The sequence below is a fragment of the Vanellus vanellus genome, assembly GCF_965231255.1.
Source record: "Vanellus vanellus genome assembly, chromosome: 6".
In the NCBI taxonomy this organism is placed as follows: Eukaryota; Metazoa; Chordata; class Aves; order Charadriiformes; family Charadriidae; genus Vanellus; species Vanellus vanellus.
In genome coordinates this window covers 40,759,637-41,047,994 of record NC_138911.1, presented here as the reverse complement: position 1 = coordinate 41,047,994, position 288,358 = coordinate 40,759,637, and the positions used below count along the sequence as shown (strand labels likewise).

At 37.9% G+C, this 288,358-nt stretch overlaps 1 protein-coding gene and 2 long non-coding RNA genes across 5 annotated transcripts; 1 reads left to right on the top strand and 2 right to left on the bottom strand.

Annotated features, from left to right (window-relative positions):
- Window positions 1–73,660: 73,660 nt before the first annotated feature.
- LOC309673460 lies at window positions 73,661–79,552 on the bottom strand. The gene is made up of 3 exons (XR_014269319.1): window positions 79,483–79,552; window positions 74,234–74,288; window positions 73,661–73,782 (listed from the first exon to the last, which is right to left on the bottom strand). It is a non-coding gene; the product is annotated as an uncharacterized lncRNA (long non-coding RNA).
- Window positions 79,553–83,488: 3,936 nt separating this feature from the next.
- On the bottom strand, window positions 83,489–97,634 carry LOC309673829. 2 transcript variants are annotated; one of them, XR_014269346.1, is made up of 5 exons: window positions 97,583–97,634; window positions 95,346–95,388; window positions 92,619–92,884; window positions 91,629–91,718; window positions 83,489–83,608 (listed from the first exon to the last, which is right to left on the bottom strand). It is a non-coding gene; the product is annotated as an uncharacterized lncRNA (long non-coding RNA). The 2 variants fall into 2 exon arrangements; XR_014269347.1 differs by lacking the exon at window positions 95,346–95,388 and having other exon boundaries at window positions 97,583–97,625.
- A 775-nt stretch (window positions 97,635–98,409) lies between these two features.
- On the top strand, window positions 98,410–244,390 carry PRKD1 (protein kinase D1). Of its 2 annotated transcripts, XM_082484760.1 has the most exons (19): window positions 98,410–98,766; window positions 174,582–174,720; window positions 196,549–196,680; window positions 197,394–197,554; window positions 200,422–200,445; window positions 210,812–211,022; window positions 212,724–212,801; window positions 216,281–216,485; window positions 218,945–219,068; window positions 219,866–219,943; window positions 220,887–221,166; window positions 223,421–223,473; window positions 224,868–224,940; window positions 225,927–226,033; window positions 226,472–226,633; window positions 228,004–228,102; window positions 229,253–229,520; window positions 241,127–241,212; window positions 243,430–244,390. In XM_082484760.1, the coding sequence occupies exons 1-19, from the start codon at window positions 98,575–98,577 to the stop codon at window positions 243,646–243,648; spliced, it is 2,691 nt and encodes an 896-aa protein (XP_082340886.1). In that variant the 5' UTR covers window positions 98,410–98,574; the 3' UTR covers window positions 243,649–244,390. The 2 variants fall into 2 exon arrangements, with proteins under 2 accessions (XP_082340886.1, XP_082340885.1); XM_082484759.1 differs by lacking the exon at window positions 200,422–200,445.
- The last annotated feature ends 43,968 nt before the right edge of the window (window positions 244,391–288,358 follow it).

Here is a 288,358-nt window from a genome sequence, read left to right as displayed (position 1 = left end):
TCCAAAACAGACCCACCACTGGCCAAGCCCGAGCCTGTCAACAATGGTGGTAGCACCTCTGGGATAACATATTTAAGAAGGGGAAAAAAAACCCTGTGTGACAGCAATGAGGAGAGAGGATTGAGAGCAACAACTCTGCAGACACCAAAGTTAGTGAAGAAGGAGGGAGAGGAAGTGCTCCAGGCACTGGAGCAGAGAATCCCCTGAAGCCTGTAGTGAAGATCATGGTGAGGCAGGCTGTCCCCTTGCAGCCCATGGAAGTTAATGGTGGAGCGGATATCCACTTGTAGCCTGCGGAGGCCCCATGTGTGAGCATGTGGATGTGCCCAAAGGAGGCTGTGACCCCATGGTAAGCCTGCGCTGGATCAGGCTCCTAGTAGGACCTGTGGAGATGAAGAAGCCCATGCTGGAGCAGGTTTGCTGTCAGGACTTGTGACCCCTGTTCCTGAGGGACTGCACCCCATGGAAGGTACTCACACTGGAGAAGTTTGTGGAGAACTGTCTCCTAGGGGAGGGACCCCACACTGGAACAGGGGAAGAGTGCAAGGCATCCTCCCCTTGAGGAGGAAGGAGCAGCAGAAATAACATGCGACGAACTGACTGCAACCCCCATTTCCTCTCCCTCTGCGTTGCTGGCAGGGAGGAGATAGAGAAACTCAGGAGTGAAGGTGAGCCTGGGAAGAAGGGATGGGTGAGGGGAAGGTGTTTTAAGACATGACAGTAATTGGTGAGTGATGTCTCCCTGTCCTTATCCCTCCCCTGCACAGCTGAGAAGGGGAATGATAGAGCAGCTTTGGTGGGCACCTGGCATCCAGACAGGGTCAACCCACCACAGGTGAAGAAAAATTAGGATGATCATCAAACAGCAGCTGGAAACCCAAGTGTTCTAACTTTTATTTTCAATATGTTCTTGTGAACCACCAGTAAGCTTTAGAGAAAAAGCCAAAACATGATTCTTAGTTCTTTATACTGTATAAAAGCTAAATTAATTCTTTTAGTAAATACCCTATTCATTTGTCAGCACAATCACATTCATTGCTCTAAGGTCAGGATTTAAAAATTACGAAAACAGATTCTCAGCACTTCACAAGAATAAAGGTGAAAAATGCTACCCTAGATTTTTGGTGGTAATGTCAGTAATCCTGTCCTTATTTTTCCCCGCAAATGACAGGCTAAAAAGCCAAGTATTTTGCATTCACTTAAAGATTCTGTAGCATTTGCAAATTAATAGACTACAACTCATTCTGAACTGTGGTGATTCAGAATCAAGGCAATAACTGTTGTATTGGTTAAGCCAATATAGGAAGGGACAGAATTACAGAAATTTAGCTTCTTCAGATTCTATTAACCATTGCTAGACAGTAGCTGAGTACAGTGCCTGCATGGCACTACACTAAAGACTGAGACTGGCTATATTTTACATAAGCCAAGAAATGGAAAGAAAGCATTAAAGGGAATCTGGCTACCAAAATGATTACAATTGGTACCTATGAGGAAGGCATAATTCAAAAAAGGGTGTGCTAGAAGAGAAGGCATTTTCAGAGAGAAAAAACTAAGCAAGATTAAGAACACAAAATGGTGAAGGAACTGAAACTGAAATCTAATTCATTAACAGAAGAGCTTCAGTGCTCACATTTGTCATGATCTGTTGAAGGATATCACTACATTAGAAGGAGTAGGATGTTAATCAGGTTGGACTGATAGGCCAAGTTCCAAATCCCTGGCTTTCTGGAACAATGCCAAGAAAATGCATTTTCTAGAACAATTACCAGGCTTGTCCTGGAACAGTGAGTTTATTAGAGGGTCATGCCTGAGTGTGTGATCATAATTGAGATTTTGCAAGGATGCATGTGCAGTAATTCCAAAATGAGTAACATTACCAAAGAAATAATAGTAGCTGTTCTATCTCCTGAAGAATATCAGGATTAAGAAATGCAGTTGGTTTGCAATAATGATGCCAGTTCAGTAATGAATCCAATTCATTGGATCAAGGAATGCAATTGGGCTTCGGTATTGTCCTTGCTTCTAATTCGAGACCATAGGACATCTACCAAGATATTTTCACCTTCTCTCATCTGCACTGATACTAAAACATTTCTGGCAAAGTCAAGAATTTAATTTAGCTTTCATGACTCTGAGATTAACATGCTTATAATGATCTTATTCTTGTACTATCAAAAATAGAGTGGCATATGATACTGGGAATAATGAAGGTTATGGTAGAAGACCCTGACATTATTTCACAAAAGGGAAACAAGAGACGATGTAAGTACCAGCTTTTCACTTTTGAAACTAGATTCAAACTCTTTTTAAGGTGAAAATGATCTCATACTAATTTCCAACTGTTCTTATCACAAAACCACTACTCAGCTGGCATGATTTCTTGTTGACAAACCCAGGACTGACTAAAAGGGATAGCACAACTAGGATTGGCAGGATTGAGGGAGCCTGCCTGCAACTGGCTTGAGACAGTGCTTTTCTTCATTTTAATAACACAAAACCTAGTGTGATTATCTAACCTAAAGAAAATCCCATATAACATTGTACTAGCACAAACCAAATGAATAAAACTGAAAACATGCCAATCTACTATTAATAACTGCCAGACGTGGATAATACTCGTTGTTAATAGTTTCTCAGATTGTTTTGGGAAGGAGACAGCATGTCACCAAACTTCTAGGTAAGGCTAGTTTACAAGCTAAACTAAATGGGAGGCTTGTTCTGTGGAAGCAATACACAACACTGTCATCACAAAAGCTTCATGTTTGGCAGAACAATCATTTTCCCCCTTGATCCTTCATTCTGGGATCTATAAGACCCTGCAATTTTCAGATAGCAATGGCACAAGATCAAGGTTATTACTATTTTTTTAAGACAGCACTTTCTAACAAAAGGAGAGAAGCACAGAAACAGCCAGGCAGCAGTTGCACATGTGGCATTCATGTTTTGTAATAATTCCAGTCTGAATCCTGCCAATATCACTTCATCTCAAGCCACTTGCTGGGACGCTGAGCACATCCATCCTCTCCTGTAGGCTTTATTTCTACTCAACAAAGAGAGTGTGCTTGGCTCCAGAGACTGTTAGTCTTCAGTTTCATGGGCACAAAAACAACTCAAAAGCTACGATGAATAGTGAATAGGAAAAAAAAACCTTAGCAGTCAGTAGCAGGCACAGCATCATGGAGGGCCTCTCCATTAGTACAGAACTGCCTTATAAAAAGAACCCTTGGCAGGAACAGGACTTGCAGCATGTTTGAGAAAGGCAACTTTCTAGAAAGATTTCATGATTTTCCCTAGTTTATTCCCAGATTTTTTGACTAATCTCCAATCTTCTTTAAGCACTGACCACACTCTCGGGTATCACTTGCATCTTACAAAATTCCATAGGCTGTCTACTAGCAGCCTTGGCAGTACAATAGTTATTGTCATTAAACACTTATAAAATGCAAGATATCATTGCTGAATTGGAAAGGACACTGCTTCAGGTAAAAAGAGCTGCTGTTGTTCCTACAAAAAGACAGCATATATAAAGAAACACAGATTTGTAATAATTATTCTACAACCAAAGTGCAGTTACTGTGAATAAAAGTATGAAAATAAAATATTTTGGAAGACATCATAAACATATTTTTTACTTTATATTTCTTATAGCACAGAGTTCATGCCTAATACTGCTGTGAGTGGCATTACTGTAATACTATTGCTGGGGTTGCAAGACATCTTGTGACATGGAAGCTGTGGAGTTTTATGTACATAGACCATTCAAATGTTCAATGTTACACTGAGCACATCAGATTTCCTTTTCCCTACTGAGGTCATGTGTAATTTGAGGGATGTTTTACACCTGTCCTAAAGACAGCAGTCTGAATTCCTACTGTATGTAGGGACCAGCATGTGACATGACACCCTTCTGAGTGCTCACCCAGTGCAGACCAGAGGAGAAGCCTCTGTTAGGGCCCTGAGCATGCTGTAACAGGCCTTAATAGCCCTGAGCAGACTCACCTGGCACTGGCACTGGCACTGGCACTGGCACTGGCACTGGCACCTCCACCCTCTGCCCCCAGGCCCAGGGCCTCCATTTAAACTCGGGCCTGTGCCTTCACGCCTTGCCTGAGTGGTGCTATGGGGCTGCTGGAGGCCTGGGCCTACCCAGGTGACACTGGGCTGTGCCTGGCCCAAGTTACCCTTCCCAGCCCCAATCCTCACCTGCAGGTCGACTTCCTGGCTTGATCTTGGGCCATTTACCTGATGATCTGGGCTCCAGCTGCCCTCCGTGGTCCTGCCCAGCTCTGGTACTGTGCGGCCAGGCCCTGGCTGGTGAGGCACCGGCCCTGCCGCCCCGTGTGGCTGGCTGTGCTCGACTGCCTCTCCCACAGGCAGCAGCAAACCTTGCTGCTCCATGACGGCCGCTGGTGTGGTGGTACCTTAGGTACACTTCTGAAGACACAGAAAATGGACAACAAAGGAGCCCTGTTTTTCAGTCAGAGCGCTTAAAAATTGCAGCTTCGGCAGTCTGGGGATTCTTTGATCTTTAGGAACCACCACATACCACAATGCTCCTCTAATAAGTATAATGAGCTGGAGCAGCTGATTGATCTTCCCAGAGACAAAAACTTCATTTTTCTGATGCCTAGCTTTAATATAAATTCTCAAGAAAGATTTCTGTTTCTCCAAAAAGCATCTTGGAGGAGGAGGAGGAGGCACCATCCTTCAATTTTAATAGACACTGGTCTTCAGTTTAACTGCACTTAAACTTTCACTGTATTCCCAGGAAGAACACCTGGAAGAAAAACACTTTAAAGAAGGAGTCATGTTGTGACATATGGTAGGTTATGTGTATAGAACATGTGATGTGCATCATCTTAGGGTCAGGTTGTGCTTTGAGACATCAAAAAAAACCCACAAAACTTCAAGACTTAACATTGCACCTTTGCCTGTACTCAACATTTTATAAATTGAGAGTGGCAATCTGGACATACTATGAACCACTGCAGCAACAGATATCCTAAGTATGTCAGTACCATCTGGATGCAAAGGAGTAAGAAAACTTCCAGCACTGTAGAAAAGAAAAGGTTACACGCTTGTTGAAATTTATTCTGAGGTCCACAAATAATATATTCTCAGCATCCACTTCATCAATATGCATATCCTTCTACAGAGGAAATCCTTGCAGGGACATTTTGACAACATGCCTCTTGCTTAAGGATTACTCAGTCAAAAACCTGATATTACTTTTGTGCTCAGTGATACAATGCAGTATGCTAAATACAATAATGGACCGTTATCTCTTGTTTTCTAAGATGATTTGAACTGCAGATAGAAGCTTACATCTCATTACAGCACTTGCTATGTTTTATGTAAAAAAGCAAACCAGTGCTGCCTCTGCTGGAAGGTGGATTTTTCATTTTAGGTTTGTACACGTCCTAAAGCACTCTTAAAAGCCAAACCTTTTTTCTTTTAAAGTAACTTTAGTGACATAGTTGACAGGTTATAGTTTAGCTTCTACCAATGAAAGTGTGTGTATCTTATATGCAAGTACATTGCACTTGCATCCCAGTTACATTACATTTATTCCCAGATTTTAAGTTTCTTCTAATGCCTCTCATTATCCAAGTTATTGAGTACTTAAAAGTAAACTGTTTTAACAATAATGATGCATTATAATTCTAGTCCAAGATAAAACTTGTGAAGAGAGCTTATTATAAAACAAGAGGATCTTTGAATGAAGATGTTAATGAGGAATTTATGTCAAATCCAAAATCACTCAGACAATAATCCTGTGAAGTACAGTTTGTTTTGGGTATTTATTCTATGGTGTTTAGTCAGTTCCTTTGGTATGCAAAACAGAAAATCAAAATTACATGCGTACATACAGTATTAGAGTGTAACTAATGAAGATTTGGCTTTTTACAGCATGTAGGAAGTGAGCTTTCTTCTCTTGCAGGTATAACCATTAAGAGGCATTTTACTCCATTTCTGTTAGAAATTAGAAGGTGTAGTTATCAGATGAGGATTACATAAAAGAACCCCAATACATTAGTTCTCCTTTTAAATTGGCAAAAGCCACTGCTGTAGCTTAAGCTGGCATACTGATGCATAAATTATAAGGAAGAAGACATATATAGCCAATCTTCTCTGTAAGTACTGAATTTGATTCCTCTGTTTAGAATTTCTGAGTCACTCAAGTAGGCATATTTGATAGGAATGTGATCTAATTGTTTTACTGCTAAACCTGAAACAGTTGCTATTAGGAGTAAATTAGCAAGAGACCTTTGGATAATTCTACCACTCAAATCAAAGTCTCAGTCAATTAGCCATCTTAATAAATAACGTTCCCTAAAAAGAGACAGGAAAAAGAGACTAAACAAATATGCAAAAAACCCTGTAAGATGAAAAATTTAACAATTTCCCAAAGGTCAGGAAGGAAGCCAGGATCTAAATTAGATTAAAGGTTTGATTTTTTTACATTTTCTCTTTATTCATGTTAAACCAAAATAAAATCATGTTAACGTAATGATTTTTTTCATTGTGGTCACAGGCCATATCTGTGTAAAGAATTCAGTTCAGCTGCATGTAATGAGAGTCTGGAGGGTAGCTTAGAGCAAACAGTTTGGTCAGAAGCAATCACCAGGTAACCAGAGGCTTTTGGCTTTTTGTAGCCCTTTAGCTGTCTTGAATATGTCATGGAAGGGAGAATGGATGCCCTATACACGAATGGTTGACTTCTTCATGGCATTAGTACTTCCCTATGCGGATAACGCACATTATCACCTACATCCATATATAGTTGATCTGTCTAATCTTTACTTTTATTTTGCCTAAGTTGTTCCAGCCATTTACTTCAAGTATTTTGCTGTATGTCTGAATTCAGCCCAACTGACAGCTTGGTAATGGAGCAAACTGACTGTACATTCCATTGCTCTAGAGTATGTCTGTATTCTAAGCATGACTTTTGGGAGACATGATGCAATTATGCAACAGTGATGGAGTTGATGGTAGAGTATGATACAGGTTCTTATGATTTGGAATTGAATCCATAAGAAGCTCCCTCATATGCGGAGGAGAAACAACCCCTAGCCCAGTGTTCCTTTACTATGTTGCTGCTGAATAATGCATTTTATACTTGCATTTTAAAAATCTACATTTAAAATACTGACTTGGCTGACAAAATTTGCCCAGCATAGAGTGGTTACCTTTCAGCAATAAAGAGCTTCGTAAGTAACACTAAAGGGGGAAATCATGTCATAAATCACTGCACATATGGTTACTGGCACAGGCAATATATAGGGCATCAACTCACCTGACAACCTAATTTTGCTTCTGTTAAAGACAACAACAAACTCTTACTGTCTAACGTAGAAACAGAACCAAACTCTTAATATGCTGAGGAATTGATAGAACTACGCTCTACAAATTATAATGCTGCACCCAGTTCTTTTTAGCTGATCATAATTCATACTTTAACACTGTGATTAAATAAATTCAAATAAATCCAAATATTTTTAACAAAATAGTCTCTGACTTAACGTGGACTTTGCATCTGAATATATAATTGTTTACGCTCATTTATCACACATAAGTGCCCAGTCTTTGGTCACAACAGTTTTTCTGCACATGTAGGTTATTATTCATATTGAATGTTTCATCCAGACTACAATGTAAACAAGATACATCAAAATATTTTAAATGAATTTAAAGTTTCAGTTTTATATACCTTTATTACAGCTGTTTTAAAACTATAAAGAGCTACTTATTAAAAAGTCTTGAATAGATTCTATGCAAAGAAGTTAAATTTATGATGTTTAGTATTACACATTATACAGTTTCTTTATTTTTTTGCTCACTTGATCATGCTGTGAAAAATTCATGAATATTTAGCTATTAAATGAAATGCAAAATTTTCATTACCATTTTATTGAAAACTTGACATCTTAAAATACCATACATACCATTAGTATTCTAGTGCATTGTCACCTTATTGAAAAATGCTGCTAAAAAACAATACCACCATTCAGAGAAAAAAAAATTGTCCGCCCAAGGCTATTAACTATAGTTCTACACATACATTAGTGACAAATAAGTGAAGCAGCCAATGCTCACAAAAGATGTCACTAAAATGCTAGGAAACAACTGTAACCATAGAAACCATCTCACACTGCAATCTGAACATCTTTTGTCAGTGTTTGACTAGAAATGAGATGCTTAAAATCATTAGGCTATCAAAAAATCTGAAGTCTCTTCATTGAAATTTACATATTTAAATATTTTGAAACCTGCAAAAACTTCAACATGATACTTTCATAAAATATTGTTTCAGCTCCTAGCCCTCAACTATCACTTCAGATATAATAACAAGGATTATACAGATTATTACTCCCTCCCCCAAAGTCTCCCCCACCAGACCCTGTCTTTAGTATACATACACCAGAAGAAGTACTTAGGCATTAAAAAAAAACCAAAAACCACTACAAAAAACTGGGGTGAGGACAATTTACCCAACTCTCCTTAATGCAAAATATTCACAGATATGGCATTCGCTGTCTCTACTTACTGCTTTGGGTTTTTTAAAAATATAAACACCCTCCACCCTACTGACAGGATTAGTGATGTTGTATAACCTTCATGACATTAGGTACAAAATTATCTACAGACAACAAAATACCTGAATGAGAAATTTTCTCAACTAACTTTAAAAAGTTTGAGAACTTTTGAAGATTAAGTATCTCTCCATTAGGCTAATGGCTTATTATTAACTGTACCTAATAAAAATGGCCTATACAACTTCTGGTCTGTAGAATAATAGTACATCCCAGCCTTTCTGTACAGTGGCTCATCCTGTTCTGTAGGGCTGGAGGACGATGTAGGAAGACAGCCTTAGTTCTTTTTGCAGTAGGACTCTGTGTTGCAGTAAATCTGTGTTAGTCTGAAAATCTACTGTAGAAAGGCAAACCAAGGGCGTAAATGGTGATAAATTCTTCAATACAACAAACTTCAATGCTACAAAGGACAGCTAACAGCAGGCAGGCTGTTGTTTGCAGGGAAGCCTTGCTGATATTTAATAGCAAAAACATTTCCAATTCCGTATGTGCTCTAATTTACCATTAACGAACTACAAAATTTTGGAGATATAGATCAAAGACATTTTTAATGGAAAAGGTGAGGACTGAAATAACCTGTACTGTTTCTTTGCATTATCTTTTCCACAGCTGCTGAACTTTCAGGCGCATATAGGCGGTATTACCAAGACTCTGTTATACAATACATTATTCGATTTCTGTATTTAATTTTTATGGCTTTAAGCAAAATTCAATGGTCTTATGAACAACAGATTGCCAAGAATCGAAGGCTGTGAGCTTGTCCTTTAAAGCATTGTTTGCCAATGCATTGTGATTTAACATTTGTAAGAGAATGTGGAGAATTTCAAAATCCTCCTCTTCTCACCATCCCCATCCTTTGCTGGTGGAAAAGGTCAGATTTCAAGGCCATCAGTCTGATGCTTTCACAAATAGATACATTAGAACTGGTAAGAATGTCTTTCTTATGACTGGCAAATAAGCTATTACAATTTGCAAACTTGGAATCTGTTACTTTATCAGCAAACTAGATTGCAAGTGAAAAACGGCAAAAGAGGAAGAAATGAAGAAATATGTCGTACAATTCATTACAAAGTGGTTTTATTATGTGTGTTTTACCAATGAGCTTCACAGAATTAAACAGAAGAGAACGGATTATGTTTTAAATACCATCAAACTCATTCTGTAATTAGAAATTGGCTGATTTAATATAGACTTCAGGGAGGTCTTGTCTACATAGAGATTGTGCTGCAGAAGTTAAAAGAAATCACAGGAACAGAAAATGCAAGACTGTGAGACTATAGTTTCCAGAAGGTGTATAATAAACGTAAGCACAAAGGTTAAGAAAATAATTTGTTTTCTTAATTCGTTCTCTGAAAATGACTGGCTCACAATATTTTAAAGATGATGAAGCAATCCTTTTCAAGTAATGGGATGAAAAATGCTGTGCAAGTACCCAATCACTTTTGTCTAAAGTCATAATATGTTTTAATTTCTGAATCCAGCCTTGTCCTACATCATATCCACATCTACATTTAAAGTGTGTGTTAATACTACTTTGTTGCCTGTAGTTCATTGTCTTCCTATCGCAAAGATGTTGTGAGTGAGATTAATCTCTTACAGAAGGCAAAGAAATGGAAAAAATTACGAACTATGATCACAACTTTTCTTATCGCTTACTGTGATAGTTTTTACTGCACTTGACATTCTGATGGTGAAATAGCAAGTCTCTTGGTTTCACCAAATCACTTATACAAAATTGTTCCTGTTGATGCCTGATGCATTCACTGAAGATGTTTTTCTACTTTGTACTGTTTTACAGAAAGATTATAAAAGTAGGAACCATTTTCCTCATCCTCATTAGTGAGTCTTGTTTTAGTATTATCAAATATAAATATATAATACATACTGTAATGAAATAAAATATATCATTAGATAAATAGATAATATAAATATATATTATTAACAAAGATATTAACTTATCCAATGTTGAGAAAAACATGACAACTTCCCACCTTCCAAACTCTTAGCATTACAAGCATTCCAACATACCCAAAATTGGAAATTAGCTAGTTCTACATCTACATGTAGATTGTGCCGAATCTACATTAATTCTGCTATTTTGAGCTAATTCAACAGATTTTTCTTTCCTGAAAACAGTTAACACAAAATTATGCAAGAGCAGGTCTGTTCCAGCAGCAGAAAAGGATCTTAGTCTCATTCACACACATGTGCTCTTGCTTAAAGTCATATCTGATAGGTATCCCAGGGAAAATAAAAACGCATTTAGAAACATCTACATTCACCAGCACTTTTCTACAGCTAACTGGAAGATAATTATTGATTATACCAGTTTGTTTTACCAAGCAGCAGAATTTTCAAATCTGAAACTGTGAGATGTGAAATAAATTGAGTTTCCTGCATCTTTGACCTACCTTGAATCATAATTCGTCATCTATACTAATATTTTTCATTAAACTGTATATAGTATAAGGTTGTATATAATCCTTAGTGTCTGCATGCTCCTACAACTTCCTTTGTCGACTACCAAGTGTAACAGTATAGCATCCTCTCACAGTTCTGGATCATTATACATTTTTTGCCCAGTTGTGTAGTAACATACACCTTTGCTGATGTGCTAAGTGTTCTGGTTTTCTATTTGGTTTTGGGTACAATCTAATAATCTATTTTCTAACTTACTCAATAATTGGTCTTGACCTGGCTCTGTTAGGCAACTGCCTTTCTCTTTGTTCTTTCTACTGGCGTAAATTAATATCAACTGAGCTACATCGTGTAAACCTGAAGTGGCTCAATGAGGAAAGCCTGGATCCTTCCTAAGTACAAAAGTCTAATCCAAAAATGAATCAAGTAAATTGACAGACAAAGGTCCGTAAACAAATACTAAAGAAAACAGGCAGGGATGTACCCTCTAGCACCCCCTGAAAAAACTGGATGTTGGGGACCAGGAAGGGGATGGACTGTAGGAAGTGGCCACTTGCTTTCCATAAATATCACCTCCTAATGCTGTCATTGGAGACAGAATACTGCTCCGGATAGCCAAACCTACTTGTCTGAACCCAGTGGGGTATGTCTTGGGCGTGTATCTTAATGACTTGGAGGCCTCTTGCCTTGGTTTATAAGGCTCGCTTCAAAGTCCATTTATTTATTTATTTATTTATTCAAGTTTGTCTAAGACAGATTGAACATTAGCAAGAATGTCATAGGCTTATTGGATTCAGTTATGCATTTGTAATTCATTATTTACTTTGTTTATACACTTGAATATTCAGAAATCTAAATGATAATTCTGTTCTTTCAGCAAACTGATCAATGGCATCATCTCGTAGTGGTAAATTCTATATACCTGTAACTGTCAAACAATATGTGGATTTCTATTCACATAAATATTTCATGTTTCAAAAATCTCCAGCAAAATGTAACAATAGTTTTTTCAGTAAAACTGGTGTTAGATTACCTAATATTTTAATATAAAGGAGTATTATTCAGAGGTCAGCTTCTAAAATGTATTGTTTCTTTTGTAGCTTTGATTTGTAAAAAAAAAAGTTAGATCATAAACTTGTACTATCTCAATGCTTTTATGTTTATATTTGCAATAAATTTATATTTCATTTATTTCTTTCCACATGAATTGTATAATGAAACACTTTACATAAAGATTAAATGCCATCTTGAGAGTTAGATTATGTGTAAAGTAGCATCTTAGGTCTTTTGTGTATACTCATAACTGTTTGATGTTTTGGACTTCAAACTTCATATGCTCTTGTATCATTAGATGACAAAATTATCATATATCTGACAACTGCATTGACTTGAAACAATGTTTTGCAACCTTTGTTGGTGAGCATGTCTTCACATTCCCAGTCATGAGCCACACTTGTAGACGCAGTTGTTAGGAAACCAGAAGAACACAAACACCCCTCATTTTCTGTGATACAAAACTTGTAGGAACGATAAAGGTTGCTGCAATTTCTCCACGTGCCAATCTTTTTAATTGCTGTTACTGTTACGCTGTATTCTACCACAGTCACACTTCAAAAAAAATTTTTGCTTGATTAGGGTAGAATGTCATTATCCAGACACCAAACATTTCAGACATGTACTGTTATCTTCAAAGCAGAGAGGGAGGACTTTGTGTAAAATCCCAATCCAATCAAGATTATTATAAAAATGCCACATTTGCCTTCATCAGATTTACATCTGACCATATCAAACAGTGTGTTGCATCTATATTTCTTGTATTATGTTAAGTAGACTCCTGATATTAGAGTCATTAACTATATTTCCATCTCATGCTTTGCTTTGATCTTCATCAATGCTTAAGCCAGAAAAAGTAGTGATGGGATGTGACTAGCCAATGTAATGTTTCATCTATAACCAAATTCCAATGTGTATGACTAAGATATAAAAAGGTCATATAATATTTATTTGCAACGTACATTCATTTAGAATTTTGTCATCAGCCTAATTTATTACGCAGTATGTTTTGTTCAGCAAGTTAAGACAAAAGAAACCCAACAAAACCAAGGAAAAGAAATTATTTTTTTCCCACAATCAGTGAGTGAATGACGCTCCTTTTTATGCAGTACAACAACATTGTTACTGCCAAGTCAATCCTGAAGATGTGTAGGACTCCGATTTTGCATCCCTAAATGTGAAGTACTACACCTAAATGAAGTATTACCATTCGACAGAGTTCAGCATAATGTCTCTGCCAAGACAAAAATGATCCTTAGAAAATGAAAACCAACAGAAGTGGAAACACATTTTCTCCTTCGGAACTTTAATAACACATGAAGAACTAATGCAATTAAAGATGCATATCATATCATTCACATAGCTACTCCATGTAGAAATAACATGTATTACAAGCAACAAACTCCACACAGTGCATGGAATAAGCAAATTACCATTTTTACCAAGCAGTTCTTGAAACATACACATCAGCTACAAATTGCAGAAAGGGGACTGATTGTAGATATGAACTAGGGAGCTTGGCTACACTGAATATCCAGCTTTTACGCCTTCTCATATTTAATATTTTTTATTGTTGACACCCAACTTCCCACAGCTGAGTTAAGCAAATGCCAAAATCATGCTCTTACCCTTCATTTACAAAATTGATCTAGTAATTATGGTGATGGAAAATGTAAGATTTACGATTTTTTCGAGCTTTCATATGCCACCATTAACTCAGTAACTCCACTAACATGGAATTTTTAAAAAAAAAAAAGGCCATGCTTAATGTTTTCATGTAACCAAAGGTATATCCTGGCTATCTTAACAGCGGGAATTTCTGATCTGAAGCCCAAAGTGTTTTATATACCCATTATTTATGCCTTCACAGTCTATCAAGTGACTTTACACCCAGCACTTGTACTCCTTGAGTACAAGTACCGGTGCTAACGCTGAATAGGTTAAAATATTTACATAATACTTCATTATTAAAAATCGTTTGTCCAGCCAGTTATATCAGCAGAATTCTGATACTCGTCCTTGTACAGAGACCGAACCTCCACAGTGGATCACCAGACTGCCTGCCAGGTCATCTGAGTTGCTAACATCAGTAGAATCAAACTAGAGCACACGAAGATGGCAGTCCACAGCTCAGCAATGCGATGTATTCCTTACATATGGAAAATATTAATCATTTTATTCTTAATGACATAGGATTGCCTTCTGATATTAAAATGACATTCAGTATACCACTGGGTAGACAAAGATATTTTATAGAATTTATAAATATTAATCTTGTTACTTCAGTCTCAGCTGTTGTTTATTGTCAAGCTCACAATAATGGAGTCAAAGCTTGACTACAAATATAAGCAAAAATACTGAAAAACAGGAGTATTATCTCAATTTTTCCCTGAAAATTATTTTCACTGAATTTTTTTGATCACATACAATGAGATCAAAAGATTCAATCTGGAATGAATTTGATTTTGCAGCAGCTGATTGCAATCTCTTCCAAACATCATAAAGAGCAACCTGTTCCACATTAGGTATCAATATGCTTTCACTGCTATAGTAAATCAGGAGCAGCCCTATCTATAATCTCTTACGTAAGCAAAGGCTAAATCTATACTAATTAACTAAACCATTCACGGCTTGAGTTCTGGCACTCTCATGTGATCTTCCACATCATTTAACTGTTCAGTGTATTTTTGGCCGGGATCAGCTGGCATTCTCCTTGCGTGGCATGGCGCATGGGATGGGACAGGCTGGAAACTGTTCTTAGGAGACCTCTATAGTGGCAGCAGAAGGAATCAGCCCTTACTGTGCAGTGGGAGAAGGAGGGTTTCTCTAGCTCTGTGGGCATTTGCCACACTTGCATCTTGCTGTTGAAGATGATGGAGAATCGTTACCAGCAGATATGGTCAAACTGAACCACACCTTCAAGAAGAGAAGCATTTCTAACTGAACCTTTTTACTGTTTCATACAGTTACCTCATCTAACTAATAAAGTGCTGCTGGGCTCCTTCCCTTAAACTTGATCTGTGATTTTCCAGTACTGAATGCTACACATCTACAGATAAGGTAGTACAATGTAGCAATTTTCTATGACGTTATTTTATGTGTAAACAGACTGACCAGCTCAGAATCCTTTCCCTATCATTTCTAATTCCCTCCAGGTGCCTGAGAACAGTTTTCCTGTTGGGGTATGCCAACCTTTGGTATTGCCATCTTTCTTAGGAAGGTGGCAAGTGGAAAGTGACAGTCCCAAAACACTGGAGTTAATAGCTTTGTGAAAGTTCTGGAAAAGGGAGGGAAGGACAGAGGACAGAAAGAAAATGGTATTATTCTCTGAGGCTGTAATATCTTCTATATCTACCTTTTCTACCATTGTCCAAGAGTTCTTAGGGGACAAATTCAAACTTAAGTTACCCTTCTCACTGGCAAGGGTGTAGTTCTTCATTTTCACTTCAGCCTTTATGTATTTATAAATACATAAACCAGAGGGGTTTATAAAATAAAGATCAGAATCATTTAAATTTGAGTCTTTCACCAACAAAGTGATTTATGGACTATTGCTTAAACCACTTCATGCCCTAATCTACTTCAAAGCTTCTCATTAGTGTCATGCGGCTGCTTTCTGCTATGAGGCATTCTCTCTTTTTTATTGTATTAAGAATGGTTCCATAGAAGGTAGATCTGTGTTGAAATTTTCTCCTAATCAGGGAGAGCTGAAATGAAATTCTCAATTTCTCATACATTTGGCGAAGCCTGTAACCAGTAGCCTGCTAGAAAAAATAATGCTCTTTGCTGATGCCTTTGGTGTGGTGTGCTCTAAGTAGCTAAAAAAATGCCCTGTGTCCCAAAACAAAACAAAAAAATGCCTGATTGATTAATCTATTTTCAAAGGTTTAGGTGCTACACTGATTGGGGACCTCAAGAATTAAGTGAACTTGTGTATGCTCAGCAGAATTTATGAAATTAAGATTATTCAAGGATAATGAACCTATGAGTAGGGTTTCTGAAGCTTTCAGTGGTGCTTAAATGTTGGACCTGCTGTTTGAATATATTTGTGAAATCTCACCCTAAATGTTTATACTATAAGCATAATTCAAAGGACCTCATGGCTGGATGCCAGGAATTTCTCAGAATGGCATTTTCAAAACCAGTGAGGCATAACGACAAACAGCACTGCACATGTAGTTTCAGAATCAGAGAGACCTTGAAATTGCACCACAAAATGTTTTTAGAATATGCTTAAATTCGTTATTTTGTTATCAGTGCTGTGAATAAGACGCTCCTGCCACCGGTTTAAAAAGCAGTTTCTCAAAGTGAAATCTAATTCTATCATTAAGGGACAGATTGTTCTAAGAAGCTGGATTAGAGCAGCATCAGCATGAATTTCAAAAACTTGCATGGAGCTATAAATATAATGTGCAATATTTTGCAATATCTAATGTGTTTTGGTCTAATGTTGAACATGCCCCATTGTTAAAACCAGCTGTGTTCTTTCACTTTTCATTTCTATAAAGCTATGATAAAGGCTGTCAAAGCAAACCCTGCAGCACCAGCCTTTCTTGATAGAAGTTCTGTGTACACAGTACATAGTAATCTCAAGATGGAACTTTGTTTCAAACCAGAACAAAATCTTCAGCTAATTATAAGTGAACTATATTAAGCACAAAAGGCAATTTCAATTTATACTGAACAAAGTTGCATTTTACTCTTTCCTTTCAAAATGCATTTGTCGTCGTTTCTGAAACTAATTGAAAATTCATTTTGCTTAATTTTCTAAGGTTATTTCTTTTATTGCTTTGAAGTAGTCTATGTAATACTGTAACATCTAAATCCCCCCAAAAGAAGATTAGTGGGGCTTTTTTTTTTGGTGTTAATTTGTATTTAAAGCTTTAGAATAAGAAATGAATCATTCTTTTCATTCCTTACATCACATTAGTGCAGCAATCACTAAACTAACACTCTTATTATGAACACATTCAAAGCACTTGGAGGAAAATTGCCAACAGAAGTACTACATAAAAATAGGTCTGCTGTTTAAACAGAAGAGGATTAAAAATAAAATTGTAGTTTATAGGTGACAGGTTAAAGGAAAAAAAATATTGCACACTTTTATTTGTTTTGACTTTTCTGTATATGATATAAAGAAAACCTGAGGAACATTTCTTTTTTTTTTTTCTTTTCTTTTTTTGTTCTCCTAGGTATTTTTTCAGCCATATTTTATGGAAAAACTATGGAATTTCTCTTCTCCTTTTCCTGAAAGCTGTATGACCTCTGGATATTTCTCACCTTCCTTTGTAGTTACAGGATTTGGCTGGATCCAGGCAAAGACATAAAGGTTAAAATGTCCTACATGTATTACCTCGGCTCTACCTCCTTGAGAACCTTTGAGTGGCTATTTTTTTTGTCTCAGAGAAGTCAACAGTAAAGTTTATAGATCTGGTAGGAGTGATCACGTCAACAAGAAGACAGGTATTGAGGTATGTAACTAACCCCACGGGAGGGGTACTCAGCTGACTCAACACAGCAGCTGGGGTGGGAGCAGAACCCCACCAGGGAGTCTGTGAATGGATCAGATGACCTTCTGAAAGAGCTAGTTAACTCCTTATCGAAACTGCGGGGCTGGCATGTGGCTTTCTCCTGGGATGCAGGAACTCATCTGCTGGTCAGACAGCATTGCATGATGTGGCACCAACCCAGGATGTGAGTAGAGTTTTCTAGTAGTCCCTTGAAACTAGGACTGAGTTCTATATATTCCCTGGTTTGTTCACTGTGGGTAGGAGCAGCTGTAATCCAACAGCAACCTTTCTGCAGGCCAGGTACTGGTGGCAGTGTTGATGAGCAATTCAAAGTTCCAGGCATTTCCTCTTGCCTCTTGGATCAAAGGAAAATTTGGGAAGAAACATTTTGAACCCAAGTTAGTAAAGAAGCAAAAAGACTGGAGGAGCAAAGGAAGTTTATTTTAAATGCATCACATCATCATCACAGTTTCATCTTCCTACTCTGGGGTCTGTAATGCTTCTAAAAAAAATAGTCTTACTGTCGATGGGGACTTGCTGAACAGAATTCAGAGAGGTTGGCAGAAGTGACTCAGAGCCAGCTCAAGACTTCTCAGCAGTGTTAACTGATTTTAGTTCCCTAGAGCTAAAGATAAAACTATACATCTGAGACTAGAGATAGGATGATAGATAGAGAGAGCAGTGATTTCTCTTTCTACTATTAAAGGACTAGAAGAGATGTTTGTTTTTGATGATTACTTCAGCTTCAGGGGCTGAGGAACAGCCATATCGACATTATCTGAATGTGCAGGTGGGACACAGAGATTAATAGGCTGTTTTGCTGCTTTTGCCAAAGAAGCAGAGTCTGAAACCTGTTATTTGAGCCAACCAGACTTTCTAGGCAAATCTTAAATACCGAAACCTGCCTCTGGTTTGGCATCTCCAGTACATTGTCAAAAGGAAAGTTATCAATTGTGTGAGATAGGAAAAGAGTAAGAATCAGGCAGAAAAAAAAAGGAAAGGAGTAAGAATCAGGCAGAAACCAGGGCACACAGGGACCAGCTCTCCCCAAAAAACATTATCAGTCTTCTTTATCAGTTGTTTAATGGTTATTGGTCTTTATTTAATTCATATGATGTATTTAGTTAGAAAACAGACAAAATGATGTAGTCTTTATCAAGGTAGGTTGAAAGAAAACTCTAGGTCTGAGATGCATGGAATTCAGGCCCAGAATGCAAATTAAACACATGAACCTATGGTTAACTTTATTATGGTCCACTGTGCACTTACTAATAGGTGGCTGTTTGTCTGCCCAACAGGTTGTGTAGGAAGCGATGTCCTACCAGACAGGACCTTCAATCCATATTAAAAAGCCAAAAGGTGTTAGGATCCCTAACACACTCTCTCCCATTGTAGAAGATTAGGACAACAGGAAGGTTCTTGGCGTGTTCAGAAGTTACCAACCCAAGATGCATGAGTCTTTATTGGTTTGATGGTTAAAAAGAGTCAGCTGAATGTATGCTGATTTATCATATTTGTTCCCCCAGTAATTAACTATTTGGTAAATGACACAAGTGGTGCACAGTTGTGGTACATTATTCATTTGGTTTGGTCATGACCAAGATCTGGGATGTGTCTTACAAAGTGTCATCTTTAGTCCTGTTCCTGCCAGCTCATTCTTTCAATTTCAATGTGTTAAGTTACAGGTTAATGGGTCAATGCTTTTCTGATCAGGTTATCCTTTTCCATTTTCATTTCAGTGTTTCAGTGGTATAGCACAATGCTGAAAGAGGCCGAGTCTGGCAAGCTGGGAGTCACAGGTAATTCATGATTTTGACAGCTACCTGTTTGCAGGCAAGCTTGAGACTAGCAAATATGATACTTTTCAGCTGAATTTCTGGCTATCAAAGGTGCATTAGGAAAAGGAGGGTTTTTCAACTTCTTCCAGAAGAAGGAAAAAAGTAAAAGCCTGGTACCCAAGTTTGTGCACTTGAAATCAAAGACTAGCTTGGGTGACTCCTGCCTCTGATAGAATACGATATAATCTTAGAGCCATGACCTTGTGACCTTGGGAGCAGAATTGGATAGGAAAATATTAATTGGGTGTTTAAAGGTTCTTCTGTGACCTTGTACCTGGCAATGGCACCTGCTAGGGCATTTTGTGACAGATTGTTGGTGACCATTGCTTTTGAAAGACATCTTTACTGTGTCAGAATGCTGAAGGTTTTTAGGTTTAAGCAAAAAGGAAAACCAGAAATTGCTCTCAGATGTATCAGAAAGGGCATTTTTCATTTACATAAGCATTTCCAAGTAGACCAGTGTGTCCAGAGATGCCCAAGACAATAGCAAGTGTGGACATTACTCAGAAGGAAAGTTTACTAAGAACCAGATTCCATTTTCTATGTGAGAGCAGTCAGACAACCTTGTTGGTCCTTCAGTCAACCAGAGCTTTCGTGGTTCACTGTCTAATCTTACACATTCTTTTCTTGGGTGGCATGACAGCACAGGACGGACTCTGTGCCACTTATAGGATGACAGATGCAGTAAATTCTCACACAGGCAGTGAAGACCCTATCCAGGGAGATAAGAGTTAATGAAGGACAATCAGCGATTGTGCCAAAGATGTTGAAGGTATGGAAGTCTGAACTTTGGGTGTTCCAGAATGCGGTACAGGTAGATCTCTCCAGTCTGAGAGATGGCATGCCATGTCACACACCTCAGGGGAACGGCTACATTCATCTTGTTGAGCTGGCTAGCCCCCCTAAGCTTTGGTTGGGATGACCAGGAATTTAGGACAGGTACTAGGACAATGAAGCAAAAACTTTTAGTTGAAGTTGTCAAACTGAGTAAGGGAATGTACCAGTAGACTTTTTAAAGACCCTTTCTATTTAATTCAACTTTCACAGAATTGTAGAACCGTTATGGCTGGAAAAGACTTTTAAGATCATCAAGCCCAACCATTATCTAACTCTACTAGGCCCACTTCTAAACCATGTCCCTGAACACCATATCTAGATGGCTTTTAAATACATCCAAGGATGGTGTTTCAACCACTTTCCTGGGCAGCCTGTTCCAGTCTTTGATAACCCTTTCAGTGTAAAAGTTTGTTCCTAATGCTCACCTTTTGTTAGCATTTATCATAAATATCTAACAAACAGTTAAAAAAACCCCTTTATTTGTTGCATTCTTCACATTCCCTGAACCTGAAAGAAGGGATGGTACTTTGTTCTATTGAGAGAATGCTATAGTGTCTTCCTAATTCAGTGCAATAATTTATTTTAAACAAAAAGTAGCCATGCTGGTATCAATGTTACCAGTTACATACTCAGTTTCATGCAGGTATAAGTGCAGTTTGGGTTCGGATTTGCAACAGCAAGTGTTGGTCTTTAAAAACCAACTCTTGTCACCCCCATGGTCCTACAAGTAATATAATCCATAAAAAGAAACAGTAGACTTCATACTCATCAACTGAAAAAGCAAGGATGAAAACATGCATGATGAAAATTTCAGGCCTTCTTAATATGAAGAAGTCTTCAGGCCTTAAATTCTTTGCTTTTCATTCTTGGCAAATAACTGGCATAGTATACTGGTAGGAGATATGGCTTTGTGTTTTGAAGACGCTTTCTGGAGTTTGCCCTCATTAAAAAGATGGTGAAGGCAGCTAAGATCTGCATTTTAATTTTATTTCTGGTTGATTTGTTGGAGAGTAAAGATACCTCAATGTGTCTAATGCAAAGTTGGTATATGTTCCCTCAATCACTGCGTGTGACACTTGAGATGGACAAGATCGGTCTTGTGCACCAATCTGGTAACATTTATCTGTATAGTCATATATTTGTTAACTGTATGCTACTTTTTGATTGGCTTATATCTTTTAAGTGATTTATTTTGTTTGCTTACTTTTTAAAATAAGTTCAGCTAAGTTATTATTATGCCTTATTATTTTGAAAAGAAAAACATGCAGATAATTTAACAAAATATCAAGTAAGACTTATGAAATCTGTGGATGCCATTTCTCCTTCCTTAGGTACTGAGCAGAAAGGCTGTCTCCCTGCAACTGTACAGAAAAGGACAAACCAAACAATTGTAAGGTTATAGCAGAACCCTAACAGAAATAAGAGAGAAGACAAACACACACACACACACAGAGGAAATTATTGTTGTGATGCTTTTAACAGTGAAATTGTTATTGCTACAAATTTGTAATTGTTTTAAAGTACATGTTAAGATCAACAATATTGCCTCTTAATACAGTACTGGTGTAGTTTCCTGTCTCCTAAATCAAAAAGAATACTGAATTGCCCGTGGCCATAGACGCTATTGAAAATGAACTGAAAAAGAGCATCAGAATGGATGCCCTTCTATGGACGCTGCATTTTCTAAATGTTTAGGGATACATCTGATCACAGGTCAAGATCCATGACTCATTGCTATATGATTAATTTTAAGCACAGGAATAGTTTAACTTTATAATGAGATTATTCAGATGTTTATTATAAGTGTTTTGCTGGGTTGCCAAAATTAATAGATTGAACTATACAGGTGAAATAATATCACCTTTGAAAAATTTCCTTTTTCTGCCTTGATTAGTTCTGACTTCAGTCTCAAAATGCTCCAAACCCACATTATTACTGTGTTCCTTATGGTTCTTAAGTCTACTGAAAATGGGATATTATATTCCAAGTTCTTTACATGCTTTTTGAAAATTTAAATCTGATGAATGTTTTCACATCTTCCTAAGGAAATTCTATCTATGAGGATGAAAATATATTCCTTTCTCCCAGGAAAGAAGCTTCATCTTTGTCTCTGGAGGCACTAATATTGGTATATGATAGATAGACAGATAGATAAATGGAAACCTCTTATATATTCCTTCACTTGAGAGAAAATACACATTTCATTTTCCTCTCCAGCTGTTTCACTTCTGTTCATGTCTTCTTTGGATATATAAGGAAAATATCATAACTGTAGCTTCCCATTATATGTAATCTAATTTGAGCCTGATGACACATTTTATTAAGACTTCGAAATGATTGCTTAGATCTTAAAAGACATTTATATTTTTATTTAATCTGTGGCAGTCATAAATGCTAATCGTCAATTCATATACCTCATCTTTAGCTTTGCTATGTAAAAAATGTCTTCTTTATATAAAGCTTACTTCATCAAATATTCCATTGCATTTTGCCAAATAGCTTTAAAAGTGATGGTATGCTAAGCAGTAAAGCCAATAAATTTTATCTAAAATATATTAAAAACAGACGGGTCATTTGTACCACTTTTAAATATTGAAGGTATCACTTTGCTATGGGACACATAGCAAGATAAATAACTGCTAGTAAAATTATGGTTCATGATTCAGAAAGATACAGCTTAAAGCTGGAGATGCAATCGTCCATCCAGGTGAGAGAGCTCATGTTAAGAGTCACTTCACAGATCTAATTTGCACAGAGGAATCTTTGACAAGAGAAGAAGCACGCAAAACCAATTGGGTCCATGAAGGGTAAATACAAAAGAGGGAAAAAAATCTGCCAGTCATACCAATTTTGGCAATAGACTTCTGCTTTTGACCTTTCACTTTACCCCTTGAGATGGTGATCTACTGGATTTCCAGGTACATAATGCGCCAGTGCATATATGCATAAAAGCCATACTGTTTCCACAGTGAGTCAAATATATCCTGAATAGATTAGATCTACTAAGTTCACCTGTGTTTGTGCCCAATTTTTCCCAGGGTGTCTCAAACATGATGTGCATTTACATAGCGAGTTCGCATATGTGCATATATATGCCACCAGAGCTAATAACCTTCGACCCACCCATTTTGGAGAACAGGCTAGTAGTTTGAGCAGTCTGGTACCGCAGCCCTGAGCAGGAACACAGCATTGTCACCCAGTAGTGACCCAGGTACACCCTGTCTCTTCAGTGTGTGCTCTGGGGCACCACTGACCTCCCGCACAGAAGAACGGAGGTTCCCTCTGTCCTTTCTTCACTCGGATCTCTGTCAGCTCTAACACTTGGCACATCAAGAGTCATGCCTTTGGCCTTTGGCCTCCATGAGTGATGCCATGACACGAACACAAGCAGCACCACAGCTTTGTTGTGACTTGAGGCCCTATACACCTGATGTAGCTCCTCCGAAACATTACATTCGCAACGTGGAAGCTTGGGGAGAGGTTGTGCCACTGTGCAGCAGCAAAAGTGAATATGCAGAAACCAGCTTTCTCCTCAGTTTCATCCTAGACCCTTCAGACAGTTTTCTGTTAAGCGGGTGGGGCAGGTGCTCTTTCTCCACATACAGAGTATGGCAGCTTACTACTGAGAAACACAAAAATTAAGTTTATACCTCTCAAAAGTTCTGACTGCTGGAAGTAGAAGACACAAAGGGGTTTCACGACTCTGATCTTTCTCGTGAGCTGACACTTGCATGGTGTTTAGTCAAGAGAAATAAATAGTAACTTGAACAACCATAGTATATAGGCCACAATACTGCTAGCTGAGTTATAAAATCCATGGAAAGGTAGCTAAAGCTAATAAGCCAAACGAAGAGAGAAAATATTTAGGTTGGTCATAACAAAAGTACCCTGACAAAATGATACACCACCCAGTGCAGTGATTTCCTGAGGGAAATGATGGAAATGCCATCAAAAGAGAATTTTTAAACTGAACGTGACAAAAAGAAATGTGCTTCAGGAAAAAGCCTGTATGTATCCTATGCCAAAGAAATGTGCTGAGTACATTTCTATTTCTTATATTTCTCTGATTCTGCATCAGTTTATGCTATGTATTAGAAAAAACAAATGCTTTAAATATATAAGCTGACTGTGCAAACCCAAGCAAAATTATTTTCATCATTCTTAGATAACCTCTCTAGATTGTCCCTGATGGCGATAAAGAATCAAGGAATGTGTTCAGATTACTGACAAGTATTTTCTAGAGGTTTTATCTTAATGATATAGATTTTTCTAATCTCTTCCAAGCTAGAATTCATTATTCCTGGCTTTCTTGCTTTAACTCACTTTTTCCAAGAGAAGAAATACTTCATTCCATGTGCATCATTATTACATAATTCCAATACTCGGAAATCTATTATCATGAATAACAATAACTTGGTGTAAAGTTCATTTTCCCAGACAATATTCAGAGCCAAATAACATGTGACCCCTCACTACAGAGAGTAAGTTTTCTGTGGTTTCAGATCATGTTGAAAGTTCTCACCACAGAGAAGCAGAACCAGAATTATTCTTGGGTGATTGTCCTGCGCCTCTCCCTCTCTCTGCTGTTTTCCATATATTTTCTTCTTCATTTGTTATTTAAAATTATCTGTGCTCTAATGGAATTAAAGTTTCCATGTCATTAGATTATCAACTTATGGAGAGATTTCTGAGACTCTGCCTAAGACGCCACAATTCAAAGCTATTCTGTGAATTGGAATCACATTTCAAGAGTTTTGGTGATGAAGGCTATTTCCATGGTTTCCGAATGGTGGACACTGGAAACGATTAGATAATCCTAGACTATTTTTCAGGCACGTTATTCATCTCTGCTCAACCAGTTCTGCTGCAGTCTCAACGGAATGTCTGTCACAGAAAAATATCTGTTACAGACTGTTCATAAAAATTAAAACCTTTTCATTTTGCAATGCATTATTACAGAGGCAAAATGGCAGTTTCTTCGTATTTAACAGACACTGTTTTACAAGTGTGCTGAATAACAAACAAATCTCCAGAGAGCCAAGTACAAAACTCAGGAATACATTTGAGAGGAGGCTGAGATATGTATTTTTAGAAAATTGCTACATAGGTAACCGGCTACGATAGTTTTTGCAGACATGATGATGCCTGACACTAACGGGCTTTCTTTTGTTAAGCAAAGGAAAGGCTTATGTGTTCATGTTCCTCTGAGCCTGTTCTGCATTACAGTAGCTTGTGTATTTTAAAGAGATTTTCTCCAAGGAATTGGCTTACTGTGTTAAGAGTGGAGAGAGGGGGGAAGGAAAATGGAACAAAATAAAGGCTCTTCCCCACACGAATTATCTGCTTAGTGTGAGGTGGAATTGTGTTTACCTTGTTGGATTTTAAAAGCCTTTTCATTTTACATCTTCTGCTCGGGCGGGTAGCAAACAAATCCAGAGTCATACTTTATGGACAAAGTATTAACCGTGGCCAAACTAGTTTGGGCTGCTGGTTAAAAATAAAAATTACTTAAACTGATTTAAGTCATTTAGATTGCAATTTGACTTTAAATTAATTGATAGAGTTAGACCTAACATTGTTCATATAAAGTAAAAGTGATTTATAGAAATAACTTATAAAATAGTTATTTATTGATAAAATAGAACAGTAACAATGTTTTATTTCTAAGGATTATTTTTAGCGATAGTATTAAGTAGAGAAAACAGGGAGGTGACAAAGAAAAGCAACATCTCAAGGAAGAAGTGAGTGACCAGCTGTCTGTTAAACCTGGCCTAAATAACCTTTTTGTTGTTTTTCTATGGTGACACCTAAGACCTCAAGGATAACAAGTATAAACTTCATCCACTTCTTACACATCTGATTAAGTTATAAATTTGGTAGAATGCAAGTAAACCCTTTTTTTTTGTTGTTGTTTAAAGAAAAATATTCCAAATGTCGATTTTTGGTGTTCACAGCTTCAACGTTTTGGAAGCCAAGGCTACAATTACACCAGTGAGTACTGTGATTTCCAGTTCCCACTAGATGTCACTACAGGACATGAGTTAAATTCGGCGCCGCCACAGGCCCCTGGAATTTTGACAGCTAGAAATGATACCTGTGGGTTTGTGTATAAAACTACTGTAACTGTTTGCACATTTAAAAATAAAAAAAAATGTAACAATAAGTTAAACTTAGAGAATAAGGTTCTCAACAAATACAGCGTCAGGCTGCTCTTTGAATACCAGATGAGAAGAATGTGCACTACCTAGAAGTAACATGTTTATGTTTCAGAGCATCAGGCCAAGCACCACAATATTTATCATAGCATAGGCATCTACATACCTGTTTATTTAGAGCTAGTAAATTAATACTTTGAAAATACTAGACACAATAAAACTTCATGCAGATTGCTATTGCAATATCGGCAGGTGTGTGGGTAACCTGTGGTAGAGGAAATACTAGTTTTTTCTCTATGAATCATTGTCACTTTTTAAGATTAATCAGGAATTAATAAACGGAGGACTATGAATATTCAAAAGTACTTTACTTTGTGTGTGGTGTTCAAGCTTCCAAACTGGACATTGAAATGGCGTAATTTGTCTCAGTGGTCTGTAAATATGATCAAAATCATTTTGTATTCATATGTTGTTCATGAATATATGCATTCATTATTTAACCAGCTGTAATGTTCTTTCAGAAGTTATTTAAATAATTATTTGTGTAGCACTCTGCACTTCTACTACAAATACAACAGTTATTGAATATTGTTTCCATAAAAACAGTCAAATTTAGAATTTTTCATGTTCACACAATTATCTTTGTTGTATTCTTTCACCAAGCTATGGTACGTTTGTGGAATGTGGGTATGTGCGGGAAAGGGCAGCACAAGGGGTGAACAACAACAAGCACTCCATATACATACAGAAAGGACCCCAAAAGAAACCACCAATATTGCATGGGGTAGAGAGAAAAATTGAAGATTGTTTTTTCCCTCTGAACATCTTGAGAACACTTAAACCCTACGTGCACATTTCTGTGCCCCAAACCATGGCTGGAGTAAAAGTAACCAGTAATTCTACAGAGCAGGTGTACCCATTAGGGCAGAGGGGGATGCGTTAAATGTACTAGCAGCGTGACAGGAAAAGTATGTGTATGAAGGAAGGATACAGTGGAGTAAGTGAAAAAGCAAGCTATTTAGTATTACTGTATGTGTAGCTGAAAAAGAATAACTGAGACAAGTATATCTTGGGAGAATTGTAGAATCATTTGGGTTGGATGGAGCCTTTAAGATCAGAGAGTCCAACCGTTAACATGTCACTACCAAGTCCACCACTAAACCATGTCCCTAAGCACCACATCTACCCACCTCTTAAATATTGCCATGGATGGTGACACAACTACTTCCCCAGGCAGCCTGTTCCAATGCTTAACAACCCTTTCGCTGAAGAAATTTTTCCTAATATCCTTCCTAAACCTCCTCTGGAGCAACTTGAGGCCATTTGCTATTATCCTATCACTTGTTCCTTGGGAGAAGAGACAGACCCCCACCTCACTACAACCTCCTTTCAGGCAGTTGTAGAGAGCGATAAGGTCTCCCTTCAGCCTCCTTTTCTCCAGACTAAACAGCCCCAGTTCCCTCAGCTGCTCCTCTTAAGACTGTGCTCTAGACCCCTCATCAGCTTTGTTGCCCTTCTCTGGACATGCTCCAGTACCTCAGTGTCTTTCTTGTAGTGAGGGGCCCAAAACCGAACACAGTATTTGAGGTGGGGCCAGTGTTGAATAGAAGGGGACAATCACTTCCCTAGTTCCGCTGGCAACACTGTTCCTGATACAGGCCAGGATGCTGTTGGCCTTCTTGGCCACCTGGGCACACTGCTGGCTCATATTCAGCCGGCTGTCCACCAACACCCCCAGGTCCTTCACCAGTCAGCTTTCCAGCCACTCTTCCCCAATCCTGTAGTGCTGCATGGGGTTGTTGTGACCCAAGTGCAGGACTCGGCACTTGGCTGTGTTGAACCTCATGCCATTGGCCTTGGAAAGTAGAGAGGGATCTTTGAGGTAATGAAGGTCTCTTACAGAGGTTAAATTTTGTAGAAATTCAGGTGATGATTTGATAAAAATTAATATTCTTCTATAGGGAAACCAGACAAAGATTCAAAAAATTTCTGATTGTTCCTGGCACTGCTCTGCTGTGTCAGCCAGGACAAGTCACGTATTTCTGTGTATCTCAGATTTTCATGGCTGAAATGTATGGTTTGAGTTATTTGACTAAAAATAGCATTTAAGATCTAGTACAAAGGATGGATTTCTGTGTCAACTTTACTGAAATTGTGGTAAGTGGATTTCCTATTGCTATGCCAAATAATTTAAAACCCAATATTGATTCCAATTACAGTGTGGTCACGTACTTGGGGTTACATCATAATAATATGAAGCTTTCAATTTCTTTATCAGAGTGCAATTAATATAACATTTTCTAGTTATTTATTTAATGAAAATGCATAAGATCTAACAAAATTTAAGTAGTAATAAACAGTTAGGTTTGTTTTGGAGATAAGTAGCAGATATTTGGTGATATGCCATATCACATGTCATTCACTGGTAATTGCCATCACTTTTCCCCTCCCCCATTATATTAAGTTTTACTAGAAAATCACTTCAGGGACAATGCTGGCCTAAATGACATTGAAATGATTGCCTGTAAGAATCCTAGATTATGTGCCCATGCATGTAAATGTAAGCCAATGTTAATGAGGGGGTGTTGTTAATATTATTTGTCTAATATTCTACCCATGATAACTGCATATAGGACCCATTACAATTAATAGGAGCTACACGCACATACTGAAGAGAAACAAAATAACTAGCATTTAAAGCATTTAACTTGGATTCTTACAAGAATCCTCTAAAAACAGAGAAGAACATACGTATACACTGTGGGTCTAGCAGATTATGTTATCAGCTATAGCAGAAAGTCACTAGACTACATTTTAGATTTAAATTAAAGTGTAATTAACTACCCAAAACTAAAGGAGTAATTTCAGCTGTCTTGACTAAGGTTTTCTAGCAGCTGGGCCAGTATTTCTCGGATGAATATGGAGTCATGCTAAAGTTAACATGTTGAAAAAAATTTGTACGAGTGAGCCCTAGAGGAGACATGGACATGTTTCCAGTACCTCTAAAAAGTATGTGCTGATTACATTTAGCAGCAGCAAAATGCTATATGTGATGAAAAGTTTCGGTGAAAAGGGAACCTCCCACAACAGGAGCTGTTCTCCATCAAAAGGGTTGCAAACAACAATTTGGAAGGCAAGGTGGGCATATGAACAAGCCAATCAGCTACTTGGCATCCAAACTTTCACTTTTAACAAGTCTTTAGGCCAAACAGTTGTAAGGGAAACTGAGAAAATGTGCCTCAGTATAAATCACAGACCAATGCCTTTCTGAGTTAGCAGAGAGGTGAAGCAGTAGTCATGAGATGTGAAATGCCCGTTTTTATGTAGTAAAGAAAATAAGTTCCAGAATTACGATAAATGACACTGACTCTCAGAGATGAGCTGCTATTGTTCAGATTCCTGCAGCTGTACCAGCTGATAGTTTCTAATTAGAATGAAATTATTTATAACCAAAACGTGGGCCAAAGTAAACTGAAAACCATAAGTTCCAAAATAATGTGAAAAGAGAGTAAAGGAAACAGAAATACAGTAAAAAAAAAAAAAAACGACCAAGCATAAAAAATAAATAAATCACTTCATCTCAAAAAACAAGGCAATCCATCTGTCCTGCAAAGAAGACTGGGTTCCAGTATGGCATTCTCTCGCGCACTAAGTAATTTCAGTATAACTCTCTCTGCCTCTAAATCCTTGGCCATACATGGTCAATGCGAGAAGCATTAGGCTGTTAGTGTTCATTCACTATTTTAGCTGTTTCTTAAGACCTCAGATTCAAAGGTAACAGTCAGAGTCATCCTGTAGGCTACATTCAATGAACTGTTCTCACTTCTGTTATAAGAAAGAAAATGAAGATTATGACCACATATGACTAGAGAATACATATGGAAATTTATGTAATCTCCTCCCCCCCCTTTTTTTTTACTAGCACTTACAATTACAAAATTCAAGGTGAATGAAAGACAGCATGCTGCAGACAGAAGCAGAGCCTTCTTGAATCTAAGAGTGTGGAAGGCTGGTAGAATACTGTGGTTACTTCAGGCAGTACTGCTGAACAGATCGCTCTCCTCTATCAACATTGCATGCTGGAATATTGACATTCCCAACAAAACCAGAGAAAAATATGAGCTATCGGGACCTGTGGAAACTTCTTTGCTTGTTCTCTTGTTTTTGCAATCGTAGGTACCGGGACTCACTATGCTAGGTTGCTATGTGTTACTTCGGTATAGAAGCAGAAAACAAAAGTTGAAGTGGATCAGCAGAGTTAGAGTCGAGAGGCCTTGAAATAATGGACATAGGTAGAGTTTTCTCAGGGAGGCTTTGGGAAGTTGGAGAGAGAAACTGTACTAAGGTGTTTTGCTTATATCCCTAATTATTTCATGCTTCCTAACAGCTGAGCATAAATGCAAGGCTTACATTTTTCATTTTATGTGTCATTTACCTCTAAAATGAAGCCTTGCACTATTACAAGAAATAATATTAAATATAATAGCTGCTTTCTAACATTGTGTTAAAGAGGCTAGAATTAGACATATCTCTGGAGTCCGTTGAATTCCACCCAGTTTGACGAGCAAAAATGCTCCTAAGGTAAGGTTAGGTCTGGTTAAAAACACTATGAGGAATGTTCCCTGGGAAACTTGTCCAATATGTAATTACCATAACTGAGGGCTTAAATCAATGCAAAAGTGACTACATTAGTATGTATGGGTCTGTATGGGTACACCAGAATTTTTTCCCTACTTTAGACAGGTTCTAATTAACAATGTTAGAATTTGTAAGTAATACAAATTGCTGTGAGTTAGGATTTTATTTCTCTGCTCCAATATCAAAACAATCTAATAACAGGCATACTTACCCTTTCTTAGTAGAAAGGATGGAGGCATCTTCAAAAACTGACAAAATGGTACAGCGCTCACGTAGGAAAAAAGCGCTTAATCAAACACAAGAAAAGCTTCCTGTAGCATTGTACTTGCTCTCTAAAGGATACCCTCTAGCAAGTACTGAATTTACTTGATATCAGAGACATGATATTATTTGTGGAAAGCCATACATGATGGCTGGATGCTCTACTTTTTGAAATGCAAGTACAGGACCTTTGCCAGCAAAGGCTAACAAGAGAGAAAACATGGGTATTCCACAAGTACTAAGTAGAGAGAAGAAATTGCCAAAAGTAAAAAATACGCTTTGGCAAAGGACATAGGCTGTCCTTTTATTATAGTGCTTTGCATTCTGTCTGCCTGAGAAAAAGAGGGAGGCAGGAGTCTATTAAATCGTTATTTGAGTCAATAGATCTGAGCAGTCAAGTTTTTGAAAAACAAAACCTATATATGCTATATTGATTTAAGCAGTAACGTATCATCTGTTCTCCTGGCTTTACTATAGCAAGATGTTATTTACATTGGAGATGTTCTAACAAAAGCCTCCCAGAAGGCGAGTGTAATGTAAACCATAATAATAAGGCACCAAGCAAAACATTATCAAACTCAGAGGTAAGTAAATAAAGCAGATTTATTTTTCCTGTGACGAAAAAGATTTTCATCTAGTAAGCTGATTATTGATTTTCTCCATCAGCACTTCTTCCACGGTTTGGTTGATGTATGCAACATCCGAGTTTCAACTGAACCTAAATATTAAAGAGTCTTTAAGTTTATGCATGACATTATACTATGTTATATAAGAAAGCTATAATTCTTATTTTCTTTGGCAGCAGTATAAGCTCAGAGTAAGTTTCTTTCATCACTAACAGGACACTGTGTCCATGCTACAGTATTATTCGCCTTTTCTCAAGTGTTGGTGACCTGAAGTATGTTAACATTCAGGAGAGATGTGTTGGACTGCTCACTAACAACATGGAAAGATACTTTATATTATAGTTTAACATGAGCTACACTTAGGCTAATCTGAAAAAGATACTGTTCTATTGGCTCACCCATGAAATTGTTTAAGTAAGCACGAATCCACTTTCTTATAAATCCTTGGTTCACGTAAGAATATTTAGAGAAACTTCAGTAAAATGCCAGGAGAAAAAATGTGGGAGTGTGTTATCATCCATTTTGCATAGAGATTGTTTCCTATCTAACACCAGTTGCTCTTTGCTGACTTTTAGAGAAGTCAGCAAATATCCATGTCAAACATCTGCAGTCAGCAGTTGCTGAATGTCTGTCTTCTGATAATTTTGCTTCCTTGGGAAACCAACTTTTATGCTCAAATAATACTCAAAAATGCTCAAATAACACAGTCTACACTCTCTGTTGACTGGGCCTGCAAAATATGGAGTGGTCCAAAACATGATATCAGAAAGAAATCTTAAAGACAGAGGCATTCACGTTCTGAGTCTTTTATTGTCATTATATGCTCTGTCTTCAAAGATCCAAAGCATTGTTTCATGAACTGTATGGGGTAGTGACATGGCATTATGCTTCCAGAAAGGACTAAAAAAAGGAAGTAAAAGTTACAGTTAGTATCAGCTTACGATCAAGAAAGGAATAAGTCAAGAATGTATCTGTCAAGAGAACCTTTGGCCAGAAGCTGAGTGGGAACTGAGGATGAAATGACAGGAGGTCAGAGGCACAGGTACAAGACGCACTCAAATCAGAGCTATTGCAGACCTCTAAGTGTACGCTGAGCAACTGGAGGGGTTTACTTATACTCCTAATGGATGGTCCGTTACTACAGATAGACTTACAGCCAGTTGCAGATAAACTGCTCTTAAATTTAACTGGTGAAGAGATTAAGTGTAATCAGTTTCCCAGTGGTTTGAGGTAAAACAGTTCAGTAACTTCGCTTCTTAGCTGGGCCTCTTCTAACTGCTGAAATTAACTGCATATTGTGCAGTCAGTGTTCACTCAGTGATAAGACCAATGTTTATAGCCGATGCCCAGGCATGGCATGCAGAGAGGCTCCTGCTTATACTTATTGCTATAACCCCTAAGGCCAACCAACTTTGTTATTTGCCCCGTTGGAGGGTCGGAAGCGGAAAAGCATAGTGGGGTCCCACCTGCAGGGAGGAGCGGACAGGACAGGTGACCCAAAACTGACCAACAGGGTATTCCATCCCATCTGCCTCATGCTCAGTATAAAAGCTGAGGGATCAAAGGGTCACAGGCTCTTCCTTCAATGGCCGATATCTGAGGAGGACTCTGTTCGTCTGCCTGTGATCCCGATCCTGAATCCAGATCCGGAATCCAGTTCCCGTCCGTCACTGAGTCCAGCCTGGGACTGCCCCAGTGCCAGCCGGTGACATGATTGTCATCTTGGGAGCTTGATACGGTTTTGTATATATTTTTCATTATTTCTTTTTATTTTATTATTAGTATTTCATTAAAGTAGTTTAGTTCCTTCTAAACTCATAAGTCTCTTTTTCCTCCTCTGCCTCTCTCTTTGAAGAGGGGTAGAGGGGAGCATCTGTTGGTCCCGTCTGGGGTCCCTTGGGTCCCCAGTGGTGGATTTGGCCTAAACCACGACATCAGCCTTCTCTAGGTGGCCTATTTATTCCTTACTTGGTCCTACACAAGCTTTCTTGAGGATCTCAGGATATTTCACATGGACTGTAGCCTTTGAAGGTAATTAAATAGTAAGTTTACCAAGATTTTCTCACAATCTGTGCAATGCAATCTTTCCAGTGACAGGTGGTGGTGGCGGTGGCATGTAAGTGATAGAGCCTTACAGTAAATTGTCTATATAAAGCTTAAACTGAGAGGTGAGAAATATTGGTTGTAATGTAGAGTAATTAATGGAAAATTTGATGTGATCTTTCCTACAAATAATTGATGCATCCAAAGTATGAATACTCCAGCCAGTGAGATAACTGGGTGGTTTAATTCAGTGGGTACAGGTAGACTCAAAGTGTCCTTGTGCCTATCGCCCCCAATCTTGTAAGGCTGTAGAGAGGGAAAACTCCCAATTTTAAAATGAAAGTGGTAACAGGTTGTGCAGAAAGTGGCCCAAGATGTCCAGATGTGTTCCCTCTCCCAGGGATGGAGGTGAGAATCAGTGTGAATAGAAAACGTGGGCTGTCACCTCGTGAGACTTTCCTGGGCAGCCCCAGATGACCGTCTGACACAGCACCTGAGCTCCCGAGTAGTCAAACTGAACACCAACAGAGGATGCTTTCCTGAAATATTGCCAGGTATTGATGAAATGTGGAAGGTGTTTCCGCACACAGCTGGAAACAGCTTTACCAGAGCCCCCCACTGAAGTATGTCTTTCCTTGATACCAGGAGCCGGGGTCTCCCCCGAGGTGTGCCAGTGCAAACGCCCTTCAGCTGCACTGGAAGGGACCTGACCAGGCACTGGGAATTCCTGATGCTGCAGCCATGGGTAAGGGCTGCTCAGCTGGACGCATGCTGCCCAGTGTCCAAGGGTCCCACCGCCTTCAGAGCCAACCTTCAGAGGGCATCGTCAGTCTCTGCAGAGCTGGATGGTCTGTAGGAGCTGCCTTGGATCAAATATCACCAGAAGTCCAAGCTCCAGCCCTGCCAATAGACTGTGATGACCCTCTTGGGATCACCTGAACCTGTCGATTGGTTTTAGGAATTTGCTGGCTTTGCTCTGGGGTTTTGCCTTTGGGCTTATGATCTGGCTGCTCATCTCCTAACCTGTAAGAACTGTTTTATGATGAGACATTAAGAAATGGAGGATGATGAGGAGTAGGTGGCTCAAAGGCCCAGAAGTTGCTGCCTGGTGGCTGTCTGGCACTTGTACAGGCGGACAGGTTGGGTCTTTCCTTGGCATTTCCATACATCCAGTCTTCTTCGGGAAGGACAGGCACAACTTGCCGTGGTGTCTCAAAGAAAGTCTACAATGCTCTGGGTGAAACTCACTTGCTAAATATCTGATCAACTGGCTTCCACCAGTTTCTGTAAGCATTCCTGCCCTGGCTGGGGCATCAGGATTGGCAAGGGCTGCCGTAATTAGATCTGCTGCCATGGCAGAGATGGGCAATGCTATTCCAGCCTTACAGCTGGAGGGAAAACAAACATCCCGGGTAGCCCTGCAAAACAGAATGGCCTTAAATGATGTGCTTGTCACTCAAGAAAGGTCCACGGGCACTGGTCAGCACCACATGCTGTACAGATGTAGACTGAGAGCAGAGACCAAAAATGTGAGGTAAACTTCAGCTACTGCATGCAATATCTGGAGAAAAACCTTTCTGAGGGGTGTGGATGGCTGCCCGGCATGACAGAGTGCTTAGGAAGAACCACTAAGGACAGCACGGAAGTATAATTTGTTGGTATTATTAACTTTGGGGGGTGTGTATGTATTAAGCTCCCCACTCATTTAAGGGGTGTCATCCCCATCCCCCACTGCACAGCCAGTACGGGATCTCACAGTCTGTGTTGAAGCTGCAACTGCCAGTGCCCAGCGACGAGCACAATGCAGCCCTTCGGCCTTGCTCCCGATACAGCTCTTATCGCCTGCTCCCAGTGCTGCTGCCAGTGCCTTGGACCGCATCTCGGTGCTACCATCTTGGTGGCATCATGAAGCCCCAGAGGAAGGGGATGCTCATGCTGCCAGAGGTTCCACCCCTCTCCACAGAGGTGGGCATCCAGGGGGATGCTCACTGGGAGCAGCTGGGTCCTGCCCAGAGCTTGAGCTGGTGCTTCCTCTGCCCTTTTCCAGGCTGGAGCCATGGGAGCTCAGCCCTGCCGTGGACCAGCGCGGAGCCAAAAGGCTGCCTGTGCAGAGTAAGGAGCTTCTGGGCACCGAGGCAGGCATGGGGCAGGGGTCTGCACATGGGGGCTGGGCTCTGTTCCTGGGGCCCCATGGGGCAGGGAGCAGGGTGGCTCACCCCTGCCCTCTCTGCTCTGGCAGATCCACAAGACCTTGACACTCCCCGAGCTGCTGAAGCTGCTGAAGCGCAGGATCCTTCAGCTGCAGGCGCTGGCCTGTCAAGTGCCGGTGGGTGCTGGTGGCAAAGGAGCCACCCAGCCTCCAGCCAGCTCCTGCTGGGGATGTGCCCAGGGGCCCCATCATCTCATGGCTCTCCCTGGGTGATGAGAGGGGGCAGGGGTGTCAAGACCCCCATCCCATGGGTCCACTGGGCTGGCCAGGGCAGGACCAATGCACTTTTCAGCTTGGCAATTCTTGGTCATGTGCATCTCTCCCTGGTGGGTCCTGGCAGCTCATGATGAGCTGACCGGTCGCCTCCCGCCTGTCCCTGCCCTCCTCCCCGGGCTGGGAGTGCTGGTGCTGGGTGCAGGCTGTCCTGACCGTCCCCTCATCTGCTCCCTGCCCTGGCAGAGGGGATCTTTCAGGCTCTCTGCAAACACAGGCAGGGCTGGGTGTGGGCAAGGTATGGTGTGAGGTTTGTGTGCATCCTGCACGGAAGTGGGAGCTCGCTGTGCCTGCTGGCACTGGCACTGTGGCCCAGAGGTGCCCAGGTCACCCCAGGAGGGAGATGGGCTCCATCCCCAAAGGTCTGGGTGCTCACACAAGCCCCCTCGGCTGGCAGGGCACCTGGCTGAGCTGCTGGCGTCAGGCACTGCCTGTGCCAACATTTACCAAAGCTTCTTGGACTGCGTCCTCAAGCTGAGGGAATACATGGCCATGTACAAGGAGGTGGACGGCATCGAGCTGCAGGGTTTCCACCGAGTCTGTGGGTGAGTACGGCCCCACGCCAGGACTCCCTGCATGTCCCACCCTGTGGGGCCGGTCCCGAGCTGAGGGTGCGCTAGGTTCACTAGGTACTTTCAGCGTCCTAGTCTATTATTTTTTAACTGTACCAAAACTCTCTCAGCACGTGAAGGACAAGCAGATCTTAGAAAAGGGACATTTCCTACTGAACGCAAAAGACTTTCTCATTGTTATTTTTCACCTGCAACAGTGCTTGACAAGTGTTATGAGAGAATGGACCCAGCTAGGTGAATAAATCAAAACATTTGATATGGTATTTCAAAAAATATATATCAAAAAGCGTATATTATGACAGGACCTGGAGTTCTGTTTGGAAAATGGGATACCTTTCTGGCCTATCTACGCTGTCAAATTCTTTTCATTCTCCCATCTACTCTTCAAAGGGAAATGTTGTAGATAGACAGAAGAAATTCCATCTGGAAAAATGAAGATCCTTCCTGTTCCTGGTGTTTGTGCAAAATCATATGAGAAAACCACCTGTGAGGGAAAGCTTCTAAGCAGTGGTAATGCATAACCATCGATGAGTAGAGAAAAAATAATTCCGCAAGATGTCCACATTCTGTCATGTCTTGCTGTGTGTTGTCTGATAATCCACTAAGTTTGTGTTATATATGATATTCTGTGTTCTTATGCCTAATAACAGTCCTAAAAACACAACATATGAAAGGAGAAGAAAGGAAAATAATAGTTCAGTGAGAAGGGACTGACAATGATCATCTAGTCCAACTGCAACACGGCACTCGATTTAGATAATTGTGTGAATCATATCAAATGAGTTGTGAGTTTACTGAACTATTCATAAATGAAAAGCATACTAGCAACATCAAAACCATACTAATAATATGATGTTCACATCAGGTTACTATTTGTGGTACCTTTATTTACATAGCAGAAAGGTAAATAAAATACACAGTACATAAAGTCATGTACTGTATATATAGAATTTTCCCATGTCACCCCAAACAATAACGTACCATTTTCACTGTAGCGCAAAGAAGACTTAATGCTGCATCTACCTTACCTTTCCCGCACATCAGATGAACTACGTATTTCATTACAGATTTATATCTATGCTACCCTAGTGATTTCAAGTGTGAGCATGACCAGGAAAAAACGAATCTACAGCAACAACACAGTACAGACTTAATTAAAGCTTCATCTGACTTTGGTTTTATACTACGGTTGCAAAATCCTGCTGAAGAAAAAGGATCGTTATAGGTGGTTTGGTGTCCTGAAAATTAAGTCTTGCTGCTTCTCCTGTTTGTCACATTTGGAACTTTTTTCTGCTCTCAGGGAATAAGAATTTTTATCACATTTCATGCTCGCAGTCCCTGATGGAATTGTTACCCATAAATTTGCACAGCATACACAAAATATTGAGCCATCAGCATTTTATATGACACACATGAGAAGAGTATAACACAACAGTGGAGATGAACTGTTGTTCATAGATCAGTGAGGCGGATGATAAAATATTAATTTCCCTAAAATTTAAACCACAGTGTTGCTGATCTGGCATACTGAATTCTTGTGTTATTACATAAATAAAAATTAATGGAATCAAGAGAAGGGCAAAGTCCAAACAATGCCACTTTTTCCATCGTTATCAGATTGGCAGCAGGGATTTTCCTCCAGTGTAAATAGGATTAAACAAGACAAAAATCAGATCAGGCAGTACATGTGCATATATGTAAGAAACATAAAGGACAACACAAATCATTCCCTGAAACTGAAGACCAAAGTCACCTAATATGTCTAATATATTACCTGTTCTTTTTTTCTTTCTTTTTCAAGGGCTTTTCTGAATAGCTATACAAAACAAAATTCCCACACTTTCATGGAGATGACTACACCTTTTTCTCTTCCACTTCAGATTACTTCAGAAACAATATTCCAAGCTAAGTTAATCAACACCAATATCTCTATGACACATATTTCTACTGAATCTTCCTTGCATACTCATTCTAAAGCTGAAGTTATTCTTTCCTGCTACTTCATAGTCTTACTGCCACAGAAATGGTGATAATTTTTTCAATAAATTCCACAGTAAATTGAGTATTTTTTAAATAAAACAGCAAACATTGCACCCAAGAGGCACATCCAGTGCATAAGACTACATAATAAGACTCATGGTCCAAGATGGATCATGTGAGAGACCTGCCCATCATTTTGACAAGTCATGAGGCTGAATAGAGGAGTTGTCTTCTCAGTCAGGGTCCATCTCTCCTGCTCTCCTGCTGAGGCTCTGAGATTAAGTAAAGGACAGTGCTATTCCTTAGGAACAGTGGCAGGAACACACAGATCTGAGTTTTTGCAGAGGTAATGCATCTCTTTGAAAATCTGAATTAAATGAAATTGATCTTGCTTGTGTATCTTTTGCATTCCACTTTGCACAAATTTCTATATATTTTTGATGGATATTTTAAAAGTTACTTGTACGTTGTGCTTATGTCTTAAAGTTTCTTAATGCTCATGTTGTTGCTAAGTTAGTTGGCTCCTACCACTTAGGTGTTGGTGCATTTCAGTGTTTCTGCTCCTGTACAGCTTGCAAACATTTTGAGGAAAGCAATCCTGATGAGAGAAGCTATGCACTAGTAAATGTCAAGTATTTTTAATAAACAGCTCAATATCTTTGCTCTCTGACTTTAATTATGTTTCGGAATTAGATGCTGGTTTATAAGCACTTTGAAAAAAGCAGAATATGCCAATCCCAGTGTCTGACAGAATGCTACTATTCCCACTTACAGTGGCAAAATCCATTATCCTTTGGGCCATGTATTTTAAAGTACCTCTGGGTTTTTTTCATTATGCTGTTCAAAAAGATCTTCGGTCTTGCTAGTTTAACATTAAAGGCATCTCTTAGTCTCTTATTGGATTGCTGTCACTTTGATAAACACTTTTTTAGGATCTCATTTGAAGTCTAGTTAGCAAGGACAGTTGTCAGTCCCATGTGGAGAGCTGACAGTTGGTCAACAGCTTTGGTATTGCGATGTTCAATTGTGAGTACTCTTCAGCACCTAAAGTAATTATGCATTAGGAAACATGTTTTTTAAAAAGCCTTGGGATGCTGGGTTTTTTTTGGGTTTTTTTGGTTTTTTTTTTTTTTGCCACAGAAGAATCTTTGAGCAGTAGCCAACCCCCATACTACTTTTTGCAGGTCACAGAGTTTGAGATCTAAATTTCATTTTCAGTTTTGGTCAGTTAGAGGATGAACATTCAAAGTCAATCAGATGTTTCTTTGCTTATGGCACGCCAGATTCTTTCAGCCCTCCAAAACAGAAGACAGTATTCATTCCATTTGAATCACCTATCTAAACTGACCTACCTATATTTCATACCTGATTTTCTAAACTAACCAACATTTTTCCTCTTCCCCAGCAATATTGCTACCATCAGGAAGTGGCTTTGTTATTCTATACTGCTTTTTTTTTTTTTCCAGAAGATGAAGAGTAGAAATTTTGTGTATAAGTGTATACATTATATATACTCGAGTGCGCTATCATTATAATGCATAAATTTTCTGTTGAAAGTTAATGTAAATGCCTATTTCCCATCTCTCTCAGACCTCACAATGCATCATACAATTTAGTTTAGGAGAGGCTTCCTTTATGCACTAACTGCATTTATCACTTCCGCATGAAAAATCAAAAATTGTATTAGAACTTAAAATTTTAAAGACAATAATTAAACTTTTAAAAATTAAAATGCCTTTGCAGCACTTCATGGATGTTAGTCTGAAAGTGCCTTATAGTCCCATTTTCTTCTAGAGGAGTTATTTCACAGCTGAATGTCATCAAGAGGATATACTTCATACTGTTTTAAAAATAAGTGCCTCACTTTCAAGATTTTTATGGAGATGTTTTCCTCAATAAATTTCAAAATGAAACCACAGGAAATGTTTTTATGCGGAAGGTAGTCCCAATTTACATAATTCCTTATCCCATTAGTTGTTTCTTTTAAAGTACAAATATCCTACCAAGATTGAAAAGTAATTATTCCTATCTGGACTATTCAGCCCTGTCAGGAGTAAAATATCCCATCAGGACTAAAAATGTCAGTGATGAATTTGCAGCTTCTATAAAATCTCTGTAGCAGCAGCTGCCAAGTATGGTATGTAACACACAAGCCATTTTTCCCAATACAAAAGTAAGAGTTGATCATGGCCAGGGATATTAAGGACTACAGCTACTGATGGTGGCTGTTGTACGCAAAAGAAAGTTATAAAGCTCTGCTCTAAAGTATCTTCTTAATTTTAAGGAAATATTTATAGTTGTAGAGTGAATTGTGGAAAAAAAATTATTACAAAAAATTTAAAAATATCACAGGCTGCTTTTCATAAATTTATTTAAAATAATTTATACCAGGTGGAGTCTCCATTTTTTACATTTTCTTATGTGTCTATAACGCCATATTAGTAGTAAATCATTATATTAATTGGGAAACTATCTGGTAATCTAGTATACTTTGGTGGTTTCTTTATGAATTTTGAAAATGCAAAGGAAGGTTTCCAAAGTTTCCTAAGGAGATTTAACAGAAGACCATCTTAATGAAAAGATTTTCTTTTTTATCCTTGGGTCTTGGGGAGGTCATGGAAGCAACTCACAGAATCACACACAGAATCACAGAATTATCAGAGTTGGAAGGGACCTCTAGAGATCATCTAGTCCAACTCCCCTGCTAAAGCAGGATTGCCCAGAGCACATTACTCAGGACTGCATCCAGGCGGGTCTTGAAAATCTCCAGGGAAGGGGACTCCACAACCTCCCTGGGCAGCCTGTTCCAGTGCTCTGTCACCCTCACCGTAAAGAACTGTTTCCGTGTATTTGAACGGAACTTCCTGTGTTCTAACTTGTGCCCATTGCCCCTCGTCCTGTCACTTGGAACCAATGAAAAGAGCCTGGCTCCATCCTTCTTCAACCCACCCTTTAGATACTTGTATGCCATAATAAGGTCTCCCCTCAGCCTTCTCTTCTCCAGGCTAGAGTCCCAGCTCTCTCAGCCTTTCCTCATAAGGGAGGTGCTCCAAGCCCTTAATCATCTTAGTTGCCCTTCGCTGGACTCGCTCCAGCAGTTCCCTGTCCCTCTTGAACTGGGGAGCCCAAAACTGGACACAGTATTCCAGTTGTGGCCTCACCAGTGCCGAGTAGAGGGGGAGAATGACCTCCCTCGACCTACTGGCCACACTCTTCCCTATGCAGCCCAGGATTCCATTGGCCTTTTTGGCGACAAGGGCACATTGCTGGGCCATGGATAATTTACTGTCTACCACAACCCCCAGATCCTTCTCCTCCAAGCTATCTCCCAGCAGGTCAGCCCCTAACCTGTACTGGTGCCTAGCATTCTTCCTCCCCAGGTGCAGGACCTTGCACTTGGTTTTGTTGAACCTCATTAGGTTCTTCTCTGCCCAGCTCTCCAGCCTGTCCAGGTCACGCTGGATGGCAGCACAGCCCTCTGGGGTGTCAGCCACCCTACCCAGTTTGGTATCATCAGCAAACTTGCTGAGGATACACTCTGTCCCCTCATCCAGGTCATTAATGAATATATTAAACAAAATAGGACCAAGTATTGACCCCTGGGGGACACCACTGGTTACAGGCCTCCAACTAGACTCTGTGCCGCTGATCACAACCCTCTGAGTCCTGTCCCGCAGCCAACTCTCAATCCACCTCACTGTCACCTCATCTAGCCCATACTTCCTCAGCTTCTTAATGAGGATGTCATGGGAGACAGTGTCAAAAGCCTTGCTAAAGTCAAGGTAGATGACATCCACGACTTTCCCCTCATCCAGCCAACCAGTTATAACATCATAGAAAGCTATCAGATTGGTCAAGCACGATTTACCCTTGGTAAATCCATGTTGACCACTTCCAATAACTTCCTGTTCCTCAACGTGATTGGAGATGACATCCAGAATGAGTCGCTCCAATACCTTCCCAGGGACAGAGGTGAGACTAACCGGTCTGTAGTTCCCTGGGTCCTCCTTCTTGCCTTTTTTGAAGATTGGAGTGATGTCGGCCTTCCTCCAGTCCTCAGGCACCTCTCCTGTTCTCCATGACCGTTCAAAGACGATGGAGAGTGGTCTGTACTGTAGCTGCTAGAACTAGAAGAGAGCATGTCACTGGATGATACATATACACAGGTTTTCTCGAACACTCATAAGGTTTCATATCAGATAACTTCAGAAAACCTACAAATAGCTCATTAGCCCCATACCCTTAATGTCCCTGAAGATCTCTGTGAAATGACAAGTGGATTCAAAGACACTACTAGTATTCTATGCCTGAAATGTGTTAGAGGAAAAAAGACCACATAAATTTGATCCAAATGACTAAGTTTAGCTACTGCATGAGCAAATCGAGATGACAAGGTGATGTCATTTCATTAAAAAACGTCATTGTTTTGACATGTTTAATTCAATCTACAGTAATCTGATTGGCCTTCAGAGTGTAGAAAACCTGAAGCTGACCTGGCTTCATCTGTTTTGGCACTTAAACTGTGTATTAATTAATGATGTGAACTTTGAACATAAAAGGCAGTTTTCATCATACGCTAACAAGCAGTCTCATAGTATCTCCTCATCGACACTGGATTTTACGTCCACAACCTTTCCAAGTATTTTGAAATGACACCTTAGGTTCTTAATCCTTCTCCAACTGAAGTTTTTTCTCCCCCTGGGACATGTAATGAAAACAAGAATGAATATTTAGCAGTTTTTGTCATTGTTGACAAATTTTTAGAGCTTATAATTGTAGAGGCTTCCAGCAGTAGTGTAAATCCATTCCATTTCTGACGCAATACCATTTGCAGGAACTGAAAAGTCACATAAATGCACTGTCTCAAAGTCCTCATGTACTAAGTTGATAACGGACTTACATTGTGGTTCATGTTTTTTTCACATTTACACATTGCATCGTAACTGCAGAGTTTCTGCCTGTCCTTTAACTCAGCACAGAAGCACAACTGTGAGGATGTAACTGCCATCTAACAGGGTTCTTATTGCTGTGGCATATTGATGTGTTTAGATGATTGCATCCACGTAGACAGCCTATCCTGCCTTTCATAATTTCAAAGTTGTGTAAGCAGCCACATGAAAAGCTTTCACAGTGCGCATCTTCAGGACTGAAAATGTAAAAATATTCTTTTTTTTTTTTCATAGAAAAACCAAGGTTTTTCTCAAGTGACCAGTAGAGAATTCAGAATGGCATGGGAAATGAAGGTCTGTTGAAATAAGGTTTGTCCAGGTTATGCGCAAGAAATCTTCTTGCAGTGTTTAATCTTATGACAGCTGCACTCCATAGAACCACCAGTCACAGTGTTGACAGTTGTGCCCTGACAGTGAGAAAGTTTTGGCAATAGATTGGCAACCTAGACTATTTTTAAAAAATAAAGCAGAATAACCATCTCCTTTAAAATCTTTAAGCCAAACGCAAAATGCATTCCTCTGACATCACTCTTCTGTGTTTGAAAAACATCAGTGTATATGGTTGCAGCCTCCCTGAATGGCGTTGCATGGACAGTCACCAAGTTGCTGATCCAGTCTGTGGAACCCTTGTGCTTCTAAGGTTAGTGAGCCTGAGCAGCACTCAAAGACACTGAAGTTGTGTCTGTCCTATCAAATACTGCCACAGCTACAAAACCAACACTGGTGCAGGAAACAGAGTAAACCCCAAGACTGTCTAGGAGCTTAAATGTGCTCCCTCGAAGAATCTCTGCATTGCAGAACTCTAGGTTATATTACTTTATGATCGGTGAAGTAGTTAGCATCACACGGATAACAAATGAATAACATAAAGCATTATAAAGACAAAAAAAAAAATCTTATTTTTTTTTTCAGTCCTTGTGCTAGTAGAGAAAAGTAGACCTCAGGCCTACTGGACCAGGTCACCTATGCCACAGAGAGATTTTGGAACTGTTCTCTCTTTTGCTTATCCTGTTCTTTGCAGTTCGTTTTTTCATTTGTCAGTGAATACTTTCCTCTAAATTTGTTTTCTCTGATGCTGTGTATTAACAAGACCTTGTCTTGTGGTTTCTAACAGTAGTGGGGCAATACTATTACGTTATATATAGTTCCTAGTGTCTATTCAGTGCAGGGATGGGAACCCAACAGATGCATCTTCTCACCTTAATAACAAGAAGGATGATCCAAGGACACAATGAAATGTACTGAAAGATATACGCATTCAGATGCTTTTTTAAAAGAAAATGGAAGTTTATTTCCAAACTAAGCCTAAGGTTCACTGGCTGAAAAGAATATGCATGAATTAATCACAGTTTAGCGGACTAATGATTCTTTGACCTACAGCTACCTTAAAATCATATTTAAGGAATAGTGGCACTATATTATTTCCTGGAGTTACATAATTGAACCAGCTTAATTTGTATAAATAATTGTTAGAGTCAATTGGGTAATTGTTGATTTTTTTAGAAAAACTGAAAGCAAAAAGGATTTAATTTCTAAGTTGCTAAGTTGCTTTTAGGTGCTTATACTCTCTTCTAAGACATTCCACATTCTGAAATGAAGCGATGTCTACCTCAGTGGGTCCAACTCAGATTCATCCGGTTAATCCATATCATAAAGAAAACTGGAAGCATGAGTCAATGTATTAGAGCTTTCACTGAATGTGGAGGAAGCATACAGAATCAACATACAATTTTTCCACATTTCCAATGTTTTGGGTATGAGGCACTTTCATTAAAGATCTTGTGAAAGAAGTACTTTCTAGTTGTAAAATTTCATTTCAGTCAAACTGTGCTTTCTTTCTAAAAGTTTGTGAGGAAGATTTTCAACCAAACATTTCTGACAACTTTATTAAACCCTTCATCCCGCTTTTTGATCATTAAGTCTCAGAAAACACCTTGCTGTGAATTTGTTATATTTTTAGGTCAATGACATCTGTAAAGTAAGCTGACTGACCATGTTGCATTTATTATGTTATCTTTTAAAACTGTTTCAAACCCTTTTGGAAGAGAATTAGAACCTTTCAGAAATGCCAAGACTTAAAGAAGGGGGTGCTGTTTGTATGCCCTTGACCTAAGCCACATTAGCATCATCGATTATTTCACTAAAGAAAAGGAACTAGAAAGATCAGACAGGGCACTCCTTTAAGTAAAAATAAAAATAATACACAAACCCCTGAACTCTATTATCCTTTGTTCCGATTTCGTATTTTCTCCTTACACAAAGGACTTAGTTTAGAAAAAATCAGTTCTTTATTTTCAAATACTAAAAAGTTTCTTAAGTTCTACTTTCTGTTCCATTTTTCAGATAAGACTAGGATAAAAACCAAGGTTCCACCAGAACAATATTTTTTTTTCCCAGCCAAGATATAACCACCCCTTGTAAGAACCGCCTGAAGTGTTTCCATCTGCATTGAGTGCTGCACCTGAAGCCTGTGTTGGAGGTTTTATCCTGCCAACATTTATATGCTGATTACTCCTATAAAACTTGAGAGTCATTTCCCCAGCAGCACCTGGAATAATTGCAGAGTGACTGGCAAATGAATCATGAAGGTTCTCTGAAGTGTGCTAGTCACTGAGCAGCTAATGATTCTCCAGAATCAACATGAAACGTCAGCGTATGACCTTCTGCTTTACTGCAGCCCTGGTTTTGTATCCCTCTTCCCTTGGTTTGTTTGTTGCTGCATGTAACAATGACAACAAAAAGAAGGACTATCCCCACTGGATTCTTTTCCATTAAAATGAACTAAGTTCATTAAAATGAAGAATGAGTGTGAAGGCTGCTACATCCAAAGGGCCTTTTATCAAAATAGATGACTACATATTGCCTCAAGATATCCTTTACATTGACATGCCCCAGTTGTGCTTTCCTTTTTCTGTGGAACAGCAATTAGTTAAAGGTGTAACATACTTTTGAAAAACAGGTCAAAACTTGTTGTATAAAATGTGGATTCTAAGTTCTCAAAGAGAAACATTTACATAATACATTCACCACAGTTGCTTTTCTGCTTAACTTTAAAAAAAATATATATATGTCAATATAAGTACTACGTTGCATCTGGCTTTTTTCATCTAAGAAGGAAGAAATATTTCAAAGATGTCTTTACATCTCTTCCTGCCAACAACTCCCTCTTAAAAGAAAAATCAGGCTACTTAGATTAAGATGCTAGCAGTTTGTGATAGTTTACTTTTGTATTGGGGTTGCATGGCAATGTTTTGGTAGCGAGGGGGCTACAAAGGTGGCTTTTGTGAGAACCTGCTAGAAGCTTCCCCTGTGTCCAACAGCCAATGCCAGCCGGCTCCAAGACAGACCTGCCACTGGCCAAGGCTGAGCCCATCAGTGACGGTGGTAGTGCCTCTGGGATAACATATTTAAGAAAAGGAAAAAAACTGCACAGCAGCAACTGCAGACAGAGACAGGAGTGAGAATATGTGAGAGCAACAACTCTGCAGACACCAAGGTCAGTGAAGAAGGAGGGAGAGGAGGTGCTCCAGGGGCTGGAGCAGAGATTCCCCTGAAGCCTGTGGTGAAGATCATGGTGAGGCAGGCTGTCCCCTTGCAGCCCATGGAGGTTAATGGAGCAGATATCGACCTGCAGCCTGTGGAGGACCTCACACCAGAGCAGGCGGATGCCCAAAGGAGGCTGTGGCCCTGTGGGCAGTATGTGGTGGAGCACGCTCCTGGGGGGATTTGTGGCACCATGGAGAGAGGAGCCCACTCTGGCACAGGTTTGCTAGCACAATCACCTAATATCAAGAAGTCCTAACCAGAGCTGTTTCGGAATGTTTTGACAACATGTTTATCATCAGAAAATTGTGTTTCACTAAAACCAAAGTTTTAAATTTAAAAATATAATCTTCAATATAAAGTAAATGATTTCATAAATACATAATTTCTTCAGGAGGGTTAAGTATGAGATTTTCCATAGGGACTCCCATATCCAGACAGGTGCCCTAAATTCTGGGTTTCTGTTTCCTTTGCATTACACATCTTCCTCTCACATTACATTTTTCATGCTATTTCTGGAAGGGTTTACTTTTACTCTAATGCAGGATGAATACAGTTTTACAAACCTCAAAAGTATCTGAAAGGTAAAAGTTTGATTTTCTGGCAGGTCCTGATTTAAAATAGTATTACAGAAACTGCCAAAATAATAATGTGGACAATCACTTATTATCACCACAGAAAGAAATTATGGCATCTGTTGATCCCCAGTCTGTAAGTCTTGCTTTATTTTAATAAGAATAAGAGCAGAGGATTTGGGGATTAGGGTAACACAACCAATGTTAGACGCAGAATACACTTCAGTGCTATCCAAGAGAATGGCTTCCTCCTATTCTCTACATTTGTAATGGGACTCAGTGGCTTCAGAGTATGTTTAGCATATAATTCTGTTGCAAGTGCAAGATAATCATATTAGGAAAATATAGATTATGTAGAATGTTGGGGATTTTACTCTGTTAATCCTCAATTAACAGGGGGCAGTTACCGCAACCATAATTAAATGATCTTCCTTTGGTTAATACTTGGCTGATGACTGCCAAAATGTAAAGAGGAGAATAAATATTCTAATAAACTGGGAGTCCTGGAAACCTCAGTAACCTGAGTATTACCATCACTATATTTCAAAATGCTTTCTTCCTCTTTACTTTTCCAAAAGGACCACTTCCTGATACTCTTCTCCCATTTCCTCTTCACTCGCCATAAGGTCCTTTGGGAGAATCCTGTCTCATGCCGCACCTGAAGTGTTCCTGATGCCCAACATCCCCTACTGAGAAGCAGCCACAGGAGGACAGCAGCCACCGCTAGGCAGTCCCTACTTTCCAGGTTGGGAAAGGGGTCACTGATCATGCACTATAAAGGCACCTCAGGGAAACACACCACAGACCTGGGGCTGGTTTTGAAAATATGTAGCTGTAATTATCCAGTTACTTATGGTAGTCTCTGCTTTATTGTGTTAATACTCCTAGCTTCCTAAGCCTTGGCCCAGCAGGATTAAGCCGAGAAGAAGCAAGAAACATTTGTGTGTGCCAACTGAGTTGAATTATTGGTGCTGGTGTTGTTTGAAGTTGTATAGAGCAATTCTCACATATTAAGGGACAGATACTGTCACAGCTTCGTATGTTCTACTGTCACATTATTTAAATAATCAAGTTTACAAAGTTCATGAAATATGCTGTAGTTTAGGAATTGCTTCTCTGTTGCGTGCCTTTTTGACTTTCTGAAAGACAAGCCATCTCTTCAAGATCAATATTTATTTTCTCTTTGAATGCTTTTCCTCTCAGCAACATCAGCAAGAGCCCCATGTGAAAATTGGTTCTAATTATGTATTGTGGCAAAACTCTCCTGAATGACACAGGCTGTAAAAAGAAGAAACCCTGAACTTCATTGGTAAAAAAACAGGGAGAGCAAATGGGTGGCTTTTCCCCGACATAAGCAGACTCAGTATAAATTCTACATCAAGAAACTCTATATGAGAACAAGTCAGACAACAGAGGAAGATGTCCTCAAACCAACAGGGGACAAGTGTTTACGGCTTAGTATATGTGTGAGACTGGAGGAAAGAAAAGGGAAGCTCATATCCCCTACCTATCCCTCTGAGTCTAAAGCACACTTCCCTGTCTGAAAAATTGTCTGCAGGATATTTGGATGGGTCATACAGGCTGTATTTGGCACACAGGTTATTGCTTTAAAAATCTTGCTGTAGAATGCAACACTAAGTTCGTATTTCCTCTCTTACTTATACAGTGTATATATAGTACTAACAGCTCTTATATAACTAATTAATCACACTACCTACAAATGCTACCAAATCCATAAAGCTTCCCCTTCATAATTAAATGTTCAAACCTAATACCTAACTAAAGTTTACTGTTAGAAGAACTGAGGACATATAGCAAGGTGTGCATTTTCTTCCTTAGTTCATTAAATACAATATTTATGTATTCAGGTAGTTGCCTGGTTTAAGAGGTTGTCATAAATGGGCTGAAGATACTTACGGCAACCAGTCATTCACAGAAGTTTTAGAAGCTCCTCCATCTTCCAAGAACAATCTCCCAATTAACTGCTTCAACATGAAATTGTGAAATTCTTAACGTGATAATACCAAGAAGCACAACATTTGGTGAAGATATTTTGATATGAACAGAGCTGGTAGCAGTAATACAGCAATAATTGCTGGCTCATTTACGGGCTATTTAGCTCGTGCAGTGAACCAGATGAGAACAGCTAATGAGCACAGCTTCTTACTGTAATTAGTAGAACAGTAGTGGCTCACAGATGATTTACAGTTTGCAAAAGTCAGTGTGTTTACTGAAAAGCTTGTGTTCTCTGTGAGGTTGTGCCCATATGCTGACCTGAGGATACCATACTTTACTTTCTAGCAAGCCTTAAGAGTGATTTATAATAACCTCAGAATTCATGTAAGTCTAACTGAAATACAACACTGAAGATTTGTGCATGCTGTTGCTTAGCCTGCATCCTATTCAGCACCTATTTTGCCAGTTGACGTGGGTTTTTTCATTTCTCTTGTTGCAGGAATAAATTAAAAAACAAATGATATAATTCTTACCCTACTGACAGAGTACAGACCATTTTCTGTTGTGGTAAATCACAGAAATACATGCCCTGCACAGTTCGAATTCAAACTGTGATATGGGCTAAAGAAGGGACAGCAAAATAGGGAAACGTTTGCAAAAGAGCACTTAATCAAAAATTTACTTCAGTGCAATACTGATATTTATAGACCCCTAAATGAACAAATGGATATCTTTTAGAATGGTTTAATTCTCTTCCTTTCCTCAGCTATACTTCTGTATGGATTGCTTACAGCCAAGAATCCAAACAAAAAGGTCAGACAACTATACCAAAATGATATTTACTAAATCTATGTAGAAACATTAACTATTCTTATGAAATGTTCAGCTGTTGCAGATTCACAGAACTTAACCAGAACCAAGACCGACCTCAAGATTATAGAATTTTATCTGCACTATTATTTTTGTCACTGCGAGTGACACTGTTGTTCTTGAAGGATAACACTGAAAGTGTGAAACTACTCAGTCCTAGTAAAATCATAGCAGAGGCTTTCCTTTAGCTTACCTCTGTGCACTTGAAATCATACCTCTAAAAGTAACCAAAAAATAATGCAGGTGGGAAAAACAATAAATGATGATGGTAACAATAGTCTACAAAAATACATCAATAAACTTTTTAATTAGAGAAGAACATTGCTTCTGAGTAAAATATTCTTCTGCTTCAAAACACAACCAAGGCAATGAAGTTATTCAGCAAATTTGATTCAAATTTACTGGTCAAGTTCAGAGGAAACAGAAGTGATCCAGCACTTACATTTGAAACACGAGCAAAAGAACTTTCTGAACATTTAATTTTCAGAGTGTAATAAATACTACATGATAGTTCTATTTTACTATGGTAGCTTGTCATTCATTTAACCATCCAGCATCCATGTGCATCCACCTGCAACATGGAAAACCTCAGGCCCTTCATGAAGGTTTCCGAGTCTTCATCAATATGCTCTGTCCACTACATTGTACTCTAAGGACACGTTCATCTCATTTGCTCATGCTGACCTATTTGCTCTGCCTTGAAGGTACTACTTAATTATTTAATAAGTTAGAGAAAGGGAATTCAAATGAAGACATTCGACATTCTAGGAACGTACCAGGTTCACTGCCTTAATCAATTATACTCAATAGCTCAACAAAATTTTAAGAGTGATGAAAAGATCACTCAGTCCGTAAGAGACACTGGTAGTACCCTTAAATCAAACCTAATTATTTATGGTACTGTTCTGGTAAGTCAGTAAAATGGGTTTGAACACCTTTATGTGGGGAGAGCAGAACATACTTCTTCCAGACTTGTGCTTGAATGGGAGAGGCTGGACAAGATGATCTCCAAAGGTCCCTTCCAAACTCAATCATTCTGTGATTCTCAGGTTATGTATGAGTTTTTTTGAATTGTGTTGCAAATGAAGAACCAATGTTTATTTATAAAGCTCTGCCACATAATGTTTTATTTGTCAACTTGCTGGCTGGACAATTAAGAGTCACCTAGCTATATAAGACAATGCACAAAATTGACGAAGCAAAATTAGGTAGTGTAGAATCATAAACAGTAAAAGAAATTCAATATACACTGGTTTTGTTCTTTACACTTCCTACCCACGCTTTTTCACTACTTCTTCTGTGTTTTCATTGTATTATATGCTGGAGGGGAATTCTGAAGCATGACAAAATGGCATTAAAAAGCTTCAGCAGCAACTCTTCAGCAAAATGATAAGTAGGCAGTAATGACATCTACAAGGCTTGCTTAGAGTAGGGAGGCATTATCAGTGCCCAAGTATGCTAATACAAATCTGCTCCAAATTATAGTACTTGCCCTTTTCTAGTTTAGAAGAGTTTTCAGGAACTTAGCAATTATCTAATGCAGAGAATTTGAATACTTTGGCTAGTGAAACAGCTAACCATAGGATCACAGAGATTCTTCCTGCTTTTAAATATTTCTTGATCTTGCACCAGTTTCATTTTCTTGCCTATAGCCCCTCATCACCATGATTTCTTTCTCATTTTTGTGTCTTTCAAAACGAGGACCAGCATATTGGTCTTTCTCTGCACAATTATTTCCCATGCCTATTTGGAAACTTGGATGCCTTTGTGACTGTTTGTATAATGAAAAAGGCAGTCACAGTCAAAACTCAGAAACCGCACTTTTAACTGCTGGAAACAACCATCTCAGTCCCAAACACTGCTGAAAATTTTGGCTACAGAGCGTGACTAGTCTCTCATGTCTGACCTAGTCTACTCAGATGCATTGATTATGTGCTTAAAGGTAAACAAGGGAGAACAGTAATTTTGTATGAAAGCTGTACAAATGCAGCTTCCTGTTTACCAGAAAAACTCCTAGATCTTTTCTGGGTTTGTTTTGTCAATTTTTCTTTTCCTGTCCTGCCTTTGAATTTATCTTCAGGAGTGTCATGAAACTGTCCATTTAGAAAGTGAATACAAAGTTCTCCTCATACAGACAAACTTTAAGAACTTTTCTCTGCTGAATTCCTATGACTGAGATTTTTCACAGCTTTAGGCACAAGCTGGATTTGAGTACATTTATAGACGGATGGTGAAAGTCACTATGTGTCTTTTACCACACTGACTGTCACCACAAAACTACAAGAACATGTAGCGAAACTGTGAGGAGCTAGAATTTCTCAGAGAAATTGTGCTTAAGAGATGAATAAAAACATGTTCTCTAAATGTTGTTTTTTCAAACCTTACTCAGGGTCACTGTTTGGCAAATCTAGAAGAAAAATTGAAATGTGGCATTTCATTGGAAAGATAAACGTTATTGCCTGTACATTCTACACTACTACTCTATACTCTTTTTTTTAATTATTCAATTATTAAAAAGAAAAAGGCTTTAAGTTGATGCTGATAAACTATGCCTTGAATTAATACTACTCTGATATACATTTAGTAGATGAACCTTTAAACTTAGTTCTACTCAGAGAAGAATCTAAATTACATTGTATAATATCACATTTAGGGAATACGTATGATATTTTATTAAGTTCGTCCAAACTTACAGGAGTAGAATGACTTCAAAATAAAGTGTGATCCATTACAAATGAAGTGTTCTTGCCTGGAGCTTCCATTTGTAAAAACATAAAGATAAGTTTCCTTTTTATGCATTGCAGGGTCCTTTGATCCATTTACACTGTCATAGACATCTCCACAAACTTTCTGTTATTGGTAACTTCGCACTTCTGTAAATGATAAACCACACCACAGTGACAAACTGTATAATATTCAGGAAATCCCCTAAGCTGACAGGATTTGCAGCCTGGGAAAGTATAAGCAGGGAATTATGACTATACATGCTTGCCCTCTTCTTATTTTTCCCCAGACATCGATTTACAGCCAGGACTTTTTTCCCCTTCAGTTCGGTGAGCCTCTACCAGCACAGGACAGGTGACCCTGGGTCTAAAGACTCCTCCCCTGCTCCTGAAGGAGCAGCCCGTCAGTTCACTCTTTTTCTAAAGGTTGATATTGCCTGGTCACAGCTTTTGCTAAGTGACTGAGGTCTATCAGCCTGGCCCGGACCCTGCAGAAGGCTGGCTCTGCCCGAAACCCCAGCTGCTGTGCACGTCCAGGCAAAAGCAGGTCAAAAGAACGAGGTGAAACTTTGATCTGAATCAATATGACCAGATTTTCAATATTGTTTTGAACTATGATGTCAATTAGTTCTGTGTGTGGAATCCAGCATTAAAAAAAAAATAAAAATCTACGTCTCAAAAAGGATATTGGGTACAAAAAATAGTCACCTAATACACCTGAGTGTATATCTCAAAAGGGAGGAAGTAGAAGGAAATCTGATTAGTAAGAAGATTCAAATTTCACATCATTTTCATTCATATTAGCAGGTCATTTTTAAAGGTATACTTTGCAATATTAAAGAGTAACGGTCTTTCAAATAATGTAGGATTATTTTCCAATTCAGCACTGGAAACTAAGTACATTGTCATAAAAGTTTTACTTACTGTCATGAAAATATCAGTTAATTTTGATACCTCTTCAAAGTGTGAATTCTTTCTGAACAGTTAAGTGATGTGTGTAACATCTTTGATATTATTAAACCATTATATATAGTAAAATGTAATGTAATACTTATCTCTATTTAACTACATCGAGATCACTAGTATGTCTACATTATTTGGAATATTTTAAAGTAAATTATAAATAAAAAGATTTATGTAATCCATAGTTGGAGCTTGTAAAAGCAGAATTTAATTACAAACAATGAGCACAAATTTTTAAAAAGAAATAAACATTTAAAACTTTGATATAGTCACTGAATATGAAATGAAAACCAAACGAATGTAACACTTTTGCATGTTTGAAACACTATGTCTTTTCTTTAAATTACAAACTCATTATAAAAAAAAATTCTGCAAGGACACAACAGGAACTTAGGAGTAAGAAAATATTTTCTTCAGAATTTGGAGCCTGAATACAATTTGAATATGACAGGAATTGTATTTTTCAGACGTTCTTCAAGCAAGTTTTGTTAGTGCTGGAACAGGACAATTAAAAAGATTCTATATGCACACGTATACCCACTCTTCCAAATCAGACATTCGTTCATTGAACAAAAGTAGGCAAGAAGAGTCCCTGCTTTTTAAAAAAATGTACTTTTTGAGGGGGGGGGCTCTCACACATGAGTTCCCATAAAATCCTCGGTCTTTCTATCACATATCAGTGAAAGCCTATCTTTGAGTTAGGTATGTATACCTTCTTCTACAGGCTTAATCTATTTGACCCCTTTTTTGTAAAGAAAATAAAAGTTGCAGGATTCAAAGTTAAGTATAGCTTTAAAGAAAATAATACAAGCTAAGAGGATATGAAGGACCATAGTTCTCTAGCTATAAGATAGCAAAGCAGATACATCTGCTACCAGAGCATTGTTACTGCTTTGCTATATATTTAGTATATAATATAACATTTAAAATACATTATATTGTAAAAGATTATTTTTATAGCCTTAGAAAAAAGGTTAAATTATATGACTGATATATTTCATGTCTGCGTGCTATCTTTCTTGGTTCATTCTGAGAAGTAGTTATAATCAAGGAAGTTTCTACTATCAGTGGTATGTCCTTTTTGAACTTTCTTAGTTCACTATTTTATCATTTAGACAGTACTACTGCTAAGATCTTGCAGTTGGGTCCTTCTCATTAGAGAAATATAGGGACAAATGAGTTAGGGCTTAAAAAAAAATCTTTTTTCTAAGATGTGTCAAAAGGTGCACTTGTCCAGATGGAGGTGTATTCCTCCTAGAGGTGTGCTTCCTAACACCTGGATTTCAAATCTAAATAGAGATATCCAAACCCTAAAATGGGTAACTTTGGTATTTCTTACTTGGGTTGGAAACAAAAGATAAGAAAGAAGCCGGCAGAACTTTAGGAAGCAGCTTTCATGCCTGGAGTTGCAGAATAATGTGCATAATGATTTCACAAAGTGTTGCACAGTATGCATCTTGGAGTATACATGAGTACATTCCACTTAAAGTCACATATGCCCAACAAAACAAATAATGAATAATGAGACGCTGAAACTGAACTGTCACTGAGGAAGCAATTCTGTGTGTCTCATTTTTGCTTCAGTGACTCTTTCCTTTTAGCCTGAGACACAAACAGAACAAACAATTAGTGAAATAATTGATGATCTGTGCCTTCGAAGCTTGTGGTGACCATGGTCATGTTTTATAAGTCTAATAATGCAAACACCTCTTCCCTGTGATTAGCATGTTGCCTGTTGTTCACTGATAATGCTTGGGAGGTACATCTGTATCAGACAAAAGATTTTTATCTGCTTTTTTCAGCCAGCGAATCTCTAATAAACTGATCTTCTGTCCCTTGCTGGTTTTAGATTCCAGTTACACTTGTTTCTAGAATTGGTGAAATGATTACACATGTAGTTTATTTTCTAGAACCTAACCTTGCCTTCTGATGGAGCTGAGTTGTAGTTGACTGTGATATGTAAAATAAATCTGCAGGTATTAAAAAACTTTCTAATTTAATATATCTGGTTTTGCTTTCCTTGAGTTATTCAAACATTGATGTTTCTTGAGTCAAATCTTATCCATACCAGTCTAGTAAACTTGTATTTATGATAAAAAGGGTCCTACCTTTTTAAAAAGCCAGCGAAAATCAAAGATCTGTAGTCTTAGGATGCAGCTTTCATCATTAAGCTCTAGGGTAGGATAAAATGAACTTACATCATATGAAGGAAGAATAATTAAACTGATAAACAGCATGCCCTTTCAAAAGCTTTGCAAGAAGGTATCTTTCACAGTATATTAAATTCCTTGACTTATAAATCTATCTATGAATTAGGATCAGGTAGGAATTAGTCTGGAAAAAGTTTTCTGATGGTCTGAAACCATTACACAATTACATAGAAACATAACAGATTGCATGCAGAGGACTAGTGATTTCAAGCCTCTCTAGCACCTGTGCCCTTCTCTAAGGTTGCTTGCCAATACTTCCTATAACTACTTGCTTTTATATTTCAGCTAATAGGTAAAGTAAATCTTAAATATAGTCTACATTGTCAGATAAGAAAATGAGGCTGCCCTTATAATCTTATTACAATCTTCCGGAATCTATAAAACAAAATAATAGTGATATTCACATGAACCTGTTTCAGATGGATCAATTTTGACCTTTTACGTATGATTAATCTAAAACAAAAAAAAAAAAGAAAAAATGTGCCCTTTTGCAATAATAAGGGAATCTCTGGAGCAAACCCAAGCAAATGCTTTAAAAATGCTTTATTTAGAATCATAGAATTGTCTAGGTTGCAAGGAACCTTTAAGATCATCAATCCAACCATTAACCTAACACTGCCAAAACAACCACTTAAAGCATGTCCCCAGGCACCACATCTACTTGTCTTTTAAAAACCTCCAGGAATGGTGACGCAACCACTTCCCTGGGCAGCCTGTTCCAATGCTTAACAACCCTTTCACTGAAGAAATTTTTCCTAATATCATTCCTAAACCTCCCTTGGAGCAACTTGAGGCCATTCCCTCTTGTCTTATCACCTGTTACTTGGGAGAAGAGACTGACCCCCATCTTGCTACAATCTCCTTTCAGGTAGGTGTAGAGAGTGATAAGGTCCCCCCTCAGCCTCCTTTTCTCCAGGCTAAACAGCCCCAGTTCCCTCAGCTGCTCCTCCTAAGACTGTGCTCTAGACCCCTCATCAGCTTTGTTGCCCTTCTCTGGACATGCTCCAGCACCTCAATATCTTTCTTGTAGTGAGGGGCCCAGAACTAAATACAGTATTCAAGATGTGGCATCACCAGAGCTGAGTACAGCTGAGTACAGGGGGATGATTACTTCCCTAGTTCCGCTGGCAACACTGTTCCTGATACAGGCCAGGATGCTGTTGGCCTTCTTGGTCGCCTGGGCACACTGCTGGCTCATATTCAGCCGGCTGTCCACCAACACCCCCAGGTCCTTCTCCACCAGTCAGCTTTCCAGCCACTCTTCCCCAATCCTGTAGCGCTGCATGGGGTTGTTGTGACCCAAGTGCAGGACCTGGCACTTGGCTGTGTTGAACCTAATACCATAGGCCTCGGCCCGTTTATTCAGCCTGTCCAGATCCCTCCCTAGAGCCATCCTACCCTCAAGCAAATCAACACTCCTGCCGAACTTGGTGTGATCTGCAAACTTACAGAGGCTGCACTCGATCCCCTTGTCCAATTTGTTGATAAAGATATTAAAGAGAACTGGCCCCAATACTGAGCCCTGGGTCACACCACTTGTGACTGGACATCAACTGGATTTAACTCCATTCACCACAACTCTTTGGGCCCAACCATCCAGCCAGTTTTTTACCCAGCAAAGCACACGCCCGTCCAAGCCATGAGCAGCCATTTTCTCCAGAAGAATGCTGTGGGAAATGGTGTCAAATTTGCAGATATCTAATTTTTCATACTTCTGTATATTTAGAAAGACAGCAGGAAGCCTAAAAGACAAAAGGCTGAGATTCTGTAGTGTCCCATTTTCAGTTCTGCAACATTTCATTCTGACAGAAAAGTGTCACAGCTTTAAAATATCCTGTGTTAATAGTGCTAACACAGGCAATTCAGATATTTAGAGCTCTCTCAGCATTTGTGACAAAACACAACACACTGTTAACAAAGCACTCTGTAGTTACTGGATAGCAAACACTGAGTAAAGTTATGCACTGTAGGTACAGTGACTTCAGATCTCTGACTTCTGGGTAGCAAGAGGTCCTTACTGGATGTTCATTTTCTTCCCTCCATCTTCTACAGTTGAGAACTTCATCATCCTTTATCTACATGCACACCATAAATTCCAGCTCTTACTGCATCTGGTGTTGTCATTCAGCATCACTTAAAAGATTCTCCTGAAGATTGCCCCTATACAGTCAGAGGAGCTAAAGGCTCCTCTTAAAAATCATCAGATTACTGATCCATGAAACAACAGACAAAATGAGATAAGATTTATAGCCACGTAAAGCCAGCTCTGCCAAGAAATCCACTCACATAGGTGCAGATGTGTCATGAGTGGGAAACACAGCATAAAAAAAAATTTTTTTAGCGTTATGTATACGATGATTTTGATGGCCTTTCTAGTGGCAGGTAAAATCTTATGAAGTATCATCTTAAAATAAAGGGAGAAATTGATGTGAAGTTTGGGAAACAGAAAATTAGATGTCTGTCCATAAGACTATGTCTGAACTTACCTTTCAAATGTTGTTTCTAGCATTTTTCTTTTTTTGACCATTTATACATGAAACAAGAACATTATACAATAAAAGATTTTCACTGCAATGTCTGTCATGATATCCAAGCTTTTCCTGAGTGCTTACAGTTGCTTCAGAACTTAGCTAAGCACTTGAACTTTTATTCCTTGTATTCTTTTCAATGCTGTTTCTTTACAGTGAATTAATCTATTACCAACTTTGCAACATTTTGTGTCTTGTTTTCACATAACTAAATATCTTCCTACATAAATTGATGCAGAAAAATTCCTATTGCTCAGTTTACACAGAAAAGCAGATTATTTATGCTCTGACGCATTTCCATTTCAACCCCCGTTGCTCTCATTTTTTATCTGCTTTACAGCCCAACTAAAAAGAAGTCTTTGTGACTCAGATCTGTAAATTAAATTTAAATAGATTGGATCCAGCCAAAAAATATCTAAAGATGGTTAGCTACAGACGGTCATTCAAATAAACAATTCTCATACTCTGAAAACACAAAGACAAACAATATTTTATGTATTAAAAATTCAAAAAAGTCTGTGCAGGATTCAAATGCAAATACAGTATATTACTGCACTCAACTATGCATGATCATGCTGGGTTCATATTGCTGTGATATGGAGGACAGTTGGTAAAACAATAGCTTAACAACTGTGTCAGCTTAATGCAATGGTCAGAGGTCCTGTTGTTATCCATGACTCATAACAGTACCAAACATGAAACACCTCGTCTATACAACTTCAGAGAATTTACAGTGCTTATTCATAACAGCATATACTCATTATCAAGCTTGCAATGCGTTTAGTTTGGTCTCAAAGCTTTTGTTTTGATGGTTGCACTTTGGACTCATGATTTTGAAATCCTAGCTCAAATTTTCTGATGTTCCAGCTATTCTTCCCATTGTCTATGCCTTGCAGAGGAGAAAAAGTAGGTGACACAAAAGGAAAATGAACAGATGTCAAGATGTGACATTTTGAATGCAAAGAACTTTATTAAGCACAAAAGTTTGAGCAAAAACTTCCTAATGCTACTTCAAGGCCAAAGTGAGATTCATACTTTTCCATTGACAAGCTGAAAGTATCCTTGAAACCCATCAAAGCTAAAGCCTCTTACACTGATTGAATTTGAACCTACTCTATTAACCTTTGACAAGAGCAAATATTCAACTGAATAGAGGTAATTTTATTGTGCTTGGTGCATGGTTACAGAAGAGCTCTCAAAAAAAAATAAAATTCCCACAAGCAAAGTCTAACTGCAGCATAGTAACTTTTTGCTACAAAAATTCTAACATTCTAAGATTTTCTTATTTTTCTTAAATTAAAGAATACAATGGATCAGAATTATATTTTTTACTGCTTTGTGGAGTTTTTTACTTAAAAAATCTTTTAGGTAAAGCAAGCACAAACAAAATAAAAACCTGTGGATGTTGGTTGCAGAATGAACACGATTTACTAGACCTTGAGTCTTCTTATTCACAGACATATCAGATACTTTCAACATAAATCAGAACATTCAAATTATGTAGCAAGACTTTGTACCACTCTTTGTACCCTTTTCTGAAAATCAACGGTAATTACACTTCTGTAATACATATGAAACACTAAAACACAACATAACAGGCATATGGTAAGTTGTCATCTTTTTTGCCTAATGGCCAAAAGTTACAAAGGCCTATTACACTGCTTCCTTGCATCCCTTTAAATGACTTCCTGGGCCAGCACCCAATACTTAGTGTTCCCAATCAGGGTCAAGCTAAGCAACTTGGGAGATAAAGAGATTTAGAGCAGCCCTGCCGAGAAGAACTTGGGGGTACTGGGGGATGAAAAGCCGGACATGAGATGGCAATGTATGCTTGCAGCACAGAAAGCCAACTGTACCCTGGGCTGCATCAAAAGAAGCATGGCCAGCAGGTTGAGGGAGGTGATTCTGCCCCTCTACTCCACTCTTGTGAGACCCCACCTGGAGTACTGCATCCAGTTCTGGAGCCCTCAGCACAGGAAAGACGTGGACCTGGTAGAGCGGGTCCAGAGGACAGCCACAAAAATGATCAGAGGGATGGAACACCTCTCCTACGAGGACAGGCTGAGAGAGTTGGGGTTGTTCAGCCTGGAGAAGAGAAGGCTCCAGGGAAAACTTATTGCAGCCTTTCAATGCTAAAAGGAGGCTTATAAGAAAAATGGGGAAAGACTTTTTAGCAGGGCCTGTTGTGGTAGGACAAGGGTAATAGTTTTAAACTAAAAGAGGGTATATTTAGATTGGACATAAGGAAGAAATCTTTTACAATGAGGGTGGTGAAACACTGGAGCAAGTTCCCTGGAGAGGTGGTAGATGCACCATTCCTGGAAGCATTCAAGGTCAGGTTGGACAGGGCTCTGAGCAACGAGATCTAGCTGAAGATGTGCCTGCTCATTGCAGGGCAGATTGGACTAGATGACCTTAGGGCAACTAAGATGATTAAGGGCTTGGAGCACCTCCCTTATGAGGAAAGGCTGAGAGAGCTGGGACTCTTTAGCCTGGAGAAGAGAAGGCTGAGGGGAGACCTTATTATGGCATACAAGTATCTAAAGGGTGGGTTGAAGGAGGATGGAGCCAGGCTCTTTTCATTGGTTCCAAGTGACAGGACGAGGGGCAATGGGCACAAGTTAGAACACAGGAAGTTCCGTTCAAATACACGGAAACAGTTCTTTACGGTGAGGGTGACAGAGCACTGGAACAGGCTGCCCAGGGAGGTTGTGGAGTCCCCTTCCCTGGAGATTTTCAAGACCCGCCTGGATGCAGTCCTGAGTAATGTGCTCTAGGCAATCCTGCTTTAGCAGGAGAGTTGGACTAGATGATCTCTAGAGGTCCCTTCCAACTCTGATAATTCTGTGATTCTGTGATCTGTGATTCTGTGACCTTCCAACCCAAACTGTTCTATGATTCTATGATATTACGATCTGTTCGGGTGAGTGGAATTTCAGTTGTGCGGGATAAAAAATATTTGATAAATACATCTGCTGCATCTTTCAGCATAGAAGCAATTAATAGTATTAGTATCTAAGTAATCATTATCAGAGTTCACAGAAGACCACATTAATTTGTACAGGGGAAATGTAAGACTTGCAGTGCTATTGCTTCAGATATACTAAGACAAGAATGCTAAACTTTTTCTAAGAGGATAGTCGAGTTTCCTGTCAGCTGGGGATGAATTCAGGTTTGCTCTCAATTCTTAGTGAAACGCTTTCTGATATCAGCGACAAGTCTAGTGATTAAAGGGAGATATCAGACTTTGAGGTTTTGTTGTTACCTTCGTTCAGTGCCTTTATGTCACATGCAAGATCCCTGTGACAAAAGGGTTCCTTTTAGGAGTTACAGTTTTCTCTATTTTTTTCTTTTCCTGCTATTATCTCTTCTCAATTCTTTCATGTTTGTTTCTATCCTAATTCAGTCCTTCCCTCTATATTTTATTCAATGAAAAAGTCTTAATATCTCCCTACAGTTTCACCTCCTTTCCTTCTGCAGTATGTACAACAAAATAATCACTCTTAAGACAGTGAATATGGTTGCTAACAGAACATCATCAGTCTTTAGAGCTAAATATCACAATGAGATTAATGACAGATGGGAAATGCTCATACACTGCAGTCATGGTTTCACTCTGTCTGCAAACACAGTTTGCATTACTTCACGTTTTGTTTTGAAAGAACCTCAACAGCTTGGCTTTCTTTTCAAGGTTAAAACCTATGAAATCTGGGTATACCATTGTATCAATATTGAAGCGAAGCAAAGAATCACGTATGTCCTGTAGGATGGGTTTCTGATTTTTCTCAGCTGAAAGCTCAAGCCAGAAACATAGGGCAGGGTTTTGTTCTTTTTTTTCCCCACAGTCAGTAATAGTCCTAAATCCTTGGTTTACAACATTCACGTCAGATACCTAACACTCCTGTTTTTCCGAAACACTGGCATTTTCCGTCAGCGGGCCTTCACGCCCTCAAGATACTTAATCTGGAACTTCTAGGGAGGGAGGTCAGGCGTGAGCCTAGCTGCCTGGCAGAAGGAAGGCGGGTCCTCAGGGATGTCATTGGTGCTGTTGTACTCAAAACCATCCATATCACTTGGCCTGATGTCCTCTCCACAACTTGCCTCAAGAAAGCTTTCATACCATAATCACACTACCTTCTAGGCCACCTTCACATAGATAACTTTTTTTTCTGCTTCCTCTGAAGATGTCTCTCCACACCTGTCTCTATCATCCCAGTTCTTCCTAGCCTGGGTGAGAAAGATTTCTCTTGCTCTTTCCTTGTTCCATCATCGGGTCTTACAGTGGGCAGCCTACTAATGCAAAATCCTGCATTTTACTACTAAAGTTAGTCTTGGAGCTCAAGTCTGTCCACTATCAGTAAGTGGAGTTAAAAAAAACAAGTACACCAATTCTTCACAGTGTTTGGTGACACATGATACGCCTGTTAATACACGAGGTACTGCACTGCTGTTCAGATAGCAATGTGTGTGACGTGCAACAGATGCCACATACCCAACCCTGAGTAAATTTCACAAATGTTTAAGTGGATGCTGAGGCCAAGATAGATCTATTGCTTTGCAGCCTTTGAGAAGAATTGCAAAAGAGGTCCAAGATGACATAGCAGCTACCGGCAAGTGTGCATGGACTTAAGTTAGAAGGCAGAGCCTTGAGATGAGTGCTCATTTTTCTGCATAGTTCTGCTGGACTGCAGGAAAAGAGAGTTCTAGCAAGTACTGATGAGATGAAGAGCGAAAGAAAAGGCCAACTTGTCTCGTTTAGTAAGCTTCTACAAGTTTTTCCTTGCTGTGGCTGCTGGAGTTTTATTCTTGTAACATTATACAAGCAATGGGCATATGGGTTTAATATTCTTAGAAAGATCATAGGGTCTGTCCAAAATCATAAGAAGAGGACTTTTAAGGGTAGCTAGCATGTCTTACGTTCTTAGTGCATATTGCGGGGTTAAGAAAGCAACATACTCTCTTTTATGGCTACAGAGATCACATGGGTAGGATTTCCCCTCATGAGAAATATTTAGTTCATCCCAGAATGGAGCTTGTGTGCACATTAACATCTATGCAGCATGAACAATAGCGGATTAGGACCCTGGCATTAAACAGGGAGTGGGCCAATGTGACAGTATAAACATATCTTTTGAGTCTGCAACGTTCAGTAACATCCCACAATTCTTCTCTTCCATCTTGTCCAAATGAGCTTCTCTTGGCTTGAAGCCATTTCTCCGTGATAATGTCAATGGCTTTAGCAATGCTAAACAGGCTGTGCCTGTTATCTTCACATCTTTTTTTTTTCCAGTTTTTCATTGTTACAGCTGCTCAGCCAAACCGTCAACAATTTACTTCCTACAAGCTAAATTGAGCCAATAACATTGTAATCCAGTATAAATAGAGAAGCAATTGATTCCAATTAGGCAAAAGTTTCAGTGTTTCCAGGCTTGCAGCCAGTTTGTGGTTTATGAAATTTAACCAAGTAACAGCTTAATCAGTTTGCCACTAAAAAACAAATTCTAGCCAACAATATCCTGATGATAGAGGAGGAGCATGGAGAATGGATAAGAAGGTCTTAGTGATCATTTTTTACAGCAGCCATACCCAGCCATTGACAGTTGGGAATCACAAAAATAAGAACTCTACCATTCTCTAGGTGAACAGAGAGTTGCATAACATTAGCCAGCAGGCACACAAAGTAACAAAGAGGTCTGTCTTGCTGTTGATCCAGTTACCTTGATGTGGAAAAGAAAGCAGCAAGGCACGCAATGCTCATACAAGTATGCTCTAAGGCTGTAAGCCCTGCAGTTAAGAGAATCAATAAGTTTAGAAAACTATGGCACATCATTCAAATCCCGAAAGACAAGAAGGTAATATATTGGTGCTGGAAACTCAAGAAAAAGTGGGAGTCTAAGTGTTTTAGAATCAACACAGATACAAACATGTAAATTAAATTTTAATATTTATAAATGAAATTTTAATATTAATGAAGTTAGGGAAAACTGAATGACTCCTGATGATACTGTTGAAGAACCATACTGTATACTCTGTTTACACTCTTACAGAATACCAACAATGCTTTTCAGATTATAATATGGGCAACACTGTTAGCATAACAGCTGGATAACAATTAGAAAGTATGGGGATTATACTCACAGAAATGTAATCATGATAACTTTGCTAATAGAGAAAAATCCAAACGAAAGTGCTCTTCCTTCATAGTTATTTTCCCACACACTAGTCTGGAACATTATAAAATGATTTACAGAATAGGCTGTGTAAAGTTTAAAAGGGTTGCTCGAATAGCCAATACATTATAAAGAATTTGTTTAGTCCAGACAACCCATCTCCTGGTTTTGTTTTTTTTTTTGTTTGTTTTATTTTGTAGTTGTGCTTTGTGTTGTTCAGTGCTTACTATTTCTCTCTTCCTGTTCCTGTTAATCTAAGACAGACATACAAATTTTGGATCCAAAGTGGAACTTGGCAGTTAAAGTGACAGGTAAGGACATTTGTAAAATGCCAACAGAAAAGGGAACCCTCAAACCCAAAGACAAGATTCGTGAAGGTAATGAGGTTGTCCTACTTTGTTCAGTGTGTGATTAGGACTTTCTTAGTAGCAGAGGACCTGTGAGATCAGCCCTGCATCTAAGCAGCCCGCTTTCATTTCTGTTATTCTGTGCACATAGAGAACACGGACAGAGATTGTATGGCACTCTGAGTCAAACAAGAAGAGAAAATCAGGCTATTATCTAGTGGTCAGCAGTATTCACGGTGCTGTGGAAGTCAGGTGTGAACATATATCCATATTACAGCAAAGAAAGAGAAAAAGAGAATGACTGAGAGAGTTTCATCTAAGAGTGCCCAGGAGCCTCACAACTGGTCCATGTTTCAGAGACCTGTATTCAAAGTATTCATTCAAAGCTGGCAGAAAGAAGATTTAAAAATAAGTTGCCTACCCCTGAATGCATCATTGGTAATAATAGAACACTGCAGTTTGCCTTTCCTCATTTAAAAAAGGATCGACCAAATCTAATCACCTCACAGCAGACCAGAACTCATATAGAGAGAAATATCTAGATCCAGTGTGGCTCATAGTGTCCCAAAGTAGCCAAGATAAAGCCCCAGTTGGCTTGCTGGCTCTTGGGAATCTGGTTCAACTACGTACTGCATAGATTGCTTGGATGCTGAACTTGATTGAGAGCGGAAGGCTGCAATTGCCTAGGTCTGTCCTTCACTAGTGTAACTCTAAGTCTCATTTTCACAGCCTACGTCTCCAAGAAAAGTTCTAGTGGGTTCTGAAGGTCCTCAGCAGTGGTGAAAATTATGATTAAACTCAGCAGGAGAAATGAGAATAAGTAAATGTGATATAATGCCAAAGACATGAGAGATTAAAAAATAGCAAGAAAATTATTTCTGACCATGAAATGAAATTGTAGTGGCGTCAGGCAGAATTCATAACGCAGATGGTGAGCATTTGTAGTAAAGCGTTTATCTGAAAAATGTAATTAATCATAAATTCATTCATTCATATAATTCATCATAAAACTATTTATAAATTTATCAGTTTAGCCAAAATAAAACTTCACCTTAGATTCAGAAGACTGATGAGGAGTGATGATATATTTCTTTTGCCTAACAGTCTGGTATGTGGGAAACAAAGGACAAATTTCCTTTGAGAAAAGAATTCACCTTCATTTTAGGGTCCTGGAGTAAGAATGACACCATTAGCACTCTCCCCTCAATATCAAATTCTTCGCTAGGGGTGGGTGGTCTAGGCTGGAAAGCACCACCACACTTGGGTAAGAGGACCATGTGTTTGGACAGGAGTAGCATATGATCAGCAACTGTGAAGGGATGCCAAACCTTACTTATGTCTCTTAACAGGTACAAAAAGTAAACCCAGTTCCTTGTTTAATAAGCCTACAATGAGAAAGAGAAACAACGTCAATTTTAAGCAAGCTTAATTCCTCCTTTATTATTAGGGGACACAGCTGTTGGTGTACATTACACCAGCTTAGGAGCACCTCCAATTTGCTCTTGACTGGCCTTGCTGCAGGAAACCCTTTGACACCAAGAAATAACAATAAGCTAGGTTTTAGTCATTCTGCCATGACATCTACCTGCTTTTTGCTTAGTACACAGTAAAATATATTGTGGAGGATTCACAAGTTCTCTCCAATATGTTCTTGGTTTACCTGTATTGCAGTCTCATTATTTTGAAGTCGTAATAGAAGGCTACCGTGCAACAGAGACTCAGACTTTTACCTAAATTTCCTCTACCTAAGTCTACAGATTCAGTGGGAAAGGACAGGCAAGAAAAAAGACTAAACTGATGGTACAAATTATTATTGTTTCCACCCCATTCAGAGACTCTGTTGAGAAAGGTGCTGCAGAATTGCCACATTCAGTGAGAAGCTGTAGAGAAGTCTCTTTGTCAACTACTGTATTGTAATATTTTATTTATCTAATTAAAACGCTGTGCCTGAGTTAAGGCTTGATTAATTAAGGGCTTTCTGATTCTTCCATAAAAGATGCTATCAAAGTAAAATGGTACCAGAAGAAAACTCGTATCTCTACTTTAATTTAAAGTTTGTGTCTGTGTAATGGCTTCGACTGTTTATCAGCAATTTTGTAAATGCAGTCTGAGTAAACGTTATAAACCTAAAAAGAGCAGCTGTTAAATCTCTTGACAACATCTGTAACACTTCTTTTAAACATCGGGAAACCTGCTCTCTCATGATTAACCTCACTTCTTGTTGGTTAATATTATATAGGATGGATACTCCAACTGTTGGAGACTTTTTTGTTTCCAGTAGTTATTTCCTTTCCACTTCAGTCAAAAAGTTATTTTTTCCTTTAGTGTGGCCACAGCCTTAGCAGGGGTAGCAGTAGCACACACATTTTCATTTCCCAGAGAACTTAAAACCATGCTTTAAATATATGATTAGCCTTCTTTAACATTTTATGTAATTATAATTATTCTAAATATTCAAAAAAGACCTGGGGAACCAGTGAATATATGGAAATAATAAACAGGGTGATACCAGTGTATTAATATTACCTTTAGTAATGCTTTAGATAAAATTACTGTTTATTTCCAAACAAAAAATTGTGTACCTCGAAAAACAGAAAATCAGAGTCCTTTTTGGCACAGTAAGTCAACACCAGAGTCAATAGCTTTGTTCTTCATTTATCAAGATGTACCTCTCAACAGTGAATTATGAGACAATATAATAACTCTACATCAAACTGTCTTTACTTTTATACAAACTGAGTTTTACTGTGTCAGTCTTGTCAACACTGCTGAATATTAATGTGAATAAAGTTAATTGCTGGGTGGATAAAGGTCTGATGCAGTCAAAGTGAAAGAAAGCACCTAGCAGAAATCTGTCATTTATGACAAGCTGTAATTTATTTCTGCTTCATGATATGTACTGACAGGTTTCAAACCTTACTCTAGTCTTTACCATAAATTGCAATTATTATAATTCACAGCGACATTTGACCCAGAGGTTGCAACCTAGTTCACCACATATCAAAGACTTCACATCTCAGGGAATTAATTTGCAAACTCCGGCATGTATTTCTCATTGTGAATCCAATTGTTTGCACTCAACACTGAACACGCACAGGAAATTTTGTGACTCGCGCTACTTAAAAAAGAAATAGCACATTGCTTAGGCTGAAACATGAAGTGTTTATGACAAAATATTTACAGTTCTTTACAGACTAAGATTAAATTTCAGTATGACTGTACAATTATTGGTAAGCTTTACGATATTAGGCACTGGTGACATATTAGTCTGATGAATTTTGCTGAGTATTTTTATAATCAATCATCAATTGTTTTAATTAATGTTGTTACTGGTACCACGAACAACACAGCTGAAGTTAGGTTAGTCCCTGAAGTTTTGCTCATCTGTTAGTCAGTATAGTTTATAAGAAAACTGTTGATGAGTATTCAGCTCTTGAAGCCAAGCAAAATTCCCAGTCTGACTGAGTTTATGGTGAATGTCTCTAGATCTATAAACCTAGTTTTGACGTCTGGGTTTGTTATCAGACTTGTCATTTCTTAAGCTTTATAAATGTAACCCACAAGTACAAAAATCTCTCTTTAAAATTATATCCATTTAAGAAAAGATCACAAAGATTCTAAAGTTAATCAGATGATGCAGGTAATAAGAAATGTGCTACCTCTAAAACATCAGACTTTTCAAGAGCTCTAAAATTCATCAGAAGACTCTGTAGTATATCATAGTAATTTTATTGCTATATGTAAGTTTATTTCATATTAAATTAGGCCCCTACCAAATTTCTTTTTTTCTATTTTGTTTTTTAAAGCTATCAATCCTCCACATAATTTTGAAAAACGCAGTGCAAAAAGATGTCCTACAGATATCTATCAGAAACATGACGCTTCACTTATCTTTTTTTGGGGTAGCATATTTCCCCTTAGGAGAAAGAACTGGAACACTTATCTGTATGTGTTATGTGCCCTTCACATTCAAAATAGAGGAAGAGCAGTTGGCAGCTTTTTTGATGTCTCCAGTTTATCCTTTCCCTTATATTTGATTTCTTATACCTGATTTCTGACACAAGTAGTAGCACCTGTGAAAGCAGGACTGTGATTTACGATTGCTGAATACACTTTTAATTAACTACACAGCTTTATTTATCCTGAATGTACCTTTGTCTTCTCAGGCCCATAGTTTGTCGCTAAGCAACTATCAATGTTCTTCCCTCCATAAAAGTATGGGTTTTTGCTAAACATAATAATCTGCATTTCCGCAAAACCTCTAAATTCCCATTGATTTCACTGAGATCAGAATTAGTGGTCTCTTCCTACTTCTCCATAGAACTGCGTTAACAGTCTAAAGAAAACATTTAGAGAACCATAAACAGAGAGGAAAAAAAAAACAAGCCCTGAAGCCCTGATAACATTGCTCAGAATAGCAGAGAGATTTCTACTTCTCTCAACAGAGCACATTTTCAGTTGCTTCTAAACGAACAACCTGCTTTGCTGAGAAACTGGTAGAGACGTCCGCAGCATCACACCAGGGAAACGGTACATGGAGCACTAGATTAAGCTGAGATATTACATGGTTTTTGTTAGCAAGCCTTTGGGCTTGCTGCAGATCCCCGTCACAGTGGAGCACAGACTTGTAAGCTGAAACCACTACCAACAGAGGGCCTAAATCGGTGATGAATGAGAGGGAGTGGTGTCTGAGGAGAGAGGAGTAGGAGTGCCATTCTACCAAGCCTGTGGACTAAATATAGAGAAGTTTAGGGTTAGCAGAGGGAGGGAGAAATACAGAACAGTTTACACTGGTTTAGATATAACTTACTGATATAATAAGATTTGTTCAATAAAAACTCTAAAAGGAAGGCTTGTCAAACTAGTGTTGTCCCAGTCTTAAAAATGATTGTTAGCCAGCACCCTTTCATCCATTCCTTATGTAGCTATTAGTTCTTTATTGATAAAAGAAAACTGGAAAACAAATGTTTTAAATATTTAAATGCTCTACAAACATTTAAATATATACAGGAAGAGGATTTTGATTTGTTTTCTCCAGTTGCATGATAAAGAATACTCACTTTTGACAAAAATACAATTGAATAATGTTGTGGTGAAATTATTGTGCCTTAGTGCCCACCTCTTTTGTGCATTTCTTCATAAATTTTACTTGAAATACTGAAACTGTCTTACAACAAAAGGCATTTGAATGCTTTTTTCCACATACTTTTTTTCTAAGTGGTGCTAGACCTATTAAGAATGAAAAATTGCATATTGAAGATATTCAAGGTTTACACTTTTGTAGACATATAGAGAACAATAAAAAGAAAGAAATACTGTAAGAAAGACAGCTGGAGAAAATCCATATCTGAAAACTCAGATTCATATATGACCTTTTAAAAATAATTAGGTTTTCCAGGGAGGATTCTGCATTTCATTTTAAACATCCCTATTATTTGCAGTACTACAATGCATCCACAAGTTTACCAAATGAACAAAAAGTAGTGACTCGGGTAGCAACGTGAGGACAGTAATATCTAAAAGCATTATTTCTTTGGTCTTTACAGAATAAAAAGTAATCTACAAACCAGTCTGATTTGCCGAAAAATATCAAACGTGCAATTTAAAGCTGTAGCAAACCTTCAGTGCAAGGTACGCTCTATCCTTTTTAACATGTCATTTCGAGTACCCTTTGTCACAAGCAAACATTTAACTGTGTGATTAAGCCTATGTTTCCGCAACCTTTACCAAAGATAGTGGTAAAACAGTTCCCTGTGGCAAACAAGCAACCGCGGTACATCACAGGATTAATACATTTCACATGCTCTCCCTTTCTGAATTACTTCACTTAAACATGGACACACTTTCTGACATTCAGATTGTGCATACTTAGAATATAAGTCCCTGAAGTATTGTTCTTCTTAGCTAAAAGTATCTGGAAGAAACGTTTATAGTTGATTCTGGTTTAAGTATTGTGACCGAAAAACATTTTGGCAGAGACTTGTTATAAATCCCTACATATAACAAATCTAGTTATAAGAGTTATGTGCCTGGAATTCATGATCTTACCCAACTGCCTACTGAGCATATGTCCAAATGAAAAATGATGATAAATTATATGATCACAGGAGCGATAGTATGTCAAAGTTTGGACAGATGCAGTGTGTAACCCATCCTTTCCTCAGTGGCTGGACTTTCCAGCTGTGGTCATGAAACTTGCTTGTTGTAACAAGGTAAAAGCACCACCGTCTTTGGTCCTGAAAAGTGTCGTTACTAAGAATTAAATCTTATTACCAAGAACTTCTTTTAATCGTAATTTCTAAACACTTATGAAATTAAGCAAAGCCTTCAGCACTTGTCCATGGGATCAAATCTACTATACATAAATACCTTATAAATCCGCCAAAAGACATAAATCTGAACAGCAAGACCTTTTTTCCTAGATGTATGCTATGCTTTTAATAAGGACCTGGCTCATTTTCAGGCTTCTCTTTTTGTTAAGGCAGAACTGAAAGCAAAAGCCTTGGAAGTAGTTAGAAAAACAGTGTAATCACTAAGATACCATTATCCTGTCTCTTGTAGCTTTTATATTTGAGCTTCTCAAAGCTACGGACAGCAAATTACTCATTTGATACCTGAGCTGCATAAAGAAGATTGAAATCTGGGCTGTTAATGATCTTTTCACTCTGTTTGGGAGATTCTCTGTAAGAGCTCGTGTGTGGCACAGATGCTGGCTGTCTACATTATTCCTAGGCGCCCAAGAAAATACAGAGGTGGAAAGTGTCATTTATCCTGGATACACTAATGCTGAAAGAAATTGTATTGCTGTACAAAAGCTGTTCTAAAGAAGGAAATGGTTTTCTAGGAGACCAGATACAACTTGGAGAAAAACATTAGGTTCCTTTTCTATTTTTTTTTTTTTTTTGCAGTAAGTGACCCACATTACTAGATATCTTAAATGAATAATCAACTTCAACGAAACAGAAAATTTGACTAGCAATTAAGGTTGTGATTAATAAGAGTATAGACAAATAAATGATTTTTTCAAAACAAGATTAGCCAAGTGGTATTTTTATACATAATCTTTTAGAAATGCTTTAGACTGAAATGAAGTGTATATGATAAAAGAGCACTACCTCTTATTTGGCTAAAGCCACAAAGCAATTTTTTAATTTTGGTTTGTCATTGCTAGGTAGAACTGCTTACCACAAAGTTCCCCCAGGAACTCTGGGAAAATATGAAAAATATCGTCATCACTGACGGCACAAACCTGGAGCAAATGAAAGATTAACTGACATGCTCAAAGTCACACAAGTGTGGGAGATCTGGAAATTCAGTTTGGGCATATAGGCTTCATGCTGTCATCAAAACATAACCATCCTCCTTCTTCCCACTTCTCTTCTTATGCTCTTTTATTAATCAAGTAAATGCAGCTGTTCCAGCATGCCACTGCAAGTTCCAACAATAATTTAGCATGCCATTCCTTTTCTTAGATCCTTAATCACACACTCAAGTTGGTAAAATGTGTACCTGGAATTAATATGATTTTACCCTTTTTGTCATCTTGTCGATGGCACATACCGGAAAGAAGTGCAGTCCTCAGCATCTGGTTTTGAATGGCCTCAACAGGGAAAACTTTATCAAAGAAAAGGCTGATCACGTTCTACTGGGCACCTCAGGAAAAACATTTTTCTCTAGAGTCAGTCCAGAATGCCTTCTCTACAGGCATAACTAAAAGGCCAAAGTCTGATTTAAGATATTACAAATTCCTTTAATTGATCTCTCACTTCTGTTACATAAAAGTTTCTCACCAATATATGACTTTTTGAATGCTTACCTAACTCTTCAGGGGAATACTTTAAAAATAGCATTTCCAATTTTTTTTTTTTTAGGGCTCCTCCAAGCATTCCAGTGTGATCATACATTCCCGCAAATACATGGTTCTTTCTAGTAGAAAACCTTAATGAATAAATCAAATTTCAATTTTTAACTTCCTCTATTAAAAAGCACATTAATGAAATAATTTCCTCTCTTTCTATCCTGCAAAGACTTAATGCAGAAAAATTGTGAAAAAAACCCCAAAGGTGTATTTTCACTAATTGAAATGGTTAAGGGAAAGTCCTGTTACACTGCCCCAAATTCCTTCTCCAAGAAAACAAGTTTAGCATTGAAAAACCTCTGTGCTGTCTTGACAGTAACATTAAGTAATCACAACATTAACTTAGTAAGTGCCGTTAGACAACTATCCAAAATAAAAATAAATAAATAAATAAAGTTAATCTATGATAAAAGCAACCTCAAGAAATCATACTTTTTTTTAAAGTCAGAGGTAAAGTAACTTAGCAAACACCATTGATAGAATGAGAGTGTTAAAGGGAGGCAGGGTAAAAACAAAACTGCATTTTCTTACTGTTTTGGTTTCTAGAATCCAAATCCAAAGTTACTGAAGAGGAGAACCTGGGATACTGAAAAGAAAGAAAAGAAACCATTTACTCAATGAAAAGAGGCTTATACGGTTTAACTTTAGTATAGTTTAGTTAAGTTTAGTTTAGTTGAAATAAAAATTTGCATGCATTAACAAACACATTTTGTTTTGCTTCTCTTCTGATTTTAATAAATCTAACTGGTAAGGCCCTTGCATGCTTGGGAACATCTCACACATCTCCATGATGAAGAAGTAACTCAGAGATTTATCGGACAAAGATATCACAGAACCTTAAAGTAACATTTGGGGGGAATCAATTGGGTAGACAGCAGTGAGAATTTTTTGCATCAGGTGGCAGTAGATGAACATCTGTGGGGAAGCCAATAGCAATAGGAAAGATGCAAAGTTTGCCTGACATGAAGTAAAAGAGCAATTCTGATTGGGAAATATAGAATGAGCATATGTCTGCTCCACATGGATATTAAACTTTGGATGACATTTTCCTTAAAAAAGAAAAACATCTTTTAATATTTCCTCTTTTGCTGTGGACTATTTGCTACACTGTTTGTAATAATTTGCGAATCATCCTTCAGGCAGAACTTAACCTATCTAAATGCAGAAAGATGAATCTGGAATACTATCAAAGCACATATTGAATAAAAAGCCATTCTGCTTCAGCAGCAACACAAGAGACCTGTTTTGTATTATGTACATGAAGTGTTTAATTTAAACTGTTAATAGTTAACCATGTCTGGCCTAGAGCTGTGCAGATCTGGGAAAAAAAAAACAAACAAAACCAAAGAACCCTCTCCCTCCCTTCAATTCTTTCTTCTCTAAAGTCAAAGAGAGAGAGAAAAAAAATTTTGCAAACTAGGAAGATTGCTTATGTGAAATATCTTTTTCCCAGAATGTGCAGAGAAAGAAGGTAAAAAGTTTATAGCTCACACTGAAAAGCCTAGTAGCCTTAGGCTTACCTGTATTAAAATGGCTGGAAACCAGGAATACCTTACAATGTGTTTGAAGTTCAGCTCGAGGTTGTCAGGGGAGCATACACAAGGCATTTATGAAAAACGTATCTTAGATGTCTCTGGTTTTCAGAAGTTCAGGTGTATGTGGTTAGCTTTGCACAGAGGAATCCCAGCCTCAGCACGGCACTTAACTCCGTCTCTCAGATTAAGTGGATTTGCCATTATTCAAAGTGCTTTTACATATTTAATTAAGAAATGACACTAAAAAAATATATTTATCATTCATAATGAATAAGCTTATTTTAATAAGCTGTCATGGTTTAGGCCAAATCCACTACTGGGGACCTGAGGGACCCCAGATGGGACCAACAGATGCTCCCCTCTACACCTCTTCAAAGAGGAGGAAAAAGAGACATGAATTTAGAAGGAACTAAACTACTTTAATGAAATATTAATAATAAAATAAAAAGAAATAATGAAAAATATACAAAACTGTATCAAGATCCCGAGATGAGTCCAAGGCTGGACTCAGTGACGGACGGGAACTGTATTCCAGATCTGCATTCAGGATCGGGATCAAAGGCAGACGAACAGAGTCCTCCTCAGACGTCGGCCATTGAAGGAAGACAGCCCTGACCCTTTGATCCCTCAGCTTTTATACTGAGCATGAGGCAGATGGGATGGAATACCCCGTTGGTCAGTTTTGGGTCACCTGTCCTGTCCACTCCTCCCTGCAGGTGGGACCCCACTACGCTTTTCCGCTTCCGACCCTCCAACGGGGCAAATAACAAAGTTGGTTGGCCTTGGCTGTTGTAGCAATAAGCATAAGCAGGAGCCTCTCTGCACGCCATGCCTGGGCATCGGCTATAAACAGTTGGGCTTATCACTCTGGGAGAGTGAACACTGTCTGCACAATGTGCAGTTAATGTCAGTAGTTAGAAGAGGCCCAGCTAAGAAGCGAAGTTACTGAACAAAATTGGTTCTGTTTTACCTCAAACCAGGACATAAGCAAATAACTATTCCTATATTGAAATTTTCAATAAAATTCCATTTTGGGGAAAAAACAAGTTATCTCTTTGTTTAATCCTGCTTTCAAAAGATTCCAGAAATTGAATGGTTTCAGACTTGACATTTAATTCGTACAAGTACCATAGTAAGTCAATTTTAAATTAAATATTATAGAATCCAGACACTGCGTACTCTTCTATAATTAAACTAGCATATATACAGTTCAAACAGAAGGTAAAAGTTCAAGATCTTCTTTGCCTAAAGCATTTATATTTTCCACTGAATGTAACTATTGTCCAAGGTTGTCTGTTTTTGGCATACAGATTTGAAATGATTCCTAGCCCACTGAAAGAAGAAATTCAGTTTTAGGGAGAGTGAAAATTAATTTAACTGCCTAATCATTCTTTCTCTAGTAAAGGGATAAAATATGTACTAATAGATGTCAATAAACTAAAAGAAAGCAAACAGAGAAGAAATATATAATTTCTTGCTTAGCGACCATTCTAGAAAAGGATAACAATTTTAGTCATAATTTACTCAATGTAACATTCTGAAAATGTCTAATAATGGACAATAAAATGATGCTGAGTATTACCCAAAATTAAATGGTATACAGTATTATAGTCTTGTAAAAGAACCTTCCCAGGGTTTTTATTCCACAATAATGTCCCAGGAATTCAGTAATACTTCCTTGATGAGAACCAGTGACTTTGTTTTCCTTTTAGGCCTGTCTTGGTTTGGTTAACAATAGCTTTTTAAAAGGTAAATATACACTTAATTATTTCTCTTCCTTTTCACAGTTTGGTCTGATGGAAACCTAGCTTACCAAAGAATCTACATTAGCCTTTGCTGGTAATACACAGACAAAATACTGTTTCTCATATCAAAGTGGATTCTGTTGGATTTTATGCAACCTTGGGAATTCCTATCTCATGACAGCCATAACTAATTATTAATTTTTTTCTTCTGTTGCCAAGTACTTGTGGACTACTAAAGCAAATCAAATTATATTTAATTCAGACCGTCCCAAATCCAGTGGCAACCTAAGATTAATGGACTTCTTCACCCTTATATGACTTTGTCCGCTTTTTGATCAGCTCAAGTGACCATGCTGTAATGAAATTACTGGGGTTTATGAGACCAGAACTAAGAGTCAAGAAGAGATGAAAATGGACCTAATGTAACTTACCAGTCCCCTAAAAATGTGCCCCTTATTAAAATGAAAAAAACTTTAACAACAAAACCACTTGCTTATGTAAGGTGTCATTTTAAAATACTTTTACTATTCTTTTCCAAATAAATAAGTACCTGAAAACTTATTTTGTTTTCAGTTCACACCTACTCCCAACTGCAAATTGTACAGATACATGACAATGAATAGTGATGTAGAACAGGCAGAACAAGGCAAACGTATTTCTTACACTTGATTCTTAACACTTGTTTAGATTTTACTGTGGGTTAATTAAAACCATGAGAAAGCTTGGGAATTGGAAAACTTGAATTAAATTTTAAGAATGCCATTATAAAATAAAGTACTGAAAGATAATAAAGTAGTAGGACGATAAATGTTATTGGTTGAACAGTTAATATAATACAACTTAAATGCATCATCCTTGTACTTCCAGTAGATGGCAGGTATAGTACTTCAAACTTTTAAAAACTCAACAAAACTCTTTTCTTAATTTTTTTAAACAATAAGATGCTATTATCTAGGAAATTTTGCTTATAATTTGAAATTCTTTCCATATACATGTATTTTTACATTTAATATCCTTATGGAAGATATACCAAGAAGAAAAGGAATGTTTAATACAAACATATTATATACTACATACACTACAAATGTATTAAATACTTTTAGTAAAGCAAATTGTAAAGTAATAAAAATAGAAAGAACACACTGAAAGAAACTCACAGAGACTGGAATGCTCAGAATAATATTCACAATAAAATAAAAGCCACAACTGGCAATCTTAAAATAGGAATTTGAAAGAAGACACTTTGTATTTATCTCTCTTTTTCAGAAATCTACCTCTTTTTAAGGCAATGGATATTTTTTTTTTCCATAAAGGAACTTGCAGTTTTCTTTTATGTGTCACTGAAAAATTAAGAACCGTGACAGTCAAGCATTTACAAATTCAGAGATTCCAGCAGTAAGGTTGTCAGCTAAACCAAGATCAACATACACAAGAAACTGACTTTTTTTTTTTTTACTGCAAGATTAAGTAACAAAATCCTACTTGCAGCTCCCCCCTCTCAGAGCACAGGAGAGCTAATATTCAGTTACACGTTAGTGACAAAATCTTTCATTTTCTTTCCTTTGTTCAGTCTGTGACCCCATGCCTTGTTCACTGCACACTGCTACAACTTCAAACTACTCTGAGGCCTACCTTATTAATTTCTGTAAGTGCATTTTTGTGTGCTCATTGGTTTCATAATGTCATGAATACCACTTTATCCTGACCAAGTTTTGGTGAGCTGACTTTCTGATATCATGTCTGTTTTAGAAAGGGGAAAACAGATGCTTTGAGATTAAGGTCAAAAGTATTTGCAAGTGTTCGGTGAATTGTCTGACTTTTCTGGCAGTGTTATAGTGTTATAACATTAAAAATATGTTAAAAACATGAGTGCAACTCAAATGCAAAAAAAAGACAATTGCACACCTAGTGACAATTTCACACAAACTGCCATTAAAATCACCATCTAAAACCAATTTCCAGACAGATTTCCCCATCTTCATCATGAAACCATATCTTGTGTTCTCTCTATTCCATGTCTTATTCCAGCTTCTGCACAAAACAGAGCAGCACCTAGTTTCTAGCTGGTTTCCCTAGACATCCGCTGTTTGGTCACACAGCACTGAAAGAAGGGGATGCAGTCATCCCACAAGAGTCTTTACTCTTCTTGGTTTCTCTGCTCAAGCTCACTATATGAATATTAATTATTCTGCAGCTCACATCCCCCAACCACCTCTCATTCGATTCCAGATGGTTTATCTTTGTCCTTAGTTAACCCTTCTCTCCTCTAACCAATATCGGCGTTAATTGGGTTTCCTTTTTGTTTTCTTTCCATCCAACCTTCTCCCTGGCCTCTCATGTTCCCATATCTGTCAGACTATTTCACTTCTTCCTCCACATTCTAAGTCAGATCAAATTTTCCTCTGTAGTTCCTATCCCTCCTCCAACTTTCCCCGAAGACAATACACCGGTATCTTGTGTCAAAGTTTTGGTTTTGGTTTAACAGCAACTCATTGCCCACCTTCATTGTTTCACAGTTTACACACCCAACTCCCTTCTTCGTTGTTCCTCCTTGATTCAGGTGCTATGAGTCCCTTCACCCCAGTTCTAAGATCCAGCCTTGAATGAGACGCTTTCCCTTTTTGTGTTGTCTGGAAATCACAAAACAAGGTATTATATCATATCATGAAAAAAACAATAACAGATGATCATGAACACACCGATATCTATTACGCTCTTCAGTCCAGTGCCTAATATTGACTCTCTCCCTAAATGGCGACACTTGTGCAAGGAAGCCTGGCTTTTGTCACGTACTTGAAAGTTTGGCTGCTCAGTCCCACTGTGAAGATGGCAAAAGTCCAATCTTGTCAGTAATAAGAGGCATGAGAGATGCAACCGATGACGGAATCAACACTGAACATTATGAAGCAGCTACTGAGCAGGTATAAACTGAAGTATCCTAAAGGCTTGTTACCTGAACAAATTTTCCTGTTTCAAGGAAATGGGAAGACTTCCATACAAATAAAAAAGTTGCCAAATCTCCTTTTCTGCTTATAAATATGTGAACTGTAGAGTTTTTCAAGGAAAAGAGCAAGAAAGTTTTTTTACATGCTAATTTATTTCCCTTGGCTTCATTCCTGGAAACCACGCAATTAGTTTGGGCTGAATTAAAAAAATAAATCAAAATATATTTTCATGCAGGTGCCAAACATGAAGGACTTCAGATAAATGCATAAATTAAACAAAGTTGTATGCAACAGATAATAGAAAAGTAACCTTAATAAAAACCAGGAAACTTCAACAACAGGTGATGATACCAGCTCTGCATTTAATGTGTTCATACAAAGCAGATGCAGTAGCAATAGCCTTACAGAAAAAAGCCCTTCACATAACTTTCCCAGTGTTTCATCTGTGCTCTGCCTATCTCCCGCTTTGGTCATTGCACTGAGGTCATAGTTTGGAACACGAGAGTTGGTTTGGTTTGAGTAGAAGAGGAATTTCTAGTGAAGCCAACCATGTCTTTAATGCAATCTTATTTATTTATCAAAAAAGTACAAAAATCTCTTTTTTGTACACAGAAGGAATAAAGTAGGAGATACTATCTTTGTGTACGTTGCCATGCTTCAGTTAGCAATCAGAACAAAAAGCTGCTCCCAAGCTTTTTTTTTTGAGGATCAGGCTCCCGGCATTTCTTTGGAATTCTGTAGCATTTCATTCTTTGTCATACTTTTTTCTGTTCCCCCCTCACACACATAGACATAACACGCAATACAATCTCTTAATTCATCCACCTTCAGATACATTTTTTTAAAACACATCCAGAGGTTTCCTCTAATTATAAATATATTAAAAAATATAGACACTAATTATAGAACAGCCTGAACTGTTTAAGTCTTCAGCCAGTAGCCATTTTTGCAAGAAATGTGTTACTAAAAAAAGGTAACTAAAAAAAGCTTTTTCAAAGTGGAACTTCTTTAGATCAAAAAATTGAGTTTGCACAAATCATTAAAAATTCTAGCAAATCATTTTTCATTTAAATGGCTTACTGCATATACATGTTACATACATACATGCTATGCACGATAACAAAATGACACTTACCATACAAATGTGAAAAGGACAATTATCTTAATTATCTTTTTGGATAATAAAGATGCTTAATGCTGATGAAAAGACATGACTTTTGATTAGAACTGAGTAACACTATTAACCTCAGCCATTATAATATTTTTGGTCACTTCTTTTCACGTGGGAAAAATAATCTTTCCCTGAGAATGTAGAAAAAAGGTAAGCAATAAAAGAATAAAAGACTTCTGGAAGTAGGCCAAAATAAACAACATTCACTACTTAATAATATTGCAAGACTGTCAGCCTGATTCAGTCCAGAGTCTTGAATCTATTCCCTGTGAACATATTACTGTTAAAAAAAGACAAGGAAAAGAGAATGGAGTTTTAACATGGCACTCTGTAGTCAGTTTATTTCACAAGTGTTGAAGGCTAGTTGAGAAAGTGGAAAATTTTTGAAGATCTTGTCACATGCTCCAAATATGTCAAACAGATCAAAAACTAAAGCTTCAACTGTATATTTAGGTATAACACTACATACAACAATAACTTTTTTTACACTTCTCTTGCAGTATGATAGCAGTGAATGTATCCTGAATGCTCTTCCTTTGTTTGCCACAATCAACTGTGGAGTATTCCTGAGGAATTAACTTCCATCACATGTTTTTATTCTTTTTCACATTACCACCTACCAGGACCACAACACAGAAAATTGCAGGAGGACATTCCTATCACGCAAATCTCCAATATGCCACCAGTATATAAAGCAGCAAGCCCCCCAAAAGATACATAGTAATACATGACAAAGACTAACACAGAAGAGATGAACAGGGATATCCACATTTTGATTAATTTGTGGAATATTCTCTGTACTTCAAATTCAATGTAGATATCCTGCTATGTGGAATTATCAGTAACATCACCAGATGAAATTATTTAAATATTGTTCTAGTAATGCAAAGTTCCTGAAAATTAAAAAACAAAACAAAACAAAACAAAACAAAACAACTGAAACCCCAGAAATTACCTTGTTTGTGTGGTTTCAATAACCTGCACTGGGAAACTGTCCAGGGTTAGCAGCAGTCTAAGAAAAAAAACCCCAAACAACAACAAAACCCCCAAAACCAGATCCAAAAGGCAAAACCAATATCCCCCACAAATCACGGTTGCCAGTATTTTGAGTCATTTTACTGAAAAGCTGCACAAACAGCTGTACTCTCTTCTTTCCCCTGGCACATTCAGGTCATTCTTTTGTCACCTGTTCTGTCAGCAGAGGATAATAAAAACTATTTTTTTTTCCTCCAAACAAGATCTGCTTTAACTGAAATACTCCAAGCTGCTACACACGTGTAGTGGAAACAAGGCCTGGCCTAATCAGTTTTCCTTCTTGCTCAGTGACAAATACAGTAGAGAGTACCACAACCTCTGGAGGCTCTGCCCAGCCAGAGCTCTAAAGCAGCCCTGGGCTTCTTGTTTACTTGTAGATGTCAGAAGCAAGTTTCCTGTTCTCCAGAGGCTTAGGCCAAAAATCTAATCAGGAACACATGCATGGAAGTGGGAGCCATTAGTCTTAGGAAATTAAGTCATTGAACTATGAGAAAAAAAGGTTTGAAGTAGATGTTTACTGGAATTTTCAAAATCATTATTTGAAATACAGCAGCTAGCTCTCTCTGAAATTGAGAGTGTGACCGGACTAACAGGACCATTTTGAAAACACTATCAAAACTTTTTAAAAGCATGAATGCTGGCACAAATTCCACAAATAATGATAGCAGAATATAGGACTGGAGAACATGTTTCCTTCAGCATCCCTGTAGAGACAATGGAGAGAGACAAGCGGCTCCAGAGGGTGAGCCAGTTCATAGAACACAGAGCGGTGCGTATCTCTCACCATTGACTATCTAAGGAACTTAAAATAATTCATTTATAGGAGCCTCTGCTAAGTGCTTTAAGAAACATGGGATTCATCTGAACTAACGGACAAGAGGATCTCTAGTTTCATGAGTTCAAAAAGTTCAGGGGGCAGGATATAAAGTCATTCAGCATTAGTGTGGACCAGATACACGATTTTGGGTAAATTTTCAATAGCCCTGGAACAGAGAAGGAACACCGAAGCAAAAAAATAAAGACAAACTAGCTTAATGTGCATGGACTTAGATATCTAGGACCTTATTAATCCAATTGCTCCTGAAGTCAGTGTCAATCTTCTTCAGAATAGAGACAATTTTAAAAGGGAGAAAAGAAAAATATTAATTCCCTTGATATCACAAAGACTGGAATTTTAAATGTGAGCATCAAATGAGAACACATAGTCTCAGTCCTGTTGAAAGGTTTCAATGTTTTTTTCATATGAAAGAAAGGTAAGAGAATGAAGAAAGAGGTATAAATTTGAAGTGATTATGTTACAATCACCAAAGATGATGCTGGCCACACATTTTTTCTTTTGAGAATACAAAGTGTACTTGCCTTAATCATCACATCACCATGGATCCATCAGTGTTATGGAACACACAGTGGCGTAACTGTCTCTTCGGTACTGAGTATAACTACTTTAAATAGGGAGGTGATCCTGGTAAGAAGGCCTGGAGCAAAAGAAAGAGAAAATAGTAGTTTTAATTTTGAATTAATTGCTTGTAAAATAAAGTAAATGAAAATATTTCTCTTCTTACCTTGGAGTCCAGTAAGTTGTCTGTAGGCCATAGTACTCTGGCATAAACCTGGAACGTGCAAGTTTTGCACATAAACTAACCTATTAAATTTGTCTTCACCTCATCATGGCTAATTTAATTCCCAATTTTTCCAGGATAGTTATATCCAGCTGCCATGCCTTGTCTTATATTTAGGCAATTCTTGGAGTGAAGCGTGCTAACAAATTCTCCTGTGCTATTATAGAGTCTCAGGTGTCAGACTGCAATGTGACACAGTTGAATGTTTCTAATACAATGATTTGTCAGTCCGTATGTTTCAATGCTGAATTTTTTATTATGTTTCAGAACCGGGCCAGATCATAATTCATATCTTCTGGTTTGGTCAGGTTGTAGTCAGAAAGAATAAAAAAGTCCCTGGTCTGTTAATTAAAGACTACATGTAACAAAGAGCTGAGTGTTGCAAAACAGATGACTGATTTGCCTTCATTATCACGTCTTCTTATTCCTAACCACCATTTTCTCCGAGGCAGAACTATGCAAGTATTATGAAGATTTCTGATGTGAAGCAAGCCATGCATCAAACTTTCATCAGGAAACATGGTGGATCTTCCTTTTATTCTGTATCTCTGATGTTTAATTCACTGCAAATTAAGCAGTGAATTTAAAGGAGGACAAATTGCCAGACAAATGCTACCCTGCGTAGGCTGTTCTTTGCAATATGTATAGTTGAATTAGAAAAAAGGTCAATTGCATCCCGAAATAATGCTTTAGAAGTTTTTACTATCAAAAGTAAAACTGTATGATGTCCACAAATATGAGAAATTTATTAGAGAAGAATCATGTTAGTATAAAAGCTGCTGTTTTCAAATGGAAAATATTTACAAGATCTCAAAGAATTATGAATATTTTTTTTTCTTTTGCAGAAAGCTTTCTTTCTGTGGAAATGTCTTTAAGCAGATTATAGTTAAATCCAATCCATTCTTCAGCCAATATCACCTAAGGATTCTTTTCAAACTACCTTCATGAACAGACATTAAAACTTGCTATCCAAACTTCTTGTTTAAGTGTGATAACTAAGATAAACCCTAATTGGATGAATTTATTGTAATTTATATTACATGCACATATGACTGCGATTGTTGAAGTTTATTGATTTCCTGTGAACATTTTTGTCAATAAAAACAAGTTGTACTGTGGAAAAAGAACAGAATATGCATGCATGCAAATACAAATTTCTTTATGTGAAGTTTAAAATATATTTAAGAAATATTTTTGAAGTCACTGTCAAATATTTATGTAGAGCTTTCAAAGTTTTCATAAAATGAAGCGAGACTTAAAAACAGAGTCACTAAACGCAAAAAGAAAAAAATAGTTCTATAGACCCAGCTAATATTTTGAAAATACATTTTCAAAAAGTTCATAAAACCCTGTCTCTCTTCTGCAAATAGCTATCTGTGGGATAATATTCATGAACATCATGGGATTCCTATCCCTCCAAGTATATATTATTGTATTCCTGAAAGGAATGAGGGAATGAGGGAAGCGGGCTCAGACCTTTGCCATGAAACACTTCAGTTACAACAGCTGGGCTTTATCCCAGGCAGAATAAACTTCTGACAAAGAGTTCTGGCGGAAATGTTGAACATCTATCTTCATGAACAGTATACAGGATAAATGATCCAAGTGATCTTATTTCAAGAAGCACTTTGTGAGTGTTAACTAGAGAATTCAGAGCTTAATCCAGCTTCTTACCATATATTCAACATAAAGATTTAATTTAATCTAGTGTTACGGATGAAAATTTAAATATGCCAGACTCAGGAAATTCAAAATGCAGGTTCTCACAGCCACTGGCATTGAGCCTCTTTGCAGAGATGTAAAATTTTATTAGAACAATGCTGGGAGTATATGCTGCTGTGGCTACAATGCAGTTAAGTGACATTTGCTGTGAAAAACATAAACTGCACACTGTTCACATCCTCTTGAATTAACATAAATACTTGTAATGAATATAATATTTGGCATTCCACACTGAATTGTTTTGGCTTTTGGAAATACAGATGATTTTTCATTGGAAAGCACATATGTAATCTACCAACTACTTACTCAGTTTGATGAAGTGCTGTATTTTAAATGTACTTCAAATCTTTAAATATATTAGTAGCTGATATTTTCAGTTCATGGTTCGTATATTTTGTCTGTTGCAAAATGTCTAAAAAGGTAACATATTCAAAACTTTAACTGAAACCCCTGGGGGAGAGGAGATTGATTGAAAGGAGAAAAAAAAAATATTTTCTGATCATTTGCTCCTGTCTTTTCCCTCCACAGTCCCTAAAGAGTTTAAAGTACAGCTTTGTACCGGTACAGTTTCTATTTACCTTCTTTGAGGTATTGCGTTGCTGGTTGAAGACTCACAGAATTTATGAAACTTAACTGAATGTATTTGACTGTTTTGGTGAATACAGAGAAAGAAGCTTACAATGAAGAACAGCTGCAAGGGTCTACAGAGCATAAAGATCAATCAACCTAATATTAAAGATGTGAGACACTGGAGTGCTGATAAATGTAATTAACTATTTCCTAGACCACATCACCTGAGATTAGGTCAAAGTAATATAGACCGGCTGTTCCACGATCCCCTGACCCCAACTGTCATTGCTGCAATTAATATGGACCAGCCATACAGGACCACCTAGGATTTTAATGAGTCAAGCTTTAGACAAATGCCTGCTCTTTGCTACATCTGTGAGGACGTTCACATCTCAGTGTCTTGAAGAAAGAAGATATAGAATTACCTAAAACTACTATTTCATCAAATTTCTTCAAATAAATCAGATTTATGAAAACAAAACAAAACAAACTTGTAACACATTTATATAGATACTTATAAAGAACTTTCCACAATGCTGTGTGCTCAAATCTGAACTGAAAGAAGCAGTTGAAGGTTTGTACCAACACACACACATGCAGCCTCCATCCACTTCAGAGGAGAGCGTATTCCTTCTTTCTTGGCAGGAGGCAGGTGGGGGGCAAGTGCTTATTGACCTAATTTGACATTGGTGACACCCGAATTCAACCCCCTGCGCGATCACAGAACAAGGTGCTCCATAATTTATGAGGAATTGTCTCAGCTGTAAAGCGCAGTGCACTGGTATGAAATTAAGCTTTAAATAAATTAATTTGTGTTCCTGTAGCTGGCTAACTGCAAAGTATAAAGCTTATACGTATACTAGTTTAAAGCAAGACTGCACATCTTTGTTTTCACAAAGTATCATGAATAACAGATGTGCTTCATTTCACAACTCTCAATATGGGAACAGCAGTTCTGCTTTGCTTTGCAAAGCTGCTGTAAAAGATATACCTCAAAAACAGTGAGGTATTCAGATAGCATGGTACAAACACTTAGAAAAATGCTAAAATACATTGCTACTCTAATAGCAGCAAGGTAGCCAGTGGAAGTCCACTGATTTGTGTCATCAGCAAAGATGTCTTCAAAGTAAGTCTGAAAAAAATGAAGAAAAAGGATATTTTTTCTTACTTGTAGAAATATTAAAAATGAGTCTTTACCCTGACCCATAACTAGAATCTGAAAATGTAGTGGCAAAGGGACAAACAGTATTTAAAAAAAGTATAGCCCATAGTCTGGATTAAATCACAAAGATATGTTATCTGCCCACATCACAGAAAAGCTTGAATCCCTATATTCAGATTGTCCCACTTACAGTCCTTCTGAAAGCAAAAATCCTTTTCCAGCTGTACAATTCAAATAATTCAACAGTTGCTGAATTAAACTGAAATAGGAAGTGGCTTTTCTTTAGAAGTTATGGAGCCACTTCCTGAGGCTGCACTGTGTGTTGCTTTCATAATACACGAAAACTAACCCTAACATCACAAAGGTTCTTTAAGACTCTCATTAGTCATGATCAATAATACAGCAAAAAGCTAAATCCTTCTTTGTGCTGTATGCTGCAAAGCTGGCTATGGTTTGCTCGTTGAAACAAATAAACTTTAACAAATAAGTACTATTTGCTTGTGCCAGTGCAACTGACCCCAATGCACCATAGCATCATTTCTCTGCAAGTACAGCATTCCATCATTATGTTTTTGGTATTAGGGATGTATATTTACAGATATACGCTTGTTGATTCAGGTGCATTTTCAGTTTTTAACTGGGTTTTTTTCCATTTTTTAGTGACTAATAAGAATTTTTTAAAACGAGTTATTCAGAATCAGGTTAAAATGAAACCGAAAGATATTTGAGATCCTAAGGTGAAATATTTAGCAACTTTTTCTTCACCTCTAATATCTCATGACACAGCTGTACTGAAACTATCAAGGTATAGTGACAGTGGTGGTACCCTGAAGACCAGATTATCTGATTGTCCATAGACATTCACACATCAAGTTCCAGCTCCTAGAACCTACAGAAAGGAAACCACCTGACCCAGGGGGATACCTGCTAAGCAAAAGAGTAGAGCAGCCTGTATCAGGTGCTAAACCATTGTCATTGTACTTTCTGTACATATGTGCCTTGGTACACCACAGAAGCTCACCAAAGAAGGTCTATTCTTTGCCTTATTGGCTGAGCCTCCAGGCTAATATTGGAGTTGCTCCAGTAACTGTCGTGCAGAAAACAAATTTCTCCTTGAGGTTAAACACCATACTCGAAATGGTACTTTTGACTTCATTCATTCGGGGCAGACAGAACAGATTCCATATAAGTTTATATTTAAGGCCAAGCACCTATCTCAAAACCAAACAGACACGTATGGGTCGGAGCAGGCAATGGCATCTCTGTAGCTGAGAACATATTTTATATCCTTGTAATGGCCAGTCTTATTCTGCTTTTTCTCTGTCTCTGTGGTGCAGAGCTGCAGATAGTCCTATTCCCCATTCACAAATGGTACAGCTATTAGGAAAAAATGAAGGAAAGGAATGTAGGGAAGTGAATGCACAGCCGGAACTGGTCACTGATGAACACCAAAGGTTTGAGGGACATGATGACATCGGGTACATAGCTGTGCATGATGCTTGTCATGAATGCATGCTGCAGCCGGTCAATGTCATCTCAGGATCTGATGATACCGGTTCCTATTCCAGCACTACCTCTGTCTGAAAGAGGTGTAGCTATCTTAAAATACTTCTTGAAATGTTGGTTGTTCTTGCTTTAGGTGACACCTGAAAAGCACCTCTCGGAATCATAAATTCAGACTAAGTTCTTTATTCTGTCTCAGTTTAAGTTTGCATGGAAAATTCTCTAGGCTCTACAGGCTCCTTTTTTTGCTTCCCTCTCCAGGAGACGTGATCCTCCAAAGCATTTTCAAGTCTACAACTGAATCTTTATGCTCACAAAGAATCCACTGATGCTCTTTGCTAGTCTTGCTACCTATGCAAAATCAATTAGAGGACTGGGTTCTATACTTAGAATAAAAAATAATTATCTTTTATATTTAAAAAACAAAACAGGTTACAGGTGGTTAGAAAGATATACACATCCAAGAAGATGTACACTCACAAAGACGACCATAGTAAGTTGTCTATTTTTCTCTCCTGGTTCTGGAGTTAAAAAATTGTTGATAACAAGTTCTCGAGAAATGAGAAACAAATCTGCCTTATAGACCTCTAGAAGAGAGATTTCAGAGACAAATATATTATCATGTCTTTACAACATAGACCCAGAATGTTAGTCTGATACTTTCTTGTTGAACCTAATAATGAGTAGTACAAAATTTACAATTTTTAGAAAATTATCCACTTGTATTTGGAAGATATCCACATATGAATTTCTCCACTTTCTTTGAGAGACTCCACAGGGAAAGATGAAAAAGTGTGCCTTATTTCTATAAGTTTGATTTCAACTTTCAGGTTTTTTTTTTTTAAAAGTCATTTTTCTAAAAAATCCTTTATTCTTGATAGTATGTAGCACAATCAAGATCAGATTACTTGTGTTTATTTTTATATTCTCCTGTTTGTCTATCTATATTTCTATCTAATTTCACATTGTTATATTCTTTTATATCCCTGAAAGACATTATTCTAATCAAGTTATTTTTAAGACTCTTTGCATGCTTCATTGTGTCAAGATCCATTAAATTTAAACATAATCAAACACAGTTAACCTGTTTGAAATGTCTTTCTACTGTATCTTACAATTTCCTTGTTTATATAACCAAGGATGACAATGCTGCAGCATTCTTTAGGGCTTTGTGTTGAGACATTTGTCTGCTATGACAAGGAAAAGGTACACTTTTTTTTTCACTGTGATTAAGCCTAAAGTTTGGTTTAAATGAAAGGGCATTTTATTTTATTACTTCAGGAAGTATTCAGCAATTAAGTCTTTTTTATGTGCAGTTATTTTTCCTATCTTGGAGTAAGGCACAGGAACAGAGGTTTTGTTTCATGTGTGTCTTTAGTTCTACAAGGTTATCCTAAATAAACATATGATGCAATTGTTATAAGAGTTAAGTTATTTACAAGGCTTGTATGGAACAACTTTTAGTGCTCATATAGTACATAGTATCTGGTTACATGGTTTATGAGTCTTTTATTTGTTGCATGTAAGGATGAAATGAAATGTTTCTTAATTTGAATTCCAAACTAAAAAGCTACGATAAAGTGAAGTTAAGATTGCAAGACAGTGACTGTAAATGAAAGGAAGATATAGTTCTAATTATCTTAAAACCCATCCTGCTGAATTGTTAAGGTTAAATTTTTACATGCAAACATGTTCAAGTAACACACTGTGATGCACAATTGTAGCATTCCTTGCAATAAATTCCTTTCCTGTGAATCTTCCCTCTTTACATTTTTACCTTCCTCTCTCCTGCAGGTTCCTTGGGATGCCCCACTCCTTCATCCTCTCCCCTCCTGTGTAAAATACTAGGTTCCCCCACAACGTTATTCTTAGCTTTGGCTTTTCAGTTTCATGTAGTGAAACCAAAGCAGCAGCAGTAACCAACTTCAATAAACATTAAAAGATCAATGACAATTTAGGTAAGAAATCTATTGATTCCCTGTTCCTATGTGCAATCTCTCTTAACTCGTTAAATCATTACAAGTAAGGAAACTTGCACAAAAGAATAGAGGAGCGGTGTTTATCAACTGTCTTATATCTATTGTCTCAATAATCCCACCTAAGTACTACCTGGGCCCATATGTGGTCTTAGTATTCATGCAGCAATCGTTAAATAATTTAGGTTAACCATAATTTAATTTAGTCAAATTATATTGTACACCAAATGTTGTGGATAAAAATATCAAACCACATAAAAGTACGGTAAAAATAGTTGTAGTGGGACTACTGATTCTGCGTGGGCAGTACTCTCATTCCCAGGATATGGAGTATTTTTCGAACTGCCAAAGAATTTCAGTGGAAATGACACGGATGCTTGGACAGCAGCCACAAAAATATTAGTGTTAAATAACAATATAACAGGTTCCTGATGTGTAAAAGAACAAAGTCTGTAAATCAGTTATGCTTGTATGTATTAATAAGTGAACAGTACTTCAAGAACTTTGCTATAAGAAAAACAAATTTAACGGGAATACAGCATAACTGATTTTCAGTAGCATACCTATTTTACTAACAGAGTTATCAATCTAGTTACAAGAAAATTAGCAAAATATAGCAAACATACTAGCTGCTTGTTGAAAATTATCCCCAGCTAAATAGTGAAAATCATGTAATCATTTCTGAAGAGGAAACAGCTGTTATATACTATTACAAAGTATGACTCTCAGACAGAGAAATTTCAGGTCACTGCAGCCCAGAATTCTGTAGAACTGCACAACAGTGACATTCAGGAGACAGTTTAGTGAACTGGTGCTATGTACACAATAATAAAAAAAGTGTCCTTCACACAGAGTATACTATTCAGAAATCACCTAAGAAGTAGCAATAAGAAATTTCTGAACAAAGCCGATGCTACGTCTTCTTTTAAGGTACAGTGACTACCTCATTTCCAGGATCCTCAGAATGGGAAGCACATCTCTCAGACAGCAGTTTTAAGAGCAATGACCACCTTGTTCCAGAAGTATCATGCTCCTAAGAACCAGAGAGCCAGTCAGGACAATTTGCACAAATATACACAAACAACGCCAAAATACTCATGCTTATCTGAATACATCGGTTATTCTATTGTCAAGCCATAACAAACATCCTCAAAGCATACTTTGGAACAAATGGAGCATGTCCTATCCCGGAATTTTTCGAGTATAGTGAGGTCAGTTTGGAGCACAGAGGGAAAAAAAACCCACATCAAAAAAATTCTTCCCTCCCAAACCAGTCCATTTTTTGCTCAAAGAAAACAAACAGAGTATGTAGATGTTTGACATAAGAAGGCTTTATCCTGCAATCTTTCAGATCCTATTTTAATGTTATCTACCTTGTATGTCCACAGTCATCCTTCCTAGAGATAGGCTTACATAGGCAGAAAACAGTTTTGCCAGCCTAAATCAGATTTTAACTTCCATTCCCAAGATACTAAAAAATAAAAATATTTTTTTGCAATCCATTTATAAAAAATACTACGTTGAATTGTCCTAGATTTTTAAACTTGAGTTTTGAAATTTTAAGCTTAATATTTTTAAACGTTTTGTCCTAATTATCTAAAACATTTAGCAGAAAGTCATGGAACATAATACTCCAAAACTTTCATTTTAGACACGCTGAAGCAATTTCAACAATTGGAAACATTTTTTAAAAAAACTAAACAACAAAACCAAAACAACAAACAAAACAATTTAGGAGATTTACTGACAGTATTCACATCAACCATTTAGATCTTAAAATGTTATAATTTTCTCACGGAAATAAGTAGCTCATCAGAAAATCTCTAACCAGTTCTACAGCTAACATCTGCTTCTTCTCTCCAAATAAATACCCAGGAGCTTACCTGTAAAACTATTTTACCAGTATTTCAGATATCAGCTACATTTAACTTACCAGTTCATCGTCCAACACAATACTGGTCCCAGATCCAGTGACATTTGCATTTCCAACTCCACTGTCCTTTTACTTTCCATCACAGTTCTCTACATTTCTTCCCAAATTTCATTCCGTTGTATTTACCAGTCTGTTTTTCTCTCTCTTCCTTGATTATTTTTTTTTTTCAATGCTCTGCCTTTGAACCAAAGAACTTCCTCCCCAACAGTGTCTGCTTCAGGAGAGAAGTTATGGGAGCATGCAGTCCACTTCAAACATTTCAGCATCTGAAAACAGTAGAAAGAAAAAATGGTTTCACTTTTGTAGACATGTCTTTAATAAAGCATGCTTTGCTGCATAGTAAGAATGCAAATGCCACAGTCTGTATTCAAGTGTAGAAACAGGAAAAGTTCACATATTCTTAACATCAACAGATTTGGCTGAAAGTTCAGTGTTAAAATCTAAGTCTATATAAAGAATATGTAAACCACATCTAGATGCAAAAGCTACTTACTCCTTGTAAAATTTGAGGTTTCTGCTCAAGTTTGGTAGTTGGAATAAACAATACATGATCTGCATTTCACAGATCATAATATAATGAAAAGGGACTTCTGGAAATATTGATCCACTTCCAACAGAAAAGATATATTGGATAATGCTGTCATCCATAATGCCTTTTTTGCAAGCAGGTGGCTAGTGCAGTAACATTGTTAATAACGTAAAAAACTTAGTAGGGGGCAAAAGAAGTTATAAAGTATTGAAATAATTTTTCAAATACTGTCTGATAAACCTAGGGGTTTATTTAAATATCTCACTGAAGCAATTACAAAATTATAAATACTTGTATTTGAAGATTAGTGGATGGGTGAGATACTGGAAGATTCAGAGTAGAAAAATGTATTTAGGGCACTACTGATGTGTGAAAGTAGTCTAGAACAATACAAAAAAAATGTAAACACTGGAAGACAACAGTGAAATCTGTATCACGCCAGCAGTGATTTGTTGTAAAAGACAAATCATGCCAAATGAATCAAATTTCCTCCTATTACAGAGCATAAGCAATAGGTGTGATGTTTTCTGACTGATGAGGTTTTTGACGCAGTCTCATAAACCATTCCTCCGAGCAAACAGAGCAAATTGGGTTGGGAAGAAAATAGCATGAGGTGGGCAAAAAACTAGTTGGGTAATAACACTCAAAGAGTGTTGGCATGATGGAATTCCATGGGTGTCTGTACTTCATCCTGCTTTATTCAATCCTTTACTAATGACTTGAATAATGACCATACCTTTTAAACTTGTGGGTTATACAAAAAGGACACAGACTGCAAATGCTGTAGAAGCGCTTGTGATTCAAATTCAAATAATCTTGACAAATTGTTGTAACCGCCTGGAAAAATAGGATGGGTTTCTATATAGATACGTGCAACGTAGGATGCTTGTGCAGGAATAATCAACTTCAGATATACAAAAATAGGAACAAAATAATTACTTAGCAGGAAGAGATCTGGAGTTTGTAATGGACTGTGCTGTGGGCACAAGTCAATATGCCAAGAAGCTGGACTGTTTGGAAAAATGGCATTGGGATGCCTGATCAAAGCTGTAAGCCTAGAGGTGTGTGTGTGTGTCAAGAATGTGCGAGATGAGGGAAACAGAAAAATTTTAGTGGTAGGACCCAAAACTGGGTATCAGCCCGATTCAGCAACAAAAAGTGTCCTTGCCTACTTTAACATTTGATCTGTTGTTGCAGGTCGAAGGTATAAACTTTCACGGATTAAAAGCTCGTTATCTTCAGCAGTGGCTTGGAAAAGTCCCTCTTCCACAGGCTCCTGCTCTGTATGGAACAGCCTATGGAGTCCAGCAGAGGTGAACAAGCGGAAGTGACCTAAGGAACAAAGGGTTTATGCCAACTCACTTTCTTCCTGGACAGATGATGCCTTCCTTCTGAGATAGAAAAGACACATTTCTCTCAAGGGAGAAAGAAAGATGACTACGTTCACATATTTGAATTCATATGTGCTGTCACAGATAATAAAATCTGCCTTTGGATCCCATTAAGAACATAACAAGCAGCTAAAGGCAATTATCTTTTACTCTGGCCTTGGGAAACAAAGAAGTTACCACTGTACTGAGTCCAAAAAGCTTGTGTGTGAGTAAACTCTCAATCTAAACTTGAAAACATTAAAAAAGGTTATATATGTCACTTTCTTTGCTTATTCATTCTAATGACTAATCATTTTCATGGTTAAAATTTGAGCTTTATTTCCAGTCTCACTTTCTATCCAGCTTCCAGAGACTGCTGCTTCTTACCGTTTTCTCTGCTTTAGTCCTATTATTTTCCCCTTGCCAAGATACACTATACTATTGAGTATACTGCCATGCAACCTATTTTTCAAAATACTGATCCTACAACTACATATGATATTCTACTACCTGCCTCACAAAACCAGTAGTAACAATCTCATCGTAATGACCTGTGTTCTACTCTCTACGTAAACAACTTTGACCTAAAAACTAACACCATCTATGTCAAATAAACTGCCTTATGGAATACCTCCAGTGTTTAGGCATATCCTGCATTATTCTTCGCTACGTGTGTTTTTTTTTTAAACTAAAACATATGCACCATATAATCACTTATGTTAAAGAGCAGAAAGATAAATGGGTAACTGGCTGTTCAAAAAGGACCAGTTACATCAGATAGAGGAAAGCACAAAGCAATAAAAACTTCATGAAGGGGATGTTTCTTACTCCCAATGAATAGAACAGAATTCCGTCTATACACTGCAGTAAGCTGAAAAAAAAACAAAAAGAAAAAAGGTAACAGTTTCAGAAAGGCATCTAAGTGGAAGGTCAAGTATACAATCCATGAGAACAGAGAGCACTGTTCACCATTCATACTGTAGTAATACAGAATAATTAGAAATAACATTACAGCAATTGTACCTTGTGGGCAACTGGGAGAGGTTTTCATAACATGACGTTACAGTGACATCCTCTGCTAACCGCCCTCTTCCTGTAGGTAGCTAGATGCATAAACTGTAGCCATGCATGGCAAACTCATTTTTTTCCCTGCGAGTTCATGTGGCCGTTCACGTACTGCTTAACTGAGCTGTACAGGTGCAGTGAAACCTAAACTTCCAGCGTTTTTTCCCAACTGTGCACGTACAGATTGGCTCAACCAGGCACGCACACTGTACCAGGTCACAGGCAAGAGAACACACTGCTGTGGATGGTCTTTTACCCTCGCTGGCATCAGCGCAGTAATTCTCCCATCTGGAAGGATCATGAAATAGATGACATTTCAGTCAGTACAACAGGCCAGGTTGTACTCAGGATCACATCATGTGATTTCACTGAATCCTTTTATAAATAGCATTTGTATGTGACTGGCTGACACAGCGCTGAGTAAGTCTGCCCTCATCTATTCTGATTACAAAGGTGTATTCAACATGGCTGATACACTAATCAAACAATTCAGGAACCTACAACTTGTTAAAAATGCTGTAGTTTTTTTTTTTTTTTTTTTTGTGAAGAAAAACTTGTGCCCGTGTCTGCACAGAGGACATGGATCCGTGGGTGAATCACAAACTATGAGCTCTATTACTACACTTCACATAGATGAGAAAACCAAGGATATATAATTCTCAGCATTGCTAATGCTACCTGTCCTCTTTGATTATTTTAAGAGTTGCAGAAAAGCTGTAACAATGTATAGTAACTACGGTAATATACAGCTGTCATTTTTCCACTCTTTCCCTTGAAAGCAAATGTCATCATGTGACTCATGTTGTGAAATGCTCAATTATGTGACCCTATAATTAAATACAGCAAGGGCAGGAGAGAGGGGGACAACTCACCACCCCCACTGCCATTAGAGCCACATCTGCTTTCACCACAGTGAGTCTGAGAGTAGTTGATGACACTTATGACACGTTCCTGCATTCAAGGATCACCTGAACAATGAAGCAAGGCTGCAGGATCTTCTAGTGTCTTTCAACAGGGGTGAAGTAGGAACCACCACCAGCTCTGGCCTTGCATTTGCATTTGAACTTATGACAGCCATTCAGGGATGGCACCTGGACCTCACACGCCCTTCCTGCTTACAGAGACCTCACAGTTCTCCCATGCTGACTGCTGTACAGAAAAGCTGCCCGGGCCATGGGATCACAGGAAGCTTGCAGTAGTTTTAACACCTCAGCAGGCTTTGACCTGGGAACGTAAACGTACATGCTCCAAAATATCCAAGCACCAAAACATCTAGGGCTGTTAGGAAACAGCCCATCACAATGCTAACCAGCATAACCAGGGTACACTACTGTACTGAAGTTGATTCATTCCTAAGGAAATACTGCAGACAACGGCAAAATTAAGTATTACTTTCAGCAACAAAGGCAAAGAATATGGTTGAAGATGATTATTACTCCTCATGTGATAAGAAAAAGTCTACTAAGTGGGACTAGTAAACACTTCATTCTAGAGTGCTGACATTTTCAGCAGATTTGGTAGTCTGTAGAAGATGCAGATTAAAATACAACAATTTCAAAACAAAATTCACCAAATTCAAAAACTCAAAACATTCAAAAATTATATAGACAGTAAGGTACTCTGTGTGTGCAAATCCCAGGTGGGAAACAAGCTGACAAAAATAAAATGGGTCCTAATAAGACAGCTGATCAAAATGAAACAACACTGCAGCTGTACAGTCGGTCAAAAAAACAAAAAAAAGCAGTTTGTAAATTTGATCAACCACTGCACTTGCAAACGTCCATTTAGTACTCCCACCCTTACAGGTGCCATATATACAGCTTAGGAGTTTCTCCGTCGGTACCTACAATGTTCACAGTTCACGCTTCTTATTGCCCTCACAGATTCCCCGCTGGAGGTGAGGGACGGGCGCTCCAGACGAGAGGCTGGTTGCCATCGGTGCCGCTTGTGCAAAGGGAGGAGGCTCGCACCGATGCCCGGAGCCGGGCAGAGTAACTCACCCTGGGTGTCGGTGGCAGGGAGCTCCTCCTCAGCACAGGCTGCACCTCACCCTGGAGGCTGATTTAGAGAAGAGATGAGCGCGAGCTGCCCCTCGTTTCCTCCCCAAAACCCAGGGGGGAACGCTGCTGGCGGAGCCGGCGCGGTGCCGAGCGGGGGGTGCCGGCTGAGGCCGGGCAGAGCAGCCGGGGCCGGGCCGCAGCTCCCGCTCCCCGGGCGCTTCTCTCCGTCCTCGGGGGGCGGGCTGCCGCCACCCCGCCCGAGAGAGGCCACCGTGCTGCCTGCCGGCGATGGGACACCCCGGCTCTCCTCAGGCTATGCCTCCACCTGCGGCCCGGCAGAGCACAGAGGACGGGGCGAGGCGGGATGAAGGCGGCTCTGAGGTACTGCCCAACGGTACTCCCCCTCCCCAGCACCGCAGACCACTGACAGGGCCGGGCGGGGTGACCAGAGGCGACTGAGGCGAAGCGTCACCCCCGGGGGACCAGCCCGCCCGGCGTAGGCTGTTCGGCCCCCGCCGCCTATCGGGACGCGACCGCCGTTTGGTGGCGGAGCGGCGCGGCGCGGCTAAACCCGGCCCGGCCCGGCTGGGCGGCGGGCCCGTCCCGGCGGCGGGCGCGGCCCGTCCCGCCCCCGCGCCGCGCACAGCGCCAACAGCCGGAGCGGCGGCACCACCTCGGCGGCGCTGGGCCGGGCTCCCCCCGCCCTCCTCCCCCCCCCCCTCACCCTGCGCGTCTCTCTCACCGCCTTTTCCTGTCTGCATCCTCCCCGGTCCTCCGCCGCCTACCCCCTAACCCCCCACCTCCCCCCGCCATTTTCAACCCGGGAGGAGCGCGGCGGGACTTCCCTGAAACTTCGCGGGGGAACTCGCCCGGCGCCTCGGGGGCGGCCGCAAACTTTTCGCACCAGGCGCCCGCCTCATCCCTTGCTCCGTCCGTCTCCCCCCTGACCCCCCCTTTGGCTCTGGGTCGGCGGCTCCAGCGGGAAGTTTTCGATGAGCGCCCCTCCACTGATCCGGCCGCCCAGCCCGCTGCCGCCGCTGGGGGCTGCTGCCGGCGGCGGCGGCGTCGCCTTCCACCTCCAGATCGGGCTGAGCCGGGAGCCGGTGCTGCTGCTGCAGGACTCCTCGGGGGACTTCAGCCTCGCCCACGTCCGGGAAATGGCTTGCTCCATCGTCGACCAGAAGGTAAGAAGGGAAGACACACAAACACCCTCCCCCCCGACCGAGCCCGCCGGTGCTGATGGTGGCTGTAAACTTTCCTCTCCCCGGCCTCCCGCCTCAGGGGCTAACACCGATCGCAACTTTCCTGCCCCTCTCCGCCTCTGCCGCCCACCCCGTTTCCCTCACCCCCGGCCCCCCGCTCTTCCTCTGCCTCCCCCCTTCCCCGGCCCCGGTGCCGAGGAGGCTCCGTGCGGGATGCTCGCATGCGAGCTTGACTTTTATTTTGTTGGCAGTGGATGCAATTAGCTGTACTAATAGCTGTTATCAAAAAAAAAACAAACCTCAGCCGGATCTATCTGCCCGCTTTTTAATGCTGCGGAAGGGGCCGGGGGGGGGGGATATTTTTTTGGGGGGGGGGGATGGGTGAGGAGGCAGAAACCTGTCAGCTGTGATGGCAGCGCGGCGCCCCGGGGGCAGTTGGCGCGTTGTCCCGGCCGCTGCTGGGAGAGGAAACTTTCCACTTTAAAAAAAAAAAAAAAAAAAAAAAAAAGGCAAACAGCAACAAGGAAAAACCACCGCCGAGAGCCCAGGATTCAAAGCGGCGGGCAGCGCTTCTGCCCGTGCCTTCCCCGCACCGGGCCGCCCGGCGGAGCACTGAGCCGCGGCCCGGGGGCTCAGCGCTACGTCCCGGCCCGGGACGGCGACGGGGTGGGCGCTGCGCCGGGGTAGGGGGAAGAGGAGTCAGGGGTGCGGGCCGGCGCTGGGTGGCAGCCCCGGGAGCGGGCAGGTGGCCGCGGGAGGGGACTGAGTCAGCCCCGGCGGGGGGGTGACAGGGCGGGGGTCGCCGGCCGGTTGTCGCGCTGGCCCCGGCGACAGCGGTGGCGCCGCCTGCGGGGGTGACACTCGCCGCGGGTCCTTGTGAGGCGGCAGCATCGCCAGGCGCAGTTCGGCAGGAGGCTGCTAAAACTGGGGCAGCGCGGCTGAAATCCACCTCGCTTGCGCCTGAACCTCCGCTGCCCTTTGCCTTTATCTGGGTTTTAACAGTCATGCTGTGTACTGAAATAAAGTTTTACTTTATCAGTGTTTGTTCTGTGAAAGACCCACATGAAAGTGTCATAGTGATTGCAAAGGATTAAAAAAAAAAAAAAGACTAAATATTCAGGATGGTTGTAATGGAGAAATTTGGGCTTTTTCCTCCCTGTTTTTTACTGCGGTAAAATAATTTCAAGCAGGGATTTTTATTTTTTTTTTTTTAAGTAGATAGCTTTGCCTTATGTCTGTAGCTCACATCAATCTGAACTTCACTAAACAGTGGCGTTTCCGGTTTTTTTTTGAAGAGCAACTAATGAAGTGTTGAAATGTATGAAATATACATCTTCACTTCTAAATTTTATATTTTTCTTAGTTTAAGAAGTGGTTAACTGCTTTATTAAATTCAATTCTGAATAAAGGCATAGCCTTTTGTTTCACATTACCATATTTGCTTTCAGAGATCAGCCAAAACTTGTTACTTGGTCACATGTACATCAGGCACAACTTAAATACTTTTAATATTTCATCATTCATAAGCTATTCTGCTAGCATTAATGGAAATGTTAAGATTGTTGCATGCATATTTTATATTTGTGCGCTTGAGTAGTTTATTAATTTCATGGTTTTACTGTAAACTTGAGTCCAATCCTAATTTTCTAACAATGTACCATTGTCTAAAGAAAACTAAATGCATTGGCTTGTGCTCAAAGTCAGACTTACTTGAGTAAGTACGGACATAAAAATTTTGAATACTTTAATTTGTTGCAGTTTCCTGACTACATAAAAGAGAGCATCATTTAGCTGCTACAGAGCGCTCTTGAATGAGGAACTTTCTTCTAGTTACAGTTTCTCAGAGCCCAAATACCTGCTTTTTCCAAGGCTGTTGAGAAGAAGTGGCTCAAAAAAAGGGAAAAATGGAAGAAAGACAGGCTTTGGGAAGACAGACAGGCTTTGGGTTTGTTTTCTTTTTCTTTTCAGGTGGTGGCTTCTACCTTCTCCACTCTACAGATTAATTTGTATGTTATTTAGTCTTCAGAATCTTTGTTTTAAGCTTAAACCTGCAAGTATGTCTGTATACGTGACTCCACTAACACATCACTTTACTTGGTGGGATGGTTTGCATGTACAAAGTTACTTGGCATACTGGAAGAGATCCTCTTTTCAAAAAAATTACGTGGTATCTAGAACTATTTTGAGGTAACTTTTTGTGTGTTGTAGAGTCACGATTTTCTCTCTTGAAAAGATTTGAAGTGTTGCTTACTCTTGATTTTCTGAGGAAGATGTATTTGCTTATCACAATCAAGCAGGAGACTATACTGTAAAGAATATTTTATTGAAATCTCACTTTGTTTTTAAGTTTCTTTGGGTCTGTAAAGTAGTGGCCTACCAGGCAACATCTTTGTCCCAAAGTCTCTGTTTGGTTTGGATTGTTTAGGCAGTATATAAGGATGAGAAAACATGATTTTTTTCTCTTTGACTGTCACGTTAGACTGCTAAAATCAACTCTGTCTCTGTGGTGTGCTGTTAAATATTTAAGCAGTCCTCTGTACACAACTTTATTTTTAGGATTGTGCTGAATTCTCGACAGTATCAGTGTCAGATGATCTGTTTATACAGATCCTCTTCCGTGGTAATGTGGGTATACCTGAGTCAAGATATTTATGACCCTTATTCTGCAGAGATTTATACACCAACTTAATTTAGTGCTGCTCAAAATTTATGTTAAATTGAACTAAGCTTCTCAAAGTGTGCAGAGTGGAGCATATTTAGACCCGAGTAAGTTGTTCATATAGAGGATGTGTGTGTGTGTATAGGTGTACGTATCTATGCGTGTGTGTGTATATAAAACCACCATATAAAGACATAGGCATATGGTGGTTTTATATAAAAATAATATATAATATACATGTGTGTGGACATGTATAAAACTGTATAATTTAGAAGTTTATGTTTAGACATAATATTTAGAGATATATAAACATGTATTTAAACAGCACCTAAGGTGCAAAGGTTATTTTTTTTTTAATTTTGGTAGAGAGCATAATTACATTAATAACCTAATCATAGGGTTGGAAGGGACCTCTGGAGATATCTAGTCCAACCCCTCTGCCAGAGCAGGGCCACCTTAGAGCAGGTTGCACTGCATATGTTGTGAAAAATGGAATGAGCAAAGTGTGTTTTTCTCCATTGTCCATAAGAGTCATTCTTTCAGGAATTTCATCCTGAGCTAGCTGTATGGAAATTTTCTTAACAAATCTGAAGATGAAATGGTATGTACCAGTTTCAGGCATAAATTCAAACACATTTAAATCTGTTAAGAACTGCTCTGAAAACAACAAAATTTGATTCCTTTGTGTATTTTGTTTGTCTTTCTTAGAACCAGTGATACGAAAACCTTGAGACTTGTTCATGTGAGGCTGTTTTTACTTCAGTTGAAAAGGAATTTTGGCATTTAAATGATGATGTGGTTGACAAGAAATGAGGATCAACTGCAAAATGCGTGTCAGTGTTTGACTTCTAGGCTGACTCCCCCCCAAGAACAGTGGGAGGATATTGTAAAATACAGTCTTTGTTTTCTGAAGATAAATAGTTTGAATTACTGCCCTTTTTGGCTTAGCTGCACACAATAGAACTACTCCTCCAGGGCAAAAGTGTAATACAAAGTACAGTAAGTAAGGATATGGCATATTTTAAATTGTCTGGAAAGACTTTTTCTTTTTACTAACAAAAGACAGAGGAAGGAATCTTTATACAAATTTTTATACAGATTATACGGTTTTAATTCAAAGGGGAAACTGGTTATTATTTGTATTTTCTATTTGTTGAAATGCTTTGTCATCATTATAACTCACATATGATGTGTTGGGTTACTGTAGTGGCATTGCCAAGTTTTGAAAACTTTGAGTTCTCAAGTAAATATACGATGCAACGTTATTTACCTTGAGAATGTTTGTTTTCTAAAATAGCCCTCAGGTTAGCCGTTAAGATCATATGTTGGCTAGGCCTTCAGATTTGAAGGCAGAGAAGTTGCAAGGAATAGGAAACCCAAGGAACAAATACAAGAAACAGAATTTGATCTGAAACAGAGGAAAAAAAAAATCATCTGCATAGGCCATGTGTAGTTCAGACTGATTTATAAAAGTAGTGTTGTAGATGGTTCACTGGTTTGGATAATTCTGAAATTTCACAGTAGGAAAAAAAAGAAGTAATAAACAGAAAGTAGGCCATTTTGGGAAGGGGAAGGAGCAAAAAGAAAATTAATAAAAAGGTGGTTCATATGGCATACTGCAGCTGGAATACTGTGCCCAGATTCATCTTTATGTAAAGTTTTCAGTGTTAAATCAGGAGAATTGTCACAAATCAAACCAAGAGCCTCTTAAAAATATTCCTGCGAATCGAACCAAACATGTTCAGGAACAGGTAGGCATCCACTTGTGCTTCTTGTTGTCCCTGGTAAGGGAAATCTAACTTAAATAAATAAAGTAGGAAAACCAAAATAACCTTAGTTTTGTTTTCTCAGGCCAGAATCTCCAAACTTGTGGTCTGAGCGAAGAAAGGAGCTTTTCTAAAGGTTGACATGAAAATATGCTTAACCTTTTCTGCAAAGGTTTCAAGCAGCCATGGAAAACATATGGGGTTTGTTTATATGGATGATGTATTTCTTTTTTTTTCTACCCCTCCCCATCCCCCAACCTACAAACTCTCCTAAAATAAACAAGAGCCTGGTGGTAATGAAATCATTTCCTTTGGAGTGGGATAGGGACTCAGGGTAAATAATGTACTAGAAAGAAGGTTTTTTAGCCTTGGGATAAACAGAGAAACTGTGACAGGTTTCTGCCATGCTGACCTAAACTCGTATACTTTCAATCAAATGCACGGGTGTAGGCATTTTATATATTCACTACATTTTTGGCTGTAGGCACAGACTTCATATGTTCCAGAAAAGTTAGTACAGATGTGCTGTTTATCTCTTAAAGTTACATTCTTGTGAAGTCTTTAACTGGTTACACTGGTAACAAAATGTTAAACTTTCTTCCCCAAAGTGAGTCTCTGCATGGAATGCTTCCTTCTGCCTGTGTTGTGAAAACACTGAGTTGTTAAATTTCATCTGAGGAATGCGAGGTGCCTTGTCATTATGCATATAAACATATTCCAAAGTGAAAGTACTTTTCTAATAATCTCACTCTTATAAACTCGTGAGACTTGCGATATTTACCATTTAATCTTTTATTGACTTTACACTTTTTATTCTCCACCCTGGAAACTGTAAGTCAACGTATGTAACAGTAGTTTGTAGATGAGTTAAAATTACTTGTGGAGCATGTGTGAGAAAACACTAGGAAAAATTTAACTTTGGTGAAAGGGAGTCAGTATGAATTTTTTTAAAGAAACTGTGGGGTTTTCAAGAAATGCTGACTTTGTTATCTATCCTGTCTGTGATCCAGGTGAGGAAAATTGGTCTAATGCCACAAACTTATCTAGAGCATTTGAGAAATGCCTTGCCAAAGATTAAAGGCTATCGAATGAATTCTTACAGAATAAGAAATAAGATGGAGCTTTGGATAGAGGACAGGCTTATAACCAAAGCAGTTGACATTTTAATTTTTAAAGGAATTATAAAAGGAGTCTTGTGTTGATCTTGTGTTAGTCCTACTGATGGTTCCCTCAGGAAATAAAAAATTTCCATAATGATTTTAAAAAAGTGGAAGATGAATAAGCATACAAGATGCTTCTCTCTTTGCTGATGAGAGGAAGCTCTATTGCCAGAGAAAGGATGGAATTTATTAATGAAGTTGCAACATTTCTCAGGCAGAAGTATATGTGTGGATGTCGTATGACTTGTGCTCAGTGAATCTGAAATACCTGAGGTCTGACTACCTGTCCAATACAAGACTTACTGGCCATAAACCACACAGATGACCTGAGAACGCACAGTAAGCCCCATGCATCCTGAAGGGGCGGTGGGTTTACTGCTTATACACAAGTGATCTGTGCTTTGGATTATGTGTGAAACACCCACTATGCGTGAAATCCCTGTATGGATTTGTGCAGACTTTGTCCACAGGTATTTTTCCATGTTTTCTGGAAATCCCTCATAAACATCCAAAACTATTTGCTCTTGTTATCTAGATTTTTTTTTTTTTTTTAGATTTGGAGAAATCTGGCTGTATGGTTACCATGTGTATTACACTGTGGTTACCTGCAATTAAACAAGCACACTGATGTAAGTCTGCATATTGTTAGTTTTGGTTTCTTATTTTTACTGTATTTTCTATATGAAACCATTTTGATTAAAAACTTTTGCCAAATGTATGTTTGTTTGTTCTGTTTGGTTTTTTTTTTTTATTTAGTGATTCTGCTAGCAATTATTTTAAGGACATCTGTGGAATTTTTAAGATACGGCTATGTGAAATTAAAAATTACAACTGATAAAGACAAGTTAGGTACAGTGAGACAGAGAGTTGTCTATCTCGGGCAACATGTGATAAGCATATGCATTATTTGTAGTTTTTTTTTAAAATCACTTTAGTACAGTGCTATAGGCCATCACTAACTTCTTGACTTTGCCCTCTGGTTGACATCAGCCTTGTTTATGTTGATATTATGTAATATGGCTGCAGTTATACAGATGCAATTAAGTATATAAATAAAATCTGTCTCCCAAGTGTTTATCCAGAGTGTAGGTGAATTCATTTTAGCTACCCAGTGCAGATTTCCAAATGCTCTGCAGCTGTTGGGAAATGTTTTGTTTCTGCCTCAGTATACAGAAGCATGTGCCACAGGTCCACCTATTCTCTAGAAATATTTGATTAATTCTCCCCTTACAACAGTGTCACGGTCTTTAGTCAGTACTAGCAATTGACTTATTATTTGGCACTTGCTGCTTAGAGGAAAACTTCTCTTTCATATTGTCTTCTGGAGCTTCTATATACTTCTTGCATAATGTCAGATTGTCAGTTTTGGGAATATATTTGAAATCTGCTTTAGAGTGTGTTTCAGTAAAATAATTGTTTCATTTTTCAATGTCAGACTTCAGTGTCTCTTACACAGGGTTGATTGCAGAGGTTGTGCTAGAAAGGCTACCTGCATTTTGTTATCATGTCTCATTAACTCCAAAAGAATGTGGGTTATATGAGAATAAAAAAATAACAAATCACCATTTCATTGAGATATCTTTTACCCCATTTTTGACAGTGTTTTTCTTTCCATATGTGTTTATGTTCATTGTGCTTTACCACTTATTGACATGTGACTTCTTATGCGATGCCTTTCTATGCTTGGCCGGTGGAGCAGTCACTGGGGTAAGCGTGAATGCCCACCATGAACTTAGTGCTCTCCCCGGACAGCATCGGGTTTACATTCATTTGACTTGTGGTGTCCCTGTGAATGTCCAGGATTTTGCAGACCCAATCAGATTTCTTTCACAGGCTTCCAACTTTCTTCTTCCTCATACAAGACTTTTAGTACTGCTAAATGATCTCTCACTTTTTAGGGACTTTTCTTTCCTTTTAAATATTTCTATCCATGTAACAACCTAAGATGATGACAGACTTCATGTCACTCGAAAACTGTGTATAAGATTAAAATAACTTGTACATATATGTGTCTTGAACTTTTAAAGTGTAAAACCTTGAAGTGTGCACTTCAAGTCAGCTACTTCACAAAGCAGATTTTTGCTTTCTAAATCCTCTTCTAGTTTTATCTGCTGGAACAATGTAAGAAGGTTAGAAAGGTACTATAGTGTATCACGCTGTAACTTAGAGGTAATAGTGTGGACGTATTACAGTGGTATAGGCATAGACATAAAGGTAGGTGTAAATTTGAGTGTATATCACTCTTTTTCTTCCTCCATGTATTTGTGGGTTCCTTTTGCTTGTTCCTTGTAGTTCTGTTTTCTTCTTCAGTGGAGGAAAACTTGGTCAAGACATAAGCTTTCACTTCTGCCATGCTAAAGTGTGATGGTATTGTGATTGTCTCTCTTAGACAGTCATAGTCTGCTGTGAGTGCCTCTTCTGCAGTCAGAATCAGCTCAGAAACAGTGTTATGACACTAAAGCTAGAAGATGGCTGGTTATTTTGATCAAAGTTTATCAAATATCAAATTTTATTCTTTTTTAAAAAGGTAGGAAATGTGAATGTACTTCATGTAATCTGGATCTTGGCTGTTAACTAAGAGAATAAAAGAGGTATTTAGAGATTTTTTAGTGGTTGGCATAAAAAGGTCTTTCCAATGTAATTTTAAGCACAAGGTATATGAAACTATACGAAGAGAAGCTGCAAACCGTGACCACAGTTGCCAGCTTTAAACCTCTATCTTGTATGCTTTAAAAAAAAATATAGCTGAACATGTCCTGTGCAGTCTTGAAAGCATGTTCTGTTTCTTCTCTCTTCAAGTTATAAAAAAAAAGTCAACCTTGAGAAATGTTGTGGTTTTTTTTTTTTTTTTCAAGTGTTAGAAATAGTTTTTGTTAGCATCTTGTCAGTTGCAAAAGCACAGACAAGACACAGCTGGGACTGGGAGCAACATTCTGGCTAGAAGGCAATTTGCCTAAAAGATGCTTATCCTTAAAACCAGCATCTTTCATATTGCCTTGTCTTTTTGCTACCACCTGAGAAATCCTTTTCCATAAAAATAGAAATTACTAATGTATGTGGACCATAATGGTAAAGTATACCATGGTCTCCCTCTTTGCAGCACCATATGTCCTTATGTAATGTATGGATGCTTAGCTATAGTCTGTATTCAGACTGAAACAGTCCTGAAAGCCCCAGAGATCCTTGGGCCACAAAGTGTAGTTTATGTGATTTATACTTTTTAAATTGTGGTTTTGATCCATGGGATGAGGGTCTGGCATGAAGGAAACCCCACTGATAAGGAGGACAGTATGAGTTATTGACACTGTTTTTAGTCTAGCTGTAATAATTTTCACATTTTTCTTTGGAGTTCGGTCCCCCTCTGCATCAGCTTTAAAGGGTTGCATTACAGGCTTGCTGTCTGTTTACATGACGTGACTCCAGATGTGCTGACCATGCTACCTAATGTTGTAAGCGCTGATCTTATCTGTCTGAGGATTTCATATTGCCACCCCAAATCAACTACATCTAGGAAAATGTGAAAATTGTACTCTAAAATCATAAAATGCAACCTTTGAGATATTTGCAATATGTGTGAACTTACGTGTTTGTTCCAGTACATTTATCATACCTACCTCTAAAAAGAAGAGATGCAGCAAAATATGTAGAATATGAGTAGGAGTCTGTCCAGTTCCAAACCCATGTAATTTTCACTGTGTTTTTTCCCAGAGTTGTCTGTCCTACACAAAAAATACCAGGGGTGGGGGTGGGGGTGTAGAGTGAAAATTGAAAGAATCTCATAAGAGATTGTGTGTGTGTGTATTAGATTAAGGGAGAGGATCTCTTGATCATAGGCTATATGTTTTTATCTACATTTCACAAGGAAAATTAAAGTTTGCTTTCTGTATGTTATCCTCCTGTAGTAGTATGTTTGCTGGCCTGTTTGGCACAAGAAGCTTGGCAAGGCATTGTCGCAGAAAAAGTTCAGGTAACTAGCTAACAGATTGTTAGGCACAAAATATGGTAAAATCAAACAATTTGGAAAATAAATATTTGTGCTTTACATCTAGAAACATATCTCCAGTCTATCTTGAATCTGTGTTTATGATCATGCTTTTTGTTGTCATGTCATCTGTACTTGACCCAGAGAATAACACATTTTCAAATGTACAAACAAATGTGTGTGTTTTGACTTTCAGTTCTTAATCTAGGTTAAATGATCATCCAATGTAAACCTTTTCTTTCTTCCTTCCATTTGATTTTATTTGGCAACTGTCAGAGAACTGAGGAGGTTCTGAGCTGTATTCTGTTGCTAAATTAGTTCTTGATGTGAACTAAGTTCTTTAAGGGGAGTTATAAAGGTGATGGCGCTAAACTCTTGTAGCTAGTGACAGGGTGAAACAAAAGAGCAATGACTGCAAATTATGGTTTGAAAGAGATTCAGATTGGACATTAGGAAAAAAACTTCTTTGCTAGGAGAGCAGTGCAGTCTTCGAACAGGTAACCAGAAAGGCTGCGGAAACTTCATCCTTCTTTTTCGGACCTGGGTCAACAAAACCTTATATTGGAGACAGTCCTGCTGTAAGTGAGAAGTCAGACTGGATAACATCCAGAGCTTCCAGTGTTTCTGTGATTCTCAGAGTATGCAGTTCATCGTGGTCAATAATTAAACTAATATTCAAGTTAAAGTAGCAGCATTCCCGTCAGACACAGCTAAAATTCTTTCAGCAGTCAACACAGCATATATGTGGCTTTAATCAGTCTCTGTTTTTTTCGTCATGCTTTGTCTTGTATCTGCAGTCTCTTGTTCATCTCTGATTTGAATATTTAAAAACTAAAAGTTTTATATCTGATGAAAATTAAAAGTTATATCTGATAGTGAAATATACCTACTAAAGAGGAGGTAGAAAAGAGCTGGAAAAAATGTTTCTAATGGTGCTTTTGAATCTTTGTTTATCTGTGTGTACTTGTTGCATTAATGCCTAATAGATATTAAGCAACCTATATAGATACATAGAGCCTTACTATATGCTACATTGTGTACAGGGAAGCCGTCCCTTCAGTACATTGCAGTCAAGGTGTACTGGACAGCTGGTTATTGCACCACATCTTAAACCACATGGAATGGTATCTCAGCATTAAAACCAGCAGTTTATCATCAGTATCTTTGAAGAAAACCCTATGAGAAGTCTATCTTAGGTTGTAGGCAAAAGCACAAAAGTTCCCCATGGAAAAATCTGTGGCTATCAAAAATGGTTAGTAAAAACCACCAGCCCTTTTGATATGAAATAAAGACCTCAAATCTTATGGATTAGAAATAAAAAAAATGCTACGTAGGGAAGGGGCCTGCTGATTTACCTATCCTTCTGGAATGGTGAACGGTCGGTCTGTGCAGAGATAAAAGGAAGAAATAATAAAATGAAGTAATACACCCATCTGCTTGAAAGATTGCTTTAAGTGGAACAATGTGGAATTTTTCAAGTAAGGAAGACCATATACTGCTTGAGAAGTGAGCTGATGAGGACGTGCTTGATTTATCTGTGTTTGCAGGGAGGACCTGTTCATGTTAGGGATGTTCTACAGGAAAAAAGATGCATTATTTAGACCCTACCTTGCTCTTAGGGCTCAGAGGGAAGGCCAAGGTGATGGCAAAGGTGAAGTTAGTGTTTGTTGTCTTACTTCTTGTTTTCCCTCCCCTTTTGCTTATTTTTCCTATGCTTCTTAAGAGGCTATTACCAAATGGTCACACTATGTAACTTAGGGATCTAAAGTTAATGTCCTGGACTGATAGACAGCCATTGAATAAACTAAGGGCATACAGTCTAAGCTAAAATTGGGCTGCTGAGTGTTCAACTTATCTTAATATGCTGTGCATTCCCAGATGGCACATAATTGTATGTGCAATTGTATGTTTAAATTTGAGAATGTTAACAACGTTTTGGTAACCTTCAAAGTACTGTATAGTTTGTGTATTGTTTCATGCAGCCAGATAATTTTGCTAAATATCTTGGTTTACCCAGCAGTTAAGTGCTTTATGTTGTTACAAAAGGAAAAACAAATTTGTGGCAGTTTTACTGACAGTTTGGCAAGTTTCACTTTTTGGGGTATAACATAGATAAGAGAATGAGGATGAAATCCTTTTTGAAGACTGAAGTGCAAAACAAGAATTTCTAAACTTCTAAAGCTACTGAAAATCAGACCTGTTTGTTCAAAGATGGCCTCAGAACAAAAAATTTCATATGGTCAGTTTAAAAGGTCAGCAAATGTCTGCTTCCTTATTTGAGAGGTGAATAATCAATATGTAAAAACTTGCTAGAATGTATTTGGAAATGGCTCAGGAAAAGATCTGTAGGAAAAAAAGGCCTTCGTGGGTCTCCCTAAAATACTGTGTGTGTCTCATCCATTGCTGATGAGTGGAGCTGCATTATTTACCTGTAATTTAGGAAGCATATTTTTTCTGTTAAGAAATCAATTTTTGAGTAATAATGTCACCATTTTTTCCCTCTACTTAGCAGTACAAGAGAGAGGTTCTGAAAACAACAAAAATCATTATATAGCAGGAGAGGAGCTTCACAAAGGGCAAGTCAAAGCTTAATTTCCATCTTTTGAATAGGAGTGTATATCTTTTGCTAGTATGGCTTGATTGTTACTCCCTTCTTTTCCCAACATGTTTCAATCAAAAATGAATGTTGAGTGTCACTTGCCGTGTTGATACCATGCTTATATGACTATAGATAAACAGTAGGACAAGAGTTTAAAAAAAATAATTGAGGCTGAACCTCATGATAATTACAAATACATTCATAAAAATTATTAACTGTTCAATTTCTTTTAATCCAAGACAGGTGCAGATTCCAAAGTTTGCATTCAGATCCTCATGAATTAGGTAATCAACCAGCTCTGCAACAATTTGAAAATACCTGAAGCTTTAAATTAGAATAATGTATGTTTTTGTTCTAAACATATAAAGAATTGCTTGTGTATGTGAATGTGGCACTATGAGAGAACTTTTGCTTTCTCTATACACACAATGTTTTGTCTGTATTGAGGAAATAATCCTTTGTATTAAAATTATAAATGTAAGCACTAATAGTAACATTTTGAAGTTTACATCTTCAGAAATGCATTGCTGTGCTGGCTTTATAAACTTTGGTATTAAGGGATACAGAAAATACTGAACCTGGGAAATAAGTATTTGATCATTTCTCTGACTCCTGCTGGCCATGGATGCCACTGAAAAAGTCATTTCCTTCCCTAACATTAGTTTCCCTTTCTGAATGGCATATTGATAGTGAGGAGGACTATGTATGAATACAGCAGGATTTTGGCTGTGAGTAATCTTAACAGAATTGTTTACTCTGTAAATTATCTAAGAATTTCATATATAGAGGTTTGTAAGTGATTTTTGATGAATTGTAGAATTTACAATACAAATGTGTGTATACAACTAGAAATACTGATAAATATTTCTGTAATATATTCTTATAATGTTCCTAAAACGTTAGGATATGATGATTGTTACTATATAGGTACTTGCTAGTTGAAAATAACAAATAAAAAGTATTACAGTGAATTATAGGAGTATTAACTACTATGTAGATAAAGAATTGGTTTTAAATTGTATGAGAAATTTGTATGGAGTGTAAAATATGCTTCTAGGTATCTTTCTGACCATGAAAAACATGTTAGAATTCTGTGAATGAATTCTTGGTTCAAATACTGGTATTTTGTGTGCAAATTCTAAAGTTGGGTCTGTATTTATTATAGTTCCTTCTGGTACAAAGAAGTTGCCCTTTGTTCCAGTGTATTGTTAAATTTTTCTGATTTGTAATTTCTTAGTATTATTCTTCAGTAATTTCCACAGACAGAGATATACTGTGGAAGGGACTATTTTTTTAACACATTTTTTTGTAAGGAAGAAAAATGTAACTAAAATGTCAGTGGAAAGCAAATGTCAACAAAGTGTATCTTACCCCTTTCAAGAAAAGAAAAGATTAATAGTTTCTAGTATTGATAAATATTTTTATGTGTAAAGCCCTTGACATGACAGTGTTACTAGATGTTTTTGAAACCTTTTTCCTTCCTTCTTGTGGTTATATCAGAATATGGATATAGAAATTTGTGTTTCAGGTGTTTCTCAGCATGAAAATATGTCATTTTGCGGAAAAAGTCAAGGTGCTTTCCCGTAACTTTTTTTGTTTGGATTTTTTGAAACATTTTAACACATAATCATTTTTTTTTATGTTTATGTAGAAAAATAATATTTTCTTCCTTACTTTATTATTTTTTCTTTGTTAAAAAAAATCCTTCAAATTAATTCCTAATTTTAAGGAGATATTTTTTTTCCAGAGCCTTCTTCAGCTCTTGGTGTCCTGGAAATTTCTACAGTTTTCTGATTTTAAAGGATCGAGAAGTAGCTCTCATATTATCACAGTAAAATGTCACTGAAGTTTTTGTATTGAAAAATACAGAAACATCAGAGTAATAATGGTAGGTGACCTCTCTTCTTTTTGATCTTTGTTCAATGAAAGATTCTGTTTCAAAGTGTATGACAGGGAATATTTTATTGAAGACTTTTATATCACAAAGGTTGTTTTGTTCATTGAAATAAGGAGTTTGCTATGTCTTGCCCTACGCAAGCAGGAGGGCAAAAGAAGAGTAGAAATGATGATTTGTGATGCTATCGCATTGCCATTGAAACAAGAAAAAGTGGCCAAAACCTTTGCAGGTTCACATCTCGTGACTTCAGCTGATGTGTAAGTGAGGAAGTATATATAGCCACTAAAACCTCACTGGAAAATGATTTTTAGCAGCCTGTTATTGTTAGAAGGGGAGCATACAGTTGTCATAGTCATCAGAAAGATGCTGCTGTAAACTCTTAATGTTGAGGTTGACTCAGCTTTTTGGGCCTATGCACTTTTAGTTTTCTAATTTAGAGCTTTCTAACTCATCTGAATTCAGTGTTGACCCTGCTTTAAGCAGCAAATTGGAAGTGATAACCTCCCAAGGTCTCCTCCAACCTGAATAATTCTGTTATTCCAAGAGATAAAAACTGATAAAAAAGCTCTGTCCATTATTATATAAAATTTATGTTTTCTGCTTAGCAGTCTGTAGTTTCGTGCAATGAAATACTTTACATTTACTCCATCTTTGCAGTTTCTTAGGTGGTAATACCAGGGACCACAGCTTGCAGATTCATATTGGAATCTTTTTTATCTATTTTATATTGAATTTCCATCAAGTTGCAAATAGTTGCAGTTTCCCATGTATGGTTTATTATGCCATTTAATCTTTCCTTTTCTTTTGGAATTAAAATACTATTTTTTCCTTAGTATTTTATGAATTTATATATTTTTAAAGAATTTATGACTTTTTCAAAAAAGTAAAAATCGCCAGAGAAAGGCTAGAAATAAAAATGTTATTTGTGTCTTCATGCTTAGGTTTCCTATAGAGATAGACAAGGAAGAAAAAAAGTTAAAAAAGAGAAATTATAATCTATTATTTGTAAAGAGAATTCCATTCCCTGAGGCTACTTCAGTGTTCTCTACTGCTTACAATTTTTCTTGGTATTTAAAAATTGGACAGCAAAGGCTTTTCAGTTCAGTAAGTAAGAGTTTCTGTTTAACTACATATGCTATATATGTAGATATTTAATCTGGACAATCTTTTAATCTGATTCAAACATAATTCAATTTCTCATTATTTCATATAATAGTGATTAGAATAATTGCTTAGTACGCAAATGTTCGGGGTTTTCAGAACACTTTAATTTTTCTTTTGAACTGAATTTTGTGTATGTAGCACTTAAACATGCATTTAACTTTTCCTTTATCAGTTATCTGATCCAGTGCTCTGAAGGGTCAATGGGGGAATGGGGACAAATGACAGGCGGGTGGAGTGGCCACTACTGAAAGAAATTAGATCTTGGTTTTCTAAGTCTATGACTTTACAGGTTCGTTGTTTTTTTTTTTTTTTTCCCTATTGACTGGATTCAGTTACACTTGATGGAAGACTAGAAATACCAAAGACAATTTAGTTGTTCTGTCTTTTCAAAGAGACCAACATCTGGGTAGAACAAAGAGCCAAGTAACTTGACTGAAGGGAAGCTGCCCTGGAGCTCAGGCTTACTAGGTTGCGGAGAAATCGTATGGGAAACAGACACTTCAACTGGCTTAAGCATAGAAAATTTTATATCAGAATTTACAAACAATCGTGAGACAAATGCATTGGAAATCAAGCTGTATTATTACTAGGTTAAATGGATGCAAATCATTGTGCATCAGTAGATTCTCTTTTGCCTGCTAATTTGCCTCAGCAGACAAAATTAAAGGAGCTGTTTGTAGATTCCCTAGTTATATGTAAATTCTTAAATATTGATAGAATATTAATGAGCTTTTCTAAATTAGTTATTTATTCTAAATGTCATCACACTGTCTCTTCTAGCATCTCAGGATCTGGGCTGTGACTCTTACGGGACAGGCAGATCCTAACTAGCATTTTTCTTACCCGAGCAAGACCACTTTTTTTACGCCTTCTCACAGCAGATTGATGTGTTGATGTCTTTTTTTTGTATGTTCCAATATGCAATTTTAGACAGAACACAATTTGTGTTTTTTTCTTTTTTTTTTAAAGCCCCCCTCAAACCAAAAAGAAAACCTCAAAAGAACAGACCCCATTAAAACTGCTAAAAACTATTGTAATCTTTGAGATTCATAATCATAGAATCATAGAATGGTTTAGATTAGAAGGAAGCTTGAAGGTCATTGAGTTCCAACCTTCCTGCCATGGGCAGGGACACTTCCCACTAGAACAAGTTGCTCAAAGCCCCATCCAACCTGGCCTTGAGCACCTCCAGAGATGGGGCATCCACAACTTCTCTGGGCAACCTGTTCCAGTGTCTTACCATCCTCACAGTAAAAAATTTCTTCCTAATATCTAATCTAAACCTGCCCTCTTCCAGTTTGAAGCCATTCTCCGTCATCCTATCACTACATGCCCTTGTAAAAAGTCCTTCACCAGCTCTCCTGTAGGTCCCTTTTAGGTACTGGAAGGCGGCAATAAAGTCTCCCCAGAGCCTTCTCCTCTCCAGGCTGAACAACCCCAACTCTCTCAGCCTGTCCTCATAGGAGAGGTGCTCCAGCTCTCTGATCATCTTCATGGCCCTCCTCTGGACTCGCTCTAACAGGTCCATGTCTTTCCTATGTTGGGGGCTCCAGAGCTGGATGCAGTGCTCCAGGTGGGGTCTCACAAGAGTAGAGTAGAGGGAGTAGAATCACCTCCCTTGACCTGCTGGCCACACTTCTTCTGATGCAGCCCAGGATACAGTTGGTCTTCTGGGCAGTGCAAATCTGAATGAAGATATCATATAAAGGATAGATGTGCATCTAAACAAGAGTTTTCCAAAAATAAAAATAGCTATTACACTTTAAAGACACTTTATAATAATTCTTTCTTCCTACATGTATATATACAACCTCATCTGCTCCAGAAAACCATGGTTAGATTGGATTACAACTCACTTTAAAGGATGTCTGTACGCTTTTCTGATAGGAGCTTTTTATCAGGATTATTTTGGTAAAATATAATGATAATTAAAACTCTGTTGATTTTAGAATATATTGTGCGTATAGCTTAGTTACATAAGAAGAGAGTACTTCTTACCATTGATGTTGTTTGTGCATTGTAAAAGCTGCATTAACATAGATTTCTTCTGTGCTAGACTGGGAATCATTCCCAGCTTCAGATGCAGGTGAGTGCTATGGATGGATTCTTGGAGGCCTGGGGGTACGGGCAGTGCTCTAAGAGGTCCCTGGCGCACCTTGGAGCACACCTGCCCAACATAATATATCTTGAGCGTGATGTCTATTACATGGACTAATACAGCTCAATGAAAAAGTGACTGATACTGCTGAGTCAATGAGTGCTCTCATTCAGAGAGCATGAAGACTGAAGTTGCTTTGCTGTCTTTTGCTGTGACCATTTGACTTTTAACTGTAACATCTGTAATAGTATAGAAGATCCAGCAGAAACAAATTTTTATGGTTGAAGAAATAATGCTTTCTAGAAGCTTTATTTGGTAAGAAGAAAAAGCAAGACCATATTTCTGTCTGTGGGGTTTTTTTTGTGGCTTGCGGACATTTGTAAAAGCAGAATTTCAATTAAGGACAGACGTTTTATTTTTGCAAGATAGTTTACATCACAAATAGAAGTCAGTTTTAGCCTAATGAGATAGGTGCAAGTAAACCTATGTACAAGTAGCAGTTGCGCCTAGTTGGTTAGCTTATGTGGTTTTGATAGTACAGTTTCATTTGTGTTGATGCTAAAGATACTAATTTTTTAAGTTTTAAGGAAAATACTTCTCTCTATTTTCTCATATATTTTAAACAGATATCACAGAATCATTGAGATTGAACCAAATTTTTTTAGCTGACATATCTTTGGATACGAGTCTTGCGCTTGTTAGTTGAAGACACTTGAGAAATAGATTTCTGCTGTTTCATGAGGTAACAGATGATAAGCTGGATGCTAAAACAAATGTCTTGTAAGACATGGGCTTAAGCAATTGATAGAATACACAAAACCAAAATGTTTATGGGGGCCTCTGTGTTTTTCAAAAAAAAAAAAAAAAAGGCAACAAGCGACCTAACGACCTCTAGGAATAGTTTGTTACTAATATTTGGACATTCATAAGGGAGTATGTATGTCTGGGAGAAGAAGAGGGTTTGGTTGGTGATATGCTATACTTGAGCTCACAAAAATACCATTTTAAAAAACATGATTATACTTTTGACTACCTCGTATATACCTGTCAGATGGAACTGCTCTTCTAGGGTGAGAGATAGAGAGGGAGACATTTACAGTGCTGTATGAAATTGATCTCTCTTTAGATGATGGAATAGTTTTGATGATGCAAAATCTAACTAGGTGTAATTGGCCTATATATTGAATAAATCAAATATTTTTAGTGTTGGTGATACCCTCCCTCGCCCTCCAAGTCCCAATCCATGAACTACCCAAATAACTCTGTGTACTTGGCAGGTAAATGAAACAAAGGACAAAACTGAGATGAAATTGTCTGACTTTTATAATGCTCTCAGCTGCTAAGAGGAAGTTTAATAGGTTCTAAAGGTACCTGTTTCCATGTAAAATTTTCATCTGTGTAATTTGGTTTTGCCAGTCTGTCATTGAGTACAAGATTAAGATCTTTGTTAAACAAGCCTATGTGAATAAGCTAACATAATAGTTGCCCTCCAGACATGAGCCTGCATCTATTTCTTTAATGATTCTTTTAGAGGTGGAGTGAGATGTCAAGAAATGGTTTTTAGAGAAGCAGTATCAGTTTTCCTACCATTATTCTTGTTCTTTTCAAAATTTATTTGTTCATTCATATTCAGCATGTAACCCCTTAATCCTTTTCTGAAGAAGTTCTAGTTAATCAGTTGTTCTGCATGCTTACTTTTCTCAAACTGTCTCTTCAGTAACACATCCCTGTAAAAATTCATCCTCTTTTTTTCAAGTCGCTTCTCCATTTTTTTTTAGATGTTTTTGCGTTCTAATCCTGTCTCTTAATGCACTTGCCGTCTGTTTCATTTTCATACAGTGTGAAAATTTGCTAAGAATTTTCTCTGACCCGTCATCTAGATAGTCAATGAAATTGTGAAGACCATGTTCCACTTTGGAACTTGCCGTTCCTGGCCTTCTTCAGCATGTCCTTGCTTTCTGACAGTGCTAAGTATTCCATTTGGGTCTAGTTATCCAATCAGTTTTGTCTCTGTTTTAAGACAGTTTCAGATAAGTAACGTCAAATTTGCTTCTAAGAATGTCATGCAAACAATACTTGAAGATGTGTTGAAGGTAAAATACATGGCTTCAGCTGCTTCCCCTTTAACTCTACACCTCACATTATCCTATCAGAAAAGTTAGATTCGGTTTGCAGTAATTTGTTAGTGTATTTAGTAATGCAGTAATTAGTGTATTTAGATTGTTTGTCATCCAACTACTATCTGTCTCCCAGTTTCATATAAGTAATCTGATAATTAAGACCCAGTACTTCTAGGATGAAAGTTTAGCTGACCAGTCTGTGGTTCCCCCATTCCTCTCTTTCCCCCTGATTTTTATATCTAATGATCTTTCGTTAAGTCCTACCTTACTGCATTCATCAATGAGTTTTCAAATGCAATTGCCAAGGGTAATAAAATTGCTTTATAATATAATTGGTTTATAAAATGCTAGATAAAGTTCTTCAGAGTTGTCCTTTTTTGAAAATATCCACTTTGCATGAGTACTGATTTCCTTTTTTCTGGCCTGGGTTAGTTATCTTTGTTCTGCTGATGTTTTTAATGAAGCTTGATGGGAAAAAAAAAACCACTTGAAAATGTTTTGGTATCACCAATCTCTCCACAGAGTAGCAAGCGAACTTTCTTTATATGTCTCTAAGACTATACAGCTGTAGTCAAATTATGACTTGCTATTGCTAATGCTTTTTACTAATGCAGTCTCCGGTGACTTTTTTTTTTGGCCTGGCCTTAAATGTTTTTAATGTTGTTTTGTACTTAACCTTCCTAATTACACTAAGTTTCCACTTTCTGAATGTTGCCTTTTTATGTTTGAGGTCACTCAAATTCACATGATTTGCCTCATTCAGTCTTTTAGTACTCTTAACTGTTTTTTTTTCTTCAGCCTGTTTAATTTTTTTAATGGAACTGCAGGTTTGGGTTCCTACTTAGACTTTTCTCAACTCTGAGATTATTGAGGACTGCAAGGCCATTGCTTTCATTTTATTCTTCTCATTCCTATCTTCTCTGAGGAATGTGAACTCTCTCATGTTGTAGTTGCTCTTTGCCGAAGTGCTTTTCACTTTCTCAGTCATTTCCTTTGTATTGGTTGCATGCAGAATTTGAAGAGCCTGTTACTCCTTTCTTCACCACCTAATAATGTTTACCAATGCATTCCAAGAACTTGAGGGGCAATCTGCTGCCTTAGTGACTAGTAAAATGCAAAGAGAAAGGAACCAGGATTTTATTTATGCAGTCTGTTACACATCCAGGAGCATATGTTCCCATGGCGTATTTATCACCTGTGGGAAATTTGCACCAGGTGTTGGTCCTAGGTGTGTACCACACGTCTGTGAGTGATGCAGAGCAGACTCCTCTACAGATTTGTGTGTGTGCACAGGGAGCGTACTGCTTGGGGAGCTTTGAGAAGATATGCTTTCCCTCTGGTATAGTAGGTGCCTTTTGTCTGCCTTGCATGTGCTGTGCTCCTGTGCACAACTTCAACTTTGGTCCCACTGGAGAGGAAGCTGTGCTGAATGCACCAGTGGTGTGTTTCACTGTGTGCTGTGTAGTTCCAAGAATGGGTGCAAGGTGCATTTGCACCCGAAAGAATCCTGTCAGGTGACCAGGCCACTAACCTAGATGTGTCTCTGTGTCCTGCTATACTTTTCTCAAATCCCAAAGAACTTAAAGTTCTGTGCTTTGAATTAGTCTGCTGGCTATTTAGAAGACTGATACAGCTCATTTTTAAGAATCATATGAGCCATTTTACCAGCTAATTAAATCTTAATTATGCATTAGAACATCCACGTCCTCTGGTTTATTCTCCATATTTTGTGTATTAAGCTGTTTTGTGTGAGGTCTCGGAAGTTGTTTTCCTCCTCTAATGTTCCTATGAGTAGCCATCTCTCTATCCGATTTCATACGAAGCATGTTTTTACATGTTTCTGTGTTTACTCTTTACTGTGGAGTTTAGTCACTACTTCCTCATGTTTCTTTTTAAACAGAAATGAGCCAGCAATGTGCCCCTGTGACAAAGGCAGTGAATGGTATCCTGAGCTGCATTAGACAAAGCATTGCCAGGAGGAAAAGGGAGGTGATCCTTCCTCTTCACTCAGCACTGGTGAGGCCACACCTGGAGTACTGTCTCCAGTTCTGGGTTCCCCAGTACAAGAGAGACATGGAACTACTGGAGAAAGTCCAGTTGAAGGGCCATTAAGATGATTAAGGGACTGGAGCATATCTCCTATGAGGAGAGGCTGAGAGCTGGGACAGTTCAGCCTGGAGAAGAGAAGGCTCTTATCTAAGAATATAAATACCTGAAGGGAAGGTGTAAAGAAGTCAGAGCCAGGCTCTTTTCATTGGTGCCGAGTGCCAGGACCAGAGGGAATGGGCACAAACCAAAACATAGGAAGTGCCATCTGAACATTGGGAAACACTTTTTTTTTTATTGTGAGGGTAACTGGGCACTGACACAGGTTGCCCAGAGGGGTTGTGGAGTCTCCCTCCTTGGAGATACTCTAAAGCTGTCTGGATGTGATCCTGTGCAGCTGACTTTAGGTGGCCCTGTTTGAGCAGGGGGGTTGGATGAGATGACCTCCAGAGGACCTTCCAACCTCAACCATTCTGTGAAATATGGTAACAAAGAGGAATAGAAAACTGTAGCTTCTGCCATCCCTAGTGGACTGTGTCAGCTGTTGAAGTAAAGTCAGACTCCTGGCAATTTAACCATTTTGCCTGGACTTCTGTCCTGATAGCTTTTAGTGTTTCCGTGAGGGATTTATGACAGGTTTCCACAAATCAAATGGACTTAATTGGATCTATTATCATGGGATGAAAAAAAATGTTTGGACTCTCACTTGCTTGTCTGCTTGTGCTGTGATTCACAACTTTTTACTAGCCTTTTTACAACCTTTTTCTAAATTCTGTCAAAGAGAATTACCCAAAAAGAATTCTGGGCCACACTACTGAGGGCCCATGCTGCTATTGTACCCAGCACTGCATAGTTAGCTTGTAGGACTGGCTCTGTAAATAGTACCCTGATACATAGATAGAAAAAAACTTCTTGCAGCTTTCAATAAGAGTTTTTGAGCTTTCTTGTGATACGTGCCATATTTGAAAGTATAATTCTGAAAATAATTTATACCAATTGGAGGTATAGAAAAGAATGGTTTATCAAATTAATGAACTATCTAAAAATAAACTAATAGAGTAAATATTCAGCATGTAGTCTTGACTCTTAATAACTTTATCACTTCACCAAAAAAAAAATAGCTGAAGGCAATGCCTTTTATTCTACCTCTGGTTGCACAGTAAACATTTGTAAGTGTTTTTAATAGTTATATCAGGAAAGTTCTAGTTTCTATCAGAAAATAGATTTTACTTATTTATGTTTGCAAAAACCATTATGAATTTTATTAACTGTGTTTCCAGATACATACCCAGGGAAATTATTTACTAAAGACCTAATTTAGTGATTTACTAAGGATCTAATACACAAGGAAGAGTAACAGAGAGGCACAAAACCCACTAAATGTCATTTATAAAAATATAAAAAATCTACTTGTGCATTTTGACTGTGTTAAGGAAAACATGTTATTCTACAGTTAAGGTTGTGTCATTTTTTTGGATTTAGTCCAAGTTAAGATTGCAGAAACGTAGGTGTCCATTTAATGAAAAAATGAAAAAGGACTTTAAGTTCCTCACTTGACATTCCTTCTCTGGTCTCTTGTCTTTGTGTAAATATTGTACGCAATATTCTTAGTTGCTACAGTCTTACTTTTAGACTTTTTTTTCCCTGCTACTGTATTTGATATCTGTAGTCTGATGTTCACTAAGTTATGATTATTTGGGTTTATGTGTGTTGTCAAGGATTCCCGAGTGGTGTTCAAGTACTAGCTGGGTCCAGGACTTCCAAGTGCAAATGAGGTCTGGTGAATTCAGCCCAGGAAGGCTGTGGGCAGCAGTTGCATGGAGGAAGGTAAATGGTCGTTGAAGACCTCCCTAACTAGTTGTGTTACTAAAAGTGATCAGCATATTGGCAACTGTTTTTAGGTAATGATCAACGACTAATGTTTGTTAAATACAAGAAGGAAACAAAAAGCCATGAATAAATTTATAGAAGTAGATCTTCAGGGTAAAAAGGGTTTTTGGATTTCTTTGTTGAATTTCTGCTTTAAAAAAAAAAAAAGTGACACATTTGTTCTTCGTTGAATAGATATATTTGCTCTACATTTTCAATTATGCACCAGCTTGTGGTACACCCAGATAAGTGAGCCACTATTGCTACAAAGACTCATTTCAGCTAGAAGGTGTAGAAACAAGAATGTGATTTGGAAGGGGTTATTTGTCTTTGTGGATAGTATTCTCTTCTAACAGGGGAAAAAAGTGAAAAAGTAAATACCTCTTTCCACCACTTTACCTGTATTTATTGTCACATTTCTGTTTCCTTGTGTGCAGACTCACTTATGTACCAGAGTTTCAGACTCTGTTTATCTTCCACCCACTGCTTTCTGAAACTACATTAATGTGCCTCAGCTGTCTTTACTTCTGTCAAATCCATAACTAATGACAAAATGGTTCTTTAAAAATTAATCAGCCTGTTTCTGGGGGAATGAGAGAGTGATCTGCATGTAATCACTTTATCCAGAGAGGAGAAAAATATTCAAACATGTAAATTCATAGTATGTAAAAAAAGTATAATGCTTAGAAATATGTACACTGCTATATTTTGTTAAAAGTTCCTATAGCTCCTCAATGCATTCCCTAACCAACCCATTTTAAAAATGGACTGCTACAAGTGAATCAAATGTGACTCATAAATCTGAAGGCATCTTGGGTGTAGTTATGTTAGAGTATTCAAAAATGTCTTTAAATTCAAACAATGGATTTCAAAGTGTTTATAAAGTTAATGCAGCATCATGACTTTCAAAATGAAGTTTTCTCATTTTCCACTTTTTTTGGTCCCCTTTAAAGATTTGAGAATTACATATATATTTTCCTTTCTTACCAGCAGGCACTGGCTTACTACTGGTAGGAAATAAATGAGTAGTTTATCTTGCATTATTTTTACTACTGAATCTATGTTACAATTTTTTAAACTATCACAATGGCCTTGCAAACACCTCACAATAGCCTTAAGAAAAATAAAAAAGCTATGTTTCAAACCTAGCTGACCAAGAAAAGAGTCTAAAAAAGAAAAGATGAAGATGATGAATTTTATATTTATCCACGTGACTTTCCAATACTTGGTTTTATATTATGGATTTGAGTGAAGTTATGGATCGTCTGAAACAGTAGATTATCTTGTCTGGAGTATGTGGAAATCTGTTGTAGTTTCCCTGAAGGTTGTCTGTACCTTACAGAGTTTTTTCACTAAGCTCAGGCAGAATTTTTCGTATATTAACCAAACATGAAAATATGCTATTTTTGCAATGGTAATTTGTACAGTTTGTACAATGTAATTAGAACTTACCAACAGAAATCCATACATCTATATAAGAATTAAAAGGTGATCCTTCCTCTCCCAAATCAAAAAGTGTAAATCAGTTTTACAAACCTTTGAATTTTAGGACTAAATGAAGACATCTGAGTGACAATTTTTAAGGCATCAGTAATATTCTCTGTAGGAACTATGAAGTAAACAGGATGGTTGTGGAACAATGCCTACTCAGGCAGCTTGACATCTGCATCCTAAAATTGTCAAATGTGTCTCTTGGTGATTCTGAGTGGTCTCCTTTTTCCTATCAGACAAGATTCAGAAAAGTGCAGCCATTGTTATTGCTTAACTATTTATGAAGTCTCCAAGATGAGTAAGGCTTGTTGGGTTAGGTTTAGCAGTAAAGCAGCAGGTGCAGAGAGATGGCACATTGGAAGAGATACTGTATTTCAGTTGAAAACTAAGACTTAAATTTTTGGTATTTGTAAGGTTGCTTGTTCAAATGTTGGAAAATTTTTTGGGTTGAAAGCAGCAAGCTGGAGTGGTTTTCCAGTACGTTCTGTTTCCAGTAAGTCTTAAAACATGGCAATTTTCTGCATGGTTTAATAGGATAAATTGGTCCATGTTTCAGTATATTGGACCCCTTACGATATAGCAGTAGCAGTAGAATGTAAATTTAACACTTTTTGTCATGTTATTTGTGCTTATAATGGTAAATCTTTTGAACAAAATCTAGATACTCTGAAGTTGTCTTCATGTCTAGCATTTTGTTTTTATGATATTAGTATGCATGAATGCCTGTGAAAGAGCTGCAGCTGAAGGGGTGTGCTTTTGCTCATCATACACTAAACCTAATTTGGTCTTTCTTTGTCTCGTGAAATGTGGAGGGAATCTGAACTAGGGTTCTAATCATTTCTGATTGCACCCATTTTTTTTCTCTCTTCAATTAAAAAAAAGAATTACAATTTGTGTGACCTTCTTGGGGTAATAGTGAACCAGAAGCTGTGTTGCCATGAAAGGAGAAATCAGTCAGTTGAGTAAGCAGTAACCGATACAATTAGAGTAGGTAGCTTAAGAGGAAAAAGTAGGGACCTGGATGAGGAAAAAAATAGCTGAGGATGTATTTACATTTTGAGAATATTTATTTTTACAATGGAGAACAAGGACAATTTTTTTTTAAACTGCAGAAATATGGGTCTAGTTTATATGTAGAGTTTAGGAGCATATCAGTTTGTCTAAATTGTAGTCTTTATGAAGAAGGGACTGTAGAAGAAAAATTCTGCAACAAAATTAAAGATTCAGTTTATTAAATCAGTTTAGGTAAAGACATCTTTAAAATTTGAGGAGACAAAAAAATATCAATTACATTTTTATTTGCAACTCTTTTTGTGAAGAGGATGTAATTTACTCCCATAAATAACTGTAAATATTAAGTTTCGTGGAATGTACAAGATATAGTTAAGCTCAGAGATAGTATGCTAAAAACTGTGCAAGAAAATGCTGCACAGTTTTAGTTTGGAATGTATGTAACGTATGTTGTGTTTTAATCTTGACTGCATTTTTCCATAGAGAACAAATTTGGTTTAAGCTGATTTAGAAAAAGGTGCACTTCTACCTGCGTTAGAGTTGAATCTAAGTGTTTTCTGTGGTTTGACTGTAAGTGTTAAGAATATAATTATTTTTAGAACAATTCTTTTAGTGCTTATAAACAAGCTAACTAACTTCCTTAGTGCTTTTTGTAACCAGTGCAGATTTTCTACGTTTTTGTCAGGATGAGGAGAGTCTCCTGCATTCCTTAAAATAAGTTAAGCAACAATAAAATAAATACTTGAGACCGGATGGAAGTGGTCATTTAGATCTGATCTCCAAGCCTGGAGAAATAGTTGTCTGTGAACTTTTTAATTTGCCACTCACTTCCAAAGTCAGGTTATTCTGTGTTTGTTTTTCCATCAACTGTGTGCCCTGTTTGCACATGCATGCTTCTTGCATAGTTCCCTGAATGTCAGCCAGCACTTGAGGGCACTTCAGATTGTGTATTCACAAAAGGAATCCGTTTCCTGGGGAACCCGGTGGTTTTGCTGCTTCTGCCTTTAGGATTCTTTTCAAGGAAGCCCAACGGTTCTTTCAGAGCTGTAGAAAAACCCGGATGATCAGTTTTAGGAGGCACAAGTAACACGGGAGTAAATTTTTACTAGTCAGTGCATGCTCTAGTGTAGCTGCAAGAGACAGCCATGAGAAGAAACACATTTTCAGAGAGCTTGGTTCCATTGCTAATGAAACCTCACCTTTCCCTGGCATTTGATGAGTGACTAGGGTTTTCTGAGGGGAACTTGGGGAGCAAGAACATAGTGGAATTTACTGACTGAAATCAAGCATGAAGAAGTGTAGGCAACCCTATTTTTTTTTTTAAATAAAAATATCGATTTATTTTTTTAACCTGGGGATGGTATGTTCTATAAAATGTACAAACTGAGATTGAGCTTGACAAAAGTAGAAAACACAATTAGGCTGGAGCTGTAAAACTGTTGACATCTGGTTCTCTATGCAGCCTCTGTATCTGGAACCACTTATATGCTATGTCCTAATTTATTTGCAATATTAGAGCAAGAAATCGCGATTGTACAGCTTACTGCACAAATACCTTGAAGTAGTGGAGATCTAGTAGATCTACAGTGATAGGTCCATGCCAGCTGTTCCACTGGTAAAGAAAGCATTTCCCATTCCTTTTTTTCTAATAAACAGAAGATGAGCAGAAACGTCTCCAGAAGAAGAGGAATATCACATACCTCCATACTAAACTAAACGAAAACTTGGAATGCACCCAGAGGAATGATACATATTTGAACTTTTGGGCTACAGCTCTGGGGTTGAACAGGGCCTGAAGGAGGCTATTGCCAACATGGAGTCATCTTCATTTGTTGTAAATTTTAAAGTGTACGTGGTGAATGAGGTGGGGAAAAAATGTGGAAAAAGAAAAGGGATAATGCCATGGTTTATCAAGTTGGATGCCATTTGAGGGGACTGTATTAATCCCCTTACCTGCTGCTAAATGTCTTTGTGGAGCAACTCAAGTAACTTTTCACTAATATTGCACCATCACTTTCTCTGTATCCAATCTCCAGCCATGAGACCTGGGTTGTAGAAGTGTAGGTGCTTGGAGGTGCAACTACATGAAGTGCTTCATTTTGAATGAGCTGAACACCATGTAATAAACAGATTTATTTTGGGTGTAGGGAAGCAGCAAAAGGGAGGCAACGATTGTAGCTTTATCTTCTCAATTACCCTTCATCACCTTTCATCCCTACAACTTGCAGTGCCTTAAAAGTATTTTCTCCCACTGTTTCTGCTGTGGCTCCAACCACGTCCCGTCTTTATATTTTGCTACAGAGAGGATGTGCCACCTTTGTTTCTGGGTTTGCATTAAACGTATCAGCCACATGTAATGGGAAGTACTTTGGAAAACAATCAAACGAACAGATACATGTAAATTCAAACTGAACATAGACAGCTACCTTGTGTTTAGACTAAGTTCCTGATAATTCAAACAGACCTAATCGTATTTCTTATTTTGCATGACTGTTGTCATAATAATATTTTTGAAAGATTAATACTATAGGAATAGTATACAAAAGCATTTGAGAAAATGTATTCAAACATTATTTAAAAGACATTATCACCATCTTAAAATAAGTTGCTCCATACTGTATCTGAACAGCAAGGAGAAAAACCATTTAGTCCCAGGCATGGAGTGATGAACGGGTCAGAAGTAGTACGATTACAAGTGTAATGACTGTCAGTAGTATGATCCTGCAAAGCAGATGAAGTTTGCATCGGCAACCTTAATTTTGACACTTCTGAAGTTTAAAATGTCTGGCTTTGCAAACTTAAAAACCTTTTTGTATATGTTCAGATGTACAGTGTACTAGTTCAAAATCATACAAAGGGAATGGAAATTATTTGTACTGATGTCTCTGTGCTCTATCATTAGGCTTGGAAACCTTAAACCCTTTATACAGTTTTGCCAATTGACCTAATAATCTAGACAAATATGTGTAATGTTTCTGTTTTCATCCTGCAGCTTGTCATGTCATCACATTCAGTGATGAAATATTGTATGTTTAGAAAATATCTGTAAACATTTCACATTCAGAAAAATTCTGAGATAGTGCTATGATTAAATATTTTTGCCAAACTGGTTTTTGGTAAGTAGTTCAGGTGATCAAAATTTCTGTTTCTGTTTTCCTGGGTCATTTGTTGAACAGTATAGCAGAAGAAAATCACTGCCAGGACAAAGACTTTGCGATTAAGTCATGTGGTTCTTATGAATTATAATCTTTTTACATTAATCAGATTCATACTCAGAAATGGTTCTAATTTGTACTCACATCCTCTAATTTAAAAATATATTGTACGCATTAGGTTTAAGAGCACTAATATCTTAAATGAATGCATTTTATATATAAGAGCAAATTATATATGGTAACTAATGCTAATGAGCAGCCTCGTAAATTGAATTCAACCCCATAATCTCACATCAAGTCCATTCATCGCTCTTCCAGTCCAGTGATCTGGAACTTCATGGTGCAATTAACTTCACTACTTCTAGGCAACTAAATGTGTTGTCCCTTCTGTAAATATATGCAGGACTTGGAAGTTTCTTTTATTTGGATCCCCTGAGGCAAGTACTTTCTGTACAGGGCAGAAAGTTTGAAAAATCACCTGCTTCATGAAGGACATAAAATGTGCATGCCATTACTGACATTCTTCTACTTAAAACAAAATTTCTACCTGCAGTAGAAATTCTCTTTCCTTTCTCCTCAGCTGCCATCACTTATTTCTGCTTAAGGAAGGAAGATAAGAAATGGATTAAAATGGCCATGGCATTTGTAGCCCCAGTGGTGAACAATTACAAGTTTTGGTGCTTTTTTTAAATTTTATGCAACGATTCTTGAATTTTCTTCTGATCTCTGTACCGCACCAATCTGTGTCTTGGACATAACAACTTCAGCACATCAAAAATCTCATGAGTCAGACAAGTTTGTCTAGCTGAGTACTCCTGGAGAAGCTCTTTAAGGAGACATCTCAAGCCTAACCCCTCTTATGGGCTTATTTCCCATTCACCCCCCCTCACCCCCTCCAATTCCGTAGCATTGATTAGGGATTTCAGAGGGCAAATAAGTTCTTATTTAAGGATGTGTTTTAGACCTATGGTCCATTTATTTGTCCAGTGCCTTTTTGATGCTGTTGATGCTTCTGCTTCTGCATTTTCCTGCCATAAATTCCAGAAGATCTCTATATGCTATATAAAAAAGAACATACAAATTTTCTGTAAGTCTATGTACTTGATGCGTAAGGAACCTGAGGCATTCCTTGCTAGAGCGGTACTTCCAGTAACAGGAAAGGGTTGTCTATACTTGGCAGTTGGAACGTGCTGATAGCTCTGTGTGTGAATCTCATTCTCTCACCAGGAATAGTTTTCTCATATCTGGTAGTCCTCTTGAGTCTTTTATACTGCGTTCTGAGAATACACCACAAGGTTTTAGAACTATGGGCCTGAATAAAATGAGTGGTGAATGCAGCCAAATCAGTTGCTCTGGTACATTGCAAGTTTGCCTTGCACCCTCCTTCGTGAGATCCTTGCAGCTATTTAACAGTTGCATGTACAGTTTTAATGGGGGTGGGGGGTGGGAAATGCAGTCGTCCTCTGCCTCATGATGGACACTACTGGTAGGGTAAGATGGTGGGCATAGGTGTCTGAGTATTAGATACCACTTACTTTAAGTCTGCTTAGGTTGATTTAGTACGAGCTTGCTGGAGCGTGGACAGAGAATTAAGCATGGTTAAATTATTTTGGTCATATTTGATGCTGTGACTGGTCCTTTTGTGTATTTTTAGTCCATCCTAATTGCAAATTAAAACATGTTGTTTAAGCCGTAACGTAAACATTGATCACTTGGTTATCCATCAATCAAAATTCATCATGACTTGGGTTCTGTGGGCCTGAATTGAATATTGCAAGAATACTTGATTTTTTTCAGACTTTTTTCCAGGAACCTTGAAAATATGAAAAACCTCATGTTTTTGGCTAGCCGGGAGTGTCTGTCATACAGAAAAACAACAGTTTCTAATTCAGTATGTGTAATAACTTTTTTTTGAGATTATTGTAATATATTGAACTCAGTAATACAATTTTTCTTTCACTTTCTATTTCCTCTGGCTGTTAAACAGAAAACTAAACATTTCTCTAAATGCTGACATTTTACTTATGCATCTCTTGAGCCATCCTAATTCAGAAGAAGAGGAAGAAATGGGTACACCTAATCATAAACAACAGCAAACACCCTTGCTTAAAAATAATATTTATTAGTATATGTAAAGAATAGAGACTGAATTGCTCAGGAAGAAAATTTTTAGGATGCAACAACAATCTGCAACCTTCTTTTATATCCTACTATATTTCAAGTTTGCGTAATTTTTCCAACTCAGCTGATCAGCTGTCCTGGTTCCGGCAAGGATGGGGTTAATTTCCAAGGAGCCGGCAGGGGAGGCACGTATTCCATACCACGTGACCCATGCCCCGCTATAAAAGGAGCTAGCCGGGGCGGGGGAGTCAGTCGCCACTCGGGGGCGGGTCGCGGCGGTGCGGGTCCGGTCGGTGCGCTTCGCGGCGGTACTGTAATCGCGTTCTTGTATTCCTTTACCGGTGTTATTGTTTTTCTTTCTTTCTTTTCTTTCTTTTTTCCCTTTGTCTGTTCTGTTAAATTATAATATTTCAACCCACGAGTTTTGCCCTTTTCTGTTGATTTTTCCCACGGCTGTGGGAGTCGAGTGAGCGGCTGCGTGGTTCTCTGTTGCTGGCTGAGGCCAAACCACGACATCAGCTATCAGAAAAAGAGAATGACTTGGACAATTGCAACTGTTTCAGGTGAGGAAATAAGGAAAGGTATGCCTCCTCTGCAGGAAGGTAGAGATTTGCTTTCTGAAGGCCAGTGAGGATATTGCTCCGGAGTTGGTAGGGTGATGGTCACTGTGGAGTACTTCACTCAAAATGGCACTGGGCAGATTTTTATGCATTTCTCCTTGTCCCCACCCCCCAAAAAGACCACTGATGATCATTGCGTCTGTCTTATCAGACTGAATACTTAGTGACATGTGCTTTACAAATATGGATCCACAGCTGAAAAAGACAATCTGGCAAGGTTTTTTTTGGTTTTCAGCTGTTTAACTAATTGCTATGTATGTGAGAACCAGTAAGTGGAAATAGAAATAGACCATATGAATTTTCATTATCATGAAATACAAACTGAATCCCTGCTCTAAAAAACAAAAAAATAAAAAAATAATGGCTTTATCTACAGATAGAGAGTGGTATTTGTTTTTTCATCATGTAGAGTACATTCTTACTTAGTATATTTAATGTAGACTTAATGTCATATGATGACCTTTCAACTTTTGAATCACTGTTTGCTTGCAAAGTAATTGTTCTTAAGAAGTTAGGCTATGTAGCAATAAGGCATTCTGGTATGAAGTTTGTTATCTCTTTTGGCTGCTTCATAGTATTGGGCTCAAAACATACAGTATTTTATATTGAATCTTTAAAAAAAGTTTTGTTTCCTGATTATTGTTTTTTTCTCCCTGCTTTGGTAAAAAATATTTATTTTGTATACTATGTTTTAGGAAACTGCTAAGGAAACTTCCTCAACTGTTTTCTAAAGATTTCACTTTAATGAAGAAGGGAATATACACACACGTTTTATGTGTGTGTGGATAATATGTTTAAAAGTGTGTCTAAAACCTGTGAAAATTTTAAAACATAAGCCATTCTCCCCTAAGTCTTCGATCTCTGTGTTTTGACATGTTGCTGTAGATACAACTGACCTTATGTATGGACTGTGGTGTGAAATGTGGTATGAAAGTGCTGACGTTAATTTACTATTGCTTTCAATATTTTGTCTCTGTTGTGAAAGTTTTGCTCTTTGACACTTTCATGTAAGTGATCGAGTCATTACATCGCTCTGTGCCTTTATTTTTTCACCTTTAAAAAGGAAAAGTATATTTCACTTTTTCTACAGTTGTGTGCTTTGAGTGGGCAATGCTTACAGAAGCGTTACTGGTAACAGTAGTAGTATATAACTATTTTAAAACTTTATGCAGAATAAAAATGGGTGATCGATAAAGCATCTAGAAAAAAACAGTGCTATGAGGGCAAAGCTTATTTGTGGGAAATGCGTGTTTTAAAGATGTGTTTAATCATTGTTATAGGAATACAATTAATTACTTCTATTACTGTGAAAAGAAAATATTATAGAAAAGAAAATTATTTGGAATTATAGTTCAAATCATAGAAGGGAAAGGCTGCTACTTTAAACATTTCTTTATTATAAAGAAGTGACATTTGTGTGTGTGTTACTGTGTCTCTATTGTCACTATGGGTTATATACCTTACACTTCTTGAATTCACACCTCTTTCAGTGACGCACATTTAGTGTTTATGTAAATTCAACTGGGGGCCAATGTCACTGTTTCTGCAAATTTCATATGGTGTATTGCTAAGCAACATGTGTACGAACGACAGTGTGTGCTTTCATTTTATCTCTTTCCTGTCCCCTTTCAGCCCCCCCTTCACTAAAAAGTGACACAAGTTTGAAAGGTGAGTACTAGCTTGTCAGGCAAAACAGTATTTTTAGTTCGTACCCTATGAATGATGGAAGATGCAGGAGGTAGTGAGGATTTTGGATGTTCTTCAGTTTCATTACTTAAATATTGATGACATTCCCAGCAATTATTTTTCTTTTTGCAAACACTATTTTTTTCTTTTGTAAGCAATGATTCTTTAGTATTTTTTTACACCTCCTGGGCTATATTCACCTTGGAAAATAGTTTTGGTATACTGTTTTTCTTACGTACACACCTATTATATTTTACCTATACAAGGTATGGGTAAATTACAGATCTGAGTATCTATTTCAGGTATTGCTGAAGACCTGTCATCACACTATCTAGGTTCCTGACGTGTAAAAGTACAATGATAGAATGTTATATAAATGTATATAGATAAATATGTACAGAGAGAGAGAGAGACAGGACTTCCTGTAACTGGAGGTCGTAGGGTGTGTGACTTTTTTACATTCATATAGAGCAAGCCTAATTCTGGTGTAAATTCTGGGGAGAAATAGGAAAGGGATAAGGGACCAAGTTCCTTAGAGTCCTGGAGTCCTAGTCTCTTACTGAATTTAAGCAAAGGAATTACTGTGTGAATACAAGAACTTGTCTGTTGACTTCATTAAGCTTAAATACATGAAATAAATATGCAAGGTCATTTTTATGTCTGGTCCACGTGGATCTGCTTAGTTCAATGAAGGTATAGCAATAGCAAGTACATTAATGAACACACCAAACCTTGAAGAGAACCTCAATAGTCAATCAAGTTTGTGTGGAAAAATGGAAGTAAAAGGCACTTTTTTTTTGTCTGACCTACCACTAATGCCAAAACTCAGAAAGGAGGAGGTATGTATGTATTCAAAGACATTTTATCAATTTCAGGTTTATTTTTCAGACAGTAGACTTCGTTTTTCATTACTAATTTTACTTGTATAGTGCAAACTTTCCTCTATGAAAAGATTTTCTAGGTTGTTTCACTGGGCTTTTTATGCTTTGGGAACTTCCCAAATGCGGCTTATGTTTTGCTAGGTTTTTATGTGGTGGTGTGTTCTGGATACCTGGTCTTGTCTTTCTGCTTTTCTAGAATGAATAGTTTGAGCAATTCAGGATATAAGACATCGTTGCTTGTCCTGCTAGATTTGGGCTAGGACCAATTGAGTACACTGTTTACTGATGGGTTGTCCTTTAAATCTGTTACTCAAAATCTCAACTGCTTTCTCAGATTTTCCCATGAAAATTAAAGGTATTTTACAGAACTCAAATTTTGTATGTTTGATGTTATCATTTGCAAATAACGTATAGCTAAAGGTGATCAGTAGTAAATTTATTTAATTTTCTGGTTTTTACTTACATTGGCAGACTGATGTTAGCCTTATTCCTATGTTGCCTTTCCTTTTTTCCATATTTGCGGAGAAAAAGAATGTCTTTCCCAGAATGTTTGATTACACAAAGGTGAACTCCATTATTTTTCTTGTTTGATATTCATCAATTTGCATATTAATGTTTTCAGTGGAAACTAAATATGCTAATTTCACAGCTTCTTAGCAGATACCTTAATCATGAGGATATTTGTATGTTTAAAAAGAAATGAAGTAAACTGCAGCATCAGTTCATAAAATTATACTACAGGTCAACCTGAAAATCATATCTGTTTCAGGGGCCTCATCTCCATAGGGAATATAACCAGCTGCCACTGAAGTTGAAGTTAACCCGTAAATTAAGTGATTTGTGTTCTGGATTGCTTGATATCTCTGCCTTTTACCCCTGGTTTATGTAGACAGTAAAGGAAACATTCAATCAGGGAGTCAGTCAGCAGGTCTTCCAGTCTTTTTGTAAATGTTCTTTGAAAATGTGTTTGTACACATATTAAATATAGGTAGCCTCTTTACCCTCAATTATGACTAGATAAGGACTTCAAGGCTATTGTAACATGAAGTTAGTGTGATGAAAGCCAAGAACCACTGTTTTATAATCAAAATACATAGGAAAGGAGTTCCTGAGACTTTCAAAACTATATCTGCTCTTCTGAGGCTAATTTAATTTTTTTTCTTAGTGTGAAGTTAATTCCTTCCGTGTCTGCAGGTATCATATTGTAATGTCAAGGTGAAAGAAGCTAAAATACACACAAGCGATAGTACAATTAACAGGTTTTCTATCCCCGTGGAGTAGAAATGTAGCACTGTAAGCAGGTCAGCTGTAGGGTTGGGGGGATATGCAAGGCAGATGCTTAAACCACCGTAGGCTCTTCTGCATAGCGATGGGGAAAGTAAGCTTACGAACAGTGCAATTTAGAGCAGCTAAGTTAGGGCTTGCCCTAATGGCTTGTACGACCTCTAAGTAGCGACCTTCCTGGGGTAATGGTGGGGCTGAGTCACATAAGGTGACTAGGAACTCTCTTAAATATGTTGAGAAACTTTTCAATACATGTTAGATGGTAGAGCACGTTAGTTTGGACTGCTCGCTGAATATGATGTATAGCACTTGCTGGATGTCATTTGTACGACACTATCATTGTATTTAAACTTGATTAATATATCTTCTCACTTTGTTTTCTTATACTGTATGGTAGATGCTGAATAATTATGTCTGGAAGTTCACGCGGTTTAGAGCTTAGTCATTACATTTCATAGTCAAATTTTACAATTGTCATCCAAATGTCCTCATTTAAATTATATGCATCTCATGAGGCTGTCCCAGTGAGCAAAATTTAAATAAAATGCATGTCATCTCGTCATTATGAACTCTTTGAAGAGATCTTCTTCAGCTGTATTTCAGTGTTAACCCAATTCTTCATAGTAATTTCAGTAATGTTGCTTAAAATGAATAAAATATTACATTATACTATTTTTTTCTTTAAAAAACCCCAACAACCTTAAACCAATCTGTTTGTAATTATTGCAATAATAACAGCACTTAAAACTCGTTGAACCTTAACTATAGGTTAACGTCTGGAAATTAATATTTTGGTGTTCCTCAAATGGTACCTAATTCAAATGTTTCACAAAGACGTTACCAAGACAGACTGATATCATATGATCTCTTGGAGCTCAATTAATATTTAAAAATCACACTTCTTAAATAGTTTAACAGGAATAATTTACATTTTCAGTAAGTTAATTTGATGAGGTAAATGTCCTTTTCCAAACCAGATTTCAATTAAGCCTAAGTAAAATCAATACTTTTTAAAAAACCATATTCAGCAGAAATAAGTACAGTTTGTGATATATACTGTTTCAAGCCATTTCTGTGAACAGATCTAAGATTTTTATTCTCTAATCATATGTTTAGGGGATTGGCTATTTAGTAGATTTTTAGCTTTCCAGATGCTCAAACAATGCACTTTAAGTACAGTATCCATAGATTATCCAGAGAATGCTGTAGATTAGCTATTTTAGGATTTGAATTGTGAATAAAAGCTGGAGAAAAAGCAATAGCACTTGCAAATGTGTTGTCTCAATTAGCTCATTTAAAATGTATTTACAAGTGAAAGAGACAAAGTAGGCAATGCCTGCGTGTAACACTGTTACTTCATTAATATTTTATATACATATGTGTGTGTCTATAAATAAAAGCTTTATGTGAATTCTGTCAACAACAAAGAGTATCTAAATCAGAGGCCTTTTTTGTTTGTTTATTTCACTAGGAGGGCAGTACAAGTTGTTATCACCAAGGACTGATTAGCAAATTTTGGACAATAATGAACGTAGTTAAATTTTGAGTAGAACTTTCTGTTTAGATATTCAGAATTTTTACAGTTTTGGCAGAAAGGTTGCTTCATTGCCAGTTGGAACAGTATTTTTAATTTGCTTTAATTTAGTAATTGCAACTCTTACAAAAATATCATTTTATTGAATAATTTGTAACATGTAATTGTTAGCCTTTAAAAATAAGGGTAAAATATGTTTATTTTAATTTGAAATAATTGCCTTAAAATGCTTTTCTTATTGATGAGCAGTACTTGTTGAATCTATGTAGTGTTGTGTTACCTGATTTAGCTAACTTACAGCAAACCAAGTTTGAAGCCCCCTGCTTTTCTTTTTCAAATATTTGGGTTGAAGAAATACTTAAGGTTATTAAATGGCTTTTCTGATGAAGGGCATTTGCCTCCAACCAAATAAGTAAGTTGCACAGGTACTTTAATGAGAAATCAATAAGAGTTCTCATAAGTACTATACGCAGGTTAAAGCTAACCCAAACAAGCTTTTTTATGGTTTTGTCTGAGGTGGTAGCAGCAAAGTGATACAGACCTTACTTGCATTGTAGGAGCTATCTGTACTGCAGTTGAGTGTGTTACAGAGTATTTTTAAAAATCAAGAATGACAGGCCATTTAGTAATGGTTTAATTTTCCAGCTTAGTTTGGTTAAATAAAAATTGTATCCCAGCGAACCTCTCCTCCATCATACGTGGTCAAAAGAGCCTGCATATTCTTCTGAACAGAAGTAGACTTTGAGTGGGTTCCTGCAGAACATGATGGTTCCAGTGCATTTCAAATTCGGCTACAGAGCAGACTTGCAGGCAGAAAAGAACCTATGTAACTAAACCCAAAAGCGTAGTCAAGTAACACTGTTATATTAAATTTTTTGTTCTACTCTAGTGACAAAGAAAGTAAGAAAAATTGTTTTATTTGTTAATTAAACTGATCACGTGATTTAAAAATCCTCACTGATTGGTTGTTAGCAATGTTGGCAACATTTTGTTTATATTATTATATTTTCTTTTTCTGATGGGCGGATTTTTATATTATAGAACAGCTCAGGTTGGAAGGGACCTCGAGAGATCATCTGGTCCAGCCTTTCATGGGAAAGGGAGTCCAAATGACTCCCTTTCCCATGAAAGATCTAGCACCCTCTCCAGTCACACCTCAAAAAACCTCCAGTGATGGGGTCTCTACCATGTTGCTGCAGAGGTTGTTCCATTGATTGATTACTCTCACTGTACAAAACTTCTTTTTTATATTGAGGTGGAACACCTCCTGGTGCAACTTGTAGCCGTTTCCACTTGGCTCGTTGCGCAGGGAAGAGGGACCCCCTGTGCTCTTTGTAGCCATGCTTTAAGTACTGGAACACCCTTTAAATACTGGAGAGTAATTATATATTAGTATGAAATTGTCAGTACTGTTAACATTTTTGTCTGTAGTGGTTTCTTAGGAGAAGTGTCACCTAGGTATCTGGAATACTGCAAAATACTTTTTAAAAAAATTGAAATCACTGAATAAGAAAAAAAGGTGAATAAGAAATTTTTCTCATGGCTTCCAACTTAGATTATGTAGTGTCAGCATCCTGAAAACTAGGCTTCTCTGTCTGTTGAGCACTCCAGTATTTGTGTGGCTGCAGTTATTGGAACTGATGATACCGATATATCAGATTTGTATAGTCAACCTATAAACCAAGTGTCTTAGTAACTTGTAGTAGCTGCAGGCTTCTGATGACTAAAAATTCACGTTCAGCACAGACCGTAAGTTACACGAACAGAGGAAATTGCAGGCAATGAAGTATCAATGCACCATTGATACCCACCTAAAGAATAATAAAAAATAATAATTGATTGTGTTGTTTTTTCCATACCTCACATTTCCCTAATATGAAAACACTTTTTTGCTCTCTATTGTTTGCTTAGAGTAACACTGTAACCACTGCTGGGAATAGACTACCATTCTTGTTGCAGACAACTCGCTTAAAATGCACATGGATTGATTAAACTACTGAAGTGCCTTGAGCGCTGACTTCCAACTGTGCGTGTTCTGATTGCTGCTTGCAGTGTACGCTGGGAACTTCGCTTGTGGAGAACAGGCAGACGTTTGCTATTGCGCCGCTCAATACTAATTGTGTAACAAAAATAGTAATGGAGAAAAATGCGCTTAATGTTCTCAGGTGCAAAAGGGCTTTTGAAGAAAAAGGAAAAACCTGTTGTTGATGTGTAGGTAATAGTGCAGATGTGCAATTTGTGCATGCTTTCTGTATAAGCACTAGGTATATAACTGGTAACATAAGCCAGATAGTTTACTGATCCTACTGTCTTGGCTAAGTTTTTCCTTGGTTTTACCTACTGAGGGTAACTTTTTGTAAGATCTTGTAAGATTTTTGTATCTTTTTTTTTTTTCTTTATTGGAGTGGTCTTATTTGCATTCTTATTTGTTTACTGAAGTATTGTCAACGTGGCAGCAGTTTCTAATGGAGGAGCATTAGTTATTTTTAAAATTAATTATTACATTGAAATTGGAAATTACAGAAGGAATCCTGTTATAGATGATAATTTTTTCCTATTAAGGTGCAAGCTACATGGCTGGTATTTAGTTTGGACAGGTGACTAGCAGTAAACGATACCAGATCGCATTCTTAAACTTATGGGGGTAAAAAGATGGTATTAATAAAGCCACTGTGTTAGTTATTGAAGTTACTAAATTTGATCTGCTGCTGACTGAGCTCTTCATCTTGAGTGTAATGAATACTTTGCGTTAAACAACTCTGTATTATTTATTCAAGTATTTCATCCAGAAAACTAAATTGCTTTCTGTGCTGATGGGAGAAAAGCGACTCTGAGTATAATCTGTGAGCTAGATGCTGGTAGATGTAGAGTCAAGGAATTATCAGTCCTTAAATGTACAAAGAATTGGATTCACTGAGTTGGTTTGCAGCACTGCTTCACAGTGACTGATTACAAGTATGGACATTTTGTATAAATATGGATTATGACACTAAATTGGTGTGAGTTGTGGGTGGAGAAAACTAAGAGTAGTTCTTTGTTCTACAGTATGTTTCTTTATGTTTATAGATGTGGCTTGCTTCCAGATAAGAATTTTCTGGCTTCTTATTTTTTATAGTACCTACATATTTCACATTTTATACTGCAAAGAGAGGAATTCTATGTGAACTGAATAGGCTTTTTTCTTTAAGAAAATGTAGCTATTGGCTAGGGTCACTGTTTTGAAATGTGAAAGATTTCTCAAGCACGTTGGGTTTGATTTTTCGTTTAAATAAGGTTCTCAATGTTATTACTAAATGAATAGTAAACTTAGAATCTAAAATCTGATAACTGTTCCATGACTATTTTTGCTTATACGTGTATTTAACATTGAAGTTAAAATAATTAAAATTAGTGTTTATGCTCAATTCAAGAACTGTTTTGCCAACCTTCTTGCTAGCAAATGGCTGGCAGTATAGTTCAGCTTTCTTTATTAGCTCTTAAGGAAATTAGATTACAGATGAAGTTACTAATGAGAATAAAACCCCAAACTTTTCCTGTCATATTCACAATGGCTTAAAATTCTTGTACCTAAAAATGAGTTTGAGACTAGCAGAACTTCTATAAAATTGCTTACAGTTTCTTCATTAGTAGATGAACTTACTGGAGGAGATCAGCATTTACTATTGTTTCTAGTAGGCCTAAAACTGCAGAATGAAAGATGGCTCTGATTTCACTAAAGCTTCGCTATCATACCTTTCAACTTTCGAGCCTGCCAGTGTGTGTGATAGAAGCCATCAAAATGTGTGAAAAATGACCCAAAAGCAGAACTGTTATTTGCAGTTATCAATACAAACTGTTATTGTGCCATAATTGACAGATGGTTTTTCACTCTAATATCTGTTTTTAAGGATATTTTTACACTGATTTAGACAGAGTTGTGTTGTGGGTTGTGGGGTTTTTTGGTGGAGTTTTTTTTTGTTGTTTTTTTTTTTTTTTTTAAGTGAAAATAGAAAGCCAGGAATTAACAGTGCTCAGCAAGGAGGAATTGCACTGTAGAAAAACTGTGGGAATATAGTAACAAATTTCAATTTGTTATTTGAGTTGGGGAGCGCTAGGTCCAAAACATGGTCTCTCAACCCCCCTGGAAGTGTGCTGATGAGTAGCTGTTAGCTATTCTGGTGTGATACGTATTTTTCTTTCTGTAAAACTCTAAGATCTGAGGTTTATTCTGCTGCAGAGAGAGAGAATATTTGAGAATTTATAAAGCTGGATAGAGTGAAAACTGATTTATTTCTAGCTTCATTGGAGTACTCGTTTGGCTAGAACAGTGACAAAGTCTGCTGTTAAAGTGACCTCACCCAGTTCTTCCCTCCTGCCCAGTCATTCGCTTGGAGTGAATTAATGTTGATGGTAACTGTAGCTCTGCCTGAACGCTGGCATTAAAATTAACGTGTTCTTAGAAAGTTCTTGTTTTCATACAGGTCATGTCTAATTTTCCATAGGTGTACTACTTAAAGGCTACTGTCTGGACCAAACATAGATTTCTCTCTAATTTGATATCATTTCCACCTGATGTTTCTTAGAATATTAAACTGTATATTTTTAAAATAAATCAGATTTTCTTGATTGAAAATCAACAGGTTACAGTTCCTTGACTGAGAAGAGCTGTAGCCAGATGTTTCCAATATAGAAAAGATTTGCAGTTAATAAGAAGGTAGATGTTATGGCCCTTTTATGAAAACTGTTGTGTTTCGGTGGAGTATGTTGTTGTTTGGGGGACTGTATAAAAACTGCACCATTTGCAATTATGTTACGTTACGAAAAGTTTTGTGACTTTCGTTGTGCTCCTTGGATAGACTAATAGATGATCTCCCTGCTGATTTATGCCTTAACTGTTGCTGGATAAGAAAATAACATAAGCAGTAGACAATGTTTCTGCAATACCATAATCTCTCTGTAGATGCTTTTCTTGTGTTAATTACAGCAGGATTCTCTGATGAGAAGAATTTGCGTGGCTGACTTGAAGCATCTTCGATCTAACTATCAGCAAGGCTTCCTTCTAATGATTATTTCTGCAAAGTGGAAATGCAGGAAGCTACCTTGACTGTGGAAGCTGTGGTGGGGCTGCAGCTCTCTCTGGGGAAATGGTGATGGGGTTAAAGAGCCTAGTGATAGTATGAGGACGTACCTGCATCCGGAGCTTGGCATTTCCATCTGCTGTAGTCTTTTTGTGGAGAATAGAAGAAAATTGATCTCAAGAGATACTAAGTGAGGTAAAATGATAGGAACCAGGTCAGGGAGGGCAACTGTTTGAAAGAAATCTGAGAAGTGAAGTAGAAGCAGAAGGGAAGAGAGTTGTGAAAGACGAGAATATGATGGTAAGAAATGTTAAGCTAGTGCATGAAGTACAAACAAATGAAGAGCCCTGAAAATAAATGTTTGATTTTTGTCTGGGAAACAAGCCATATTAGGTGCTGGGGGGGGGGGGGGGAGGGGGAACAGAAGTAGAGGGGGATAAGAGGCATGAAGGCAAACCATTTGGAAGTACTGACTTGTCCCCCTTTCCTTCCATACTCCGCATACTCACAACTCTTTTTTTTCCTAATGTGGCCTTCTTGGATAATTGCTGGTCCAAAGTTGTTTGTATGTAGAGCTCTCCCCAGGCACTGCTGTGTGGCCGTACAACCATTTCTGGAATTAGAAAGTGTAGGAAACTAATTTCTGAATACATTCATCCATATGTCCATATTTAAGTCTGGAGGTTTGCTTACTCCCAGTGGTTTTTAGGGGATTTCCTCAGCATTTGCTGAAGGTAAATGTTAGAGTGTATCAGTGGTAAGTGCATGGAACATGTTCATAGCACCCACCTTTAAGCACCAACTTGAAGTTGTTAAGTACAGCTTTGCCTGAAATTAAATAGAAACTGTCTCCAGAGATGTTTAGTGTTTTTATGTATACACACATATATATCGTATTTTTTATTGCCTTTAACCCATTGAAGAGTTAATATTTGGGGCTGTCACAGGAGATTGCGTTGTCTCCTGTCTGTTGCTATAAATATTTCTGTCATAATCTTAATGACAATCTGAAGTGATACAAAATTTGCCAGTTTGCAAGAATATTCTAAGAGCTTCAGCTAAGGGCAACCAGTGAGTTTGGTATAAAAAGAAAGAAGAACGACCCCCAGAATAGCTTGCTTATGGTCCTTGTGTGCATGGATGTTTTTATACTGTGGGTTGGGTTTTTTTCCCTTCTCTGTCTTACTTACCTGATGGGGAACTACTGGAGTCTTTGTACAGGGATTATAAAAGTGATAAAAGTCAAATACGTCACTGCTTTCTGTAGACCAGAATTTTAATTTGATGAGCAGCAACACCTAGCCTTCAGGCATGAATGTTCAGCTGCTGAGAGCTTCAGCATCAAGTGCTAATGTGGGCATTCATCCCCACTGCCCTCTCCTGTAGTGATCCCTGTAACTTATTTACTTTATTAAAGACACCGACTCTAATCTGACAGCATTTGCAATCTGCCAGAGTGTAAAACTGTCACAAGATACATTTACATTTATAGCAAAATCTGCATAGCTGTACAGGAGGTGAAAAGAAGTTGATATAAACCTATGTCAGTGAAGATGGGATTTTGTGTACAAAATCTGGCAAAACAGTTTATCAAATTTTGGGCTGTCCTTGGTGCCAGATGAGAAATGGAAAATTTTATGAGGAAAGAAGTGACAAAATTTTGAGTCAGTTTATTAGAGGACAAAGTACAGGCAGTAAGCTAGCCACTCACACGTTGAAAGCATACAGTAAATTGTTGTTAATCACTGCCTAGGACATATTGCTAAATTGTCAGTCTCTTTCAGAGGCTTGCTATAGTTTTTTCATGGGCGGATCCTGCTTTTATTCCACGCTTTGACTCTATTTTAAAGCTTTGCTGTCTTGATATAATTGTTGAGACACTTGAAGAAATAAAAAAAAAAAAAAAAAGTGAAAAATCCCAAACAATTTTATGACATATAAAGATCAGATTTGTAGTATATGTGTTGTGGTGGTTTGTTTTTTTTTTTTTTTTACTTTTGTGTATGTTTAGTTTTGTGGGGTTTTATTTTTTCTGATACCTTTACTGAAGATGAAACCTAGATTTTTGTTACATGCAGTAATAAATGAGTTAAATAATTCATAATACATAATTCTTTAATTCATAAAGATTAATGCGATAAGCTCTTTAAGCATATTTTGTAAAATAATGTCTTGGGACAAAGACGTTGAGGGCATCTGAAACTAGTGCAGTGTTGTGTTCGTTTTTGCAATATAGGAGTTAAAGTAAGGGCAACGTCGGTGACATACCAAATCTCAGGCGGTTTATTATATTTCCAACTGTTTGTTATTTGCTTCATGTGGACTTTTGTTGCCTGTGGATCAGCAAAGATGGAAGATATGTGCTCTGGGTTTTAGTCTTCCTTCTCTATGCTTGCGTTTGGAAAGATGCTGCCCTTCGGTATTAGTTTATGGTCTCCTGAAATACGGCAGTGGTACTCATAACGTGGGTTGTTATTATGAAGATAACTGAAATGTAAACCTCTGGAAAGTAAGAAATAAAACATAATGCTGTATACTGCATGGCTGTGTATAGTTTTTGGAATATAGTGCAGAATCTGCTTAGTAAACCGTTTAGTTGGTGGAGGCCCGTAGTAGCAGTAGTCCTGGGGGTTCCCAGCAGATGTGGGCATGGCTCAATGATATAAGCTATGAAGATGAGGACTGTTCTGGTAAACTGTATTGGAATGCAGCACGTGATGCTAAATCAGCATGGAGAAGCTCTGCCTAATTGTTAATGATTTGGTAATGGACTAATAAGAAGGAAAACGTTGGGGAAGGTGGAAATAGCGCGCTGATGTTGCAGGCCAGAAAATGGAAGACGAGACACAGGTTTCCTCTCACATACTTAAAATTATTGTGAATGCTGTGTGAATACAGTGCTTCAGACACCAGAATGCAGAGCGTGGCTGTGAATCCTCCATCTGGTAATATTAGCAAGTATAAACTGAACGTTGCACTGTGGGGCCATAAATCCAAATCCATTGTGGTAAATTATCCTGGATGAGGGAGTAACATGCGGAAATTACATAGCATCGCGACAGCTTTTTAAATGCAAACTTTATGAAAATTAACTAACAAAATGATAATTAGTTGCTAAAACGAATGTTTCTGTTAAAAGATGTTTAATTCACTGGCAGTTTTTTGTTAATGTATAGCTGGTTTTGCTAGATAGGATTGTGAGTCTTCGCAGAAGGTACAGTGTTGGGAAACTGGAACTTTGGGAAAGGAGAGATTAAGCATTAACCACCATGCTGACATAGGATGGTCAAACCCTTAATTTAACCACAGTTAGCTTTACTTAGAAGGTTGACATAAATGTGTTTCATATTGTAATGAGAATTTATGTAAATTTGTTCCAGACTCACTAATTAAGTACCTCTTGAAATTAATGATTGTTTTATGCTGAAAGCATATTTATGTTTTTCGCTTTTTGTTGTGGCAGGGGATAGTCCAACATGAATATTTATTAAAAATTTTCAAGTTGCTTCACATTTTACACAGTGCTTCTTTATTAATGTCTCTTAGCAATTTGTTTTTCTGTTACTGGTTTTAGAGCAGGAATGCAAGATAAGATTTTTGTTATGATACTTAGATTGTTTGAGCAAAAACTTTGAACCATGGGCCCCTGAGAAAACACTGCAGGTTGGTTTTTTTGGGGTGGTGGCGTATGTGTTTAAAAAGATATATAGATTATGTATGTAATTTTGTGGAGTAGATTTTTGGTTTGTTTCCCCTACCCTCAGCCCCACTCAGAAGCCTTTGATGTCAGGCCATGGGCCTTAGAAACATCTGTGTTTTTTGATGTATGGCTAGATAATATGTTATTTATTCACACTTCCGAGTTAGCAGTATTTAGCCTCTCAATTTGCAATCCTTTTCATTACAAGAGACATTTAATGACATCTGTGTTGCTCGTGGAGATTATGAGAGTACATTCTTCAGGTGTACTCTGTCTTTGCGTGAAAATGTTCAGAAATTGCTGCTGATTTTTCCATAATAGGTATCTCAGGAGTGGAGCAACTGATGAGAAAACATTCCTGTTTAGTATATGGCCACCTTAAAATTAATAAACCTCCTGAAAATTTAGGCAAGTTCTAGATTTGGTTCTAAATATACTTATTAAGATAGTACAGTTTTTTTCAAGACCTCTGCAGAGAAAAGATATGTTTTAATCTCTGTCCATCACTTTGGAATAAAGATCTCTGGTATTTTCAATGACTTGATTTTGTTGGAATACTAAGTTAAAATCTGTAAGGAAAGAATACAGTGGGAAAAATTACAGGGGAGTTAGTTAATGATGTAGTGCATAATTTGGGTAGGACTGCTCTTTTAAAAACAAAAAGAAAATACTATCATTTAAACACTTTATCATTTGTCAGACCATTGAGAGGGGACTTCAGTAAGTGAAGGAAATCAGAATATTTTTTTTTTCTCTGCAGAGTACAAGGTATTGTACTCTGTACAAGTACATCGTGTTGCCCATGTATTCAGCTTTAAAAGCTTGTGTTTTGAAAGTCCATGTTTTCTGCTGTTGGCTAATAGAACCAACTTTATTCTTCCAAGCTATTTCATGCTCTTGTGAGACTTAAAATCTTTTTTGCTGATGAGGTGTATAATCACTGGTACAAAATAAGGTGTAAGAAATGCATTCCCTAGCTACCAATGCAAACAGAAATGTTATAATGGAACACTGACTTAGTGTGAAATCTAATCTAATGGAAATATGTCATTGTCTTGTCTTGACAAAATGCATGTTAAAAAGGTGCTAGATTTTTATTTAAAAATTCTCTGAATGTGGGGTAATACATGGTTTTACCGCTTTGGGTTTGGACCAGATGGTCCAACAGGTAATTCTGATGGTATGTCGATACCATCATGCTTGGAGCAGGAGGTTGGACTAGATGAGCTCCAAAGGTCTCTTCCAACCTGAATGTCTCTGTGTTGGTGTCTTCCATGCTTCAAGCCGTCATACTCTGTCACTGATTGTTAACAATGTGTTGCAAATAGTTACCTTAGGAAGGCCAATGGAGAATAGAGTTCAATAGGTAGAGTTTCACCTCTAGATGCAGCGTGGAAATGGTCCTGCCGGTATCAGATGTGCTCTGAATAGTCCAGCCTTCCAAAGTCCAGCAACCCTCACAGCTTAGTGTTCTCTGGTCATATCAATCATGCTGTTAAATGTCCAATAAGCACCAAGCAGCATAAATCCTTGTGGAAATTTATGTAAATTTTAGAAGGATATGATGTGGGGCTGTGCACACTACAGGCTTGGACTGTGCACTCTTGTATGGCTTTAGATTTGAAAGAATTTTTTGGATGCAGTAGTATGAAATAATGGTGATATAGCTCTGCAAATATTTAGTATTCTGTAGAAGCATAGCTTCAGCGAGTGTCTTTCTGTGGGCACTTGCTTTGATGGGTGGGACAGGTGAGAGAGGGCTGGACTTAGAAGATATACATTGACTGATATTATGGAGTCTCAGGGAGGTGGTAGATGTGTTATCTGGGCACAATATTTTGCTGATGACCCAAGTACTTTCTCATGAACTTTACCTTTCTCCTTCCCCTGATCACTGTTACGGCGTGAGAGCTGCAGGCTGTACAATGAAGGGGATGTTGCACCTGGCTTGGTTAAAGATGTGGCAAGCAAGAAACAATAAGGAATGCCATTAGTGGGGTGTTTTTATGCAGCAGAGACAGACCAACAGACCAGTTGGTTCTTTCCTCCAGTGGCTGAAGGACCCTTATTTGCTTTTCCTTCTTAAGTATAGGCTGCAGGTTACAGTGGAGCTGCCCAGATCTCCTAGGAAGTACCCTGCTACTGCTCCCTCCTTCTACTCTTAGGGGAACTTGCTTGAACCTTCTGGCTCAAACTTCTTGACATTTATGTTCCTATTCAATGTAAATTTTTATGTTGTCGTGTGAAGTAACAGACCTAAGCATTGTCCTACTGGATTGCAGAATTTGGGCTCAAGGTGCAGGTGTCTCGGGGAGGTTGGACTGGGCCAGCCCACTTGGCATGGTACATCGTGGTCTAGGTTTTACGACACTAATTCAAGGTGACACACATGTTCTTCCAGGATAGTTCTGGTTAGCGGACTCAGTGTTGCCTGCTCAAGGACTGGCCTCTGCATCCCAGGACTCCAAAATGGAAACTGCTTGCTATTGTGGGGACTTTGGGAAGCCTTTTGACACAGTCTAGCAGAGGTAATGCTGTCTCTAAACTCAGGATATTGGTGTTAATTGGAGCACGTTATTCATGCATTTATGATCAGGTTAAGGTGATGGACAACTTTTTTTTGAGTTGCCTCATAAGGAGGTGACAATACTTGTTATTCTTACTTCATTTTTTCAAATCTACAGTAAGAAAAACTTCCATGAATTACAAGCTAAGAATATTAATTCTATTTCAGTACTAAAGTTTGAAATAAACCTCACTAAAGATTTTGCCAGAGTACTGCCTAACTGAACTCTGTTTCTGCTCATTCTTGACTTCTTATACTTTTATATAAAATCTTTATAAACTAAATATGTATTTAATGTGAATAAAGTGTTCACTGATGTAATTAGGCAGAGAAACAGTGGAAATATACATATTTCATAGAAAGTATAGTTACTGTGGGGCTCAGTGGAAGCTGGGAATATATGGTGAATATTTACACTTTCCATTGTTATTTTTGTTTGTTTAAAGAGAAGAAGTTGAATATCTATCTGGTCACAGATTGTAACATAACTACACAGCAAACTGATGCACGCAGTCATTATTTAGCCTCCTGTATTGCTGCAGCTGCCTGTGAAACAAAATAAGGAAAAATATTTTCAGGCGGTATTTTAGTACTACTGATCAATCAGGTGCATATATTGAAGCCATTTTATGTTTATTGGGGTCTTCAAAGCTCTTAAATATAGTGTTCTTTTGTAGGCATAGTGGTTCCAAACCACAGTTGGGATGGATTCTTAATAAAGGTAGTTTGTAGGTACATTTTTTTTTTTATGTGGAAAAATGTTTGTATATCACTTGCACATGTCCTCATTGGGATAGCAGATGTAATTTCTTCACATTACTGCGCATTTCAGGTACAGTAATGAATTAACGTTTTTTTATAAAAGATGGTTTACCAAAGGAAAATACTGGTCCTGTAATACAGTAATTCATCGCTCACTCTGCTTACAAATACTAAGCATTGGTTATTTTTGTTGTGTGCATACATACATTAAAAAAAATATATCTAACCACACGTTTACCTTTTTCAGCCACAAGAGAAGGCTGAAGAGAGTGATGTTAAAACTTACAGCAAATACGCTGCTGGGAATGTTTGCTGTTGACTAAAGTCAAGACTGACTGTGTGTGGTACACCCACTGCGTATTTAGCTCTGTGAGGCAAAAGCATGTAGTCACTGCACTAAAGTTCTGATTAAATTGTTTTTAATTTTCCTAAAACTCTCTGTGTCTGCTGATATTTAAATTACTAGGTAGAGTGTCGTTGGACTCCCATTCTGCAATGGCATGTGTTGATCAGTTAACTGCTGTGTAGATGTTCACTTCTCGCTGTGGTAACCTAGTTCTGAGGAGCAGGAGACAAGAACAAGGGAGGGCTTTGCATAACAGCGGCTTCCTGGTGATGCTGGCTATCTACCAATACCACTGTAAAATGAATGTTCCTTAAACTGCACCAGTGATGTGGTAGACATCATATCCATTGAAAAGATAAATGGGAAATTTGCCCTTCTAGAAATTCAAGCTCTGGATTTCAGTTTTTAATTTCTTAGAGTTCACTGCAATACTGCTTTGCCTTTTGCTTGCTTAAAGATTGAAGTTCCCATGGTGAAGAATTTCTGGCAACAAGTGATTAGGTATTGTGTCAGGTAGATTTAGCAGGCAAATACACCATTCAATCAGGAGGCAATCAAAAACTATGTGATGTTACTGCAACCGCTTTAGCTTGAGGTGCTTAAAAAACAAAGTATTAAATGACTTTCCCAAAAGAAACTTAAAAACAGAAAAAAGATTGATACCTCTTACTGTTGCTGCTCAAGTTGTGACAAAATGCTGCTTGCCTTCTGAGCATTGATATTGCTAAACACTTCTATTTGCGTTCATTGTGGTGTAAATGCAGGATGGGTTAGTGGTGTTGTAACCTCTTCCTATAAGTTTGATTTGACTGTTCTTGAAGACAAGGACTAAGATAATGTAAGTGCGGAAAGCTGCCTTTTAAAAATGAACACTAGATCATTCTTCAGCAATATGTGCATTTTTTCAAGTATGAGGAAGAGCCTATTCTGCAAGCGCATATGACCAAATGTGGTGATGCATCCCTGTGAACCCTCAGTCCCAATGAAATTGCTTTATATTGTTTTACTGTCCTGGTTCCAGCAAGGATGGGGTTAATTTCCCCACGGAGCCGGCAGGGGAGGCAGGTATTCCATCCCACGTGACCCATGCCCCGCTATAAGAGGCGGTAGCCGGGGAGGGGGGGGCAGTCGCCACTCGGGGGCGGGCTGCGGCGGGGCGGGTCCGGTCGGTGCGCGGCGGTACTGTGATCGCGTTCTTATACTCCTTTATGGGTGTTCTTGTTTTTCTTTCTTCTTCCCTTTGGCTGTTCTGTTAAATTACACTCTTTCAAGCCACGAGTTTTGCCCTTTTCTGCCCATTTTTCCCACGGCTGTGGGAGTCGAGCGAGCGGCTGCGTGGCTCTGAGACTGGCTGAGGCCAAACTACGACAGTTTACTTTGATTCTTTTTAAAGTTGATAAGCTTATGGGAGGAGTTGTCAGAGGACTTGCTGGAGATGCAAGATATGCAGCTATGAAAATAGTTACCTAGGAATAAATTATTTTTTAAAAGAATAAATGTAAATTATAAAATTATAAATTATTAAAATTATAAATAAAATAAAATTGAAATCAATTAAAATTGTATGAGCAAATGAAACTTGCATCTGAAGAATGCTGAAGAATGAAGAGAGCATTAATCACAAAGAGCCTTGTAGCAATTGCCCATGGGCATGGGAAATTGCAATATCCAGCCTATTGAAAATAAAGCTGTAAGACTAAAGTACTGTCAAACTAGAAGAGTATAAAACTTAAAGCAGGAGATAATGACAATTTGAATGATACTTGAAACATCACAGAAGGTAGGGATGCCAGTGTTAGCTATGAAGCTTTATTGGAAAGAAATAGTTAGGCCTGGTGAATGTTGCCTCTGCTATAGGGGTGGCTGAAGGCAGAATGTGCAGTGTTAAATAAAAAGAATTCCAAAGCACAAGGAAAGATTTATATTCAATTTCATTATAAAATTCAAAAACAAGACAGAAAACATTTACAACTGTAGTCTTTGACTTCTGTGGTAGAAAGAGGTAACATTTCTTTGTTGTTAACCGATACATTTGGAAAAATCACGGCATCTTTAGGGCTAAAGTAGAAGTGGTAGCTCTACAACCAAGTACAGTTGAGAACAGTTCTGAACTTTTGATTGTTATGTTAATTCATGTTACAGTTTCGGTGAAAATGAAGCTGGAACCTGTGTGACAGAGAGAAATATTAGCAAAGGGAGTGGTGATAAGCTTGTTAGCCTCCATAAGACAGACAAAAAGACAGGTAGTTATTGCTTGTGCAACACTGAGGATTGTTTGTATTCCTACATCATCACAGCAGCAGCAGTACTTTATTTTTTCCCTTCTTTTTGCCAGCAGCTTTTTTTTTTTTATTTTTTTATTATTGTTTTTTACCTGCCAGCAGGTAGATCGGTCTAGATTGTAATTCCAGTGTACCTGTGAGACAGCACCTCAGAAATAAATCTTCTGTGTGCAAAAAACTCACTTGGACATTTAACATCAACAGAAGTAGCGTGTTACAAAAATACCTACTGTGAATTTTCTTGATCTATATAGATACTAGAACAACAAAGAGCCATTGTAGTAATACAGATAGGTGCATTATAAAGGAAAAAATTACTGAAAATTCTCAGGTCAATAGGAAAAAACTTCTGCGCTGATAAAAATAGAATTAATGAGTTTGCTTTCATGTTTCTATTAATCTTTAAGAACTTTCTGGAGAAAAACTTGCATTATTTGAATTATTTTTCATATGTATTAAAATATTTGCACAGTAGTGAAAGTTAATGCCTTCTACGCTATTTCTTTACCACAAGGTAGTATTAAACACTGAAAATTTGTCTGGGAGTTTTCAGCACATTTCAGCTTTAATATTGACTTGGCTCAAAAGATTTTGCATTGCCTCAGCAGCTTACTCATTATGCCTGCTTCTAAGAGGATAAAACTGATTAACAGATTAGTAATAACTTAGTATTTTGGTAAGATTAGTAGCAACACAGACATGTTTTTTTCCTTTGCATTCAAATAGGATTCTAGGACTGAAAAGGATCTGCTCTGTTATCGTCTGCTGTTGCAGATGATCATATCATTTAACTTGGGTCATGAAATTGTCAAACTTGACTCTTAAGAAGATTTGGCTTTCTGCCTCTGGGGCTTTAGGTGGAAAAGCTATCCAAAAGATAAATTTCTTTGAAGCTAAGGAATCCTCTTTAAATACGCAGCCTGACATGCTTCCTAGTCACCTGATACTCACTTCTGTTAGGCTGGATCTTGGTTTTGCTTGTGCTTTTCCTTCTGGTCTAGATCTTGATACATATGTAGGCTACTGTTATTCTCTTTTAGGTTCATTGAGACAGATTAACCAAAGAAAGCTTAGTCTTGTTCCATAAGGTACACTACCCATTAGTTTTACCTTCTTTCCTCCTAACCAATTTGATTATTTAGTGATTGATGGATTGATTGACAGTGGAGCGTAGGGATTATGCATCATACCCACATTGAAATTTTACCAGTGCTTTGTACTATGGCACGAAGAGATCCCTCTCTATTGAATATGCCTAGAACCTACCATACAGATTTTTTTTTTTTAAGGGGCATATCTCCATTTTCATACTTAGGTTGTATACTTGGTTAAGATTAAATGCAACATTGTACTTTTTGGTAAAAGTATGTAAAGTTATAATATCAAAGTGAACATCAGATGTTGTATCCTCATATAACATGTCTTGAAAAAGGTGTTTCTATCTGGGCTCTGCTTTACTATAAATTAGCACAAATCTTTTGATTTCAATACAAATCGTCTATGTTAACTGACTTCTAAAATCTAGTTCAAAACATTCTTTTATGATCCAGTTTCTGTTGAATGTGAGGTCAGCCGGCCATTGTTTAACGATGTAACAGCATGTTTCCGCTGGATATGATGAGGCAGTGTTGATGTCTAATTTAGTAAGTAATTGTGAACACAGGAGTTGTTTCTGAAGGAGTTTATGGTGAGTTCAAAAGAGGGTGAAAGAGGTTGCACAACATGACATGCTCCTCTTCTCAGAGTTGCCAGTCTAAATGCATTTGCCATCAGTATTTTACAGATTCTGTTTGACCTGATAGAGGGGGCAGGAGTGTCTCTGGATTGTACTTCGTAACACATGTGAAATATATGACGTGACAGCAAGAATCTCGTGAAACCTAGTTTTCCTAGTTTCATTAAAAAAAAAAATAAAAAAATCTTGGTAGTAAGAAAAGTTGTAGATGGCTTGTCTCAGACATCAGGGTGCATGTGCTGAAAGGTGTCTGTCCTGTTTTTCTAGCCTGTAACAGCACTAGATTGTCTGCCACTTTTCAGTCTCATCCATTCCTTGTAGTTGCTAAAAGCCATACAAAAGAATCCATTGCGTAGCCAGGTCTGGTGTGCTAGGATTTTATCAGTATATTTTAATATTTAAAAAAAAAAAATTGGTTTTTAGTGCTGAAGGGATATATTTTCAGCTATACTAGGTAGCAATGTGTGAAGGAAGTCACTGATACTTAAAAAAAGCATGACATATATGAAACAGGGAAATATAAGTAACAACCTAAGAAGTGTTTGAATTTGAACTGCTGTCAGTGGCCTTTGATTATACTATAATTGTGGATATAAATGTGAAGTACGTGTCCTTTTTCACTCTCAGGCCTCACAAAGAACGCTGGTTGGAAGACATAGTCTAAAATGCTCCTTTCTGCTCTCCTTTAGGGGTAGGAGAGATTGAAGCAGTTGTTGGGTATGAGGCCCAGATCCTCCTTCATTGGAATTCTGGAATTGTGCCCTGTTTGCTTCTCATCACACTCAGTCACTGGCCTTGGCCAAACTTACTGTTCTTTTTTTTTTTTAAATTCGTCCTCCATATTCCCTCCTTATTCTTCTCCCTCAATCATAGTTGTGAAGGTTAAACAATTAGAATCAATTAGTAAAAATAATCTATGTAGCAAGTTTGCTGGTTTTGTCATTAGGGAAAAAAGCCCTCTAACCTGGTAATCTACTCAAGCCACTGTAAAGAGATGCATTGTATAAAGACATAAACTCACATTTTTCAGTAAAGAAAAAATAATTGTTAAAAGATACAGATTTTAAAGTGTTCTCATTTAATTTCAGTGATCACTTTGCTATATACATTTTTATTTATTTCCAAATCTCAAGGGAAGGAATTCATGTAAAGTGATGCTGATACATAGTGAGTTATTTAGCCATTGCGGTTGGCAGGCGTGGGACTCTGTGGTTTAGTGGCTTCTTATATCTCTGTGCAGGCATAGACTTTGGAGGAAGGAGAAGGGGGGTAGAGAGAGATGCATTTGTTTCCTGATGATTATGTTTTTATTCAAAGTACAGTTGATAAGTTTTTTTCACTAATTTGCTTCTTGCTATTTTGAAATTTTCTTTAAGACCCTGTTTCAGAGATGACTGCTGCATTTGAAATACAGGATTGGATGTCTCTTTGAAATGCCATTCTGTTTAGAAAGAACACCTACCATTTAAGTAAAATTACAGTGCTCCAAAAGCAAAAAAATAGTCTTTTGTCACTCCTGTATATTTATGCATATTTCATTTTAACTGGGAGGTTTTTTTTCCAGTTTGGCAGAAGTAATCATTGGCAGAATGATTTTTTACTTTTTTAAATACCAGTATGAAGAGTTCTTTTTCTGTTTAAAAATTCCTCTTAAAAAAAATTCCAAACAGCGTAGTTTGGGGTGGTGGTGGTGGTGTGTGTTTGTTTTTTGTGGTGTTTTTTTTTTTTTTTTCTTTTTTTAAGCTTTTTCATAAATACAACTAGTTCCATTCAGGGTCAGATGATTCCATTGTTTTGGTTGTGTGGGCTTTTGGGTGAAATCAAGTTCTTTTCTGTCAAAGCCAGCTGTAGTTCAGGGGGAAGGGAGGAGGAGGCTGCTGTGGGGTGGGAAGGTTGCCATGGACTCTTTGGGAGGCAGACCAACCTACTGGTGTCCTCACCCAGACTTTTTTTTCTGAGACAACCACTGCAGAGTCAACATTTCCCTCCACTTTTGTGATTGTAAAAATTTTAGAGCAAAAAAAGGAACTGGCCTGTATTTAAGACAAGAAATTTAACAGAATATAGCCAAGTTTACAACTTTGAGTGATGTTGAGGAGCAATAGATGTATTATTGTTGAACTAAAGAGCATTAAACATTTTGTCTTCTTCTTCCCTTTACAAGAAAATAAAAATAAATGATTGCAAACAAAACTTCTATACTACTCCTTATTTAATTATCTTTTAAGTAGTTGAAATTAGAAACCCGACCTTGCATATCTGTATTTTGTGCTCTATCACGAGAAATAGTGAGTCGTTATGGCTTTTCTGAAATGTAACTTTTTCAGAGTAGTGAATTTTTTGGCTTTCTGAAGATTATCTGCACTGACTTCCGTAGGCTGTAAACAGTGGTTCTTGCTACAACCAGGTTTGTGGTTGTGGGCTCAGATGATCTGCCGTCTCTAATCAGATAAGTCCAAAGATGGACCAGTGGGCAGGAAGGAGGGAATGGTCAGAAACCAATGCGCACAATGTAAACTTGCACGTAATTTGAATGTGCACCTGTCTGTGGATATGAAATCCGTATCTGTGCATTCAAAACTGGTTTTGGCCCCAGTAATTTGGTCTATATTCAGGTTTGACTCTCCATATTAATATGAACATTTTGTTTGTTCTTCATTAAGCTTTCTTTTTGCTACTTGTTGACTTTCTTGTTCTTCATTTTACTGAATTTCAAGTTTATTTGTGAATAATAAAAAAACCCTTTCTCTTCTGTGCATAGGTAACACAATGGTGGAAATGGTGTTGCTGGTGAATCATTTGGTGAGGAAAATCTAATTGATTGTACAGAACAGAACTTCTGCTTGCACGCATCCTCTTAACAGACAGTTACATATTTCATTCTTTCCATTTGACTTTTCTAGCTTTCTTACTACATTGTAGGTTTTATTGTGGTGTACAGGTCACAAATGGTCAGCACAACAATAAGAAATGAACGTGAACCAAGAGAATCTAATTCCTAAAAGTCAACTTTAACTTGCCATGCGTAAGAGCAATTACAAGATGGTTTTAAAAGTCATGGCCTAGGTCATTTTACCTTGTTGAAAATTCCAAAAAGTCAGATTGATCTGCATTATATCCAGTTTCAAGTGCCTATTTACATTGTTGGAGCTCAGCAATTAGTGATCAACATATACTTCTAATGGTACATTGCATAAAGTGACCCAAAGGTTCACATGACGCGTTCACATGAAGCACTTTGGTAATTGCTATATGCTTCTGAAATGTCATTTGTTATTGTTGAAGCCATACATGTTGGCAGTTCAAGATAGCATGCTGGATCACTATATTCAGATCAGTGCTTATTTGAAATGTTTATAGCTTTGTTCTCACGTAGTTGTGCACTCACCGGTTTTAGAGGCAAGAAATAATTGAGGTGAAATTACCTGCTGCTAATACATAATTAGTTGAGTAAAAGTATTCGTTGCGGTGAGGAAAAAAGAGAAGCTGTTAAAGAAGCACAAATATTATCTCTGAAGTACTTTCATAAACACTGCAAGGGAAAAAAAGAGCTAATCTTTGCAGTTGCAGAGGATCTGATACAATGAGAGGGATGTGTTTGTCATAATCTTAATAACACATTATTTCATGACTTAGTGATGCATAGTAAGAATACTGCCACTTGTAGAGAATCAAAACAGTTGAACGTACTACGGGAAAACACTTCGATTTATGTTTCTAAGTGATCATTAAATGTTTTTATGATCACAGTGACCCCTTCAGTGCTTGAGGAGTGGGTGAAAATGTTGGGAGCTGGGTGGAGCGAAGGGTGTTAGGTTGCGTGTGGGTAGTGAGCACGCGGCAGTGGATGTTTGTGTATGGAGCACCTTGAACGTTCAGTATTGGGCATGGGAAACGCTGGGTAAGTATCACGTGTAAAGGAGGTAGAGCAGAAGCGCCCGGCTGCAGCTGGTCTGGCTTGGTTTGGACTCCGGTATATTCTCTGAATCCTTAACTGGCCGGGAGTCTGTTCCTCGTGGCGCACACTGAGAATTCGTGGCTCGCTGCTGCTCCTAAGGAAAACGAATGCAGTCAGAGCTAAATGGATTAACCACCACAGTTTTTGAATGGAAAAAATGGAATTACTCCTTTACACGTCACTTTACCTGCCTCTTTCATTTGCTGTGTAAGAAAAGGGGTGGGAGGAGGGGAGAGAGGATTCAAAAGTTCAACCAACAAAACTCAAAAGTTGGGGTTTTTTTGTCTTGCTAGGAAAGATGACTGTTGTCCATGAGCAGAAAATTCAAACAGCTTAACTGAGTTACTGGGTTTTAAAGTGGTGATGATTGAGGCTGGCTGTGTCATCCCCTCTATTTTCCTTTCATCAGAAGTTAGTCTCCTAACATTTTTTACTCCACATTTGTAAGGTCATGCAGTTTGCGTGACATTAAGGTTTCTGCACACTTTGATGAGCCCGTCTTCCTGCTTCTGCTCTATCGCAAAAAACCAAGAAGGCCTACGAAAACTGAATTCTGTATATTCCTCTGTAATATCTGAGATCTTGGTCACTCAGCGGCTGGTAATACAATCTCCTGCTCCCTGCAGACTTCTAGTTGCTAGGAACTTCATGTATTAAGTGTCTGGCTCTTCACCCCCGGCTGGCTGGGTGCCAAATGGCTGAGACTTCAAGCAAATGAGATTATTTTACAATGACCCGTTTGTTATTAGAACTTAGAAGGGTTTCTTTACATGTTAGATGAAGGTCTGAAAAGTTTTCTTAGTTTAATGTGACAGCTGCCTTTCCCCTGGCAGGAACAGAATTTTGACTTTGCTTGTAGTGCTCTTCAAAATATTGTGGTTCATGCCAAAGACTTCAGTTTCTTTGTAAAAGGCTGTAATTTCTTTGCTGTAAGCAATATTATTTTTAATAGGTATTCTATATGAAATTACCCTGTGAACCAGTAGCTTCAAGGAGCTGGTTTACCTTTTTGTTCTTGTTGTAAATTTCTTTTCTGCGGCATTTATAATTTAACAGTTCTGACTTTAAATAAGAAAAAAAAATCATTATCTTTTATGGCCTTGTTTAAGCCATTGTTAAGAAGGTGAAAAAGTGTATTAGCATTGGAGGGACAGAGCCATGAGAAAAGCTTCAGTCACTTGTTGACCCTGAGAACAATACTGTCAAATATTGATCCCGTTGTATGAGAAGTGATGCGATTTAGTGAGTGTTAAATTCTGTATCAGAAAAATTGAACACCTAAGTATTGGAAGATGAGGGTGGAGAGTTGAAGATGGGCAAATCCATGCAGGAATTCATGACTGACAATGTGTTCATTCATCATCTGTTAGAGAGATACATATTACTAAGATACATATCCCAGATATGTTAAACTCTAAGGCAACTTTTGTCTTGATTTTTAAAAATATTCTTGAGGCAGATAGGTCTGACAAATTAACCTGTCAAATAAACTGTCAGTACTAGTTGGATGGGGGTGGACACGTATTCATCCACACTGAGATGCAAAAACTTCCCTTGTAAAACGTGGCAGCTTTGTAACGTTGCAGAGGAGCTCTACACAACAGTTCAGGTTAAAAAATGGGGAAGTATTTCTCCAGTTGAACTTACTATGGGAATTTTAGATAATCAGAAAGAAAAGTCAGAGGAATGTGACTTACAGAAAGGAACATTAAACTGTAGGAATGTGCCTTGTATAGTTTAATTTCTTACTCGAAACCGCAAATAATTTTTTTCTCGTGTCTTTTGGAAGACGCAAGTCAGAGATAAGGGGATAGAAAGACCCAAAAGGTCTTCCTCCTCTCCAAGTCTGGATCAGCTCTGTCTGTAACCTTCTCTGTCTAACCTGTTCTGAGGACCTCCAGTGACGGAGGTGCCACAGCCACCCCAAAAAGTCCTTGCCAGTTTTTAAACGATCCTTAATTAATATTTAAGTTAAATACCCTTTGTATAAACTCCTTACTGCCTAACTAACAGAACTGAAGACTGTTAAAGACTTCGATCTATCTTCGTTCCCCTAATCATTGCTTAGCTCTTTAAATCTTTCCTTTTATATCCTATTTTACAGAACACTTTTTTTGGTGCTGTCCTTGGATTGTCCCTGGGCACCCAGAACTAGACAGTGTTACATTAGAGGTCTTGTTAATGCCAAAATTGAGTGGCAGGGTAATGTCAGGTAGCTGATGTATTAGATAGCTGTTTTGTCATCCCGAGCCTCAACAAAAAAGAAAAAGATGCTCTGAGAAGAGTCCCAAGAAAGCTGTTAGCTTTTCTCCGGTTAGCCTGACTACGAGTGGTGGTGTTGATTAAGAGAGTATGGCATTAAGGTAATTTGTTTCAATGTTTTTTTATGTGTAAGAAAGGCCGTAGGAATTGTCTGGATTAATTCCTTTTCAAAGAGAGCAACTCTTTTAGAAACAAAAATCCAATAATGTGGAAATAGAGCTACCATATTTGTTTTTCAGTGAGCACTTGTTTTAGCTACTTAAAATAAGAAAAAAAACCAACGACCTGGACCAGCAAAGTAATTGTTGTGCAGTCTAATTCTACATAGCCTCAGCTGTCAGAAATTGGAACTTGCTGTTTCTTTGTCTGCAAGGCAGATGAATCAATAGATAATCAGATTTCACTTTCTCGTACTGATGCTTATCAAAAATGATCAAATCACCTCCTGACCTTCTTTTAGAAATTAAACAGTTTAATCCCCTGCTGCGACATACAGGAGAGCATGTCTTTCGGTTCCTTAATTGTTCTATCATTCTTCCCTGAATCCTTTCTCTGGTGTCCTAGATTTTTGAATTTAAAATGCTACATATGGGTACAGAGGTCCAGTTGCCGTTGCATCAGTGCCAAAAGCAGAGGTAATAAATCCGTATGTTTCTATGATGTTCCCCAGTTTGTGACAAAAGCAGCTCATTAAGAGCGCACGTTCCTCTGATTACCCACTACATAAGCTAAATTTCATCACTGCTTTTCAGAATAGAGTCCCTGTTACATCAGAGCACCTTGAATTCCTTGTTTCCAGCAGCCTGACATAATATTTTGCAAAGTCGGACTTCGCGTCGCTGTTAAGTTCTGCTTGTGCAGTCTCCTCCTTACATTACCAAGTTATCTAGTTTTTCCATAAACCAAGGTGGTAGTGAAATAGTAGTACTGTCCTTCATGTTTTCATTTGTTGAACTGTGTATCTTTTGTTCCATTATTTTGAGAAGTCTACAGTTATGCAGGTATGTTTCCTTTTATAAAAAGCAACACATTAGTTTTTCTCCTCTCAGTTGCTCCAGAACCCGATGACTGACTTTACAGTTCTTTCCCAGTACCAGTACAGGTTAGGGGCTGACCTGCTGGGAGATAGCTTGGAGGAGAAGGATCTGGGGGATGTGGTAGACAGTAAATTATCCATGGCCCAGCAATGTGCCCTTGTCGCCAAAAAGGCCAATGGAATCCTGGGCTGCATAGGGAAGAGTGTGGCCAGTAGGTCGAGGGAGGTCATTCTCCCCCTCTACTCGGCACTGGTGAGGCCACAACTGGAATACTGTGTCCAGTTTTGGGCTCCCCAGTTCAAGAGGGACAGGGAACTGCTGGAGCGAGTCCAGCGAAGGGCAACTAAGATGATTAAGGGCTTGGAGCACCTCCCTTATGAGGAAAGGCTGAGAGAGCTGGGACTCTTTAGCCTGGAGAAGAGAAGGCTGAGGGGAGACCTTATTATGGCATACAAGTATCTAAAGGGTGGGTTGAAGGAGGATGGAGCCAGGCTCTTTTCATTGGTTCCAAGTGACAGGACGAGGGGCAATGGGCACAAGTTAGAACACAGGAAGTTCCGTTCAAATACATGGAAACAGTTCTTTACGGTGAGGGTGACAGAGCACTGGCACAGGCTGCCCAGGGAGGTTGTGGAGTCCCCTTCCCTGGAGATTTTCAAGACCCGCCTGGATGCAGTCCTGAGTAATGTGCTCTAGGCAATCCTGCTTTAGCAGGGGAGTTGGACTAGATGATCTCTAGAGGTCCCTTCCAACTCTGATAATTCTGTGATTCTGTGATTCCCTTTTGCTTTAAAGTCTTTTTGATGTGCCGGTGTAAGTGTGCAGCTTCAGTGAGTCATCCTCAACATACATATCAGCTGGTGTTAGAACAGAGAATGTTTCATTTTTAATACCTAATATTGCCTTTTCCCATAAGGGGTGTGTGTGGGGGGGTGATTGGTAAATATTTATGGATGGTAGAATTGTTACAGTTCTTTTTGTTCCTAAAGTAGTAGCAAAACTTTCAGTGTACCTTAAGTATGCTGGCAATAATATTTCCACATATCTTCTGGCTTTCCTTAGTGGTTTTCTACAACTCTTAAGTTTCTAATTATATCTGTTGCTATCAAATTTCCGTTTTGAACATTATTTTCCTGTATGTATGAGACATATACTTTAAAGCTTTTTTTGCAACCCAGCAATTTGTTTAGTGCACTTTTTTGAAATCAATTAAAAAAATTAACTAAGCATAAGGTTTATTCATGTGCCTCTCTTTAAATGATTTTCCTAGTTTTGTGAAAGTGTTCCTAGATTCGCAGAATCTAAACAAATCTGTTTAATCTTTCATTTACTGACATTTCTGTCGTAACATTCTTTACTGGCTGTTCTGGACAGTTTCCTCTTAGTATTTTGGCTTTTCTAAGCCACATTTTGAATGGGGAATTAATGTGTATCACATGGTATTATGAGTTCTTATTTGTAAGTTAGTCATCTGACTGCCTGTGTAGACTTGGTTCTAGGTATGTGTGCTCGCACTGAACTTGTGTCCAACATAAGTGCTCTCAGCCTTTTCTCCTGCTATAATCTCTTTCTGATTATATTCATTAAAGGATTAGGGATCCCAGTAATCCTGTTATTTGGTGTTGTCTCTTTATCCTTTATTAATAAGGATCCTAGTTATTAATAAATGGAAGTAAAACAGACAAGTGACCAAGGAACAAACTAGTTATTAGTACTAAAAGTTGAACCAATGTGCGGCTTATACTTAAAAAAGCATTCATATTTCTATCAAATTGAGTAGAAGAGAGCCTGTTATGCATATTTTTCAAATGGCTTTTACTGTATTTCCCGGAACATGCAAAAAAAAGTTTTAAATCTATCTTTAAGCAATTTCCTAAACTGACATCTGTTTTGAGGAAAATGAAGTGTATTTTGGAAGCAGAGTAGAGGTATAAACAAGTGAGAATGATCTCTGTCTCTCCCCTTTATTAGATCTGTCTAGATCTCTTGCCTTATACACAGAAACTTTGACTGCATGTAAGTAGTTGACATGATGAAAGACACTTGTTCTATGTCTGTGTAGCCTCTTGAGTTATGTACCTGTCTGAGGCTCCTGAATTGATGTTATGCTTTCTCAGAGACAGGTAGAACACATCTGGTGGTAGACTATCACAGAAATGGGGTGTTTTGTTGTTGTTGTTGGGCTTTTTTGTTTGTTTTGTTTTGTTTCTTATACAATGCATAGAATTGGCTTTTGAATTGGTTTCTTTTCATCTTTCTTAAGTTAGTTTATGCCATATACTTCATCTGGGAAAACAGTGACTGCTTGTGAGCAAGAGACTCTTTAGTCACTGTCTTAAATCTTTTTTTGATTAAAGGAACCAGGAAAAATACTTGATTTTGTTAGGGATTCATCATCCTTTTTCTGCCTATTCCCTGAAGGGCATGAAAATTCCTGCTCCAGTTCTCAACCTCCTTGGTGAGAACTGCAATCTGTTGTGAAGCATCTACATAAATGGATGCCTGTCAACAAATCTGACACTGTCGTCACGTTCTTCTCCTAAACATTTCACAGGAAGCTCCGTAATTCTGTACTGGGGTGGACAGTGTTGGGCTGCACAGGGAATGTATACAGGAACTGTGGGAGCCTTTCTGCTGAGGTCCCTGTATTGCCTTGGAAAGAGAAATATGGCATTCATTAATGGATCGCTGTTAGGAGAACAGTGCTCGCAAACTCGCAGTATGAAATAATGGTGAAGGCACAAACTGTTAGTGCTCTCCCGCAGTGTTTCTGCCAGTAAAATTTTCAGGGAAATTATGCAGCATATGCAGATGTGGTATACATGATAATACTTTCGGCTGCAACAGGATACAAAGAGCAGTTTCTCTTTTGAGGTTCTTTGTTGTATGTTTATTATTATTACTTTTCTGAATAATTCTATTGAATTAAACTCTTAATCTTCATGATAGAGAAGTCAGCTACACATGTGTTTTGATTTGCATGGCACATGAACTTTTAGAATTTTTACATGATAAAATTATTTGAGTGTTTTCTCAAAGTCTGAGTTATCGGACTTAATCTTTCTTTCCATCTGCTTGACTGAGTCATCTTCATTGTATTGGAAGCTGCAAGAAGGACATTGAGGTGCTGGAGCGTGTCCAGAGAAGGGCTACAAAGCTGGTGAGGGGTCTGGAGGACAAATCTTATGAGGAACGACTGAGGGAACTGGGCTTGTTTAGCCTGGAGAAGAGGAGGCTGAGGGGAGATCCTATCACCCTCTACAACTACCTGAAAGGAGGTTGTAGAGAGGTGGGGGCTGACCTCTTCTCCCTGGTGACAAGTGATAGGACAAGAGGAAATGGGTTCAAGTTATGTCAGGGGAGGTTTAGATTGAATATTAGGAAACACTTTTTCACTGAAAGGGTTATTAAACATTGGAAGAGGCTGCCCAGGGAGGTGGTGGATTCACCATCCCTGGAGGTGTTTAAAAAAAGGTTAGATGTGGTACTTGGGGACATGGTTTAGAAGTGGTTTTTGTCAGGGTAGGTTAATGGTTGGACTTGATGATCTTAAAGGTCCCTTCCAACCTCAGCAATTCTCTGATTCTATGAATATTCACAAAATGCTGAGGAAGTAACAGTAAAAAAGCTAACTCTTGGAGAAGATAAAATTTGTGTAAGAGTCAGAGGTTATTTTAAATTAAGATAGTTATCAAGTAAGTGCAAATAGATTTCCAAGACATAATCAACATATATTTTTTGGTAATTCATTACATGCAATAATTCAGAATGAAGTACTTCCACAGAAACTCAATGGAAAATAAATCCAGTCTTTTTAAAAGAAAGTTGTACTAGTATCTTGTGGTAGCACAAATAGATTTACAGTAATTATGCTAAAGATCTTTTTGCTTCAGAGAGAAGTGTTACTATTAAAGTTTTTTCGTGTTTAATTGCATTGCGCTGTGGTGGGTTGATCCCAGCCAGCAGCCACTTGCCAGACTCAGCTGAGGACCAGTGAGATAAAATAATTATTTTTTTTTCCTTCAGATTTCTTAAAATCACTAAAGCAACATTACCAGGAATAAGGATCTACAAAGTCACCATGATTTTCCTGAAGTTTTCAATTGCAGCCATACAAGTACAATTTAACAACCTTTTTGAGCTGTGATTCTGATGTGTTAACTTTGCTTTCTGTTTGCTGTCAGGTAAAAGAGTCTAGATTTGGAAAAAAATGCCATGTAGTATTGTTAAGATGCCTTTGTTTTGATTCTCTGCCTATATCTCGTGCTGCTTGCCCTGAACTGGGTGTTTTTAAAGTCTGTGTACAAGTAGCTTGAGTAATGTGGTGTATCCCCAGTATTTTTGACAATGAGCAATTTGAGTGGCAGAAGGCAAGCTGAAATGCAGTGGCAGGAGGCATAGGTAGCAAGAGAACATATTTGTTTAAAGATGCAATGCAAAGGAAGCAATTCCTGCCCCGAATGGCCACAGGGAACAACCTGTACTGAAAGAGGCTGACAAAAAGGTTGCTCAGAGGTCAGGCTCTCTCCAAAATAGCCATGTTCCTATGTTTCACCATGGCTGTGTTTCATTTTGTTTCACGGATATTTCTGTGAGGGAGCTCAGCTGTATTTTTCCTCTGCGGTCATCATTGTTCCATAGACAGCAGCTGCAGAAAAAGTTGTATTTTCGTGCCCATCCAAGTCAGTGTGTGTGGGCAAAGTGTTCTGTTCCTGATTTGGGAGAGAGATGAAGGAATCTGATTTCTGCAGCAGATCACTGCTGCAAACAGAATTAGCGTAATATTTGTATGTACATATTTGTTATCTAAAATATTGTTTACATTGTGAACATTAAGAAGTTAGCTCCTTTCTGACAGCCCACTTGGAAAAGACTTATTAACTTTGCTGCAGGTATCATGTTGTGCTTTATAGAACGTGTAATTAATCAGGGATTATAGTAAAGAAGTAAAAAGAAGAATAAATACTGTAAATAGGGAATGACACCACCCATATCAAAACATTAAGAAACTTAACTGATGTTAGGAATGTACCAAATGGTGATGGTTCTCTGAAGTTATATCTAAAAATATATCTATAAATAAACCAGAATGAGAATACAGGGTCAAGCACTGGCCCAAAATCACATAAGCTTTTTAGTTGTTTAATTGCATGCTTCCTGGTACAGTTTGAACCATGCCAAATCACACTCTTGCAGATGCTGCCCAGGCAGTTCAGGTCCTAGCATGTGAAAGGGACCGTTTTAAAATAAGCAGTGGGAATGTCGTCTCCCTGCTTCTGGAGAAAGAGGTCAGCTGGATGGCAGTGAGCCATTTCCGTGCCACTTAGCCTTGGAACCAGGGAATGGTTCCTGGCTGGTTTAGTGGGTATAATCTTAGAAACGTCTCTGTTTCACTTAGCGATTGGATCAGAAACAAACCTTCTAATACTTTTTCGGGAACGCAAAGGCAAAAAGGAAGCAATGACCTATACTGCTGTTCCCATTCACTGCTTTAGCCCTTGTAAACCTGGCTCCTTGCTGCTCTCCTCAAGGCTCACAAGACATCAAGGTCTTTCCTGTGCCTCTGTTCTAAATGTATTTTCCTTGCTCTGGTCATCTCTCTTCCTAACCTTTCAAGATTTCTTCAGTTGCTTCTTTACCTTTCCAATGCAAGATCTTTTTCATCAATCGTTTGTCTTCCTTTCCATACCTGTGACCTAAGCCTGGCTTGGGCAGTACTGCAATGTAGGCAGTATCAAGACGGTCAGTGCTACTCTTTATGTTTTCTGATGCTTTTCTTTCCTGTACAACTGAAAGCTGATTGCCCGGGGAAAATAAAAAAGAAGGAAAGAAAGGGGAGGAAACAAGTGTTTATTGCCTGCCCTTGCTGTTTGGCTGCCTGGCAAGTGCAAATGCAGTCACTGGAAAGGTCTGGAGAGAGTCTTAAACACAGCATGAAACATCCTGGAATGAGGTGGAGGTACCTCGCAGGCATCCGCTGTTTTTACTCAGATGTTCCTACGTATATTCTGTACACCCATAGTGTGAACTTCTGTTTAAACTTCAGTGTTTGTGTTAGTTTGTAGTAACTTTGGTGTATGTGAAGAAAGGCTTTGAGTATTAATGGATGCTTTTTGTGCAATAATACCCTGAAGTCTTGTGGTATTTTCTTTATGCATAAAGGAAAGACTAGTATGTTCATGACAGCTTTGAACTTGGTAAGTAGAGCCTTTCAAAAATCTCATGCGTTTTGCAAGTGAGTTAATAGCGACTGCCACGATTAAGTGAGAATTTAGGCAGTCCTCTTGGCCAAAAATTCGCTGCTTTTCAGTGTTGTGAATTTTCTGTGTTACAACCTCGATAGAGAAAGGAAATCCTGACTTCTAAAAATAAAATGCATTGTTATTTATTTTAAAACAGTTGTATCAATGTAAGACTATTTATTTATTTATTTTTAAACACCTTAGGGTTAGGTCAACAGCCTTGGTTAGGTTAGGTCAACCTAACTTGTGTTTTCGCAAGTGAGATTAGGTCAACAAACGTTGAGTGTGAGTAACTTCTCCCCATACTGTGAAGACATGATTTGGCCCACAGCCCTATGTGTGGTGGAGCATTATCTTTGTGCTGTGAAAGACTGGCGGGTTTTCTCGAGGTTCTTGTTGCTGATACGGTAATCACCAAGACTTCTCTAAGAGGAAGGCATGCAAAAATCTAACTAGTTCAAAAGGAAGAAAATAGCTACTTTTTAGAAGGCAAAAAGTAATTATCCCTAAAACAGATGTAGTTCAATTTAATATTAAGAAAAAGGTCAATAAGGACTGAAAAAATTAAAAAGGCAGCTCTTATTACTTCCTAGAAGAAAGCAACAGAAGCTGTCCCTTACAGGAAATGAGCAAAATTGTAGTAACATACAAAAAGACCGAATCAAGAGGAGGACTTTATTTTTCTGTTGCACCTTTACCACTGAGAATCTACCTACCTGTTCTGTTACTAAAACATGACAATTTTAGTATGTTGAAATAAGTGTTTTTTGCAAAATGATCACAGCAACACACTTTTTTGACTATTGGTTTACATTCGTAATTACACTGAAACCAGCAGCAATGCTTTGAGTATGTGTTTTCCAGCTCTTCCAGATAAAGTTTTTATGCGGAAGAAATTTATTTCTCATCAGTTTTTCATTTGAGATCTCTACTATGCTAATCTTCCAAATACATCATTATTAATCCAAACTGGTGAGAGAGTTTTCTCGCCTTAGACAGTCTCACCTGTCCTTTAAGTTAATTTCTACAAGAAATTGTGCTTTACTACAGCAAAGAGGAAGGCAGAATACATTCTCCATTCAAACCATGTATATGGTTAATTATTGTTAATTATTGAAAGCGTCCCAATTCATATTGGAAATACATTAAGGTTGAGATATACTGGGTCTTTTAAAGTTCTGTTTCTTTAATAATGAAAGCATTTGGTTGTCAAAGTAATTGGAGGGAGTTTTAAATATCACTGATGTTTTTTCAGCAGTTTGTCTTTGATCCTTGTATTGAGAACAGTTGTTAATAAGACAGCACAGTTATGGACGTACGTTGTTCAGTTTGTGTCTGCATGTGGATGGACACATGCCATCAAAATTATTGACTGATAGCAACAGGTAGTGGATTACATGAATTACTGAATACTTATAATTGGAGGTTCTAGTTACTGAAATTTAATATGAGTCCGCAATTTTTTTCTAGTATCGCTTGAAGTCTTTTTAAATGAAAACCTGGAATTTGCATCATCACTTGGCTTCTATACACTTATTGGTGAAATATTTTGGTGGGTTTCTTGAGGTGTTTACAGTTGCTGAAGGTAAAAACACCTCAATGATTGCTTCTGCTTTGGTATCTGCTGAGGAAAGGTTGGTGCCGTGCCTCCTTTTTGCCCTGTGTTTTATAGATAATCTGCTGCCATAGTACCCACAAGCTGGGCAGTACCAAATTATTACTTGAGATCCTGAACAGCAGTTTTTTTCATCTAAAAAAGTAATTTTAAAAAAAAATATACAGTTGGGGTTTTTTTTAAGTCTTATGGGTAGATAACGGTTACATGATATTTTCAGGAAATGAAAGAAGCACACAACTTCAGTTTGCTTATAGGTGACTTCAAATGCTAGTAGTGTTTCCTGTTTTTTACCATAAAAGCTGCTACAATATCATATGAACCATGTTTTATATGCATGTTTAAACAGCAGGTTTTTAAGGCTCAATGTTTGGAATAAAAATCTGTTATGCTTTTCCAAAATAATACATTTTTATTGTGGTAATATTACAGTATGTGTAAGGAGAAACTATTGTCATAACATGAGACAAGTGTTGTTGAAAAGTCAAGAGTGGGAGTGCTGAAAACTGACATTCAGGTCTTTGTTGGTGAAATTTTTAGAAGTAAACCTTGGGGTAATCACACCTCTTGAAGTATGTATATACATTTTATTTCTTGTGGAGATGTAATTGATTTAAGTCCTACTAAAGTAGTATTCACAGTCTGTGAATGTTTGCTGCATCTGCATTCAGTAAACATTACTCATTTAAAAACTAATAAGCTAACAAATTTAAATTAGTATAATCCAACAATAAAGACGTTGTATTTAGGATTGTAATGCATTTGTAATCACTACAACAGTAGTGAACACTGTCTTGTTAACAGAATGTTTCATTTTCCTTTTTGAAGTGGACAAGAAATAACTTGCAGCTTGATCCAGAAACATCGTTTTGCTAAAACTTCACACAGTCCTCCTCTGCCATCCGTGAAAGCTGATTTTTAAACGGAGATGATCTCTAAATTACAAGTTTTCCTCATCAAGCTGTCTGAAATCAGTTTGACTGTACTGTAAAATAATTGTTTGTCTACATGAATGCTATTTTACACTAATGACTGAAACCTTTTATCCTGCAAACTTATATATGTGTGCTTTATAAATAGTTACACTGATCAGTAGTAGTCAAATTGTAAGTCAATTCAGTGGAGCCTTGTAAAAGGCACAGAATCCAGATTTTCCTTGAAGTTTTAAGCATGGTAAACAGTCAGTAATTTATTTACTGCCAGAATTTTGTTTCTTCATGGGAGTGATTAATTTTTTTAAAATGTCATTGTCGGTATGATGAAAAACAGTATTTTGTATTTCCTTTCTTGCAGAAGAGCATGTTATAAATTAGATAATAGTTTGCTTTGAGAGTAGTAGCTGTTTATATGTGATACGTTATATGTGATACAACCTTTACAGTAGTTTTCCCATAGTGTACTACAATATCCCTCTGGTACATTACAGGCTGCTTACCAGTAATAATGAGGGAATGATATAGTGCTTCCAGAAGTCGTCCATTGCACTGATACAAACATGATAATGAATGGCATCTACATCGCAAGGCTGGACAACATTAACTGCTCTTATAGCAAAGCTCATACTTGTACATCATCCTGGGATAGTTTATATGTTAACTTTCAAAAAGTTTTCTTGTATTAAATTACCTTTGATTTAGTAAATTGATGAACAGAACCTGTGGATGTGTAATGCAGAGTTTCCTCTGTATGATAATGACAGTTTTATTGAGAACAGTCCTGCTAAGGTTAACGGTTTTTTGACCTGATATCGCTGTGGATAGGCACATGCAAGATTTAACATTGCTTGTGGCACAGAGGCTTGTACTTAATAAATAAGTAAATAAGTAGTATAAAAATTAGTAATACGCATTTAGCCATACTTTGATCAAAAACTGGCACCATTTATACTAGATAGCAAAGTTTTCAGCATCACAATCGTTAGGTCGTATGAGGTTATCTACTTTTTCGTTCTGTCCCAACATAGAAAGTTCAGCTGTCAGATTCCTGACATTTGTTGAATTTGTTCTGTTAAAAACCTCTCTGGTAATAGAGAGTCACTTTCTTAGGCAAACAATAAGATTTTTTTTATTATTATTATTATTAAATCCTTACCCTTGCAAAGCTTTCCTTGTCTTAAGTCTAATTCCCTGTATTGTATCGCTTCCTGTATTTTAGATCCGCTAATCCTTAATGTTCCATGCAGAGGAGAAACAGATTTTTCCCTTCCCATCGGCACCAGTCTGTTATGTGTTTGAAGACTGTAAACATTTAGGCCCGGATCCCAGACAGGCACTGCCTGTGTCTAGGCTAAAGAACCTTCTTCCTTTTTATGGACGATGTATCTTCCTAATGGTCTTATATGTCCCTCATAAATAGACTTTAAGTAGCAAAGTTGAACGTACGAGTTTGGAAAGTGTATTAAAAAAATACTCTCAGCTTTTCCAGACCTTCAGTGGCTGCGGCAAACCCAATTTTCAACTTACCTTCAAATGTGCTGAACCTTTCATTCTTAGACCAAATACATTTTGTAGTTTTTAGTGTCTTAGAAGCATGCTGTCCGATATTTCTTCTCTTCGCACTGGAAAGCATCTAATAGATAACAACATCAACACTGGGGGTAGACTTATATTAATACTGAAATTTTGCTAGATTGCAGATCTGGAACCCAGAATTGTTTGTAATTGTTAGAGAGCTGATCTTCCTTGCCATTTTAAAAAAAAGGGGGGAGGCGCGCTTGAAATACACAACTAAACTGTGGCAGTTTAACAACTTATTATGCTGTAAAGGTCATTTATCCCGTTTCAGTTGTAAACTAATGCACCTTAGATTAAAGTTTAAGAAGATGCATTTTATTCTGTGCTTGGGTCGGCAACCAATGTGTGTAGGGACAGTTGTGATGTCTTAATGACAACTGATTCCTTGTTAAGCATCCAGAAATAGATCCTTTTTCTGGACCCCATGTAAACAATTTTCCACTTTTCTGATTCTTACAGAAGTATTGTATTTCCTCATTATAGAAATGACAATGACCATTTTACTCCTGGTAATTCCACTTTAAGTAGCTATTATATAGAATCAAGGGCTTTTATTAGTGTCAGGAATTTAGATCCAATACCACTGTTTTAGTTAGGTTTTGATGAACTTAGGTTTAGTTAGTGTTTAGGTAGCTTGACATATATGCATTTCCTGTTTTGCCCTGCATTTGGCAAAAATAAATGCTATTTATAGTGTTGTAGTACAAAGCGATGTGACTGCTTTTTATTTACTTTTGTTTGTGCATATCAACATTATTGTTGGCAGGAATAAGCTTAGCTGAGGGAATATATTTGTCACTGTTGCAACAGTTGGTCCTTACACAATGTTTTATTTGGAGAATCACACCATCAAAATGGCTTTCTTGGCATGAGAGTAGTTTATCTGAGGAAAACTAACTCGAACCCAGAAGATAATTCTTTTATATAAAGTACCGAAAAATGTTGAGTGAATTTCTTTTTCTCTACAGAGTATGATAAATGATACCCCAAAATGCACATATTTATGCATACATATATAATATATGTAATATAACAGATACCTTTAAAAGTAGAAAAAAGAGAGCTAATTTGAAAAGAGCAAATGGAATGGTAATATAAAGAGAGGACAAACAACTTAAGTCATAATGAGTTTAGAGGGAAATGTGTGTACTATCTCTGAAATCCAGTGATACGAGAGAATTCTTTCGGTGTTTGAAACAGAGCAGCAGTGCTCATTTTGAAAGGTATTTTAAATTTTTCACTGCTTCTGTAAAAGAAAATTCTCACTCTCACGGCATGCCATCAGGATTGTATACTGTATCAAGGCAGGAATCTGTTTAACAAAAACTATAATTCCATCGGGATTACTCTCTCGTGCATGTTCTAAATTTAAAAACATTTGAGAAGAGTCAGTTTGTCGGCTGCCAGCCCAAATGCTGGACTGAGGGAAGAAGAGTTTCTCCAGTCATGAGCACCAAGCCACAGGCGTCGGAGTGGCTCCAGCAGGCTTTTAGCTTCAGCTCATCGCTGCTAGGTCAGACGTTGAATGGCTCTCTAAGACACTCGGGTGTCCGCTACTGCCTGTGTCATCTGCTTTTCTGTTAACCTGGGCTATGCTAGCACCTCTATGGATGAAGAGTGTAATTGCAGTTCAGGTTACATCTCTCGAAAGCTTTGATTCACTCCCACTTACGCTTGATGTAAAGCAAATTTATTTAAAAGCTAGAGTAAGTATTTCACATCTAAGCCATGAATTTAACTTGTTCTTGAACTAGAAAAATGCTGTTGGCACTAGGTTGAATAATTTATTGTTTTAATGAGATTTGGAAACAACAATGCCTTGAGAATTAAGGTCCCTCAGTGTTATTTGGCTTAACCTTACAGTTTTTATCCTTAATATTTACTGCATCTTTAGTATGCGATACCTGTATTTATCCTCACATTTGGGACCGTGGCAGAAAATGTCATCTAGGTTATGTTGTCTTTATGCAAGATTAAGAATATTCCATGTAAGAGAACTTTTTTAGGATTTTCACTGTTTCTTAGAAGTTCTTCTGTTAGGTGAAAATTACTGTTGTTACTAGATTTAGGAGTTGATTTCAATTATACTGAAACTTCAAGTCTCTTCTGCCCCTTTTCCTTTAGTTAAGATGATAGAGGATATTACTTTAGCATTAAAATAAAGTCATAGAGTAACAGGAAGACACAAAGACACAAAGATTCATGTTTTTGTGTAATGAAAATTGTTTTTGTCTAAATTCTCCTTCCAAAACTCTGCCGTGTTGCTTTCTTGGTAAACTTTTAAAATAACTTAAAGTTAATATGGTTCTTTAATATTAGATATCTTTTGCTAATTGAATAAAAATTGAATGGGTTTGATGTGTAGGCATCAATAGTAATCCCTGTGTACAGTCAAGAATGGTTCCTGGCTTCCCAGGAAAAGGGACTTTTCTAAGGAAAGTATGAAGCAAGTAGTACAGTGGAATCGTCCAAATATGTCAGCATTTCATTACTTCACTGGTTATTTCATGACAAAATGTGACTTTTGGCTGGCTAACAACTCCATTAGAAGTGTGGCCTATATGACAGTTGTGTTTTAAATAAACAAGAATTCAGTACCCATCATTACTCATTTTATGCCAGCTGGTGTTGCTTCTGTAAGTTTTGAATATGGTAATGCATATCTTTTACAGAACTAGTTTATTCACTGCTCATTATTTTACAGAGGAATGTGAAAGTAGACAACACCATTTTTGATCCTCTTAACAAGAATAAACCCGCGTATAACCTTTTTAAAAGGCAACAGACCAAGCTTTTAGAGAGCAAGTTTTTGGTCCCCAGAGAGTTGGTAATCATCAGTGAGAAGTATTTTGGAAATGTGAATTGAACATGACGTAATAAGACATTTTAAGCTTTATGAATGTGGAAAGTACATCTTGCTGTTACTGTGACTGTTCGTTTGACTGAAGTTGTGAATATGAATGGTTAATGATTACTCGGAAAGTTTTTCAAAATATTTATCTCTTTTATATATGTAATTGTAATGCCTGTTCAGAAGTACATGTGTTGATGTTGGTAGCAGCCTTCTCGAAGTTGGGCAATGGCTTGCCAACTCTTTCAGTTTGTAATGGGTAGACGATAAAGGTGCTCGAGGAAATGGCCTTCAAATAGTATCTCATATTGTATAGATGAGTGCTTATCTAGGATTTTTAATGTCGTCCACAGTGCATATGAGCAAAGATTCTGTTTCTTTAAACACATGCACTATAGCAGAACTTCGCAGATATTCTTGTGAGAATGTGTTATGTTTCAGAGACTGGAAGCTGTTTCTGTTCAGGATAAAACCTGTATGAATAACGATATACAGCAACTTTTTTTTTGGGCAGGTACTCTGCCCAGCCAAGAGTTAGCAGTGCATCAGTACTTATGGTATAATCTGCAATAAGATAGACAAAACTGCAGAGATTTGGATGCATTTCATTCAAACCAGGGATCTGACCATTTTGTCTTACTCTTTTCAGTGCATGCTTTAAAACTTAACAAAAAGCATAACTTTTTTGGGATACTTGGATAGGTTCCAAAGCTTCCAGTAATCAGTAATGAATATACTATTTTAAAGTACTTTTAGTTGGGTTCCTTCCATTCTGCATTCTTTTCAAAGTAACTATAATCTCAAAACTGCCAGTTTATCTCACGAGCTATGCTTATCGTTGTTTCTTTCACAGCATGTTGATAAAACTCCCAAATAATACATGGAATAGTTCAGTGATGTAAAATTGAATTGAATCTCTTGTATCAGAAAAAGGGTTTCTCAGCTATGTTTTCAAAACCAAATCTTAGGTCTTTAAGCTGGGAGTGTGAAAAAAGTCAACTCCCATTTTTGTGCTGCTACAAAAAAGACGGAGAAAATTCTGCTTAGATAATAATCTCAAGTTTGATTTATAACGTCTTGAGTTTTCTTAAATCTTTTTTAGTTTAAACAGGACTTAATCTGGGAGCTCCAACACCTTTGCAATAAAATACATGATTATGATTAAGTTTGGAAACATTGGTTTATGTGTGTAGTAACTTAAGGTAGTATGTGTCTAGTAACTTTAGTCTCAAGAAATAGGTATTTCCTAATGAGCTGTCATTTAGGCATTGCATCTTAGGCAGAGCTGAAAATATTTCTTCTTGTCTCAAGCTATCTTTTTGGCACTAATCTGGGGAGAGATCGTAGAATCATGGAATAATACAGACTGGAAGGGGCATCCATAGGTCATCTAGTCCAAATACCTGCTCCAAGAGGGTCTAATAAGATCACCTTGCTCAGGAACTTCTCTTTGAAAGAGAAGTTATCAGCAGTGGCATAAGGGATGCACTTATTTCTCTCTTGTTTCCTAGGGGATATTGCATTGCTCACAGAGGCAGAAGGCGGCAAATGATCTTACTTGCTTGGGGAAAAAGCCATGTTCAAAATATAGTGATAAATATTGCCATATATGAGAAAATAAATATGCTGTTTGGTACTAGTCTGAGGAATGGACTACTCTGCCCTCAAAATTAATTATATTAATTGTATTTTACAGTGTAGTAAATTCTCGTGTGTTTGTATTTGCAGTTTCCTGAATGTGGTTTCTACGGAATGTACGACAAAATTCTGCTCTTCCGTCATGACCCTACCTCTGAAAACATTCTCCAGTTGGTGAAATCAGCTGCAGATATTCAAGAAGGAGATCTTGTTGAAGTTGTCTTGTCAGGTAACTAAAAAACAGTGAAAATTACTGTCAGGCTTTTGCAACCACAGTATTTTTGTCCCCGTTAGGATTCAACAAAAGGAGATTTTGTTTGTATGGACATTCACCTACATTGGGTCAAATTTTTTCTCAGATGTATCCTGGTGTATTATGCTTACTAATTCTTTTTTTTTTTTCTATTGCACTGTATACTTTTTAACAGCCTTTATTTTGCCCATATTACTAGTTAAGCAACAGATTAATTTTAATAAGTAATTTGAAATGCGTATAATCTACATTTTTAGAGGATAAAATCACCCTTTGTGGGAGCACAACTGTATAAGGCAGAAGTATTTCTGTCTCTGACCAACCACCATTGAGAGTGCCTAATTTATGTAATCTTAACTAAAGCCATCACTCATGTCCTCTCTAAAATGAAGTGGCTTTTTGGCTTACAAGTTGGGGTTGAGGAATATTAAGGACTCTTCCAGCAAGGTATACCGGTTTCTTAATTGTGTATGGCCCAAAGCCTATGATTTTGTTTCCATGTTTTTATTGAACAATTGAAGTAATCATTTTTCTCCTCTCTACCAAAAGATTTGAAAGTCTTCCTTGGGCCTTCCTTCCTTAGCAATGAAAAATTGTTATCTAGTTCTTATGCAAATAAATGTGTATTTATAGTATTTTATATTAGCAAAGCTGACAAAGTATTATTTTTAAAAACACTTCTTTTTAACTAGCTTCAGAGCTAATAGATTTAGAACAGTACAGAGTACTTAAAAACATTATGCCTGAAGTAATGACATTGCTATCAGACAATCCAGTTTGTACAAAGTTCATCCAATAAGTTTGATAATTAATCTGTTGTGGTTTAGGCCAAAATCCGCTACTGGGGACCTGAGGGACCCCAGATGGGACCGATAGATGCTCCCCTCTACCCCTCTTCAAAGAGAGAGGCAGAGGAGGAAAAAGGGACTTATGAGTTTAGAAGGAACTAAACTACTTTAATGAAATATTAATAATAAAATAAAAAGAAATAATGAAAAATATACAAAACCGTATCAAGCTCCCAAGATGACAATCACGTCACTGACTGGCACTGGGGCAGTCCCAGGCTGGACTCAGTGACGGACGGGAACTGGATTCCGGATCTGGATTCAGGATCGGGATCACAGGCAGACGAACAGAGTCCTCCTCAGACGTCGGCCATTGAAGGAAGAGAGCTGACCCTTTGATCCCTCAGCTTTTATACTGAGCATGAGGCAGATGGGATGGAATACCCCGTTGGTCAGTTTTGGGTCACCTGTCCTGTCCGCTCCTCCCCACAGGTGGGACCCCACTACGGTTTCCCACTTCCGACCTTCCAACATGGCAAATAACAAAGTTGGTTGCCCTTGGCTGTTGTAGCAATAAGTATAAGCAGGAGCCTCTCTGCACGCCATGCCTGGGCATCGGCTATAAACAATCGGTCTTATCACTCTGAGAGAGTGAACACTGACTGCACAATATGCAGTTAATGTCGGTAGTTAGAAGAGGCCCAGCTAAGAAGCGAAGTTACTGAACAAAATTGGTTCTGTTTTACCTCAAACCAGGACAATAATGCATACCAGAAATGTACTCTGACCCTGGCAAATTATTTATTTTTAGATCATGAATTAGATTAGATAGTTATTTAGATTAAGTCCATGTCTCTTTTGGACTAGCGAGGCCAGAGCTGGATGCAGTACAGAACTTGACACAGTGCTCAGTACTCAAGAGTGGCCGTGCAATGACATTGGTCAGCACTTATGGGTGCCAACCCGTGGTCAGGCCACATGGATTTATGTATGTCCAGTTTGCTTAAAAGTTCCTTAATCTGATTCTCCTCTGCTGAGGGTAAGTCTTCCTTGCTCCCCACTTTCCCTCTGGTCTCAGGGATTAGGGATTCCTGAAGGCTGGTTTTGCCAGCAAAAACTGAGGCAAAGAAGGTGTTGAGTATCTCGGCCTTTTCCCTAGCCTTTGTCACCAGGTTGCCTGTCCCATTCAGCCATGGAACCAAAAGTTCCCTTGTCTTCCTTTTGCTCTGTTAGTTAAGAAGGTGAAGCTTACTGTTTCTTCGTATTTAATCAAATGGTATTCTCTCTTAATCTTGTGGAAATCATCATAGCCGAACATGTTGAAATGTGACTGAAAAGAGATTATGAGGATGCACTTCAGATGCTTTAAGTAGGTCTGTTTTATAACATGTATAAATATTAGTTCTCCTTTTTCATTGTTCTTTACCTTCTCTTTTCTCTCCCATTTCCCAAGTTCTTGTGCGAGTCAGTGCTCATGAACTATTCTGCTTTGGTGGGCATGCCCACATGAGTAAGAAAGCTGATTTATGCAGAATATTAGTTATGTCTTTCAGTCCTGATATGTTTTAAGAAACAAAACTGAGAAAGAGAATTAATATCCTTTAACAACAGTTCTTCAGAATTTTCATTCCAATAATTGTTTTTGTAAGGATGTTTTCAGTTAATCTTTATCAAGCCATCGTACCACAACAGATCACCAAAATATATCTCTAGGTCCTCTGGCTACTAGTGACTTGATGTTCCAGTCTTTTTGTTGCAAATAAAGACACTTCTTGTCAAGAAGGGCTGTGGGTTTTTTTTGGCGTTATTTGTACCACTTTTTAGATCCTTTAACTTTATGCCTACCACTTACGCCAGTGATCCTTCAGGATTTTCAGAACATCCCTATATAAAATGTTCTACAAGTTATTAGAACTTTGAGTAAAATGACATTTCTTGCACATGACCAAAACAGATGCCAAGGATTTTACAGCAGGTAGCAGTTTATAAATTTTCGAAAGACCATTCAGACAGAATAGACTAAAGCAGTCAGGAAACAATATTTAAATTATTTCATTTTCTTGCCTCAAAACTATTTTAGTATCAGATTAAATAAGTATTTCATAGCAGATATATCAATCTAAGAGAAAATATTTTCATTTAAAATATATGCACCTTGAATACTGATAATGGATGTAAGAAGTTATTGCTGTAGTATGTGCAAGCAGAAGATTTTGTATTCTCTTACTTTCTGACCTTTAGGTCCTCAAGAAAAGCGTAATATATTTTTGAACACTATTCTGTAAATCTAAATAGATGTTTATTTTCAGATACACTGTCTTTTCTGGTATGGAAGATTGTAAGGTTCTTATATAATACAAATAAGACGCCAAAAAAACCTGTAGGAGTTTTATGAGTTTACTATTTCAAGCAACAAAAATATGAAAAGATTATCCAAATTGAAGCTTTTGAAGGCAACCAGTTCTATTGCGTATTACTTTACTAAGGTACTGGGAAAGAAAATGCGAGATATCACAACTCCTCTTATTGACCAATAAACTTTATTTACAGATCTTCTTCCCTCTTTTTCTCCCAAAATTACAACTGTTTTCTTCTGGTACTGCTCTGATAATCTAAAAATTATATGGGGCTTCATGGAGGACCACTGCCTAAATATCTAGTTCATGTAGTTCTGGAATTGAGGTCTTTTTTTTTTCTGTCCCCAATTACAATGGTATGAGTTCAGCAAGAAATATCATTTCATTCCTCATAACTCTTCGTGCAACTTTTCTTTGTAGATTACACACACATAAATGCCTTTCTGTTAGTACAGTTGCACGTATGAAGTTTTAAAGTGATGTAGTTAATTGATGCGGTCTGCTTCTTAGACCAACTGTTGTGATTTTTTAAATAAAACACTGAAATCAGCTTTAAAAAAAAACGCCAAAAACTAAAAAAAAAAACCCTAACCAAATCCCCAAACAAAACCAGTTGTTACCCACAACACCCACGTAAAGAGATCTTTTTATGAAACCTTGACAACAACATGAGGTTTGCCAGAGGAGGAGGAGTGGAGACCCCTCAGTCATCGGTTGGTGATACCTCAAAGAGTTTAACAGCTGGGTCAGTTGTTTGCACCTTTTCAGTTGCACTGTCGTACCAGATTCCTCAGTGTGATTTCCTGAAGCTGGAATCCCAGCTTTCATCACCTTGCGTCTGCTTTCAGTCTTCCTCCTGTCCTACTACAGCAGTTTCCTGTGAAGTGTAGTTGCTGAACCACGTTTTCTATATTGACATGCTGTAATACCAGCTCCTAAACACTACAGCAAGAGTAAGTAAAAGATCAGCCACACAGTACCTATTCTAATATTATAGAATTGGGAATGGTTTCCCCCCCCAGTTGCGCAGGAACTTCAACATTGCAGAAATTGCTGGATTTAGTTAGACTCGTGCACTAACAGTTCAGTGTTTTTTCACTGGGCAACACTGCTCAGAAGCCTTTTTTTCTCTCTAAATGCAAAGGACAGCAAATGAAACATGTATATGTCCTGGTCTGCCTGATGATTACACTATTACAAATGAAAGCCTTCAGTCAGATGTCTCAAGTTATACAAGAAATTAAATAAGTTTCCTCCATAAACACTCAAGAGCATCAGTGTCCCCCCACAGATAAGCCTTAACTAAATGCAGCAATTCATTTCCACAATGTTAAAATTCCAGTGTCGTGGAGGGGAGGAAAGTATGCCCAGTTCTGCAACACCGGAGAAGAGAAAAAAACTGTATAAACAGTCTGTAATATTCGGTGAAGTATTCAAACTAATGCAGGCAGTTTTTATTGAAATATATTCAGACATAGTTTCAAATTAGTACAGATTTTGGCAATAGTGCATCACAAATTAGCTGAAGATGGGTTCTCTCTCCTTTTTTTTTTTTTTTTTTTTTTCAAAAAAAACCAAAGCAAACCAAAACAGGCTACCTAAATACAGGGCCATAAGAATCTTTTTTCATGATACTTAATGATTTAGATATGCTTTGAAAATTTATTTTGAAGGGAGGAAAAACCCCTCTGAAAACAGGAGGGATTGGCCTTGAGCACTACAGTTGATGATATTGAGTACTTGAGGAGTGGGAAGGACAACAGACATGCAGTATTTGTTCAGATGCTTATGTTGAACTGGTTGAAGTGTTTTATTTCTGGGCTACGTTACACATATCTAAACAATATAGATTCTAAAGGTCTGTAAATTCAAGGTATATTATGGCAATTATTTTTGAATGGCATGTCTGAAAGAGGCAGTAGAACCTGGTGTCACTGCTACAGCTTTGCTGCTGAAAACTCTGTGCGCTGTGGGGAAACATCCCCTGAGGCACCAATATCTGATGTCAAAAGCAATACTGATCCACTGCATTCATTTTTTATTGCACATGTCGATACTGGTCAGGGTAGAGAGAGCTGAACTGTCAGTCCTAGTACTATGGGGTTATACAATCAGTTCCTATCCTAATACTAGGCATTTTCTAATTTTCATTGTCATTTGCTTAATGACAAGGTCTTTTATAAAGGCTGGACAATCTGTGATATTTTTTTTTTCTTATTGTACTTGTGTTCTTGGCAGTTTCATGAATAATAAATGTGGTCATCATCTGGTTTAAAGCCTATATTACAGGTTCTTGAAAGACAGAAAAATTTATATAGAAAAATTTACAGTTGAGAGGAATTGCTCTTTGTAGCTGAAGCACTTGAGCCTATTTTAGGGATTAAAATTGTACCTGCGCACGTCATATAATATAACTGAAACAGTTTGTAGTAGAGCTAGAGGTTTCTGGTGAAACACAAGAAATTGAATCAGCTCAGAATGGAGCACCTGCTGTGCGTTTATATTCGTAATGAATATTATTACTTCCATTTTTGCATTGGTGTGTTATGCAGTAGGATTTGAATGGAGGGCAACAATCACGTTGAACAAATGTGTGTCTGTCTGTCTGCTGACTGGTCCAGAAGCGATAAGCACAGGCGATTGCAGTCAGCCAGAGGAACTGTCGTTCAATGCCAATATAGATTCGGGCATTTTGGAAGTGAAATGTTGGGCATTACTGTGAGACTGGAAGCAAAAGCGTATGCTGAGTTACAGATTCAGTCAACTGCACATCAAAAGAGGAAAAGGGAACTTTCATTATGAACATTAGTAGCCTTCATAAGTACAGTTTTATTTTCACCTCTTACACTGCATTCTTTTAAATATTACCTGTTTTCATACTTTATTTCAGTTGACTACATGGGATTCTGATAGTACTTGTATGGGAGATATGGGGGTATGTCAGAAATTTATTCCTTAAACCCACAAATTTGCATGTTGAAGCCAGTTGGTTTATTAGGCTATACTCCTGGGCGTTCGTTGAACAGTATCACTCATACCATTCTGTCAATAACGTATCGCTTGCCATGTTGCTGTTTTTTTAGCTGTGCATATTTTATTTCATTTCTTTTTCAAAACGTTAGAAAAGTGCATCTGGTCTCCTGATGCACCGAAGAGGAAAGTCCCTTACTAGTGCTGTGGAAATCTCCATTAATGAGTTCATTGAATCTGATGCTTACTTAGTTAAATTGTATTTCAGACTGAAAAAGGATCTGAATCTTTGGAGAAAAGACTTTATCAAGTTCTGTTTGTAGGAAGGGTTCCTTTTGATTAGAATACTCTCAAAAATTAGTAGGCAGCCCAAACCAGGAAGCAAGGTACAGAAGTTGCAGTCAAAGCTGTAATTAAAGGTGGCTGTAAATGAGCAGTCAGCCATAAACACTGAGAGGAAGAGAAACCAAAAGTTGCATCTTTGTAGGTCTCTCTCTCTAAAATGCAGTTCTATTGTTTGCTCGAGAAAAGGAAGTAAATTTCATGTGAGGTGAGCTTAAGTTGAAAAGTATTATTCAGTCTTGATGTCATTAAGTAGTATTTGCTACAAGCTTCAACTGGATCTATGAAAAGGTAACTTTCATGTTCCACTCATGAAATAAGGGATGCAAATGACCAAAACAACATAATGTAAAATTCACCATAGATTTGGACAGGATGGAATATGCTTGCTTTGATAAACTGGCTTCTTTAAGCTTAAACTTCTAGGTTTTGAAGCTGTTTGGTATTCCTTTGGCTAGCCTTAAAAAATTATTTATTTCAACTGAAGTTCGTTATTGCCAATGAAGAGATGTTAATGATTGAGAGGTACAGTCCTTCATACACTGACTCCGTAGAACAACTGACCAATGAGAGTTACTGTGGCTCTATACTTCTGTACTCTGACTCTTTTTGAGTTCTGGTTTTTGAGGCCTTCAAGGAAACAATTACCTTAGATACTTTCAGACTTCTGTTCTTGCCAGCATAGTTCATGTCCTATGCTATACCTTGTTCATGAAAGTTTATTAAAAACTGCTGTCCAAATTTGCTAAGTCTTTTCATGTTATATAGAGCAAAACCCAATTTTATATTTACAGTTTTAATATGAGTTTGCTTATAAAACTTCTGTCTATTTTGGGCAAAATTACATTGGGATGTAAGAGATCTTTGCCAGCCGCTGGAAGGCAAACGATGACACGTTAGCATCTTGTGCAAATTAGTGGAATGTACTTCATCTGCTTGCTGTGAGCAGTTGTGCTCAGCTTGGCAGGATTCCTGAAGCAAGAAAGTCAAATAGCAGCTATTTTGCGTTCCCTTGCTGAGCTGATGAGGGCGGGAATTGATCCACTGCTTTTGTTAAGAAGCTGTTTCTGTTTTAATATCACATAGATTGTACACCATCTGATCATTAGATGCTGACATTTTATTTGGATTCAGTTCAGTTTATACTGTCTTGTATATGATAAAATATATTGAACTGAATAAAAGCTTTGGATAGCTATGCAATTATAGTAAATGCCATATATCAACATATAACTGGATTGTAATGTTAGCTTGACTGCCAGCTCGAGATAAACATTACAATGTTATATCTTTGAACATCATTTTATAGTACTTATGTAGTTGCTCATAGTTTGTGACTTTGCTTTGTTGTGATTGAAAAACATCATTCTCTTGGTGTCTTCTTGGCTAAGTTAACACCCTCTTTTTCTGGTGTCTTTGAGAAATACTCATATCTTTTTTTCTACCCTGTCCAAGATGATACCTTTTAAAATTACTCTTCTTATATGTCCTTTTAATTGTTTATAGCTGTCATCTTTTTTTCTTATTTCTGTAGAGGTAAGGCTCACTACTGATTTTGTATCCTTCACTTTTCATTTGCCTACATCGTTCTTGGATCATGAATTTCAGATGCATGACTTTGTGTCTGAAGTTCTTAAGATTAAAAGATTCTTTTCTTCTTTGTTTATGTTTTGCCTGATTGTCTTTTCTTCAGCTCATAAGTGTTATAATTGTTACCTTCTGGATACAGACTTCAAGATTCATATTTGTTCTTCATCAGCAGAATTTTTTTTAACTCCCTGCTTGCCTTGTCTTACCATTCCTTTCTTTCTGCTGTGGGAGGGAGTAGGTAAAACTGGGATGAAAAAAAATAGATATCCTATCAACATCACTTCCTTATATTCTCTGGCTGCATCATCAACAGTACACACTGAGTAAAGTGATATGCGACAAGCAAATGTTAGTAGGGAAATGGTTAATGTGCCAGCTTTGCTTCTAGTGCTCTTACAGAAATATAGGCCATGCTAGTTACTCTTCCTTGGATCTTTCTATATGTTCTTTGTATTTAATGATTATTTCAGCAGCAGAAAATCTGAAATAATTGCAAGATTTTGTGAATGTGGATCTACAAAGCAAACAGTGTATTTCTTCATAGGAACAAAATTACCTTTACGTTTTTAAGTAAGCTTTTTGAACTCGAATAATTTCTCACTCATGTCAAGGTTTTAGATGTCATTTTAAAGCTTCATTAGTTGGTAATCATAAACAATGTCATTTTGTATTGATAAAAAAAATAAAATTTGGAAAAAATGCTCTTGGTAAGGAAGATGAGTTTTCCTTGAGAGAAGCTAGTAATACACATACATCCTTCTCTCAGGACAGAATCTGTTTATGAGAGCTCACTGGTCCGCCTTGAGCTAATAGACCAGAGATCCTATGTTCTACACCTTTAATTGTCCAATTTTCAGAGATAATACATTTTCAATTTATTGGTGTGCTGTTTAATGAAAATGCCAAGTTTTCTGTTCAGTTGAGGTAGCGTACTTGGTTTCCAGAAGTCATACAAGCACTTTCTTTTCCAAAAGCTCATAAAGAAACCATGCTTTCGTGAAAGAAGAGGATAGATGCTCAAATGGGTAAATAACTATTTATGACTTAGGAAACAAAGGGTAGAAATAGATGCTGTTTTCACAGTGGAAGCAGGTCGCTAGCAGAGGTTCTTAGGTCTGTGCTGTTAAATACATTCATAAATGATCTGGAAAGCATGACTAGGAAAGTGTCATTGTCATATCAGATGAAATTCAGTATAGATCAATATAAAGTGTCAGGGGAATTTCTTGATTTTTATCTATTTAACAAGGGGCTTGATGCGAGCTGATACTACCAAAAATTGAGAAGTTCAAGTTATATGAAAACATTATCTTGGTGCTCAGTACTGGTCAAGAAAAGCAAGTACAAGTCTTGGAATTCTTAGGAAAGGAATACGGACAAAACGGAAAACAGTTGTAACGTCACTGCCCTTGTGTCATCTGTCTTTGTCACCTCCTCTGTGCTTCAGAGAATGCTTGATCTGCAAGGCGTGGGCATCTGAGGTAGTGGTCTGGGGAAATACCACTAGATGCTGATGCTGCTTTGGGAGCTCCTCTTTGAAAGGCAGGATTCCAGGCTTAGTAGATCTTGATACAATCCAGTCATTCTTCTGCTTTGGTATTCTCATCACAAGATTTCACTGAAAAGAAACATCTTTCAAGTTACATCGCTTTAACAGTAGTAACCTCAACGCCCGTGAATTTTCTGTGTTGTTATCACTAAGGTAGAATAAGCAATTACATGATTTTTAATTGTTATGCATCAATAAGTTGGATAGCCAGCTTTCCAAGGAAGGCAGGATTGAAGTTCATTACAGTTCGTTGCAGTTGCATTCATTGCAGTTAATGCATTAAAAAAAATGCCTATCAGAGTCCAAAGTAGATCTAATTCTTGGTGTTCATTTTATGTTATATAGTAGGTATGTGTGTTAAAATCTCTGAACTTAAAACCCCCTCATTTCCTTAAAATATCTTACTTGCACTTGGGTGAGGCAATTTTTTCTTCCTTTCTTATCAATTTTTACTCAGTTTTCTTAGTATGATACACATCACAATTATCCTTCTTTAAAAGGTTTTAGATATTATCATTTTGACTGTATCTAACACAACCTGCTTAGGAGCAGCAGCTCAATAGGTTATTCAAGAGTTATACTTCAGCAGCCCCCACTTCAGCTGATCCTTTCTCAAAAGACTTGAAGTGATGAATGAAACTTGGACTCTGTGGTACATTGTCCTATATTTTAATGGGTATTTCTGTGCTTATTTTGACTTCTAATGTGATGGTATCATCTGATTAGCATTCTGAATCGATATTGCTTATAATTAAAAAGGCATTGATGGAGAAGACAAAAGTGCATGTTAATACAAAACATATTTCCATCAAATGATGAATCAGCTCTGTTTACTGTTCTACAAATTTATTTAATCTATTTGGTCTTTCCTTACTCTGTGGTATGTGAAACTTGGACCTGGCTGTAAATAATTTCACAGGATCTGTCTTTAATAGCACTTGAGCTTTTCTTAAAGGTAGAGTGGCAAAGTCCTATACATCAGTAATCTCCAAATTTTTTTATTGTGCACCCCATTATTAAGAATTTTTGAGCATACACCCCCAATATATATATCTTTATTTATTTATAACTTACATTTGTTGCAGAATTTCTAATATTATTCTTCCTGCACCCTAATGGATTGTCTTGTGCACACCCACGAGTGTGTGCACTCCACTTTGGAGACCACTGCTATAGGTTCAGTTAAAGTTGTATTTTAGAAAAAAAATTGTTCACCTCTTAAAAAAATTTCAATCTTATTTTTTGATTATGTGAGTAAGGAAACGTCAATTAAATTTTCTTTCTCCTTTTCTTAGTTCTTCATATTCTTTCAGTTGTTACTGCTTCTAACACAGATTTGAATCATAAAACTGCCAAAACTTGAAGATTGCTCTTTTTCTCACCGAACTCCATCCTCTTCCATCAAATAACTACCTCTCTCACTTCATATGCAGCGAGGAACAAGCCTTGCTGATGCCAAGCAGAAAGCTCTTTGATTTGTCATATAGGTTCGTATTTGATGCATTTGTTTGACAGTTTCTTTGACCAATACATGCTTGACCAAATATTTGCATCATTTTATTTGTTAACTGATAGTGAGTCTTGAATGGGAGTAGCTGTAAATGATTCAGAGAGGACCATAATTGAAAAGTAGAAGGTAACCCACTTGAAATAGCTTGCCCATCAGACAAGTTGTGTTGTTAACCTGTCACCAGTGTATTCTACACTGCTGGGATGTAAGTCAGGAAAACAATCTGTTGTTTGGAGAATCTCTTTACTTTTTCAGTCTCTCTGAATTCATGGTCTCAATAACTCATTCCTCCAGTAGGTTTCAAATTAAATATGGCTTATGTAAAAAATATGTCTTTCAATGTCACTGTTAATTTACTTTCATTGGCTGACTGCTGGCTGTAGTATTTTGAAAGAGCAAATAGCAATACACTGTCTCATGTTTATTTCCAATAAATGAAGTTTACAACCCTTTGTGGTAGGATACGCGTCTTTCTAAGGAAGTGCTTGAGGCTTGTAGCTAAAACAGGTCTGAACACAAACAAGCAAACCTCTTTCCCTTGGGGAATATAACAATTTGAAACGGAATCTAAGGAGGAAGAGACTCAGGAACTGCCACAGGTTGCAATCTCCTGGTTTTTAGATCTGGATGGTAGTGGGACTCAAGCCTGGAGACAGTGTCATTCTGCCTGAAATCTGGCTCACTCTGCCTGTTTCTTAGGACATGAAGACTCCAGTCACTGAAGCTTGTTGGTGTAGAAGGTTATACGACAGGGGTTATGTTTGTTTCCTGGTTTCTTTTTTTGGCTTCCTCCTCTTCTTGAATCCAGCAAACTCTTACTCATTTCCTCTTCAAATGAAACAATTCCAGTCTTTTAATCTCTCCTTATATGGAAGTCTCTTCTATGCCACCAGTGTTTTTTCTCGTCCCTCAGTTCTTCTCTCTTACCGTACTACTTTTCGGGTTAATTTCACAGAAACTGGACGCAGAATGTCAAGTGAGGAATATTACTATCACCATTTCCCAATGTTAATTTCAATCGCGTTTGTTTATGTGCATTGGTGAAATCCTGGGTAAACTTACTAAGTTAGTGGAACATTTTTTTTTTTTATCTTCAGTGGAGCAGTGATATATTCTCTAAACATTTTGCTTATCTTTTTGACCTTCAGATCTACTTGGCCAGGCACTGGAGATGTTTCCATGATGAGTCATTCTTGAATTGTAATCCCTTAAAAAAATACAACCACAATTCAGAGGAATAATTAATTTATTTCTTCCAGGTTATGTCATCTTGGGCATTTCATGTGCAAATTGTGCATTTCTTTAGCATTTTTAGGTTCCCTTCTCCCTTTTCTAGTATTAACCTAGAAAGATTAAAATGCGGCTGAGAAAATGCAATGGTTACATACAATCATGCTTCTATTACTTGTCTCTGATGTTCCCATATGAAAGATCTGAGAACTGAAGAAAGCGTTTTCGGTCAGGCAGACGCTAAAGTGTACTCCAGAAGTCATATATTTCCAGGATGAGTTGTTTCATCAGCTTCCCAGGGCTTGAGGTGAGTCTGACTGGCCTGTAGTTCTCTGGGTCGTCCTTCCTGCCCCACTTGAAGGTAGAAGTGACATTTGCTTTCCTCCGGTCTTTGGGCACTTCTCCCAGTTGCCATGATCGTTCAAAGATTGTTGAGAGTGGCATCACAATGACATCAGCCAGATCCCTCATCGCTTGTGGGTGCGTTCCATCAGGGCCCATGGATATCTCATGATGCCATGCCAAAAAAAAACCCATCTGTGTATATTGTGTGTATAATCATATATATTTATGAATTCTTATGGTAATTTTAAGAGATATCTAAACTTTTGCAGACTGTTCACATTAAAGAGTGTTAAAAATAGTTTAATGTACACAGAGGTTCCTTAGTGAGTCCAGCATAAGATTGTATTTTGACTTCCATTATACTTCTAGCCATCAGTGTTTATTCACCATACAACAAACCATTTTCTTAACTTTTTATGAAAGAAACTTGAAGGAATTAGATAAGTTTTACAGGTGCTACTAATTATTTTTGAGCACCTCTTGTTTTTGAGGTGTATAATTCTGACAGTGACCATGTAATTCATCACTTGATTTTTTTTCAGAAGCCTTGGAAAAGAACTTTGAAGAACTTATAAAACAAAATCAGAGGAAATAAAGATGTAAAAGACACATAGTGTTTACTTTATGATACTAATTTAGATCAGTGTGAGCACAGAAAAGGAACAAGAGGCTTTATTTTCAATTTGGAGCTGCTCTTTATTGCCATTAGTCAGAGTTAATATTGAACACTGCATCAATAGCTCCAGTAAACTTGTGGAATATTAAATTTTGTTTTCCTATGCTAAATTAATAGCTCTGCAGTGTAATTTTATGATTAACGGGGCCTGAATCTGTGAATGAAGGTGTTGCTCTTTTTTCCACTTTGGTGAAAAATAGGTAAATTCATAAAGAAAGAATACTGTGCTGGGATTTCAAATGAATATAAAACCTACTGTGCTGTATAGTTTGTAGGTTTGAAACTGTGGAATCATTCTCAATAGAAGTACATTAAAATTGAACTTCAAAAATTCAGAATGTACAGATGAATCAAGCGTGTTGACACATAATTGTTAATCTTTTATTAAAACTCTCCATAAGAGTCTGAGCTAGCATTGGACAAATAATTGCAAATGGTTTATTATCTCCTACAGTTTATTGCTTAAATCTCACATCACAGGCGAGAATGTAAACAACAAGCCGTAGTGAATCTGGATATTGGGCTTTATTTAAGAACCAAGGAGATCATAGCTTTTACCTTACTTGAATGCCTCCCAAGCTGGCTCATTTGCTCCCTTCCCAGCCTTACATTCGCTAGCTCCCCACTGTCCCACTGAGTGAGGACGTAGCTGATGGCCAGGGAAGGCTGGGCACAAAGTCGTGTTCGTTACTGGTATGCCGCTGCGTGCAGCCACCAGTCTTGGGTGTCATCGACCAAAATGCATGGATGTCCTCTGGCCTCCATCTCCCTGATCTCCGGGATCTTCCCCTGCTTCCAGAATGTTACCTCTAAGCAGGATCTTCACCTTCATCATTCCACCCCCTCTTCTTCTCTCTGAGGTGGCTGCTGCTTTTTGGAGACCTTTCTTTTCCACCTCCTTTCTAGACCCTCAAGCTCGTGGTATTTCCAATCTAAATAGTCCATGTGCAGAAGCACAATGCGTGATCAGCCTTGTAGTTGGTGGTTTGGTTTCCTGTCCCTCTATCCCTGGAGGAATTTTTACTTAGTCTGGGTGTTACAAAAAAATTGCAACTACCAGTTGCAGTTAGCAAGTTGCAGGCTTCTGCTTGAGAGTTCAAAATTCGTTTCTGAAAATTTATCTCCCCCTCCATCCCTGCCTTCTACAGCCATTTTTCTGCCAACTGTTAGCATTCATAATTTAGGCTATTTTTCACCTAAAACATTGGGATAAAGCAATAATAGGTAAGGAAAACAAAATGAAACTTACTGAATTAGAAAGATTTTCCTGCATGTAAAATTTAGTGCTGAAGTAATCACATACCTATCCAAAAAGCTCATTAAATCAAAATTTTCCATATCTGAGCAGAACAAAGAAACTGAGTGATTATAAATCTGTACATGTCTAGATTTTAGGAAGTTGTAATTTATATTATATATTAGGGTCCTGATAATCTTAGTTTAATTTTTAAGTCACATTTCAAGATGGAGATCAGAGATCAAATCTTTGGCTTGTATGAACTGCCCTGGCTCTGCTGATTTTGATGAGACTGAAAACTCAGGCTTGTATTTGATGGCCAAGATGGAATAGTGAAAAGAATAAAGTGCTTTCCTTTCTCTTAGCCCAGCAAAATTGTAAATACAGTCATTAATTGTTATGGTTTAATCAATGCTTGAAGTGGAATAGTGTATAATGGTATGTTATATTTATTTTTTAAGTGATAAAGGCCAGCAGTTCTTGTAGGGAAGGGCTCAGTTATGAGTGCCTGTGGGAAGTCAATGGGATATGTTACTCTTAAAGGCATCCCAAACGGGAGAGAGTAGCAGGAAAATGCCTGCTTTTCATAGCTGCAAGGTACTGCTAATCATGTGCTTGATGGTTTCTTATGCTATGGGAGGCATGGATGCTAGATGACAGCTCCTATTATGTGAAGCTCTGTTGCTCATAATAGCAGGATCTCACCTCTGCTAATAGTTCAAAGCCCTTTTGGACTTGGAACTCAAAACGATCAGTAAATCATTTGCCTTTTTCTGAAAGCAGGACCTTGCTTCTGTGAGTTGCAATGGCTCCTTGTTCTCATTTCCAGCTGTGCTGAATGATAGATCTGCTCCTGAGCCCAGAACAAGGAGTACTAGCCATTAACAGCCAAGTCATTAACAGACTTGATGAAATAGTCTTGTCAAAACTGTTGTAGTTTCAATGTCTGTGTTTTGGTGATACTAGGAATGCTTAAATAGATGATGACAAGTTAGCCTGAGAGTTAACAGTGTAACAGTATCATATTAAGAACATAATATCGCAGACTTTTCTGCAGAGTATTAAGTTTTTCAGGATATGGTTGTAGGCATATTTGGAACCCCTTCATTTTTTACTGCACAATTTTACATACAGCCAGAAAGTTGCCTTCACAGCATCAGTGCTCTGTCAAAGCAAAAGCATACCCTCAAACCAGGACAAAATGACAGATATTTTTTTTTGTTAATGCGAAAGCTCTCCATTTAATTTGAAAAAAAAAAAAAAAAAAGTATCTATCTTTCTCTTCATCATCAGGACTTATTTTTTCAGTGAATAACACAGGAGTTTTCTGAGAGTTAAAACTTTGATTGTTAGTGGCTACATGAAAGCTTTTCTAGATGCGTAATTTAAAAAAGTTACGAATTACTAGATGATGGAAGAAGTTCCAAAGAACAACCGTATTCATATATGACTGCTTCTGGAATCGCATGCTTTGAAAATTTAAGCAGTGCTAGGTTTAGCCATAGAAAGTCAACTATGCCATACAGGTGGCAGACAAGAAATGTGAATGTTCCATGTTTATACAGATTAAAGATTTGTGTAACCTTCTCGTTAACATAGTTCTTCCAGATCAAGTTCTAATGGCACACTAGTTTCAGTGAATAGTGTTCTGATATAAAATCATTTCATGAGACTAGAAAACAGAATGCTGTCTACAGAGCCTGATGAGAGCATATATATCTGAAGCCTAGGAAAACACTCTTTTTACCTTAAAAATTAAACTCCAAAACACTTCCATGCCTTTCAACAGAGTGGAATGTTGCCAAAACAGTTTCAAATGAAGGAGAAAGAATGATGCTTTGTATTCTTAGTGCTGTATTCTGCAGTAGTTGCCAAATTTAAAGCTTTCTTAAAATAAGATGCATTTTTCCTCCCTGCCTTTTATTTTTGAATGTTTTATTATGTCAGTATAAAATGATATGGCTTTTTTAATATATCATTATATAAAATGATATGATAAGTTCCAGTTACTCAGCCAGGAGGGTTGAAGTGTAGAATAAGAATGGTATTTATCACTGCTTATCTTCACCATTGGTATCTGGTTTTGATAATGCTGGAAGCATGCTAGAACTTGCCTCAGTTACCTTTTAAACCAACAGATTGGTGTTCCTCATCTAAGTAGTTTGTTGTTAAGTTCAGTTTCTTGCTGACCTTCTCCATGGGTGGGTGCCTAAGAATATCTTTAAGCTGTGGAGTAAGTCCACTAGTAGTGATTTGTTGGGGTGCTGACCTACACTCTTGTATTCCAGCCCCAAAACCCTGTATAAAGGTAGGATCTAACAATCCTTCACTGTTGCCTGAAACTTTCCTGCCTTTCCATGCTTTGTCTTTGGTTTCTGGAGCTTCTAACCATAACTTTCAGGACCCTTCAGGTTAGGTGGACCCTTCATTACTAGCTCCTGCTCCCCTGTCATCACAGAAATATAGTTCAGTTCTCACAGTTCATGGTGGGTGAACAGTTTTGCCAACCAACTCATCGCTGATGAGTTTTAACTCTGTTGTAGCAGATACAGCAGATACAGGAGGGTGAGTTCACCATGAAAACAACAGCCTAACCTGATGTAGAGCTGTTTAAATCCAGCTGTAATTCAGCACAGACAATTTACTTTTCTGTCAAGGAAAAAAATCCTAGTGTTAATTCAGTAATCAATTAAATGCTTAGGCAAAATTTAGGCTTCTGTTGAAAGGCAATTTCTTTGAAAATTGGTCATCAGTGGTGCCCAGCGATAGGACAAGAGGTAACAGGCACAGACTTGAACATAGGAAGTTCCATCTCAACACGAGGAGGAACTTCTTTACTGTGAAGGTGGCAGAGCACTGGCACAGGCTGCCCAGGAGGTGGTGGAGTCTCCTACTCTGGAGACATTCAAAAACCGCCTGAACACCATCCTGTGCAACCTGCTGTAGGTGACCCTGCTCTGGTGGGGGGGTTGGACTAGATGATCTCCAGAGGTCCCTTCCAACCCTGACCATTCTGCGATTCTGTGATCTCTGTTTTGCAACATGTACTGTACAAGAAAATGTAAGGACATTTAAATTGAATGACATTTAAATAAAAAACTCTAAATATGTGATACTGCATGTGTGTTTATAATAAGCGGTACAACAAATTCACGTTCAGTACTTTGGGAGGTTTCTTTGCATTTCATTCTGCCTCTCTAAAATTGCATTAACATTACTGCTAATTGTGGTATTTATTTAATACCACATATATTTGCAACATGAACTGAACCAAAAGATATAATAAAATGATTTATAAATTACTTCTTTTTTTTTTGCCTTGGGAGTAGAAACATTTTTTTATTACAAGGTCATAAGCCGTGATAACCCATTAATTAATTTGCAGTCATATCAGAAGGTTCAGTTTCGGCTTTAATGGAAAGGATGTCAATTATTTCTTCACCATTTGTGAAGGGGCAGTGGGGGGCAGGAAGAGACCAGAAGAGACCAGTACAACAGAAATGGAGTTGAGAGAATGACACTCAACCACGAAGTAGTTTCCATCCACTTAACAGCTTCAGATGGAACTCAATTCAGGACATAGGAAGAGAGCCAAATGATCAAATCCCTAAGGCGAAATTGCTTGTGGGAGGTTTTACTTTCAGATTTGCTTCTACAGAGCTATTGATATTTACTTTTTACAAAAACTAGTATTTTAATATAAAGATATATTAAAATATTTTTAGTCCATTATCTAAATTATTGAGCTAAATTGAAGTTACTGCTTTTTCTAAGCTTAGTTGTGTTTCTGCTGCACTGTTCGTACTATTTGAAAAACCACCTAGCAAATACTTGTAAAACTCCTCTTCAATCTCCCAATTTAACAAACGTCATTTACTTAAAATAGAATTCAAATAGATGTATAACTTTAGGTAAGTATTCAAGGAAATAGGCATAAACTTATATACAGACTTAACTCCTTGCTACATTGAGACTTACACTATTTTTATTTTACACATCACTCATTTTAATAGTGCTTTGATTATTACTTGCTTTTAGAAACAACATCAGGAAAGTATTTTTATAAACAAAAAATTTGCATCTCTAAAATCCACATATTTGTTATTGAAATTCGTGGCTATCACGTCTGAAGGTCTTATAGTAGTGTATTTCCTTGTCTTCTCTCTTGGGGAGAAATGCATGCTCACTGAGTGTCTTGTTTTAGTAAACTTTTTGGTTTTATATTTGTTATGTGCAAATTTAAACTAGAGACAATAGCAAAGAAGTGTACATAGCAATTCTGTTGGAAGCTGATAGGGCATGATGTTCCAGTTTTGGTGCTTATCCTTGAGAAACTCCCAGATACTTTTCCATGAACATTTTGTTTTGTGAAGAATTGGAGATGTTATTCCCAATATTCCTCATAAAGCTGTAGGTAGATATGCTGTGGAAAGTCCAGAATCAAAAGTCCTGAACAGAAGGGCTGAGGCTCTGAACTTAGATTGGAACTCTGAAGGAAATAAGTAGAGTGATTAGAAGTCTCAATGATGTGTTTATAGCGGTGTTCATTGCATATATGCGTATATTGTAGCATGCCATATGGCTGGAGTTTCCAAGACGCTGAAGACCATGTCTTCATGTGTATATCGCATTTTCATAGACCAGGCAAGAGGAGAGGAGAGGAAGGTGTGAATTACCAGGGCCCAAAATGACTCTTTGGTAGTGTCTAGGAGAACAGATGACAGAAAATATCCCTCTCAGCTGCTTACATGAGAGACAACAGTGGAGAATCCAACCTCCTAACCTGTAGGCTGACCAGCACAGATGCTAGTGTGCATTTTCTATGCAGAGAGGTTACAGCATGGCTGTAACTCCTGAAAGTGGTATCCTTGCTCCTACTTCTCCAGTCCAACTTTTCTTTAGTTTCAGTATGATTTTCATCTATAATTTGGTCTCATCCATCTCCTGGGCTACCATATCTCAATCTGTATCCATGTGTGGTAGAAGCATAGAGGTGTCTGTTACCCGACCGTAGCACTTCTGTGCAGCACCACACCTGGTGGCTGCATGCTGGTGACACAGAAGCCCAGAAAAATGAATCTTTCTCGAATTCCACAAACCAATGATCTACTGAGGAGGTGTTGTCCTAGTTCCTATGATATATCTTCAATATAAAATTAAATAGGGAAGTTAATATGCCTGTGTTTTTTTCTGTTTGTACAAGGGAAGAATAAATACATATTTTGTATTTTAAATAAGATCAAAATAGATTTTAAAGTTTGAGTGCTTGATCCTTGCAACGTATTCTTTAATTCAGTCAGAATTGCAGAAGAACATTTGGCTATATGCACAGAAAAGATGGTTGACTTTAAATCCTGGCCAAGGTAAAATCACAAGAATTCTTTTCAACATCTAAAATGTGTGCTGATGAGTTGTGTTTTCTAGTATACCAAAGACAGCATTACCATTACAGAGGGAGCATTGCCTTAACAGTAGTGAACTTGACCGCTGCAGTCTGGAAAAAAAAATAGAAACATACTTAAACAAGTATCCTCATGTGTTTGGAAGCCCTTGAGGCTGAAAAAATGGCTGGCCTAACATACGTAAATAAATATAAAACTATTTGATTTCAGATTCAGGATGTTCCAACACGTGGGACTGTTTTATGAAGTTCTGATTTTATGAACTAAATAAGCTTTTTGACGTGGCTTATTATGAAAACTAGGAACAGAGTAATTCTGGGAAAAGAAAATGGAATCCTGAATTAAACAAACAGGTGATTTGGTTTGTTTTAATAAACAGGAAAAAAAAAAAAAAGGAGGTTTGATATCATTGGAGTCATTGGATCCTACTTTTGTGATGGTATTCCAAATACCTCTGTTGAAAGATCCCTAGACTGGAAATTGGTTGAGACTAGAAACATGCTTTTCTGTGGACATTTTTGGAAAAAAATTTCCAAGAGCAGCAGTTGTGTGCACAGAAGGAACTGAGTCCAGGGCATAGGTCTTTATTGGTACTCCACTCTAGTTAGTCAAAAACCTTTTCTTGATTGGTATGCAGATTTTTGGTCCTCTTTTCATTAAGACACAAGGAAAAAGACAAGGACTAAATGTATGTGGATCTATTAGGAATTCATTTGAACTGAACCATTAAAAAAAAAGTGTTTGTTTTTTTTTCCTCTCAGTTGCAAATCAGGAATGTATTTCTGTTGCGAGACAAAGCGTTTCTATTAAGTGGCTACATACCTGGGTTATTCATACTGGTATCCGTGAAGAATAAGCGCAAATGTAAATCGCCTGTTTAAATGGCACTCTGAAGGAGATCAAATGTTTGCATACGCATTTAATGTTTAACAACATTTGACACATTATTTTTCACTGGACTATCTGATGCACGTTTAGCATATATAATAATAAAAAGAAAATATTTCATTAACGTATAGTTTTAAAAGTATTGTGGTACTAGCTGCCTCTGTATACTAAATAGTTCTTAAAACACTGTCATTGTTTATATTTTACAGTACTGCCTTTAACTAGTCCCTGTAACTTTTGCAACTGCTAACGCTAGTTGCAAGCTCACGTCACTTCAAAAGGGTTGGTAGTCTTCCAGACTGCTCTGCAAGGTTTTTCTCTTTGTTGATGACTGGGTGTATAATTACATGTTTTCTTTTTAAACTGTAATGTTATATTTTCAACTTGAGTGATCAGTTCACCAATACCAACGCAGGCTGCTGAATAAGATATACCAGATGGTCAGCTGAAATGGCACATTTTTGATACGTTTTCCTTTACTTGTCCAAAAAAAAAAAAGATTCTTTACTGGATGTATTCAGTTTATCTTGTGTATGTAGACCTTTACATTCTGTAAAAGAGTATGTTGAAAAAATTCCAACATTTGGTTGAACTCCGATGACTTCTGATGAGTTTGATATGCTATTATCCTCCTGTGTTTTATTGGAAAATATTATCAGAGAAGTTATTGCTGCAAGTTTGTAAAAGCAGCTTTATTCTTTTGCCCATGGCCATTTTATATGATATACCATTGTTTGATAGTATATCATCAATCATTTTATCTGCAAAATACAGTATAACGACCAACACAAAATTCAAAGTTCATCATCATAGTGACCAAAAGGTGTTTTCCTTTGTTCTGTGATGAAGTACCACATAAATGAAGCGTATTAGTTCTGTCACTAATTTTGCTCGTTTTCCGAATGGTGGTCTTGTTACAGCTTCTGCTACATTTGAGGACTTTCAGATCCGGCCCCATGCTCTTTTTGTTCATTCGTATCGAGCGCCAGCCTTCTGCGACCATTGTGGAGAAATGCTGTGGGGGCTGGTGCGGCAGGGACTCAAATGTGAAGGTAAGCTGCCGTGAGATGCCATTTTCAGTCCATTCCACTTAGGCATGCTGTTTCTGGTGCTGCTTTTAAATTGGTTAGGCATCAGAAAAAAATTACGGTAGGTAGAGACAGTAAGAACTATCAAAATAATTAAATGTTTAGGGAACTAATCCTTTTGACTGCTCTGAGGCCTCCTACATATGCCTCTGTAAGCCAAAGTGCAAAAATATTGGTCTATATGTATTTTTAAGCAAAGGTTTTCTGTGTCTTACGCTTCCGTTATGAGCTTGAGCCTGTATCTAATTCTATATCACATTTATTCAGGTCATTTAACTGAAATTACTGTGAGGTTGTAATAGCTATCTTTCCTCATTTTGCCACAACTATTTGACTCCTGGCACACTGTATCCAATGGCATATGCCACGTCCAGTGAAAGACTTCCTGACCTCCCAAATGTGGATCACAGAAATTTTTTGCACTTTGAGACTGTAGATTTTTGAAAAAATCAGAGAAAAAACACTGGTTATAAATACAATTCTCCAGAGCTCATAACAGTATCTCTCTAAAAAATTGTGGCGTGTAGGAACTAAACCAGGAGAGTTAGAGGAAAAAAGTTTAATCAAAAATAAGGGTGATTTTTTCAACCCTTGTTCTTTTCTTAAAAAAAAATCCAAGTTCTTTGCTTTTTCCGGTAATAAACTGTAATCAGATGGTTTTAAATTTCTCTTTTCAGGATGCGGTCTAAACTACCATAAGAGATGTGCGTTTAAAATCCCAAACAACTGCAGTGGTGTACGGAAAAGGCGCCTGTCAAACGTTTCCCTAACAGGACTCAGCACCGTGCGGACAGTTTCTGCAGAACCCTCGCCCAGCGTGCCGGATGAAGCCCTTCTGGTACGGGGTTCCCTAGCTATAGAGGCCATGGGGGTTGCTGACAAGAGACAATGACGTTTGGTACTATAGGATCCGGGTTTGCCTGTTACAGACTACAGAGGAGGGTGGTATGTAAATCATACAGCGTTGCTGTGAGAAAAGGCATCTTGACGTAAAAGGGAGGTCACCAGCTTAAGGTATGTGGGTTCAAGGTATGTGTCACTTCTGACACTCCCAGGAGTCTCCTCCCTTTGTCAAGAATTAGGTTATTTTGAAGGTCTAAAACTGCCACCCATGCTAACGTGAGTGGTTGCATCCTGGAAGATGTCTTTTCTGGAATGAGAAATTGAATTTCTTGTGAATCAGACCATTATATCCATTGCATTGTGACATAGGAAGGCTTTGCCCTCAGGAGAACGCCGTGACCCAAACACCACGGTATTAAACTGTGTATCTGTCACAGTCATGGCTATAGTTAATTAGTTAGAGCCTGTGAATTTAGCGTATTTCTAAGCGTTCAGAAGAAAGTATGAGAAGTCTCCCCTTATTTCCTTCCTTCAACAAATCTTTGTGGTGAATGTGTGTATATGTCTGTGTAGAAGTATATGTATATGTGTATATTATACATGTATGCCTATGTGAATACATGGTATATGTGTATATTATACACGTATGCCCATGTGAATACATGGTATACTTGCATATGCATTAGCATAGTAGTTTTCCATCATGAAAGCAACTCTTCTGAGAACAAAATGTCATGACTGGAGTAAATTAAAATGATAGGTGTTCTTTATCTTTGGCATATTTGTTCCTTTTAGTACTCGTGGTCATAATACACTTGATTAGTTGAGAATTTACACTGAGTGTAAATGAATCCACTCCTAAGTGAAAGTTTTGAAAACCTTAAGGTTTAAAAGAGAGGAAAGAATTTATAAGTACACACAACAATTATCATGTTTTCCACTCAATTAGAATATTAAACTTATTAAACTTGACATACTAAAAGGACACTATTGCAAATGATGCAGACCTGGTGTTATATGCAGTATCATCTACGAACCATAATTATGTACTTATGTTACTGATTATCATTAGCCTAAAGCTACTTGGAAATTAAGGTTAACATTATGAATCTGTGGTTTTAATTGAAAAGCTGCATAAATGAGTAAGGTGCTTAAGTTCTGCAAAAAGCGCAGCAACAAATCTTTATAGGTTATTCATTATACAACTCAGTAAGTTGTTTCAGAAATGCTGACTTATTCAGACCAAGACAGAAAACTTTGAGGAAGGCTGGCCCTAATTCTGAATTGTTTCTGGAATTTTAGTTAAAAACATTGTATGAGTGAGCGTCCTGGTGTACTCTCTATAAATAATCACTGCACTTTACAGTTACAAGCTAGCAAAAAATTTCAATTTCAAAACATTTTAAATTATATCACTGTGGTTTGCTGACAAATTCTTATATGAAATACCTGTTTTGCAAAGCTACATATTTTAAAACTGTTGAAAATTGCCAGTGAAGAAATGCAGAAAGTTTCATAGATACTGCAGGCTATACTTCTCTTAAGAACTTGTAATCATCAGTATACCCACGCTGATGATTCACAACATCACACATGCGCGCGCACACATGTGTATGCACAAAGAAAATATGTTTACAGTCAGTACAGGGATGGGCATTTGCCTAGAGAAATGAAATAGCTTTCTGATTTCACTTTTATATCAGGAAATAATGGTACCATTTACCAGATTTTCATAGGTGCTGTCACATATGGCTTCTGTATGTCTTTTGTTTTGTTTTGGGTTTTTTTGCATTGAATGTGTTTCAGTTTCTTTTTCCCTTTTTTTTAAGTGTGCATGAGCTTTGTCAGTTCTCCTTTATCAGATCTGTCCTTTGGACTCCATTCTTCTGCAGTACTTGTGAGATAAGTTTTATAGCAGTTTATACTGTGGTACCAATCAAAGTATGCACTTTGGAATGTGTTTCATTTTTCTACAGTCTATGTGAATATACAAAGAAACATCATCCTCGTTCACAAAATCATATCGCTTGTTATTAGTATTGGTGTGGCACTTGAATTGCTGGTAACAAAAGATAACCCCTGTTTGGAACCACTGAATTCAATCAGTAATCTGTCAATTCTTTAAAAAGGACTAAAATAAATGTAATTTTTACCCCTATTTACTATGTAGAGTTTGAGCAGTTGAGAAAGAAGGAGTTCCTAGAGATCTTTCATAGATGGAATTATTAACAGTTACAATTTCAGCACCTTTTTCTCCATGTTGTGTGGACCAGAAGAAGCCAACTTTAGCTCACAGTGTTAAATTTAGCTTGTAAGTCTGGTTTCTGGAAAAATGCCACCTAGGAAGTAAAGAAGTTATGCCCTAACTTATGAACTTGTGGCATTTGAAAAATCTTTGAGACAGCATAATGTGGAATCCTGCAAAGGGTACTTTAATAATTGTTTCATAGGGAACCACCGCACACAGACACAGTTTCACTTGGGTATAAATGTTTTCATTTGCCAATAAAGCATTTCATTTGAGTGGGAAATTGACTGGGGGCTGTATTTAAGTGCAGCTTTAAAAATCTACTTCCAGAGATTAAAATTTGGGCAGTATCCTTTTTTTGATTCTTAACTTAGTAGTGTAAAACTCATCAAATAGAAATGCTAAAAACACGTAGAACTAGGAGGATGCTCTGTTACCCAGATTTTTGCCTGCTATAGCTCAAATGCAATTCTTTTGCATTCTATTCTATAACATAGATGAAAGTATAAAATAATTGCACGTTCATGCTTGCTTCTAAAGTAACATTATTTTCTGTCTTTCCCCTCCCTTATTTCTTTGTTCTGTTTTTAATTCTTTCCAACCTCCTGTCTCAGTTTCCTGTCAGCCCTGGCTATGAGGTATGTACTGTATTTGCTGTATTCCCTATCCTCTTTTATGATTATCAGTGTCAATGTGAAGAAATGCAGGAATTTAATCAGATTAGATTTTATGATCTTTAGAAATCTAGAGCATTTGTTTTTCATTTTGAAAGGGTATATCCAGTGCAAAACTCCAAAGTCTAGATTCCAAAATGAAGGTCATAATTCTTATATTAAATAGTAAAATTAGCTAACATTAAAATATTTTGATGTCTTAGGCATGCTAGAAGTCATTGGTTGGACTGAAGCCCTTTTTTACTGGTAGTAACACGTGGGAAGAAAATTTTAACTTCACTTTCAGAACGTAGGGAATTTGCTGGAGTAATACCATAATGCAGTGTGGTAGCTTTTTTCCCAGAGTATGGTTTCATTAAAGAAAAGAGTGAAGGATTCTGTATTTCTGTGGAAATAGAGATGAACACTGTACAACTAAGTTGCAGCTATATAAAAAAAGAGTATAAAGTCTAAATGAGAAAACATTTTATTTTTTTTTTTAATGGGTACTTCATGCCAAAGGTTGTCCTCTTTGGCTTCCAGTATGGATTTTCTTGTTTCTTGTTTAAAGTTTCAAAAGTTTTTGAAACTATGGAATGTTGGCATCTTTCCTTGCAGCATATATTTGAGATGCAGCCAGGGAAGAGCAGGCTTTGCAAATGTTTTCCTTTTTAAAAATACTGTCTAGTTAATCTGAGGAATCTTTTGTTGCACTGTAATGGAGACTATCATGGCCAAACATCTGTCTCTTCAAAAGAAATAACTTGATTTGTTCCTCAACCACCCATATTCTTATCCTAGTGTACCTAAGTACCATAGTGTGCCCCAGAATTACAATTCCACAGAATACCCATAAAACAATACAAAGAAGCATATATAGAACAGGTTTTGTAATATCTAAGATAGTTTTATTCTAAGCGTCAATCTAAGTACTCTATCTGAAAAATGATGAATCCATCAATCTGGATGGTGATGGATTACCCTAAATTAAGAGTAATTAAAAGTAGTAATGAAAAAAAAGGTATTTGGAGGAAAAATGAAATTGTGTTTCTTTTTACAAAAGAAAAAAAATATGTTAACCATCCATGTTTTTACTTTAAAATACATTTATATGACTCAATAGAATTTTATTTCTAATTATTTTTATATATGTTTCCATTATTTTGGTAAGTTTTATTCGTTCTTCTAGAAGCAATGAATGTTGATGCATTAAGGTCATTTTATAGACACATTGGATGTGATTTCTCAGAAAAAGCCTAGCTGAGCTTTGCATTTAAAATAGGAATGCTGTGTCTTACAGGGCACAGGCGAGTTGAATATTACGGAGTTGCTTACAGATTCTCTTTGCTTTTTGATGAAGAATCAGGAATTACATTTTACTAAATAATTTTAGTTAAAAAGACTATTTATGTATCACTGACAGAAAACAAAACACCAGGTGTTGCCTGCCTCTGTAGATTTGTTGTAAGCAGAGCTGCCTTGAGGCTTCTCAGCTGTATATAGAAGGGTGATTTTGCAGAACTAGGACAGTAGAGTCTCTGGTTGGGAATTGTCTTGAGTTATAGATGTCCATTTTCTCTTTCTTCCCTTACACCCAGCTTTTAATACAGCTGCTCTTTTCTCTTACTCCACTGAAATAAGGAATCCTCGTTTCCAGTGACTCAAAAATTCCCAGTCTATAAACCCTTGGTTTTCCACACTTAGAAGACGCGTTTCCTTGTCCCAGTCCCTATAGAGCCTCATATGCCTCTCCGACTCACTGGGCTGGAAAAAAAGGAGCCCTTGAGGGATGGGTTAAAGAAGAGCTAGAGTGTTGCAGCTGAGAGCAGCTTTGTGCCTTAAGCCAGTTGTAATTAGTAGGAGTCCATTTCTAATGGCTAGAGTAGAGTTCATTAGACTGAAGATTCTTAGAGGCAAAAGTAATATTTCCTCTTGAAGAGAGACCTTCAAGTTTGCTCTGACTTAATGCCGCTCATAGTCACGTTCTTTTCTTATCACTCTCAAGTTGTCCTTCCATTCTCCAGTGATATACATTGCACATTCCTGTCTGTCCTATGGGAACTTATTTTCTCTGTGCTCATTTGTTTAATAAAAACCCCTATGCTGTTTTGGGGAGTGCCCCTGGTAATTTTTTGAGGTCCAAAATCTAGATGTTATTTAAAATTAATGAAAATGTAAAATATAGGCTGTGAAATAATCCAATCCTAAGTAATGTTTATATTGATTTAGTGCCAGATTCACCAGGTGAATCTAGGTTCATGCACTGAACAGAACTGAGAATCAAGGATTCCAATGAATCTGACACTGGAAATTAAATACTTAAATGGAAATTAAATACTTAAATAGAAATTTAAGTTAATTCCACAACCTTTTAGGTATCAGTTTTTTAGTTTTCTTGCATTTGTACAATTATTTAAAATATTAAAACATAGTAAAAATAAAAAAAGATGCATCCATTTTGCATCAAATATTTTCCAGCTATCTAGGAAGATAGGTAGAAGATAAAATGGTTCAGATGTACATGTTCTGAAGTTTCATATGTACCATGTCTGCTGATGTTTTTGAATGCAACTTGTTTGTGATCCCTTGAAGAGGTTTTATGGGTATTTGATTCTTCAGCTTGGAAGAGGAGAGAGGTTCAGGTTCTTCTTGTCCTCAGGTAATTGCTTCTTGCTCTTAAATCCACTATTTTGTTTTTAGGAAAGACATACAATAATAATAGTTGTCAGCTTATGGTCCTCCGTAGAAGTCACCAGGGCTTAAACTGAGGACTTGTAGGTGCTCTGCAACTGTGACAGTAGGAATTCTTTAGGAGTGTATGGTACGTCTAAGCAAATGTACACTCAGAGCAAAGTTTTTGTGGTTTCTAAGTACTAACACAAGGATTTGCACATACTGAACCTTAAAAAAAAAAAGTGGCAAACCCTGCAGCACAAATTTTACTTTCCTATAGCATCACTGAGACATCATTCATGTTAGTGCTGGGTCTTCTGAAATGTTACAAGGTCCCAAAGTGCGAATTGTATTTTGAGGAATAGAGGCAATCAGTGCAACCTTTTATCTCCACTTACCTGGCCCAAACGCATTCAATGGTGCTTTCCTTTCTCATATATAAGCTTGGTTTTGTACATTGGTAACATCCGACTGCCCCCAAACTCTCTTCACTTTAGACAAACCTTGCTAAGCTGGTTTGTGTAGACCTCTGCTGTCCAATGCCAAAACTTTTTTGAAACCAGTGGCTGTGGTGAAGGCCAAAGGCCTGCTGGTTATCACTGATTCAGTAAGGATGGTATGGAGACAGTGCAAATGGGATGCATTTGCATAGACAAAAAAAAAAAAAAGGCAATATTAATATGTGGTAATGTGAACCAGAATGGTACAAAGATTCCCTGAAGGGTTTTGTCTTGAATTATAACTTGGCTATGCCACCTTTGTATCATGGTATGTGCCTTTTTTTTTTTTTTTTTCCTCCTTTCTTATTAGTTCTATGCAGTAGGCACAACTAAGCTGCTGAGTCTGGTTTATGATGTGGGCACTCTGGTAGTGCAAGAGACATGAAAATAATTTATTACTTAAAATTATGAAGCATATAACAGAAAATCAAACTAAACATAATATTTATGAAGGAACTTGTGTCTGTAAGATGCAGGAAAAAAGCTTTCGGCTTTATAAGCCCTACTATGCCTGCTGTCACTAGCAAATCCTTTGTCAGCAAAGGGCTTTTGTTTTGGGAAATCCCTGACTCTGAGAAGTTAGGGTAGTCACACAACGACTGCTGAAACCCAGTAATCTTCTCTTGTTACTTCACAAAATAAGACAGGCTACAGACAGAGCATTCAAGCCCCTGTTTGCTGGTATTGATGTCTGAGTGGAGGAACAGGGTACATAATAATTACCATCTGTGGATAGTTTAATATTAACAGCTTGTACTGAAGTCAGTTCTTTGATGTGTTTACACATGTAACGCTCAAGTGTTTTTCAGACCATAGCTATCTAACTATGGTGCTTGTAGGATTAATTCATACACTTGACTTAAAGAGAAGAGTGCAAGAAGCCTTGAAAGACAACACAGTTGATTGCATATTAAGTGTGGTATTTCAGTACATTTAACTGAAGATTTGTTTCCCTGAATTCACTTAATTACAGTCACATAGTTTAATTTGGAAAAGAAAGTCAACATTTGCATTGCATTAAAAACATAGTAGTTCCTGTGGTTACATAGATATGTAGCACCTCATTTGACAGTAGCTTCCTGTGAAGAAATTGTATATGAACATATTAAGGCTTTATCCTCTGCCTTCAATATAGGAAGGAAATGCGTGTTTCAACAAGTATGCTTCAACACGAAAAATGAAACTTCATGCCGACGGTTATTGCAGTTGTTTTTTTTTTTAAATATACATCAATTTTCTCAGTTGTCCAAGTAAATAAAAAACATAGCTCGTGATAGTTTGTTTCTTTTATTAAGGCAAACATTTCAAAATTGTAGGGATACATGTGTTGGTTTAGACTGAATATCTCAATGCAAAGCACAGGAATGATGACACATTACTTTTTAGATATTGAGTCTGCAAAAGGTTAGCACTTCTTTGCGAACAGTTTTGAGATCTTATCTATTTAGCAGAGGATGGGATGTGTAGCCTCTTCTGAGTGAAGTTTACTGACTTGAATGTGTTTCCGCAAGCATGATTTAAAGTAAGATGATCAAATGTCAAAACTGAAGTATTTCTCTTCTGACTCTTCTAGAACGTGAAGCTGTTCAGAATTTGTCAGAATCCCAGGGACATTTTTATTGGGACTGTTGAAGCCTTTTAAAAGAAGTCAGGCAAACAGCCGTCTGTTTTATGTTTTAGGTTAGCCTGTGCAGTTGGATTGCAGGGCTGGTCCTTGTCTTTGTTCCCAAGAGGCAAAATCTGCATCCAGTCAGTCAGCTTTTATTGCTTCCCATTAGTCCCTTCAGCATCTCCCTAATGTTTCTTTGATTTTTTGTGCCTGGGAGGGATAGATGTGGTGCTAGAAGACAGTCACACTCACCCAGGTAATAAGAACAGCTGAATCCATTGGCAGGGAATCAGTATTTATTTCAGTTTCTTAATTGTATTTTGCAATGGATTTGGACAACGTAAAAGCACAGATGGAGGGATCTCCCACTGAGGGATTTTTCCTTTGGGGTAGCAGTTATATGGAGGACTGTCTCCTTCCTACAATGACAGGTTTCTGCACAGTGACTTTGTGCTTCTGGCTACTGTAGACAATCTCCTTGTGCCCTTGAGTAGCTTTCAACAAAGCTTACTAGATAAACCATGAGTAGCTTCAGTATATTAAAAAAAATCAAAGAAATTGAGCAAGAAGGAGGTGCAAGGCATCAGCTAATCAGAGTAATGCAGAATGCCCCATGTTGGGGAAAAGCTTGGCACCTCTTGCTTCTTAGAATTAAAAAAAAAAAAACCACAAACTTTTTCAAAATGAAAGGGTAACCAAACACTGGATTCTTGATATTTTCATCATTTAAGAAGCAGTTGAATTGAAGTCTCTGGATATGATCAGTGTCACTGGCTTGCTTGGACATCCGTACAGTTAAATATCTGCACATGTTTCTTTGTGTTTGTTGTCACTTGGAAAATGATATTCTGAGCTGTTAAAGTATAGATTACCTTGCTGGGACGATTGTTCTAAAGGGCTGGTTAGTGTTTGGAGCCACGCAGGCTGTTAGTTTCCATGGTGTAATCCAGTTAAGCAATCATTTCCTGGGAAGTTTCCAGATTTGCTGAGTCAGTAGTCTGGCTGACTACCAGGAAAAACTAATTTATCTTTCTAACAAACCAGGCACACTGGCTGAAGAAGGTGGTGCTTTGTGGAAGAGATCCCTGCTTTTGCAGTCAAAATAGGAGAGTTCCTGGCTTCCTTTTCTTTCAGGGACTTTAAATTGTGGCATCTGTCTGATGTTGGGAGTGCTGGAAGTTAAAGTTGAGGGATATTGACAGGAGTTTTTGAAGTTACTGGGAGGAGAAGCTCATCATCGACACGAGGGAGGAGGTATCCCTCCTTCTAATCAGTCGGTCGTCGGGGGTGTGTGGAGTGACGCTTTGGCTGCTGCTGCCATGAGTCCTCTGTCACCAGCTTCCCTTCCCTTGGCTACCTCTGAGCAGGAGCCGAGGGTCACTTGCCTCTGGCTGGAAGAGGGAAGGCAGTACAAGTCCATTATATCAGGCCTGGGCATGCAGGAGACCAGATCCAGGACTGCTGATGTCATTTCTAGAATATGGGAGGAAGTGAAATTCAACTTTACTTCTTACTTGACCTGAAGCCACTGTAAATTGAGAATTGCTGGTATGTTACGCAGTGCGCTATGCTGCTATTGCATAGCAGCCCAGTGCTTGCAGAATGGCAAAGAAAAGTTGAAATACTTTTTCTGTAAATAGAAGAAGCTGACTGATACTTTCTACAATTTGTTTGAGTGAGGGCAACTAAGATGATTAGGGGCTTGGAGCATCTGCCTTATGAGGAAAGGCTGAGAGAGCTGGGACTCTTTAGCCTGGAGAAGAGAAGGCTGAGGGGAGACCTTATTATGGCATACAAGTATCTAAAGGGTGGGTTGAAGGAGGATGGAGCCAGGCTCTTTTCAATGGTTCCCAGTGACAGGACGAGGGGCAATGGGCACAAGTTAGAACATAGGAAGTTCCGTTCAAATACACGGAAAAACTTCTTTACGGTGAGGGTGACAGAGCACTGGCACAGGCTGCCCAGGGAGGTTGTGGAGTCCCCTTCTCTGGAGATTTTCAAGACCCGCCTGGATGCAGTCCTGAGTAATGTGCTCTGGGCAGTCCTGCTTTAGCAGGGGCGTTGGACTAGATGATCTCTAGAGGTCCCTTCCAACTCTGATAATTCTGTGATTCTGTGATTCTGAGTTTAGGCCTACCTGTTTCCTTTCACTCCTTTCACCTCTGAGGTAAACGTGGTGAAATTGTGTTCGGTTGTTATTGAGCTTGTTATTTGTTCTCAGTATATTATTTTTAACAGAAATATAAGCAGCACTTTGAATATTAATATCATGTTAAAAAGGTAAAGTAGGGACCAGTCTTGAAGACTGACATTCTGCAGTAGGTCTGCCTAAAAGGTAAATCTTTTGTTTAGTAACATTATGCCTTAAATTGTAAATTACTAGCAAAAATGTAGTTTTTCACAAAAATGTGAAGTGAGACTTTAAGTAAATCCTTCAAAAATTGTAAGTGGGCATTGACTGATAGAAACTTTGAGAAACAAGTTTAATAAACAACAGTACAACAGCTTTGTCAATGGTAACTCGGTATTTGATCAAAGCTGATGGTATGATAAGTGACTGTTGCAGAGTTATCTTTCAGAAATGATTGAGTCAACATAGAGCATACAGAATTCCCTTTTTTTTCAAACCTGATGTTTTCTCAGAACCATCCAGAGGCATATACTAGCACATTAAAACTGGAAAAACTTGCCTTCAAACAGAAAAAGCAAAAAATATAGCAAATAATTTGTCCCACGCTCATACTGTACCACGCCTGAGATTTGATCAGACATGATCTAGGCACTGCATCTCAGTGTTCAGAGCGGTAGCAGAGCCTATCTCTCTCTGTTAATCATATAAGTGCCTGAGATAAGTCTCAATACATTTCACCAACGCTACTGATGTTTCTAAAACCTGCAAGGCATTTGGGGAGCAAAACTGGGCCACACCAGCTCTCTAAATCCTTTGAGCGTGAGGTTAACTAGATGTAAGTAATTTGGGCTTTTTAAAAGCTTTTAGCTTTTCAGTTGCCAAAATATTTTTTGAGTTGGCAATAATTTGGACAAATGAAGGCAAGGAATGATGATACAAAGTAGATATAGTTTAGGTGATATTACAGAGGGTTCTAAGAGATTGTACTGTTAGGAGATATTTGGATCACTTGTACGTCAGACAAGAGTAAGACTGTCAAGAAACAGGTCTAATGGTACGAACAGTGAACTGAAATACTATTTTTTTTCAGTGATATAATGAAAGCACACAACAAAACTCTTTCTCCTTAGAAATACTTACTCCTAAAGTACATCTTAAGAGAATAGTGTTGTTAAAAGTCCACCAAATGTCCATATTCAAGACAAAGACAGCACAGTGTTCTGACTAATGCCTTGCGGGTAGTGATTAAGATTAAGGCAAACATTTAAAGAATCACTTTCTTCAAAAAGAAGATACTTACATAAAAATTTATTGTGTCACATGTATAACTCTTCTTATGAGCGCTGAAGAGTAAATTCAGAGCTAGATATCTGACCACAGCATAGGGCTAAGGATGTAACTTGTAAGGCACTGCACAAAGACTGAAGTAGCATCAGTCTGGGCCAAATTTGTCCGTGTTCTACGAACAAGACTGAGAGGACCACATCACTATTTCTGGCTCCTCTTGCGAGCGTTGTCCTGTCCACAAGTACTGAGGGCTGTCATTTGCAGGTAGTTTGCACAAGCTGAGCCATGCAGTTTGTGCTGTACGTGTGGGCTCGCTCTTCCTTTCTGCTGGGCTTCTGCCCTCCCTTCCAAAACCCTGCTCATGTTGACTTCTTAAGACTTGGTGCAATCTGCCTTGGAAATGTCAGGCAAGCAATATTGCTAACTAACAGCTATAAAATAAATCTAATCCTAAACGGAGACTAGTTTATTTCATATGCATAAGTGCTTTACAGAGCATGAAGATCTAAAACTAAGGTAATAAACACATAATATCAACGTATGTACTCATACTTTTTCCACTCTTATTTTTCATAGAATAGTTTAGGTTGGAAGGGACCTTAAAGATCATCTCGTTCCAACCCCCCTGCCATGGGCAGGGACACCTTCATTTTTGATGAAGAAAAGACAGATGCTTTCTTATACTTGTTTTAGTCTAGTTTGTTTATGGTGACCACATGCACCTGGCTTATACAATGTATTTTGCGTATTTCTCCTTGATTTGACCTGCATTTATACAGTGGATAAGCGTGTGATGTTGGCATTGTTGTCAATTAGCAGGATAGCTCAACAAATCTTCAACAAATCTTTTGGGTGTGCATCTTTGGAAAGACAGTTCTGGAAGTTCTGGACAGTTCTTTGGAAAGATAGTTCTGCAGTATAACCAAAAGAAAAACTTTGGTCTTCACAGTAAGAAACCTATCTGATCTTTGGAAGGAAGAAACTTTTTTTTTTTTCCCCTGTGGCAAATACTCTATGAAGGCAAAGCCTGGACCTCCTTAGCTGCTTCTACTGTCAAAATGACTTTCAAATTCCTCTTTACTTCAAGATTCTCAGACAGAAGCATACAGAAATATATTTTCATATTTTGGTGACCAAGAAATTATAATCAATCAGCCTTCTCAGATGCAGAATTTCCTGTAACATTATTAGTTTGAAACAACAGTTTTTTCAAGTTGGGCCAATCTGAAGCTTCAGCTACTACAACTTTTTGAACAGTGCAGGCTCGCTGGGGAATGACTCATTTTCTAGCCTTCAGTTATCAGATTATTTCCAGATGATGGCAAGAAGATGCTGAGTTTTAAATTATCATCATGCTTCATCTTGTCACTTTTTTCTCCTTTCCGTGTTAGCAATGGGGTGTAGTTTGGTTATTTCTCAAGGGCAGTTCTTAGGGGAAGGCAGTTTTCTGGGTCGGTTGTTTTCTGGGGTAATTATCATATTTGCATCTAAATGAATTTTGTAGAGAAAAAAAGGTAACTAATTTCTTTCAGGAATTCTTTTGATTCCGTGCCTTACACTGTGTGTCTTCATACATATTTATATATATGCATTTAAATACCTATTGTGATCTATTGTGCATAATCTAAATGTGGTAAGGTTAGCGACAGCAGAAATTATAAATAAAGGGGATGGAAAATACTAATCTGTTTTCTATCAAAAATCTGCATGCACATAGAATAAGGTAATAATTTTCTTAATGTTTATACAAAAAATGCAGCCTTTCAAAGTTGCCTTTGATATAAAACAGAAAATGAGAGGTAAAAATGGCTTGTGTTTTTATCAGAACACAAAATGCTTTTCTGAGAAATCTTTAGTGAATATTTTCATTTTGATAAAGAAAACATTTTTTTTTAATAAAAAGCTGTTTCAGCCACAATGTGAAATTTATGATAGTATTCTTGGCAAAGATACTGTTTGATACCATTCCAATTTTTCAAAAGCAGTCTGAGAAGAGGGTATGTTGCATGTCCTTTTAGTGTTTAAAAGCGCTTGCATTACATTTTATGACATATGACTTGCTGTTCATGAGGTGAGTATTTGTGATATGAAAATCTTTTAAAAATGAGTACATCATGATTATTTCAAATGTTCTTTTTATGTATTTCACAGCAAAAGACGCCATCAGAATCATTCACTGGACGAGAGAAGAGATCGAATTCACAGTCCTACATTGGACGACCTATTCAGCTAGATAAGATCTTAATGTCCAAGGTTAAAGTGCCTCACACTTTTGTCATCCACTCATACACTCGGCCAACAGTTTGCCAGTACTGTAAGAAGCTTCTCAAAGGGCTTTTTAGACAGGGTTTGCAGTGCAAAGGTAAGTAAACGCCCTTTAGGAACATACAAGCTAAGCATAATAAAATTAGTAAATTAGCGTTTGAGTAGTTACTGTGTAGCCTTACTCATGATTTCTCCACTAAACTGTCTAGGTGTGGGAACATGTACAATTACACTGGATTAAGGTGGAATCAAAATTACAGTAATTGCTGTTCTGCAAGAGCTGGCTGCGTGGCTGTGCATTCTTACCCTGCGGTATATCTGCAGTAGCTCGCATCTTTTTCATTGAGGTGTAAAATATCTTGTATTTGGCACTAGGTGAGCACGTGCTCACAGGCAGTTACAGCAGAAGAGTTAACACAAAGGGCTGTATTCTTATCTTCATTGTTTTCCATCCAGAAAGTCTTATGCTTGAATTGAAGCACGTGCCCGAGTCCCAGCAGTTCAGGGTTTTGGGGGAGTTGCAATGGAAATGAAATAAAACAAAATGAGCTCATATGGGAATTTAAAGGACTTTTTTTCAATGTGACAAATGTGCTCTCAGGTCTCATGGTGTTGTACCTTAGCAGGTGCAGAAGTGAGTCAAGCCCCTTGGACTGTAGCCTAGACTACTGGCTCACCTTGTCCAGCTAGAGTGCCCATAAATACAAAGCATTGTGTATGCTATGATGTTGGATAACATCGGCTAACAGATTCTTAAAATCACCTTCCTTCTTTTAAAATAAACAATAACTATCATAGACTTAATCAGTATACTCTGTGTTGCTTCTTTGAACTAACACCCTGAAAAAAATTCCAAATTGCATTCATTTAGCTTGGGATGTGATACTGATGTGATTTTAACTAAAGCAAAATCTCTATGAAGGCATCGCTTGTTTCAGTTTGTTAGGAATCCCAGTGACATAAACAAATATTAACCTGATTTAAAAAAAAAAAAATACTACCTACAGTTTAGCACTGCTGTACCTCAGTTAGTTTTTGGATTAATCAGAAGTTAAATAATTACAAGGATATAGACATCCTTTGTATATTTCTTCCTTCCTGACTCTTTGCTTTTCCAGGTGTGTTAATAAGTTACAGCTCGTAGTTTACGTAAAATGTGTTCTGTAAACCAAAAGAAAACAGTTAAGATGACATCTAAGAAAGTGCTACTTACATATAGGAAAAAATTAAAGGTAGAGCGAAATAAAAATATCTGGAAAGTAAGGAAAGTATTGAAGGAACCCTCCACGGAAAGCTGTCTAGAAATTGCTTTGCAATGCAAAGAACAAATATTTTCTCGGTTACAATTGTTGGCTCGGATTCTGCTGTTTCAATTTTCAGTCCTCAGCATTTGATTTGTAGTCAGTCGTGAAAGCTGCAGTGGATATGCTGCAGCCCGATCTGCTGCTGGCACTGCAAAAGCAGCTCTGGCTTGGCAGCCATGCGGACAGGTCTTCCCTACGGCTCCCCGAGATGAGCTGAGTGTGTGTTCCGGCTGCAGGTACTGCCTCCACCCAGCTGCCCGCCATTATGCTTTCCTTCCCCCGCAGGGAAACGGGCTTCTAGCATCTTCGTCCTCTCCCTTCCGCGGGCAGGTGGCGTGCAGCCAGGCTAAGGGAGGCTCTCCGGACACGTTAACTTTGTACTAGTGAAATGATAGGGCTCAACATTTATAGGCTGGGTGGCAGGAAAAAAGTATAATTGTGTCACAGAAAAAGAGGAATAATTTTACTGTGTGCCTTTTTTTTTTTCTTAACAGACTGTAGGTTCAACTGTCATAAACGCTGTGCTCCTAAAGTGCCAAATAACTGCCTGGGGGAAGTGGCCATTAACGGGGGTAAGTTGCTTTAATGTTTCTGTCATTGTTTAAACCATCAGTTAAATAAAAATGTAAAACTCTGATGTGTACAAAGACACGTTTTTCCATTGCTTGGGAGTGGCCTTTCCTCCGTGATATTTCTGTTGTACATCAAGGACGAAGTGTGGGAGGAACCCTTTGGGTGGTTCATACACCATCAGCTCCGAGCGTGTGTCTTCCAAATAGGTGGCACTGACGGAGAGGCTCAGCTGTGCCACAGAGGTGGTGGCAGCAGCGGACCGGCTGGGCGATCATGGCCTGTGGAATGCAGAGTGCCAGAGTAAAGAAAAAAGCTACGCGCATGAGAAGTTGGCATTCACCTGTCAGATACAAGCACAAAATAGCTCTTTTAGTCTGGGGGGAAAAAAACACGTTTGTTTTAGAATAATCTTCCTGAGAAGGAAAAGTATACCTGGAAGAACTGGGAAGGCCCTCCAGGAAAAAATTCCACCACTTACTGTTGGCGTAAAACTAATCGTATCAGTTGCCAGAAATAAAGGCTTGAATATCTGCCGATTTTCCTATGCATGTGCTGTCGGTTTTATGTCAAGTACAGGAATGTATGGGTAGGCTTGACAGACGGTACTGGAGAAAAAAAAGAGTGGTTGTAGATGAGTTGTTGATTGCCTTGAAAATGTCACTTTCCTATGTGATAAGGGAATGAGAAGTGTGGTAAAGTGTTCAGTTTCTAATGCATATTACCACGTTAAGTTGTCAGCCTAAACTGCTTCTGAGGTTAATCAAGTGTTGCCTTATTAGGTATCCTTTTTCAAACTTAAAATTGGTGATCTAATTTATTGAAGAGATACCAAGAATTTCCAAAATTAGGAATGTTAACTAATATTTTCTGTAGTATTTCTCATAGTAGTATGACTGTATTACTATAATTTTTTTCTGTTTAATGGCAAGTAGTGTAGGCAAAAAAAATATCTCAGATGCCGAGTATCCAACTTGAAATGTGCAAAGTTGCGGGATGTTCTGGAAGGTTGATGTTGTACTCTTGCTGCCTCTTCCTCTCTGATGCACCTCCAACTGGACTCTTGGAGTCACTATTACTGTTATTATTTTTTAACCTTTACACCATTTATAGCTCATTTAACCATTAACCATCCCATAACATAACTATTTCTTCAAGAGTGCAAGTGACAATGCTTATGGAAGTTTATAGCTTGATTTTCAAATCCAAGAGCTAAACATACGCCGTAATATGTTAATTCCATTGATAACAGTGTAGAGTTTTCCCTGAGATTTGCAGTCAGAGAAAGTAACTAAATTTCCTTAAAATGGTAAAATTTTTCCTGCATAGGTGCAGTTTTAGAGAGGAGTGCAAAACAGGATCAATCAAAAGTGCTACGAGAAGACAGGAAGGCAAGCTTTATTTCTGGACAGCTGGACTAAATGAGCAAAATTTACATTTATTTCTGAATTACTCCTTGAAGTTCCCTCTTTTCTTTTGAGGCAGCTGTATTTCATCCCTCCAACACATCCTCTGGGCCCTCTCCCCACCTTTGCCCCACAAGCAGCACGCTACTTTTGTGACTTGCCTCCTACACGTGAATCTGGTGCTGGCCTGAGGAGAAGCAGTGGTTTGTCTGAGGAAGAGCTGAGTGAGGAAAGCTTGTGCCAAGCCCCTTGGAGTGAGAACAAGTACTCCAAGCTTACTCCAAGTGTATTCCTTGGAGCTCTCCATCTTAAAATTTATAGAATTTGACTTTTCCCCACCAAATACTATCCACAGTATAGTATCTGTAGCGCCACAGAACACTTTTAATTGTCTGTCCTAAATGACTGATATAGGGTCCGTGGGATTATCAAAGGCAATTTCATCCTGGTATCTCATTTCTATTTTTACAGTAATTTGGTTCGCATTATTTTCAAACTTAATAAATAAATACAGCATCTGTCACTCTGTCCATCTGCTGTGTGATGCATCTTCCCCAAAATAGTACGTGAAGGAAGAGCTGAAGCAATAAAATTCCAAGTATGGTCTCATTAATAAACACATTAAACAGTAAATGTGAGAGGTTATTTTTAACTGATTGGGCTTATTAAAAATAGAGATTTAAAAAGGGTTGTAGGAATAGCAAAGAGTGAGCCTTGCACTGGGAAGTGTCATTCATGACTGGATGACTGTTTCTACTAGAGACGAAGTATAATCTGTCTCTTAATCACACATCAGTAACTTATATCCAAACATTTTAAAGACTACAAACCTTTCAGCTGTGTGCTTCCGATTTGAGTGAAATGCTATTAGTTCGTACCAATTTGCTGTCAGCCAGTTGAGTCTGAGTCTGCTTTTTCTTTTGGGGCACCCTTTACATTGATTGTCATGAAACCTTCCTCCACACAATTAGGCAAAAGTTTCTCAATGAGAATATTTGATGTATTTGATGTGATTTTACCTTACTTCAGATTCCCAAAAGACTGCAAACATCCCAGAAAAACTCTTGCTGCCTTTCCTATCTGACAGGACTGTTGATTTTGACATATTAGATCACAGCCTGTATAGCAGCAGTTTGAGTTTCAACAAAATGTTTTTGTTGTTGTTTTTTTTCTTTATTTTGTTTGGTTTTGTAAAGTAAGTCCTTAGGTAAGTAAGTTTAAAGTTTTCTCTTCCTTTCTGTCTTCCAGATAAATACATTCACAAGCAGCAATACAATAAAAAGTTATTTCTTACTTTGATCTTTCTTTGGCATATCTAATATTGAAATTGGAAAGTTTATCATAATTTAAATATAAGCTGGAAGATATTATTAATACTATGCCATAGTAGAATAAGTTAAATCCTAAGTTTCTGTATTTTTTTTCTATGCTATCTTGCATTGGACTTTTTGATATTTAATACTTCTTTTCTAAAGGCAGGGAATATTATTGCAATAGTATGGATTATTGTGCCATATCATACAGCCTTCGTAGGTGCCATATTGTACAGCCTTCATAGAGAACACTGGTGCAAAGGAAATGCATTTTTTCCCCAAAAAAATATAGTTCAGATCATAAGTAGTTGTCTTGGGAGTTATTTCAATAGTTCATCGTCATGTCATCATCATATTAAAAAATTCCTAGTTTTGAAATTACTGCTCTTCTAGCATCAGTTTGCAGACTGCCAACAGCCGTCAGGCCAGTACACAACATTGAAGCCATATAGAAAATCTGCCAGATCTCAGAAATAAAGCTCATGATTGTAGAATGATAGAAGCCCATAGATAAGAAATTCTGCCTTGACTTTGGCATTTTTTAATAGAAAGTTCTGTTTCTGAAAGTATTTTGGTTTGATGCATTTACAGTTTTGTGTAGCGATTTTCTGAATGGCTGGTTGCAGACCATACTTCACCAGTCTGGACTGAGTAGGGAGACCCAAAGAGAACCCGAGTTTTTCTGAAGCTCAAAATGTGTCAGGATGTTGTGATCAGAGTATTGTATGTTTTGAGATAATAACTTCAGCAATGTTATTCCAGATCTCCTTAGTCCTGGGGCTGAGTCTGACGTGGTCATGGAAGAAGGGAGTGACGACAATGACAGTGAAAGAAACAGTGGTTTTATAGATGACATGGAGGAATCTATAGCTCATGATTCTGAGATGTCAATGGCAGGATGCCATAGTGACAACGGGGAAATGCAGGATGCTGATCCAGATCATGACGAGTCTAACAGGATGATCAGGTGAGCTGGGGAGTGTACCTCCCATCTTCTTTTGTATTTATTTCTAGGTATTATGCCTGGGGCTCAAGGGGGGATCTACGTGAACCCTATCTCACTCCTTGAGAATGGAGAGAGCTAGTGAGATGTGGTGGTTCTGAAATTGCAGTGAGATTGCTTCACTGCATAGATGCATTAAGAACTTAAGAGAAACTTAAAAATTATGGTCAAGTTGAAGTAGCAACTGACAACTGATGCACAAGTAATTGTTACAGGTCTACTCTTTCATGAAAATTGTGTTGTGAAACTTTATTTGTGCATAAGCAATAAAGAATTTTTTTAATTCCTTTTCCCAAGTATTTTTTCCCTGACTAAAAGTGCAATGCCTGGTCGTTTAAATAAAAAAATATAAAATAATAAAAATCACGTAAGTGGCTCTAGATGAATTGTATACATTTTTAGGTACCTTTAAAAAGAAGGAAATTTTGACAAACATGAAGAAGTTTCAAGCAAGTTACAAAATAGATCAGTGGTTTAAAATGACTAATCGGGAAGGAAAATAGGAATTGAGTTGTGCAACTTACCTTAGAAATATCTGAAGAGAAGAAAGCATTATTCATCTATTGGAACTGTACAGACTAGTAGAGAAAAAAGTAGGGATTATGCATTGCCAGGGAACCTAAAATTAATTAGAGTCATTTGAGCTGTAGTTTCCTTGGTGCAAAGGATCTGTGCCTTGAAGTATTATAAAATATTTTTCTTTCACAGGTCCTAATTTGACCTGCAGGTTCCTCTTATTTTGGTTACTAGGAGTCTGTTTCGGCAACATGTTCCCCTTAGCTACTAACATGTACCTGTTGGGCTGACAGAAAGCGATCCATTTCAACAGTATGCAATTTTACCTCCTGCAGCACTGAACTGTTTTTCCTACTGTCGTACTTGTCTGCATAGGCACTATATATAGACATCTCGTGTCATTTGAATATAAGCCTGTGCTTATATCACAAAATCAGTGTCATGTAACATTTTGAATGCCCAAATTACATTAAATAAAGAGCATTGCAGGCTTTCAAAATATAAATACTCAATTATAAGTAATAAAAATGTTGGTAACCAAGGTACGTGTTTTACTTAGTTGAAGGGCATCCCTGTATTTCCAGTAATACTTTTGTAATGTATGCAGTAATACATTTGTTGGGGTAGTCTTCATGCCCATGGATTATTTTTGAGTGATCTATTAAAAGCAAATAAAAAAGTGAATATCTTGTCAGTACAGACAAGAATAGCTATATAGGGACTGCAGCTCATTTGATCACTTTTAGGCAAAAAAAATGTTAACTGTATGTTACAGTCTTAATGAACCTTTAAGACAGCACACGTTTTACATTTTGATTGCAAACTACCAATTCACAAAATGTTTTATTTCCAGGATGACTTACAGTGAAGCAGGGCCACGCGCAGACACCCACAGTCAGAACAACTGTGGAAACTTAGATGTTATTCTTTTCCTGGGTGGTTTCTGCCCTTTTCTGTTGGAGTTGTTGCAGCAAGAGCTTTGACAGGAGGGCAGAACTCATGAGCAGACTGTGCTGTGTTTTCACGTACAATGCAGCATCTCCGTGTAAAGTTCTGCCAGAAATAACTAACCCTTTAGGTTTAGGATTGAGCAGATTATGAGTCTGTATTCCATTATGCAGAATCCACTCCAGGAATGGTTAACTCCAACAGCAAGGAAAGTGGGAAGATGGGCTTGGCTTCTTAAACCTCTCCAACTAGATATTCCAGATTTTATCTGATGGTGCTATCAGGCATCCTGTCAAGTTCCCATGCCTTCCCGACCTACTGTGTGTCAGCCGAGTCGTGGAAAGTTTCAGCATGCATACCCCATAGTGCACAGCAATGGGATATTCCTTGAGGTCTTGGAGGATAGAATGTATTAGCTTAAACCTCTTTCTCTGAGAGGTTCCAGCAGATTCTCTGCTATGCCCTGCCAGGATATGCACAGCCGGTCAGCTGACGCATTTTCTACTCTGTAAACTGTCATAACTCCACTGTGTGCTTGAACCCAAGAAAGATCACAGGACAGTAATCTGATGGACAGCGTTTACTTAGCTTATGAGTGATTCAAAATCAAGCACTGATCTGAATCGTGCATAGCACAGGCCTGAGCTACGGCTCCCACACCCTAGCTGAGGCCCTAGTCATTTGCCATCTTCTTAGCTCATCTTTAGGAATATTTTCGGGAGAGTGTGTGTGTGTGTGTGTGTGCACGTGTGTGCAAGCTGTCAGAAGGTCTCTGACATTCTGGTGTGGCATTATCATTTTTTTAATTTGCAATGACAAAAGAGTGTCCAGTCGAGGTCTAGCAGTGATGATAAATATAAATGTGGATATCAAATAAATACATATTCTGATTTAAAAGACTTTTTCTTTTTGTCAAAATTTATCTTCTATTTAAAAGCCTTTATTGATTTATTCTTAAGCCCTTCAACCAGCAACAATATTCCATTAATGAGAGTGGTACAGTCTGTGAAGCACACAAAAAGAAGAAGTAGCACAGTAATGAAGGAGGGTTGGATGGTTCACTATACAAGCAAGGACACACTGGTAAGAAATGTAAAGGAAGAACGGTCTTACTGTACATCCTATATAATAGTACAGAATGAAATCCTAACAATACTTTGCGAATATACAGACCCTCATGTAAGGCTTTTTTTTCAGTATTTGTGAGTCCTAAAGTCCTTACTCTTGTCTTAACTGAGGATGGCACTGCTCGTAAGAAACAGGAGACAGTTGAAACACACAAAAAATACCTGAATGTGTCAGTTGCATTATCGTAGGCAGCCAAATGTGAAGATGTTCTGAAGGAAGTTAAAAACAATATTAGCACCTTAGAGGTTCTGGAAAGTAGCTTTACCTTCCAGCTGCAGTCTCCTAGAATCTTACTGCTAAGTGAATTGAGAGTTTTGTAAAATAGATTTAGCATAGAAAAAAGTTATTTTCATTCCAACCTGCTAAAACAGGAATAACGACTTCAGTATGTGGCCTTCGAAAGTGAGCTGGAGTGTTATAACTGATACAAAAAGAAAATTTAATTGTTATAGCAGCGTACCTGTAGCAAATTGTGCTGAATGTAATGCAGACATCAAAGGGACTCTTTACATTTTTAAAATTTGAACAGTTTGAACAGAGCTAGGTTATTACCGAAACAACAAAGGGTGGCTCTATAAATCCTAAACTTAAAATCCTCATAAAAATCTTGTAACAGCAAATGAATCCTTGTCATTCACAATTCATCTTTCTGAACTTAATGAAACATTTTGGAAGTGATGCTTTTGAGAAATGAAGATTTTGTTAATTTACTTGGAAATGCTAGAAAGATTTTTCCCTTGTTTTCATTGCAGAGGAAACGACACTACTGGAGACTGGACAGCAAATGCATTACGCTTTTTCAAAATGATACTGGAAGCAAATATTACAAAGTAAGGAATATTTTTCAATCTCTTTTTGTACCAGGATAATCTAATGACTGAATTGCTGGATTAGGAGATACTTACTAAAAGTATACTAGTAGTATAACTTTGATCTATGTTTGTTTTCATTATTTAAGCTGAATGTGTGTGTTTTGCCTGTCACAAACAAGTCTCAGATCAGAAAGGTGTCAGCTAACAAGAACCTGTAGTGGAAATTGAAGGGTTTTATACAGGGGCAATTCAATACCAGTGACAAATTCTGGAACGGAACTCATCTAACGTTCTGTCATTCATAATACAGAGTCTTTCCAAGCAATTAGGTATCGCATATATTATTTTAATTCTGTCTTTTAGACCTTATGCTGTGATTTTGATTGTAAAAGATTATTTTAATACTCATATCCTTTTACCTGCGGCATTTGAACTCCTTAGGCATTACTGCAATAAGTTTTAATAATAGAGAGTATTTTTTTCATGTTGCTTCCTCTCAGGGAAATATGTGCCCTAGGTGTTATTCAAGAGGAAACAATCAAGTTTACACCTATGTGAAAGGTGGATTTGGAATCTTAATGTTGAATAGATTTATTCTGAAAAAAAAAATTGCAAATAAATTTTATTAAATAAGGAGTCAACAGAGTTTGATTTTGTAGTGGGTTTCTGCTGATGTATGGATGGTGCTGCTCTTGCGTGATGGCACCATACTCCTGTTTTTGATAAGTTTAATTAAATAAGTAAAGTTCTGCTTGGTCTTGGAAGGAAACATGTAGTATTTTACCATCAACAATCTGCTGTGTCATCGAGTTTCAGGTTACAAGAGCCTTTTTGTTTGCACAAGAACCATGTGGTTAAAAACAACAGCTAATATCATAAATTAGTGAAATAAAGTTCATGCTTTATGAGCTTTATGTGCTCATAATCTTTACACAGAAAATGATACATCTTTTCATTTTAGGAGATCCCATTGTCTGAAATTTTGTCTCTGGAACCTGCAAAAACTTTCACTTTACTGCCTCAAGGAGCGAATCCTCATTGTTTTGAAATAAGCACAGCAAATATAGTCTATTATGTTGGAGAAAACATAGAAATCCTCTCAAGTGTTCCACTGAATAACAGTGTTATCACCAGTGGCATTGGCATCGATGTGGCGCGAGTGTGGGAGATGGCCATACAGCACGCCCTGATGCCCGTCATCCCAAAAGGGGCATCAACTGGGTCAGGACCCAGCCTACACAGTAAGTTTCTTCATTTCCTCCATTTCAGATAAGTAGGGTCATATCACGAATGACTTTGCTCAATCTTCTGCACGCGTTGAAAGGAAGTATTGCACAGCTAGTAAAGGCTATTCTGTCATGGCTTATCACCTGTCTGCATGTTAGCCTCTCATCCGTGTGTTTCCAGTTTATACTAGGACATCTGTATTAATATACAAGATGCAGATTTGTTAGCGAGCAAATAGTTGTTCCATTTCTAAGGCATGTCATCCACATTTGTGTTGCTGACATGAATAATAGGCTCCTTGTGCAGAGGCACGAAGTTTTCTGAGCTGCAGTTGGGAATTGATAGATTGTTCCCATCATGACTGTAATTTACATTTCCAGCTGTCTGCAGAAGCAGCCCTTCACTCTTTAGGTCACGACAGCATAGATGGTGTGCTCCCTTTCATCATGTTTGGCTGTACAACTGCCGCAAACGTTGTCCCGTGCTGAGATTAAGTGAGCTCAAGTGTGAAGAAGAGCTGTTGTAAGCACAACAGGACATGGATGTTACACAGGACCAAAAGGGCTGAATATATCTTTGCCTCGAATTTACATACCTTTGGGTAATTCTCTAGCAAAGATGACAGCTTATGTAAACCTCGTTTAAATCTAGCTCAGGTGCTGATAACAAAGTAGCACAGAGCAAACAATTCCCCACTACTGGGCCTGTGCTGCTGTGGTTGCTCTGCTACTCGTATTCAGCCTAGTTAGCGTAAAGCAGATTTGGGTATGTCTACACAATTTGGATTAGACCTTTTGTTGTAATATACACACACTTTAGCACTTGACATCTGGATGCTATTAATGCAGCACGAAATGCTAATAAGACCCCAAGCCCTTCAGAAACCAAGTGATACAACAGGCTGTGGCATTACATCTCCAGGCACAACAGCTCACATATCAGATTAGATCAGCTCTGTCCTTTGCTTTCTTGACTGGGTTCCTGCATAAAATAGTGTCGAATTCTGGATGTCATTCCAATGAGGCTAGTTGCCTAGTGCCCCTGGTTGGAGCCCTGCATAGCTAAACAAATCACCTAAAATGCCGGACTCAGAATGACAGCTGTCTTCTCTCTTGGGAAGTTGGAAAATTTTCTTTACAAGTTAGTAGTTATCTATGGGGGGTTTGTGCGAAAATTAAGGTCATCCGAGACCTTTAGAACAAAGTCCTGTAGGGACTGAGGTTGACAGCAACCTTCTGTCTTCTGTTCAGAGTCTTTGTCTGTGCCTTTTTTCGCGTAAACACAAAGCAGCACATACATTTGAAAACAAATTGGCAATGATAAACAGCCTCTATGTAACTGAAACATTCCCTTCCAAAACCAGTTTATTCCTAAGGAAAGGATGAGGAAATAAGTCACACAGGGCAGAAGTACTCATGCTACTTAACGCAACTAGGAAAGGTGCTGATGGGCAGTAGTGAGTGTCTTCAGAGTGTAATACAGGTTTTATAGTAGAGAACACGGGCTTTGATGAGGCTGAAATCCATCTAATCTAAGAAATTCTAGGCAGAGGTAGGATACAGAGGTGCTGTGCTCCGAAGAACCCGTCTTTCCTTGCAAAAATGATGTCTTTATATGATACACTAAGCAGTAGACATATTCTTATGTTTTATTGAACCTCTCAATAGATTTACAGTTCAAAATGCTTATGGTAACATCCTAATCTCTGAATTTGTAGAGGTTGGATCTGATATTTGTTGTATTAAAGCACAAGTGAAAGTTTTTATTTCCATTATGTGTTTTAGTAATGTCTCTTAAGCCAGTTGAAATGTGTATTACTTTTAACAGTACACATACCAATTTGAATTTGTATTGATGTGAATAGAATCAATTACATTGTAGATGACACTATGAAAAATTACTAAATCCACCAAATAAAAGCAGTTTACCCTTGTTGCAGTTATGTTATTTGCATGAGCTATAAATCCCTAAAAAAGAAAGCACAAAAAGCAAGAATAAGCTTAAAAATGGGAATTATGAGATTCCACTGTTAAAAAATTAATAATTAAATGTATTCTGTTCTTTACCATACTCTGCAAAACTTGTTCAAGTCAGACATTTGTGGGCTGGTGTAATTTTATATTGGCTGTGAGATGAACAAGCTGACCTAATTGGTCCAATTTCTAGAGCTGTCAGTAGATATTGATGTAATGTACATGTCATTTCCTATTACCACATGTTTGAACTAAAAGCACAGCAATCTAAAGTATATTTTACTTTCTTCCCCAGGGGATATATCCATCAGTATTTCTGTGTCAAACTGCCAAGTTCAAGAAAATGTGGTGAGTGTTCTCTGGATGCTGGTGCTAGACGTGCTATGATTAAGCTTGCGAAGTCATTGATCTGTTTTGCAAAGAGCAATGTTGGAGAGGAGTTCCCATCAGCCATTTTTTGCTTACTTTGTAGAAATTAACAAACAATTAGCTTTGCTAACGTCTGAGAAAAATCATCTTCATGGCACCTTCACTTGAGACACAAGAATTACATATTGGTAATTTCTCTTCACATAGAATTTTACTCCGTATCCTCGCAGGATGTTAATTACCAAAAGGAAAAGTGAGCCCTGGTAGTTATTAGTTCGTGGGATTTCTGTCAGCTGAACTTTGTAAAGCTAATCACAGTCCTTGATAAATATACTCTTTCCTTTCATTGCTGAGAGATCAGATATTCTCTGTTGTACAACGATGGAGCTCTATCTGAAGGAAGAGTTCCACATATTGTTACGCATATGTAAAGAATTTTGGGTTTCTTTTACCTAGGACTGTTAGACACAGGACACGCGGTCAAGGCAAACTGCAACACCGCTGATTTTCTGTCTCGGGAGCAGAGGAAATAAACAGGACTGCCTGAAGTCGAGTGCAGCTTTGGGGCAGCTCTGGTATTTGCCAGAAAAATGCTAGGGAAGGATGTGTCTGTTTGGTTCTTAAGAAAAAGCAAGACATGCTTTGTTATCAACTCCTTGGCATTCTTTTACTCTTCGTTGTATCTGCTGCTGGTTAAATACCAGGAAAATGAAACCGAGCTCCACGATTAGAGGTTTATTTGAACCTCCCAAATGAATCTGCTACCAGCTTGTACTTTAGCCTGTCTTTAGGCACTAAGAAATAGTGGGATATGAGGCTTCCTCTCTGGCATGAATGGAAGATTTTACCCCTCTCAGTGGACAAACACAAACAGCCAAAGCCCAAAATTGCTGATACTCACAAAGCTTTCTATAAACTAAGAAACCACTTCCATTTCCGTGGCTGACATTAGCTGCCATAGGAACTTTTGCAAGAACATTTTAAATTCATAATTTCTCCCTTTTAATAAAAAGCAGCAGCAATTCCTAGATCTGGGATCTTGGGACATCTGGGTAGAACAGTGCTGACAAGACCCTCTTTATTTCCATGTGTATGTTCATCTTCAAATTTCACAAAGATAAAGTGTAATGTGCACTGGAGGCTACTTGCCTGGGAGATGGCAGCAGCTGGAACCTGCTGAAGATGCAGCAGCTTTTACAGCAATTACAGTTAACGTGGCTTTTAAGAAACCTTGCATGAATGTTTTTGGCAGATAATATATTTTGAAATGTACTGTAGTAAACGTGTACTACTTCCCATTAGAAAAAGCAAATGAAATACAGATTTTGTTTCTGTATCTCAGGGCTTAATATTTGTTATGTTTATATAAACAGGATATTAGCACTGTATACCAAATCTTCCCAGACGAGGTGTTGGGATCAGGACAGTTTGGAATTGTTTATGGAGGTAAGGCTTTAGTGTGCTCTATACTTATGCTTAAGATAGAAAACTTCTTGAATGGTGAAAGTATTTGGACTCTGAAATGTTTTGTTACAGAAATTACCTGCCTATTGTTTTATATAAGCAGTCTTCATTAAACAATGAAACTGGGTTTTGTTGACAAAGTAATTTTGTAATTTGAAGTTTTCTACCCAGTAGTGGGTCAGTCTACGTTAACAGCTTCATGCTCTCTGTAAGTTCTAGTAAAGAACCCCCTGAAGTGCAGAAAACTCTTCTTTTTGAGAACTATAATTGAAGAAGCAAAAAAAAAAAAAAAGTATACTTTCTTCTTCCTGCAGTTTTTCTTTGCATGTTTTTGTGAACTTTTTTCCTTTGTTTTTCGGTACTTTGTTAGAAATGTTTCTTTATTTTTATTTTCTTAATTATTTTTCCTCTTTTTCCTCCTTTTTTCAGCAGTTTTTTTGGGCTGTATTTAGGTACAGCTGTTGTTTGAGGCAGTGTGAAGTCAGAACTAACTACAAATTTCTCACTGAAGTATCTCTGTGAGTCTGATAAACCTGGGACATGCACTCACATGCCTAAAGGCAATCACCCATTTCATTATTTGCTAGTCTGGAACTACTATCAAAGGACTAAGCCTACAACCTGCCAATTGCAGGCAGTGCAGCTGAAGTATATGAACAAGCATGTATATATGTATCTCAGAAAGTTAACTTTCTATCTATATTCTTGAAATGCAGAGCTGACTTTCTCACGTGTGTGTTTCTTACATGTTTAAACAGCTTTGTCGGATGATAATGAGAAAAGTTCACTTGTCAAAAAATAGGAAGAAGAGAAATGACAGAAAACTTTTAATGACTTATGCGACAATTTGCTGCAAACCCACTCTGAGAATTACTTGATTGTGGTCATTTGTACAATCCAGTGAAAGTGGAACATTTTTTAGAATTATTGATTTTAATTGATAGAGGCCTTTTGTTTTATTAATGCAGGAAAACATCGTAAAACAGGAAGAGATGTTGCCATTAAAATAATCGACAAACTAAGGTTTCCAACTAAACAGGAAAGTCAACTTCGTAATGAAGTTGCAATTTTACAGGTATTTTTCTATCCATTTTACTGTATTAACTGCATTTATACATTACTATAAATAACAGATATTATGATAATTATTTTAATTGATAATCACTACCGTTTTGCAAAAATACTAGTATTTTTGCTGCTTAATCTGCATAAATAGCCAAGACCAAATGTATTGGGAATGTAATGTTAGGAACTATAGTTTCTGCAGTATTAACCACCAGGCACAACAAGGAAAATGTGTGTTTGTTAAAATGATTTGAAGTTCACCCATTCTCCTATACTGTCCCTAGAAATTTCATGCCTGTTGCCTACAGATTAGGCACACAGTTTTAATTATGCAAGAGTGAAATGCTGTCTGGTTGAGGAGGGTGTGAAGACTGGCTATGTAATGATGAAACCTACTAATCATGTTGGGAAATCTATGTTATTCAAGTGCTGTATTTATCTTTAATAGAATCTTCATCATCCTGGAGTTGTAAATCTGGAGTGTATGTTTGAGACACCGGAAAGAGTGTTTGTTGTTATGGAAAAACTCCATGGAGACATGCTGGAGATGATCTTATCAAGTGAAAAGGGCAGGTTGCCAGAGAGAATAACAAAGTTTTTAATTACTCAGGTAAGAAATTAATTATAGACCTAGAAGGAGATTTGAGGTCAGTTATCAGTGTTTCTTATCTTTTGCTTTTGGTATAATATACCTGTCTGATTTATGAAAGCCTGAATTGTACTATCAGGGATGGTACAGACAGCTTTGTGTACCTTATCTGGTAGGTAGTAAACCATTAAGAGGACCTAGAGCTAAACACACGTACAGCTGTCTGGCTGATGAATGGAAGGGCCGTCAAGCTACGGTTTTTCATATGCTTGAAGAATTAAGCACAAGAAAGGGACGCAAAGCACTAACAGCAAACTGTTGAAGACCTACCCAAAGAAATTTGAGCCTCTTGAACAGCCCGATACCTACCCATTGCAGTTCGTGCTATGCACTTTTGGGTATATTCTCTGTGCTAAGATTGGATCTCAGCACTACCTCTGATTAAGTTAGGTCGGTTTCCTGTATGACTTCTGCTAACAATGTGGTCTGGGTTGGGTTTTTTTTGTTCTTCCTGTTGTCATATTATCATATTGCTCCTGTGGCTGCCTGTAATACTGATTTAAATTTAGATACGCAGTTGAGTAGCAAGCTACCTCGGAATCAGAGCAGTCTGTGTTTCAGCAGTCAGGGAAAAGAAAGGAGCAGGAACAACGGTGTTACGGTGGGAGTTTATTATTCAGGTTAGACTGTCATAGGTTCCCTAGTTTTCATGCTTTCATGGGTGAAACTGCCACCAGCTTCAGAATTTGGTTTCTTGCCTTCCCGGGATCATTTAGCCTCCTTGCCATTCCCTGCTCTAATACAGTGGGAAATTCTGCCAGCCCCTGACCAGACACAAGGAAAGGAGTAAAAGCCACAGGAATAGGATTAAAATTTCTGTTACACATGTTCTTGTGTGAGGATTGGAATAAAAATATATGCAAGGCTCTTGTGCTTCCTGTCTTGAAGAAAATGTTTAAAATGGATCACATAATATTTCTGTGATTTTTTTTTTTTTTTTTTTTTTTTTAGTGGATTTAGATCTGGAAGGTGATTTGCAAATGTTCCTGCGCCCAGAGATTTCACCCCCCAAAATAATGTAAACAAGTACCTAGAGCCCAGTTTTAAAAAAAAAAAAAAATGTTTAGAATATGAAGTCTTTGGAGAGGGAAAAATCATATTTCGTACAGTGAAACATCAAAAAAACTTGAGGCAGAGAAAGTAGTTGACATTTTTGCCTTTGTTTTTTTTTCCATTGTAGACATTGTTGTAAAAGGTACATTCTTGTTGGATTGTTTTTCTCTGCACTGGTCCTTGATTCTCTGATCACTGATATTGTCCGAATGATGTAAAACCAAAAAAAAATTTACAACATTCAAAACTGAATTTGTTTCCGATTTCTTTATTCACAGATCCTTGTTGCTTTAAGACATCTTCATTTCAAAAATATTGTTCATTGTGACCTCAAACCAGAAAATGTGTTACTGGCATCAGCTGATCCTTTCCCACAGGCAAGTAGAAAATGCCCTTTCTCTAAAATAAATTGTTCGAATGAATAAGTGTTAGCAATCACTATTTTATGAATAAACAAAAAGTGACTAGTGACCTCTCTGTATCCTCCAGGAACTACACAGAATTTTTATATGAAAAAACTGATCACTTAATCAGAAACTTTCCAAAAAAGACATGTTTGAAAATCCTTGTCTTTTGTCATTTGCCTAAAGCATTCAACTAGAATTTCAAGTGTGAGAAAACTACTCGTGTGCTCGTTTCTAATTTGCTCACCGTCACAGCACAAATTACTTATCTGATTGATTTGGTCCAGAGAAGTGACAATTTGTAAGCAGTCACCAGAAAGTTATTTTTCTGAAAGTTAGGGTAGAGTTCATGAAGAACAAGAGCTTCTTCTTTAATTTTATGCATTTAAATGCCAGGTACATTGCAGGCTATTTAAATATACTTTCTGGCTCATTGTTGTATTTCTTATTAAAAGGTATTTGTAGCAGCTCCTGTTACCTTTGGTCTGCAGAGTTCAACTATAATCTCCTCCAACTGCCCATATTCAAAAAGAGCACTATTGGTAATTTCTAAATAATACCAATATCAATAATTGGAAGGGAAAGATCTATACTGAGATGTTAAGTGAGAATTTTTAAGCAGCTTAATCTGTCCCTCTGAAGAAATCAGACAAGGAAGTTTGCAGAGAGGCAGGCTGTAACTAGATCCGCAATAAAATGAAAATGCAAGTCCAAGAACTAAACTTTGTGAACTTGTTTGATTTAGGAAAAAGTCAGAGGTAAAACACTTTTTCTGTTTGCCATGGTTTTATGCTACAAATGAATTACTCAGTATTACTACTTTCACCAGGAGCCTGAGCTGTTAGGCCCATCCAAAACTGCATTTCTTTCATTCTAAGTTGTCCTGTGTTACTGGTTTGACCATGGTTTATTCATGGAGTGAAGGAATAGAGGAGATGCAATGGACTGCTCAAATGTCTCAGTGGAATAAGGGTATTCCTCTCAAAGAGGAGTTTAACAAAAAGTATCCTTGAAGAAACAGTAGGAGATGCATCTTGCAACTAAACCATGGTAAAAGTTCCTCAAGTATGTATTTGATAATAAAAATCATGTCTGCCTTACTATAGGACTTTTCTTTAAACAGGTAAAACTTTGCGATTTTGGCTTTGCCCGAATCATTGGAGAGAAGTCATTTAGGCGTTCAGTTGTAGGAACTCCAGCCTACCTTGCTCCAGAAGTGCTGAGAAACAAAGGCTATAACCGGTCTCTGGATATGTGGTCTGTGGGTGTCATCATTTACGTAAGCCTCAGTGGTACCTTTCCATTCAATGAAGATGAAGACATACATGACCAAATCCAGAATGCTGCTTTCATGTATCCACCTAATCCATGGAAAGAAATTTCTCATGAAGGTAATATCTGTTTGTGGCTGTTTTTATATAAATGCTAAAAAAGAGTAGTTTTATTTTGCTCTTTTTTTTCCCCTGTACATACCAGTGAAAAAAACCACAAAGGTTTGAAATTTCAAGGTACCATAATGTACCGTCGTGTAAATTCTCTGGTTTGTGCTATCAGCTGCTTTAGACATTTCCTGCAGAGCCATGTACAGTCTGCATATGGTGTAATCCTCTTGCGTGGGATCCCTCCGGGAGGTGTTGAAGGAGGCACATAGCCACCTACAGATTAGGCTGCTATAGAATCTTGTGGGGAACCTCAGTTGCTGGAACTGGTGTTGCTTATATTTAGTTCTGTACCTGTTCTTTCAGCTCTAGTACTTCTGCAGTCTTTTTCTGGTTCTACTTGTGCCAATACTTTAGTTTCCATTCAGTAGGATGCTGTACCCTGATAGTCTTCCTGTGGAAAAGATAAAAAAGATACTGAACAATTCCAAGCGGATGAGGTTGCAAGAACAGTGAGAAAGTGTCATAGAAGAAGCTTTCTGGAGGTGGGGGAAGGCTTGGAGATAATCGGTGAGGCTTTTGAAACTCGGATTCGTGTCAATGACATAAAAGATTTTTATTAGTAAAAGAATAACTTGAATAATTCACTATGAACATCTTTAAAGGAGGTAAATGAATTCTATTAAAGATGTCTCTGAAAACAACTATGTAGGGCGTTTAACAAAAATATCAGTTCTGGTTTTGCCAACATTTCTCGTACATAACAAACATTTTCAGGCAGCTTGATTTTCTTTGGGATTTTTTTTTTTAATCATTATGTCCTCGACTTGAAGCAACTTGCCAGGTTGCTTCATAAGTCTTAAAGTAAAGGAAAAATCATAAACATCAGATTCTTATCTTTTTTTCTGAACTGAAATATGTACCAAATTGAATTAAAATATTAGCATTTACAATTTCCATTATTTACAGTACCGTTTTTCTGGGTTTCAGGTAACATGTTCAACTTGCATGTTAATGGTAACTTAGAGAAGTGTGCCTACTGCTCACTGTAATATATATTACAGCCATGTGAGATTCTCAGCTGAAAAGTGCTTTGAGAGCATTGTTGTTTTATCTCGGCGGCAGATGAAGTTTGATGAGATCTGTTGGGGGGAAAAAAAAAAAAGCAGCTATAAATCTGCACAATTACACACTGAAGTCCTCCTGAACCTCCACACACTTCTGATATGTAAGCTGACAGAATCTGTTGGCAGCAATGCTTTATCTGGCGCTAGAGACAAGCAAACAGCAATCAACACAGAAGAGGCTGCAAGAAATTGTCTCCCACAAGTTTCTACTGTGGTAGACAGAAGATCAATTTCTGCATTCAGAGGTGAAGATTTGGTAAAGCACCTACAGAAAACTCACCTACTGGGGTGTTATCTCTCCTTTCATAGAATCACAGCCTTCATTAAGAGTTGATGGATAACAGGCTGCAAGCATGCAGAAGGGTGGGAAGGAACACACTTAAACAAATTACTAAGTTAAAATCTGCTTTTACACTGTGATTTTATTATACATTCTGAATTCCTAGCTGATGAGCCACTCCGTTGTGCTAAACAATAACTTGGAAACAGTCTGAACAGATCCATTGTGTTTAGCACAGGGAGCTGGAGTCTAGATCTCTGTCCAAGTATTACTTGATAATGCTGACTTTTAGAGCTCAACATTGAACTCAAACTCCTGATTAGCTAGAGGAGATAAAGGAACGGATTTCTCATGTCAGCTGCTCTGGTCCACTCTCCTGCACAGGTCAAAAAGAGGGCAGGTGCATGGACCTTGTACACCTGCTGGCCCCATCCAGTTTGTGTTATCTATGACCGTCTAGCATGGTTAAAATGCAAATCTGTACCCAGTGTCCTAACACATCTAATCTGTAAGTGATGCTATCAATTGTTGAAGCGTTTGGGGGGGAAACACATGATTATTTAAAGATTTTGTGAAGTTGCTTACTCAACATTGCAAATAAAAATTATTTCATGGAATCATAGGATGGTTTGGGTTGGAAGGGACCTTATAGATCATCTAGTTCCAACCCCCCACCATGGGCAGGGACACCTCCCCCTAGACCAGGTTGCTCAAAGCCCCATCCATCCTGGCCTTGAACACCTCCAGGGATGGGGCATCTCTCTGGGCAGCCTGTTCCAGTGTCTCACCACCCCCACACTAAAGAATTTCTTCCTAATATCTAACCTAAATCTACCCTCTTTCAGTTTAAAACCGTTTACCCCTCGTCCTGTCACTACACTCCCTGATAAAGAGTCCCTCTCCGCCTTTTCTGTAGGCTCCCTTTAAGTACTGAAAGACTGTTATAAGATCTCCCTGGAGTTGAGTCTTCTCCAGGCTGAACAATCCCAGCTCTCTCAGCCTGTCTTAATAGGAGAGGTGCTCCATCCCTCTGGTCATCTTCATAGCCCTCCTCTGGACTCACTCCAACAGGTCTTCTTGTGTTGGGGGCTCCAGAGTTGGACACAGTACTCCGGGTCTGGTCTCACGAGAGCGGAGCAGAGGGGCAGAATCACCTCCCTCCACCTGCTGGCCATGCTTCTTTTGATGCAGCCCAGGATGCAGTTGGCTTTCTGGGCTGCAAGCGCACATTGCTGGCTCATGTTGAGCTTCTCATCAACCAACACCCCCAGGTCCTTCTTCACAGGGCTGCTCTCAATCCATTCTCCACCCAGCCTGTATTTGTGCTTGGGATTGCCCTGACCCACCTGCAGGACCTTACACTCGGCCTTGTTGAACTTCATGAGGTTTGTACAAGCCCAGCTCTCTCAAGCTGGTCCAGGTCCCTCTAGATAGCATCCCTTCCCTCCAGCATGGTGACTGTTACAGTTTGGTGTCGTAAGCAAACTTGCTGAGGGTGCACTCAACTCCAATATCCATGTTGCTAACAAAGATGTTAAACAGTACCGGTCCCAGTACCAACCCGTGACGAACGGCACTTATCACTGGTCTCCACTTCTCCACTTCATCAAGTAATTTGTGTCATTAAATGCGAACTTTGGAAACGTGAAGCTCATTTCAAGCTAAAATATACTCACTGAGGCTCATAAATTTCTCTGCGCTAAATGCTATAAATCCACAAAATTCAGACAGAGAATTAGTTTTAATCCCAACAGGTTAAGCTAATGAATGGGGTATTTGCCTGCCATACCTTTTCCATTATTCATTTTGCTAATTATTATTAATCATTGAAGATTTTTCAGCAGAAGTTTTAACATACATGACTATGATTACTTTTTTTAACTATTTCCTGGAATTTGTATCATAGCAATAATTCTCCCAAGTGGACATTAATTATCATCAACTAGTTCTTCCACTCTAGCTTATGAGGGAGTTATATCACAGCGTTGAATGTTATCCTGCAGCAGAATCCGGCAAGGTCCTTATAAATAAGCGTTGATCAGCCTATCTCTTTCAAGTTGGTATGATTTGAAGCTGCTGTTTGTCTTAAAGGATCTACACGGATATTTTCATGCAAGAAGCATTATTCTTTGTTTTAAATTTAAAACAAAATTATTTAAGCTATATTTTTACTTGTAAGAAAGAAAAAATGTTGAAGATCCAGCAGTTAGTCCGATTTACTTATTGACATTTAAAAACTTGTGCAACTATTTAAGAGAAGTTTAACACATAATAAACAGCTGCAGTCTTCACAGAAGCCTTCAACCAAAATTTTGATGCACTGATTAAGCATTAAAAAATTGAAAGCAAAATTGATTAGACAAGTGTTATTGTCACAGATAAAGAAATGCAAAGTAAATATTATCTTTAACGCAGGTAAGAAAGATCTTAAAGTGTTTTGCAGTGTGAATTTGAAAAACGGGAGCCATTTGTCAAAAGGTTACAATAAGTAAAAATATTGTAAATATTCTTTCTTTCTCCATTACTTACTCCATTCTTCTCATATGTCCAAAAGACAGTGCTGGGTTCAAGCACTTTTCAACAATGGGCTCTATGAATTGTACATTACAGGTAGATTTTAAAAGTGATACCTTTATCCAGAGACTATATTAAATGCCTCAGTAATAGCAGACAGAAACTGAGAATTCAGTGAGCTTAGGAGAGCTCAGCTACCATCTAAGAGTATTAATATTAACTCTGATTGATGCGTGCCAATAAAAACACTCAGGTTCTCTGATCATACGAAATGCAATGTGCGTGGCTGTTTCTTCTGGTTTTACTGTTGAAATATGTCAGTACTGGTTGCTATGAATGTTCATAATATGATAATCCTAGAAACACTGTTGTAGAACAGTGAGAAGTAGTAGAAGGAATTACATTTCAAGTTGAGCTAAAAACAACAACAAAAAATGTTTATTCAAATCTATTGCTGTCTATATTGACAATACTGCTTGATGCAAGCGATGGCAGATAACAGATACCCTAAAACAATAGATAGGGGGGTTTACTTCCCAACTGTACCAGGTTAGGATCACAAACATACACAGCTGGTACACCTGAGCTAGTTACTTCTTAAACCCCAGTAACTCAGTTGCTTGAAATTCTGTGTATGTACTTGTAGTGGAACCATAAATGTTTCAAAAGTTGTGGGTTTTTTACCTTCTTATGCAGTTTTCAGTTTAGATTAAGGGAAGCGATCATCAGCCAAGTGCATTGCCAGTATCTGTAGAACAACTTTATTAAAGGGCACATAATTTTTCGTAAAACAGCTAATGAAAGTAGTGTTAGGAATTTTTGCATGCCTTTTTCAAAAATCGACACTGAGGAAAGCAGAACAGCACTGAAACTTTTTGTTTCTTGCTTATGACTATTACTCTGGTTCAGAGAGCCAAATTGGATGTAAAATTTCATGTAACTGTAGTTATTTCAGTACTCTTTTCAGACCGTTACTCATGTAAAAAGTTTAAGAATAGCTACATTGAGTTATTGCCATGTTTATTTCTATTTTTATTGTAAACAGAGAGGAATTAAAAGCTCAGCTATTTTACTTTTTAGCAAAATCACATATTTCTTTGCATTTAATGTATAGTGCACAAATTAGAGTGAATGATGCTGTGTTTATCCCCACTTTGGTTTTCATGCTCAGTAGATGCTTTGTGTGATATAGCCAAGCAACAGCATGCTAATTTGGCAGCTGGAATGCAGAGGGTAGCAAAACTTTAAAAGGAAAAAAAAAAAAAAAAATGAGATAGGTCATACCTAAACATTGTGTCTGGAAAAGCAACAACAATGGTAAAGTAGCCTAAGTGTTCCCATTCTGTGTTCCTTATTCAATTACTGGTCTTAAGGTAAAATTCAGTTGGCTTTTAAAATTCTAAACTGCACTGATGAGGCGATAGATTTGTAAAAACACATGACCCATAACAGTTTAAACTGCATGGTTATATAAATAATACACTTAAAGTCTAGCAGGTTCAGAACAAAAACATATGGGAAGAAATTGTATTTTGGAGGAAAAGTGTGCTATGAATGTAATAGTGTGTTCTGTATTAGTTTATTTGCTTGAGAATTACTTTTTCTGTAGCATTTTCTAGCAATTTTTTAAATAAAAATCTACAGTCACAAGCCAAGAAAGGAGGCAGAATCGATTTGAGGATAATATTTTTGAGTGTCTAATGTCTTTCGGTCGCTATCAACAGTTCTGTCTTCTCTGCCACTCAGGAATATGGTCTAGTCTTTTGACTATTACTCTTTTCTCTCTGTAATGTGTCTGTCTGATGTCATAACATCTGGATTAATCTCATCAACTCTTCCTGCTGAGCAATTCTAGGTTTTTGTGTAATGCTTTGTCTATCCTCTTCCCCCACTAAAATCTAACCTATACAAACTAAGACTTTTCAATTTTTGTAGCTCTCACAAATGTATTTTTTCCCAGCTGATTATCCATTCGGAATGTTTCTGGGAGCATAATTTCCCAAAACTTAGCCCTCATGCACAAGAACCCTTTTCTAACTTCACCAAACCCAACTGTTTTACATTTTAAGGTTTTCCAGAGATGGTGTGTGTACACAATTCTGATTTCCACCCACACTAAGCAGTTGCATTTTCCCACCCTTCTCTGATAGCTTCTCTCTTTGAAAGAATACTGAGTTTGTGTTTGTGTGCCTACATAGAAATGTTACAGTAGAGAGGTAGTTTCTGTGGTAAACTTTGAGTATCTTGTAGAAAACCATATTTTGTCACAGCCACTCAACGTTCCATCTCCCAATCTGCTGTTTCTGTTCTGTCTTCAATGATTGTCAGCGAGCTTACATTTCCAAATTCACTGAATTGGTGTATGATAATTTGACTCGGATTCAGATTTCATTGTGGAATTTTGCTAGATGTTCATACAGAGGAATCTACTTGCAGAATTATTTCCTATTTTCTAGCTTTACATTTCACATCTGTCAAACATGGAGCCTATTTACAGCAGCATTACTGTTCATTTCCAACTTTGACCTTCCAGTCGACCAAATCTTCATCACCTCAAAAGATTTACTTTGACTTAGCTACAGGTTACAAAAAATAAATACTGCTAATTATAAAGACAGAACTCCCTGAATGCTTTTGTCCCTCTGCCTGTAAGTGTATTTTACCTAATGTGTCTTCACTGTGGTGGCTGTTCTTTTGAACTGCGTGGTCTTAAAACGTGCTGTGTCAAGCTTTGGGTTATTCTTGGTGAGTTTTGTTCTGTTGCGGAATTTTCATAAATCATTGTATTCACAACTTTTTGTTCATCAACTACCAACACAGCTGCTGCTACCACCCTGATGAGCTGTGTGATGCGCACACTGTTGATTAGGTGCTTCACATTACTTTGTATTATTTAATAATTTGGGAAGAAACAAAGTAATTTCTTCTATGTGTTAAATTTTATCATGGTGTGCCTGGTACACTGCTTTTGAGTCAGAAATAAATACCACAGCTGCCTTCAAGCCAGTATTTAGTATTTATATAGACTTGTTTCAGCATAATGTGAGTAGAAGCTCTTTCACACATTAATGGCAAAGTCACATGAATGAGCATTAAGTACGAGGAGGTCAAATGCATGTTGTAGCTCAAAGATGCTCTCTGCCTCAGTAAATGTTTAACTAGCTGTTTAAACTAAGATCTTAAGGCCTTAAACTTAGGCCTTAAACTAAGGCTCTACTTACGTGTTTGCTAGGATTGATTAGTTTTAGAAAACCTCTCTTTTAGAGGTGCAGCTTATAATTGCCAAGGATTTCTTGAATCCATGTCCCTGAAAATAATAATCTCTGCCAGCTGAAGATTATTTTTTGCCAAAAATAACTGCATTTATGCTACAGCATTTGTCAACAAAGCTGTATTGACCAGCAATAGGGAAGGGGTTTGTGTTTATGAAAAAATTATACCACTAACCAACAGAGCTATACTCAGAAGAATCCAGGGCCTAGGATTCCTAAGTTTTGCATTAATGGCAGCAGCTGAAATTTTGACAAGTGATGGCTGTAAGAATAGCTAATATTATGGGTGTGCTTTTAAAAATCTGGACCAAGTATAAATTTATTGTTAATTTAGAACTGCTTTTCTTGATATTCTTAAACTGATTTCTTTTTTTGTAACGTGAAAAGCTAAAGTCTGTATGGTCAGACTAAATGAATGGTAGGTTCATAATAGGATTTTGAGATACTTTGTAAACTTTTGCGTTAATGTGTGGGTCAGATCCTAATTGAGTTAAAGCAGTCCTTCCTATGAAAACCGTAATCGTCACGTGTTAATTTGATACTTAGAGTGAAAGTTGTTACCGTGTCTTTCCTACAGTTAATTATTTGCCATACTAATAAACTGCCATAAGCAGTTTAGAAACATGAACCTCCTGACTCCGGAGGTTCTTTCCAGTAAAATGTAACTAAAGAGCAACCTTTCCTAAAATCAAGGGGACACACAGCTTTTTAAAGTTGCATTTGAATCTTCCCACCGGGGACTCTGCTGAATGATCACCTATCTAAATGACCAGTAGTCATGCTACTGGAGTAGTTGGCTAGTTTATCTCCTTTAACAAAGTCTCCAGCTCCTGGGACTTGATAAACCCTCAGCTGGCTACTATCCTTAAGTCACAGAAAGTAAACAGGAGCCTGCAGAAGTGTTAGAAAAAGCAGTACCATAATCCTCTCAGAACTTTCATTCAGGTTGCTTCCTTGGTGATAACCTGTTGGATTCCCGTGGATGATGTGCTGGCCATAGGTCTTTCTTAATGTTCTGCATTTATTGAATTACTGATTTTACAGAGGGATATTGTCAAACTTTATAAAGCTCCTAAAATGCCTGACAAGGATTACTTTAAAACAATAATCAGTCTCTAGCGAAAATCATAAAATTTACTTTAAAATACAGTGCAGTTGCTACCCTCTCCTCAAAACTGCTTCATCTTCCTAGACAGAAAGTTTAATTTCACTTCAGTTGATGCCCCAGTTTGGTTGCCTGAATCACACTGAAGTTGTATGTCTAAACTGAATTTTGATACCTTCCAAATTTTTATCTCCAGTGGTTTTAAGCAGCACAATTCAAAATGTAATCATCAAACTATTAATTATATGATTTATTTTTTTTTTTAATTTGGAAATTGAGTCAACATGAATGTTACTGTTTGTACATTTTGTATGAACTGTAGCCAGACCAAACTATGTTAGATAATGGCTGTCAGGACACTATCAGGACAGGATGGGTTTTTCTAAGCTGAAACAGAGAGAATAACCAGGATCTTTCCTCATTTCCTTTAAATAGTCCCACAGAACCTGTCAGTGTCTGAACCTCTACAATTTATTTAACACCAGTTAAATTCAGAATTTTCTCATTAACAGACTATTCCAGATCTCTAAGGAGGTCCTTTAATCCTTCAGTTCCAGCACTCAGCCTGTCTGTGTTGAACTCCCTAGCTTCCGCTTTCCTTTACACTGTCCTTTTGTTGCCTTGCCAGTACGTGTCACTGGCATCTTGACTTCTGATACTCAGAACTCTTACGCTTGAGAAGTGGCTTTTCTTGGATTGCATGATTTCCTGGTAAAAAATAGCAAATGTTGAAACTAATGTTTGCTCTCTTTCTTCACCTACATTTGAAAACTTGGTGTACTAAAGCAAATGGAATTGTATCAGATAGTTTGGGCCGTGAGTCTTTATAATAGTCACGTCGCGTTTGTGCTTATTTATTGCTAAGAGACAAGGGATATTCAAAACTGTCCTGGCAAAAAGAACCCTAGATAAAGAACTAAAAACCAACACCAAAACTTGTTATGGAGACAGCAATATTCCAGTGGTGCAACAAGCAGATTATCTGCGTAAACTGTTCTCAAGAACAAATGATTGCTCAACATTGACAGCCTGAACCAGCCTGTGAAGCTGCCTTTTCACTTTTGTCTTAGTTTCCTTCCCTATCTTTTCTTATGTACCTTCTTATGTGATTATTTCTAGACCAATGCCTTTCTAGTCTGTTCAACAAACCATTGGTCATTCCCCTCAAGAATACAAAGAAATGTGTTATTACATTTAGTATGTCATTGTCCCAAGGGGAAAAAAAGGGGGCAAAGGAGTCTTCATCCCACTGTAACTTGAGGGAGGCTGAATAGCTATGTGTAATTTCATTACTTGTAAGGCTCACAGTCATATCTGCTTCCAGTGGGTCGGACAGAAGGTGCATAATAGAGACATTATCAATACTCCATGGCAGGAATAATATTCAGTAGGTACTTGGCAGTTATAGAGGCACATCTTGGGAAACATGCACTTATATCTCAACAGTTGGCTGACTTGAAATCAGTTCCCAGGACAATAAACTCTTTCCTCAAGTTCTTGACCTGTTTTCCAAACTGAGATTCGTAGTAAATGATGAAAAATTAACTCTGAAGATCATATACACCTGAATACCACCAAAGATAAACAAATGGGAACCCTCTTAAATTCACAGTCAGCGCTGGCCTATCTATCAAAAGACAGACTGAAGTCTTATTGTAATTCCACTGAATTTAAGAGTAAGGTGACAGTGTTGCAGAAGATGCTGATGTTTGCTGATACCCAGATTTACTGCAGTGGGTAAGAACTATATTCTCCCCTTCCATGCATCAGATAGAAACAGTGGCCACTACTTTTTCCCAGGTTATATCAGAAGTCAATCTATAACTGAACTGGGGCATATGACTGACTTTCCTGTTTCTTCCTCATAGCTTGGAACTTGAGAACTTCTCTTATCAATAAAAAGGAAAAAGATTAACCCCACAATTTTGGAAAACAAATGAGTTTTCAGAGTGCTACTACCTGTCAGGAGTGGTCCTATTGGCTGTGCACTGGCTTTCTCATCCCACATCCACTGCACAGGCATTTTGAGAGGGAACAAAATGAACATGACTTAGAGAATTTAGCGTGAACCATACTTTACACTAAAAGAGACAGTAGCTAAAAACCTGTTTGTCCACAACAGAAAAAGTAAAATTAGGACCATCTGCTCCAGGAAAAGCGTGGCTCAGAACCTCTGGCAATGCCTTCTTTGTCAGAAGTCCCGAGATTTGTTTTATCTCATTCCCACAATTGCTTTGATTTCCAAGATAATATTCAGCACCAGGAAGTCATGGCTACTTTAGTGATAGTCCACTATTGCTAAGAATAGGTTTGTCTGTCAGACTTACTGCGTACATCCACATAGGCTGCCGTATACATTCCCATTTTGCTGGACATTGTGCTCTGTGGGCAAATTGAGCCTGGGGAGAGAAAGCCTCTGTTGAAAAAGAAAAACTTTTCCATATTGCTGCACAAAATACAACCTCAGAGGTGTACCAGTTTAAAGAATTCTGTCCCATCTCCTGCGCTTAAAACAAACAAGATGATTATTCAGCTCCTTCAGTACCCACCTGGCAACAATGCCCATCTGACATGTTTCAGACCCAATTCCTCTCTCTCATCCCAGAGATTTTTCCAAATGGGTCACTTGGTGCAGTTCCACGCACTGGTTGTTGAATCACGGGCCTCTTCCCTTCAGGCACCACAGCATACATACTTTTAACCTCAGTGAATCATAGACTCCTTCAAAAACACAGAAATTAAGAAATTTGTAAAGAAGCCCTCTCACCTTTATGGAACACCAGACTGCTGAGTAGCAGGTAGAAGCAGTGCTCAGTCCAAAAGAATAGTATTGCATGATGTAGTGACTTACAAAACCTGATTCCTCCACTCAGTGCCTGGGAAGGAGCTGCTGTCAGTCATCTAAAAGTGATACTGAGAGTCTCAGAGAAATCTGTACATACATATATGTATATATACATGTTTACCGTGGTACCTGAAGAACACTGCAGTCCTCACTTACATGAGATTTTTTTTTCACTTGAGCAGGAACTGAGTCAGAGTTATCTTCAGCCTTTGCTGTGTGCCTGCAAATGAACACACGGAGGCAGGTGATATGCTAGCTAGTAGGCAACCAATTAGTAAAAGAGTTGTAAACCTGTTAGGAAGGGTTGCATGGGTACCTTCAGGGACATTGACATTGACTGCAGTTTGTAAAAAGCTGGATACGGAGGGATAACTGTCCTCTTTTAACAACTAACCTGTGTCCGTCTTTCTGTTTGCATGTCCTAGTTGAAACAAATATATTTAAACTGACATTTTCCAATATTATTTCTTTTCAGCTATTGATCTCATAAATAATTTGTTGCAAGTGAAAATGAGAAAGCGCTACAGTGTGGACAAAACGTTAAGCCACCCGTGGTTACAGGTATTGCTACAAATTCCATGGTTTTTCCTATGCGTTTAGGCTCTAAGTATATAATAAATTTTCATCTTTAAGCACTGTAGAATCTAAGCAAATCTACAAACCTGAAGATGTTTTCAAATCCTGTGTACCTCATACTTCTTCACCAGTTTACCTATACTTTCTCATTAATTTGAAATTAGATTCCAATACTAAAGCCTTTCATGTTTTCAGAATACATTACAAAAGTATTTTATCTTGTTTGTCCACTGAGAACATGATATACGTATATATAAAAACCCATTCGAGTCATTTGACTTACATTATCTCATTGCCTGGAGTCAACCAGATTCACTTCTTATTAAAACTAATCAATCAGCTTTCACTTCACAGTCATCAAAAGAACTAGTGAAGTTGTATGCTTTCCAGGAAGATGTATTAGCCACCTGCAGTTGAAATCTTCACCTAAAAACTGAAATGTTGGGAAATTTTGAGATACTAGCAGCCACTGTCTTCTGCTCCTCGTATGGTAGTCCTTTTTATCCTGTCAGCGGCCAACTCACTGCAAATTAAAGACCTAAAACAGCATCAGTGCAGTGAGCAGCCAGGGCCCGTCCCACCGCCCTCAGGCAGGGAGCAGGGCAGGCTGGGGGCCACCCCACCCCAGGCCAGGGTATTCAGCTCTTCCCTGGGCACGGGGACAGGCTGAGGCCAGGCTGGGACATCAGCCTGTGGGATCAACCAAGGGATCCACATTTGCATCTAAGAAAGTGATCATGGCACAAGCGTGGCACAGATCAGGTGCGTAATCTGCAATCCCAAAGAAATCTTTATCCAAATTGAAAACTGGCTCCTACTCCAGTACCTTACAGTTGCAACTGTTTCTCAAAGTAGAGGGTGACCTGCTGGTATGGGAGGAAAAGGGCTGCAACCTCCCACCCCACACCCCACCTTCCCCAGGGACATTTCTCCTGGGCTCGCTTTTTTCCTCCTGGATTTCCTGTCCCTCCCCAGTCTTTTCCTCCAAGACTGCTCTTCTCCCTGGCAACCATTGTAGAATGCATTTCTCTGAGCCTTTGGGGACCAGAGACGTGATCTGGGCTAAGGTCTGCAGCAAGGATGCTGGCTGTCTCATGTGATGGGACAGAGTCCTTCACCTCTCTATACCCACTTTTAGCACTGTGCAATAGTGAGTGGAGGTGAACTAAGGACAGGCAGTACAGCAGCAGCTCTAGCACCATGGATGAGATGAGTCCTTTTTCCAGAAGATCTGTGGGCTAAGGAAAGATAACAGTGGTGCAGGGCAGTGAGGTGTAGAGATGATTTCTGAGACGATGCCCGCGTAAGAAGCGGGTCAGGATGTGAGATACTAAGGATGAATGCTTTATTGCATTTACAGTGGGGGGGCTTTGTGGTGGTTTGGGTAGGTGACCAGCGTTGTGTCTTAGGTTGAAACAAGGTGCAGGAGAAAAAGAAAATTGGATACAGGATTGTGAGCAGAGGTTAGTCTGTATGGGGCTAGGATTGACTTTATTACTGCAGCTTCATATATGCTTTGGGTGGGAATAAGAAAAGAAATTATGAAACTCAAGATACACTTTAGGCAAATCAGAAGCTGCAGAGCATGGTGGTCTAAACAGCATGAGAACCAAACCAGTTTCCAGTCTTACTGTTGACTGTCAACAAGGAGTTCCAAAATACCTTGATGCTTAGATGTATGTGTCTCTGACTACACCAGTAATTGCCTAAGTTTGAAAAAGCAGATTTTTTCTAGCCCAAGCTGAATTCATATCCTGCACCATTATTCTGAGATGGAGTGACGGTCTTGGTGTCTGATACAGATCATGAGGATGTACATGTATGATTTAAAGATGTTTCTTCTTCCGTATTCATCTTGTGACTGGTGTGAGGAATTGTTTTACCACCCATGCTTCATTTAGATATTTTGGACATCTGTCCAAAATCCATATCCATACGTTCTGCAAAACAACCCATAATATCTCCATACTATACTTATGACAGAGTTCAATAAAATTAATTTATCAAACAATCCTCTAGAGGTGAAATCTATCTCTACAGGCAGTTTTCATACTTATTAATGGTAAATGTTTCCATTTCAGAACGATAGGGATGCCTGACCTTCAGATTGCCAAGTTAATATCACTTGGCATATTATCGGTAGTAGAAGGGAACGTCATATATTTTAGGGAATTAAAAACTCATACTGTTATTCTATTTCAGGACTATCAAACCTGGTTAGATTTACGGGAACTGGAATGTAAAATGGGGGAACGTTACATCACCCATGAAAGTGACGACTCCCGATGGGAACAGTATTCAGGAGAACATGGATTGCAGTACCCAGCACACCTTATCAGTCCAAGCGCTAACCATAATGAAAACACCAAGCTAGAAGAAACAGAAATGAAAGCCCTCAGTGAGCGTGTCAGCATCCTTTAAGTTGCATCCCCTATAATCTGTCAAAACACTGTGGAATTAATAAATACATACGGTCAGGTTTAACGTTTGCCTTGCAGAACTGCCATTATTTTCTGTCAGATGGGAACAAAGCTGTTATGCTGTTACACTGTTGATGTATCTGAGTTGCCAAGACAAATCAACAGAAACATTTTTGTGTGACCAACTGTGTTGTATTTACAAAAGTTCCCAGAAACACTAAACTTGTTATTGTGAATGATTCATGTTGTATTTAATATATTAAAACCTGTCTCCACGGTGCCTTTGCAAACTAGTGGTTTTCTTACTTGAGCCTCATTTTGGTAAGAGAGAACTTTCCCACAAAGATCTGGGGGTTTTTTGTGCATCGTTAGTATTGTAATTGTAAGCAAACTCTTGAAGAGTAGATTATAACTGCTGTTCTGTGAACAACTTCTACCATTTGGATAAAAGCTTTATTTAGTGTCAAAAAAATAGAAAAAGCAAAAAATACTGAATTGCATAGCACTGTACAGTTTCAAAGCAGATAACCTGTGTATATGTGTTTGTGTACATAAATACACACAGACACACACACTATAACTTACTTTTAAGCCTAAATGCCTTAGTATTGTAAACTGCAGCATGTCGGTTGTTATTTCCCCCTTTTCTTAAAATATTCTTCTCTAATATGAATATTCTCTAATATGTACATTCAGAAGCTAAATAACTTGTTGACTTTGTGTATGTTTTCAATAAAAGTCTTGTTAAAATAGGTTCATTTGATTAATCTTTCTGTTTTAAAAATCCCTAGAATGCCATCAGAGGTAGGTGGAGTAGGTTAGTTAATCATTGAGAAGCCCATGTGGAGGTCGGTAGGAAAATGCTGCCAGATAACCTGCGTACCTATGAAACGCACTTTGTAACAACCTGCCTGGGTGATTTTACATCATAAATTCAATCGGTTTTGAAACGTACCGGGTCAGTGGGGAATATGAGTGCTCTGCTTTTGCACTACTGAAATTAATGAGAATTTATTTTTTAGAGAACTGTGCTGCTTCTGCTTTTGTACTGAGTTGTATTGAACTGACAGGGTTCCCACCTTCCTTCCCCTGAAAACTTTAAAGATACTAATTTTCATTTCTAGCCGTTACTTAGTGTTCCAACACTAACCCATTTAGCTTTAACTGTGAGAGAGGTTCAGGCTGCACCGTAAAACACGTGCCAGAGTAACTCCATGACAAGCTGAAAATTGCTCTATGGCACAGGCCAGCTCTGAAAGGAACAGTTGATGTACAGGTATTGAACCGTGAGGTCAAAAAAGAAGAGATACACGGGACGAGAAGCAGAAAGGTGCAATGATTAGAGTCACGTATAATGAACTTTTACTGATCAAATCTTGGCTTTATGTTACAACCATGAGCTTTTTGTCTGATAAATCCATTCTTTCCTCAAAGAAGAGCTTTGTCCAGAGGAAGCTTATGCCAGATGTGCAACATTACCAGAGCCAGCAGAGTTTTACTTATTTTGCACCTCTACTGGACGGATGGTGTGTACTGTAGAAGAAATGAAGAAAAAACACATTTATTCAAACAGAAAAATTACATTTTCTAGAAAGCTAAAAGGTATTGTGAAAAATGACTTCTTAATCTCTTCTTCCTCCTCCCCACCTCTTTTGCCCTACTCCCAGAAAGGAAAGATACCAGTTCAAGCTCAGAAATCCTTTCCCGCTTCAGCTGGACCCTGCAGGAAGCTCTCTGCTAACACTAGCCTTGTAACATGTTCTGAAACAACTCTGCTCGGGCAGAGTTTGAGTGTGTTGACTTTTCTGCCGTGCTGTAATGTCTATATTTTCAGTCAGGACTTTCCTACAAGGCTAAATTTGGCTAATCGTTTGCTGCTGTTTCTTTTTCATTCAGCCTCATTCTTAATCTTAAATCGGATATAAAATAAACATAAAAATAGACTCAGACTCATTATCAAATTTCTGTCAGTAAAAGTATATACGCATATTTAAAAGCAAGTCTACTTAACGGCGCAGTGGTGGGCTCACAGCTGTATAAAGATTATATTCTGCTCTTTAGCAACTCCAGGAGTCAAGACGAATTAACTAACTTTTCTGAAAGGAAATTGAGGAAAATTATCTGAATCATATAGACTTTGTTCAGGTGTGGATATCATGAGTGTTCATAAGGAGCCATGACCTCACAGATGTACCTTCATTTTGTTGTCTCATCCACTTGTGTTAACCAGTAACAGAGATTTAGAGCTCTGCTTTCACATTGATCAGTTTAGGTGAGTCAGGCTTTTATTAGTGGCTTGTTTTTATTTACAGTTAGTGTACCAACCTTGGACCAAAGGTAATTTTGAACGACATAGTTAAATTCTCAAAAATATCGAATAATGCGCTGGCACTCTCTTCTCTACCATAGGCACTGGTCAGGAGATTAAAATAGAAAGCAAACTACTTTGCAGCTTGCAACGGCATCTCTAAGAAGCTGGGTGACAAAACTAAAACCAGCGCAACTTTTAATGAAGGAGGGACAGGGAGTACTTACACTAAAGCCCATCATCTGCTGATTTCTGCCATAACAATGCTTAGTATGCACCAGGGTTTGCCAAGCACAGACCTATGTTGATAAACATATTTAATCCCATGGAGCACTTTTGATAAACTGTTTGCCAACAGAGCACAGACAAAAGTATAAATAAATTACTACTCTGAGGCACTTTCTGACTAGCTACTAAACATGATTTCAAAGGAACTCTTGTTTTATTACTAGGGGCATATCATGCTTTTTTTCCTCCCCATGCCTGTTATTTTTAGCACCGAAGCTTGCTTCATCGCTTTAAGGAACTTGTGCAAATATTCATTGCTTTTTTAAAAAGATTCTGCCATTAGCCAATATAATAAATTAAAATTTTCCCTGCTGCCGTTCAAAAATGTGAAATTTGAACTGTTTGCAGTTCAGCCAGACAGATGAATTCACTGATTCCTAACTCAAAGCCTAAATGGAAACTTGCTCTTCCAGATACATCAGCATCAAAGTGTACCGAAGCAAATCTGCGATTGTGTCGTCCTACATGATTTTCCTTTGCTTGTTTTACTCAGGGAAAGGGAATGGTAGGCTGCTCTGTAATAGTGTTTCCATGGCCTTTAGATTTTCCATTAGACCAACAGTTCCTGCTCATGCATCGCGGAAGCAAAATGCAACAGTGGTTACGCTGCACATAAATATCGACCTGAGGATCTCATGACGGCTTTTCCTTTTCTGCTGTGCTACTGCATATCATATGCATATCAAGCACATGTGTACACATAATCATACATCTGTAGGCACGTTTATTGTGTCAGAGCTTAGCTGTGGAGTGCAGGGAAGTAGCCAACACATACTTGGAAGCTAGAACTTCAGATTTATGTTAAGTTGCTATTTTCACTTCTACCATCTTCTTTATTCCTTCAGATATATTTTCTTTATCCACCGTCTTTTCCAGGCAGTTTAACTAACTCAGCAAATAAGGTGAGCAAAAAGCATGCACTTGCACAACTTGTTCAGCTCGAGTGTCGCGCAGCTGCTCAGCCACGTGTGACCATCCGTCCACACCTTCACATCGTAGGACAGAAGGGAGTTCCTGTCAGTGGGCCTTGTCTCCCATTGTCTCAGATTCTACATCAGACCTCCTTATTCTCAGCTTAGCAGGATCTGTTCAAAACTGGTTGGATATTCGGCCTTCCCCTTTTCTTTCTCCTCCCTCCCCTTTCCCCTCTGCACCTCGCTACTGAAAAGCCTTCCTAGAATCTCACTTCTCCAGTGATTAGAAAGTTGTAAATCCTGACTTCATGGCAAGGCAAGAACCATCTGGTTCTTGTGTCAACAGCAGTCACTTTTTTTGTTTGAGAGGTTAAACAAACTAGGTTATTTATTTTCCGTTATTGGATAAATTAACACCTCTCCTGCACACCTGAATTTATCCTGGACAATGAAGTCACAGAGGTGACGTGGAAAATGTTATTAAGCTGGGAAAAAAAAAAAAAAAAACAAAAAAAAAACCCAAACCCAAAACCTTACCGGACTAAGGGGAACAGATACTCAGCATACTGTGAAATTAGGGGTAAAGGAAAAAAAATAAAGCTCCCAGTGAAAATTTAAGAGTGAGTCACCAGGCAGGATAACCCCCATATTCTACTTCAGTCCATAAGACATAGGGAGAAAGCTCAGGGTTGAGTAATTATGGATTATGGTGCAGATGATGGTGCAGCATTATTTAGATACATCTACCAAAATATGGACATTCTGGAAAAGCTCTGCTTCATGCAGATAAACCCTGTAGCTGTTCAGCACCCCAAACTTTGCTCAACTTATCACTTTCCTGGAGACACTCGATTCTTTTTTCTTCTTTTTTTTTTTTTTTTTCTCCTCCCCAGAAAGATAGGCTACAATTTATTCCAGCAACAAAGGAAGCCAGCCACATACTGCACTGGCCGCCTTCTACCTCATGACCAGACCTATGGAATCTCAACCAAAAGTCTCACATTCCCGGGGTTCACTGTGCATGTGCCAGATGGGAAAGAGCTCAACCAAATCAAATGTAAACCAGAATAACTGACTCGGTAGATCAGGTACTTTTCAGTGGTGACAAATTTGACACCTGAATGGGATGCAGAGTTTCACTTTGCTTTTTGCTTAGCTTGTTCCTAGCAACTGGAGCAAGTGAATGCTGAAATCAGGGTCTATCGGGTGAGCTGATATTTGTCGGTGCTTCTCACTGAATCTTTGCTTGGCTTAGGTGAAGAACAGGGAGCACACGTTGTAAGAAGTGTGAACTATTTTGCTGCCTTACTAAGCACATCTACTAACTTTAACATCAGCTGTTCACAAAGAAGCATTTAAGAAAAGCCTACTCGGGTTTCGGCCTGAAAAGTTGCTATTTCGAAAGGTCCAATGAAAGGAAATGTTTTGCTTGGGCATCGGAGCGCTAGGGTCCTACACCCTTGGGCCTCTAGCTCTGCTGTGAGCCTGGAGGGCCCGAGGCCTCGCGCTGCAGAAGTCTGCCAGGCAGGGTGCCAACCAGGGGAGCTACAAGGAAAACAGGCAGGATGAAAACGTGCCTTTAAGGCAAATACCGAAATCTGCAAGCACATGTGTGCTGCCAAAGTTTGACAAAAATTGGCAGATTCTGTTGAAGTATTTCTATCCAGACAAACTATTTTCCAATATGAATTTATGATAGATTTGCCAACTGTAACTTAAATAGTTTCTGATATAACTTCCAAAATGAATAGTGACTTATTGGTGATGACCTCTTACCCTTTTAATAGGAACTGATTTTTCAGAAAGTCTTAATAACTACCCTTTGAAGAGCAAATAGTTCATTTTGGTTCCAGTGTTGACTTAGGCGTACAAAAGCATGAGTTAATTTTGAGCAGTTAGGTCACTAAATTTAATAAGTGGAAAGTGTACTGACATATTCTTAAGAACAAATAAAAATTGACTTGAGGGACCTGGCTCACATTTACCAAGTAAACAGCTGCAGCAATTTAAGATGTTGTTGTCTCAGCCCCCAGCTGTTTGTTACTGGCCTGACAACAGAGCGAAAATAGAACATTTCAGCTTCTCGAGTTGACGCTCAAAAGCCTCTGAGCACAATTTTTATCGTAATGTTTAAGTTAATTTGCCAGATTAGAGCTGCGTTGCTCCATCCGGCCAGCTCTGCCACAGGGAGATGTCTGGAAAAGGGGCAGGAGGGAGAGTGCAAGTATTAAACTACTGTAGCCAGATTTGCCAGATCACATGGGCCGGAGTCCTTAATTGCATTCTGCGAAAGTGAATCAGGAGCTTGCAAGCCTGAATGTCTGAGGATTTCTAGGTGTCTCAGGCTTCCTGATTTCTTCTGAAATAGGATTTAATGTCCTCGGTGCGTAATTAGGGACTGCTGAGGTTTCTAACCCTGCCACTCTTACTCATGGCATTGTATCTCTACACGTGCTCACCACAGACAACCACTGCAGGTGTTATGAATAGGAATCTTAATAAAAACAGTAATTAAGGTGATGTTAAAAACCCCTGTTCGTGTAAAATGTATGTATCTACAGGCCTTATTCTGTCAAAAGGAAGTGTGTTCAAAAGCATGTATAGTCAAAAATACACATGGCAGAAAGTGGTGAAAAGCGAGAGGTAGGCATTTGGCTCACAGCCCCAGCCGGGAAAACCTCTAACAGGCAAAACGCGACCTACTAGTAGAACCGTAATGACTGCAGTCTTTCATAGGGAAATAAGGAGCTCTTAATAAGGAGCACTTTTCATGTCCCTGGGCTAAACTCAACTTTACCTTAATCCTAATGGGACGTTTTGTACATCAAAGTTCCAACCAGAAAATGGGCCAGTTCAAGATTAACGGCTTTGAGTCTGATAAAGGCTTTTTCATATTCATCGCGGCCTGAAAACAGCCTCGCCTAAAAAATGCATATGTAAGTATATGCCTATACATTAATGGAAAGTTGGAAGAGTTCCTATTAAACAAGTAAAGCATCATCAGATAGTATTACATATTTAAAATTGAAACACACCTTCTTATTCTCAGAACTCAGTAAAACATCAGGGACAAAATTCACAGTCTGTTGGTTTTCAAGGTCACAACATTTCAGGAAATTCAAAGAGAAAGTTGCAGTATTGGGATGATGAATCCATACTTAGAAACTGGAAAGAGGACAAAGCAAAACTTCTAGATATCCAGAATTCTGTTCCCCTTTTTGCAACTATTAAGACTTGCAATACTTTTACCTTTTCTAAAAATTTATGACTATTAGCCACTTGTTTGTGAGAAAGTAGGCAAATACCACTGTTCATGCTTCACAGCTGGGGTAACATATGTTTAAATGCGTGAACTGGCTTGCTTAAAACAAGCTCAGATTTAAAAAAAAAAAAATCAGCCTCAATGTCAGTGTCGTGGTTTAGGCCAAAACAGTCTCAAAACAAGAGTACCTTCACAGCCAGACATTATCCCAACTTTTATTGGTGTTCTTATAGAATTAATGACACTTGGAAAATAAAACATTCAAAAATATGCAGGAATGTACAATATTCTCAGTCAGCCCCTCATTACGTTTCTATATTTAACTCCATTTGTAGATGGCAAACTGACAAAGAAAGTAAATGAATGACTTGGGAGCAGAGCGCAGTAATCTGGAACTCAAAGCCAAGACAAGGCAGGCGTACTGGGTGATGGTGTCTCACCTTTCCAGGTCACCTTGGATGCATCCAAAGAACATGCATCCTTAGATTAGATGTTCTGTAGGACACAAAGGCAATACTGTATGCATGAAGTGGGAATTACAATTAATTCCATTTACAAAGAAGTCTTTTTGTCAGATGTTTAAAGAACTTGTAAATATACCTGCGGCTACAACCGCAGTTCCGCAGAAATCGCAGTGTCCATGCGCGAGCTGCGGAGTAAAGGCACAGCCCTTGAAGTCCTCATAGCAGGCAGTAGCCAGCCATGGCAGAGGATGGATTTCCAACCTTATTCAACACAAGTCTCTTAGCACGTGGCTAAGAAAGTACTGTGACAAAGTAGGATACAGTTTCATGGGACATTAAACTGCACCTGTGCTTCTCCTAACGTCATGCAAAATGTGGAGCACCTTTCAATGAATATGGAGAAACCAGTCTTGCCATTCAATGTGATAAAGATTGCACGCACAAATAGACTAGTGCGTCATTTCTCTCATGGGCCTATATGAAAAAAAAAAAAAAGCATGATTGCGTGACAATAATTTACTCTTTTGATCAAGGGGTGTCAGTGACTGCACTGGGACTAAAATTTCTTCTTCTTCTTGTTCCCCAGCCTTCCAGACAAAGCTGACCTTGCCTGTCCCTGGAAGCACCCTATGGCTGAGGCTCCAGGATGTCCCCCTTGGGAGAGGGGACACTTCCTGCCCATCCTTTAAAAGCCTCAGGGCCCTTTGGCCTTGCACAAACCCTTGTGCTCACCCAATTCCTTTTGTGTCTCACAGACTTGTTGTCTCACAGACACTGTTGCCAGAGTTACTGCAGATCTGCTAGATGCTTTTGCTTCAAAGGAGACTCAGGCAGCTTCTGGGCAGAAGGAAGAAGACCAGCCCTTCCACTGTTGTAGCAGACAGCCTATGAAGAAAATACCTCCTTGGCTCTGGGGAAGGAGATAACAGAGTGGTAACACTGGGTAGTGCAGAGGATGCAGGACTAGTCTTATAAATACTGCAGTATTTTTCATGCTTAATAACTCTGCCGTCACAGATATTTAAAAATTGTCGTCCACATACTCCATGTCTAATTTGTTTTGCACAGACTTATTCACGTATTCACAGCCTTAAGGGTGAAAAAATTGTTAATTTATTACTCTAATCCTCTCTCAATATTTGTACTCTTTTGTTGGCTAAGCTGGGGCTTTTTACCAGTAAAATTATATTGGCTTTAGAGCCAATTATTATATGGGCACAAAAGTCTCTTACAGCTATAGAGATTAAATCTCTACTCACACAGAAATATGTACGCAAGTATGACTTGATCCAGACAATAATATCACTTTAAGTAAATCCACATAAGTAGCACAACTTCACTGTTCAGACATAGCCTTAGCCTCCCTTTTCAAATCACTTTGCCAAGTAGCTGTCATCATTTTATGATGTGGACAATCGTGCATTAGCCTGAAACCACCAAAGCTATCTCTTTTGAGCCAAGTGGGTAACTATTTCCATCCTAGATTGAATTCAAACCAGTGATCAAAGACAAAAATTCCAGCGTATTGCCAATTTTCTGAGCCATCCAGTAACCAGACCTTGTGTTGTCTGATTTGCATGATAACTGTGAAATAAAACTGTGTGATATTACTCCATTCCCAATATCTTTTCATATTTTGGCATTGTTGGTTTTTTTTTTTTTTTTTGCATGATACTTACTAACAACTTCTTGTTTCCAACTCAGTGCAGACTTTATTATTAAACTGTAATATTCAATAAGAAATCGTACTCAGGGAAAACTGAAAATGCTGAAATTCTATAGAATATCTCTCAGCAGAGAGATGGCTTTTGCTTTGCAGTCCTTTTAGGGTTACTGCTAAGTAGTTCTCACCCAGTTTGTAGTCCTTGAGCCACAGAAGCAGCTTTGTGTATTTGCGTACCTTGCCACCTACTGGCCACCGTGGATATCTGCATAAATGGGTTAACTCGGAGGTGCGTAACAAGTCCTGAGGCTTTTCTCAAATTAATCAGCGACTGGCTCTGTTTTCACAAAGCCCTGGGCATACACGAATTATGTAATATGCCAGCCTCCTATGACATTTTTAATATGAAAATACAATAATTCATGGTAAGGTGGGTAGCTGTCTCCTCCCGTCTGATGTCAGAACGTTTGAGAGTTCCCACTGCTCTTGCTAATTACTCCGTGTTTTAGAACAATAAGGTTCCCCTCTGCCTTCAGTTTCGATAACAAGGCAACAACTTCTTTTTAAATATAGAAGCAGATACCCAACAGCTCGGAATCCATACAGGACTTCTGGCAGCTTCTACTCAGCAGAGTTCACAGCGCAGCGGTGCAGAGCTACTTACAGGCAGCCGGTTCCAGCTGCATTCTAAAATAATGCTGCATAGAAAGAGCACCGACTGTCCCACTTTCAGTTCAAAAGCATTAGTCAATAAGAAAATAGTAAGATATATAACTCAAATACATTCATTGAAATGATTAGCCCTTTAATTGGTAATTAACATACTGTGCAGAGTCTCTATGAAATACGAAGGTTAGCTCGCATTAAAAGAATCTTTAAATGATTTGAATATAGATAACATCCTGAAAGATCTTTAGAACAGTTGGTTAAAGAAAAAATGTACTCATAAGAGTAAAAATTAATCTGGTTTACTTATATCCACAGAAGCCAAACGCAATGGTTTTAACTTTAGGTCTAAGTGACTTTTCTCTGAAATATAGCAGCACAGTGGAAAAACAAGTTAAAAAACACAGCTAAACTGTAATGGGGTACACTTGGGGATACAAAAAGAAAGGTAAGATATAAAACCACCTAAAAATTGATGTGAGATGATTGTTGCTCTTAGAGTTCTTTTTCCTGCTTACTTTATACGTCTTGATATTCCCGATCTTCAGTCCCACCACTCTTTTGCTTTCAAAGTGTTCAGTATCTGGCCCTTAGTACATATTGAAAACTTTGACTGTTTGTTTTGTTATTCACCATTTTGACTGTAATCTCCTCCTAATTCTGAGTTTTTAAAGTCTATCTTCAGCTAAGTTTTTTGCACAAACAACTAGATACACGACTCTGTTGAGCAATTTTGTGTGTAGCTCACATCTATCCACCATTAGAGTTCCCCAGGTAAAGAATCTGCCCTTTTGTAATTAGGCCTTTCCCAGTAGATGGGCAGTTCAATCCTCTGTTCCCTTGCAAATTCTTGTGTTGTAGTCCACACACTACACGTGGCAATGTTTTACCTATTTCCCTTGCCACCATCTCAGCTTGTCTGCACATCAGGTATCACACGTGGATAGAAATGGTCTCTTCCCCTGGAATATCTTCCTGTGTGATTCTTGTGTGAGCTCTCCCAAAACTGGCCGGGGTTGGTCTCCTTTATGTATTTATTGAATAGAAGCGATTTCCAACAAAACCTTTCTGCCAGAGGGTCTTTACATTTGTCAGGGCAAACCAGCTGCTGTTCTGAAGTGGCTAGTTTGGTTCTGGATTACCTTTGCATCTCCTTCTTCTCTTTAGCTGGGAAAATTGAGAAGATGCTACATGGCAACAGGATGAGCATGGAAAAATATGGGCCAATAGGTGGCAAATGAAAGTACCAGACTGCTTTCCTCCGGTCAAAGAGGCACACTTGGGAAAAGACAGAGGTGTTGGAGAATTAAGATTTGGGGTATGATAACATTGTTCAAGTGCAGAGTAGAATAAGTTTGGTGCTAGTTTCCAAGCATAGCAATGTGAAGAAAACCAAATATTGCATCAAAATGGAATCTGCAGCAGCAAAGTCTTTGCACAGAATGAGTGTCCATTCCTTCTTGTAACTGAAGCTTATCCATATATTCAGACGACCATGTATTTTCCTGCAAAGGTAGCTGCCCTGTTATCCTACAGAAAATTTTGTACCAAATCTAAGTACAGTAAAAGCCAAATTCAGCATTACTAAGAAGTTTACCTATTCACAGGAACTGTATTACAAGTTAGATTAGCTACTGTGTTGTTCTGAACTTTCTAGTATACAAGCACTTTGCAAACTTTATTTTCTTGATCTTTACAGAAGTCTTGTGAAGGACAAACTACCATCACTCCTGTTACAGATTCTTTCTGTCGATAAAAATCATTGAGATGTATCTCAGTTTAGCAGGTTTTTTTCCCAGTAGCAACAAAGTCCGTGGCAGAACCAGAACAGAAACAGAACTGGAGCTCCAGAAAATGAGTTTACAATATCTTTACCATGATACAAAGATACTAATCCTTTTGTATCAGTGAAAGAAATTATTGGATAAATTCAGGAAAACACCTTTCCTCAGTGTAATATCAGGTAATTAGATCCGTTGCTTGGATGTTTCACTTGTTCCAATATGATGTCTTGGTGTTTCCAAATGCAACAGCACTTCATTTCTTAGATCTCTCGAAAAGAGAACCCTTCTAAGGCTCTGAACATGGCATTTAAACGTTACTAGTCCCATTCAAAATTTGAAGATGGATTTCTTACTGACTTAGACATCAGTCTCTTCCTGTGTACGGCTCCTTTGTTCTTTTGTCAAACATTCTTGAACCCACTCTGAACTCCACTATTGCTTTCCTCAAAATGTGCAGGTTTAGGATCTGCACTGCTATGCAGCTCCATCGCCTTCTGTGAGCATCATCTACCTTTACTCGGTTTTGTGTTATTTGATACTTATGAAAGCAAGAAGTGAAAACAACTTGAGTAGGAAAAAAATGTAATCTTTTCAAAAAGCACTGTGTCTATATCCTGCAAGTTATTTTCTAAAATGCACCACTGATTAATAAGAGCTTGATTCCTATTTGAAAATGCATTATTACAAAATAAAACCAAAATCAGCAGACAAAGCAACCTACATTGTTTTGTTTACTTCTCTTCAGTGTTATGGTATTAAAATGGAAAGTATGAGTATTTAACAAGTTTGTGGAGGCAAAGATTAGCAAATTGCTACCAGGAGATGGCACCATTAACAAAATAATTTGAGTGCTACATGCAAGTTCCTCTCAACCATCTGTATGTCTGAATACTTTGACAATTCCAGGTGTTGTCTGAGCCCGATACTGCAAATCATTTATCCTCACGTGTGAGTGATCCAAGGCATGGCAAAAGGATCCTGCACGCTCCGTGACTGGTGACTTAGTTGCTTGCGTTGGCAGTACAGGACTTGTGCTGACTTACCAAATACGGGAAGAGACTAATAGTTACTGGGCAGTATTTTCCTCCCGGGAACGTATATATTGATTTGGATGAGGGATTGAGGCTATATCTGTATATCTCTAGATATAGTTTGTTTTGTTTTGTTTTGTTTTTTGTCTTACTCTGCCATATATAGGCTTCAACTTAAGTTGCATGAAGAACTGAATGCAAATTCTCAGAAAAGGACTGCTGTAAAGTGGACTGGCTCCGATTACAGTTGCAAGAGCCGAATGTGAGTATTCAAACACTCCTTCTGGGACACTGAAGGTATGACATTCTTTGTCATTCTTCCAGCACCTCCAAAGAACAGCATTAAACGATTTTATATTTACAGGCCTGTAGGGAATCCAACTTAAAACCTCAAGAACTTGAAGATTCTGAGACCTTACCCTGCTCAGAGAACATGCCTGTGGTCAAAGCAGTCCTGTGGAAGGCGAAGGAGAGATTTTGGTTGATTACAATAATGTCAGAATTTCACCTGTTGACTGCAGACGAACTGGAGCTTTGCTCTCACGCAGCTTGCAGGATCGGATCCCTCGTGTGACAGGAAGCAAAATATTTGCCATGTGTTTCGTTTCAGTTTCAAGCACTTCAGGTTTTGAATCCTCTCGGTTAAGTAATTGATGTTTGAATGCCCTGTCCCCTGCTTGGTATTTTAAAATAAACCTTGCTATAGCACAGATTATGAATCAAAACAGCTGCTGTAGCTGAAAGTGTACTTAAACAGCAAGATGGCTCTTTGTGAATCATAGTAACTAGTCTCATATATATTGCTTCAGCACCCAGGGAGCTAAATTTCATGTATTTTGGTTTAAAGGACTCATTATATAGATCTGGTGTTTACAGATTTTTTCCTCTTTTTATGTCTCCCCCATCACTTCCTGCCAAAAAGCCAATTGAACAAAAAAATCCCTTGTTACCAATATCTGTTGTCAAACTCGCATTTCTCATATGCCACAGCATATGAGATTATGAATAAATCTTTTGTCTTCTGCAAATACAACCAGAAACAGTTGTAAAATAGGTTTTTACAAGCATTGCATTAAACTGTTTGCAAGACAGTCGAACTCTGGCACAGAAGCCCCTCTAGGCATGGTTAAAACATCTAGATAAAGATTTTTCGTTTATTCATTTGTTTCATGGTGAACTTCTAGAGAGCCAAATAAAGAAAACAAAAACTAAGTTCAAATTTGGACTTCCTGGTTAGGACAGGAGCTGTATATGTGTATTATTGTAAACAAGCCAGGATGTGAAACCATGCAGGGGATATTCAATTAGACTGCGCTAAAAACTGTGATGAAAATGCTGCTGTAAGAAAGACTGCATACAGTTGTCTTGAAGCACGCTAGTGCCCATGTAGGATCTAGATATGAAGCATTCATTCCTCTACTAAAGATATGAAGCATTCATTCCTCTACTAAAACAGAAAGCGGAAATTATAGCAGCCATTGCTCAAAACGTACAAAACCAGTCGGAAGGTAAAATATCTGGGAGAGTGACTGAAAACAAACGCAAGGGACTGAAAGCAAACTAGTGATCATCAGGAGACCAGGAGGTAAGATTGCAATACGGTCCTATTTTATTCACGGTAGAAAGAGCTTAAATAAATTAGCAGTAGTGTAATGCTGTCAAAAAGGTAAGAACTGGGGGAAAAGCAACAATTGGAAAAACACATGGCATTGTGAACAAAGAAAATGCTCTCATCTTTTTGCCATCTACCACAGAAAGGGGAAAAGAAATTGTGCATGATCTTTGTAACAAACCAGAACTCGGAATACATTTCTGATCCTAACAACAGCAGCACACGGGACCGCACATATTGCCTAGCTGCTTGGGGTCATTAATAAAACGTATAGTATTAATCGGTCTTTCTATACTGCGGAATAACTGTTGCAACAGCTCTCCTCATCTTTCTTAACTTCCAGTCTTACCGCTGTAACTTACCAAAGCCTGTCTCCGAACTTCAGTACGCCCTCTAAGCTACATCCTCTAAGAAGCTCTAGTAAGCTATGTGCTCTAAAAAGCTGTATTTAGTGCAAAATATACCTTTCTGCACACAGACATGGCAAAAGATACAATAGAGTCGGAGGTCTCTGAGCATGCACTGGTTTTATCTACGTTTCTGCTTGCAGTTCAAAATACAGGGAATCAGGCTTAAAGACATTTGAGAAACTATGGTTTTCTCTTTAATTCCTCTTGCCTCTGACTTTTAGTAGGATTATTCTTCAATTATTACCTCCATTTAAATGAATGAGGGTGGGTGACAAGCTACGCTGAGGTGAAAGCAGGATCGGTTTTAGTTCCGCATCCCTACTGGCCATTCATCTGATTGTCATGAGGGAATCCAGCCCCTGAATGCCTGAATGTTTGGAGTCTCTGGAGCCCATGGGAAGCCTGAGCGCTGCCCTTTAACCTCCTGGCCCCTTGGCTTACTCTTAGATTCCCTCATAAGAGCTGAACCTTGCCGTCCAACTTCCTATCCCAGTAGTAAGTCCAAACTCCCATTGTCACTTAAACTCCTAGAATGTCCCTGAAAAGTGAGCTCTCTGGCTTACAGTTTAACCCTTCAAGAGCCAAATCAGCGGTGTGATCAAACTTCCTGGTAGCAAAAGTTTTGACCTCGCTTTGTTAAACTAGGGTTGTGGTTTTTTACTTAATAAACTAGAGGAGATTATAAACCACTGGAGAAAGAACAAATATCCTAAGTGTAATGCCTTCTCTGTATCTCTCCCTACTGGTGAAATTCTTGAAAGTTCATTTATATTCAGGAAAACGGGGAAAGAAGATGCCTGCCTTCAGCAGGATGCTCCATCAGCTGCAAGCTTCTCATTTCAGCTCCTACAATTTGCAGGCAAACCTTGCTACCAAGATGATTCTCCACTGCTTAGAGCAATTATAGCTTACAGCTACAGGTCTTGTGTCAGCAGTCCGTAGAAATAAAGGCTAAAGGGTGGAAGTAGGAAAATATAGGTTAGACTTGAAATCAAGGCGGATTTTGCAATCCCCCCAAAGTAGCAAATATTTATAATTAGACGAATCAAATGAAATATTTTGTAGAACACTAAAAAAGCTGGAAGGGTTGTGAAACAACTAGGACAAACCTGCTGTGAAGAGACTTCAGGGAAAGCACTGTATTGGCCTGAATTAAGATGGAACAGAAAGGCAGTAGTATGCAGGAAGTGCAAAGGCAGAGTGATAGATTCTCTTTGATGCAATTGTCACAAATCTGGAAAAAAACGGGACCGAAGGACAACGATGAGGCTTTATAGTGACAATTGATTTTTTAATCCAGGAGAAATCATATGTATAGCTGCTCTAATTTCTTCCACAGGACAGACTGTAGAATCTCATCCTAGTTATCTTCCCTATCAAGACCTAGAACTTTTGATTGAATACTGTAGAAAGAACTCAAATCTTCAATTAAATACTTCAAGGGTCCACCTTGTTACTTAGCAAATTTTCCTTAATGAATGAGAGCTCTCAGTATTTGAAACATGCACCTTATTTCTTGTAGAAGATGCCCAGCTTCCAATTCCAGCCAGGAAATCTTTCTAAAGAACAACTTGCTGGCAGAAAACTCATGCCCTTGGAAACTGCGCAGAGCACACGGTCAAGTCACCGGTCACAGAAGTTTTTCCTAGTACGCCAGTCAGGGGGTGGGAAGCCCTTTTGTATAAGACCTATAGAACAAGCCTGTTCCACAAACTTCAGGCGTTAACTTCCTTCTCATATACTTTTTCTGTCCTTCTGTTTCAGCATTGATTAGAGGAAACAAAAAAGTAAACCATTCCACATGGTGGAATAAAGCTCCATCTCTGCTGACTCTGATCCTCAGTTCCTACCAAGAAATGCAGCTATGCCCCCAAACATCCCCCAGTCTGACAGCACTTGCACCCAAGAGCTTAAGGGCTGTAAAAAACCCACCAACCGACCAACCGACAAAATGTTTATTGGTTAACACCGGACTATTTTTCAATTAGTTCTTAGTCTTTGTAGTCCTGTCTGAAATCTGATTTAGTGACCAGTCTAACAGCCAGAAAAGGTTCACCAACAGTACACGGAGTCGGAGTTGAAAGCCATTAAGGTACTTCAGTGATCCAAAGCTTAATGAAAGCATGCTTTGCGGCTCATTTCACTGTAATCCAGACATTTACCAACAAACTTAGTTAGCTCAGTCTCTCCCTACTGACTTTTAGCAAGTTGCCACATGTATCAGTGCTCCTCCTTGCAAAAGTTTTCCTGTAAATTTTAGTCTAGATTGCAAGGCTTTAGGTCCATCTGCCTGTACAAGATTACAAAAAAATATGGTTTTAATCAGAGCCACCTGAAGATGACAGAACCAGGGTAATGTTAGAAGGCTTTCCTCTCTCCTTCCTGCACGATTGACTGAGAGAAGTTGATTAGTATACTAAAAAGCAGTAGATCCCCAATATCTAGGCTCTGGACTCTCAGGTCAAATCTCAGTAGGATTCGCTCAGCTCTTCAGACTTCCAAAGTACCTAATGGAAGTAAGCACGTGTCCAGGGTTTTACTTAATAAAATAGAAATTACTAACCACTGGAAGAAGAACAAATATCCTAAATGTAATGTCCTCTCTATATCTCTCCCTATTTGTGAAATTCTTGAAAGTTTAGCATGGAACATCAAGAAGAAACCTTGAAAGATGAAAACCTACCAGCACTAAGTTAAAATATCTCCTAAAAGTTCAGCCGTAGGTAATTACTGTGGCAAAATTTCCCTTCCAAATTTCACAGTCTTAATAATGGCCTTTTCTCCTCTGAGGAGACTCAGTTTGAATGTAGCTCTTGAAAGCTATAAATACAACTAATCAAATATTTTGCATCCACACACTTGTGTATGCAGAATTACGTTTTCAAGTACCAAGCGTCCCCTCCAGAAAAGAAAAATCAGAGGTTAACACACTAGGTATAAAAAAATCAGTTTTCTTTTACATGAAAAAAAGTTGAGGCCTAAAAACCTACAGTTTCTGAAAAGCAGTACTGCACTCTGGTTCTAGGATTTTGTATGATTGCTTCAATATAGTACTCAAGCCAGTTTATTCAAAGTGGCAAGATTAAGAAAGATAAACTCTTTCATAGCTGTTAGAAATACAGATGACAGGGTATAACTTTCTAGCCAGTGTCTTAATAGGACATTGAAATGTCTACTTTTCCCGAAGTTTACTCCCAGGATCAAATTAGAGGTGAGAAAAATAAAAATCTTTGATGCCATCAAGTCCAAGTTACTGGAATTGCTGACCTCTCATAGACAGTTCAGAAATACTGAGATCTGAATATCTTCCAGAGAAGTGATGCATTCTTGTTTTTACAGGCTTCCGCAGCTGTGATTTCTTTTTTTTTTCAACGTACAAACATAGAAAACAAAGGTCAAGCTGCTGGGAAAAATGTTCTTCTTCAACTGGATTGAAATTGCTAGAATGGTGAAATAATTGTAATTGATTTATTGTTTACTAATGGTTTTGCTACACTGTACCATGCATTTACTTTCTATCCACCAACTGCAGAATATCAGTGAGTTCTCTTTCTTTTTCCCACCTTTTGTCCATACCCAATATTCCTTGCTCCTTCAGCCTTTAGCCACAGTTGGAGCCCTGAAGTTCCTTCTAAACCGCAAGAGAACACGTACATCGGCTCTACGTTATTTAATTCGCAAAACAGATATTTAGAATTTAGTCATCAAACGGTACCTATGATGTACGTACGAGATACCTCAGTGATGGAGGGTCCTGGGATGGGAAGGGAAGGCAAGGCAAGGCAATTGCTTCCAAGACTTGCTTCACAACTTCAAGGCCTGAGTGTTCACTTTTTCATCTTAAAAAATGTGTTATTATTGCTCTTTGATATTATAATGACCTTCTAGGCTACCAGTTAAGGACCAAAACACGTAAATAATATGTTAGGCTCAGGGCAGCTGATGAACAAAAAAGATGTCCCTTACTGGAAGAGCTGGGAAGCCGTTAATTAAAGGACTATTTTAAGTTTCCTCTGTACATTTTCTTTGTGTTTGAAATATCTTGCATGCAGCTATACTATGCAAGGGTTATAATCCGATTCTTACATACAGGTTTATCATATTCCCATTACTCTAGAGGTTTTATAGAAACCGGAGAAATCGATGCAACGCGTAACAAGCCACCAACTTTCTCACTCTTCTATTGGCGCAATTTGTTTTTACCACTTTATCCTAAGAACTAAAAGTGAAGTAAGCTAATAAAACTCATTACAGAGAGAATTTTGGTAAGTACAGTCATTAGCATATCTGAAGGTTGTTCTGTGTATTAGCACTGCCAATGCTGGGCTGATGTGTAGCAAAGAGCACCTGTCAAAACAAAAGAGCTTCACGCCTCACAAGTTTAAGCCCCAGGTAAGAAACTCAGCCTTGTGGATAGGCTGAAAAGAAAATGTTGCAACCTGAAACGAAAAAGACTTGTAAGAGAGAAAATGAGATCCCTCTGGGTGCCAATAGGCTTCTGTTTGCCACGATTAAATCCTCTTTGTTTCATTACATACATCAGTGCAAAAACAAACAGTCAGATCAAGATAAAGAGCTTGCAACACATCTTTCCCTCTTTCCCTCTTTTTCCCTCCCCATCACAATTGCCACCTTTTTCCCTGGACAAGCTTAAAAGAGCTGGCTTTGCTCAGATAAAATTGATGAGACCTCCGAGCAGGTGTACAAGACAGCTTTTGGCTTTAAAAAAGTGTGAAGCACTTATGTCAATGACCTGATCAAATGATAAGCGTGCTGGCTTCCTTTGCTCTCTAATTAATTTTCTGTCTTGAAGAGGGTATCTAGAATTGCATGATGCCGAGGCGAAGTCTTAAAGTCTTAACACCAGTGGAAATTCAATGAAATGATGCTTTTCCTGGAAAAAGAAACCATTGTTATAGCACACGAGCCTCACCAGAGATAGAAGAGTGTTTGGACCAAATGTTTCTTTCAGCAATTGTTTACAATGTTATTGTTAATACAACATAGAGTTTCTTTGTCTCAACCAAACAAAGATACTGGAAGCACGGTGGCTACGTAAAGCTGGCAGGAATTGGGGTCAGATGGACATACATTTTAATTATCTCTTTGAAACAGGAACTTCATTCAGAGATATTTATTACCATCTACTGTATTGTAAAGTAATTACAAATGACTGTACAACTTCTTCACAAACACTGATTTCTCCCTGTAGAAGCAGTTCAGTCCAATGAGGGAGTGACCAGATCAAGTAATGATACGGTCTACATCGAAATAATAAACAAGCCTTTGCGTTTTATTTTTATTGAAGCGGCAGGCATTAGCAGTGCTATGGCAATATGCTTCCTGCAACGCTGAGGTGCAAAGGGGAATGGTAAAAATGCGTGCTGCTTTAGCAGAGGTTGATTGTGAAAGAATAGAGAGTTAACAAGCAATTTGTGCTTAGGGCAATTATCTTTGTGTTTCATAAAGTTAAAGGAGTTTGCAAAGCTTCATCCTCCCTACCCTGTTTATGTTCTACAAATGATACGGATGTACTGCCTCCAGTTCGTAAAAATACATACAGCACAAACATCACTGCTGAATTAGTATAGAACTAATTGCAGTAACAGTTTGTGTTACTGAAGTTAAACTGATACTCAGCTTAGGTATCCTCGATGAGGTGAGATAAGGGTTCACTCAGGTGCAGATACACAATACAGTTGGAAAAAAGAGAAGCTAAGCTAGTCTGGTAATTACACTTTTTTGTTGATGACTTCCTCTCAATGAAAGAATAGGATTCCGCAAATGAAGTATGCCTTACTGTGTTTATTTACACACGCTCACAGACACACACCCCCACACCTGGGTGTAAACAGGTCTTGCTTTTTGACTTTGGAGCCTTTGCTCTAAGCACTGCTAGCTCCCTGCCCTCAGCCTGTGTTGGATAGCCTTCCTGCTTGCTAAAAACCTTAAGGAGCTGCGACGGATCTGGCTTAGTTCTTAAAATATAGTCCTTAACTAGTACTTGTGGAAACCTCACTAACTGTGATGAAAACAGCACAAAACCATGTTGTAGGATAAAATAAAAATGAAAATCAATTAAAAATAAAAGGAAAAAGATAAAAAAATATTTGAGAATGAATAAAAATAAAAACCTCGGCAGACAAAGTTGAGTCAACTTTCTGTCTTGCTTTACCATAAATGTTCAATGACACATAGATATTTTCAATCAAGATTTTCTCATGCCCTGAGTACTGTATAACAACCTTAAACTTCTAAAACCACCTATAGATATGTGTCTTAAAATAAAATATCATAGAGGACAGGATTGCGGTAATCTTCCTTATGCTCTCTACTGTTACTTTATATAATTTCTCAGGATCACATAGAGCTACTTCTGAAACGAGAATTTCACTGTCAGTAAAAGTACTGCAGTCCTGCTGAATCCATTCAGATGCAGCACTTTCTCTTCCTTGGTATGTTTTGCAGCACACCAAGGCACTCGAGATTCAACAGTTTGTGGCATGAAATGTTTGGAATTTCAGTTCCAGGTTTCAGTTCCCATGAAAATCTGGACTGACCCAGTCTCAGACAGTTCGTGTTTTACCCCTGCAGTGATTTGGACAGCAGACAACCCCGTAGAACCAGGTCAGCCGACTGGATCACTCCTGTGTTGAGACGTAAAGAACACCGAAGTGAAGGAAATGCAGCATAATTGCATATTTTTTTTGTTATTACAGTAGTTTGTTTTTTTTTACTTTCAGGGGGAAAGAAGAGTTGTTATGAATTTTTAAACTGGAAATACTAATCTTACACATACAGCTTTTATTCTGCTGTTGCCATATTCACTCACGCTCAGAATTCGCACTCAATTTCTTTGTAAAAGCAGAAAATAAGAAACACTTAAGTGATCCCTTCTTACAGCATGCGCTTATGTCATACTGCTGTCCTGCCACAGACACTTCTAAACTGGGAGACACTGGGCAAAAAAGATAAAATACTTCAGTGGGCATGAACCAGTTGTAAGTTTTGCAGTTAAGAAAACTGTCTTTAATATGGCAGACAACACCAAACGACTCCAATGAAGGTCTGATAAGTTACTTCATCCCACGGGATGACCCAGTGGTTTTGGTGTATCCATTTCTTTTGCATGATCCTGAATGGCCAAGGAAGTTATGTGGTTCATTTTACAATTCTTATTTGTTTCACTGTGCCCACTGAAGGGATAAGCCAGTAATAGACGTGAGCACTTTTCATTTCCCCCACGATGTTGTTGGTAGTAATACGTTCAAGAGAAAGGGAAGCTTATGTAAAACACAGCATGAGAAAGAAAAATACTGATACACGGTTTTAAAAAAATGATAAGAATGTCAATCATTTTAAAGTAGAAAAAGGAATGCACCTCAATATTTGTATTTATAACAAGAGAAAGTTTTTTTTCTTTTTGGAGAGGAAAGATGCAAAAAGGGCACTGTATTAGCTAAATATTGTACCTTGCAACATCAGTCATTTCCTACTCAATAATACTGAAAGGGTCTAATTTATAAGTTTTTCCATTTCCCTGTTATGCTGGTTTGTAAGTTCTGACATTGCTACTGGTATGTTAATGAGAAGCTAGTGTTCCATTAAGAGTAAACCATATGCTCTACCGCATACTGTGAAAGAGAAAGCATATAATGTGACTGTTGCCTTAGTAACACATTAATTCATTTTGTCAGTGTTGGCACAGATCATTTCATTTATAAGAAAACAAGTATAATAGTTTACCACATCTATAATATTTACAGTGTTTCTGTTACAAAACAGTGACAAAATGAGTTTAAAAAATAGAGTTGGGATAGTATTATTAAAATATGGAATTTGTGGTAAAAATCTTTCTGTACAAATTAAAAATAAGATTGGTGTAAAATTTCTTTTCACATTATAACACCAAACTGTTTGCTTTTTTGCATATTTGTATTCCACTAATAATATGCGTAAAAATATAGTCCATGAAAAACCACAAGTACATTAGCAGTTTTTAACGAATGCTAAACAAAATATTTCAAACAACAGTTTTGTTAAGTTACAACCATTACAACCTAATCGTATGTTAGTGTGTTACTCATAACAAAACTAAACATTTATCTCTTTTTATCTGTTCTTCCAGATGTTTCTTAGTATTTTATCACCGCTAAAATACTGGAATTAAAGTATTCCATTATCTCAAGTGATCATATCTTACGTTTTATTCATTGAAGAAGTAGGTACACATATATATATGCATAAAAGTGCATTATATGCTTTTGACAGAAATGATACTTAATAGGATTTGAGATACGACAAAGATTTGATAAGGACAAGAAGTGGAGAAGAAGGAAAGGTAATTCCTCTTATTATAGCCTACACCTGCAGAACAGTCTCAGCCCTTCTTGTTCTCAGGACATTGTACACCTGTAAATGCATGTTTTTAACAACAAACATTTTACACCTGTAATGCATAGTGATCACTTTATATTAAAATAAACATCATTGCATTTTAGATACCACTGTCATGACAAAAACATTTTTCTAGTACAACTACTCTCTTTTGCACACATCCCAAACAAACGCTTAATAAGTTGTTAGCAGTGTTTACAGCTCTTCAGTTATTTGGACTAATGCACATACCCTGTAAAGGTTTAGTGCAATTCAGTTTCTTATCACGGTATGGATAGCGGGCCAATTTACTCTCTCAAAAATAAAGAAGAAATCTTTCAGGAACTGTGCGGAGACCATACTTAAAATACCTGTAATGCTGTGGGGGTTATTTAAAGAGGATTTATGGAGGTTTATAATGTAACTCGGGAATCATTCCCATTGTATCTTTTTCAGTCTTGTGAACTATGTGAACTATGGTAAGATAGTTCATAATAAGTTGCCTCTGGAATACAGTCACAGAACACAATGGCTCACAGAAAAAAACACTGAAACATTTTACCTAATTTTTGTAGCTACTTATTTTTAAATTTTATTTCAATTTATTTATTGAAGAATAAAAACAAATCTGTGACGTCTGAAAAAAAAACTCTTGTAACTTAGGCACTTTAGTCTGTAAAATATATTTGTCACCTGTAAGACCAAATTCCGTTTCTAGACTGAGATGATAATATTTTTTAGCTTAATATTGTGCAATTCAAAGATTAATGAATACGGTTACTCTTATTGGATGGTTCTCAAGTAATGTAGGTAGGACATTTAATAATCTCTCATTATAGCTAACAAAGCAGCTATAAATAGGAATAGCTAATAGAATACCTAAAATCTCTTATTAGATGCAATACTACAAGCACAGTTCTGCATTATTGGTGGCTTTTAAAATTTATAGATTTCTGCTAACATCCAATATTCAGTTAACTCAAATTCAAAGACGTTTTGTCTGAGGAAATTAAAGTTTATATTTTCTTAGCTTCTAAAATGAAATTCCATGCTGGAAGCTGGATGTCATACTGATATAAGATCGCAGGGGAACACTGAACACTTGATATTGTTAAAGACCATATTTAATAAGGAAAAATAAGATGGAGAAAAGCTTGTGAACCCGAGGGTTACAGAACTTTTATGGGAGCTATATAGCTATATTTGATCCAGAAACTGTGTAGAGTCCTCAAATTTTATTTCACATCATAATCAGTCATATCACATCACCAGTATAAGGGACAGGAGGTTCAGATCCATAATCTCTTTGTGTATACACAGTAAGGATGAAATAAGAAAAAATAGAGGAGCGATGACTTACAGAACAAACAAGGAGTTCTCTACATACTGTATAGTTCAATCTCAATTCTTTCTGATGTCATCAGGACTCTGAACTTTTGGAAAACTTTGGGTCTGATAGTTCTGTATCGATTTCTGAGAGACTACTGAACTTAAAAACTGGATAAAATGAATTCATTGTTGAATTTATCCTCTTTTCGTTTGACTTCAGTATTCAAAATATTTTTCATTATCAATTAGAATGCTGTGTCTGCTCTTTAGATGTCTGTGCATATTTCACAACTGTTATGGAGAAGTTAGGTGGTTTGAAACAAATTATATAATACTAAACATAACGTATGCCTTTTGTGCAAAAGCCATTATGTTCAGGCAGAGGCAGATGGTCTAAATCACATGAATGAAAAGTTACTAGCTACACCGTATCACTACTAATAGAGTTTTTAATATTGGCTACTGTTTCATACAAAATCATAGTTACGTGTGTGTGTGTGAGAGAGAAAGACCGTTATTACTGTGATTCACTTTGTAGAAACCAAAGCTACTAACTTGAAAGATTTTGAACAATCGTAGAATCATCGAATGGTTTGGGTTGGAAGGGACCTTGAAGATCACCTTGTTCCAACCCCCCACCATAAGCAGGGACACCTTCCACTAGACCAGGTTGCTCAAAGCCCCATCCAGCCTAGCCTTGAACACCTCCAGGGATGGGGCATCCAAAATTTCTCTGGGCAACCTGGGCCAGTGCTTCATCACCCTCAGAGTAAAGAATTTCTTCCAAATATCTAATCTAAATCTACCCTCTTTCAGTCTAAAACCATTACGCCTAGTCCTGTCACTACACTCCCTGATAAAGAGCCCCTCTCCACCTTTCCTGCAGGCCCCCTTTAAGTACTGAAAGGCCACTACAGGGTCTCCCCGGAGTCTTCTCCAGGATGAACAACTCCAACTCTCTCAGCCTGTCTTCATAGGGAGGTGCTCCGTCCATCTGACCATCTTCACGGCCCTCCTCTGGACCCACTCCAACACGTCCATGTCCTTCTTATGTTGGGGGCTCCAGAGCTGGACACAGTACCTCAGGTGGGGTCTCACAACAGTGGAGTAGAGGGGCAGAATCACCTCCCTCAACATGCTGGCCACACTTCTTTTGTTGCAGCCTAGGATACGGTTGGCTTTCTGGGCTGCAAGCATACATTTCCGTGTCATGTTGAGCTTCTCGTGAACCGACACCCCTAAGTCCTTCTCCACAGGGCTGCTCTCAATCCATTCTCGACCCAGCCTGTATTTGTGCTTATATAAAGTTTCTGAAGATAAAGACTATTTTTCAAAAGTGGCTACTGAAGTTTAGAACATGAGCTTAAGTACCTATATTAACACATCATTTAGGAAACCTTTCTCCAGAAATGTGCTTTTCTGAGCACGCACTTTTAACAAGCAAAGAAGTCTCAGTATGGCTGTCTCAAATCAGATGGTAGACTCTCATCTGAACCCAGACCTGGTGTAAACTGTGCCCTGATCTCTTCAAGAGCATGGACATAAAAGGTCTCCTGCATTTCTGCTGGACATCCCATATTTCTTAAGAGTCCTTACCAGTCCATTCCAGGACAATTTTAGTGTCCTACTGCTCTGAAGGCAGCATGCAGCACCTGGCTGGGTGAGTAGGTGGAGCAATGCCTTCCACTGAGCTGCTGATGCTAAAATTATCCAGTCCATCTCCATTAAAAAATAATGGACTGGCTCTATCTGGACACTTCTGAAAATCTGTGTCAGGGAATTTTAATTTTATATTTCTCATTTAGATGGTAGCAAGCAAAATTTTGACCATGTATGGAGTACAGTGCAAATTCAGATCAATGCCATAAGGTTTATTTACAGGTGCACATTTAACTGGATTCACCAAGGTGGTGTTCTTCTCTCCACTTCACGATGACAGGCTGCCTCGTAAATGCATTCACTGCTGAGCAATACATCCACTTACTTAAGACTACATGTTCCCTGCTAATCTTTTTTTAAACATTCTGGATCTGACACCATATAATACACTTTATGTGTGTATAAAAGACCCAGGCTAATGTTTCATCATTCCTGACAGGGGAGAATGAACAAAGAAGAACCAGGCTTTGTATCGGATTCTCTGGGGAAACATTCAAAACCTCGTTTTTCTCTAGTAATTGACCTGAGTACTGATGGATAACAATCAATAGCTGAAATTTAGACAAATTATGTAACATTCTTGAAAACTAAGGTACAAGCTACTATACCACCTAATAATTATTCTCTTCATTGTTGGATGCATATCAAGCCACATTCACAGTTGTGAAACTTAGGTGGTTTGCTCCGGCGTTGGCCTTACTATAATATGCCACTTCACTTACGAAGCACAGTACAAGAAAACATAGTGGCGTTTTGCTGTCTTGACACTGTCCCTGCACTTTTGGGCTGGACAGAAGCACCAACTATAGAAGCTACTGCAAGAAGAGACTCTGCCTCTCTCTTAAAGGCAGCTCGTTTTTTATTTTCAATCTGCCTCTACCACTGCTTTTGTCCCAAGCTCAGTTCCAATGAACACAGCTTATGAAAAACAATTAATAAAGAAGCGGGAAAATGTTAAAACAAGTATAAAGAATCTTAAGTATGACGTTAGAATGTTTAAAAGGTATTGTCCTCTAGTCAGTAGCAAAATGTTTAGCCTGTGACAAGTCTTGCAATATGTCCACGATAGCATGTAAACACAGTACAGCTAGTCGTATCTGGCACACAAGCGTTCTAACTTGCTTCTGACAGCCAGCTAACCAGAAGCTTATTTAGATTTAGGGGGTGGTGGCGATGAGTCTTTGGCAGTTGTAGAAATAGTAGCCTAACAACTTGTAATACATATAATTACTCTCCATATCCCCTGGTCAGCATATCTTCTGATATGTAAATTAGATGGAGCAAGCAGATGTATAACCTAGGAAGCATTCCAGATTCATCTTGATAAAAGTATGGTATTCATACTGGGCAGGGTTCCTTTGTCTATAACAATGCCACCAGCAACACCAAAAATACATTGAATGTAAAAATAAAGCTATTGACCATTTCCAGGGGCTACAGTCTACATGGAACATTTTCATTCCACCTGCCATATCTAATAAGCAGTATTATTTATCAGCATCAGCATCACACTAAGGTAGATGTATGATAAAAACATAGGAAAGGATAGAAACTGCGAACATCTTATAAACAAAGCGATAAAACGTGAATTTAGTTAAAAAGCGTTAAACTAGGAGAACATGAAGAAGACGACAGTAGTAAAACTCGCGGCTACAGAATCTACTTTCACGTGCATTTGGAAGATTTAGAGATCTCACTGCCTGCCTACCTGCTTGTCTATTGCAGTTGTCTCCCCCACAAACACTGAACTTAACCCAACATGCCAAGCCCCTGATACCAGGTAACACAGAAACTCCTAAAGCAAATTAATCTTATTTCTTAGTCCAACGAACAGTCATGGGGCACTTAAACCACTGTTTTTTGTTTTGTTTTTTTTTTTTTTCAATCAATACTAAGGCTTACTGAGCCCTTCTGGTAATTTAGCCAACTTGTAAACTAGTAAAAGTTAACATAAACCATCTCTGTTACCACTTACACTTATGGTACTAAAGACACGGGGATTTTTTGGTTTGGTTTTGTTGTTCTAAACAATGGCTCCCTTTTGTGCTCTCTCATGAGAGTGGGTACGTTTGGTGAAGTAAATTAGTTGTCTGGACATATTTGGTATTATGAACATTTTGAGTATAGTAAATCTGCTTGTAATTTAGGAAACTTCATGATTTGGCATATTGTCACACAGCACAAATCAAACTTTTTTCTTAAGATTAAGTTGTTGACACAGCTAAGATGTCTTTATTAAGACATGATTTTCACTGTTTAACGATGTATTTGAGATAATGTAGCAAATCAAATCAGTACTCAATATGAACGTTGCATGCTGTTATTCTCTAGGTACATTATCAGAGCATTGTAAAAGATGAGAATTCTGTTAACTCAAAGAAAAACAATACTTTACTCTTGGCCAGATTCCCCAAATAGCAATGAAATGCAAGGTGTGAATTTTTTTTGTTTATATGTATTTATTCTGTTACAGTAGCTTGTGTTATTGTAGTGAGTTTACGACTATCATAAATCTGAGATTATCTTTCAATACAGAAATTTTGGATCAAATCAGCTGTTACAAAATCATTCCCTGAACTTGTTGCTGGAATGTTTCTGGGTGCACTCAGACTATCTTATTTTAGTCTCAGTAAATGTAAAGCCTTTTATATTTCCCATGGAAAAATATTCAATGAGGATAGAGTAACCTGAATTTTTTTATTTCTTATTAGGACATGCAGTGTTTGGTTAGAATGTTTCTAATGTGAGCATGAAACATGTATATATTTATTGGCCTGATACATTCTACTGAACATCCCGTGACTTGTGGGAACTGAGGCAGCGAATTACGTTTTTTGTTACTAGGCCATCAAGTTCATTTCAGTGGGTGATGACATATTTTACTACCCTTACCTTTCCGAGTTCTAAAATTCTTAGTTTTATTAACTACTGACAGTTCTGGGCCAGTGCTTGTACTCCCCGCATCTTCAGACTTTTTGAACTGGGAAAGCTGATCTTGACCTTCTCTCCGAAATTTTGCTAGAACAGGCTTGAACAAGACATCAACTAGAGGAACCATTCTGAGAAAAAATTCCAATTGTGTGATCAAATAAAATGGAATGCAGTGCATACTTACAAACTAGGGAGTTTTCTATCAATTTCACAGTCTTTTCAAATGAAATTTTCAATCCTATATTTATATTAGATTGATAAAATCCAGGAGACGAAGTCTGAACACTGCCATATGAACAAACTATAACTTAACTCTTTGCTGTGCACAGGTGAAGAAATGGCAGCCAATTCAGTAATTTTGTCACAACCTAAGGAACAATGATTTACAATATATACTGAAATTTATTAGCTGGAGAAAGAACTTGTAGGCTCTAATCTGTGCACATAATTTTGTAGTTGACCTAAAATTTAAAGGAAATCAGTTGCAGTTCAATTTACCGATCTGACCTTTCTATAAGCCTTTTTATAGTTCCAAAAGGTTTTTGTGTTTATTTTAGGGACAATTTTTCTAAATTCTCAGCATTGCTTTCCCATGGATCTGTTGGCCTCATCTCTATTTTTTTAAGCTGTTCTTTAGATAAATTAAAGTTATCTATCGTATATGTCTTGTAACAGAATTTTACGACCATGGGAACTGAGAGTTGGATCAGGTTAGTATTGCCATTGCTTCCCTTAAAACCTCAAGCTTGAGAAACAAAACAAAACTTAAAGAAAGCCTACTAAGCATAGGAGTTTGATCTCTGAAATTGCTGTTTGCTTAATTTCTGTTATGTTTTCAACATTAGTTGGTTGAACTACTGTGCTGGCTATTGAAAAAAGTAATATCAAAGGAAAAATTGCTTGCATTTTTGGAGATAGTCACCAGAGGGCATTTATGGACTAACTCAAGACATGTTTCTGCATTCGCTGTGGGAATGCTGAGAAGTATTCTGAATTATGCTATATTGATATGAAAACTAAATCACCACTTTAAAAAAATGGAAAGCTTTGATTTAAAATGAGATTTTATTTACAAAGAGAGAAGAAGGAGAGATGACCAATATAATTTTTGGTTTCTATAGAATTAATTGACTGTATTAGATATGTCAGATAGCCTGAATTTTCACACAATCTCAGAAAAAATGTAATGGAAAAAGAAAAAAAAAAAGCTAGTAAACATATTTTTCTTTCTTTCAGCTTTTTACAAATATATATCTAATATATAGTTGGAGGAAGCAGCACGTTCTTTTTAAGACTACTGAATAAAAGTAGGGTGCTTTTTTTTAAAAAAAAAGGTTTCATCTTTTGTGCAGGAAGACATGCTAATTGATATTATTAAATAGCTGCCTTTCAATGAAGATAATAATAAATATTCTAATAAAATAACTAAGACTTTGAAGAAATGGTTAGGCATCAGGTAGTAAAAGCTGATGTGATATTCCAAATGTAGGGGTAGGTCCAGAATATAAATTTACTTAAATGCTTATAAAATCAAAATTAAACAATTTTGATTATCAACTTCTGTGAATATCCAAAATTCTTTATTTCATGTATGGCTAAATTTTAGAATGAAATAACGTCTTTAAAAGTGACCTATTTATCAAGAAAGATTTCATTTTAGCCCAGTTCTCCCCAAAACAGAGATCTTGTCAGCGTGAGCTGCATAAAATACATCAGAAATCCTGAAAAGACATGCGTTAGACAGGAAACTTTATAAAGTAAATCCTAGCTTTGATAGTAATAACCAAATACTGTGGTAGCTTGATAATTATGTTTTAATTTTTAGTAGATGAGTTAAATTGTAAGAAAATGCAGGGTCAAAAATATTAGCAAAATTAAGAGAAAAGACCTAAAGGTCAGGTAAAGTACAAATGTTCTCCTTGAGTAGATATCTGCACTCACCTGAGTCCAAAGTTAGTAGGACTCAGTGAATATTGTTTTAGAAAACATGAATTTTAAATTTCATATTGGTCTTCTAGCTTTAATATTCAACTTTTATTCCACATTGGTAATAATAAATTTAAGGCTGGAACCTTGTTGAAAGATTTACCCTATATTTAGTAACAAAAAAATCATGCTTTTTTTGGTAAAATGGGTATATTGTGTGCTCTTTCTTTTTCACTTTTTTTTTTTTTTCCTTTGGAAAAGGTTATCTTTTGTTTATGGCACAGCAGAATTTTCATATGTATTTGTAAGCCACGGCTTTCAGATTGTAGTTCAGTGGAAGTTCAAAATGTTCCCGTACCTTCCATTTGCTTCACACTTGTATGGTATAATCACGCTATAATAGTCCAGTGCCATGGCGTGACGCTTTCAGTACCCTCTTTCATCCCTTGTGAGCGAATACAGATGTTCCTCCAAATGCTCCACGTTGGCTAAAATTATTTTAACTTTAATAGTGTCAACCGGATGTTTTCAATTCCGGAGAAACCACAATAAATATATTGACCGTGTAACAGAAATACAAAATTACCAAAATCATATACGTGAAACCTTATCCTAATTACAGCAGCAGCCTTCATCTGATGTCTCTGAGAAGTTTAAAGTTAGCACATTTAATGCCTCGAAGTTCAGGAGAATCCTCTTGTTAGAGCATTGCATTAAATATGTTTCAGAATAAGGGGTTACCACTGGCAATGTCCTGCTTTTCTATTTAACCCTGAAGGTTCGGATGTTTTCAACTGCTGTTTCAGTAACAAAAGGAGAGGCGAGTGGCTACCTTGGAGTTTTCCTCCTAGATAGCTACAGAGCAGATCATCTAGAGCATTGTATTTAAACAAGAATCCTGAATTACAGAGTAAAATGGTACCTCCTCTATTGCATAAAACAACCCAATTCACTGCCTTTTACAGCTACATTTCTGGTAGCAGAAAAGAGACACAATTTCTGAAGTGTCTTCTTTATAACCATACATCTAATTGATAGAGCTTTTACTTGAACTATATTTAATCTACTCTTATTCAAATTGTCCTTACAGGGGCCAGGGCTTTAATACTGCAACTACATTCAATATATAAATAAATAAAATTTAAGAGGACGTGATAGAGTTGGTCTTTTCTTGCTTTGGCCACATAATCTTCCAGAGTTGTAAATAATACAGTAGTCTCTTATCTAGTTCTCTGAATACTGCGTGACATCTCATGGGAATGTGTGTTATACATACTAACTGTTTCAGAGTAACTAGTTTAGGATTATCATAGATTTATATACATCAATATGTATGTATATGTATGTGCATATATATATGCCTATACATGTATGCATTGCCTCTCTATATATTTATGCAAACAATTGTCAATTGGCCAAAGAATCACAGACTTAAGAAATAGCCAGAAAAAATGTGGGTTTTTTTCAGAATTTTTATAACGTTTATGATTTTTATAAATGACCTAAAATTGATAAAGTTATCGTAGTCCTGGAATACTTCTACTACAAGGAGGTAATCACACTCATAAATGACCTGGAGTACAGGCAGTCTTCAGGTATATCACCTCATAAGCAAAATTGAAGTATCATTAATGTCAGAAGAGAGACTCGGTGAAAAATTTATTTCTCTGTGACGTAAAAGTCTGTGAAATAAATAAACTTTTTTTTTTTTTGCATTTTAATATTTTTCCTTTGTGTCTGCTTATATTCATTATTTCTGCTCTGCTATCTTCCTTCCTTCCTTTCTTCTCACAAGTGTCAGTGATGAGAAGCTGTGGAAAGAACAGAACGACACCAAGGGAAGTGTTCAAAGAGGGGCAGGGTAAGCGGTTCAGAAAGAAAAGGCAAGGTCTAGAGTCTGGCTTGGAAGACAAATGTGGAAAAAGGGGTTGAGAAGACAGAATTTAGCACTCTGGAACAGTGAAAGAGGTTAAATGAGAATGAGACAGAAGAGGAAGGAATAAGAGAACGTAGAGGAAGAAAAGCAGAGGACCGAGGGCTTCTAGGACTCTACAAAACAGTTAGGGTTAACAGGACACAGTGCAAGCTTTCTTCAAGCCACCGCATTTCTACAAAGCAATCATCACACTAATTTTCATGTAGAAATGTAGCAGGTTATATAAACTATCTGAGGTTACCTTAACTAGTGATTAACTTAACTGGAGAGACCTGATAACAGAAAAATGTGTAAAAGAGATGTAGGATTGTTAAAAGAGAGGTAAGACTGAGCTGAACTGAACACAAATGGTTAAATCAGCAAATTACCAGTTTTCCCTGGGACAGGTGTGGGACCTGATGCTACTTAGTGTTTTCATTAATAACACTGACAAAAAAAAAAAAATTGTTTTGAAATTTGCTGATGACACAAAACAGAGGGTCATAATCAAAACGTTCCACGGAAAGACATCAAGATACTACGGAGTGAAATTAGAGAAATGTGATTAAAAGTATATGAGAAATCATTATTTGGACAGAATAAAAGAAGAGATGGACTTGTGAGATTTAACTGATTCATGTTCTTCGCCAAGGATTAGAGAAAAAAGCAAATGCAATCCTCTACTTTACTAACTTTGGATTAATCAAGGTGTTTCCACAAGACCCATGTATTTCCACAAGACCCATGTACCTGTTAATGCCATTGCACAAGAAACCAGTGGGATTACTTTACTACTGTATGTAGTTCTGGTCATCCGTAGTCACGGAAGATAAACTCATGCTGAAACCAGTGAAGAGAACTACTGGGAAGACTGAGGTGCATCTTACAGGAAGGGATTAATAGAGACTGCCTTGATTAGCGTAGACAGATGAAGATGAAGTTTAGACGTCCCAACCAGTTCAGGAGCATGTGTGAACGTCAAGAACACCCTGCCTGCAGTGCAGGCAAGCTGCTTAGCTGGTTTTAAGGGCTTGAAAAATGTACACATATATGATGCTTGTCTGTGTGGTGGCAGCGTATTGGACTCAGTGATCTTGAAGATTCTTTCCAGGAAAGGCAGCAGTAACAGAATACAAAATTGGCACTATTGGAAACAATGCCTATACAGGTCTGCAGGTTAACATTGCTTGTTCCTTTTGGATTTATTAGATGTGCAACTGCATGGAATTACACACCATAACTAAAACACTTTCAAAGATACAAAATAACCTTTTCTCTCATCTAAACTCTTCACTTACAGGAAAGCATAAACTGTAAATCGCGGTATATGTTTCTAGTAAGGTGTGCTCTATTCCCCATGATTATGACATTCCATCACCACCATTAGAGATTTGTGGTGGAGTAAAAGGAATTTCAGTGTAAGAAGTGCTAAATTTAGATTTTTATTTATATTGATTGAAATAAATATTTTTAAAATATTTTTTAAAATAATAGTGAAAAAGTATGAACAGAAAGAATTTTTGGATGCTATAATTTATGACTTCATAGCTGACAGATTGGCTGACAAAGATTGGTGATGCTATGGATAATAGATCTGCTCCCATCTGTGGGGAGAGAAACACTTTGAATGGCAGTTTTGGAACCTCTCTGCTAGACAAAGGTAGTGACAGAATGTTAGAAATATCTGAGGTTGAAGTGGGGAGATGAGCAAGTGAAAGCCTTGAGAGGAGTTATTGTCCTGCTGGTGAGGAAACTAACAACATTCTTTTTTCTTTTTTTCTCTGAAGTGTAAAAACTGCCTATGAAAAAGAAATAGAAATTGAATTTAAAGAAATTTGAGTAGGCTGATTTGTTTTACAAGGATTCTCACCCAGTGGGTCAAAATGAGACTAATATATTCAGGAATGAACTCAAACTCACAAACTTTTTCACCAAAGCGCTAAAAAAATGTGACTAATTGCATGAGTTAAATGGTATTACTGAACAATTAGACCAGTGTTTATGATTGAAGGAGCTCTGAAGACTGGTAACAAGCACCCTGTCTTTCGCTCTGGATTCTCTCGTAGCAAGTGGCCGTGCTGGTAGCCATTCTGGCATTGTTGCTACTGAGGTAGTCCTCTCATGTAAGTGGACACTTGAGGACAGTAATTTCTTAAACAGGCACCCAGGTTGCTGGAACTTCTCTGCAGACACCTTGAGTATGGTTTTTACTTCATCTAACATCTGCTCTGTAAACAGCTGTCGGGGCAAGCCTTGTGTTGTCATCTGTATTCCTTTTATAGCAATGGAGAAAGGAAGAAACCACTAAGGACAGTTTCATCCTATCCCGAGGTGAAAGGGATCAGTCCCTCTCTGAAGGCATCTGCCATTCAGGTGATGACAGAGAGGGAACCTAAACAATTACCATAAACCAGACGTTCCAGATATTTAATTTTCATGTGACTAAAGTTAGCCGAGAGGGATCACAGGGCTCTTCCAGAAAAGCTCTGATAATTTGTGGCGAGACAACATAAGAGGTTATTACCTCTAGTTATGTGCTCTGCTAGAGATTGACACCCCATCAGGGAAGTTGGTCGGCAAAATGGGGACTTGCATTTCACATCTTAATACGTGTACTTAAATAGCCATAAATGAGTTAATGCAGCATGTTGTGGTTTGGAGAGCACAAATTGAGGATTGGGCATACGTGTTGACTTTTCTTTTGTCCCTTCTACATCGGAAACAGTCAGCAAAGAAACAGGATAGTCAGATGTGGACTGCAACAACACAACACAAAACATCAGAGCGTGTTGGGAAGCGCTCAGGTTTGTGATATACAGAGCACATGTCTTTGCTTATCGGAGCATTGGTTTCCCAGTACGTAAAGAATGGTTGAAAAGATTTCTCCGATTAAGAACCGCTCTAGTGTGCAAAAACTTACTAGCTCCCACTGTCCATATAGTTCATTAAGTTTTTTAAAAAATTCACAAGTGAAAATAAGGGTTTGAAAGGACATATTTCTCAAATTTCTGTAAATAACTGCAGCATGAAGAATGAAATCTCACTACTTTGAAAATGTCATTGTCTTCTTCTAAATCAATTGCAGATTAGAAAATAGATTTTTTTGTTGTTGTTGAAAACAAATAAATAATGCCTTCCTCATGAATATTTTGCCCAGTTCTACTGTTTTAGAAGCAGTGTTGGATGCTTGAAGCATTTGTGTTATAAAATAACATTGCTTCACTTTCAAGCCTGCAATGATAATAATTAATACTTTCTATCAGTACTTGATATTCATTGCGAATACCAGTAACATTAGTGACATTGTTAAAAGTTCCTAATCTGCATGCTGCTGAGATAGACAAGATGCATGATTTTGGATCAGTACGCAGCATCATTTAAACCTGGATTTACTTGCCACCATTTTTCCTGGCTTCTCCATCAAATGGTGCTTTGTAGAGATTATTTTGGGACCCAAAATGTTAACTATTCATTGGAATGCGCTGTACAAACTTAGAAACACGATGAATGGTATTTTAAGCATAAGCATTTAAAACATATCTGTTCCGTGTTTAAATGTCAGAACAAAGCATATTACAGGAAAAACACCTACAAATGCAAAAATGCAATAAACCCACAAAATACGGGTTAAAAATTTCCATATTTGATCTGGGTAGCAAATTATAGAGAGAGCAAAAACCCCCTACGCATAACCGTAGCTGCCAATTCTGGATCTTCCAAAAAGCAAGGGCAGGATACCAAGTACATGATTCTGCCTTGTGCCAAGCAAGCATCTATGAAAATGTCACCTTTATGCAAGTGAAACACAAAACGAGTAGAATTTGCCCTTAAATGTGAGGGGGAAAATGTTCTGAAAATAAACAAAATGCTTTTTACTGCTAATTAAAACATGAATCAATAAATATTTTCAAAGTTAAATAATACTGTTCCTCTCAAGCTGAGCACCAATCTGCTGGGCTCCAGCCAGGAGAGAATCTTTTCGAGCATAGTTACAAACAACTGATGAGTGGGGTGGAAAACAGAAACATGAACACAACTTTCACAGTAATTCAAGCAAAACTGCATGATTTTTAACGTGTCGGTTAAAGGTTCTTTACCCTTTCCACCTCTTTCTATAGTGGTCAGTACGTTGCTGGTGAGATAATGACCTACAACGAGCAGTCAGATTACTGGAATTAAGATGTCAGTTTCAAAATAAACACCAGTTGGTTCAACAAAGCCTGCAGCTAGGATTATGTCAGGACTAGGAAGACATTTAAAACCCAATTGAAGCAGAGTTACTGTTTCCGAGCAGAAAACGTGCTATAGCATCCCAATTTACCGTACGTTTGCTGAACCGCTGTTGCTGATTACCTGAAACTGAGTGCTAACACTAGGCTAGGGGGATGCTCAAGGTACAGCCCTTGCTTTGGATGCAGAATCTGATCAGATCCTCATTTCTTGTCCTCTTGGACTCGATACCTTTAGTTTTCCCACAATTTTTTTTCCACAAGTCGGTCTATGATTAGAGAAACAGATCCCCACTTGCTATCACTTACTCTTGTTGCTTTGTATATTGATTACGGGATAACATTCCCAGCAGAGAAGGTATAGCGGGGACAATAAGGGCCACTTGAACTGTAGAAAAAGTATCTACCAAGACTTCAGAGTTGAACCCGTGATTCTTACTGACCACTCAGGACTTAAACCATGTCACATTTCGTTAGTTACACACAGATTTAGCTTAATCTGAGGGTACTGAAAATTTTATGACAAAGTTTACACTGAACATGCTTAGGCAAATACGCAACAAGTTTCTTTTTTTCTCTCTCTTGCACCTATTCTGGGCATAACAAATAAATTTAAAACCCACAGCCCCCCTACCCCCAACTAACTTTTAAAAGAAGGGAACAGGTCTCCACACCTGAATTGTGGAAAAGCCTAAGGAACACTACATTCCACAATAAACTCCTTTTGGACCTGTTTCTCTCAGGTTTATGTTATCCTTCAAACAGCACTGTAACATCAAGAAGGCAAAGAAAAAAATCTTCTTCTTTTTTCTGGGGTACATCTGCTAAGGTCCTAATCAAGTACATGCACGTCACCTGCGAAACAGAGGGATGTAATGTCCTAAAAAATGCCAGTTGCCATACATCTTATAGCTAAATACCCGAGGAAGCAGTTTTAATTTAAATGCAGATTCCGTGATTTGCAGGTCCTGCTTTTTAATGTGTTGGCCTTTGTGGAAGGTCTTAAGTATTGGGTCTTATATGCACATACACACTTGACTGCCTCGTGCCTCTAAACCCCTAAAGGTGGTTGTATACCAGCTATTCTGGACAAATTTATCACATTATATTTTGTGTCCATTAGGACTTAGACTAAACAACCTCAAGTAGTGGACACAATACACTAAATTTCCATACAAAATATTCAACAGACCAATATGACTGCATGATAGCTCACAAAGTCTTCGGAGTCACTGCTGACAGCATTTGGAGTATCTGGATTTTATAACAGCTCTGATGCATGTTTTAGGACTACCTACAGCACTCGGCATTTTAAAGTTATTCGATCAGTGGCAAAGTTAACAGGGGAGCTATTTCCGAGTCTTATTGCCGTGCACGAGATGAAGGTTTCAGTCCTATTAAAGCGATACTGGACAGATTTCTGGCAAGTACAGGAATAAGAACGCTCTGACCACAGACTGGTTCCGGCCAAGGATTTACCCAGCCCGTGGCTACACCTGATCTCTGCTTTTGAGAAGACTATTTGAACTCTTACCCTGCAGCCGAGCCTTCCGCTCAGTCACTCTGTCTCGGCTGTCTCAGTTTTGCTTGCCTACGGCTCTGCTACTCCTTTGTGGGTAGTGTGGAAGTATATATGTATATGACATATATTTTTTGAAGCGCTTCGATGGTGGGTCTTACAGCACTTGGATGACGGGTGCTGTGCAGTATGGGAGGTCAGGTGGTATGGAAGTATCAAGAGCAGCGAGTGGTAATGATAGTAGTGTCACAGGTGGTGGGGTGATGGCACAGCACAGGCTGGGGGGGCCCTGACGCGACTTATGATTCTGAGTACGTTTCTGGATGTAGTGCAACCTCTGCTTTGGTGTGGTTAACAGCACAACGTAGGGGACAGCCGTACAGGAGCACTCTGGGAGGTATAATAGGTGGGGGAGTATGCGTCCTGCCAAAATACTTGAAAGTCCTATTTATTACCCCACTCTATTGTGATCTGGATGCAGTTAAGGAATGCCAAAATCTAAATAATCTATTGGCTAGTGAACTAAAAGATGATGTTTGCTTTCACACTGCAAGCATTTACATTTCCTTGGTCGTGAATTGTGGCAGAATGCAAAAGAGGTTGCATAAAATAAAGAACAGTAGGATTTGTAGTAAATAAGTTTGATAAATCCTGCATTAACGAAAACTTCAAAGAGCCGCTGTAGCTGCTGCATGGCAGTAGGGGTAGCCTGAAGATGATAATTGTAGGAATACAGACATGTTATTAGAAAGAGCACTACTCCGCTTCCAGCTGCATCGCTTCAAACATACCTAATGGTACACTTTACCATCTTTTGTGTTTAAGCATAGGGCATAGGCACACAGATAAATAAGCCCACCGCTCGCTCTCCCTTTTTCTTTGCTGTTATACACACTACATGCATGCGTGAGCATGGACTAGAACACAATGCATTGCATCACTTCCTATGGAATGCGTAGGGAATACTTTACAATTCCCATATGGCTGTTCCTTACTTAGTATTAGTACTTTACCTCTCAATCCTTTATTTTCTTTTACACATTACTTCATTTCACTCCTTTAAAATAGGGACAAACAGAGAATGAAGTGTGATCTGATGGATAAAATAAAAGCTGGAAATGGGAGGCCAGACTAATTTTTGTGCTTATAGAATATTCATATGCAACTTTAAACAAGTAAAATCAGAGAAACAGTCCTTTCCAGACACAAGGGAATATGTTGTGAACATAAGTAAAATGAAGATTTCAAAACATTTACTCTACCAGAGTGGGTCATATATGTCCTTCATACAGAGACAGAGCTATAGAATAATACCCTGGAGGTTATAAAAAGAGACTATACGTACGAAATCCAACTCTTCCAATGCTAAAACTAATATAGTTCGAGCAATGTTAATTCAGTCCCTTTATGCATGTATCATGATGCTGTTCCGTAACTTCAGCCTATCTATTTTTGTACAGCCTCTGCCTCTTTTAATGAATGATTAGTTATTCAATATTTGACTAGTTATTCAAAGTGTGATCTCTCTTTTTTTAGTATTCACCACAGTATTACAGATTTCTTCGTCAGTATTTCGGTATGCTTACTACAGCATCTGAATGCTATAAAAAGTTAACAAATTTCTCTTCACAAATTTCTGTAAAGACAAATGGTGTTATTCTCCCTGCTCTGTGGGTGAGAGCCTGGGGCATAGAGAAATTATTGGTTTAACTGAAAAAGATGCGGCTACTCTGGGAGAAATAGAAGATGATCATGTTGTGAAGGGCTAAATCATGATGCATCTATACTAAAGTGTCCATTGCAGCATTTTAGTAAATACAATATCTTTAGTTATTTTGATTCATTAACTGCAAAAACACATCATGTTTAGAACAGTCTCTAATAAAATAAAAAAAAAATAGACTTTCATGTCTAGAAGATGACTTCTAGAACTATGGAGTTTCTGATATCAGAAGCCAACACAGTAACTACTCTTTATGTGGACCAACCCTGGCCCATGTATGAAATTAATAACTTCATACCTACTTTTTAACTGCAGAAGAGCGAGACTCACTGGACTCCTGTTTTCAACCCTAATTCTAGAACATAATGACCAGACTACTCTGCCTTTGCATCTTATTCCTCTCTTTCTCCTTGCTGTTTCCTGGTCACCCACCAAATCCCACCTCTCCCTTCATCCCCCCCTTTGCAATTATCCAGTATCTTCATACTGATTCTTTTCCGGTCTGTAAACATGTTGCTCAAGCTCCTGCTGCCTTCCTCTGCTTCTGGGCTATATTTCTGCACATTCTGTGCAAATGCTTACCTGAACGAGGGCATGTCCACTCCCATCCACGTCGCCTGGGAGCCGAAAGGGGCCAACGCTCAAAGATCTGGAAGGCCGGGTTCTGTCCTCAGTTCCCTCAGCTGCAGCAGCAAAGAAGATCACTCGCAAAAGTACTTTTCCTTATTGGAGATGAACCACAGAAAGACAAGAACTCTGATTGCACACGAACTCAGATTTCTTTCACAGTTTTGTAACTGTGTTAATCTTTCGATGTGTACATCAAATGTTTGTTACTTGTTACTCTTGACAGGATCATGAGCTGTTCTGAACTAGAGCATCTGAACAAATGAACTACAGTAATTTTTTGAACATGAACTGGACAGGGTAGGGTTTTTTTTTTTTCTTCCTTCTACTGATTTTAGAAACAGCACCTCTGATTTACGTGGGATGTTATGTTTTTTTAAATATACACGTGCTTGTATGCACACTCCAATGAATAAAATTAGCTTGAAGCAAAACATTTAAATGGCAAATTTCAGGTAGAAATTTGGGTAGAGTTCAGGTAGGGTTGTTAAATTGTGGCAAAGCTGAACATACTGAGAAAAATAGTTCTTTTAATGGAAAGAATTGAACAACTTATTGAACAGTTTAGATTAGCTATAAGGAAGAAATTTTTCACTCTGAGGGTGGTGAGGCACTGGAACAGGTTGCCCAGGGAAGTTGTGGATGCCCCATCCCTGGAAGTTTTCAAGGCCAGGTTGGATGGGGCTTTGAGCAACCTGGTCTAGTGAGAAGTGTCCCTGCCCATGGCAAGGAGGTTGGAACCAGATGATCTTTAAGGTCTCTTCCAACCCAAGCCATTCTGTGATTCTGTGGTTCTATGGATCTATGATTCTATAACCTTAGTTCTGGGGGTACTACGAGGGATAGTGAATCATGCGATTTAAGTTACTCCTGGGAATCACCCAGGAGTAAAATCCCCAGGCAGTTACCAGTCCTCCTTTTTTATGCTTGAGTAAAGCTTCTCCTTGCAGAAAGTAATAGTGGACCTGCAGGTTAACAATTCCAATATTATTATCAAGGCATGGGTTTTTTATAACATTCGAAACTTCACTGTCTTGCATCACGATCTTGATCTATCTATCTTGATCTTGCATCACTATCTTGATCTTTCATCACGTTCTTGATCTATCAACTTCCATGCCAGCATTTTCTGGTAAGAACTTTTTTTCTTTCGTAATTATAAACTTATTTTAATTAACATTTCCTGCACATTAACTTACCTTACTATAGATTTAAAAAAAATATTTTAATTGTAGTTTTCGATCTTCGTTGCTATTTCTTCAATGACAATTGCACATTCTATTTAAAATATTTATCTGTCAAGCCAAACAGATTCCTGTCTATTGAATTGATAGACATCTTGTATTGTTGTTAAGGTTTAAACCTTTCAGGGATGAAGAAATATTTAAGAAACTTAACTGATTAATGTGTTCAGCAAGAAATGTTCATGTTACATTTTTCTGAGACAAGTTAGCATGCTACTGGGCATCAAGCAGTTATCTGCTTACGGAAAAAAAAAGTAAAATATTACAAAATGAAAAGTTTTCTTTATGGCTGATTTTCCATTCAGTTGCTCCCAGCTATGAAAGAGTTTTCAAAGAAAATTACCCATTAGTTTTTAATTTAAAACGACTTTTGAAATTAATCCCTTTACCTCTCTTGATATCTTTCTGACAACCTCCTAATCTCTTCCAACTGTTGGTTAAAAAGTGCACCACTAAATCAGCCTGTCATCAATTTTGTCTCTCACCAGAGTGACTCAAAGAGTTGCATCAGCTAGATCATTTAAAGAAACCACAACTTTTTAAAAGAACATCTGCTGCTGTAATTTATAATGTATAACATAATCTCACATCCAAATTTGACAGAGTTTGGTAATGTCTTCCAATAATAGGTTGTGAGAGATTCTGTCCTGGGATGCTGCAAACAAAGCGGCAATAAATTATTAAGAGATACACCCACCAATCTAATAAGAAAGAGAAAAGTAATCAATCTCTACTTTGAATACTGACACATATAATGCCATGCAGACTCTTTTTTAAACTGCCTGTTTCAATTCTAAGTATGTACTGGTTTCTCAGGACATAATTTCCTGAGATTAGTGAATATGAATGAAAGTGCTAAGTGCTGACAATTTGAATTCTCACTTCCTTTAACACTCAAGTGCTAAATATTGCCCAAACTTTTGCTAAAATGTTAAGTATCTATCTTTTTTTTTCACTAGTAAATTACCATTGATTTGAAGATCTGACAGCTACAGCCATAGTGTAGTAGGAAGAACGGTTAGTGTATAGGAGAGGTAAATTCCAAATCACGATGAGAAAAAAGCCATCCAATTTTCATGAGGAAGGAAACCGCTCTATTTCCAAGAGAGAGCAAGAGAGTAAGTCAATATGGGCTAAGTCTGGGCAGAAGCATCAGAAGAGCGGAAGTACCGTGGGTAGTGAGTAGTAGTCTGTACTGATGCGGTGTATTCTTGCATATTTTTGGAAAAGGAAAAAAGCTCAGAAACGCAAGCATTTCCAGGGACAAATTCTCGCTAAAAGTCTGTCGTTAAGTCAGTTGCTTTTGTGACTAAAATTCATCGCGTGGTTTTGTGTCTACATGCTTGGTGTACAGGTATTGCAAGAAGAGGAGGCTGGGGATGGGAAGCCTATAGGAGATCTGCAGAGATAAAGTGGATTAGATAAATACTCGAGTTGCATTTAGAGAACTGCTATTAGTACCATCTGGCAATGAAAATATTGGTTGCTATCATGCAATTGCAGTGGAACGTGGCTACCTTTTTGCTAGCTTCCCGTGAGCGCTCTGGTATGGAAAGTCGCTTTTGATGCACATGAACAATAATGAGGAGCAGGAAAGGGGCTGGTGGAAAGCATGTTCACATTTTTTAATGGAAAAGTTATCCACTCAGCAACAAAGGTGGTGAAGTTCCCAGTTTGAAAGTACTTTACAATCAGAGGCCTCATCAAGAGAGTCATTTTCAAAAAAGCACCACATTCCCTCATTGCAAATGAATAAAAAGCTGCGAAAACAAGCAGAGAATAAAGCTACTCTCAGCCTGGGGTTGGCTCCGTAGTGCGGCCTAAATCAATCCCCATCCTTTTTTATGCAGAGTGCACTTACATGCTGATGTGATGGCACAGTTTTGTACAAGAGGTCCCAGGTTTGGTAACTTAAAAGTGGCTTATACAGTTCTTAAAATTCTTTAAAGGAGAAGGCATGTTGTCTGTAATAAATACAACTGTATACTGCAATTATAAAACAGCATTTCTTCCCATTAGGAACATAATATTATTTCTATTTTTATGTTGTATTGATTTTAAAGAAATTTCATTCTCTTATAGAATCTCTGGATCATTATGCGTTTTTATCTTTACAGCATAAAATAATGTAAAAATAAATTGTGTCTTACCAACGTGGCCTATGCAGCAGATTGTACAATCTTCATTTTCGAGGACTTCGTACCCTTAGTACACACTGTCAATAATCCAGTACTATAATTACATTCAATTAAAATTATAAAAAAATATTTTGTGTGAAACTAGAAAGTTTTGGTTCCCTTCATTTGCCTCCTCTCGCTTGAGTCTTTTAGGCCTTCCAGCACTTCACCAAAACACTTTTTATAAATGACAGTTTAGCGTCTCTCATATTTAAATGTCTCCAAAATTATGCTTGAAGAAAAATACAAAATATTGCAAAGACTGTAACAAAATGGAAAAAGTGTCATCACAACTATATGGGTATATTGTAATTTGCATTTCTGCAACTCATTTTAAAAGAAAGTTATCTTTTCAAAACACAAAATAGGTGGCAAATGCCCTAACTAACCATGAAGCAGGTAGTACACTGGTGGATACCCTGAACAATCAGTTTGCATCTCCTGTTTCTTCACATAATGCTATCTGACAGGTAAGAATATAAGAATAAGAAGGAGTTCTAATAGGTGGGATGCAAAACTGCGTTTATCACATTATATCAACATCCTGAAATATTCCTTCTAAAGAGGATGTGGAAAATTGACTCACCAATTAAGATAGGAATTCTAATAAAGTCTTTTAAAATATCGTAGAATACACATCTTTTAAAATACCCA

Bases quoted from the DNA above. Each gene is read 5' to 3' on its own strand.
- PRKD1 (XM_082484760.1), top strand. From the start codon at position 98,575: ATGAGCGCCCCTCCACTGATCCGGCCGCCCAGCCCGCTGCCGCCGCTG. The intron at 98,767-174,581 runs GTAAGAAGGGAA...TTGTATTTGCAG, and splicing joins GCTCCATCGTCGACCAGAAG to TTTCCTGAATGTGGTTTCTA. The intron at 219,069-219,865 runs GTAAGAAATGTA...TTTTCATTGCAG, and splicing joins ATACAAGCAAGGACACACTG to AGGAAACGACACTACTGGAG.